Source organism: Acomys minous (assembly GCF_964271855.1).
Source record: "Acomys minous genome assembly, chromosome: 13".
Lineage (NCBI taxonomy): Eukaryota > Metazoa > Chordata > Mammalia > Rodentia > Muridae > Acomys > Acomys minous.
This window is the reverse complement of record NC_140495.1, coordinates 41,781,622-42,053,784: the sequence shown is the minus strand read 5'-3', so window position 1 is coordinate 42,053,784 and position 272,163 is coordinate 41,781,622. Positions and strand designations below refer to the sequence as shown.

The following is a 272,163-nucleotide window of genomic DNA, read 5'->3' as shown; positions in this document are numbered from 1 at the left end:
CCCCAGCTCCCGAGCTCGGGAATTTTAGGCATGAGCTACTAAGTGCTGCCAAGATAGAACCCCTGGTGGCAATGTGATCCACACGCACGAGAATTACACAGCTGTAAAAATGTTGACATCTCAGTTCTCCACAGCATGCATGGAGCTGGGCTCAGTGTGGTCAGATGAGCGCGGCACACACCGGCTTTGATGGTTTCTCACCAGTGACTTCCAGCCTTCTCTTTGACTCTTCGTTTGACATAGGATGCTATTAAGTTACCTGAGTTGGCCTTGATCTTAATCTGAAGCCCAAACTAGCTCGGCATTTGGGCCTCTTCTCCCTGAACCATCTGAGTACCTATGGATACAGACCCGGGCCACTAGAACTGTCAGGTGAAGTACTTGAAGTAAGTTTCAATTTAAATATTTTCTTTACAGCTTTAGACCTGCAAAATACATTACATTTTCTGGGATAAACTTCTGGAGTAAGCATGTTCTTTCTGCCTCGGTGTGTTAGACTTGTTTTGCTGGGGTTAGCAAATGGCATTACTGTAAATTAGGAAGTATATTATGGCCGGGCAGTGGTGGTACACAACTCTACTCTCAGCACTTGGGAGGCAGAGGCAGGTGATTTCTGTGCGTTTGAGGCCAGCCTGGTCTACAAAGTGAGTTCAGGACAGCAAGGGCTACACAGAGAAGCCCTGTCTCAAAAAACAAAAACAGCAAAACAAAACAAATCAATGTGTTTGACTATTGAGGAGAAAAGCAATAAACATAATTATTAGCTGCTTTGACTAATTAAACTCTTGCAATTGGAAAATAAAGCACATAGAGTAACATTTCAGTTTTAAAAAGAAAAAAAAAATCCCTAACACTCGGGAGGCAGAGGCAGGCAGATCTTTGTGAGTTCGAGGCCAGCCTGGTCTACAAAGGGAGTCCAGGACAGCCAGGGCTACACAGAGAAACCCTGGGGCGGGGGAGTAAAGAAAGCAAGCGCTGGGTGGTAGGGTGGTAGTGGTGGTGCGTATCTTTAATCCCAGCACTCAGGAGGCAGAAGCAAGCAAAAATCTCTGATTTAGAGGCCAGCCTGGCCTATAAAGGGAGTTCCAGGACATGCAGGGCTACACAGAAACCATGTCTCAAACCACTGCCTCCCTGTTAGTTACCCCCCCAAACCAAAAAGAAAGGAAAACAAACCAAACAAATAAACAAACAAAAACCCAGGTGTGATGGCACAGGCCTTCAATCCCAGCATTCAGGAGGCAGACAGAGGTGAGTCTCTGTGAGTTCAAAGCCAGCCTGGTCCACATAGTGAGTTTCAGGACACCCAGGGCTTCATAGTGAGACCTTATCTCAAACAAAGAGAAAACAAAATAAAGTTATTTAATGGGTTCCTTCTTTTCTTTGTGTGTGTATGTGTGTGTGAGAGACGTGGGGAGAGAAAGTGGGTCTGATTCTGTCACCCAGATTAAGCTCAGACTTGTGATCCTGCCTCTGCCTCCCAGTTTCCAGGGTTACAGAGAAGGTATCACTGTGTCTAGCTTTAATGAAGGTCTTATAAAATTCTAGAGCAGTTTAACACTGATGAGGATGAAATTTAAAGTGCCTAAGCAGAATTGTGAGCCCCTGTGGAGGCCCGAAGAAAAAGAATTCAATTTCTGCTACTGTGATTAGCAGTTGTGAGTGACTTCTTCAGAAAAGAACAATTAGCAAGAATGTTAATTAAGGTGCAGTTTATAGACCCATAATTTATTTAACTTGAGTAAGATCTTGTTTTTGATCAGCACTTTGCTTCCTCCTTTCTCCCCCCCCCCTTTTTTTTAATTAATTCACTTTATATCCCAATTGTAGCCTCTTCCCTCTACTCCCGGTCCCACCCTCCTTCCCTCACTACACCCCTCCCCCACCCCTCCCCCTCCCCCAGTCCTCAGAAAGCGGAGCTATCATCTGTCCCCAGCCTATGAAGTCTCATCTGGACTGCCTGCATACCCTTCCTCTGTGGCCCGGCAAGGCAACCCCACCTCCCACCCCCTGGGGGAACTGATCAGCGAGTGAGCCCCAGAGTCCGCTGTATCAGAGAGCCTCTGCCAATAAGGATATTAGGGGACCCACAAGGAGACTGTGCTGCTATCGACTACATCTGAGCAGAGGGTCTAGATACTCACCATTCACTGTCCTTGGCTGGTGCATCAGTCTCTGCAGGCTCCCCAGTCCCCCACCCCGGGGGGCCCAGATTTGTTGGCTACGTTGGTCTCCTTGTGGAGCTCCTGTCCCCTCCAGGTCCTCACTTCTACTCTTCCATAAGCCTCTCTGTGCCTCACGGGAGGTGGTGGCGCACCCCTTTAATCCCAGCACTCGGGAGGCAGAGGCAGGCAGATTGCTGTGAGTTCGAGGCCAGCCTGCTCTAAAAAGCGAGTCCAGGACAGTCAAGGCTACACAGAGAAATCCTGTCTCGAAAAACCAAAAAAAAAAAAAAAAAAAAAAAAGACTCCCTGTGCTCTGCCTCGGCTGGCTTTGTCACCCGCCGGGTGGAGTCTTTCAGAGGACCTCTATGATAGGCTCTCGTCCTTCTCTTCAACAGCTTCCACTTCCGGTGTGTTTTTTTTTTTTTTAAGTGGGTGCTGGGAATTGAACCCGGGTACTTTGGAAGAGCAAGCCGTGCTCTTAACTGCTGAGCCATCTTTCCAGCCCCCACCCTCGGGTGTATTCTATTTGCCCTTTTGAATGCCGCACTTTCATTTGTTCAGACATGAATGAGATTTGACATTAGAAAAATGTTGCTACATGGTGAGACCTTGTCAAAAAAAAAAAAAAAAAAAAAGCAAAGAATGTGGACCAGCAGGTTATAAAGCCCTGGGGATTCTTTTTCTTTCTCTGGCTTTTTTTTTTTTTTTTTTTTTTGAGACAAGAATTTTCTATGTATTTCTGGTTGTCCTGGAACTCACTGTGTAGTCCAGGCTGGGCTTCAACTCACAAAGACCCTCCTGGCTATGCCTTGAATACTGGGATTAAAGGGGTGCATCACCATGCCTGGCTGAGAACTGAATTTTCTTAGGATCCCTTGTTTTTGTTATACACACACACACACATACACACACACACACACACACACACACACACACACAAACACACACACACACACACACACACACACACACATTCATTAGCCGGGCATGGTGACACACGCCTTTAATCCCAGCACTCTGGAGGCTGAGGCAGGGAGATCCAGATAGAACGACAGCTGATCTGAACAGCCAGAAAAACCCTGTCTTGAAAAGCAAAACAAATAAAAAAAGAGAGACCTATGTATTTATTGTCACATTATGGATGGCTGTTACTGGGAATTGGACTCAGGACCTCTGGAAGAGCAGGCGGTACTCTTAACCACTGAGCCATCTCTCTAGCCCAAGATCTCTTGGGTTTTTGTTGTTGTTGTTTGTTTGTTGTTTTGGTTTTTCGAGACAGGGTTTCTCCATGGAACCTTGGCTGTCCTGGACTCACTTTGTAGATCAGGCTGGCCTCAAATTCACAGAAATCCACCTGCCTCTGCCTCCCAAGTGCTGAGATTAAAGGAGTGTGCCATCATTGCCCGGCTGGGCGTTTTATACATGTGTATACCTGTGAGCAAGCCATGTGTGTGCATGACTACAAGTATCTCCAGAGGCCAGAAACAGGACCCCTTGGAGCTGGAATTACTGCTGATTGTGAGCCTTCTGATGTGCGTGCTGGGAGCTGAACTCAGGGCTCCTGGAAGAATCGGAGACCAGTCTTGCTTCACTGTGCATAGTGTGAGACCTTTTGTCAAAGGGAAAAAAAGGTTTTAAAAAACTTGAATTTTTAAGGCAGGTGTGGTGGCCCACGCCTTTAATCCCAGCACTCAGGAGTAGAGGAGGGTGTATCTCTGTGAGTTCTAGAAAGTGAGTCTAGGACAGCCAAGGCTACACGGAGAAACCCTGTCTTGAAAACCAAACCAACCAAATAAATAAATAAATACTGCATCATGATCATATCTATTCCCATTGCCCCCTTCAACTCCTCCCCACGCTTCGACATGTTTCCTCCTAACTTCATGCCTGGTTGTTCACGGCAGGTTGTTCACAACTCTGTAACGCCAGCTCCGGGGATCCAACGCTTCTGGGTTCCGAGCTTACTTATTTATTTCAATCAGTCAGTGAGCCTAATACAATCCATAATGTAAGGATGGGTTTTCTCCTTTTTTTTTTTTTTTCGGTTTTGGTTTTTCGAGACAGGGTTTCCCTGTGTAGCCTTGGCTGTCTTGGACTCGCTTTGTAGACCAGGCTAGCCTCGAACTCACAGCAATCCTCCTGCCTCTGCTTCCCGAGCGCTGTGATTAAAGGCATGCGCCACCACCGCCCGGCTCCCCTCTTTTTTTTTTTTCTGGGAAAACCAGAAATAATGAGAGAGTCATTCTCTCCTTCCTGCTATGTACTTTGCGCGTTCCTATGGGATGCATCTCTAGCTAACTCATGAAGTCTGCTTTCATCTCCAGCAGCTTCGGCTTTCTGACAGAATTATTTTGAAGCACATACTGGAACTGAATGTATTCACTTCCCACCTCAGCAAGCCCAAAACTAAACGAAATTCAAAGGCTTCCGTGAGTGGAGAAAGAATTACTGCCATGGGCGAAGGACGCGCAGGAGTTATTTCCAAAGCAGTGTCCTTCCCTAACAGAGGAACTGCGGAGATTTTGTTCTTATTCGGGTAGAAAAGTCCTCTGGGCTGGAGACATTCCTGAGCATGCCCAGTTGACGATCCTAATCTAAGAAGAAAAGATGACAGACACTTTTGGGGGGGGGGGGGGCGGGGAATGCTTAGCCTGCAGGTCACAAATTGGAAAGACTGAACTGACAGGAGCACCCCACCTCTTCTGGGCATGCTCAAACTCGCGTCATACAATTTCAGCTGAAGGCGGCTGGGGGAGTAGGGGGGGGGCGCACGCCTTTAATCCCAGCACTCCGCAGGCAGAATAGGCTGATCCCTGTAAATCTGAGGCCAGCCTGGTCTACAAAGCGAGTCCAGGACAGCCACACAGGACGCTACACAGATAAATGTTGTCTCTAAAAAATAAAACAAACAACAATTTTAGCTGAAAATAAAGGAAAGGGCATTTTGAGGGGCCATTCCGTTAGGTGTTTGCTCCTAAAAATCACTGCCTTGCTTACTGGCTAACAATGCCAGGAATACTATTCTGGGGCTTCTAACACCAGACTTGAAGGATTCATGGCTAGGGGGACCGGTTAGAATTCAGCAGGACAGCAGGTCTGGACGGTTGGACTTGAGGGATTTTGTCGGTATTTGTGAGAAATAAGGTTGGACTGAGCCTTCTCCCCCACCCTCCTTTTTCTCCGCCCGCTGCCCCTCCCCCTCCCTTCCCCTCCCTTCCCCTTCTCTTCCTCTGCTTCCATATTGGAGATTGAACAGAGGCCTTCATTCATTCTAGGATCTCATTAATTCATCCACGTTTGCCGCCTTGAACCTGAGAATTTCTTTTAGCTCCCCAAGTAGCTGAGATTACAGACCTGTACACTGGGCCTGGCTCATACTTGATTTTTTGTTTTGTTTGTTTGTTTGTTTCTAAGGGTTTTTTATTATTATTATTTATAGAGTATTCTGCCCATATATGTGCCTGCATGCCAGAAGAGAGCACAGATCTCATTGTAGATGGTTATGAGCCACTATGTGGCTTCTGAACTCAGGATCTTTGGAAGAACAAATAGTGCTCTTAACCTCTGAGCCACTTCTCCAGACAAGCCCCACCCCCCACCACCACCACACGTGCACTTTTTTGTTTTGCTTTTCTAGACAGGGTTTCTCTGGGTAGCCCTGGCTGTCCTGGACTCAATTCGTAGACCAAGCTGGCCTGGAACTTAGAGATCTGCCTGCCTCTGCCGCTTTTATAGTGCTTTTTTGTTTGTTTGTTTGTTTTTGTTTTGAGACGAGGTCTTGTATCCATGGCCCACCTGGAGCTCCCTATTAGATTGGTCTTGAACTCAGAGAGATCTGCCTGCCCCTGCCTCCCAAGTGCTGGGATTAAAGGTGTGTGTAAAATGAACCTTATGAAAAGAAAGAAAAAAAAGAGCGGGGCGGTGGTGGCGCACGCCTTTAATCCCAGCACTCAGGAGGCAGAGGCAGGTGGATCGCTGTGAGTTCGAAGCCAGCCTGGTCTACAAAGGGAGTCCAGGATAGCCAAGGCTACACAGAGAAACCCTGTCTCAAAAAACAAACAAGCAAACAAAAAAAAAAACAAAAAACAAAAAAAAAAAAAAGAAAAGAAAAGAAAGAAAGCCGGGTGTGGTGGCGCATGCTTTTAATCTCAGCACTCGGGAGGCAGAGGCAGGTGGATCCCTGTGAGTTCAAGGCCAGCCTGGTTTACAAATCAACTCCAGGACAGCCAACATAACACAGAGAAACCCTGTCTGGAAAAACCAAAAAGAAAAAAGAAAGAAAGAAATTTACGTTGTCCTCTCTGTTTAGCAATCCCCTCTCCCTTCTGTCCTTTTGTTTTGTTTTGTTTTTCGAGACAGGGTTTTTCTGTGTTATCTTGGCTGTCGTAGACTTGCTTTGTAGACCAGGCTGGCCTCGAACTCACAGTGATCCACCTGCCTCTGCCTCCCAAGTGCTGGGATTAAAGGCGTGGGCCATCACACCCAGCTTCCTCTTTTGAGACAAAAACTTTGCTGCCTTGAAACTTGCTTTGTAAACCTGGCTGGCCTTGAACTCACAGAGATTCACCTGCCACTGCCTCTCTCAAGTGTTGGGATTAAAGATATTCATTGTGTTTTGGAAAAGGTTTATTTTATTTTATATGTATGAGTATTTTGCTTGCACAAGTACCTTTGCATCAAATGCCTGGTCCTGCAGAGTCCCAGAAGACGGTGTCAGATTCTGGAGCTGGAATTACAGAGGGTTGTGAGCTATGCTATGGGTGCTAGGAATTGAGCCTTGAGGCCTCTCCTGGGCAGCGCATGCTCTTAACCACTGACCCATTTCTCTGGCTTGTAAGCCCTTTTTTTTTTTCCTTTTTTCTTTTTTTTTTTTTTTTTTTGAGACAGAATTTCACTCTCTATCTTCGATTGTTAGATTGTTACTTTTTCCTTTTTTGAGTCAGAGTCTCACTCTACATCTTAGATTGTTAGATTGTCTGAGTACCCCACCTGGCTATGAACTCACAGTAACACTCTTTCCTCAGTTCCCAGGGCTGGGATCACCATTGCGGAACTACTTTGTCTCCCTCTTTTGTTTTGCTTCTCCCTACTCCCTGGCCCCGCCCTCGCCCCCGGGGCCCCGCCCCGTCCCCCAGCCCTTCTTAGTGTATAAAAGCAGGTGGATCTCTGTGAGTTCCAGGCCAGCCTCGTCTACAAAGTGAGTCCAGGATAGTCACAGCTAAACAGAGAAACCATGTCTTGAAAAACAAAACAAAGCAAGCAAACAAACAAACAAAAAGTGGCCCAGCAGTTAAGACCCAGTCTAATTTCTAGCACATGGCAGCTAGCAATCTTCTAAAATGCCAGTTCCAGGGAATCAGGAAGCCTTCTTTTGGCTTCTGAAGGTACCAAGCATAGAAGTGATGCATAGATATGCAAGGAAAATACATGTACACATAAAAGTAAATACATCTTTAAAAAAAAAAAAAGAGGGAGTAGGGAGGTGGGGAGGATCTGGGAGGAGGTAGGTGGAGCCGTGGGAGGTAAATATGATCAAGATACAATATACGAAAATTTCAATGAGTTAATAAAATATATTTTAAAAATAAGTCAGCAGAGGTTGGGGGCAGACTGAAATGGTTCTAAAGCCATGGAAGAGTAGGGAAAGGTGGAAGCTATTGTAACACAGTTAAGTAGATTTGTAGAAGACGAATTCATATTGAGATAAAATGTATCATTGGTATTCCAGAGGGAAAGCCTAGACTTAGCAGCCCCAATGAGCTTGACGCAGTCACCTGTCCTCATGTGCCAACTAAGAGGTAACTTAAAGGTGACAAGCCCAGAAAAGAGATTTATTTTATGTGGCCACATGGAGAAGATGCAGAGGGTTAGTGACCCTAAGCCTTGTCCTCACGATGTTGATATGGACCTTAGTCTTAACTAGAAGACAAATCTGAGCAACAGCCCACATGGCGTGTGTAATTAAAGCAGTCCAGGCTTAGGTGTGTCCTCTGGTTATTGTCTGAGCTCTGGGTCTCCAAGGGGGCCTGAAGCAGTCTTTGCTGCTTGGAGGAACAAGCAGGTTTTCAGGAGATGGTCACTTCTGCTTCAGGGTGTGGCCTCACCCTCCTGGACAGTTGCCTTCATCTGGAGTGAAAGCAAGGAGCAAGGAGCAAGCAGGTCCCGCTGTCCCCGAAACCCACGGCGGTTCCATAGGAAGAAATAAGACAGTTACACTCAGCTGGGCGTGGTGGCGCACGCCTTCAATCCCAGTACTCAGGAGGCAGAGGCAGGCGGATCGCTGTGAGTTCGAGGCCAGCCTGGTCTAGAAAGTGAGTCCAGGACAGCCAAGGCTACACAAAGAAACCCTGTCTCAAAAAACCAAAAAACAAACAAACAACAACAACAACAACAAAGACAGTTACACTCGTCTCTGTGCCTGCACAGACAATGGAAATGAAGGGCGGCACTTCCTGCTTTCATCTGACCTTCAGTAACCTCCTGGGTAGAAGTGATGATGCCAGGGGTCAGGGGACCACGGAGAGCACTTTTACAGTCCATGGTGCAAGGGAGGATGTGAGCACACACTGCCCTAATGGACTGCTTGCTCTGGGTTAATCCCTAACCCAGGTGATGCCAGAAGGAATGCAGGCCTGAGGCCAGCAGATACTAACCAGACCTGGCTGTCCAGAGGGACAACAGGGAGAGATAAAGAAGGAGACATGAAGGAAATGATAAGGATTGCTGCAGCAGCAGCGTGACTCTCAGGGACAAGGCGCTGATCATCAGGCCAGAAGACAAGACTTAGTTCTCCAATGCTTGGCTGCTTGCCTTTGTCCCGTGTCGTGTCCATGTCCGTCCGTGTCATCCCAAATCCCAATACCCCATCCTGAACTTGCTGCCTGGAGATGAGGTATAAAGTGGACTGTTTCTTTGTTTGTTTTTTGGTGTTTGTTTTGTTTTGTTTTGTTTTGTTTGAGACAGGGTTTCTCTGTGTAGCCTTGGCTGTCCTGGACTCACTTTGTAGAGCAGGCTGGCCTTGAACTCACAGCGATACACCTGCCTCTGCCTCCTGAGTGCTGGGATTAAAGGAGTGAGCCACCACAACCAGCCGGTGGCCTGTTTCTTAGAGTGTGAAATTGCTATCTTCTTGGATTGCTCTGAAGCCAATGGTCACTTGAAGAGTCAGCCTCTGCTCTGGTGTTTGTGTTGACAGGCAGCATAAGTTCCAGTTTTACAGTGACAAGGGCCATGTGTTTCAGTGGAGGCTGCTTCTAAGTACTTGTCTTACAAGGATTGGTAGAGCCTCTGCAGAGACTTCTGGGTCTAATGTACTTCACTGTCCTGGGGCCTCAGGAATTGCAGAGCTCAGGCCAGGCACCTTTAATCCCAGTACTCGGGAGGCAGAGGCAAGCAGATAGCTGTGAGTTCGAGGCCAGCCTGGTTTACAAATTGAGTCTAGGACAGCCAAGGCTACACAGAGAAACCCTGTCTCAAAAAGAAAAAAAAAAATTATGGAGCTCACCAACTTTTTTTCCTTCTTTCCCTCTATTAACTTCCTTTTTTTTTTTTTTTTTAGTTTTTTGAGACAAGGTTTCTCTGTGTAGCCTTGGCTGTCCTGGACTCACTTTGTAGACCAGGCTGGCCTTGAACTCACAGCGATCTGCCTGTCTCTGCCTCCCGAGTGCTGGGATTAAAGGTGTGTGCCACCACGCCTGGTTTTCCTCCATTAACTTCTATAATAATGATGCTGGTTATGGTGGTGTATGCTGGTAACCCTAGAACTTGGGAGGGTCAGGGGTCTAAAGCTAGCCTGGGCTACATGAGATCCTGTCTTAAAATAAATTAGTTAAATAAGGTAATATAGTAAGCTGGGTGGTGATGGCGCATGCCTTCAATCCTAGCACTCGGGAGGCAGAGGCAGGTGAATCTCTGAGTTTGAGGCCAGCCTGGTCTACAGAGTGAATTCCAGGACAGCCAGAGCAACACAGAGAAACTGTGTCTCGAAAAGCCCATCAATCTATCATCAATGAATGAATGAATGAATAAATAAACTTAAAAAATAGAGCCGGGTGTGGTGGCGCACACCTTTAATCCCAGCACTCGGGAGGCAGAGGCAGGTGGATCACTGTGAGTTTGAGGTCATCCTGGTCTACAAAGCGAGTCCAGGACAGCCAAGGCTACACAGAGAAACCCTGTCTCAAAATAAAATAAAATAAAATAAAGTTAAAAAAATACAGCTGTTTGGGTTGACATATGTTTGTCATTCATTTGTAAATTCTCAACTATTTGCTCACTAGCTAAACACTGACTGATTCAATGTCACATGGCAAAGTTGGCACTACACACAAACTCATGGACTGTTGCGTCAGACCACTGGGGCTTTCAGAGTACTAGTCAGAGCAAGATATAGAAGTAAATAATTACAGCCACGAAGTGCTGCCGTAGAGGTATGCTCAAAATACATGACCCGCGGAGCCCAGAAGAGCTTCTGAGAGGATTGACAGGGGATCTGAGTCTTGGGTGACCGATGGGGACATTGTGATCTAGGTCAAAGAAACATTGTAAAGGCAAGAAGGCCAGAAACATGCGCAGTCTACCCTGCTGGGTGTGGTTGTGGAAGAATCTGGAAAGGTGAGCAAGACCAGCACACAGAACAAGGCACACAGAGTGAGGTACGCCAGCTTCGCTCTTGGGTGGTTATCATCTTGAATAGATTGGTTGAAAAGATAAAGCAGGAATTTTTCACCAGCTGTGACAAATAACTGGAATTTCTAGTTTGAGTGTATGAGTTTAACTTTAAAAGGTTACCATGAGGTAGAGCACGGGGGCACATGCCTGTAATTCCAGAACTCAGGGAGGCAGAGGCAGGTGGATTGCTGTGAGTTTGAGGACAACCTGGTCTACAAAGAGCGTTCATGAAAAAAAAAAACACAAAACAAAACAAAAGAAGAAAATGAAAAAGAAAAACAAACAAACAATAATAAACAAATGGTTACCATGAAATGGGGACAGAGCATTTGGTGAAATGTGAATTAAGAAGGTCAGTTTATTTTTCTAAACTTAAGTATTGTGTGTTTCTGAGTGTGGGTATGTAACATGAGTACAAAGGCCCATGGCGCCCGGAGGTCTTAGACCCCCAGGAGCTGGAGTTACAGGTGATTGTGACCTACCTAACCTGGGTGCTGGGAACTGAATTCAGGTCCTCTGCAAGAGCAGCAACTGATCCTAACCACTGAACATGCCTCCAGCCCACTAGGAGGGGTAGTTCGGGGGATCAAAAGAAGAAACAAGACACTCTGTAGGATGCTGATAGACCCTTTGTCTTTTGAGACATGGTCTTGAAATGTAGTTTAAGCTGGCCTCAAACTAACCATGGAGCCCAGACTGACTCCAAACTCATGGCAATCCTCCTGCCTCAACCTCCAGAGTGTTGTTGTCACAGGTCTACATCATCACATATGGCTAATTCAGTTGTAGATGTTAATTCTTGGAAGTTTTTTTGTTTTGTTTTTATATTTATTTTTTAAAAATTATATATACAATGTTCTGTCTGCATGTACACCTGCAAGGCAGAAGAGGGTATCAGGTCACATTATAGATAGTTGTGAGCCACCATGTGGTTGCTGGGATTTGAACTCAGAACCTTTGGAAGACCAGGCGGTACTCTTACCCACTGAGCCATCTCTCTAGCCCCAATTCTTGGAAATTTTATAGCTGGATAAGACACAGATGATCATTTAAGGCAATTGAGGAAAACCCTACAACAGCCCTAAGGACTGTTTGGGGGACAGGGTATGGGGTGGTGACAGCACTGAGACAGGGTCTCTCAGCCAGTGTGGTGGCATATGCCTTTAATCCCAGCACTCAGGAAACAGAGGCAAGTGGATCTCTGTGAGTTCGAGGCCAGCCTGGTCTACAAAGCTAGTTCCAGGACAGCCTGGATTACACAGAGAAACCCTGCCTCAAAAAGCCAAAAATTAAAAAAAGTTTAAAAAGTTGTATTGATTGGGGCTAGAGAGATGGCTCATGGGTATAAGTGAATTGGCTACTCTTCCAAAGAACTCAAAACCACATGTAATCCAGTCAATGTGACACCCTCTTCTGGCCTCCAAATGTACTAGTTATACACACTGTGCACAGGCATACATGCAGGCAAAGTACCCATACACACAAAATAAACAAACTTTAAAGATTATATTAAGGCAGGTGGTGGTCGTGCACACACCTTTAATACCAGCACTTAGGGAGGCAGAGGCAGGCGGATCGCTATGAGTTTGAGGCCAGTGTGGTCTACAAAGCAAGTCCAGGACAGCCAGGGCTACACAGAGAAACCTTGTCTCAAATAAAACAATCCCAGCTTCTGAAATGTAGAGGTAAGTGGATCTCTGTGAGTTCCAGACCAATCTAGTTTACACAGAGGTCCAGGCCAGCCAGGGCTGCGCTGTGAGACTCTGTATCAAAATAAATGAATAATCAAAAAGTTACATTTAGAGGCTGGAGAGATGGCTCAGAGGTTAAGAGCACTCACTGTTCTTTCAGAGGTCCTGAGTTCAATTCCCAGCAACCACATGGTGGTTCACAACCATCTACAAGGTGATCTGACGCCCTCTTCTGGCCTACTGGTGTACATGCAGGCAGAGCACTGCATACATAATAATAATAAAAAAAATCTTTTTAAAAAAGTTACATTGATTGCATATGTATATGTGTTGTCCATATACTGGTGGGTGAAGAGCCACCCATTGGAGCACAGTCAATTACTAGGAGCCACACCCTTAAGGAAAACTGACTCTCCCATTTCAGAACCACCAACTGTTATATATTTTTGGTTGTGAGCCTAGGAGCCTATCCTTTAATGGCTGAGCCATGTATATAAGGAACCATGATAACTTTCAGCTCAATTTCCACCTCCCACTTCTGGGCCAGCCAATATGCCTCCTTCTGACCTTCATGTCCTCTTCTTTTGTTTTTGTTTTGTATAACCCACTGAAACCAAGTAGCGTTGCCTGCTTGCACATGAGCGTGGGAAGATGAACTACAGCGTGACCAACCTATCAGCGGCTGCCAATTGACAATAGCCCTTCAGCTAGGAGTGGAGCAGCATGAGCCCCTAGAATGGTGGCCAGTCTTGTGCTGTGAGTTCATGCGTGATATAGCCCTCATGTCCAGCAGACAGGATTTTGGATTACCAACAGTCTTGCTAAGACATACTTGCCTGTGCAATAGTAGCATGATTTTTATGGGTACAACCATAGTTCTCTCTCTCTCTCCCTCTCTCTGTTTTTTTTTTTTTTTTTTTTTTTTTTTTTTTTTTTGGAGACAGGGTTTCTCTGCATCTCTGTATCTCTGGCTAGAACTGGGATTAAAGGTGTGGCATTGCCTGGTACAACCACATATATATTTTTTAATTTATATATTCACTTTACATCCCTATTGTAGCCCCCTCCCTCCTTTCCTTGCAGTCCATCCCTCCTTTCCTCCTCATCCCTCTCACTCTCACCCTCTTCCACCCATCCCCCCTTCCCTTCTCCTCAGAAAAGGGGAGTCCCCTCCCCCACCAGCCCACCCCAGCACACCAAGTCGCATCAGGAACGAACTCATCCTCACCCACCGAGGCCAGGCAAGGCAGCTCCATTGTAGTGATGGAAAGCAGACAGCAGAGTCCATGTCACAGATATCACCTGCTCCACTTACTAGGGAACCCACATGAAGATCAATTGGTTATATATGTGCGGGGGTCTAGGTCCGGTCCCTGTATGCGCTTCCATCTCTGTATGCCCCGATGGGTCTAGGTTATTTGACTCTGTTGGTCTTGTGGCATTCTTGTCCCCCTCTGGGTCATATTCTTCCTCCTCCACTCTTCCACAGGACTCTCTGAGCTCTGCCTAATGCTTGGTTATGCATCTCAGGAACCAATTCGGTCAGCTGCTGCGGCCTCTTAGTAGATGGTACCACTTACTTTCTGATTGGGTTTAAGGTTCACACTACGAGAAGGAATTGATATTTGGTATATTAAGGCAAAGACAAAAATTCTGTGGCTAGGGAAGTCATAGACCTAGTGGGAAATTTGTTATATAGTTAGATGACTAGCATGTGCCTGTCAGATTGCCTTCTGGTTTTTCCAGACAGGGTTTCTCTGTGTAGCCTTGGCTGTCCTAGACTCGCTTCGTAGACCAGGCTGGCTTCGAACTCACAATGATCCACCTACCTTTGCCTCCCAAGTGCTGGGGTTAAGGGCGTGTCCCGCCACTGCTTGGCTCAGATTGCCTTCTAAACAGCTGTTTATGACCACTGATTGCTGCTGCTGTTTGCCATGGTCAGAGATGCTGCTTCTTGCAGTAGACAGTGGTTCCTGCAGAGACTCATAAGCAATCAAAGTTCTGAGAGTCAGTGACTATTGCAATGGCATAAAACCCAATGTTTCTCACCTGGGCATGGTGGCGCACACCTTTAATCCCAACACTCAGCTAGAGTGATGGCTCAGAGGTTAAGAGCACTGCCTGCTTCTCCAGAGGTCCTGAGTTCAATTCCCAGCAATGACATGGTGGCTCACAACCATCTATAATGAGATCTAGTGCCCTCTTCTGTAATGGAGGCACAATACTGTATTAATAATAAATAAGTCTAATCCCAACACTGGGGAGACAGAGGCAGGTGGATCTCTGTGAGTTCGAGGCCAGCCTGGTCTACAAAGCTAGTTCCAGGACAGCCAAGATGACACAGAGAAACCCTGCCTTAAAAACCAAACCAAAACCAAAACCAATGCTCCTCACCAAATGGGAAAAAAGACATCTATATTGCTCCGCTCCTCATGCACCAGACACTAAACAGCTATAGAAACATAGAGGTAGAAGGAACTAGAAGAATGCCAAGCCAGAGGAAGAGGTGGCAGGTTGGAAGCCCTGTGGAGGAGATCATGGTGGCATATCTGCCCATAGGTGTTCACGCTCCCATAAGTAACTTTGCACTCATATTTGCTCCACAAATAACCGCAACTGAAGCACCTGTTTGAACGAGATGTACATGGGCAGAACCATTTGGTCTCTCACTGTGACCTAGCTGACGTAAAGAGCCATCTATTCACATCGTCCTAGGGAATGTCACACAACAGCAGTTTCTGGAGAATAAAAACCTATCAGATAAATCAGGTCTAGTGTCACATGACGGTCATTCCAGGTACCCAGGAGGCTGAAACAGAATTTCCAGGGCTTCAAAATCAGCCAGATTAGGCAACATAGCAAGATCCTATTTCTTTGTTTTTGTTTGTTTGTTTGTTTTTGTTTTTCCGAGCAAGGTTTCTCTGTGTTAGCCTTGGCTGTCCTGGACTCACTTTGGAGACCAGGCTGGTCTCGAACTCACAGTGAGGATGACCTTGACCTCCTGGGTGGAGCTGCTTTTTGAGGAGAGGAAACTGAAGACTATGATGCAGATGACCTATAATAATACAGCCAAGGATGTCCTTAAACTGCTGACTGTCACTCAGCATCCTCAGCCAATGGCCTAGTTCTACAAGCTTCTGCCACCATGCCCCGGTGACTTTCTAGTCAGTGCAAATCTTTTTTTGTGTTGTTGTTTGTTTATTTGTTTTTTGAGACAGGGTTTCTCTGTGTATCCTTAGCTGTCCTGGACTTGCTTTGTAGACCAGGCTGGTCCTCGAACTCACAGCAAAGTTCCATTTCAAACAAACATGTATACAAGAGAAAAAGAAGAGTATCCATCAGAGGTGGCTTTTTTTTCTTATAAAGAAGACGTAACATGCTCAACATTTATAGCACTCAGTGGCTCACAAGGGTCACTTACTGTAAAGTAACACCCATTCCAGTGGGGTGAGAGATAACCATCCACTTCAGAGACTAGAAAGTATCCCAGGAGGCCTGTGGCTTTCCCGCATTGTCCTGGCACCCAGGGCAGTTTGTTGCTCTCAAACCCACATTCTTCTCTTCTTTATACTGCTTTCCCCCAACTGGTGTGTGGTGTGTGTTCTCCAAGACAGACAAGGAAGTGTCTTCCTTACTGATTGTTCTGCTTTCTCTCTCTTGTGGGAGCAACACACTATATAGCACCTGCGCAGTGACTGAACTGTCAGCGGCTGGCCTCAGAGAAAGTTTGCCCACATAGTGCTAATCAGTACGGGGTAATGAATTGAATATAGAAGCAATTTTCTCTCAGTTCTATTTCCCCTGTTGCCCTTTCTTTCAATCTAAGGCCTAATAGTTGTCAGTCTTTCTGACCTTTTCTCCACATCCTTCGTGCTGTTGCTTAGCCTAGGACGTGCAGATCCTATTTTCAGGGCCTGCCAGAGACGGCTACCCATAGCACATTGGAATGACTTTCCGGGCAGCCTTCCGGTAAAGGGCATTTGCTTACCCAGCTTTTGGACAGCCCCAAGGTCTACTCAGTCCAGAAGAGGTGTTGAAAGACGGTCACAAATGCCTGAGCTGGTCAACTGTACAAGTCTGAGAAGGGACTTCCTGCCCTCCTGAGCTCCGAGATGACATCTGCAGCTGTGCTGACTCACTTGGAGGGTGAGAGAGCTTTACCTCAAATTTATTGGCCGCTAACCACCACTGTGCCACAGAAAGACTCCAAAAGGGATCCAAAGAATTCCTCAAGATCTTCCTTTTGAGGCACCACAGCCCAGAAGCCTGAAGAACTGCACTCAGTGGTTAAGCCTGATTGTGGGGTGTTCTGGGATGCTCTGACCCAGTCTGGCTTAAGTAAAAGGAAACTATTATTATTAGAGACAGGGCCTCACTATGTAGACGAGGCTGGCTTTAAGCCTCCTCCTGCCTCAGCCTCCCAGGTATAGTCATTGATCTTATTTATTTATTTATTTATTTATTTTTCTAGACAGAGTTTCTCTGTGTAGCCTTGGCTGTCCTGGACTTGCTTTGTAGAGCAGGCTGGCCTCGAACTCACAGCAATCTTCCTGCCTCTGCCTCCCGAGTGCTGGGACTAAAGGCATGTGCCACCACGCCCAGCTCATTGATCTTATTAAGGATATGCTTTTGTCCACCTGTTCTTTCAGCCCTCGGTGTGGGATACCTCCTGACTCTGACAGTTCTTGCTTACAAGACAATTTGTGCTAAGATTCCACTGATCAGAATCACAGGCTTCCTTGGTCACTATAAGCCACAGAAATGTCTCACAACTAACTAGCCAGCAAATCACTGGGTTCAGTGTGGTCGGTACAGCATAGGTCCCCAGGCTATCACTACTGGGCTGGTACTAGGTATATTTTAGTTTGCTGGGTTTTGAAGGAGGTATTACTGTGCTGATTGGGACAGACCTGCCCTGACCAAAATGGAAGCTACTAGCTCTGTGTGTCAGTTGAGCACTTGAGCAATGGTTGGTCTGAATTAATATGCTTTGCAAAAATGCAATGCCAAATTCCAGAAAGTTAACTCTCTCTGTGTGTCTTGTTTTTTGATGGTCCTGGGGACTGAACTCAGGACTTCAGACATACTAAATCAGTTGTCTAGTCCTCTACCACTGAGATACATCCTCCTCAGCATCCTCCTCCTCCTCCTCATTATCATCAGTGCTATTTTACTTTTTATTTTAGGCAGAGTTGCCTGGCTGGGCTTGTATACCTTCTAACCCAGACAGATCATGGACTTGTAATTTCCCCTGCTGAGGAGATGCCTTCCCAGTTGCAAAGTTTAAAAGCCTGTATCTCTGGGTTGCAGAGATGGCTCAGAGGTTAAGAGCACTGACTGCTCTTCCAGAGGTCCTGAGTTCAATTCCCAGCAGCCACATGGGGGCTCCCAACCATCTGGAATGAGATCTGTTGCTTTCTTCTGCTGTACAGGCACATGTGCAGGCAGAACATTGTATACATAATAAATACTTCTTAAAAAAAAAAAGTGCCAGGCAGTGGTGGCGAACGCCTTGGGAGGCAGAGGCAGGCGGATCTCTGTGAGTTTGAGGCCATCTTGGTCTACAGAGTGACTTCCAGGACAGCTAGAGCTGTGACACAGAGAAATCCTGTCCACAAAAACAAAAACAAAACAAACAAAAAGTAGCCTCTTCTTCCAGAACTTGAAAGGCACAGATTCCTGAACCAAATCATGGGTTTTTATTATTATTGTTGTTGTTGTTGTTTTAGAAGAAAAAAGTTTTCTGCTGTAAAAGTAATCAAGCTGGGCATAGTGGTGCACACCTTTAATCACAGCACTTGGGAGGCAGAGCCAGGAAGATCTCTGTGAGTTCGAGGCCAGCCTACTCTACATAGATAGTTCCAGGACAGTCAAGGCTTCATGAAGAGACTCTGTTTCAAAAACAAAAACAAGCCGGGCAGTGGTGGTACACTCCTTTAATCCTAGCACTCAGGGAGGCAGGGGCAGGCAGATCGCTGTGAGTTCAAGACCAGCCTGGTCTACAGAGTGAGTCCAGGACAGCCAAGGCTACACAGAGAGACTCTGTCTCAAAAAACAAAAACAAAAACAAAACCACAGAAAACAAACAAAACAAAACAAAAGAAAAATAATTTAAAAATCCCAAACAATACAAAACAAAAGAAAACAAAAAACAAACAAAAGAAAACCCAAAAAACAAACAACAATAACAGCACAACCAAAGCATCATACATACTAAAAGCTACTTAAGAGAGAATGAGTTCAAGGTAGACAAGGTGGCCTGGTTTGTCTTTTTTTTTTCCCCCTGAGACAGGGTTTCTCTATGTAGCCTTGGCTGTCCTGGACTCGCTTTGTAGACCAGGCTGGCCTCGAACTCACAGCTCTCCGCCTGCCTCTGCCTCCCGAGTGCTGGGATTAAAGGCATGCGAAGGTGGCCTGCACTTTATGAACTATTTATGTGGAAGTGTGCTGTGCTAAGTGTTGTGTGTAAAAGCGATGGCTGACAGGGTAGATGAGATAAGGCTTGCGGGCCTTGAGTGGTGCGGAAAAAGGATTGCAGATGCCAGAAAGATTCTGTTATCTGTGGCAATGCAAGACCAGCACGAGCTGCGCCTTGGTGGCAGACGAGAGCCTTCTACAAAAGAAACCGGGGCGAGCCAGTCGTGGTGGTGTCACCGGGTTAATCCCAGAATTTAGGATACTAGTGGGGGCAGGAGGACCAATTCAAGGTCATCCTCAGCTACATAGCAAGTTTGAAGCTAGCCTCGGCTATATAAGACAGTCTTTCGCAAAACAAAGCAAAGGAAAGCAAATAATAATAATAATGATGATAAATAAATAAATGAATGAAAAAATGGTTCAAAAGATGTCCAAAGCAGTAGAGTTTTTGTTGTTGTTGTTTTCAAATAAAAAATACTTTTTCTTACTTTATTAAAAAAAATATAATAAAATATTTTAAAAAACACTTTATTTTGTTTTGTTTTAGAGACAAGCTCTTATGCATCCCAGACTGGTCTCAAACTAGTTTATAGCTGCAGCTGACCTTCAGTTACCGGCCCTCCTGGTAGGATTGCAGGAAGGTGCCGCCAAGCTCAGTTTAAACTGAATTTTACTTTAGCTGAGGCTGGGGGAGAAGAGAGATAAAAAGCTATCCTCCTAGCTATTATGTAGCTACTTCCTGTAACGGAAACATTTCCAATTTACCAGAGTCCGCTAGTGCACAATACTGACAAGTTTCAGACAGCTCCAAGCTTACATCAATTGTAACGGCGGCTGGGGAGGAGGAGCCTTTCCACACAAGCCTGCAAGCTTGGGAGTTTGGTAACTCTGGACACGCAGCTTTTGAGAGTTGTTGGGTGCTGCGTGTCCCTGCGGGAGCTGCAGGGTGCTCTTTGTGATTGGTGTGTGTTTTTTGTTTTGTTTTGTTTTTCTTTTTTGTTTTTTGAGACAGGGTTTCCCTGTGTAGCCTTGGCTGTCCTGGACTCACTTTCTAGACCAGGCTGGCCTCGAACTCACAGAGATCCAACTGCCTCTGCCTCCCGAGTGCTGAGATCAAAGGCGTGCGCCGCCACTGCCCAGCTCGTATGTGTTTTTTAGTCATCCATGCTCCAGGGAAAAACCCTCTGACTCACATCAAGGAACCCAGTAAACTTTTTGCCTCAGTTAGACCTAGTTCTTCCTCTGGTCTCTGGTGCGCCATGTGGGCACCAGAAAAAGTCACACCACCCTAGCTAACGGTCGCACAGCAGCGCGGCGAGTGCTAGCGGCAGTCTTGTTCTGGGATGGCTCTTGGAAATATTTGTCAGCGGCACGGGCTACAGTAAACATGTTTGCAGAACATATGCTAAGGATCCTCACGGAGTGACTTGGAACTTCCTTAGGAAACACTCAGAGGTTGGGCGAGCATATGCAGCCATGGGTACTGTACTGGTTTCTAGACCCCACCTGCCATGCTTGTAGTTTCAATCTCCCAAGTGTGGAACGAGAGCAGTGACAGTAATGGCTGCCTCACAGAGTTATTATGAGGATTGGATGAGTTATGTATGTAAGCTTGTTAAGCACAGAGTGTGTGCTATAAAGTATCTGTTGAGATGCTGGTTATGGTGGTACAGACCTTTAACCATCCCAGGACTCAGGAGGCAGAGGCAGGCTGATCCCTGTGACTTTGAGCCCAGTCTGTCTACATAGTGAGTTTCGGGCCAGCCAGGGCTATCTGTTGAGACCCTGTCTCAAAAAAACAAAAACAAAAACAAAACAAAACAAAAGTCTGTTATTGCTAATCCCTTTTAATCCCATCACTTGGGTGGCAGATGCAGGTGGATCTCTGTGAGTTCGAGGCCAGCCTGGTCTACACAGTGAGTTCCAGGACAGCCAAGGCTACACAGAGATAACCTGTCTCCAAAAACAAAACAAACAAACAAACAAAACAAAACAAAAACTCCCACAAAAACAAACAGACCCCCCCCCAAAAAACCAACAAAACAATCAAACAACAACAACAACAACAAAACTAGCCAGCATAATCCTCTTTTAAGGAAATATGATAAAAAGGGGTAAAGCAGAAAATCTGATGTTCTTCTCTTTCAAATCACCACACACATAAAATAAATTAAAATCTGTTTACTTGGTAAACCACATAGCCAAGTCTTCTCTAGATAAAGGAGAGGGGTGATGAAATTAAGTAATATCAGGGACCTGATGGTGTATTATGGGTTGTAGTATTTGTATGGACCTGAGTGAACATTTAGCAGCAACTTTTTATCTGGAAGGCATGCTGAGCTTGGGTATTTAGCAATGAGCTGTTGTGGACAGGGATCCAGGTGGCCAGGATGCTAGGGAAGGGAGCACTGTCCGTCAAGAGTTTGCCTGAAGGCACATCTCCTTTCCCTACTGGATACTGTCCTTAGAGTGACCTGGGACACCTGGGTTCAAATCACAAGGGGATCCAAGCAGTGCTGGGAAGAGAATGGCAGTCTTGAGGGTACTGGTGGGACTTCTAAAAATATTCAGAGTTAGTGTGTCCTAGCCTGGACCATTTTTTTTTGCTATAGATACCCTGCCACAAGAAAGACTGGTGGAGGCTGAAAGATGGCTCAGCAGTTAAGAGCACTGGCTGCTCTTCCAAAGGTCCTGAGTTCAACTCCCAGCAACCACATAGTGGCTCACAGCCATCTATAATGAGATCTGGTGCCCTCTTCTGGTGTGCATGTACAGGTGTATGGGCAAGCAAAATATTACATGCATAATAAATAAGTAAATAAGTGCTCGCTTTGGTAGCACATATGCTAAAATTGGAACGATACAGAGAAGATTCAGCATGGTCCTTGTGAAGTGTTCCATAGTTAAAAAAAAAAAAAGTAAATAAAATCTTAAAACAAAGAAAAAGAAAAACTGGCATTCAAGACATTCTATTGTCGAGCCGGGCGTGGTGGCGCACACCTTTAATCCCAGCACTTGGGAGGCAGAGGCAGGCAGATCGCTGTGAGTTCAAGGCCAGCCTGGTCTACAAAGCAAGTCCAGGACAGCCAAGGCTACACAGAGAAACCCTGTCTCAAAAAAAAAAAAAAGACATTATATTGTCATTTCCCCCTGTTCTTTGTCTGTTTGTTCATTTGTTTGTTTTTGGATTTTTCAAGACAGGGTTTCTCCATGTAGCCTTGGCTGTCCTGGACTCACTCTGTAGACCAGGCTGGTCTCGAACTCACAGTGATAGTCTGCCTCTGCCTCTTGAGTGCTGGGATTAAAGGTGTGTGCCACCAGCCTGGCTCCTGTTTTTTGTTTGTTTGTTTTTTGTCTCCTTGTCTCTTCCCTTCCCCTTGCCCCCCAGACAAGGTCTCTTTGTGTGTGGCTCTGGCTGTCCTGGAACTCACTACTCTGTAGACCAGGCTGGCCTGGAACTCACAGAGATCCACTTGGCTCTGCCTCCTAAGTAACATTTATTTATTTATTTATTTATTTATTTATTTATTTATTTATTCTTTGTTCCTTCTGTTCTTTAAATTAATGCCCCCTCCTCAATCTCTCTCTGCTTTTTAAAAAGGATTTTATTTAATTTTTAATTTATGTGTGTTGGCGTGAGGGTGTCAGAATCTTGGAGTTACAGACAGTTGTGAGCTGCCACGTGGGTGCTGGGAATTGAACCCGGGTCCTTTGGAAGAGTAGGCAGTGCTCTTAACCACTAAGCCATCTCTCCAGCCCCCTCTCTCTGTTTTTTGAGACAGGGTTTCTCTGTGTAGTCCTGGCTGTCCTGTAGACCAGGCTGGCCTTGAACTCAAGAGATCTACCTCCTTCCGCTCCTGAGTGCCAGCACCACCACATCCTGGCTAAATTAAAAAAAAAAAAAAGAAAAGTCTGGGTCTTGCCATATAGCCAGGCTGGCCTAGGACTATGTCGCTCAAGCTGACTTTGAGCTAGCAAGCCCTCCCCTCTCTTTGTCTCACGAGTGCCAGGGTTACTGAATGTTCCCCCGCACCTGGCTTCTATTGACACCCCCAATACTGGCTGCAGATCCTCTATTCCTTGAGAGTTCTGCAGGAGAACTCCCAAAGCCAACAAATTTCTTATTAAACATCTGACTGCATTTTAAAAGAACCTCCTTCCAACTTCTAGACCTCAGCCAACTTCTTCCTGAAGTCTGAAGTCTCTGCTCTTGGCAAAAAGACAGGTTCTGTATGGAGATCCACGCTGGCTGGCCTTCAGCTATAGCAGGAAGCTCGCGCCTGGAATGAGGCAAAGTTCAGAAGTGAACTTCCTGATTTTGTTGTGTTTTGAGACAGGGTTTCTTTTTGTAGTCCAGGCTAGCCACAAACTTGCTATCTTCTTTTATTTACCCTTTCACGTGCTGGTATTATAGGCACGTACAGCCACACCAGACTATTTTTCTTTTCTCTTTTCTTTTCTTTCTTTCTTTTTTTTTTTTTTTGGTTTTTCAAGACAGGGTTTCTCTGTATAGCCCTGGTGCCCTGGAACTTGCTTTGTAGGCTGGCCTCGAACTCACAGAGGTCTACCTGCCTCTGCCTCCCGAGTGCCGGGATTAAAGATGCCTGGCTGCCAGACTCTTATTCTGTGCCTGGGGCCCTACAGTTTTGGTTAGTCTCAAACTCACTATGTTGCTGAAGATGAGTTTCAACTCTTGATCCTTAGAGCTGGGATGAAAGGCAATGTTGTTCTGAGACAGAGTCTATGTAGCCCTGGCTGGAATTTGCTACTTAGAACAGGCTGGCCTGGAGTTCACAGAGATCTGCCTGCCTCTGCTTCCCGATTGCTACAATTAAAAACTTGGGTCGCTCACTGGTAGATCTGAGGGGGCTGGACTGGTGGGGGTATTTCCGCGACTATCCGAGTAAAGCCAGTTGTATTTAGAAGTGCACAAGCCAGGCGACTGCCTCCATGTAAGTCGAGGTTTCCTAGAGCAGCCTCTCACTCACTTTTGAGGGCTCTTTTATGGGGAAGGATAAGGGTTGATAGAAAACAGCTGTCAAATGCCAGGCGCAACGGGCACACCTTTAACCTCGGCACTCTGTGAGTTCGAGGCTAGCCTGGTCTACAAAGTGGGTCCAGGACAGCCAATGCTGTACAGAGAAACCCTATCTCAAAAAACCAAAGAAGAAGAAGAAGAAGAAGAAGAAGAAGAAGAAGAAGAAGAAGAAGAAGAAGAAGAAGAAGAAGAAGAAGAAGAAGAAGAAGAAGACCAAACAAAAAACAAAACAAAACAAAACAAAAAAAAGAGGAAAAGAAGAAAGAAAAAAAGAAAACAGCTGTTGAGATAATTGACTGTTAACACCTGGACTGCGGAGTCCGGGACTTCAAGGCTGCCTGTGGGGTAGATAAGTGCAAAAATATATCACGTGGAAGGCAGGTCATCAGGGTAGATACATTTTCATCAGGCAAAAGGGCTATCATATATCACAGGGTCAGGAGTTTAGGAAGGCGAAGGGGTGCGTATACATCATGGGGTTACAAGTTCAGCACAGGTTGAAAAACATGGTCTATAGGATACAGTGGGCTTAGGAAACAGAAACTTATTCTTGTAAAGTAAGGAGACTTAATAATAATGTGGCTCCTTAACAACAGTGTGGCTGGCTGTTTTGGCTTCACAGCCACCACACTTGGCCAGAATTGCAGTTAAAGGCAAACCTTGACCTTTAGAACGGAAGTGGAGAAGCAAGGGTCAAGAAAGCCTCCTTTGTCTCGTGCCTCTGCTGCCTCCAGCGGCCGGAGGAGGGAGCGCGGGCAGGTGGCGCCGGAGCGCTCTGGCCCGCAGTGACTTTCCACTGAGCAGTGACGCTGAGCCGGTTTAAAAGCCTTTCTCTGCTTCACGTGGCTGCTGTGAGTCATCTCCTTTCCGTAGACAAAGAAATGTAGGCTGGGCTAATCGGGTTTCCTGAGTCCGCTAAGGCGTGAGTCAAACTCTTGCTTGCGAGAGCAGTAAGCGCTTACTGCGTCCAGCCCCCCCTCCCCCGCCCGCAATGGGAAACACCCTCTGCGCCGGGGTGCAAATCTACAAGTTTCCGTGGAGTTGGAGAGTGAGTGCTGCAGTCTGAAGTCCCAGGCTTCAGAAAATTAGTTCTACAAAACCCAAAACATTACTTCTTTGAACAGGCGAGATGGATCTGAGGTTAAAGGTGCTTGCACCAAACCGGAAGAGTTCAGTCCCTTGGGAAGGCGGAAACCTATTTCAACAAGTTGTCCTCTGACGTTCACACGGGGTTAAAAACTAATAAATAGGTAAGTAGGTAAGTAGGTAGATAAACAGATAGAAAGATAAATACATAGGTAGATAGATAGATAGATGGATGGATAGACGGATAGGCAGATAGACAAACACGAATGAACAAATGAATGGCTGGGCGTGGGGTGACAAGCTTGTGATCCCAGCACTTGCCAGACGGAGGCAGGAGGAAATAGGGCAGCCATGATAAGTCAGTTTGAGGTCAGCTTGAATTACACGAGACCCCGTCTCAAAACAGAAAAAATGTGATTATTAAAAAAAAAAAAATTCTTAAAAAGAAGGAGAAAAAAAATCTTAAAAAAAAGAAAGAAAGAAAGAAAGAGGATTTATGCTGGGGTAAAGGAGTGGAGGAAGAGGCAAAGCTGAGTGACATCCTCCAGGGAAAGTAAATGTGGGCCATTTGGCATGGCCAGGTGGCTGATGTGACTATCAACAAGAGCCACTTTGTCCCCACAGTGCCACTTTACAGCCCAGCCAAGCCAGTGAGGCCTGCCTGAGGGTGTAGACACTCAAAGTCCAGTGCTGAGAGCCCTGCTTTGGCATTCTTGCCAATGGGTAGTTCTGGGTTGAGCCTGATTTTTTTACCTGATTATTATTATTATTATTATTATTATTATTATTATTATTGTTGTTGTTGTTGTTGTTGTTGTTTTTTACTATTATTATTATTATTATTATTATTATTATTATTATTATTTATTTATTTATTTTTCCCCCCCAAGACAGAGTTTCTCTGTGTAGTCTTGGCTGTCCTGGATTCCCTTTGTAGACCAGGCTGGCCTCAAACTCACAGTGATCTGCCTGCCTCTGCTTCCCGAGTGCTGGGATTAAAGGCGTGTGCCACTACGCCTAGCTATTATTATTATTATTTTTAATTTCTAAACATTTTAACTAAATAAAGGAGCCTGGTGTCCTGGTGGCTCAGGCCTGGAGTCCTAGCATTTGTAAGGAGGGCGCAGGAAGGGCAGGGACTGAGGGGCAGCCTTGGATGTTTGAGACCCTGTCTCAACGAGACAAAATACAAATACAAAAGAGAGGGGCCGGAGAGATGGCTCAGCGTTAAGAGCACTGTCTGTCTGTTCTTCCAGAGGTCCTGAGTTCAATTCCCAACAATCACATGATGGCTCATGACCAACTGTTATGGGATTTGATGCCCTCTTCTGTCATACTTGCAAATAGAACACACACACACACACACACACACACACACACACACATTTTATTTTGTTTGTTTTTTTTCAGACAGGGTTTCTCTGTGTTAGCCTTGGCTATCTTTGACTTGCTTTGTAGACCAGGCTGGCCTCAAACTCACAGAGATCCGTCTGCCTCTGCCTCCTGAGTGCTGGGATTAAAGGTGTGTGCCACGACGCCTGGCTTTAAAATTTTTATTTATTTATTATGATTACAGTGTTCTGCCTGTATGTACACCTACACACCAGAAGAGGACACCAGATGTCATTGCAGATGGTTGTGAGCCACCCCGTGGTTGCAGGAATTGAATTTAGGACCTTTGGAAGAAAACGGATAGTGCTTTTAACTTAACCTCTGAGCCATCTTTCCAGCCTGGCAGCTCTTATACCATTGATTAAATTCTCTAGGACAGACAACTTTCCTAAGAGTTATCTCTCAGGACTCACTGTGCAGCCACAGTTAGCCTGGAACTCCATATTAGACCAGGCTGCTTTCAAAGTTGCAGACATTCTCCTGCCTTTGCCTTCTGAGTGCTGAGGTAATAGACCAGGCTTTCTGGATTAACTCCCTTTTCCACCTTGGGTTTTAAAAAGGGGGTCTAAAGTAGTTTAGAGTGACCTCGAACTCACCAAATAGTTGATGCTGTTTCTGAACACCCGAGCCTCCAGACTCTGCCTGCAGGTGACAAACATGCCCCTCCCCTCCTGCTCTCCTGGACTGACTCTTAGGGAAATAAGCAACGGTGTGCCTTTGTTCCTTACAAAAGCCGCTGGCTAGATAGTCACATTATGAACGTTGGGGGAAGTTTATAACATCATGTCTCCATCCCAGTTGCCACACAAATGAGTTCTTAAACATTAAAAAGACCTGACTTTCCAGTTGAGATTGCTATCAACCTCAATGAAACAGAAATTCGTATTTCGGATTGCTGATATTATAAAACGCTTTAGAGAAGGGCCGTTGGCGGCGAGGTGAGGGCTGACTCTACCGATACGGATGCGATGGCCCTGACAGCTTTTCAGCCTATAAACGTAACTCTGTGTCTGCATGTGGGTATTGATCCAGGTCTCCCTTAGCTTCTAGGGCCCAGAGGGTAGTCTCTGGGGGCCCTGGGCAGGGCGGACGTTCAGACGCTGCAGTCCGTTGCACAACCAAGGGCTTCTGCAGCACCGGGGCTGGCAGTGTGGTGGAACCTGTTTCCTCCTCGGCACCCTCCAGATCAACTCGGAGCAGATACCTGGAAAATCACCAGTGTTCTTCCTCAAGGCAGGAAATTCTCGGCCTTTCGCATCTTTTCATCTTAACTTTTTTTTTTTTTCAGGACGGCTGGAAATATTTTCTGTGTTTTCCTCTAGAGGGAAAACTTAACAGCTGCCTGTACAGCCTGTGGCGGCTCTGAGGTGCAGAGGCACCCAGATTTACTTGTCTATGAGAAAGTTGAATTCTCCAGCGGAAGTGACAGATTCATACTGCATGTATGAGGCTGTGACATGCTTCTGCTGAGAGGAAACAGGCTACTTTCCAGTGTTCCCTCTGCATTCAGATTCATTCAGTTTTTATTTTTCTGAAACAGGGTCTCTTGTAGCGCAGGCTGGCCTCGAATTGGATATGTAGCCGGGAATGATCTTGGACTGATCATCTTGCCTTCTCACCTCCTGCCTCCTGGGATTATAGGTACAGGCTGATGTCAGTCCTCACACCTGGCTCAATTGTAAATTTGACCTGTTTTTTTCCTCTTTGGCAGAGTTTTTCTTTCTTTTCTTTCTTTCTTCCTTTTTTTTTTCTCCCAAGAAAGGGTTTCTCTGTGTAGCCTTTACTGTCTTGGACTCACTTTGTAGACCAGGCTGGCTTCGAACTCACAATGATCCACCTGCCTCTGTCTCCCGAGTGCTGGGATTAAAGGCGTGCGCCACCACCGCCTGGCTGAGTTTTTATTTCTAATAGTGGGATGTTACTCTAAGATAAGTCAGAGTCAGGGGATCTGCTTTGCAATAGGTGCTAAATTCAAGAGCTGATCAAAGTTTGGAGAAGGACACAAGGGCTGAAAGAAACTGCTGATGTCAGTATTTGCCCACATTTTTTTTTTTCATAAGCCTGGTTTTCTAGCTCAGCTGGCAACTCATCTCCGTGGTATTTCCCTGCTGGGTGTTGTATAACAAAGTTCTGCGTGGAAGGTTTCAGAGGTGTCAATTTAGGAAGAGTTTGGAAGCCAAGCGTGGTGACCCATGGCTATAAACACCAGCAACTGGGAGATGGAGTAGGAGCATTGCCTAGGGTTCAAGGACAGCCTGCGCTACCTAGTGAGTTACAGGCCGTCCTGGGACACACAGACTAAGACCCTGTCGCAAAGAAACAAACATCCCTCCCCAAATGTTTTCTAATAAGAACAAGAGCCCCATGAGGAAAAGAACTTGCATTTTTTTTCTTCTCTGCTGGGTCCATGAGCAAAGAACAGTTGCCTAGTGCAAAATGAATGCCCAATAAATATGGCTACATAGCTAGCGAAGTGTCCTGTCTATATGGAACTAAGCCATTCCTAAATCCTTTCAGAAGCATTTACCAATGGGGCCTGATGGTATGTGAGCAACCCCAGCCACTGGAAGAAATCCCAGGACTTGGTCGGCAGGGACAGGGGAGTCTGGAATTCAGTCATTCTTGATTACTGATTCAGTTGGAAGCTAGCCTTAGCTATATGAGACCATCTCCAAAAACCAACCCAACCCAAAAAACAACACTTCTCAAAAACAGACCACCACCACCACCACCACCACCACCACCATCACACACAAAACTAGTAATTGTCACAAGTTTTTTGTTGTTGTCTGAGACAGGGTCTCAGCTGTCAGGCTGTTTTTCTTTGTCCTTTCTTTTCTTTTTTAAATTTTTTCTTTTTTCTTTTTTTAAAGACCAGGTCTCTTTCTGTAGCCCTGGCAGTCCTGACACTCACTGTGTGGACCAGACGGACCTCAACCTCACAGAGATAAACCCACCTAAAGGTGTGAGCCACGCCTGGCTAGACCCTTTCTTATCCATTTCACTGGGAACAAAAGTCACAGCTTTTTGTTACTTATTTTTGTGTTGCTGGGAATGAACTTGCCTTGAACACTCAAGACAAGCGCTCCTCTACTGAGATACGTGCCAGCCCTAGCCACAGAGTCTTAGGAGTCGGCAAAAAGGTAAAAGCAATGTGGAGTGTGAAAGCTAGGCGGTTGACCCGGGCCTGGGGATGCAAGAGCAAGGAGTAAGGACAGGAAATGTCTCCAGATGCCTGGGAAAAGGGACATTGAACGTGGCTGGGTGGCTGTTTTTTTTCTCCGACAGGGATTAAAGGATCAAGGTTGGCTTTTACTACCCAGGTGCAGGAGGACAACAGCTGGGCTGTCCAGCGGGCAGTTGAGAACCTGGGCGCCCCTAGAGCAGCTGGAGACATAACGCTTGCTCTCTGCCTGCAGTGCCTGCCTGAAGCCTAGTGGCCTGTCGTCTCTCCACACAGGTAGCCATCATTTTTTCTTTCCTGTAATTCTAGAGATATTCCACCACATATTGATTATTCATGTTCCCAGGACACTTTTATATTTTTGTTTTAAGTCTAGAGAAGACCTGTATTTTTTGAGATAGGAAAGAGAGAGAGAGAGAGAGAGAGAGAGAGAGAGAGAGAGAGAGAGAGAGAGAGAGAAAGAGAAAGATTTAAAAGAGACCCCAGCACTTGGGAGGCAGAGGCAGGTGAACCCCTGGGCCAGCCTGGTCTACATAGTGAGTCCAGGACAGGCAGGGATACATACAGAGAAACCCTGTCTTGAAAAACCAAAAAAAAGTCAGAAGCAGCTAAGAGGAATTACTGAACCGAGTCCTTAGAGGAGGTAGGTATGAATGTATCAGTGAAGTGGATATGTATTTTATTTAAACTTTTAAAATTCAATATGTAGCTTAGGCTGGCCTTGAACTCAAGATTCTCTTGCCTCCACCTGCAGAACACTGGGACTTCTGGTGTGACATCCCATCCTGCTCTGTCCCTCCCACTCCCAGGGTTTCTTTATGTAGCCCTGCCTGGCTTGGAACTCACTCTATAGACCAGGCTGGCCTTGAATTGCTGCTCCTGCCTCCCAAATGCTGGGATTAAAGGTGTGAACCACGAAGCCTATGCTGGCAGGTTCTTGAGAAATAAGACTGGGTCTTCTTCAAAACTGGGAAGGGCAGAAAGATGGCAAGAGAGATTTCTCTGGATGAGCCCCACCCCTGCTCTCACGCATGCTCAGCAAGTGCCCTCCGTGCTCCAGCTCCAGGAAGTGTAGATTTCTGATGCTGTGTCACGTCCCACCTGGTGCATTCGCAGCTGGAAGGATGATGTGAGGGAGGACGCAGAGGAGATGTAGAACAGTCAGACACGGATACGAATGGAGAGGGAGCTGGAGAGATGACACGGACTTTAAGAGCATCGGCTGCGCTAGCAGAGGAGCTGGGTTTAATTCCCAGCACCCACACGGTAGCCATCCCCACTCATACCTATGTTCTGGGGGGGGGGGGTGCTGATGACTTCTTCTGGCCTCCTTGGGGAGCAAAGAATGAAGGTGTTGCCCAGGTGAACACGCAGGCAAAACACCCATACCACACACATAAAGGAAAACAGATTCAAAACAAACATTTAATGCAAAAAGATTTATTTTGATGATTTATAAAAGACATGTCACAGGACAACTTAATCTATATTTACAAGTTTAAAAATAAATTTATATAAACATATTTACACAATGTTCCATTAGCCGGGTGCTAGTTTAAATGTGATAGGTAAGTGTTGGGACAGACACAATAAAACATAAGGCAGGCTTTCACTCCTTGACTAATTTGGCTTGTTTGTTTATTTTGTTTTTCCGAGATAGGGTTTCTCTGCGTAACATCCTGGTTGTTCTGGAACTCACAGAGATCTGCGTGCCTCCCCCACCCAAGTGCTGGGACTAAAGGTGTGTGTACCAGGGCACTCTTACAGGATGCCCAACAACCAGGCAGCACTGATGAGGAGAAGGCTGGCAGAAGGTGGCTTCAGGAAGCAGGGTGAAGGTGATTTACTGGTGCTCTGCCCTTTACCTCTGTTTTGCTGTTGGATGGAACACTATTCTAGGTAAATGCTCTACCGCTGAGCCAAACCCCTGGCCCCGAAATTCACTTTAAACTGTATCCAGAATCATAAATCAAGACAGACTGAAGAAAAAAAAAAATTAAAGCATTTGAAACATTCTATTGTAGCTAGAAAAACCGAATGTGAAAAATCTATATTCTGATTCGTATGCAGGACATTTTAATCAAGAATGGCATTATCTGCGGCTGACCGGGCATCAGGAGTTTGCTTTGTAGATCACGTGCCAGGAATCAGGCCTGGGTGCTGCCAAGGGCAGGCTGGCAGAGTCAAGACAGTAGCTGTGGATCTCACTGCTCTAGTCCACTTGGGGATTTATCTACACATTGACAGCCATGGGGGGGGGAAGGGTGTCAGCCAAACACTTGGCATTGGCCCTGCACTTGGAAGCCACCTCTTGATAATTTCGGGACACTCCAGCTCTGCAGCCAGGGAGGACTGCTTGGCAGCTGCCTGGGCATGGATCCGCCAGTCCACTTGCCAGGCCAGTTCTCACAGTGGCTGGCAGCTTAATGGAGATGTTACTGAGATCTCTGTGTCAGGGAGACTGGACAACAATTTTTATGAGGAAAGTAGACGAAACCAGGTATTTAACAAGACTTGAGATGATTTATCTCATTTAATTAAACAAATGTACATGTGTGTGTGTGCCCATTTCTGCTTTATTTATTTATTTATTTATTTATTTATTTATTTATTTTCTTCCCAAGACAGGGTTTCCTCTATGTAGTCTTATCTGTCCTGGACTTGCTTTGTAGACCAGGCTGGCCTTGAACTCACAGAGTTCTGCTTGCCTGTGCCTCCCAAGTGCTGGGATTAAAGATTAAAGGTGTGCACCACCATGCCCGGCTTTCTTTCTTTCTTTCTTTCTTTCTTTCTTTCTTTCTTTCTTTCTTTCTTTTTTTCTCTCTCTTTTCTTTCTTTCTTGTTTTTTGAGACAGGGTTTCTCTGTGTAGCCTCGGCTGTCCTGGACTCGCATTGTAGACCAGGCTGGCCTCACAGGGATCCGAGTGCCTCTGCCTCCCCAGTGCTGGGATTAAAGATGTGCACCACCATGCCCGGCTTCAGCTTCATTTCTTAAGCCCTACCTTATATCATGCTGCCTTACTGGAAGGCAGGTATGTGAATCTAGCATAAGGTTTGGCTGATATATTCGTAGTAATTAAAAATAGCTAGTTTTAAATAATCTTGGAACTAGTAACATTTCATGATTACTTTAAAAATGTAATACAAGTACTATTTTTCTCACATAGAATGTTCACACATTAAAATACCAAAGGCACTTTCAGTTTACATGATAAATAAAAATACAGTAATTATTATTCGCTGTCTTCAGTTTCTGTGTCCGTGGTGGTCGCTGAGAGCCCAATTCTGCACCTCCCCTTTGGCAAACAGCACGAAGAAAATGGCACCGAACATGTTAATAGCAGCAGCGATATAGAAAACGGCCTGCCATTCTCCAATAGTGTTCTGAACAAGGAAGAAAAATGCAAGTGAAAAAAAAAAAAAGAAAGGTATTTGTACAATAAACGATGACATCGCAAGGCCGTGAGAACAGACGTGTCATTCATAAGTGTCCGTGATCGGAACAAAGCAAATGCCCATCTGTAGCAGCGTGGTGGAACCGTTCTTCAGTACGGTATCAAGTGACAATGAGGACGAACCAGTTATACCAATATAGACCCGAGCAACGGTTTCTATAAAAAGCCCGGGCAAAGCGAATGGTGAGGGCCAGTGTTCCGCTCTGTGAGTGGATAACAGCTGCTCAGGTAGGTCAGTGTCTTGAATATGTGCTAAACTGCGTTAGCAGCATTTGTGAATTTTCCTCACGTCTCTCGAGCCCTCTGTCTTCACAGAGCTAAGTTTCTCCCCTGTCTCCGGTCTCCCTCCCTTCCTCCCTTCCTCCCTCCCTTTCTTTCCCAGAGACAAGCTTTCATTATGCAGCCCTGTCCTTGCTCCCTAAGTGCTGGGTTACAGGCTCGTGACACTGAGCCTGGCGTATTCACCTACTTATTTGCTTTTGGGATAATCACTCATGTCCTAGGCTCACCCTGGTCTTGCCCTGGAGTTCCAGTCCTGACCCTCTCCCCTCTCTCCCCTTTCCTGAGTGCTGGGCCAGCAGGCACACTCCACTAGTTGGCTCAAGTGGCATTTTTCATTTAGCAGCCCTTCAGGTCACTCCTCCAAATGCTCATGATAACTCTGGCTGCTTGCCACTCACTCACCTGGATTTCCTGACACCTCACTCACCCTGACGATCCACTTCATGTGTTATTTCATACTGCTGGTTTTTTCCTCTTTTTTTTTTTTTTTTTGGTTTTTCCAGACAGGGTATCTCTGTTTAGCCTTGGCTGTCTTAGACTCACTTTGTAGACCAGGCTGGCCTCGAACTCACAGCGACCCACCTGCCTCTGCCTCCCGAGTGCTGAGATTAAAGGCGTGCACCACCACGCCCGGCTTTCCTCCTTCTTTTTGTGCTGATGGGATTTGAACTCAGGGCCTTGTGAATGTTAGGCAAGCGCTTTGCCACATCCCTTGACAGTATGTATTGTTAGTTTCAAACTGAACACACACTGTGTTTGGTAAAATATCACATTTAAATAGTTAGGCTCTAAGAGCAGCGTGTGGTGGCACACATCTTTATTTTCAGCACTGTGTCTCAGGAGTTCTTTATGTATCCCAGATAAATTATTTTTTTGTCCCGTGCTCTGTGAATATTCTCACCCAGTATGTTACTTTCCCACCATTTTTCTAACTAAGTCTTTAGATAAGTAGATATTTAAATTTTCCGAGACAGGGTTTCTTTGTGTAGCCTTGTCTGTCTTGGAACTCAACATGCAGACCAGGCTAGCCTCGAATTCAGAGAGACCCACCTGCCTCTGTCTCCCCATGTGCTGGGATTACAGGTGTGCGCCACCATGCCCGGCTTTTTTCTTCTTCTTTTAATTAGGATTTTATTTTTCATTTTTATAATTTGTGTCTGTGTGAGTGTATACCACATATGTTCAGGTGCCTGAGGAGGGCAGGAGGCACAGGTGGTTCCAAACCACCTGATGTGGGTGGTAGGAACTGAACTGGTCCTCTGCAAGCAAGGACTTTTTAACCTTGGCACCACCTCTCTAGCCCTGCTCTTTTTTTTTTTTTTTCTGAGACAGGGTTTCTCTGTGTAGCCCTGGCTGTCCTGGACTCACTTTGTAGACCAGGCTGGCCTCGAACTCACAGCGATCCACCTGCCTCTGCCTCCCGAGTGCTGTGATTAAAGGCGTGCACCACCACGCCCGGCTTTGTTTTCTTTTTCTTTTCTTTCTTTCTTTCTTTCTTTTTTTTTTTTTAAAGTTTTTGTGCTGCCCTTTTGTTTGAGAGTGTTGTGTGCTCACAAAGTATGTGGGCATGCATATCATAGCTTGTGTGTGGAGGTCAGAGGTCACGGATCAGTTCTAACCTTCTACCATGCACGTAGGTCCTGGGGACTGGAGCCAGGCTTTGTGGCAGGTGCCTTCACCCACTGAACCCTCTTGATAGGCCAGCATTGTTTTTCCATAGCCAGCCTGCTCAACATATTGAGTTCCAGGGAAAGATCTTTATTTAAGTCTATTATTCTGCCTAGTCCCCAAAGAGTGCTCTATGAAAACTGGGAATGAAATCCAGGGCTTCTTGCATTCCAGGAAAGCATTCTACCACCCTCCAGCCTGAAACCAGTGTGTTTCCCCATCTACTAAGGCATGTGACTCCAATCTGACCCACATCTCCACCCGGTAAAGCAGCAGCTTTCAACATAAACTTTACTGTACTTGTATTTTTTTTTTTTTGTCACAAAGAATTTCATAAAAGGCTTGACAGTGGGCTCAGTGGTTAAGAGCACTTGCTGCTGTTGTAGAGGACCTGGGTTTGGTTTCCAGCACCCACACAGTGGCTAACAATAGCACTCACATGATGCCTAATGATCACCTATAACTACAAGTCTATAGGATCCAACGCCTTCTTCTGGCTTCCTTGGGCACTGCATGTATGTGGTGAATAGACAACATTCAGGTAAAATATCCATATACACATTTAAAAGAAAAAATTCCTAATTTTACCATTACAACACACTCAAGTGGATACAGATGTGAGACCCCAAAATCTTTTTACTTTACAAGCAAGATTTCTACTTACGTCAGGGGTCAGACTCTTAGCAATGATGGGCCCAATCATTCCGGGAATAGTGGCGAATGTGTTTGTGACTCCCAGGAGGATGCCGGCATACCTGAGGAGAGTTTCAGAGGCTCGGGTTAGAGGGCAGCTCCCTCCAGAGCTCCTCCATTCCCGGGATATGCTGAGGCGCTCTGTCTCTATGAAATGACGTACGGAACCAGGATTTTATATTTAACAAAACCTGTGCATGGAGTCATGTTAAGGTCCGGGGGGCACCTATGCCTGAGCAAGGAAATCAACCTTAGGGGCAAGGTTCAGCTTAGGGCAGGTAGGTCATTGGCAAATTCTTTTGTAAAATTGCCTACATTGGGTTAGGGGGAAAAAAAAAGATCACAAAGGCCCATAAACGATTACACATGGCAAGGAGGCTGGGGATATGATTTTTTTTTTTAAGGGAACTTTTGTGTATCTTGTCCCTGGACCTACCAGGAGCTTAAAAGTGAAAACAGTTGTAGTGGCGGCATGGTGGGGCACATCTTTAACCCCAGCAACAGGAGGCGGAAAAAGGAAGGTCTGGAGGATCAAGGCAAGCCTTGGCTAGCCTGGGCTGCCTAAGATGCTGCTTTAAAATAAAGAGAGAAAGAAATTATAGGTTGGGGGTACATCTCAGTAGCAGAGTCCTTGTCCAGTGTGCTTGTTGTCCTGTCTTGTATTTCCGACTCCAGCACCTAAATAAAGCTATTTCCTAGTGACAAAGCTTTGTTTTGTTTCGGTTTGGTTTGGTTTTTCGAGATAGGGTTTCTTGGTGTTAGCCTTGACTGTCCTGGACTCATTTTGTAGACCAGACTGGCCTCGAACTCACAGTGATCCGCTTGCCTCTGCCTCCCAAGTGCTGGGATTAAAGGTGTGCTCTATCATGCCCGTCCCCAGTGACAAAGTTAATTTTAAAAAATTTAACTTATATTTTCTGTGTGTGTGTGTGTGTGTGTGTGCACATGATGTGCCACAGCATGCTAGCATGAGTCAAAGGTCAACTTTTAGGATCTGGTTCTCTTTTTCTACCATGTGTGTTTCAGGGGCCAAATTCAGGGCACTATGCTTAGTAGGAAGTTTGCTTAACCATAGAACTATTTCTTTTCTTTTCCCCTTCTCCCTATCCCCCGCCCCCTTTAGTGTTTTGAGACAAGGTTTCTCTGTGTAGTCTTGGCTGTCCTGGAACTTGCTTTGTAGACCAGGCTGTCCTGGAACTCACAGAGATCCACCTGCCTCTGCCTGCAAGTGCTGGGATTAAAGGTGTGCCCTATCACCACCCAGCAGCACAGTGCTAGTTTAACAGCTCCCTAAACTAAAAATTTTGAAAATTATATAAACAAGAAAAAAATTAAGAAAGTAAACGTCTGTAATTCTTTCATATAGAGATAATCATCTAATTAGCACCTTGGTAAATATACTCATTACTGTTGGCATATGCTTATATTTTCAAGTATGTAATTAGACATGAGACCCTATTAAATATACAATTTCACAGTTCACTTGTTTCACTAATTACATATTTGCTGAAACTTAAATCTTCACACATTGTTCTAGCAGATAAGTTAGGTCCACTTTGTGTAAGTGACAGAGATTTTTTTTTTTTAAAAATAAGCTGGGGAGGCGGGGAGATGGGGTTGGAGAGATGACTCAGCAGTTTAGAATACTGACTGCTCTTCCAGAGGACCCAGGTTCAATTCCCAGCATCCACATGGCAGCTCACAACTGTCTGTAACTCCAGTTCCAGGGGATCTGACACCCTCGCAAAGACATACATGCAGGCAAAACACCAACACACATAAAATAAAATAGTACATACCCAAGAGTGGGCATGGACTTTGCAAGAGTGTCAGCTACAAAACTTTTTTGAGACAGTGTTTCTTTCCTTTTTCTGGTTTTTTGAGACAGGGTTTCTCTGTGGAATAGTCCTGACTGTCCTAGTCTTTGTAGACTAGGCTGGCCTTAAACCCAGAGATCCGCCTGCCTCTGCTTCCTTGAGTGCAGGGATTAAAGGCTTGTGCCACTACAGGGTTTCTTGAGACACAGGCTGGCCTTGTACCTCACCAAGTAGCTAAAGATGGCCTTAAACTCTTTACTTTTCATTTTGACATTATGTATATATGTGTGTATGTCTTAGGCTAGGTGTCAGGTCTCCTAGAACTGGAGTTACAGGCAACTGTGTGAGACACCTGATGTGGGCATTGCGGATTGAACTTGGGTCACCTACAAGAGCAGTGCCTACAGGTACATGTTAGCTGCTGAGCCACTTCTCCAGCCCTCACCTTGAACTCCCTTTGGAAAGGCTTTTATGTGTATTAAGTGTACGTGAGTGTGTGACTGTGTGTGTGTGGGGGGGTGGGGGTGCAGAGGATGTCAGAATCCCCGGGATTAAGAGTTGCAGGTGGTTGTGAGCTGTCCGGCGTGGATGCTGGGGACCAAGTCAGATTCTCTAGACTCTTTGGAAGAGCAGCCAGTGCTCAGTGGTCCTCACCGCAGAGCCACCTTTCCTTCAGGATGCCTGAGTTTCTCCCGAATTCTTGCCTCCTCTGCTTCCATCTCCCAAGTGCTGGGATTACAGATGTGTGCTACCATGCCCAGCTGCTACAGACACTCAATATAGTTGGGCTACTTTTTAGAATGTTTATAATTTAATTTAGGTCATTCTTCCTACAGGGACAGGGTAGTGGTTTATCATGCTCGCCTCACATGCGAGAGGTCGCCGGTTCGAAACCGGGCAGGAACAATATTTGTTATTTCCGAGCTGGAGAGATGGCTCAGATGTTGAGAGCACTGGCTGCTCTTCCAGAGGTCCAGAGTTCAATTCCCAGCAACCACATGGTGGCTCACAACCATCTATAATGAGATCTGTTGTCCTTTTCTGGCCTGTAGGCATACATGCAGGCAGAACATTGTATACATAATAAATAAATCTAAAAAAAAAAAAAAAAAGACGCCTGTAAGGATAGTTTAAAGTCTATCTCCAGAAGGCTGTGATAGCCCAGCAATCACGGTTGTGCCCTCATTATTTGGTAGGTGGAGACAAGAGCTCAGAAGTATAAGTCAATCTTGGCTACATCATGTGTTCAAGGCCAGCCTAGGTTACAGGTGACCTTGTGTTCAGAGAATAACACTAATTAAATAACTAAATAAAAGAGACAAAGTGCATGTCTTTCTGGCCAGCCTGGCTTCCAAGAATGGCACACCCATACCTTTAGACGCACACTGCTCTCGCTCCCAGTGCTCACACCTGCCACAAGCATTCCTCTTGCTCACACTGTAACCGCCACCTGAAGCCTACATCCTGGCATCCTACCACTCCTTTCATCCCTCTTCCAGGAAGCCTTCTCGTCACAGAATCCTCCTTGTGGTCCAGGTTAGCGAGGCGGGAGACTGTCCTGTAATGCAAGCTTGCTGACTCTGAGCACGAAGCCTCACTGCAAACTCAGCCCTCCCTTTCCTCTGTTCTGCCCACGGCCTCAGTGCCACACACATGCTTACTCAACACGCGCTGACTAAGGCAAGGCACCATGCCAGCCACTGCTATCTCAGCCCACGCATGGACCACTGCGCTCTGCCCACACTGACCATGGGAGCCTAGACCCACAGAGGGTAGTGCCCCTCTTATACACTGGATCCAAAGCTGCCAGGTCCTGATCAGGAGATTTGTACAGGTGGGATCAAGTGCAACATCTTGGATTACATACCACGGTTGCTGACTTACCACAAGCTGTTATAGGGACCAGTTCGGTGTGCAAAAGATTCTGTCTCTACTGAAGCGACACGTTTGGTCTTTGGATAGTCCTTAAACTCTGGTTTTTACAGACTGTGCTGCGGATGTATCATTTAACATAATCCCATGTCTCCTGTAGCCTGAGCACATAGCAGGACCCAGAGTCCGGCTTTCAGAGGGCTCCCTGAGTTAAGTTTTGACACTTCGGTAAGAAAATGTAGAGGTGGAGGGTTCCAGATTATTGTAGGTCCCGGAAATGGCACTGTAAGCATATTTTTATGATGTTCACCCATACACCTGCTAGAGCTTTAGCGCTTTATGGAGGTGGCCACTATGACTAAAATGCAAATTCTTGGCCCAACTGAAGGAAATGATGTTTCGTTAGTCCATACAGGCCTACGTGGGGCCCTACAACTTCTACTAGGGCCCTTGGCATCTAGGCTGTCAGCTACTGACCTGAAATTGCTTTCTTGTTTTAAATGGAAAGACTCCTAAATAAATAATAACAATGATATTATTATTATTATTGTTATTCTGCTGTGTCTAACTCAGCTATCCACAAACATCTATATTTTTATACCTTAAGCCCATTCATAAACTATATAATAACCAAGCCAAGATCTTTTTGGCTCGTTCCCCTCAGGGAGTACATCTTAAATTAACAACCTTGGCAGTACTTCTCGCTCTCTCTTTAAACCATTAGCACCTTGGCAGGAGGAGGAACCAGCTGCAATGCTGCCAGGCCTTTTCACTGACAGATTCTAAGTGCAAAGGAATGCTGTGAGATACTTAATGCCAGCACCAAGCAGCCATTCAAGTATTTATATTATCCCTGGCCAGGAAGCGTCACAGAGGACAGATGCCTGCAATGAGAAGACACGCTGCGCAGATTCAGTCAGTGTTCTCTGGTACTGGAGAGATGCTGGTGGGCATAGCAACTGAAAACCTATCCAGGTACCAGGCAACAAACCTACCCATAGGCAAATCATTGTATCACTCATAGTGGTGCATACCTGTAATCCTAGCAAGCAGGATGTTGAGGGAGGGGACTGCTACAAGTTTGAGGCTAGCTTGTTTCAAAATCAAATGAAAAAAAAAATCTTAATTTCAATTTTTGGAAGAGATTGGAAAATACCATGTATACATTCCATGTTAACAGGAACACTGACTGCCCGCTGGGAAACCCCTGAGTGGCTTCTAAGTACTTTCCATAGATTATCTATCAGTAAGATCAAGTCTGCGAAGGCTAAAGAGCTAAGGCTAGTGGTGAAGAGCATTTGCTGTGCTACCACAAGGGTGAGCACCAGTGAGATAAGAGGAACGGGGAGGCATCCCTGGAAATGCCCGTAACTCCAGCTTCACAGCAAGTGGACAAAACAAGGCTGCGGGGCTCGCTGGCTTTCAGCCCAGCGAAGACATTAGGCCAAGGCTCAAAAGGTCCAGGGCAAGAGGGATGGAGAGGACTTCTGCTGCTTTCTTCTGGGCTCTGGATGTGTGTGTGTGTGCATGCGCGAGCAAGTGCCCATGTATGCATGTGCATAAACTTTTGTGAGCATGTTAACACGCTTGGGTTAGGTTTTTCTTCATCCCGGAACTAGATGGACTATGAAGTTGAATTGTTTAAGCCTCTTTTGTTTTGACAGACCAGGACACACCAATTTCTTTGGCTTCTCCTGTAAACTTCTGTCTGGAATACTAGCTCTTTTTCCTGCTGTAGAGCTGGGAGCCAACCCTGGGATTCATTCATACGATGGGGAGTGTCCTACCACTGAGCTACATCCTCAAACCCCAGATATACTGTTTTTCCTTTTTTTTTTTTTTTTTTTTTGGTTTTTCGAGACAGGGTTTCTCTGTATAGCCTTGGCTGGCCTGGACTCACTTTGTAGACTAGGCTGGCCTCGAACTCACAGCGATCTGCCTGCCTCTGCCTCCCAAGTGCTGGGATTAAAGGCGTGTGCCACCACGCCCAGCTGATATACTGTTTTTCTTTTCTTTTCTTCTTTTTTTCGGGGTGGTGGTGATTGAGACAGGTTCTCTCTGTGTAGCTCCGACTGTTCTGGAATTCACACTGTGCAGACCGGGCTGGCCTCGAACTCAGAGATCTGCCTGCCACTGCCTCTGGAGATGCCAGGGTTAAAGATATGTGCCACCAAACCCAGCTGGCACACTAACACCCTCCCCACTCCCCACTCCCCAGTAACTTCTTTGCACTCTTTCTTTTCTTCAGGCTTCAGTGTTATTTCAACATCCCAGCCATAATTGTTTGCTTTTATGAACAGGCTCACACCATGTAGGCCAGGCTGGCTTCGACTTGTCAGCCTTTTGAATACTAGGATTATGGACATGTTCCATTAAGCTCTGAACAAAAGAGGTTGCTTTATTTGTGTGGCTTTCTTGTCTCCCACCACTACCCAGGCCCTGTCTGTTAGGGCTTGCACAAATAGATTCTTAGTATTTGTTGAAAAAAATTATAGCACACAATACCTGCTTAATTTTAACTGGTTCATTCCTGACTTTGACAAGCAGGCATTAAATTTCGGGGTTACGTGGGGTGCTAAATGCCATGCATAAAAACTCCACTACTATTTACTAAGGGGGTGGGGAAGACAGACTGGACTGGTGCCTCAGACTCGAGTGTGAGAGAGACTCACCCATGGGGCTCAGAGTGGACAGTCGTGTTAGCGGGTCTGTGGTGGAGGCCAAGACTCTACATTTCTCATCAGCTCTCAGCTGACGCCCTGGTCTGTAGAGCGCATGGATGGGTCACTCCATCCTGCCAATGCAGAACTCTAGGATTCTGCATGTTACACACCTGGAAACGGGACTCAACTGCAACGTTTCCAAGAGCGATTATTGATATTCTCTCTCTCTCTCTCTCTCTCTCTCTCTCTCTCTCTCTCTCTCTCTCTCTCTCTCTCTTCCTTCCTTCCTTCCTGTTTACTGAGCAGCATTAATCACCATATTTTGCTCCTCTGTCATTTGCAGTGTTAGAGGCTTGAATCCACGCTTTTGCACAGACTAAATTAGTTCTCTGCCACTGAGCCACGACCCAGACCCTCAATTTGAACATTTTGTCCATCTCCTTGACTCTGTTTTGAGTAATCAGGCCTAGTTCCTATTCTATAAAGGTTAAAGTTTCCACGGCCTTGAAGGGGTCAAGTGCTCCCCCCTGCCTCCTTAGATGGTTTTCAGGACACACAGGATGATGTCTGTACGAGTGACTAGTAAGCGGGCAAATGATGGGCAGCGGTGTTTTCACATGAGCAGCATAACTGGGAAAACCGACAGCTCTGCTCTTTGTCAGTTCGTTACTGTAATTTGAGACAGGGTCTCTCTCATATGGCCTAGGCTATCTTGCACTCAATAGGTTTGTAGCCAGGGATGCCTCGGTCACTATGAGACTCTTTGCTAATAAAATAGTCATCTTTCTGTCCCCTTTTCAAAGAAACAGCCCTGACTCTTTCAACTTGAAGTGGCCCCAGTCCTGCGAGACAGGGTTTCTCTCTGTCGTGGCTGTCCTGGAACTCACTCTGTAGACCAGGCTGCCCTCCAGCTGCCTGCCTCCCCATGTGCTAGAATTAGACATGTATACTACCGCCTGTGTGTGTGTGTGTTTTTTTTTTTAAAGAAAACATTAGAATAATTTTGAAGGTATCAGATTGTTTCTTTTAAAAAATTGAAACAGTAGTGGTGGCGCACGCCTTTAATCGCAGCACACTGTAGGCAGAGGCAGGTGGATCTCTGTGAGATCGAGGCCAGCCTGGTCTACAGAGTTCCAGGACAGCTAGAACTACATGGAGAAATCCTATCTTGAAAAACAAAAGAAAACAAAACAAAAACAAACAAAATCAAACCCAAAAACTGAAAACGATTTAAGTAGAGTGTCAATACGTAGCTCAGGTTGGCTTTGAACTTTCTCTGATCCTCCTGGCTCAGCCTCCATATGTCTGGGATGACAGGCTTGTGTGACCCGGCCTGGTCAGGTCTGCTCAGGGGCTTTCTGAGAGACAGGGACAAGGGTTTATCTCGGTGTCTTTACTAAACACGGAGGAGCCACAGGAGTCAGAGGGCTCTGATGTCTGGCTGGTGCAAACTGGGGTATTTCAAAGGTAAAAGACTACCTCTCAACTCCCCCCCCCCAAATAAATAGCTATTTATTACTTTTAATAAATGAAGTACTCCAACTCTTCTGGGGTGAAGTACTCAATCCAGTCCCATCCTTTATATCTTCTCAGCTGGAAAAAAGAATTTAGAACTACGTGGCTCCGAGAATGTTTCCAGAGGGGCCTATGTAGGAACAGTTTTGGGCTTAAAGTAAGAACTTGGGTTCAGACTGTGGGTTTAGCATTTGTTAGCTGCACGGCAGTGAGACAAGGCACTTAATCTCCCTGAGCGTCTATGAAGGAAGCGGAGAGCGCCCATCAACTTCACTGTATCATGTTTAGGACAAACAAGACAACGTTTGTTTAAGATGTTAGTAAGCAACCAAGTACTAGACAGCTATGCTTACATGCATGTAACGCGCTAAACGTCAACTGGGCAAGTCAATGGGTCTACCCCTTTGTAATCGTTTTTGTTCTGTTTTTTTTTTTTTTTTGAGACAGGGTTTCATATGGATGAGCCTGGCCTTGAACTGCAACCAAGGCTGATTCCGAAGCTTTGCTCCTGTTTCTACTTCCTCATTCATTAAAAAGCCGAAACAAGGGGCTGGAGAGATGGCTCAGAGGCTAAGAGCGCTGTCCGTACTTCCACAGGGCCTGAGATCAATTCCCAGCAACCATGTGGTGGCTCACAGCCATCTATAGTGAGATCTGTCGCTCTCTTCTGGCCTACAGGCACTCATGCAGGAAGAATACTGTATAATAAATAAATACATCTTAAAAAGAAAGCCAAGACAGTAAGTATGTATGTATGTATGCATACATGTATATATGTATAATTTTACTCTCTAAGCCTCTAAGCCATCCCCCTGGCCCCATTTTATTCATTTACTTATTTATTTGTTCGCTGACTTGTTTGTGTATTTATAGAGACATGGCCTCTTGTGTCCCAGACTGGCTCTGACCTTCTGAGTCTCCCGTTTCTACCTTCCAGATTCTGGGATTTCAGGTGTGTGCTGCTGCTCCATCTGCGGTGCTGGAGACTCGGTCCATAGCTCCTCAACGCTAGGCAAGCATCCTGCCAAGGGAGCCAAAGTCACAGCTTTGTCTTTGACAAAGAGGGCTTTGTCATCCGTCTGTTCAATTCCTTCTATGTGTGAAACACCACGGCAGTTCCCGAGGATGGGCCTTCCCAGAGCTTCCTATTGTAGCTGGAGCCCACCCAAGTTACACACACTGTCACTGCCGTGTGCAGGAGGACGCCATGGGTAGAAGTGGGTGGCTGTTCAGGGTTTGAAATTTTACTTGTGTGTAAACTGAAATGTAGCAAAAAACTTAAAGTGATTCGTATAGTAGTAAAACTCACCGTAAACAGAAATCGAGATGGTGGCTGGCAGGGAGGGAGGGGAGGGGGAAAGGCGGCATTAGTGTGTGCTGCATGGACACAGAATTTCAACCGGAGATGATGTAAAACTTGAGATATTGTACGTGGGATGGCTAACCAACAATAGAGTGTCCTTCAGGCCATGAAAGTGCACTTAAGAATGCCTAAAATGGGCCTGGCAGCGGCGGCAACACACACCTTTAATCCCAGCACTTAGGAGGCAGAGGGGCAGGCAGATCTCTTGAGTTTGAGGCCAGCCTGGTCTACAGGATAGCCAAGGCTACGTAGAGAAACCCTGTTTCAAAAACCAAACCAAACCAAACTAAAAAGACTGGCTAAAATGGCAAATTCTATGTTGATCTATGTTTTACTAGACCACAAGGAAAACAAAACCAAAGCCCTCCCCAGCAAACCTCTGTGTGTGTGTACTCACGAAGGAGCGATGTCCAGATGGTTGATGCTAAATCCAGAAGAGGCAAAGCCTCCCAGTGTCGTGGATATGGTTAGGAACGCAACAGCCAAAGAATAGTCACAGCCTATAAATCCAGCTGCGATCAGGAAAACTGCAGGGCCAACCATTCCTAGAATGACGAAGTTGTAAGAGAAAATGAAAGCGCGCCATTATTGTACTTGGTCTACTTAAAACTGCAGGAACCTGAGTTGGCTAGTGCTGCCACCTACTGTAGAAACACTGAACTGCCCGGAAGACCGAAGCCTCTTCACTACTTTTATCACTAGAAAGCCTTCCAGGAAACACGGGATGCAACTCATGAAATAAGAAAAGGAGACCAAGCATTCGAGAGGCAGAGGCAGGTGGATCACTGTGAGTTCGAGGCCAGCAACTTACCATGTAGACCAAACTCATAGAGATCTGTCCGCCTGCCTCTGCCTCCCAGGAACTGGAATTAAGAGAATCCACACCACATGTAGACAGAATTTACTTAAAACATATTATTTTTATATATGCTGTATGTACCCTCTGGTACCTGCAGAGGCCAGAAGAGGGTGTCAGATGTCCTGCAGGGGCCGGGTGGGTGGTGGTGGCGCACGCCTTTAATCCTAGCACTCGGGAGGCAGAGGCAGGTGGATCGACGTGAGTTCAAGGCCAGCCTGGTCTACAAAGCCAGTCTAGGACAGCCAAGGCTACACAGAGAAACCCTATTTCAAAAAAACAAAAAACAAAAACAGATGCCCAGCAGGTGGCGTTACAGGCAGCTGTGGGTGTTGGGAACCAACATCAGGTTCCGTATGTGAAATAAGGTAAAAGATTATTTTTTGCTGCCTTGTTTTACTGTGACATGAACGGACTTGCCTCCTTGCTCTCTACTACTGTTCTTGGCACTGGGCCCTCAGGCCTCTGGGATTTCTGGAGGGATTAAGACCGTCTTTTGTTTGCTAAGAACATGACTGGTGACACTGGGACCAGCGGCCCCAGACCGTATGTTTTCCCAATATACTGAGACAGCATGGCAGGGAGCCTAACCTGGCCTCAACCCAGCTATGTATCAGAGGAAGCCTTGAGCCTCCGGTGCTCCTGGCTCGACTTCCCACGCACTGGCGTCCTAGAGACACCACCAGGCCTGGCTCGCACGGTCTTTTTCTCGTCGAGATGGTGTCTCTCTCTGGCTTCAAACTCTTGGTCTCAAATGATCCTCTGGCCTCAGCCTCCCGAGCAGCTGGGGCTACAAGTATGCGCTGTGCTTGCTGGTTTAGCAAAGGCAAAGGACCAGTCTCTGAGAAGGGTCGGCCTGGAGGTTGAGCTGGTCATGGGACCACGACTTACCCAATCATGCCAGCGTAAAAAAGCCTCCTCAGAATCTCAAAAGGACAAGGTGTGGCCTGGGTGTGGCCATGTAGCCTTTTGTCTTTTATTATTTCCGAGGCTTTGTGTGGGTTCCTCCCCTGGCTCAGCTGCTGCCAACTGTCTTCTCCCTCTGCTAACCCAATTAATTCACTTTCACCTGCCTCCTGTTTTCCCTCTGTTCAATCCCATCCCTAGCCCTGCTCACCGTTTTCTCTAACCCTACTCTCTGACCTTACTCCAGTCTTATTCTAATCCTACTCAATCTCTCTCTGGCTTTTTATTTATTTATTTATTATATCCTCTCCTGGTCCCAGAAGTCCAAGATGCATAGGGTCAACTGGGGATCCTTTAAAGGGCCAGGCACACAATATAAGCCACACTACAGTGGTGGTCCAGGTCTGTAACCCCAGCTCTTGGCAGTTGGAGAGGAGTGTGCACGGAGGCTGGACCCAGGTGGTATAGCACGGAGAATCTGTCTTAGAAGCGAGAAACTAAGCCACCAACTGGCCAGGTAACCATGCCTGTAACTGCAGTACTCAGGATGGCAAAGCAGGCGGATGACTTCCAGTTCCAGGCTGCCTGAGCTATATAGTGAGTTCCAGACCAGCCTGGCCGCAACAGATGAACAACCCAACAACTAACAACAAAACAGCAGGGATGAAGTTTAGATGAGCCCTGAGCAGCAGAACGCCACATGGAGGTCACCTACAAAGGGAGGCAGCTCCACCGCCTTCCTATAGACCGGGCCCTAAGGATTTTTCTATTAGGCTATTCATCTCTGCCCCTTGTATAAGTGAGTAGATGGAAAAAAAATTTGTCCCCTGAGTTCTGGGAGTCAGTCTAGCAAATTAACTGGGGCCAAGGAAAAGTTATGGAAACTGTAGTTTTTTCTTTTTTTAAAAGATTTATTTATTTATTTATTATGCATACAGCATTCTGCCTGCAGGCCAGAAGAGATGGTTGTGAGCCATGATGCGGTTACTGGGAACCGAGCTCATGACCTTTGGAAGAGCAGTCAGTGCTCTTAACCTCTGAGCCATCTCTCCAGCCCCGGAAACCCTAGTTTATAGTTGGCTAACTATAGTGTGCTAAGTGTAGGTCACAGCCTGGTTCCTGCGACCAGCCTCTAAGGTGGAAGATGGCAGGCTTGGGAGACTTTGCTGTTTCACTCAGCTTTACATGCTGAAGCCCCGGTTATGTGTGAAGCCCTGGTTGGTGCTCAGACGCAAAGGGGTTTGGTGTGTCCCGGGTGTGACTGGGAAAGAAAACAAAACTTGATTCACCTCACTTACCTACGAGGGTGAAAAGTCTCCGAACGCTTATGGTTGAGACGTTCCACTTGACCCTTAAGTAGTCAGCAGCCTGGCCACAGAGAATCATGCAGAGCCAGCAGCCAAAATAAGGCAACGCAGATAAAAACCCGTTCTGGAAGAGGGAAGGAGACGCGGGATGAGCTGCGGTAGAACATGTGACAGCAGCAGGTATGTAGTGGAGGCATGCGTTGGTAACGTCCAGATGGCACAGGAAACACGCTGGGCATTTGCAGGGACGGCCTGACTCCTCCCTGGGATGGGCTGCCTCAAGGGGAAGCAGGACTGTCTGCCCCAGGTCACGCTGGATGCCGCTGTATATTTGGAAAGTCTTCCCAGCAGCCTGCACTGCTTCCTCGGAACCAGCTGTTTTGACTTCATGCCTCCATCTCCCAAGGGTGCACCGAGCCCCAGATCCAGAACGGTTTTTGTCTCCAAAGTTCTATTTAAAATCATTTCTCTGTGTAGCCTTGGCTGTCCTGGAACTTACTCTGTAGACCAGGCTGGCCTTGGAACTTATAGAGATTCACCTGCCTCTGCCTCCCGAGTGCTGGGATTAAAGGTGTGCGCCACCATTGCTGGCTGATTTAAAGTTTTATAAACAATCTTATGTACAAGCTTCTGAGAATAAGCTCTATTGTGAGCAAAGGACATTAAAGGACAAAGTGTTTGAGCTGCGTTGCTATGCAATTATAAATTTATTGCAGCCTATTCTTATTGAATTAGACAGGGTTTCAGTGTCTCAGTTACACACACACACACACACACACACACACACACACACACACACACACACACACACACTTTCGGGGTGGGGGGAACATGGTGACAGGTGGGCCTCTGTGAGTTCAAGGCCAGTCTAGTCTACAGAGTGAGTTCCAGGACAGCCAGAGCTACAAAGAGAAACCCTGTCTCAAACAAACAGGAGCTGGGCATGGTGGTGCACGCCTTTAATGCCAGCAGAGGCAGGTGGATCTTTGAGAGTTCGAGGCCAGCCTGGTCTAGAAAGCGAGTCCAGGACAGCCAGGGCTGTTACACAGAGAAACCCTGTCTTGAAAAAACAAAAACCAAACCAAACCAACCAACCAACAAACAAACAAAAAAAAAGAAACAACAGAAACAACAAGAAAAAAAAATGAGTACAGCAGGGCTGGAGAGATGGCTCAGAGGTTAAGAGCACTGCCTGCTCTTCCAAAGGTCCTGAGTTCAATTCCCAGCAACCACGTAGTGGCTCACAACCATCTACAATGTGAGCTGCTGCCCTCTTCTGGCCTGTAGGTGTACACGCAGGCAGAGCACTGTATACAAAATATTAATAAATAAATCTTTTTTAAAAATTTAGTACAGCAGAATATAAAAGACAGGTGTCTTAGTTAGGGTTCCTCTTGTTGTGATGAAGCATCATGACCAAAGCCATTCAGGGAGGAGAGGGTTTACTTGGTGACCAAGCACGAGTCACAGTTCATTGAGGGAGGCTGAGGCAGGAACTCAAAGCAGCTGGGAACCTGGAGGCAGTAGCTGATGCAGAGGCCATGGAGGGGTGCTGCTCACTGGCTTGCTCCCCATGGCTTGCTCAGCTGGCTTTCATACAGAACTCAGGACCACCATCCCCGAGAGGATGGCACCACCCACAATGAGCTGGGCATGCTCCCCCATCAATCACTAACTAAGAAAATGCACCACAGGCTTGCCTACAGCCTGACCTCTTGGAAGCATTTCCTCAGTGGAGGTTCTCACCTTGAAAATGACTTACCCTGTGTCACGTAGACATAAGAATTCTCCAGCACAGGAGGAAATGTCTGGATTTGACACAGGTGAAAAGGAATTATGGGGGCTGGAGAGATGGCTCAGAGGTTAAGGGCACTGTCTGCTCTTCCAGAGGTCATGAGTTCAATTCCCAGAAACCACATGGTGGCTTATAACCATCTAGAATGTGATCTGGTGCCCTCTTCTGGCATCCAGGTATACATGCAGATAGAGCACTCATATATGTAAAATAACATTAAAAAAAAAAAAAAAGGCTGGAGAGATGGCTCAGCTGTTAAGAGCACTGACTGCTCACCCAGAGGACCCAGGTTCAATTCCCAGCAACCATATGGCCAGCTCACAACTGCCTGTAACTCCAAGATCTGACACCCGCATACAGACATACATGCAGGCATAACACCAATACACATAAAGTAAAAATAAATACATTAAAAACAAACAAACAAACAAAACATCTGCCACTTTGAGCCGGGCGTGGTGGCACATGCCTTTAATCCCAGCACTTGGGTGGCAGAGGCAGGCAGATTGGTGTGAGTTGGAGGCCAGCTTGGTGTAAAATGTGAGTCCAGGACAGCCAAGGCTACACAGAGAAACTCTGTCTCAAAAAACAAACAAAAATCAAAACAAAGCAGCAACAACAACAACAACAAAAAGAAAGAAAAGAAAAAGAAGGGAACGTGTGTGCGGTTCTGAACACTTCTCTAGCAGGTGATTATTAGCTCTTACCTCTTGAACATTGAACCGTAGGATTTCTTTCATGTAAGTAGGCAATAATGTCAATAAAGTGTAAAAGGTCCAGTTGTAGGAAAAATGCGCTACGACGATTGCCCAGAGTGGCAGTGACTTCAAGATGGACACCCACGGCACTACCTTCTGGGAAGAAAGCTGAAGGACACAAGGCCAAATTAGGAGAAGCCTCGGCTCTGTTAACACTTAACTACACACCTCATTAGCTGGAACCCATCCTAGAGCACAGAATACCAATTTTCGTAGGGCATTCTAGATCTGAAAATCAACTCTGTGAAATGCTAAATAGCTAGGTCATTAACAAATTTTAGTCTTTTCACACACACACACAAAAAAATCTCTGACTGAGATTAGAGGAAACCAAAGATATAGTAGAGTTATAAATGCCACGAAACCTGCAAGTGTTGGTGCTGATTTAAACATTCATGCTGGGGCAAAACAGAGAACAGTGGCACTGTCACAGTTGGAGGGCGACGTGCGGGAAGAGCAGAGACTGGAAGGTCTCAGTAGACTCCGTATTTCATTATCCAGTTTTAGTTATATTGAAACGACTTATAAGACCTTGCGAGCTGGGTGTGGTGCGGCACAGCTACAGCCTCCGCTGGTCAAGAGGCCTCAGCTGGGAGGTGACTTGAGCTCAGAGTTTGAGGTACACTGGGCAACATCACTGAAAGGACCAGACAAACTCCATTTTGAAAAAGAAACTCCATTTTGTGTTAAACCTAGGCAAGGGCTGAATGCAGAGTCCAGAAAAACCACAAACTAGTCTAAACAGAGGAATATTCCCTGGCAACACAATCAGCTCACCTTGGGAAAGTCCAAATATACTCTCTGCTGGTCAAGCTGCCCCCATGACTGCTTCAACCAATCTTTTCTGTAGACCAACTTGCCCCTACACCTATTACCCAACCATGAAACGCCAAGGCTTGTAACTCCCTGCTTGCAGCTTTTCTGCCCAAGTGCCATCCAATCGTATACTGTAAAATCCATTTCTGGGTTTTACAAAGGATCTGGGTTTGGTCCCCAGCATCCATTATGGGTCACTTACATCCTCTGTAACTCCGGGGTACTTGATAACCTCTGGCCTCTGAGGGTAACTACACTCTCATGCATATATTGACACATAGACAAATATATTTAATTTAATTCTATTTATTTTCATTCTAAAAAAGATACTAAGCTATTAATATTTAATAAATGGGTTGGCCATGGAGTATGCTGGATAGTCACATAAGGCCGAACCCCCCAATTCACGGGGGTTAATACAGGACCCTCTCTGTCTGTTTGACCTCAGCTTGTATCTGCCTGTTTGGATGGACTCGTGGATGGGTATGCTCCACCACTGGGCCATGCCCTTAGTCCCTAGAGTGACCTTGCAAAGAAATTAATTTTAGTTTAGAAAGAATTGCAATTCCTCAGGCAATATTGTAGATATTTATTTCATTCTAATTTGCCCTGAGACACATACAACAGAAAGATCTATTTCAAAACTTGTTATACCCCTTTTAAAAATATGTGCCAAAGTCCATACCTGATTTTTTAATGATGAAACAATGTATTCTTTTTCTTGATGGGAGATTGTCTTGTGGATTTCTGGTGTATCACTAACTATCCACATCCATAAAACAAACCAAACTATTCCAATTATACCTTAAAATAGAATGATAACAATTAAATAAAATTTGAATGTATCAACAACATTTTGCATACACAATGTAAAATCAGATTTAATTTCAAGCATCCGATAATTTTCAAAGCATCAGAAGGAATGCTTTGAGATAGGGTTTTGCCAGGTAGTCCTGGCTGGCTTCGTATTCACTATGATGCTCAGGCTAAACTTGAGGTAATTCTCCTGCCTCAACTGCTGAGATGACAGGTATGTGTGACCATGTGTAGCCTCAAATGTACTCCGATGAAATCAAAGACCCAGCCAATCAGGGCCTACAGGCAGATAGACTCATCAGGGTCTACAAACAGGCCTGTGTTTGCATTTTTTTGCCTTAGTCTCCCAAATAACACAATGGCCATTCTTGGCTCAAAACAAACAAAAAAAAAATTTGTTTTTGAGACAGGGTTTCCCTGTGTAGCCCTGGCTGTCCTGGACTCACTTTGTAGACCAGGCTGGACTCAAACTCACAGAAATCCGCCTGCCTCTGCTGGGATTACAGGCATGTGCCACTGTGCCTGGTTCAAAACAATATTTTAAAAATGTATTTCATTGTGCTAATATAATTAATTCCAGAACATTTTCATAACAAAAAAAGAAAGCAAGTTAGTCCCGAGTCCCTTCTCTTCCCATAGCCGGACACCCAAATATGAAGTTTACATTTTATTTTTTATTTTTGTTTTTTCTCGAGACAGGGGTTCTCTGTGTAGGTGGCCTTGGCTGTCCTGGACTCGCATTGTAGAACAGCCTGGCGTTGTTTTTTTGAGACAGGGTTTCTCTGTATAGCCTTGGCTGTTCTGGACTCCCAGTTTTGTAGACCAGGTTGGTCTCAAACTCACAGTGATCCACCTGCCTCTGCTACCCGGAGTGCTGAGATTAAAGGTGTGTGCCACCACCCTCTCTCTCTGGTTTTTTGAGACAGGGTTTCTCTGTGTAGCCTTGCCTTTCGTGGACTTTCTCTGTAGACCAGGTTGGCCTTGAACTGAACTCACAGAGATCCACCTGCCTCTGCCTCCCAAGTGCTGGGATTAAAGACATGCACCATCACATGCAGTGAAAAATCTCTTACAAATAAATTTCTGAGTATTGGTGGCACATGCCTTTAACCCAGCACTTGGGAGGCAGAGGCAGAGGCAGATGGATCTCTGTGAGTTTGAGGTCAGCCCAGTCTACAGAGCAAACTCCAGGACAGCCAGGACTTCATTGAGAAACCCTGCCTCAACATAAAACAACAACAACAAAAAGGAATACATTTCTATAACATATAATATGTAACATATATATATCTCCCCATGTCTGTTTCATTTTGAAAGTCTATTTCTTGTAGGACACACCTGTGTATAGCCGGGGTGGTGGCGCACGCCTTTAATCCCAGTACTCTGGGAGGCAGAGGCAGGTGGATTGCTGTGAGTTTGAGGCCAGCCTGGTCTACAAAGCAAGTCCAGGACAGGCAAGGCTACACAGAGAAACCCTGCCTGGAAAAACCAAGAAATTAAAAAAAAATATATATATATAATTCATTAAGAAGATGTATGATCCTGTCAATCAATTTGGAAAATGAAATGCCTTCATACTAAAGGAAAGGAAAAATGTTAAATCCTTTAGGTGAGAATCATCCTAGTTTGCTTGGGAGACAGTATTTTTTTGTTTTGTTTTTTTTTGAGACAGCAATCCACCTGCCTCTGCCTCCAAAGTGCTGGGATTAAAGGCGTGCACCACCATGCCTGGCGGGAGATAATATTTTTGAAAGACTATTTTCATAACCCCGAGATGGTAGCTTTTCACAGTGTGACACTAAAGTCCCAGATTCAAAAGCAGTTTCTACAGAAACCTGGTCCAAAGCTAACAGGTCAGACTGGGCTAGGCCCTGTCAGCCATAGCAACCTGGGAAACAGGTTTTCAGTGTTTTAGAACACTGTGGTTTGGACAATGAGTCCTTTGGTGAGTTAGTAGGGATTTTTTGTTTCTTTTTTGTTTTGTTTTGTTTTAAAAGCTCTGGCTGTCCTGGAACTTAGTCTCTAGAACAGGCTGGCCTCAAACTCACTGAGATCCACTTACCTCTGCCTCCCAAATGTTGGGATAAAAGGAACGTGCCACCACTGTCCAGTTTAAACAGAAATTTTTGTTTTATTTTATTATTTTACTTCATTTTATTTTTTGGTTTTTGAGACAAGATTTCTCTGTGTAGCCTTGGCTGTCCCGGACTTGCTTTGTAGAGCAGGCTGGCCTCGAACTCACAGCAATCTGCTTGCCTCTGACTTCTGAGTGCTGGGATTAAAGGTGTGCGCCACTGCACCTGGCCTTTTTTTTTTTTTTTTTTAAAGATTTATTTATCATACAGTGTTCTATTTGCTTGTAACTCCTGAAGGCCAGAAGAGGGCATCAGATCACATTATAGATGGCTGTGAGCCACCATGTGGTTGCTGGGAATTGAACTCAGAACCTTTGGAAGAGCAGTCAGTGCTCTTAACTTCTGAGCCATCTCTCCAGTCTCCCCCCCCCCCCCTTTAAAAAGTTTTTTGAGACAGAGTTTCTTTGTGTATCCTTGGAAGTCCTGGATTTGATGTTGTAGACCAGGCTGGCCTGGAACTCCCAGCTATCTGTCTGCTTCTGCCTCCTGAGTGCTGGAATTAAAGGAATGGGCCACCGCATCTGGCTTAAACAGTAATTTAAAAAATCACACCCTCTAATCTAACTGAAAGATATGCTGATTTGATACTTACAGGCTGAAGAATTACAGTAGAATACAGTCTTTTTTTCCCCTATAGTAAACATTGCACATACTGTGAAAACATACAATATTTTTTGGGGGGGAGGGGGAGGCTTTAGAGACAGGGTTTTTATGGTAGCACTGGCTGTCCTGGACTCACTTTGTAGACTAGGCTATGAAGTGTTTTTCGGGCCACCTTCATGAGTATTGTGTGGTCTGGCAGCACGCAGGTACAAAATGCATGTTCCCTCAGAACCTAGGTGAGATCACATGACACAACCTGGGCTAGTGCTGCCAGAAGGACCAGATTCCCTTACACATGTGACTTTGAATTAATATTTGGTCACTGTGTGTTCAGAAACCTTTTACTAAATTCTTATGACACACCCCTCCACCACCCCATGTTCTGTTACGAAATTCTTTAAGTTAGGAAGCTGGGCGACAGAACTGATTTTAAATGTAGTCAACTACTATTACATTTTTGTTTGTTTGTTTGTTTTTGTTTTTTTGTTTTTTTCAAGACAGGGTCTCTCTGTGTAGCCTTGGCTGCCCTGGACTCGCTTTCTAGACCAGGCTGGCCTTGAACTCACAGCGATCCACCTGCCTCTGCCTCCTGAGTGCTGGGATTAAAGGCGGGCGCCACCACCGCCCGGTTACATTATTAATTTATATTATAGATTAGTTAAAAGTGTATACTTACCAAAAAGATAGAAGACATAAGTCCAATCCATATAGTAGCAAATTATTCCAGAGAGAGGGAGTGAGATTACTGTCCCAAGCTGCGCTCCTAGATCAACACAAGAAAGTCTGTAAGCCTTGGGGGAAGGTGAGTCAACAAGATGTCCATTGTACAAGGAGGATGTGGAGCAGTGGGCACAGGATGGAGCGAACTACTGAATTAGAAGCAGCTATATGTGAACAGAAAATGCAGCATGCTTCTACAGGATCATGTAAGCATGTACTAGAAAATGTAAAGCATACACACACACACACACACACACACACATATTAGTACAGTTACAGTTTCTACAACTATGCAGATATTGATGAGTCAGAGGTGCCAATCAGTGTGAGAACCATGCACAGTGGTACATGCTGCCATCCCAGCACTAGAGAGGCTGATGGAGCAGGCCAGAGGGCATGGGCATGCTTGTTGAAAGAAGAAAGAAGAAAGAAGCTTTTCATGGTTTTATATATTATAAACAATTGTCTTATAAATAAAACAATACATTTTGACCATGGAAGACATTTTAGTTAAATGCAGTGGGTGCTAAATGATAGTCTGTGTTTCTCTCTCTCTCTCTCTCTCTCTCTCTCTCTCTCTCTCTCTCTTTCTCTCTCTCTCTTTCTCTTTTAAGGGGACAAGATTGTACCCTGTAGCCCAGGCTGGTCTTGAACTCACTATGTAGCTCAGGCTTGCCTCAAACTTACAGAAATGCTCTTGGCTCATCTACCCAGGTGGTGGGATTATAGGTCTGAACTACCTTGCTTGGCTGGATAGTATTTATTTACTTTTTAAGACAGGGTCTTATGTAGCCTAGGGTAGCCCTGATTTCCATCTGTAGCTAAGGATGACCCTGAACTCCTAATCTCCCTGCCTCCACTCCTAAAGTACTGGAATTTACAGATGCAATGCTACCATAACCTGGCTTAGACGTTATCTCTTATATTTTTGGTTGTGAGCCTAGCCTTTAACGGCTGAGCCATCTCTCCAGCCCTAGACATTATTTCTGATCCCATCTTTTAGTCATAGGTAGGAGACACATATTAACCGATGCCTATTAAATATTAGGAAGCAAAAGGGCAACACAGAGCAACACGGAGCTCAAGTAGGAGAGCTATTTCTGACCTCTAGAGAGGGAAAGATATATGGAGTTAGCAACCAGACTTTGAAAGGAGATTCATTTCCAGAGCAAGGAATAAAGGAAAACAATGAGGAAGTGGAGACAGCTGGGCGGGGTGGCACAATCAGTAATCCTAGCACTCAGGAGGCAGAGGCAGCCTTGCGTCAAAAACCAAACCAGAACGAGAAAGAGCAGGAAGTAGACCCAGGTCTGAAAACAGGAAAGCAGACAGCGGGTCTGGGGACTTCACTTGGATAAAAGAAGGACTAGCGATAAAGCCAGAACAACAGATGATAAGGTCACTGAGTACTGTGGACTCTGTGGCAGGCACTATGTGCCAGTTCCAGGACAGCCAGGGCTACACAGAGGAACCCTGTCTCAAGATAAAGTAAAAAAAAAAAAAAAAAAAAAAAAATAAATAAATAAATTAACCATTGTATTTAAAATTAGTCAGGCAGAAAAATTTCCCGCTCAGGTAACGGAAAACAAGCAAGTACTTCTTACACAGTCAAGTTAAATTATAATTTCCGCATAAATCTCATGGTATCTCACTTGAAGCTGCTGTAAATGATAACAAGCTCACAGGGAAAAGGGCCTGGAGAGATGAGCTGAAAGTAATACGTTTATTACACAGTCGAGTTAGAAATCATAATGAAAGGGCTGGAGAGATGGCTCAGCAATTAAGAGCTCTTGAAAAAAAAAAAAGAGCTCTTGATGCTCTTGCAGAGGGCCTGGGTTTGGTTCCCAGCACCTGAAGGGTCTCTAGGCAGCCAGAGCATGGCAACCATGGCTCTGGCAGGCTTTGCCCTTCCCCTACTCCCTCTGCCTGGCCAAAAACTGTTACATTACTTTCCCAAAGCTAGCCACTGTAGCCATCATTTGCTACTTTATGGGCTCTTCTATCTTTCTTCACTTCTTTTCGTCTTCCCTTTCAAAACCCCCCAACACTAGATATAAGAGAAGAGAAAAGGAAAAAAAAAAAAGCATAGAGATGAAAGAAAAAAAGATCCCTGAATAAAGTCAGAAGTCAGAAAGGGGGCGACGTCATCGTTAAGACTACTTCCTGCTGATGAGGGGCCTCGAGCTCCTTGGGGCAAGTTTGATCTTCGCCATCGGATACCTGACTTCTTCTTGCTGTTTCTTCTTTGCGTAGGACTACTTAACAGACCAAGACGAACAGCAACCAACAACCCACACCGCCTCTTGTGGGCCCTAGTGTTTATATACCCGCTGAAAAGTCCCCAAAATTCCAACCATCACACAATTGCAGAAACTATCTGCAGATGGCAAAACCACGCCCCTGTCACAGCATGAGGCAAATCATAGCTGCTGCACAGTAGCTCCATATCCCACACCTGGGATTAAAACAAAAACTTTTAAAAATAATATTTCTGGTTTTTTTTTTTGTTTGTTTCGTTTTTTGTTTTTATTTTTATTTTTTTTTGTTTTTCAAGACAGTGTTTCTCTATGTAGCCTTGGCTGTCCTGAACTCACAGTGATCTGCTTCCCAAGTGCTGGGATTAAAGGAGTGTGTCACCATATCTGGCTATTTCTGTGCTGTTGTTGTTGTTGAAAAAACTAAAATTCCAGAATTCTCACTACAAGCCACCAAAGTCTAGTCCCTTATTTGGCTACTTCCTCCCCTAGGCTGACTACTAAGGTCCAGCTATCAAAGTATTGAAATCGAGTAATCAAAAGCCCTCTTTGGCCCCTCTAACTAACCAGTCTAATAAAAGTTAAACACCTCATCCTCACACTGGGTTCCCCCTTTGCCTGTGGGCCACATCTGTCTCCTCTCTATCCAGAGGCAGCCCTTTGTCCTCCAGGACAAACATCCCTTCCCCCTCTCTCTTGTTCCCTGCTTCCTTGTCCTTTATCTCCTGTCTTTGTCTCTTACTCCCTGCCCCCTGTTCCTCTGGGGGCAACTAAGTCTCCTTTGTGCTGAGAACTTGGTCCTGGGGTGTCTTGTGCAGAATACCAATCCTTTCAGCACCCACACCAGGTGGCTCACATCCACCTGTACTCCAGTTCCATAAGAGTCTACCCCCCTCCTCTGTACTGTAGGGGTATCTCCACACATGTGGTACATATACACACGTGCAAGAGAAAACACAGGCATGTCCACTTGGCACACTGCACTTCCAAATAAGAAGCATGGCACACCATGTTCCTGAAGTCAGAGCACTGAATTCTGAAGTAATATGAGGAGCTGGTATCTAGCCAGCTCTCACTGCTCCAATCTGATGTAATGTGCTAACCAATCACAGTCCTTAGGCTTCTACTACATAAGTGGCTGCTCATGTGCAATAAGGAAATGCTATTCCTTGAACCTTCCCCCGCGCCCAGTGGTTCACCTCCGTGCCTCTTACTGACCTTTGGTGTCCTGTTGGGGGATGGCCCGGGGACAACAGCACAAAGAATCAGACACACACGACAGACACATAAAATCCAGAGCATATACTGTTCTTCTACCTGAATTCAGCTCCGAGTATCCACATCGGGCAGCTCACAACTACCTGTAACTCCAGCTCCAGGGGATCTGATGTCTTTGTGAGCATCCACACTTATGTGCTCATGCACACACAAACATATACATAGACCCAAAATTAAAAATAAAATAAATCTTGCTGAGTGTGGTGGTACATGCCTTTAAGCCCAGGACTTGGGAAGCAGAAGCAGGCAGATTCCTATGAGATCAAGGGTAGGTTGGTCTACATAGCAAGTTCCGGGCCAGCCAAAGCTACATGGCCCCATGTCTGAAACCAACAAAAGACAAAACAAAAACAGAAACAAAAGAACTCAAAAGAAAACAAAAAACAACAGAACAAAACACAACAAAAAACCCAAACCCCAAAACCAACCAACCAACTACCACCAACAAAATCAAAGAACAAACAAACAAATTTCTAGCCACTGAGCTATTTTATAAATACCAACATTTGAAAAGACCACATATTTTGAGATAAGTGATAGCAGGTGGAGAAAATGGCATTAGTTAATCACAGCACATTATTCTGTTTCTGAGCCAAAAAAGGAAAACTGAGAGTAAAAGCATACCCTTAAAAGGTGATTCCCCTAAGAAGAGGCATCTACACTGTGAGTCTGACTTGTAAGGATGGTTTCCCAAGGCTGGTACATTGAGTATCCAATTACAGCAAAAGCTTTATAAGGATCATTATCTTACCTGCATAGGAAATGGTAAGAAGCTTGCTTCTTTCAAGAGGGGGAGCCCAGGAAGACCACATGGCATGCATAGCCGGAAACGTAACACCCTGGGGGTGGATATTTCTGATGAAATACAAGGCAGCTTCAAAATCAGACAGAAAAGATAAAAGTTGCTGACCTAGCTTTATGGATGAGGTGGGTGGTATGTGCAGAAAGAATGGTGAAAGATGAGCAAATCCAAGTATAAACACAATTTACATTCTGTTACGAAATACAGTGGTCATCTGAGACAGCACTAGGAACAATAAATACAACGTTAAACATCCACAGACTGGAAACTGTGCTACCAGGATAGTTCAGCAAAGAGACACAGTAACTGGATCAGAAGCAACAGACTACAAATAAATATATTTTATTTAGGTGAGAAAAAAACAAAACAAAGCAAAAACCCTGGGAACAGAGGGGCTGATCTGATAGTATCTATCTATCTATCTATCTATCTATCTATCTATCTATCTATTTATTTAGGTTTTATGGGACAGGGTTTCTCTGTGTAGCCTTGGCTATCCTAGACTTGCTTTGTAAACCAGGTTGGCCTCGAACTCACATCGATCAGCCTGCCTCTGCCTCTGCCTCTGCTTCCAAGTGCTGGGATTAAAGGTGTGAGCCACTACACCCGGCCTTGATAGTATTTATTTTATAACCAGGAAGGATTTAATAGATCTCCATGAAGACTGCTATTTGGATATGAATGGAATAAGAACATGCACATTTCTAACAAAATTTTAAGCTGGGCTGTGGTGGCACACACCATTAAGCCTAGCACTTGGGAGGCAGAAGCAGGTGGATGACTCTGAGTTGAAGCCAGATGGGTCTATAGAGAAAGTTCCGGAACACCCAGGGCCACACAGAGAAAACCAGTCTTGAAATAAAACAAAACAAAACAAAAAAGTCAACTAACCAAACAAACAAAACTTTAAGAGCTGGCGTGGAGGCACATAAGTCTTTAATCCCAGCACTTGGGAGGCAGAGGCAGAAGCAAGTAGATGGCTGTGAGTTCAAGGCTAGCCTGGTCTACAAAGTGAGTCTAGGCCAACCACGGCCTCAGAGAGAAACCCTGTCCCGAAAAGCCAAATACAAACAAACAAACAAACAAAAAACCAAAAAAAAAAAAACCCCCCAAAAAAACCCAAAACCAAAACCAAAACAAAACAAACCCCCAAAAAACAACAACAACAAAAACTTTAAAATTTGAACCTGGGGCTGGGTGTGGTGGCGTATGCCTTCAGTCTCACCTCTTAGGAAGCAAAGAAACGCGGCTCTCTGAGTTCGAGGCCAGCCTGGTCTACAAATTGAGTTCCAGGACAACTGGAGCTAAATAGAGAGACCCTGACTTGAAAAACCAAAAACCAAATGAAAAATAAAACTGGAGGTTGAGCCGGGCATGGCGGCGCACGCCTTTAATCCCAGTACTTGGGAGGCAGAGGCAGGTGGATGGCTGTGAGTTCAAGGCCAGCCTGGTCTACAAAGCAAGTCTAGGACAGCCAAGGCTACACAGAGAAACCCTGTCTCGAAAAACAAACAAACAAAAAACCAACCAAACAATCAGACAAAAATAAAAAATAAACTAGAGGTTGAAAATCTCCACAGCTTTCCAGAAATCTCAGCACATATGAGCTGTGCATGATTCCGGTGACTGAGGATGGGCAGGCCCTGACGTCTCAGACAGGAATGACGTAACTGAGGCCTACTGATTAGGATTCACCTAGTGTTTTACTGAGATCGTGGAACCTACTGGTCAAAAGCTGACGCTTGCACTCTAGTGTTCTTTCCACTGCACTGCAGTGCGATGCTACCTACCACAGCCTCCTTAAGTTGAGCCTGACCTGGTGGCCACCTTGTGCTGGCATTAAAGGCTCTTAATCATTGAGCATCTCTCCAGCCTGGAGAGGATCCATTAAGACCATTATCCACTCGGTTAAGATGGAGAGAGACACAGGAGGCACGGAGAGGAATAGAAAGATAAAGGTTTGTAAATGGGGCTGTAGGGTCAGCCACTGACAACATCTGCAGTCTGTTTGGTTCCTTGCACAGAAGCAAAATCAGATAAGAAAAAAAACTAAAAATGAATAGCATAAAAACAAATAGTAATATTTCATTCACAACATAAACATTTAGAAGAATCCTAGAAGTAAATTGGTATAGTTAGATAAATTACAAATTAGTCATCTCTAATCTAGAAGACTGGGGGTAGGGTGTGGGTGAGGGGGTGTGAAAGAACTAATGATAAAGAGGCAGTTTCATAAATAACAAATTTTGTAAAATAAGGCAATTTAACAACATGTTTTATAAAATGTACCAAAACAGGGGCAGGAGAGATGGCTCAGGGGTTAAGAGCACTGGCTGTTCCTCCAGAGGACCTGGGCTCAGGTCAGTACCCATATTGTGGTAGCTTATAACAAGCCAAGATATATGTATACAAGGTAAGTGTGGACCATTTTAGCCATTGTGACAGGGGTTTATTCCCCTGTTTTCTAAAGCATGGCTATTGTGTCCTTTAAAAAAACCTGTTTTCTTGGCTGGAGAGATGGTTCAGCAGTTAAGGCTGCTGTTTCAGAGGACGGGGTGGGGGTGTGTTTGTTTTCCAACACCCCCTTGATGGCTCCCAGCCACTGTTAGGAGACATGACACCCTCTTCGGGCTTGTGCACGCACCTGCACGGACATCATAGACACACATACATGCAAACAAAACACTTATATATGAAATTTTCACCTCTCCGAGTCCTTCCAGTGCTCTGAGCGCCACAAGGGCCACCACTCCTAAGTCTGCAGCCAAGGGTGTGAACAGGGTCAAGACAGCAGTGCCCAAGATGCCGAAGCCCAGCAGCAGCTTCCCTCCGACTCTGCTGGCAATGTATCCCCCAGGGATCTGTGTCACGATGTAGCCGTAAAAGAAAGAGCCGAGGATCCACCCTTGTGTTTCTGCATCCCACTGGTACTTTTTACCCTGTTTAAAAAAAAAAAAAAAGCTGGGGAGATGACTCAGAGTTTGTTAAGAATACTTACTGCTCACCCAGAGGTCCTGAGTTCAATTCCTAGTAACCACATTGGTGGCTCACAACCATCTATAATGAGATCTGGTGCCCTCTTCTGGCTTGCAGGTGTATGTGCAGGCAGAATATTGTATACCTAATAAATAAATAAATCTTAAAAAAAAAAAGGAGAAAGAAGAACAATCCTTCCAACTTTGAAATTTTAAACTCCTGCTTCGGATTGCAAAGTATGCAAGTTGTTGTGGCCTTTTTGTTTTGTTTTCTTTTTCAACTTGACATACTACGCTAGGGTCAGGTGAGAAGAGGGAACCTCAGTGAAGAAAATGGCGCCATGAGACAGGCTTGAAGGCCGGTGTGCATGGCATGTTCTTGATTGATGGTGGATGTGGGATGACCTAGGCTTCTGTAGACAAAAGCAAGCTGACCAGGTTATGGGGGAGGGGGGCGGGGGGGGGGGCGTTCCAGCTAGCAGTGTTCCTCTGTGGTCTCTGCTTTAGTTCTGACCTCCAGCCTCTGGCACTGACCTCCCTTCATGAGGGACTGCAAGCTGTTGCTTTTGGTTGGGGTCTTTCATCCCCCAAAGCTAAGTAAGACAAGCTTTCTAGAAGGCAGGTGAGTCCCTACGACATGTGGTTTCCAGAAGTGCGTGGACAAAGACCTGAAAGTCATAAGCTTTAAGAAGTGTATCATTCAGGCTGGAGAGATGGCTCAGAGGTTAAGAGCACTGACTGCTCTTCCAGAGGTCGTGAGTTCAATTCCCAGCAACCACATGGTGGCTCACAACCATCTATAACAAGATCTGTATACATAATAAATAAATCTTAAAAAAAAAAGAAGTGTATCATTCTATGACACTAGACTAGAAGAGGAACAGTTGAGCTTCAAAAGAAAAGACCACAGGCTTGGTCTGGGCTGCGGCAGTACACGCCTTTCATGCTAGCACTCAGGAGGCAGAGGTAGATGTATCTCTGTGGTATGTCTGGTCTACATAGTGACAGCCGAGGCAACATAATGTCCTGGAGAAGATACTTATTAGGATTTAGAACAGGGGCTGGAGAGATGGCTCAGCGGTTGGGAGCACTATTTTGCTCCTCTAGAGGTCCTGAGTTCAATTCCCAGCAAGTACATGGTAGCTCATAACCACCTATAGTGGGATCTGATGCTCTTTTCTGGTGTACGTGCGGATAGTGCAATCCCATAATAAATAAATCTTAAAAAAGAAAAAAGATTTAGAATAGCAAGCTGGTGGAGGTGGTACACACCTGTAATCCCAGCATGCAGGGAGGCAGAAGCAGGTGGATCTCTCTGAGTTGGAAGCCAGCATGGTCTACAAATCGAGTCCAGGACAGCCAAGGCTACACAGAGAAACCCTGTCTCGAAACTCCCCTCCCCCTCAGAAAAAAAAAAGATTTAAAAGAGCTGGCGGTGGCATACGCCATTAATCCCAGCACTGAGGAGACAGAGGCAGGAGGATCTTTGAGTTTGAGTCCAGCCTGGTCTACAGAATGAGTTTCAGGGCAGCCAGAGAGAAACTTTCTCAAGATACAAACAAACAAAAATCAATCCAATTTTCTGATGTACCAATGAAGCTTCTTCAAATTGTTCCCAGGAAATGGAAAAACTACTTTCCCAACAGATCAGTGTATGTGGCAGCATAAGCTATAATTATTTAATTTAATTGTTCAACTAACTACCTAGAAAGCAGAAAAAGATCTTGGTCTGGGGAGAAGATACAGAAACAAATATTTTGGTTTCTTTTGAATAAAGACAGATTTCTCCCCCTCCCCCCACTATTTTTACTTGTAAAGATTTCATTATTGGGCTGGAGATATGGCTCAAAGGTCTGCTTTTCCAGAGGTCCTGAGTTCCATTCCCAGCACTCACATGGTGGCTCACAACTTTCTATAATGAGATCTGATGCTCTCTTCTGGCTTGCAGGTGTACATGCAGGCACAGCACTGTATACATAATATTAAATAAATAAATCTTTAAAAATATATTTCAATAGGGCTGGAGAGATGGCTCAGTGGTTAAGAGCGCTGCCTGCTCTTCCAGAGGTCCTGAGTTCAATTCCCAGCAAACATATGGTGGCTCACAACCATCTATAATGAGATCTGTTGTCCTCTTCCAGTGTGCATGTGTTCATGCAAGCAGAACACTGTATATCTAATAAATAAATAAATCTTAAAAAAAAATATATATATTTCAGTATTAATCAAGTTTTTGTTTAGATCTAGCACTTACCGTGTGATTGTAGTGTACTTTTACGGGGGCAGAATGTTCTGGACACTCTTTGGAAGTTCTATTATCGGTCTGAGTTGTATTTGAATCCACCATGTCCACTAATGCAACACTTAGGTTCACCCGTAATGAATAGAGAACGAAGAAACCAAAGAAAGCCAAAACTGCTAGGTTGTAACGAGCTGAGCAGCATACTGGAGCTGAAATCAAGAGTGGGAGAAGACATTAAATTACATGATCTCTAAATCATGAAAGGAAAATTTTAAACAAAAAAGGTTTATTTATTTGATTAATTTATTTATTTGATTCTTCTTTCTCTCTCTCTCTCTCTCTCTCTCTCTCTCTCTCTCTCTCTCTTTTTTTTTTTTTTTTTGGTTTTTCAAGACAGGGTCTTTCTGTGTTAGCCTTGGCTTGGCTGTCCTGGACTCACTCGAGGTTAGCCTCGAACTCACAATAATCTGCCTGCCTCTGCCTCCCAAGTGCTGGGATTAAAGGCATGCGCCACCATGCCCAGCATTAGACAGGGCTTCTTTGTGTAACAACAGCCCTACTTTATCCTGGACTTGTAGACCAGGTTGGCCAAGCTGGCCTTGAACTCACAGAAATCCGCCTGCCTCTACACCACCACACCTGGTTCTTTTTTTTTTTTTTTAAGACAGGGTTTCTTTTGTAGCCATGGCTGTCCTGGAACTCACTCTGTAGATCAGGCTGGCCTTGAACTCTTGCCTTCGAGTGCTGGGGTTAAAGGTATGTGCCACCATGCTGGGCAGATATATTTATTTTTATATCCTATGTATGAGTATTTGGCCTGTATGTATGTTTGCATACTGTGCAGAGCCCACAGAGGCCAGAGAGGGCATCAGATCCTCTGGAACCGGAGTTATGAATTATATATTAGCAGCCATGTAGATGCTCGAAACTGAACCCAGGTCCTTTCTAAGAGCTGTAAGGGCTCTTTAACTATGAAGTCATTGCTCCAGCCCTGAAAAAGGCAGTTCTTAAAGAAATACCTATACACATTACTAATCAGTATTTTCTGAATAGCCCAAGATTAAGACTATCTACACAGATTTACTCCGTCTTACCTAGCCCATCAGGAAAACTTTAACATGTGAGAGCATTAAAACATGGGTAACTGCCGGGTGGTGGTGGTGCATCCCTTTAATCCCAGCACTTGGGAGGCAGAGGCAGGCAGATCACTGTGAGTTAGAGGCCAGCCTGGTCTACAAAGAGAGTCCAGGACAGTCAAGGCTACACAGAGAAACTCTGTCTTAAAAAACCAATTTATTGCACTAAACTATGTTATGTTACTTTTGCTTGTACTATCATTACTTTATATCTGTGTAGCCTTGGCTGTCCTGGACTCAATCTGTCGACCAGGCTGGCCTCGAACTCACAGAGATCTGCTTGCCTCTGCCTCCCTGAATGCTGAGATTACAGGGGTGTGCCCTGGCTTCCTAACAGTCTGAAACTCCAGCTCCAAAGAATCCAATGCCCAGACATACATATAGGCAAAACTCATACACATAAAAATAAATTAGAAAAATAATTTAAAAAGCTGGGCACAGTGGTGCATGCCTGTAATCCCAGCACTCAGGAGGCAGAGGCAGGTGGATCTCTGTGGGTTTGAGGCCAGCCTGGTCTACAAAGTGAGTCCAGGACAGCCAAGGCTATACAGAGAAACCCTGTCTCGTAAAACAAAAACAAAAACAAAACAAAATGAACTTTAAAACTTTAAAAGGTAAGCAAAGTATTTCAAAGTATTAATGACAATCCTTAAAACATTATAGGTCAGGTACCCTTCTGAGGTACTGTCAATAATCAGAAAATAAAATACATGACTACAAAGTTTTAAAAGTCATACTAAAAATAAATTGATACCGTTTATGAAAATGGTTGTGACTCTAAATCCATTTAGTCAGAGATATTTTTAGAAAGTGAAATGTGTCTAGAAAATTGGGATGTTCTCTGAAATTGATCCAAGGTAAAGCAAGCTTGCATGGCTGAGAGAGCCGGTGCACTGGATACCCACCACACTGAGTTCAAAGCAAAATCATGCTAGCATAACGAACAAAGCACTCATCAAAACAAACACCAGCCCCTGCGATATGCTTTATAAACACAGGGACGTGGAGTGGGTGTAACAGCGAACACAGACTAAAAGTGAAATAGGCCCAGGCCATTAGCTTCGGTTCTACTGACTGAGAAAGCGAAAGATAAAAGTCTAGGAAGAAAGAGTCTGAGATAAACATAAAAGTCTGGGGGAGGCAGGTGTGGGCTGGCCCTACAGATAGCACAGGTACCCAGGATATTAATCACATCTAATCCCTGCCATCTGGGCAGAAGACAGGTATCCACCCTTCTGTTGAACAGACAACCCTGTTTAACATCCTAGGTTCCCATGGAGCTCATCCGTGAGCACAAGGACCTCGGGCCCTCTGCATCTCCCCACATCTAACTTTTTAAAGAAAAAAACAGTGGCCATGGCTGAACGCACTGTCTCTATGGCTAGCCTAATTAACATAGGCAAGCATAAGAGAATTTTAATAAAAGCAAAGGAGAAAGCCACGTTAGCCGGGATGTCCATTCAAAGGTCACTTGAGAGAGTTTGCCTATCTCTTTACGCAAATTATTAATTCGACCATCAATAGTATGAGAAAAATATGACACATTAAAGCAACACAGACCAAGGACACTGTTGACAACCAAGATTATGCTTGAGCAATAGATAACTTATCGTAGCACTATTTTGTAAAACGGTGGTCCTCAAATCACCCATCTCTTGATTAATTTCTGCTAAGATTTTTACTGTAATATTAGTAGTTATACTAGTCACACCGGCCATCTTTGAGACCTCTCTTTGTGTATCAGTAACCATTCCTGGGATTGGCAAAAAAAAAAAAAAAAAAAAAAAAAAGCCTAAAACCAACCCTTAGTATGGCTAAACAATAACACACTCTCTCCTAACACAGGTGTGCCTTTTATCCCCGCTGACAAACAGCCTTCAGGCTCTGTGGTATTTTTTTTCCTTCTTGTATATGCTAGTTGGGTTGTATAATAAAGTTTAATTGTTAATAAACGGAGCCAACAGGTAACAAACAAGCCGAGAGCTGCCATGTGGGAGCATCATTTTGGGGTCAGTTGTATTGTATCCTTGCTGTATCCGTAATGCCTGGACGTTTTGCCAAGTTTTTGGCTTCCTCTTCCTCTTGGTGGGCTTGTCACCTATCTTTAGATGATTCCTCTGTGCACTGATGATGCCCTATTCGGACGCATGGAAGTGGGAGCCATCCGGGACTTCGTGCATTTTCTGGAAAGAAACCTCGACTTGATGCTATGTGGGATAAAGAACACTGGGCCTTTACCATTGACCTTTTCTTTTATATATATGTATGTATGTATATGTATGTGCGTTTATATATCATATATATGCACATACTTTAGGTGTGTCTCCTTTAGGGCAAAATGCTTTTGGGCATCATAAAAAGCATTATCCTTTAAAGTGAAGTCAGCATAGCTAAATGTAGCGAAGTATGTGGGGATCTGGGTGGTATACTCCCTTTTATTTTAAAAATTTACCAAGTATTTGATGGGGTCATTCCCCAACAGCTAAACCCTGTAGGTTGTAAGGGTTTTAGTAACATGACTAATAGTCCAGAGATTGCAAAATTCTTTCAAGTGTTTGCTAATATAAGCTGGACCATTATCATTTTTTTTTAGTTGTAATGGGTCCTTGAAAGAAAAATGTATACAAAGTTATTTGACCAGGGATGGAGAGATGGCTTAGTGGCTAAGAACACTGACTGCTCTTCCGGAAGACCGGGGTTCAATTCCCAGCAGCTCAAATTCATGGTCTTTAAATTATAAAGATTTATATCTAAATTTAAGATTTGGAATCTTGCGGGACCTATAATCCCAGCACTTTGGAGGCAGAGGCAGGTAGATCGATGTGAATTCGAGGCCAGCCTGGTCTACAAAGCAACTCCAGGACAACCAAGGCTACACAGAGAAACCCTGTCTCGAAAAACCAAATAAATAAATAAATAAATAAATTAAAAAAAAAAAAAGAAAAAGAAGAATACTGTCCTATTAACAGGACATTCTGATGTAGCGGGAACTAGTTACAGAAAATCTTGAAGAAAAAAGCGATTGGGTTTCTCCTACATGTAAAAAAATACACATGTAACTGATAGTGTAAATGAAATAAAACTATGAACAAAACCAAAGCTTGATGGTCTCCCAGAGGAAGAACTTGCTGGAAGGCTTTAGGCTTCACAACATTTTGCAGACAGTCAGATGTAATGGATCCTCAGGTCACGCCAAAAACAATTTAGGTAAAAACGGCAAAACAAGCTAACTCCTATTGGTTACACATTTATTTAACCCCTTGAGGTCTCCAAGGGAGTCTGAAAAACATGCAATTATGTTTGCATTTCTTGGCCACCATATTATACAGAATACTTTAAAAAACGTTATTCCAATGTACTATTTTCCTTATTAAATAAATCCATTTCAATGTTCTATACATTGTTACTTAAAAATTTTTTGTAATGTACAAAAATACCAAAAAAACCCCCACAAAAACCCCAAGTGAACTTTTAGTAATCACAAATACGCTCTCAGGTTGGGCCTGTTCCTATTCTCAGTGCATTTCTACCTTTGATGTGCTAATTTATATTGAATTAAAATACAAAATGCTGTTATGAGAAACAGCTAACAAAAGCTGACTGGTTACAAGGTCAGATGTTGCGCTGTACAACCAGGGTGAGCATAATCTTTTTTGTGGAGCATTTGGAATTTATACATAAAGCATATATTCTTTGTCCTTTAGAAGAGCCACCTGGAGCTGGGTGGTGGCAGTGTACACCTTTAATCCCAGCACTCAGGAGGCAGAGGCAGGAGGATCTCTGTGAGTTCTAAGGCTAGCCTGGTGTACAGAGTGAGCTCCAGGCTGGCCAGTGCTTCATAGTGAGATCCTGTCTGGTTTTTTTTTTTTTAAATATCTTTATCTTTATGTACATTGATGTTCTGTCTGTGCGACGGTGTCAGATACCCTGGAACTGGAACAACAGACAGTTGCGACCTGCAACGTGGGTGCTGAGAATTGAACCCAGGACCTTTGGAAGAACAGCCAGTGCTCTTAACCACTGAGCCATCTCTCTAGCCCTGAGAGTCTCTCTTAAGAAAAACAACAGCCAGGGGTGGTGATGGTGGCATACATCTTTATTCCCAGCGTTTGGGAGGCAGAGGCAGGTGGATCTCTGAATTCCAGGCCAGCCTGGTCTACAAAGCAGCAAACCCCCCCCCCACACACACACACACCAAAACAAAATCCTAAAAGCCCTAAGCTCTGGGGGAGCCTAGACTTACTAGCTCCTGCGGCGGCAGCAGGGCCCTGCTCACTATTCCTTGGAACACAGGTGTTGCACCAAGCCACTCTAGACCGGGCAGCAGGAAGGGGGGCAGGGCTAGAGGACTTGACGTTCCAGTTAGATGGCTCAGGAGGATGAGCCCTAAATGTACACAGACGAGTGCCCGACGGCGGGTCAGGAAGACTAAGTGGCTTTGGGACTTCCTTAGACCTGCCCTGTAAGACGTGTCCTGGCACAAAAGATTCTTTTTTCTGTCTCTTTGTTTCTTTTCTCTCTCTCTTAAAAAAAAATCCTCCTGCTGGGCGTGGTGGCGCATTCCTTTAAGCCCAGAACTCGCGAAGCAGAGGCAGGTGGATCGCTGTGAGTTCGAGGCCAGCCTGGTCTACAAAGCGAGTCCAAGACAACCAAGGCTACACAGTGAAACCCTGTCTCAAAAAACAAAAAAACAAAAAATAAAACAAAACAAGAAAATCCTCCTGAGCTGGGCATGGTGGTGCATGCCTTTAATCCCAGCACTCAGGAGGCAGAGGCAACAGGTGGATCTCTGTGAGTTCGTGGCCAGCCTGGTCTACAAAGAAAGTCCGGACCAACCAAGGCTACACAGAGAAACCCTGTCTCGAGAAAAAAAAAAATCTTCCTGATAGGGTCCAAGAAATATATTACTAAACTCTAGCTTGTAAAATACTTGGCAGAAAATTTATCTCCCTTTAGTACTTACATGCTTCCAATATTTAACAAGAATAGTTACTTGGTCTGGAAACCAAGGATTAAATTTTAGTTACTTGTACAGAATTGCAGAGCTCTCGCTTTTAACATTTTTTCCCCTCAGGGTCTATTAATTTGTTTACTTTTCTGTGCATTCTTGGTTTTGCCTGTGTATGTGTCTATATGAAGGTACTGGATCCCCTAAAATTGGAGTTACAGATAGTTGTGAGCTGCCATATGGGTGCTGGGTGCTGAACCCTGCTCCTTCCAGAAGAGCAGCTGCTCTTAACCGCTGACCTGTCTCTCCAGCCCTCTCCTCTGGGTCTTAACAACTGGTTCAATAATTGTATAAAGTTCTTTGTCTCAGAGGACTGATTAGAACCCAGTCTCTCACTTAAGATTGTGAATCCATCTTTGCGAGTTCCAGGCCAGCCTGGTCTACAAAGCAAGTCCAGGACAGCCAAGGCTACATAGAGAAACCTCATCTTGAAAAACCAGAAACAAAAACAAAAACAAAAATTGAATCCTTGGGCAAGAAGAGCAAATTCCTGCCTTCTGCGTCTATGTAAAGAAAATTTTTCTTACCTTCTCCGATGGCCAAGCCCCTCATGTTGGGTGCTGATTGTAGGGGTCTCTGCAAACACCAGGGCCAGCAGAGTGAGGCAAGAAGGAAATCTGGCTCAAACCAACTCAGGAGTAAGTGATGTTTTAAACCCTGGGCAGTTCATATGTAACTACAGCCCTGATTTTGGAAAAGTTTCCTGGTGAAGACTAACTCAAACGCATGCGCAGATAACGCTTATTACTACATCCAAGTTCTTTGCAAGGCACACATCGCCTCTTCTTATAAAGATGGATGCTACAGATAAAGGTGTAGGCAGGAGGAGTCTGGGATAGGTGTGATGGTCTAAGGGAGTCAGGCGTGGGCTGGCCCTACAGCTAGCGCACGTCACCAGGCTATCAACTGCATCCAGTCCAGCCTTCTGCGCAGAAAACAGGTTATAGACCTCTAGGGTTGAAGGGACAACCCTGTGTTTAACATTCCTGGTTTCCCCAGTGGCGTCTACAGAGCTGTGGAGATTAAATGCCGCAGAAAATGACAGTGTACACTCACTTAATCCTCACCTCCACACCTCAGACAGGGGGGAAGGGGTTGTGTGTGTGTGGGGGGGGGGGGAGGAGAAGCAGGGTTCCAGACAGGGTTTCTCTGTGTAGCCCTGGCTATCCCGGAACTCACTCTGTAGATCAGGCTGCTTTGAACTCAGAGATCTTCCTGCCTTTGCCTCCCAAGGCACTGCGCCACCACTGCCCAGCTCTGAGAAAGCTTTTCCGGTAAGATCTAGTGCTACATACCTATGTAAGGGAGAAAGGAATCCCACTAATCTTGGGAGATGGGCAGGGAGGGTCCTTTCGTAGGAGGGATATTTAACCCAGGCTTCCTCAGTGAGCAGAAGTTGCCAGGCAGCTGCGGGGGTGGGGGCGTAGAGGCATGAAAAGGAGGGACGCTTGGGTGGGGGGTGGGGTGAGGGGTGGGGGTGGAGTTTAGGGCTGTCTCCTGATCCAAATCTAAGAACTAATAGTACCGCGTGGGACAGTGGGCACTGGGCTTGCTAACAGCTCATGCTCCCGAGAGCTTACTGTACTGAGCTCGTGTTACCCATGTTTTAAAGATGAACTCGGTTACACAGAACAGTACTCAGGACCCAGTAACCCCAGGAACTGGATTGCTATCATTGCTGTCTTTGGATCCTGGACCTCCAGCTCTAAATTAAGAACTGTGAGCCGGCGTGGTGGCCCACACCTTTAATCCCAGGACTCGGGAGGCAGAGGCACTGTGAGTTCAAAGCCAGCCTCGTCTACAAAGCAAGTCTAGGACAGCCAAGGCTACACAAAGAAACCTTGTCTCTAAAAACCAAAAGTAAATAAACAAACAAATAAATAAAAATAAAAATAACTGTGATTTTTTTTGTGGGAAATTAAGCTATGTGGGGCACCAGGCTCCTAGTGGAACACACAGAACCGCCAACAAGGCAGATGTCCATACAAAACGGAGGGGAGCCATCGGCCAGGTGTGTGACTTCAAGTGCTGTGTGTCTGCAGGGAGGTGGTTGGCGCTAAGACAGACATGATGACAAGGCACAGGGAAAGGGAATCTAGAGTGATGGCAAGACCAAGTGCCAAGCTTTGATTCTAACCCAAGAAGAAAGGAAAAGGGGCTGGAGGTGTAAACCAGAGCACAGAATGCCTGCTCAGCACCCATGCAGGGGCCAGAGGCAGGATACACAGCAGCCAAGGCCAGCCTGGGATACAAGAGTCCCTGTCTCAAAAAAAAAAAAAACCAACCAACCAACCCCCCAAAAAAAACCAAAACAAACAAACAACAAACAACAACAACAAAACGAGGGTCCTAAGTTCAACCCACTGCTGCCTTACAATTTACAAAATAAACCCGGGAGTGGTGGCGCACACCTTTAATCTCAGCACTCTGGAGGCAGAGGCAGGTGGACCTCTGTGAGTTCGAGGCCAGCCTGGTCTACAGAGTGATTCAAGGACAGCCAAGGCTACACAGAGAAACCCTGTCTCAAAAAAGCCAAAAGAAGAGCCGGGCCTGGTGGTGCATGCCTTTAATCCTAGCAATCATGGAGAAACCCTGTCTTGAAAAACCAAAAACCAACCAACCAACCAACAAATCAAAAGAAAAAAAAATTTACAAAATAAAACATTCTTTTAGGCAGGAAGTGGTGGTGCACACCTTTAATCCCAGCACTCGGGAGGCAGAGGCAGCTGGATCACTGTGAGTTCGAGGCCAGCGTGGTCTACAAAGTGAATCTAGGACAGCCAAAGCTGCACAGAGAGACCCTGTCTCAAAAAACAAACAAACAAACAAACAAAAACAAAAAACAAAAACCAAAAACCAAAAATAAATGTAATGTAAACAAATAAAAATAAAATAAAACATTCTTTTTAGAATTTCATTTTTTGTATATGAATGTTTTGCCTGTATGGATGTCTGTGTATCACATGCATGCCTGGTGCCTAGGAGGCACGAGCAGGGTGTTGGATCACCTGGAGCCATTGTTACAGACGGCTGTGAGCTTTCTTGTCGGTGCTGGGAACTGAACTTGTGTCCCTGAGAAGAGCATCCTGTGCTCTAACTGCTGAGCCATTTCTCCAATCCCCAAACTATTCTAAAAATAAAACAAGACCAAAAACAAGTCCCCCAAAAGCCCGAGCAAAGCAGTCTGAACTGTCAGAAAGTAGAGTAAGACAGTTTACCCACACAAGTAGGAAGGATGCTTATGATTAAAGCAGTTAGGAATGAAAGAAGCCTTAGGTAATGTTAACAAAAGACACACCCACGGAGCCGGGCGGTGGTGGTGGTGGCGGCGGCGGCGGCGGCGCACGCCTTTAATCCCAGCACTCGGGAGGCAGAGGCAGGTGGGTTGCTGCGAGTTCGAGGCCAGCCTGGTCTACAAAGTGAGTCCAGGACAGCCAAGGCTACACAGAGAAACCTTGTCTCGAAAAACAAACAAACAAACAAACAAACAAAAGACAAACTTCCAGTTCAAGTCTTTCTCGCACCTGTATCCTTGAATGCGTGCAAGCCTATTGTAACGTTCAAGAAGCAACGTTGGGTAGCGAAATCCAGTGAAGACACATACTTGTGTTTTGGGGGAGGATGTGTAGGGAGACCAAGCAAGGACTCTACCACTCAGTTACATACCCAGCCAGTCAGGGAAGATGCTTTTTTTCAAGTACCGCCCGCAAGACCTTTGGCACATTATCTTAACCCTAACCGTGAGTGCGACAGATATCTTATCTTGAGAATAATCTATTTCCTAATTTAAACTGTAGTCCGATAGAGGAGGGGAATAATGGAAATGTCTGCAATATTTTTGGTCTCTTACAGCAAAGTAAGGATATTCGCGGGATTATGCAACTGTCCCCCGCACACTCAACAGCTGTTAACTCTTTTTGTTGTTGTTTTGTTTTTTGTCTCCCCCCCCCTCCCTGCCCAAGGAGCTGCCAAGATCACATGCCTTGCAGACCTGCATAAGCGGAAATCTGGCGGCCACTGGAGGCAAGCGAGCGGCACTTTGGCCCTTTGCTCATTGGGATACCTCAACCCCGAACTGCTTCAGCCCCCCGCCAGCTCCACAGGCAGCTCCGTCCCGTCCCACGGGGCTGCATCTGCTACCTGTGCCCCGATCTCACAGCCACTTTCACGAGGTGCCCATGGCCGGGAACCACCCGCCCTCCCGGAACGCTGCCTCTAGCAGCTTCTCGGTGGTCCCGCGGCTCACCCGCTTCGGCCTGCCGGGCGCTCGGCAGGAGCGGGGTGCTGTCTGAGGTCTCCTCCTCATCGTTCACCGCGGGACCCCGAAGCAGGGGTCGCATGACGCCTGGGGAGCAGATGTGCTGAGGGTGTTGCTCAGCCAACAGAGCTCTCGGGAGGACAGCCCCCCGCCAAGCTGGCCGGGTGGAGCAGGACATGGCTCCACCCCCATACGTCACCTAGGCTCCGCCCATCTCTGGGTGCTTATTCCTAAAGTGCCATCTTAGCTTCGGGCAACCCCGGTGTGGGCGGGGCTGGATTGGGCGTGGCGTTTGCGTGGTGCGTCGCAGGCGGCCGGGAGTCCAGGCCTCTTGTACCCCTAGCAAAAGCCAGGCACCCTGGTCTTAAAGGCGGCGACCGGGTAGCATCTCGCAGTTAAAGAGAGCTAGGGAAGTGGGCAGGGAGTACTTGACCTCCAGATGTGTGTAGTAGAGTTCCCAACTATATAAAATCTCTGTCCGTTTTATGACAGCATATGGATTTTGAGGTGGAAAGGCAGCACAGGAAAACATGTTCTGAGCCCTGAGCCGGGCGTGGTGGCGCATGCCTTTTAATCCCAGCACTCGGGAGGCAGAGGCAGGAGGATCGCTGTGAGAAACCCTGTCTGGAAAAACCAAAAAACCAAAAAAAAAAAAAAACTAAACAACAACAAAAAAATGTTCTGTCCGATGAAATTGCCTGTTTCACAGGGGTGCAGCTGCCTTTTCTCTTTAGGAAGAAGATATTGCCGATTGAACCCAGGCCCTCACACATACTAGACTAACGGTGGGACTATGGACTTTCATCCCCTGCTGGCAGGCCACGTGATGTATGAGCGTGTGGGTTTTTTTTTTTTCCTTTTAGTAAATCTAATTTGGACAGATTTTTCCTACTGCTGACTCTAAGAAAGAGGAAATAGGAAAACGCCTGAATCAGCCTTGGTGGGGCCACTGGGCCTCTGAGTAATAAAGCCCAGATCTGCAGACCGATGGAAAAGACAAGATGTCGTAGATGCCCTTGGAGAATTCCAGGCAGACCAAGGAAGAGCAGAGGCTTTCAAGCTAGTAATTCAGTAAGTCAGGCGAGGCCCCCGTCTAGAAGAAGGGCTGAGGCTTTCTAAATACGTCCCTGATCTTGGGCCAGTAAATGCTGGGCAAGTTTTCAAATTAGAACAACCTTACCTTGCAGATTTCAAACTGACAGTTGCAGAGATAGGCCTTGAGTATGTCGCTTGGCAAATTTTTCTTTCTTTTCTTTTTTTCAAGACAAGGTTTCTCTGTGTAGCCTTGGCTGTCCTAGACTGGCCTCGAGAGCAAAGGGACCCGCCTGTCTCTGCCTCCCTGAGTGCTAGGATTAAAGGCATGCGCCACCACGCCAGGTTTGGCGAATTCTTTTAAAATTTATGTTCAAACAGTAGTTCTGGGGTGGTTAATTTGATTGTGTCAGTTTGCTTGCCCACCACATGGGTGGGTTTCAATCAACTTGAAGGTTTGATTAGAACAAAAAACCAATAACCTAGCTTCCCTATTCTCAGCCTCTCTTCCCCCTCCCACTGCCCTCACCCTACCCCACCCCACCCCCACCCCAGCTCCTGAGCATAGGGCAGGAGAAGGGATCCTCCAGCATTCAGTTTTTCTCTAGCAGGAGCCCTCTGGGTTCTCAGCTTTCTGCAGCACTGCAGCTCTGTACTGGCCAAGGTTTGCTCTCCTGTATCTCATTTCCCTTACTGGTTCTGTTTCTCTAGGGGAAAGACCAAGCCTGTCCTTTTTGGCCAGCACGGGGAATCAGACTCCAACAGCCTTGAAAGGTTTCAAGTTTAGGTGGGCTGGAGAGATGGCTCAGAGGCTAAGAGAAGGCTCAGGCTACAGGAAAGTCGCAGAGGTAATAGGAAGGCAGAGTTTGAGGGGACGCGGGAGAGGAGCCCCTCACTCCCACGTCTGGGTGAAATACCCTGCCAGCCAGCTGAGTTACGAACTCCTGCACAATTAACACAGTTTGCTGTGAGGGACCATACCGAAGAAGGCCTGAGGGCGTGTGTCCTTCGAGTATGGCCTTTCTCTCCCAGATGTAAACCCAGGGGAATTTCTAGGACTCTGACAAGAAACTCCACTTTGGTTACACCCTTGTGCAACCTTATGACGTTATTTTACCGTATCAGACTGCAATACTACCAATGGCCCCTGGACAGATAGACGGATGCCCGTCCTGTCATTTATTGAAGGAGATTTTTTTCTTTTTTCTTTTGTTTTTTCGAGACAGAGTCTCTCTGTGTTAGCCTCAATTGTCCTGGACTCACTTTGTAGACCAGGCTGGCCTTAAACTCACATGATCTGCCTGCCTCTGCCTCCTGAGTGCTGGGATTAAAGGCGTGCACCACCACCGCCAGGCTGAAGGAGGTTTTTTTCTTTTCTTATTTTGAGACAGGGTTTCCCTGTGTAGCCTTGCTGTCCTGGACTCGCTTTGTAGACCAGGCTGACCTTGAATTCACAGTGCTACCGATGCCCTGCTTGGGGCTTACGGGGTGGTTCTTAGCAATATTTTGATCTGTAACTTGAGGGCCACCAAAATCATACATATGGCTGCTGCTAAGACACTTAGCTTTGAGAAACCCACACCTACACTTCTTGGGTGTGCATTATCCTTTTCCCAAGCATCACTAGCTCTCCCTGACAGCAAAGCTTAGATCTTTGTTAAAGCCTTATCATAACAGACGGCAGCCCTGCTTCATACTGGCTACCCTGAATCTTGTGTCGGCAGTGAAGTAAAAATCCTGAGATTATCTCAGTAGAAGACTGAGAACTCAGGCTGCTATAGGTGCTATAGGTGACAGACAATGTGGGTCCGCCCCATCCCATAATCAATAGCTCTCCATATACTGGGCCAAATTTGAGCCCTTGTCAAGATCTATTATAGTATGACACATTTATTTCAACTATTAAAGCAGTTTTTTTTTCTTCTCAAGACAGGGTTTTTCTGTGTACCCCTGGCTGACCTGGACTTGCTTTATAGACCAGGCTGGCCTCGATTCATAGCGATCCACCTGCCTCTGCCTCCTGAGTGCTGGAATTAAAGGTGTGTATCACCACCCCTGGCTTTATTAACTAACAGCGATCCACCTGCCTCTGCTTCCCAAGTGGTAGGATTAAAGGTGTGTGCCACCATGCCCGGCTTATTAAAGCAGTTTTTGTGTTTAATGAACATCATACTTGACTTGGATTTTGTTACTTTTTAACCTATCCCCTCCTCCTACTCCAGGGTTTAATCCAGGATGCCATATTAAGTTCCGTTAATGTGTGACAGTCTCTCAGACTCTTGATTTATGCTGACCTTATCAGTTTTATAGAATACTGATCCTTTTCTAGAAAGTTTCTCAATCTGAGTTTGTCTAATGTTTCCCTTATAGTTTAACCGGATGTGGATTGTCTTGGAGACAGGCCAGAGTAAAGAGCCTCTTGTAGGAATGTCCTGGGGATGCAGTCTGGGGTTGATGGTCAGCGCTGGTGGCAGCGTTAGGCTTCATTGTCAGCGTGTTCTACCATGAAGTTACTGTTTTTACCCATTTCCATACTTTTCTTTTTGGAAGAAAGCCGGCGTGCTCATCTGACTCTTCCGGGTCAGGGCTTTAGGGGCCACACTTTGAAGAGCTCAGTTCTCTCATATGGGGGATTTGTCAGGTCTCCACCTGCTTCCCTGTTCATATTAGGATGGATCCCTGGCTACTGTAAACATTAGTATGTAATCCAACGAATTACTCTGTTGCCATGCTGCTTACTTTGTAGATCAGAGCACTACAGTTTTGATAATTGGGAGCTCTTTTAGTTGGCTGCAAGGTTCTTATTTGTTCCCATTGTTTTGTTTTCTTTAGTTTTTGGAGACAAGGTTTCTCTGTGTAGCCTTGGCTGTCCTGTCCTGGACTTTGTAGATTAGGCTTGAACTCATAGCAACCCGCCTGTCTATGCCTCCCAAATGCTGGGATTAAATGTGTGCCCGGCTACTTTTTCCCATTGTTAAGATAGCTTTTGTTAGCCGAGTATGGTGGCACACACCTTGATCCCAGCACTCGGGAGGCAGAGGCAGGTGGATCTCTGAGTTTGAGGCCAGCCTGGTCTACAGAGTGAGTCCAGAACAGCCAAGGCTACACCAAGGAACTCTGTCTCAAAAAAAAAAAAAAAAAAAAAAGCTTTTGTTGCTGGGTGGTGGTGGAGCATGCCTTTAATCCCAGGACTTGGGAGGCAGAGACAGATTTCTATGAATTGGAGGCCAGCCTGGTCTACAGAGTGAGTGCCAGGACAGCCAGGGCTACCCTGAGAAACCCTGTCTCGAAAAACAAAACGAACAAAAATAGCTTTTTTGTTTGGGGGGTAGGGTCTCTGGCTGGCTGGTACTCACAATGTGGCACAGGATGTCCTTGAACTTGAACCCTACGCCTCTACCTCAGCCTCCTCAGTGCTGGGATTATAGGTGTGCACCATCACAGCTGCTTTATTGTTATAACTTCTGAGCAACGCTTTTTCCTTTCTGGTACAGTGATATTTCAGGCTTTTTTTGGTTTGTTTTTGGTTTTGTTTTGTTTTGTTTGAGACAGGATTTCTCTATGTTATCTTGGCCATCCTGGACTCACCTTGTAGACCAGGCTGGCCTCGAACTCACGGCGATCCACCTGCCTCTGCCTCCCAAGTGCTGGGATTAAAGGTGAGCGCCACCACGCCCGGCTGTCTTCCCCCCTCCCCACTCTTTAAAAAAAATTTTTTTTTGAGACAGGGTTTCTCTGTTACACAGAGCCTTGGCTGTCCTGGACTCTTTTTGTAGACCAGGCTGGCCTTGAACTTATTGAGATCTGCCTGCCTCTACTCCCGGGTGCTGGGATTAAATTCGTACAGCACCATGCCCATCCTCATTTTTTTAAAAAATAAGCTTATAATGAGTCTGAAATCTCAGAACATGGCTTTGCACATGGGTGGTGTCTGTGGAAACAGATCTTTTTAACAGTTCATACTGTAAAAGGGTCATAGATACTGTGAGTTCTGTATGAGCCAATGGACAGCAACTTCGTTCATTTATTTGCTTTATAAGCCTAGTAGAGACTGATTTTTAAGAATTCAACTGTATTGACCACTGGAAGGTGGATTAGCAGTTAAAGCACTTGATATTTTCCCAGAGAACCTGGGTCTGACTCCCAGCACCCACACTGTGGCTCACAATCATCTATAATTCCATTTCCAGGGGATCTAGTCCTTCCTTGCTTCCTTCTTTCCTTCCCTTCCTCCCTCCCTCTCTCCCTCCCTCCCTCCCTCCCTCCTTCCTTCCTTCTTTCCTTCCTCCCTTCCCTTTTTTATGGATTTTTTTTGCCTGCATGTGTGTCCAGGCATCACATATGTGTAATGCCAGAGGAGGCCAGAAGAGGGAGCAGTCTCACTCTGACCCGTTGCTCCAGCCTTGTCTGATACCTTCTTCTGGCCTTTCTGGCAGTAGGTGCACAAAAAGGCAGGCATGCAGGCAGAGCATCCATACACACTAAAAGATAACTACAATGAAAAATTTTCATAATGCATATAATTGTGTATAATTCAGAGAAGTTTAAATCAAAATCTGCAAATCTTGTGAAAATCAGCAGAATACACAGTAAATCTGTTGGGAGAACCACACCGGAAGTGAGAGAAATGACATTAGTTTGAGTAGTGAGCTAAAAGTGCACACAAAACAACTAAAAATCTGAGGGACTCGGACAGACGGGAAAATTAAGGGTAAACAGGTCTGAGCAGGTGTCAAAGCGCAGTGCTGCTGCACCAGCCTTTCCTTTCCAGCCAGAGTTCTTCCTACAGGCACGTTCATCCTTCCCTGTCAACGAAAAATGTAAAAGCCAGGCATGGTGGCGCACGCCTTTAATCCCAGCACTCGGGAGGCAGAGGCAGGCGGATCACTGTGAGTTCGAGGCCAGCCTGGTCTACAAAGCGAGACCAGGACAGCCAAGGCTACACAGAGAAACCCTGTCTTGGGGGCGGCGGAGGGGTTCGGGGGAAAGAAATTTGGCATAGTCTGGTGACACTTTAATCTCAACACTCAGTGAACATATCTGTAAGTTCAAGTCCAGCCTGGTCTACAAAGTGAGTCCAGGACAGGCAAAGCTACACAGAGAAACCCTGTCTTGAAAAACCTAAAAAGAAAAGAAAAGAAAAGAAAAGTGTAGTGGCTCATAAATTAATTGTTATTACTTACATAACAGGAAGAAAAAAATTGCTATAATCTGAGCACACAAATCTATATATATATAAAAAAGCTTCCTGCATTTCTCCCTCTGTCCTTCTGTGTCTCCCTCCCCCCTTGACCTCTGGTGTGTTAGGCAGACGATCTCTACCACAGAACTGTACCCCAAACTCCACATATTTAGCGAATACAGTTAGATGGGGCTGGATAGATAGACGCCCGCAACCCACGAACCCATCCATGGTCAAAGTAACATCCGAAAGGTTCTCTGTGCCTCTGTGGTCAGGACACAGTGTGAGATACATTTTTTTTTTGAGACAGGGTTTCTCTGTGTAGCCCTGGCTGTCCTGGATTCACTTTGTAGACCAGGCTGGCCTCGAACTCACAGTGATCTGCCTGCCTCTGCCTCCCGAGTGCTGGGATCAAAGGGGTGCGCCATCACACCTGTGCTCCTGATCTACCTTTTTTTTTTTAAAAAAGTGAATAGTTCACTGTTCTTAATCATAGTTATGCTGTACCATACGTTCAAGAATTTACTCATATTGTTTAACTGAAATTCTATACCTATCATTATTTATTTATTTATTTATTTATTTATTTTTGAGACAAGATTTCTCTGTGTAGGCCTGGCTGTCCTAGAACTCACTCTGTAGGCCAGGCTGGCCCTGAACTCACAGAGATCCTCCTGTCACTACCTCCCAAGTGCTGGGATCAAAGGCGTGGGCCACCACTGCCTGGCAATAGTCATGTTTTAAATTGAATTTCTCAGGAATGAAAATTGCAGTCCTGTAAATCTAATGCCAATTAACGATGTTATTCTGCTGCTGAATCAGGATATTGAAAGTTTCTTCTTGCTAATTAAAAAAAAAATTCTGTCAGACTCAAATCTTTATCAAGATGGATGATAAAATAAGTATAAAAAGAGTTTGACAACAAAACCTAAATGCAGTTCAGAGAAGGCAGTTAGCTGACTTTCTCTCTCCAGCCGTCATCTGCACGGCCAACAGTGACGTGCATGTGCGTAAGTAGTGATGGTGTGTGACGTGGCACCACGCGTAAGTAGTGATGGTGTGTGACATGGCACCACGCCATCTCACACAGGGGGAAGCATTCTGTGCATCTCTGTTCGATTTTACACTGTGTGGACACGGGACAGCAACATGCATGGGAACAGCTTCCCAGATCGGCTTTGAATACAGTTCTAGGGGGCAAGTTCCAAAATGCTTTGAAAACTAGAGCAGCCAAAGTTAACTTAATCTGTTAGAATTTGTTTATTTGGAAAAATAACCCACTAGTTCTATTGCTTTATCATGGCACTATCCCCCCCCCGCCCCCCCTGCCCCGGCCCCATCTTAGCCATGTTGATATCAGCAGAGACATACCTCCCCCATGCAACACTTCTGTGAAGGACAGCCTCAATGAGATGATAAGGAAAAATAGCTCTTTTTTTTTGGCTAACTACAGATGTTTTCCTAGAAAAAAAACACCATGCATGAATGGGCTTGGATCCAGGGCTTTCTTCCTGATGGAGAAGAGACAACCATAGTATGGCTAAAATCTGAAGTTATATTTTCTTTTTTAAAACGTTTATTTTTTTTATCTTTTATTTTGACATTATTAATTTCTTTCTTTCTTTCTTTCTTTCTTTCTTTCTTTTTCTTTTTCAAGACAGGGTTTCTCTGTGTACCCTTAGCTGACCTAGACTTACTTTCTAGACCAGGCTGGCCTCGAACTCACAAAGATCTACCTGCCTCTGCCTCCCCAGTGCTGGGATTAAAGGTGTACACCACCACACCCAGCTGTTATTAATTTCTTAAAGCAACTGAGCCAACAGCTTGCAAGCTACTATTCATGGTAAAATCATGCTTTCATTCCATGTGATATGTGTCAGACAGGGTAGTGTACATTAAATATCAAAATATTCATAGCTCTAGATATCCTAGATGTCATTTTTTTTTGTTTTCTTTTGTTTTTGTTTTTTGGGACAGGGTCTTTCTGTGTTAGCCTTGGTTGTCCTGGACTTGCTTTGTAGACCAGGCTGGCCTTGAACTCACAGTGATCCACCTGTCTCTGCCTCTCAAGTGCTGGGGTTAAAGACGTGCCCCACTATGCCTGGCTATCATTTTTATTTTTATTTATTTTTTAAAAAATATTTATTTATTATGTATGCAGTGCCCCACCATGTACACCTGCAGGCCAGAAGAAGAGGGTAGTTGGTCACATTATAGATGGTTGTCAGCCACCATGTGGTTGCTGGGAATTGAACTTAGGACTTCTGGAGAACAGTCAGTGCTCTTAACCTCTGAGCCATCTCTCCAGCCCTCATTTTTATTTTTAAAAGGATTTTATTATTATTTTAAATGCGCATATATGTGCGGGCATATGTGCATGTGGATGTAGTACACAAGGACACCAGAAGAGGGCGCTGGATCCTCTGAATCGGGAGTCACAGGCAGTTGTGAGCCCTCTGATGTAGTGGTGGGAACTGAACTTGTCCTCTGCAAGAGCCGTATGCACTCGTAACTTTGGAGTCCTCTCTTTCGTTTCTCATTTTTATTTTATAGCTGAGGAGACCTGAAGTCATGGAGGATAAATTGCTTGAGTATAGGAGCCAAATGTGTGTCTCTCTGACTTCTAATCCCACGCTCTTTCCGTGTTGTGTTCCGGGTGATGCATCCCCATGCACAGGGTGCTAAGGAGCTCATTAGTGTGTTGGCCTATCACCCGAATCCACCATCAGTGGGCGGAGCTTCAGGGCGAGGACTCGCCTGTGTGCTAGGGAGTGCATTAGGCTGGAACTAAGGAGGGCAGGCTCTATTAAGTCCAATGGGCTGGCACAGAGTCAGTGGGATCCCCAAGGAAATAGAAGCCAGGAGGACATGAGATACCAGAATACAAGGGTAAAGGATGTTTGGGGCTGGAGAGAGAGATAGCTCGGTAGCTACGAGTGCCCGTTGTGTGGTCCCGAGGACTGGAGTTTGGATCCTAGCACCCGTGTATGTAATAAGCCTGGTAACTGGCAAAGGCCTCTAACTCCAGCGCCTAGGCACCTCATGCCCTCTTTTGGCCTCTGTGAGCACACTAGCACAGACACACACACACCACCACCACTACCACCGCCGCCACCACCGCTGCCACACTATAGATTGAAAAAAGATCTTTTGGTAGCACTGTGGTTTTAAAGTACCAAATACTCAGGGAGTATATTTTGGGAACCAAAATACAGTCTCAGTTCACACTTAGAACCACGGTGTTAGCTACCACTCCATTACTGTAACAAATTTCCGAGATAATAAATTTATAGAGAAAAGTTCTTTTTGTTTTGTTTTTGTTTTTGTTTTCTCCTTCTGAGGAAAGGACCCAGAACCTCACACAGCCTTGATTTTGGATTTCCTGATCTCCAGGCCTGTGAGAAACACGTTCCCAGGCTTCTATGTCAGCAGTTTGTTACAGCTTCTGGGATAGCTGAGGACTCATTGTAATAGAATGTCTGTTCTCAGGCCTCCTTGACTTTCCCAGTAAGCAGGACTCAGGTGTAGGAAAGGACGTTGCTCCGTTACAGTTTGTACGTTGACACTGATAATATGGTGCACTAACTCCTGTGAGCACTAGGTGGCAGGCTGGTGCACAGCGACGAGCAGGAGAAAATTGGCCTTGGACTTATAGTCCAATTTTTTTTTCTAAGTTTTACTTTTAGATTTTGAAACACAGCCTATAGGTCTGACTTTAGATAAAAGAACTATCTCCTTGACGTTACTGCACAAGCCCCTAGACTGACACCTAGAACTTAAGAGAGTCCACAGTATACTCTCTGAAATCAAACTTTGACCGCTGAATGAAAGTAAAGAACCCACCCAAGCAAACGAAACAACCAAAGGTTCTAGAAATGGTGATTAAAATTATACAGAGGAATGCGATGATGGCGGCTCCTTGAAGATACGGCAGCCGACAAAAGTACCCCTCTTTTCACTGTGTTGAGAAGTCGAAAGGGCTCAGTCTAAATTGGCTTCTATTTCCTGCAAGAACTCAGATGCAGCTGCCTCCTTTGTCTGACTCTTCTCTGCTTTGGAATGGTGTTCCCTCCACCAGGGAGGCTCAACATCCCAACCCAAATCAAAAAACTTTTGGATTGGCAAAAGTTCATTTTTGGCACAAATTACTTTGCCTGAAATGATTCCCACAGGACGGATGTGTCTCTTTGTGCTTGTTGCCTCTGATGCCTCCCAGCGTGTCCATTCATTTGTTACCACCACCCCAGCCCTTGTCCCCTCCATGGTCCCCCTCCTGCCCCACCCTGTGCTGGGCTGGATTCTTGTTAAAATGATAACTTTGCTTTGTTAGTGTTGTTACTATGTTTCACGTTAGGCTCCAATACCACTGCCTAAGCCCCGAACGACTTGCTTTTAACACTCTTGTTTGTTTGTTTGTTTTTTGTTTTTTTGAGACAGGGTTTCTCTGTGTGTAGCTCTGGATGTCCTGGAACTTGCTTTGTAGACCAGGCTGGTCTCGAACTCACAGAGATCCACCTGCCTCTGCCTCCCTGAGTGTTGGGATTACAGATGTGAGCCACTGTGCCAGGCTGCTGCTTTTTAAAAAGAGGGTACGTTTTATTTCTTTCTATTATTGTAGATTTACTTATGCATGTGAGTATTTTGTGTGTGTGTGTGTGTGTGTGTGTGTGTGTGTGTGTGTGTGAGTGCATGTGCTTCCTCCCCCCCTTTTTTTTTGGTTTTTTTGAGACAGGGTCTCTCTGTGTAGCCTTGGCTGTCCTGGACTGGCTTTGTAGACCAGGCTGGCCTCGAACTCACAGCAATCCACCTGCCTCTGCCTCCCAAGTGCTGGGATTAAAGACGTGCGCCCCAACCGCCTGGCCACCCATGCTCCCCTTATCTGTGCCTAGTAGCCACAGGCCAGAAAAGGGACAGCTGCCCGGTCTCCTGTAACCAAAGGTATAGGTTATTGGAAGATGCCATGCAGTGCTGAGAAGGGAGCCTGGATCCTTTGCAAGAGCAGCTAGTGCTTTTTACCACTGGGTCATCTCTCCAGTCCTGAAAACAGTTCTGAAAAGGAACTGGCAGGGAGCCAGGTATGACTATGGCTGTCTTTGATCCCAGCACTTGGGAGGCAGAAGTAGGTGGATTTCTGTGAGTTCAAGGCCACTTTGGTCTTTATAGTGAGTTTCAGGCCAGCTAGGGTTGCACAGTGAGACCATGTCTCAACCAACCAACCAACCAACCAACAGATCAAAACAACATTGGCAGGAGGATTTCTTTATTAGGCACCAAACATAATACTGAGTCATTTACTAGGCAGTGGCGGCACATGCTTTTGGGAGGCAGAAGCAAGCAGATCTCTGTGAGTTCGAGGCCAACCTGTTCTACAGAGCAAGCTCCAGGACAGCCAAGGCTACATGGAGAAACCCCGTGTCAAAACAAATAGACAATAAAAAGCCTGAACCATCTGAATTAAAGCATGTCCTTGTCTCCGTGACAGATCAACAAAAGAGAAATGAAATATTAGAAATAGGCCGGCACCTATATAGAAAAATTAGCATAAATGCAGTATGGAAATCATGTTATTTTTTTCTTTCAGTGTTAGAAAACTTAAAATAGCAGTCAATGGCTTAAGAGTTATTAGTTCACCTACAAGAAGAACATCGTGATGGGTGGATCAGGGCCCAGGGGGGTTTGCTGAAACTATTGCACTAACCAAGGACAATACAATAGTAAACATCGAACCCCTACTCTGGTCCACCCAATGGACAGGACATTTTCCACAGTTATGTGGAGAGCGGAAACTGACTTTGACATGAACTCTGGTGCTCATCACCTCCCCGTGATGGGGAGGCCTGGTGGCACTCAAAGAAAGAATAAGCAGGCTACCAAGATGTGGCTTGATAGCCTATGACCATATAGTGGGGGAGGAGGTCCCACTTGGTCATAGACCTAGGGGAGGGGAATAGGGTGAAAGAAAGCGGGAGGGAGGGAGAGATGGGAGGATACAAGTGATGGGATAACAATTGAGTTGTAATCTGAATAAATTAATAAAATTAAAATTAAAAAAAGAGTTATTTGTTCATTCACCTGAAATTCCAGAGGACACCAGGGGCCTAGACATGCTTTATTATTATTATTATTACTACTACTACTATTATTATTATTATTATTATTATTATTATTATTATTATTATTATTAAAAGTACTTCTCTCTCTCTCCCCCCCACACACCTCTCTGCTCACAATTTCATGATACATTCTCCCATGTCATGTATGATGCTGAACTCTAATCACAGCACTCAGGGCTGGGCGTGGTGGCACACGCCATTAATCCCAGCACTTGGGAGGCAGAGGCAAGTGGATTGCTGTGAGTTCGAGGCCAGCCTGGTCTACAAAACAAGTCCAGGACAGCCAACGCTACACAGGGAAACCCCGTCTCAAAAAACAAAAACAAAAACAAAACAAAACAAAAAAAGCAAAACCCAAAACAGCACTCAGGAGGCAGGGGCAGGAGGAGCTCTTTGAGTTTAAGGACAGTATAGCCTACATATTAAGTTCCAGGGCAGCTAAGGCTACATAGTAAGACTCCCATCTCAAAAAACAAAACAAAACAAAAAAACCAACCAAGCAACGAAACAACAACAAAAAATTTAATGTGAAAAACAAAGTTTTAGGACTGAAACAAAACATAGAAAACACATTTTGATGCGTTTGTAGGTTCCTCTCCACCACAAGTCATATAAAGTACAACTCACTAAGTTAAACCTTGATGAAGCTGCTGCTTAAGTAATAATTTAAAACTTCTGCACAGTGACAGAATAAACAGAACAAGGAACTGAAAAAGACACTTATAATCTATACTAATTACATTAAAAAGTCTAGACTATACAATCTGTCTAAAGACAACCTATTATACATGGCGTGAATGGGTTTCCCAGGTCGTTTGTGAGCGGTACGACACAACAGTGGGCTGGGGCCAAAGCTCTCTCTGTGGAGTGCTTGTCTGTTTTGCACAAAGTCCGGGAGTATATAAAATCGGGCATGGCAGTGCGTGTCTGTCATCCCTTAACTCTGGCACTCTAGATGTAGCAGGATCAGAGTTCAAGGCCATCTTCAGCTATATAACAAGTTTGAGACCAGCCTGGGATGCATAAACACTATCTTAAAACCAAACACCCCAAAGAGATGGCATTCAACACATTACATGGGTCTTAGTCATCAAGGAAAGGGCTTGTTTGGTGCTATTCTGGGTGTCTTAGTTACTTTTCTACTGCTGCGATAAAACACCACGATCAAGGCAGCATAGCACGGAAGCATTTAATTGGGTTTGTGGTTTCAGAGGGTTAGAGTCCATCGTGACGGCTGAGCGATGGCATGGCAGCAGGGACACCTGGAACTCACGCCTTGAACCACAAGCCCGAGGCAGGAGAGTACTGGTGATGGCTGGATGTTTTTGAAACCCCAAAGGCCACTCCCAGTGACACACCTCTTCCAGCAAGGCCACTCCTCCTAATACTTCTCAAACAGCTCCACCAACTGGGGACCAGTCAACCATTAGTCAAGACAAATGTGCTCAATACTGCCTACAGGAGGCATTTCTCAACTGAGGTGGTCTCCTCTCAGATGATTCTAGATTATATTATCAAAGTGAGAAGACATACTCTAAAGCCTGTTCCACAGGCTAAGGTCCCAGATTGAATGAAGCAGAAAACGGGGCTGGAGAGATGGCTCATCGTTAAGCGAACTTGCATTTGGTGTCCGCCACCCATATTTGGTACTCGTAACTGCCTGTAATATCTAGCTCTAGAGGATCTGACACCATTTTTGAACTTTGTGGATACCCGCACACTGGGCATATGGGCACTAACATAGGGCCAGACTCAGATGGAGGAAGTGAGTTGAGCTTATTCTTTTTTTTTTTTATGATTTATTTATTTTTTTTATGCACATTGGTGTTTTGCCTGCATATGTGTCTGTGTGAGGGCGTCAGATCCCCTGGAACTGGAGTTACAGACAATTTGTGAGCTGCGACATGTGTGCTGGGAATCGAACCCGGGTCCTCTGGAAGAGCAGCTGGTGCTCCTAAGCACTGAGCCATCTTACCAGCCCAGAGCACATATTCTTTGCTGACTACTTGTTGAATGCACATGCATCGTGACCACACACTTCCTAGTCCAGTCACCACGACTTACTTGCTTTTAGGACTGACCCTCCAACTGTGAGACAAAGCAGACCCTTCCCTCCTTGCATGGCTTTTCTTGGCTTTTTGTTTTTATTTTTACAACAAGACAAGTAACTAAGTAACAGAAAGCTGGTACTGCAAGGTGTGGCTGTTGCTGTGGAAACCTGATTACATGACATAGAGGGCTTTGAAGTTGTTTTCAGGAAGAATATGGAAGAGTTTGGACCATGGGACCAGAAAGCCCTAGGATCCTGTAAATAGAGCCTAATGGGCCGTTCTGTTGTGAGCCAGAAGACCAGAGTGCTCAGAGAAACAGGAACAGTGGAAGCTTCCCTCATGAGATTTTAGGGGGCAGAAATAACTGTATTAGGAGCCAGGCTAGAGGTTATTTGTATGATGCTCTGGTGAAGAATCTGCCTGCTGTGACCAGAGATGACCATGCTGATACAGGTTTAAACCAATAAAAAGTCTTTACTTGCTGCCAGGATCCCACTGTTGTCACAAGTGTTTCTGAGGGTGAGCTTTTTCTTTTTTTTTTTAATTTTACATTAAAAAATTTAACAAGAAACAAAGCAATGAACATATTTAAAAGCCTAGTGATTTGGGCCAGATTAATTTCAAATTACTGATACATAAAATAAAAAGTAACATTTTAGAGATGAGGTAATGAAATGAAAAACTATGACATACAAGAAATTGATGGAACACTGAAAAATGAGTAACTAAATTATACACAGGTACAATTTTTACAGTGAAACTTTACATAAATGTGAAGAAGAATTCATCTCTTATGTGGAATTTTATAGAGCTTCTGCTCTCTAAAATTACAGAATTTTGAGCGCTGTGAGATTATACCTCTTTAAAGCCCTCTAGCGACAAGTTTATGCCCTGCAGCATGATCTTTTAATTACCTCATCAATGTTGGACCACACATTAAATATATTAATCAGAATAAATCTGTACATGGTATTCTATAAAAAAATAAATATCATCAAGACCTGAATACAAGTATCATTAAAGATGTTCGAAATGAGTATTAAGTAGCACAGAGAACTCATCAAACATAAAATAGTCTCAACACGATGTTGGTTCAAGCAATTTTGCTCAGTGCAAGTGAACTGCACAGGTGTTTCAATGTTCAGGGTGAGCTTTTACGCACAAAAACTATGTCCTGGGTTGACATACTTCAGTTAGCAAGAACAGTTAGCTAGAAGCGGAACTGTAGAAGCCAAGAAGCAAAGGTTAATACATGTAGAGACTTTCCCAGAGCCATGGACTTTGATGGATTAAGTCTTTGTTTTCGTTTTGGCAGGGATGCTGTCTACATGCTGAGTTTTACGGCCGGAATGGTACTTCCACCATGGAGTCAGTTGTGCTAAGCCTCTAAGGTCTGCTGGCCTCTTACGTGCCCATGTCTTGAGAACCCAAGCAAAGCTGAATACAAGCATAATGGACTAATTTTATTGGCAGAGGAACTTGCAAGACAAGGTAGAATTAAGGCCATGGCTTGGGGACTGCTCGCTGCTCTCTCCCATCGCTGTGCCAGAAGAGCCAAAAGTGAAGCAGAAACACATGAAAAAATGTACAGTTTGGAAAGGAAAAATGTGTGAAGGAGTTTAACGTTACCAACCAGGCAGCTTTGAAAGCAGCTGTAGTTACTAATACTACTACTATTATTACTATTATTATTACTATTATTATTATTACTATTATTATTATTATTATTATTATTATTATTATTATTATTATTATATTTTTTTGTTTTTTGAGACAGGGTTTCTCTGTGTAGCCTTGGCTGTCCTAGACTCACTTTGTAGACCAGGCTGGCCTCGAACTCACAGAGATCCACCTGCCTCTGACTTCCGAGTGCTGGGATTAAAGGCGTGTGCCACCACACCCAGCTGACACAGCTGTAATTATTAAAGAGGTTATCAGTATTAAAGAGAAATTTGGTGTTTTTCACTGGGACAACAGGAAAGGTGTTCAGAGAGAAAGACTCTGCCATAGAGGCTCCATCCGGTGTCAGTGTGAATGCAGATGGAGCCTGAAGTGACAATGCCGTGGGAGGAGTTTCCCTGCTCAAAACCAACTGCCCCAGAAAGTGTTTCCCAAGGGTCAGTGTGTACAGGCAGCTGTAGTTAATGGTCTAAGGGCCTAATGCTTAGGCCCTTCATGCAGCTCCTCCTGTTGTGGTGACCCCATAAGTTGTTTCCTTTGCTACTTCATAGCTGTTATTTTATAACGTAAATATCTGTGTTTTCCTATGGTCTTAGGGTGACCCCTGCAAATGGGGTTGCAACCCATAGGTTGAAAAACACTGGTCTGATACTTACCTGGCAGGGGAGATACCATGATCACGAAGATGGTTTTCCCAGGGCGAGGCTTATCCATTGCACTCCGGATGTGCTGACCCCTGTGATTTCCCCAAATGCGGGAAACTCGACTGCATAATTTGTGGTAGTGGGAGAGGGAAAAAAAAAAAAAAAAAGAAAAAAGAAAAACACTGGTCTGTGGGGTCAAACTCCATCCTGAACTAGCAACAGAATATACATCAGCGTCCTCCGTTTGGTACTGGCTTTGCAGGCATGAAAAGATGGAGGCTTGATCGAGTCATGGAGTCTTGAACCACAGTTCCAAAGAGGCCCTGAGGCCAGGCAACGTGTATCAGGGTTGGAGTCCTTACCCAGAGGCCTAGGGAGGCCAACTGTGTGAAAGAGATGCCTAAGGGCATATAGGGTGTTGGACCATGGGAAGTCTGTCAGGGGAAAGATGCATGTAAGGAGTGGACCAGCCCAAGAGAGAAGCTATCCATGTTGTGGACAATAGATCAGGAGTGAAGGGGGCTACCCAAGTAGTTTGGAATAGAGACAAGGTCATCAAGAGCCGTAGATGCTGGATGTGGAAGTTGCAGGATTTGTTTTCCCTATGAGGTTTCAGTTTTGCTTCGATCTAATCGTTCCTTGATATGCTCCCATTCTTGGCTTTTGGAAGGGACACGCTTATCTGGTGCCGACGTATACTGGAAACACACAGCTTAGTTTGGGCTTTACAGGAGCTCACAGCTAAGAACTGCTGCAGTGTCAGAAGGTACTCTGCACTCATCCCTTTGAGCAGTGTTCTGGAACTGCTGAACTCCGTGAGAACCTGGGAAGTTGAACTAATCACGTTATGAGACGGCCACGGCCCTCTTTGGAGGAAGATCATGGCTTAAAAGTGATGTGTTGGGTATCTAGCTGATAAGGACTGGACACATCTGGGATAGTTAATATTATTGTCACCTGGAGATAAGTTTTTTTTTTCTTTCTTATTTGGTTTTTTAAGACAGGGTTTCTCTTTTGTAGCCTTGGCTGTCCTGGACTCGCTTTGTAAATCGGGCTGGCCTCGAACTCAAAGAGATCTGCCTGCTTCTGCCTCCCTGAGTGCCGGGGTTATAGGAGTGCGCCACTGTGCTCGCCTGGAGACAAATCTTTACACATGTCTGTGATGGATTTTCTAGGTAGGTTAGTAGTTGGATAGATTTTGTTTTAAAGTAGGCCACTGAGTGGTAGCGGTGGAAAGACACATTGTCAGTGTGAGTGGTAGCATTTCACGGGTGGGATCTGACTGAGAAAAAGGAGAAAGTGAGCTGTGTCCAAGCATCCTCTACTGCCTGCTTCTTGGTCCTGGACACGGTGATACAGTGCCCAGCTGCCTCCCGCCCTATTGCCGTGCCTGCATTGCCATGAGGAACGGCCCTGGCAAACCATGAGTCACAAAATAAGCCCGTCACAACAAAGCAGATAGCTTAACCACAGGGAAAGGCAGGGTTTTCTATTTCAGTGTAGTAGCAACAGAGGAAAGCAGCGGTAAGAACATTGTAGCTACTGTTACGTGTGCTCTTAATAAGCCATGTTGTACACGGAAAGCTGTTTATTTTAGAAGAAAATAAAGCCACATCTGGTTGAAAATTACTTGAGCCTAAGGTCTGTACTCAGGTAACAAAGCCAGTGAAGCTGAGACCCTAAGTTCAGGGGCACGAGGGGATTCCTGGTTGGTTTCTCCTTTGTTTCCAGTTACTTTTGTGCAAGGGCGCACACTTCCTTTTGTGCGTGTGGGTACAGTTGGGTGCACATGTGTGGAGGTCAGGACAACTTTGGGTGTCATCGTCAGGAACGCCATTCAACTCTTTCGAGAACAAGTTCTTCACAGTTGGCGCAGAGCTCAGCAGCCAGGCTGGGCTCACTGGGCAGCAAGCCGCAGGGATCCTCCTGGCTTTGTTTCCCCAGGAGCAGGGTGAACGTAACATTGCGCATCGCTGGGTCTGGTGAAATGGCTCCGCGGGGAAGAGACATTCGTTGCCAAACCTAAGTGCCTGGGCCCCACGTGGTGGAAGGTGAGAAGCAGCTGCTGTCAGTTGCTCTCTGATCTATATACTTATGCCCTGTCAGGCGTGCATTCTTACCTACCTTCAATACACAAACAAACAAGCAATATTGAAGGAAAAAAGGTGCATATCACCACACCTGCCATGTTTGTGTGGGGTCCTGGAGGTCAAACTCAGAGTCTCATGTTCATTGAGCCAGCACAGCACTTTACTGAGTGAGCTGTTTCTCTAACTTTCAATTTAAAAAAGATATATTTAATTATTATTTATACATAGTCTGCCTGCATGTATGCCTGCATGCCAGAAGAGGACAACATGTGGTTGCTGGGAATTGAACTCAGGAACTTTGGAAGAACAGACGGTGCTCTTCACCTCTGAGCCATCTCTCCAGCCCCCTCAATATTTTTTTTAAAAAAGATTTATTTATTTATTATGTACACAGTGTTCTGCCTGCATGTACACCTGCCCACCAGAAGAGGGCATCAGATCTCATTATAGATGGTTGGGAGCCCCCATGTGGGTGCTGGGAATTGAACTCAGGACCTTTGGAAGAGCAGACAGTGCTCTTAACCTCAGAGCCATCTCTCCAGCCCTAACTTCCAATTTTATCTTTACACATTGGCCATCTGTTTAATACATATATTAGCTACAGGCTTTGATTAAAATTATAGAATTTTATTATTCTTTTCCTGCTGCGACTCCCTTTTGAAAAATAAACGTGTGTTTCTAGAAGTACAGTAGGCAAACACATTTTAGTAGAGGAAAGTAAATATAATCTTGTACCAGCCACTGCAGTATAATTGGGTGACTAAAATATGACTGTGGAAGGGTGAGCCATGCTTAAAATAAAACACACTTAGGGATGGGTGGAGAAATTGCTTCCGTGCCAACGAGGCTTAACTGTGGCAGAAATCACTGACCTCAGGGATATTTAGTGTTTTGAGTGTGTGTGTGTGTGTGTGTGTGTGTGTGTGTGTGTGTGTGTGTGTGTGTGTGTGTATGGGTGATAGGATAGGAGAGATTAGCTTGCCCACTCTGGGCAAGCGTGGAAGGGAAAATGGCTGGCATGGGTTTTGACACAATAGGCTCCTAGTTTACCCATGAAAGAGTCCTGAGTGGCAAAGGTCCACAACTGACAGCCTGATCCAAATGGTTTTTCTTTCTTTCTTTCTTTCTTTCTTTCTTTCTTTCTTTCTATTTCTTCCCTCCTTCCTTTCCTTCTTCCTCTTCCTCTTTTTAAAAAGATTTATTTATTATTATGTATACAATGCTCTGTCTGCATGTACATGTGCAGGCCAGAAGAGGGCATCAGATCACATTATAGATGGTTGTGAGCCACCATGTGGCTTCTGGGAATTGAACTCACGGCCTCTGGAGGAGCAGGCGGTGCTCTTAACCTCTGAGCCATCTCTCCAGCCCTCATGTTCCTTTCAATAGAGGTGGATGACTGGGGAAGGGGCATCTGGAAAAAGGCAGAGCTGTAGGAGATGCTCAGTGGTCCTCTCAGCCACCAAGTGCTTTCCATCTTTCTTTTCTTTCTTTCTTTCCTTCTTTTTTCTTCTTGGTTTTTCAAGACAGGGTTTCTCTTGTACTCTTGGCTGTCCTGGACTCACTTTGTAGACCAGGCTGTCCTCGAACTTACAGAGATCTGCCTGCCTCTGCCTCTGATTTTTCTTTTCATTATTCCTTGTTTGTGTTATTCTTTTTAAATTAATTTTTACACATACATTTATATTATTACACACACACACATATAATAAACTATATAGAGCAAGAAGAACCATGAAACAATCAGGGATTATATAAATGTTACATTCATATTGTTTTAGCTATTTGTATATGGCAGCCTTGAAGAAAACATCTTTCCTATCTTGGTGCATCTAAAATTCTGAACGTAAATCAATATCTATCATATCTCATCTCTATCAACCTAAAAACATCTATCTAGGCTTAAAAATAACCCCCTAAACAACTAAGCTTAAATGTAAAACTAAACTATCTGGTCTTCAACCCCATCAGAGACTTGAGAAGGAATAAAATTAATTACCTGAGTAAATAGGACATGGAGGTTAGTAGCTTCCAAAGTGGAAAAAAAAAATGACAGAGACAGTTTGCTGTCTGAACAGTCACCTTGTTAGGTATGTGGCTTGTGGCCTCTGAGTTTCAAAGTGTGATGTCTGTGCTGACTGACAGAGCCACAGTTAAGGCTCCATTGAGGTGTTACCTTTATTTAGCAGGGACTTCCTTCCTTAGTGTCTTCCTTTTACGTCTCATCCAAAAATATATTATGTGGCCATAAGATTTAGTTTCTAGCCTCTTTGGAAAAGAAACAGACAAGAAAGGGGGTGGGGGGAGGTGGGAAATGGATAGTTTTTCAGTAACCATTGTGCTTATTTCTAAGGCAAGTTGGTAGTCTTACAGAAAGTGTCCCTAAGTCAGAAGTGAACAATGAAATTAAAGGTAAGTCTATACCAAGAATCCACACTGTAGACGGCGTGTGACACATGTCTGGAATCTCCACACGTAGGAGGATAATGAGTTTCAGGTCGCCCTGAGCCCTGCTGTCTCAAATCACAAAAACAGCAGGCTGGGGTAGCACACCCCTTTATTCCCAGAACTTGAGAGTAAGAGGTAGGCAGATCTCTGTGAATTTGAGACCTCAAATATATAGTGAGTTGCAAGCCACCCAAGACTGTACAGTAAGACCCTGTTCCAAACAAACAACAAACAAACAACCCCCCCTCCCCAAAGCTCCCCAAACCAATTTGTCCACAAAAATAAATGCAAAATAAAAATTATAAACAAAACAAAACACAACAAAAATCCTTAAACGAAGCCAAATCAAAACAAAAAAAATCTAGAATGTGTGCAACAGAGCAAAGAAAAACACCGGGTTAATGTGACAGTGTTTTCACTCGTTAAAAATATCGGGGCTGGTCACGGTGGTGCACACCTTAAGTCCCAGCACTCAGGATGCAGAGGCAGGAGTACCTCTGTGAGTTCAAGGCCAGCCTGGTCTACACAGTGACTCCAGGACAGCCAGGGCTACACAGACTATGTATAGAGACCTGGTATCATCCCCTTCTGATGGGGGTGGGCATACAGCAACATGTCTCAGTGAGTCAAGGCGACTACAACAATCTGGGTGACCTGAGTTCAATCCCTGGGACCCACATGGTGGAAGGAGAGAGCTGACAGCCATAAGTTGCCCTCTGACCTCCACACACGCATAACATAGCATGCACACACTTCCGCATATGCATACCGTAGCATGCACACACTTAAAAAAAAGCTAGCATATGAAATAATAGATCTCGTTATAACATTTTCATATATGGATAACATTGTATCTTTTGTTGTTGCTGTTGTTGTTTTTGAGACAGGATCTCCCTGTATAGCCCTGGCTGAACTGGATTTGCTTTGTAGACCAGGTTGGTCTCGAACTCACAAAGATCCACCTGCTTCTGTCTCCAGAACACTGGGATTAAAGGCGTGCGCCACAACACCCGGCTGTAGCATTGTATCTTGCTCACATTCTTCCCCTAATACCTTTCAGTCCCTTCCTCTCCCTAAAGCCCCGCCCCCCATCCTCCTTCAACTATTTTTATGACAACATGGCAGTTCTGATACTTGGGTGATGGCGGCCTAGTTTTTAAAACGTTGAAAGAGTCGCTGCTAGGTTTCTTTTTACAAACGCACACATTACAAATTAAATTCAATGTTTTTTCAAAACATGAAATTACAGCTGAACAGAGCCTAGAAACATACATAGACACCATTCTACGAGACGGTTCAAAGACTAAACAAAACTCAGCTGTCCTTCCCTCCAGTGATCTGTTCCTGAGAGGAGCCATTTAAACTCAGGTGTTTCTTTCTCAGTGTGTGTGTCTGTGTGCGCGTGTGTGTGTGCGTGTGTGTGTGTGTGTGTGTGTGTGTCTCTGTGTGTGTGTATGCATATGTGTGTATATTTTTTCTTTTTTCTTGTCCCCTCTTCATTGAAGCCTTAATCTTGCTTAGGGTATGGATATTTGGGTTATAATTTTCACCTCTGTAGTAACATTTTTGTTGTTGTTGAGTATTGATCATTTAAAATTTTAAGTTGGACTTTTTATATCCTTACATTAATTTTGTTTCAGTACAAAACTCATCATTAAAAAAAAAATCAAACATACAGGAAATAGAGAATGAAGTGAATTCCCTGGTACCTCTAGCCACTTTCAGACACTAGCACTGGGCTGTATGGCCTCTGCCTTCTACACTTACTCTCAAGGCCCTGTGCCTTGTTTCCTATTGCGGCAAGAGATACTAAATGCAACAATTAGCAGCTGAGCCCTGTAAGCATGTCCATAGAGTCGTGCAGATGACCCATTGCTGTCCAGCACCAACACACTTTCCTCTTCTCTGTCCAGTTAGCAGCATCTCTCAGTTTCCACTCCATAGGCCACGTCAGCCACCATTTCACTTCATATTTGTGAACTTGACTCTAGCAAGCTTGTGTACTTGGAAACATATAATATTGGCATCTTTTTTTTTTTTTTCAAGACAGGGTATCTCTGTATAGCCTTGGCTGTCCTGGACTCGCTTTGTAGACCAGGCTGGCCTTGAACTCACAGGCTCTGCCTCCCAAGTGCTGAGATCAAAGGTGTGCACCACCACCACACCTGGCTCTAATATTGGCATCTTATGACTTGTTTATTGAATAGAGAGTAAGGTCAATGTTGTGGTCTGTGTCAGAATTTCCCTCCTTTTGAAAGCTACATGGCATTCAATTGTGTTTAATATATTTTATTTATCCATTAATAAATCTTTGGACTACTTCTACCTTTTGGCTAATATGAATAATACTGTTAGGAACATGAGTGTGCAAACAAGTGTGAGAGTCTGTTCTTTCAGTTCCTCTGGGTGTAAGTTCAGAAGAAATTGTACGTATGCTAGTGCTCTGAACAGCTGCCCACAGCAGCTCTACCACTGAACATTTCCACTAGTGATATGTATAACTATTTTCTTGATTTCCTCCATATCTTCCCTAATAATTTGCTATTTTTATTTTATTTTTTTCTGAGAGAGGGTTTCTTCGTGTAACCTTGGCTTTCCCAGAACTCTTTCTGCAGACTAGGTTGGTCTCGAACTCACAGAGGTCCTGTGCTTCTGCCTCTTCAGTGCTGGGATTAAATGCCTGCATCACCACTGCCTGGCTATTCTTCATTTTTAAATATCCAATAAGCCTAGAGTTATTTTCGTTATGCATTTATGAAAGGTAAAAGACCTTAAAAATTAACCATATCTGAGACAATTAAACCATGATTTCACGTGCTGCCAGTAGACACACATTTAATTGCTTTACAAATGAAAGCCCTCTCCTGTTATGTTTGTATATAGAGCCACACAAGGTTTGTGTATTGCAGCTAGATTCCACCCACACACGCCCCTGCCCTGAGATCTTACTGTGCAGCAACAGCTGGCCTGGAGCTCCCTATATAGACCAGGCTGGCCACAAACTCACAGAGATGTCTGCCTCTGCCCTTCTGAGATCAAAGCTGTGTGTCACAGATGCCAGGAGAATCAGTTATTTTTAAAAGTCTGCTTAAAGCCATGGTTTCTGTTGGGTGTGTGGTGCCTGCCTGCAGTCCCAGCACTCTGGGGTCGGGGGAGGAAAGAAAGGCCAGGCTGAAGGCAGCTTGGACCGTGTAGGAAGATGCTCCATTTCATCACTGCCTTATTATTATCCTTCTAGTCCACTCCTAAGTGTTTCCACCCACCTGGAACTGCAATCAAGGCAGTTGTGAGCTGCTATGTAGGTGCTGGAAACCCCAGGTCCTCTGTAAGAGCAGCTGGTAGTCTTAACCACTGAGCAGTCCCCAGCCCCTCATTCCTGATTTTTATGGGGGTGCTTTGAGTTGTGGGCACTGGTGTGTGCCAGTGTACCTGCCTTTTGTCAGGTTCACCGTGGCGGGGCAAACATGGAGTAAGAGCCGTGTTGGCTGGGCTTCACTTTGCGTTCACTGTCAGAAAGAAGAGAGAGATGAGGCCGGGCATGGTGGCGCACACCTTTAGTCCCAGTACGTGGGAGGCAGAGGCAGGCGGATGGCTGTGAGTTCGAGGCCAGCCTGGTCTACAGGCAGAGAAACCCTGTCTTGAAAAACCAAAAAAAAAAAAAACCAAACCAAACCAAAACACACAGAGAGAGAGAGAGAGAGAGAGAGAGAGAGAGAGAGAGAGAGAGAGAGAAAGAGAGAGAGAAAGAGAGAGAGAAAGAGAGAGAGAAAGAGAGAGAGAAAGAGAGAGGTTGATAAGAACAACTTTGGTCTGGGGGCAGGCGGGGGAGGGCTTATTTATCCCACAGCTGAAGAAGGAATAAAATTTATTTAGGTAGGGAATATATGAAGGCAGGAGGTGAGGCGGCTCATCTTGTCCTTGATTTCTCCTTTAGATAGGTGACCCCATCTCATGGGATGACACTGTCCATACCCTGACGGGTCTTCCCTCCCCAGTTAAAGACTCCTGGGGACACCCACCAGACACACCTAGAGGTGTGTTACCGTGGTGATTCCGAAGAAGGTTAATTTTCACAAGTGTCTCCTCTTTTGTCTTCTTTCCTTCACTCTAGGACCTCGATCTATGAGATGGGGCCAGGCACATCCATGTGTCTTCCTCTTTCAGGTAAATTGTTCAGAACACTGCACGGACATGCCCAGAGGTGTGGCTCCTAGGTAATTTGTTCTGAAGATTAGCCAAAACAAGTCTCTCTCTCTCTCTCTCTCTCTCTCTCTCTCTCTCTCTCTCTCTCTCTCTCTCCTCTCTCCTTCTCTCTCCCCTCCCCCCTCTCTTTCTCTGTCTCTGTCTCTCTTCAGTCAGTGTTTCATTTCTAACATCTTATTTAATTATTTTCAAAATCTTATTTTCCTTGTGGTTTCTTACATGTTGCCGACATCATCATCAATATCACTGATTTTTTTTTAATCTATTTTACCTTTTCCTCTATGTTGTTGCTTTGTTTTTTGACTTGACTCATTTGCTGTTCATATCCTCTTTGAAGTAATTTAAACAAAAGTTTTACACAATTCTACTTATTTACTGTGGATGTGTGCACACAAAAGCACAGGTGTCACGGCATGTGTGGAGAGGTCAGAGGACAACTTGAGGGGAGTCAGTTCTCCTCTCCCACCAAGTGAGTCCCATGAATTGGACTCAGGCCATCAGGCTTGGCAGCAGGTGCCTTTACCAGCTGAACCATCTCAGCGACTCCGTGTACTAATTACTTTTCTGTTGCTGTGACAAAACACCACAGCCAAACTTTGAAAGAGTTTATTTTGGCGTATGGTTTGAGATAGATGAAAGGCCATCCTGGAAGGGAGGCGTGGCAGGCAGTGAGTGGCAGGCATGATTGCAGGAACAGGAAGCTGAGAAATCCCGTCTTCAAGCACAAATATGAAGCAGAGGCTGAACTGGGAGTGGCCGAGGCTATGAACTCTCAAAGCCCGGTCTAGAGATGTACATCCTCCAGCAAGCCTGCACCACCGCCCCAAACACCACAGACTGGGGACCTGAGCCCAGCGGGGCATTTTTCATTCAAACCATTACACCCCAAGTGATCTTTTTAAATAGTTGATTTATGAAATCATCTCCCATTAGTCTACCTATTTATTTTAAAAAGAAAAAATTTAAAAAACTTTATTTTTATGTGCACTGGTCTTTTACCTGCATGTATATCTGTGTGAGGGTGTCAGATTCCTCCGGAACTGGATTGGTGACAGTTGTAAGCTGCCAAATGGGTGCTGGGAATTGAACCTGGGTCCTCTGGAAGAGCAACCAGTGCTCTTAACTGCTGAGCCATCTCTCCAGCCCCTCGCTAGTCTACCTATTTTAGTGTCTTGGAAGTCATTTGGAGGAGTCACGTTGCCTTGCTCTTCTATGTTCATCGCATTCTTGCACAACGATTTGAACGTCTGTCGGTTTAGAGCTCTCGACTGGATTTATGTTTGTATTCTTATTGAATACCATACTTTTGACAGCTTAGTCCCCAGTACAACTCAGAAAGGAGAAAGCAAATTGTTGTAACAGTGACAAGATACAAATATATAGAAATATATTTAACATTGGTTAAAACCATTAGTATATCACCAACATTCATGGAATACAAACTTGCAAAATTAACACAGAATGTAGTTAATTGTTTTCTAAGGAAAATGTGGAAATTGTTAATGAATGATACATAAGAAGGAGACAGGTAAAGGGAAACAGCAGAGGAGAAGTTAAATAAATGACAGGTAAAAGAGGAGAAGGAATGTGGAAGAATATTATGAAAGGAGAGACAAAAGAACAATCAAAGAAAAGAAAAAGAAAAAACCCATAGTGTTTCAGTTTGGAAGAAAAAATTGAATAAATACAAGGAATATAAAATACAAAATAGAAATGAGACAGATTTTGTTTGTTTGAAACAAGGTTTCTCTATATGGCTCCGGCTGTCCAAGGACTTGCTCTGTAGACCAGGCTAGCCTTGAACTCACAGAGATCCACCTGCCTCTGCCTCCCAAGTGCAGGGAGTAAAGGCCCGAGCCACCCTGCCCAGCTGAGAGGCCTGTTTAAAACAATAAGACAAAGTCCAAGCAGAAAGGGGAAAAAGGTGACAAAGAAGAAATAAAGGAAGAATAAACAAGAAAGAACATTGCCCAGCAGTGAAAAAATTGTGTATACACATCATATATACATGTATGATGAGGAATAAATGACAACATAGAGTTTTTAAAATGCAGTAGAGTGAGAACAGTGCTAAGAGGGCAGTAACACAAAGGGGGAGCCAGTGGGGAGAGTGCAGAGCTGGACAGCTTGTATCTGACCCTCAGAATGTGAGCCGGTGTTCTATGTACCAAGTCGGGGGGGGGGGGGGGGAGGGGGGCGGGGATTAAATGAATCTGGGGTCTCTTGTCTTTCCTGTGGTTTATGCTGTTGTTGGGTCTGTACTGGACAAGTGCCCCATGTCTGGAAGAGCTGTCTTCACTTTAATAGTGTCCCACCTATGGGTCAGGGTTCTCTTTAGCTTTGTAGTCTGTGAGCCGGGCAGGTTCTCCCAACCTGCAATTGTACTCCTTGAGTAGCTAATGTTATAGCTGTAGCTGGGAGTGTGTTGGGGCTGTGGGACACAACCATAGCACAGAGAGGGCCTGTTTCCATGTTTGCAAGATCGTCCAAGTGTCGGTCACCATACTGGAGGCATGCTCTTCAGTATGGCAGTGTCCTCTGTCCCTCTGACCCAAGTACCGTGGAATCAGGTCTCATGGAAACCTACAACTGGCGGCTCCTGAGGGCAGTGGGCTTTCCTTAGGTCAAAGAAGGCCAATTTTTTTCCTTTTCTTTTTTAATTTTGTGTGCATTGGTGTTTAGCCTGCACATATGTCTGTGTGAGGGTTAGGGTGTCAGATCTTGGAGTTACAGACAGTTGTGAGCTGCCATGTGGATACTGGGGATCGAACCCTGGGTCCTCTGGAGGAGCAGTCAGTGCTTTTAACTGTTGAGCCATCTCTTTAGCCCCCAAGAACGTCAGTCTTTTCACCAGGGCTGTGTTGCTTGCTTTTGGGATGGGGCTTCTTTTCCGTATGTATGTATGTATGTATGTATGTATGTATGTATGTATGTATGTATGTATGTATGTATTTAGTTTTTGTATCTACTTTTTGTAGCTATCACCAAGGTTTTGAATTCTGAAGCTTTTCTTTCTTTCTTTCTTTCTTTCTTTCTTTTTTTCAAGACAGAGTTTTTCTGTGTGGAACTCACTTTGTAGGCCAGGCTGGCCTCAAACTCACAGAGGTCAGGCTGCCTCTGCCTCCAGATTGCTGGGATTAAAGATGTGCATCACTACCTCATGACCCTAATCTTTATTCTCTCTCTCTCTCTCTCTCTCTCTCTCTCAGTAGACTCTATTCTTTCTTGTAGCAGGGCTAATGCTTATCTATCTGTGAGGCTGTGAGGCTAAGTCTATTACCAAAAGTGTGCTGTGAGGAGGAAAATATAAACCTAAGCACAGCAACCTAAAGTCTGCACAGTTGGAATTAATCCATTGGTGCTAACTTTTTCTATTAATCTTGGAACACATTATTGACTCATATTTTAGAGTCCCTGGCTGCATTTCTTGTCCACTACTATGAAATCAAATAGTTTTTAAATTTATTTTTTTACATATTCATTTATCTTATTACACATAAATACCATAAACTACATATAGCAAGAAGAACCACGAAACAACCAGGAATTATAAAAATGTTACATTCGTACTATTTTGGCTATTTGAATTTGGCAACTTTTTTTTTTTTTTTTGAGACAGGGTTTCTCTGTGTAGCCTTGACTGTCCTGGACTCACTTTGCAGACCAGGCTGGCCTCGAACTCACAGCAATCTGCCTGTCTTTGCCTCCCGAGTGCTGGGATTAAAGGCCTGGCTGAATTTGGCAACCTTGAAGAAATATCTTTCCTATCTTGGTGAGTATAAAATTTTGAATGTAAATCAATATCTAGAATATCTCATTTCTATCAACTTAGAACATCTATCTAGACCTAAAAACACTTTAAGCCCTAAACAACTAGTAAACAATTAGTAAAACTAACCTATCTGATCTTCAACCCCATCAGAGACTTGAGAAGGAATAAAATTATTTACTGGAGTAAACAGGAAGTGCAGATTAGCAGCTTCCAAAATGAGAAAATGACAGAGACAGTTTACTGCCTGAACAGTCACCCCAAACTCTATAACATTGGAGCATCATCGTCAGCCTTCTGGCCCAGTATATCTGACAGACATATTTGTGAGGCAGGAACTGTTGAGGACTTGCTTACCCTGTCTTGGCAGGGTTTTGCCTGCAACTCTGCCTGCATCCAAGCTTGCCCGTTTTTAGGCAGAATTCTGTCTGTGGTAGAAATTAGGACATTTTGCCCAGTGGCCTGTTTGCCACATTTGAAGCCATCTCCATAAGGAGGTTCTTTGATGCTCATCATCTTCTTTGAGGTAGGCTGGGTATTGCCAGGACTTAACCTGTCTTGTTGCTAAAGAATCTTAAAAAAAAAAATCTTTAAATGTCATATTCTGTAGGTCTCTGAGGTTTTTGAAGACCTTATCTATTTATTTTACCATATCTATCTGTAAAACCTAGGCTATATATTTTTGTGATAAAAATAGACTAGGAATTGACATGACCATGATTTGATCAACTAACAATTAACTTGTATTACTTAATTATCCTAAACAGCCTGCATTAGCACTTTCAAAGTATTAGAGGTAAACCTTGTGTTATAATTGTGCTATATGGGTACAATACCTCATATTAGAGCAGAAATATATATATTATATAGATATAATGTGTGAAGAATAATCTTAAATGTGATTTTTATACTAATGTATCAAAATTAAACTTATTTTGCATCAATATACAAAATTCTATATCAATGAATTCAAAATAACCTTATTTGTGAGTAACAATTAAGGCCTTATGTTGAGTAGATTCAATAATCTACTTTTTGTACTATCAACCCTACATATTTTTATATTCCCCCTTCTTTCTTTTTTTTTTTAAAGATTTATTTATTATTTATACAGTGTTCTGTCCACATGTGCACCTTCCCACCACAAGAAGGCACTGGATCCCATTACAGATGGTCGTGAACCACCCTGTGGGTGCTGGGAATTGAACTCGGGACCTCTGGAAGAGCAGAGGGTGCTCTTAACCCCTGAACCATCTCTCCAGCCCCCTCCTTTCTTTTCAAGTCCTATCTCCATACCTATGAAAGACAGATAAAGGAAAAGAAAGGCATCTCTGAGGCCAACCTTGTTTTTTCTCTGAATAAAACCAATAATAACTTATAACCAACTCCCAATGAAAATAAACATCTATAGGTCACAAAAAGCAACCAAAAACCTACCCAACACTCCTTAAGGGAAGTGGGGTGTCATTCTCTTAAGGTTTCTCCTGGCTGATATGGGGGGCAAATAATACTTTTGGAGGGGCCCAAACAAAATTGAGGAAAATGGTTAAATAAGCTAGGAATAGCATTTGTGGTCCAGTTTCTAAATGTTGAGAAATTCCAGGCTGTGGGACAGTCTGAAATGCTGGACCAATTGGGATTAGAAGCTTTCTTCAAAGCTGTCCTGTGAAATCAAATCTTAATTCAGTTATTCCAACTTCTTTTGTTCATCAGAGTGTCTCTAATTGCCCCTATCTGCAGATTCCCTGTGGCTTACTGTCGGTGGGTGGGAAGAAGAATTGCAGTTCCCACTCTGGACCTGCTGAGTCAACATTCGCATCTCCCTGCGATTCTCACACACGTTGGAGTGTGACAAACACCCATTTAGAACTTGGCTCGTTGCCCACAGTTGAATGGGCTCCTCTTCCCTGTGTTAGGAAGTTGAGGAAATCAGTTTAGCAGTGACAGCTATGCCAAGAACCAGCTGCACCCCAGGGCACATCCAGACACTTCTCACCAAGTCCTGAGTGCAGAGAAAGATGACCACTAACAATAGGCTGCCCTCAGAACAGGACACAAAGGGCATCTTCAGACGTTCAGCGGGGCGAACAAGGGTGGGACAGGAAAGGGAGGGAGGAAAGCAATTCCTGTGCTCCCAAACCCGCACTTTGTCCAGGTGCCGCCACCTCCCCTGCTTTTAGCACACAGCTGTGCCCACACGCAGCTCTTTGTCCGACGTTTCTCTAGTTGCATTTTCTTCCACATCAGACCATCACCATCTAAAATTCCTTTTGGGGATGAGAAAGTTTAAGTCGTCAGGCACCCGAGTGTGCTGTTTTCCTAGTCTCTGGCAGTTCCCTGCTTGTATGGTGTAGCCATGGTGAAATCTGAGTCATCTGAAGACAGCGATGGTGCCAAATAGGGTGTCAGGGAAGCAGCTACAGAAACCCTGGCTTCAGAAAGCCTGGGGATCAGTAACTGCCCTGCTCCAGCGCCCCTGGCCACCTCCGTTCTCAGCGCAACACTTCTTTTCCCGCCCTATATCCTGACAAACTGTTACAAACTCAGGATTCTAATGAGTACCTTCAGAAGAAAATGCGATGGCTACAAGGATACAATCACCTTCCACGGCAGTTACTTCTGACTTTCAAGTGGCATCACCTAAAGTTTTGCTTGTGCCAGGATGTTTTTTTTCCTGGCTTTTACTTTTTAAATTAATCAAACAAACAACAACAACAACAAAAAAACCCTAGGTGCTGGGGTCACACCCAGGGCTAGGCACCCTCTTTTAAATCAGAGAAACCACAACACTTACTTACTTTCTTTCTTTCTTTCTTTCTTTCTTTCTTTCTTTCTTTCTTTCTTTCTTCCTCCCTTCTCCTCCTCCTCCTCTTTCTTTTTTTGAGACAGGGTTTCTCTGTGTAGCCTTGACTGTCCTGGACTCACTTTGTAGACCAGACTGGCTTCGAACTTACAGCTATCCACCTGCTTCTGCCTCCTGAGTATTAAAGGCGTGCATCACCACCGCCAGGCACATAACACTTTCTTAGAGAGCTAAGTATACTTACATTAAGAAAAAAGTTTTTTCCTCTGTTCTTATACATATACAGTAAATAACTACCAATATACACCCACCGGTGTGTGTGTGTGTGTGTGTGTGTGTGTGTGTGTGTGTGTGTCCAGGCACGCGCGCGTTTGCCATTTCCTAAACTTCTGATTCATCGTCTGGAGGACAATGATTGACTTTTTTCCACTTCACAAAGCTGCTATGAATTGCTCCTCACAAGGATGGGCCTGTTCATTCACTCCGGGCATCGTTGGTAGAGCGCTAGAGTAAACAAGTCCCGCGTTCCTGGTGGCCGAGGAAGTGGGCGCTCTCTGTTCTGTCCCCCACGGGAGCAGGGAAGGTGGGGCCAGGTTGTGGCCACCGGGAGCAGAGACGGCTTTTCTCAGCCACAGGACGCGCGACGTTAGCCGGGGAGAAGCCAGAAGCGCCATTGTGATGCAGCGAGATGGGTGGAGCCATCAAGTCTCAATTTAGATCTCTCTGCTTTTAGGCGCGCCCATTTCAGATTGCTAAACCGTGGTGCGAAGTGGGAAAGGCGGGCAGTAGGTGGCCAGCCACACCCCGCAGGGCGCGCACGTGGCGGGCTGCAGACCCCGCCAGCAGAACGCCGAGATGCGCAGCCGGAGGCTCCTGAGCGCTGCCCACCTTCTCTGCGTGTGCACGGTCGCGCTGGCCGCCCCCGGGTAGGAGGGCACCCGCGCAGGGGACGCGCGGCCTGTGGGACCCACTAGGGGGCTTTTTTGTTGTTGTTGTTTTTTTAATATTCTGCTGCGACAATTTGCCAAAGAATGTCGTTCTAGCTTTAATCCACGTTACTCTGCCTTTTGCCTCTCAACTTGTTGCTCCTAAATAATACGCCTCTTTTTTTCCAGAGACTTTTTTTCTTCTTTTTCTAAACAGGATGTTTCTACTGTGACACTGTGTGACTGAGGTGACGGGAGTATGGTGAGAGTGCCATATCAGAGATTGTGGGAAGATTAACAAGAATTAGATAGTATAAAGTGCTCCATTTCTTTTCCTTTCTCTCTTTCTTTTTTTTTTTAACCTTCAGCAAAGAAAGTATTATTTTTACGGTGTGTGTGTGTGTGTGTGTGTGTGTGTGTGTGTGTATGTGTGTGTGTGTGTGTGTGTGTGCGCGTTCATTTGTAGCTCAGACTGGCTGAGGGACCCTGGGCAGTCCTCCCGCCTCAGCCTCTTTAGTGTTAGGAGTCGAGGCGTGCACCACCACACCCGGCCTCTCTGCGGGGAACTTACTTGCTTTCTAACCTGGGAGATTTCCTTGCCGCACTTATTTTCAAGTGGTGATTTCAATCAATGGAGTCAATTAGATGCTCCCCTCCCCCCATGGGTGGATAGTCAATCATAGAGATTTGAGCACGCGAAATCTTAATTCTCGGACCCCCCACTGCCCGCTCACTCGTTTGCTCCCCCCTCCTGCTCTCCCCCCCCCCCGTGTTTCCTAAGAAAATAACGTGGAGATGAAGTCATCTTTAACGAGGCTTGAGGACTTGCATTTTGCAGTGACTTCTGCATACTTTATTTTTCCCTTTGGTTCCCCTGCATTTGAACTGTTTGAGGAATTGCGGTTTCTGCAGCATCTATTACTAAGCAGCAACACTACCACATTAATTATAATTACCGTAGCGGAGCAGTGCAGAGAGACCTCATTCACTCTTCCAGAGAGTAGGGACCGTGGAAGCGTGCGAATCAGAAACTTTGCCTTTCTTTTGTTGGGAACTCTTTAGGCCCAGCTTTCTGGTGACAGCCCCAGGGATCATCAGGCCGGGAGCAAACGTGACTGTCGGGGTGGAGCTCCTGGAATACAGCCCCCCACAGGTCACTGTAAAGGCTCAGGTGTTGGCGACGGCTTCCAACACAACGCTGTCCGTCCTGGAGGCAGAAGGAGTCTTTGAAAGAGGTAAGATAAACGCACGGTCTTACAGGTCTTACAGCTGTAGTTGGAATATAATAACGAACCATGGGTTAGGCAGTGCGGCGGAGGAACACAAACAAGTTTTCAGTGACTTCCGCAGTGCCCATTTGATTCTCACACGTGTGAAATTGTCCCCGAGTGTTCTACCAAGTGGACAACCGCCCAGGTCCTTTTATGTGTTGGCTGCATCACATCTCTGAGTTTCCCACTCAGGGAGGTGTTTGTGGGCCAGCCCCGGACACGGTGCTTGCCACCACGGCTCATGTACAGGCAAGGCGGCTGGGAAGATCAGGCGACCGTTTGCCCAGAAGAGACCAAGCAGAGCTAAGTGCTTATTTCACATAAGCGTGCCAAGCTTGCTGGGTAAGGTGGATTTTTATAAGTAAGAAAGAAGAGCCACACAATTCAGTCCTTGTGGGATAGTGGACCCAGTTTTATTGAACACCCTTCACCCTAATAATTTAAAACGCGATGAGAGTGCGTGGGAGGGGGAGGGGGCCATGTGAAAAAGTGTCAGCCATTTATAAAAAGAATCAACATACCAAGAAGAGACTTGATACCCTATGAGCATATACAGGGGGAGGAGGTCCCCCTCAGTCACAGTCAGAGCGGAGGGGAGTAGGGGGAAAGCAGGAGGGAGGAATGGGAGGATACAAGGGACAGGATAACAATTGAGATGTACTATGAATAGATTAATATATATATGTTTATTTATAAGAACCAACATCCTTTGGTTCAAGGTTGACTTCTAATCTGTCCCAGGATTATACTGGGGCTAGGATTGTTCTCCCCGCCGCACCCCCACCCCCCCAAGTATTAAGGGAAAAACTAAATCTAGGGATTATTAAAATATAAAACATATTTAAAAAAATTTTAATGGATGCTTATTGTGGTGTCTGTTCCCCCCCCCCCACAGAGCACAATATGCCCAATGAGTGCAACTTGATAAGCTTGCTAATAAAGATGGATAAACTTAAATAAGCCCCTATTCCAATACCCAGGTAGAAACACTGTTAACTAGAAAGCAGGCGTAGAGCAGACCTGAGGTGTACATTCCTCTACCGTTGAGCTATTTATTTATTTATTTATTTATTTTTGGTTTGTTTTGAGACAGGGTTTCTCTGTGTAACAGTCCTGGCTGTCCTGGCCTCATTTTGTAGACCAGGCTGGTCTCGAACTCACAGTGATCTGCGTGCTGGGTTAAAGACACGCGCCACCACGCCCGGCTATTTATTTATTTTGAAATCCTGTGAGAGCATGTATTGCAGGGTGAGTGGGATTCCACACTAGTTCCTTATATACAAATGTATTCTTTATCAGAATAGAAAAAACAAAAGATATCATCCTGTGAGATAAACATTTGTGCCTATGTGTGACTTTCTCTACAGGAAGTTGACTGGCTGGGTAGGGAAGTTTTAGTCTGGAATCCGGAAAAGGGTTATGTGTGCTGAGAGGCTTGGCTGTTTTTCACTATGGGAGCAAAGTCAGGGAGAGGGGTTTGTTTCCCTGGAGAGGAAATGTTGACTGGCTCTTGGTCTGGGCTGCTGTGTGTATGTGTTTGAGTGCATGTGTGTGCATCAGTGTGTGGAGGCCGGAGGAACAACCCAGGAGTCCTTGATCAGGAGCTAGCTGATTGTTTTCGCATATGACCTCGGCTCCCAGAACTCCTGGTCACTCAAGCGTTCTGAGCACCAGATTCCTCATCAGTGAAGCAGAGGCAATGCAACTGGTCATCTTGTACAGCTATCAAGTTAAAATTGCCTAGTATGAAGCTAGGTGGGGTGGCGCACGCCTTTAATCCCAGCCCTTGGGAGGCAGAGGTAGGTGGATCTTCATGAGTTCGAGGACAGCCTGGTCTACAAAGCAAGTCCAAGACAACTAGGGCTACACAGAGAAACCCTGATTTGAAAACCTAAAAAACCAGACCAAAACAAAAGCAAAACCAAAACCAACCAACCAACGAAACAAAAAAAAACCCCCTAGTATGTAGTTTTTAAAAAGCAGATACAGACGGGGCTGGAGAGGTGGCTCAGTGGTTAAGAGCACTGGCTGCTCTTCCAGAGGTCCTGAGTTCAATTCCCAGCAACCACGTGGTGGCTCATAACCATCTGTAATGAGATCTGGTGCCCGCTGATGTACACAAAAACAGAGCACTCATATTCATAAAATAAACAAATCTTAAAAAAAAAAAAGAAGCAGATACAGACACATTGAGACAACCCTTTCTTTGTACTTTTGGAGTTACCATTTCCGAAAAAGAGCAAACCCTCACTCATGGTAGTGGCTAGAGAAACACTGGAGTGAGTTTCAAATCAGAGGCAATAATCCTTGAGCAGTTTCACCTTCATTATTTATTCATCAAGAATTCATGTTTTTGAATTTTTTTCAGGAATGTACAGGTCCAGAAGGGCGTGAATGATGGTGACAAATATCTGGACTTTGCCTGGACATTTACACACTCATTTTCACTTTTTAGACTTATTTATATTTTATTTTATGGATATTGAATATTAGCATGCAGTGCCTGGGGGGACCAGAAGAGGGCATCAGAGCCCCTGGAACTGGCGTTATAGACAGTTGTGAAACCACCATGTGGATGCTGGGAATTGAAGCCAGGTTCTCTGGAAGAGCAGCGGCCAGTTCTCTTAACTGCTGAGCCATCTCTCCAGGCCCACACTCTTACTTTGGAAGTCTTCTCTTTCCTACACTTTTCTTTATCAGTTTCTCCGCCATAACAAATAGCAACTGCACTAGGGATGCTTATTGTTATGGCTTGGTTTTAATGTTATTGTTAGATTTTTTTTTTTTTGAGGAATATCCCCCATATGCTCAAGGTTAGAACAGAAGACTCTACTGGACTGGACTAGATCTTTCTTTCTTTCTTTCTTTCTTTCTTTCTTTCTTTCTTTCTTTCTTTCTTTCTCTCTCTCTCTCTCTCTCTCTCTCTCTCTCTCTCTCTTTCTTGGAATAGATCTTTAAAAAGGAAAGTGGGAAAGTACTGCTTTTCCACTGGGAGCCACTTGACTGTTGACTTAGCAGAGCGTTGAAACTCACATTGCTAGGAGCAGGCTCCCACTTTGAAAGGAGAGGATTGCTGTACAATTGGAGGCTGGTAATTGTTCTCTGAGCAGATGCTTCCTGTAACATCAGGGCTTAAGGAGGAAGACATTCCTGTCTCCTTTTCCTCACATCCTTTGCTTTATCTGAGTTCTGCAGTTGTGACAGTATGCAGACGAATGAGGAATTCTAAATCTGTAGGGCCTGAATCTTTATAGAATTTGTGTTTTATTTTTTTTCCCATTGCATAAATTCAAACAAGTTCATTTTCAGCCTGATTAATTAATCAATTTCCTCACAAAAAGGTTTGTTTTAATAGAGAGTTTTCATTTAGTATAGAAAAGATAGAAAAGAAGAGGGAAACTTCTGAGTGATTAGAAAAAATCTCTGGGCCAGGCTTGTGTGCCACAGCACAGGGATGGATTTGTAGCCTCAACTGTGCCAGAAATACTATCAGGTTACTGTCATTAACAAATGCAGATTACACAGTGAGCTTAGTTTTACTTTTTTGGTGGGCTTTATAATTAATTAATTAATGTGTGTGTATATCTGTGTGTGTGTGTGTATGTGTGTGTGTGTGTGTGTGTGTGTGTGTGTGTTTTCAGACAGGTCACATCTATCCCAGGCTTGCCTTGAACTTATTATGTAGCTGAGGTCAGCATTAAACTTCTTTTTTTTTTTCTCTTTTCTTTTTTTTTTAGCATTAAACTTCTGATCCCCATACCTCAGTTTTCCAAGTGTGAGGTTTATGAGCCTTCAAGCTCGATACTGAGAACATACCATATCATAGGCAGAAGAGTATGGCTTTTTCCCCCCCATGGAACAAGTTATTTATTTGTTTGACATATATGGGTTGCTGATTTGATTATGTGCGTAAATAGTGTAAAAACAGTAGTGTTTTAGAAAAATGTTTCTTCTAAGCTTTTGGATTTCTGCCTTTCCAGAACGTTATTCAGTTTCTTACTTTCATGCCCCTCATCTCTGCAGCAAATACAGCTGGGCTCACAGTTTTACTTTCGTTCACCTGCAAGAGGTAGCTCCGCTACCATCATTGACAAAACATAGTGAGATCTCAGCAGGTGATGTGTGCAGAGGCTTGGCATCCTAGTGTGGGTGAAGAGTGAACCTTCCTTTGGTTGGTTCTTGATATCAATCTTTGTTTCTTTTTCCCTCCCCCAACTGGAACTTTTTTAAAATATAAGTATCCTCTATTTTTTCCAAACAAAATGATAACCTTTCCTGTAGTCAAACAATTCACTACCACTAGCTCCATGTAAACCTGGTTTAAGAAAAAAAGCCTGGCGTTCAGAGGGGAGGGCTGGAGAGATAGCTCAGAGGTTAGGAGCACTGGCTGTTCTTGCAGAGGACCCTGGTTCAATTCCAAGCACCCACATGGCAGCTTTCAACTGTAACTCCAGTTCTAGGGGATCTGACACCCTCACATAGACATACATATAAGCAAAATACCAATGTACATAAAAAAAACAAAGAAAGAATCATTAAAAAAAAATTAAAGAAAAGTAAAAGGCCTGAACTGAAGATGCCAACTGAAATGTTTGGGAGCTCTGCCTGGGCATCTTTGCTGAGTCCCTGCCCACTGGAGGCACTGTCTATTTATTTAGACTCCTTGGCTTGCCTGGAGCTCAATACATAGACTGGGCTGGCCCTGAACTTACAGACATCCTCCTGCCTCTGTTTCTTGAGTGCTAGGTTTAAAGGGAACATCACCTTATGTTGCTGGGTTCTTTGCCTGCCCATTGTGACCAGGCGATGCAAACGTCTCTGTATCTGTGCTCTCTGATAACTTGCTTTTTGATTTTGTGCTAAACTCTTGGAGAGTGAATAGAATCTGTTTATTATATTTTTTTTTTAAAGAAGGAAAACCCTAGGGCTGGAGAGATGACTCAGCAGTTAAGAACACTTGCTGCCTTTGCAGAGGACTTGAGTTCTGTTCCAGTACCACACACACTAGGCATTTTATAACCAAGTACACCTCTCCTTCCAGGGCGCCACACGGTCTTCCGGACCCTGTGGGCACGTGATGCTCATGGTGCACACACACAGACTCAGACACACACATGCAAAACAAAAGCAAGTCTTTAAAAAAGGATTAAAAATGCCTTCTCTAATAGCTTTCCTTTTCTTGAGTATGGAATTCCCCACCCCCTTGTATGGAAGGGGAATTTTAAATATTTGAGGTGTTAGCTGAAAAGTGAAAAAAACCAAAAAACGAAAAAAACCCATCCAGCTAAGTTAGCATGGTCTTTTGAGCCAATGCTGTCAAGTGCACCTTTCGTCTGTGTAGATCAAGATCTGTCCCACAGTTTTTATGAAAGTACGTTAATTAGTATAATGAGTAGGCGGATCCCAGGGCAGGTTTTTACAAGCAACTCTGCATGCAGAACTCAGTCTAAACCTGTAGTTACATGAGAATTACCGTGCTCCTAAAGCGTGTAGATTCTTTATTCACACATCTTTTTCTTTGTGTGGGATATATATTAGTAATGGTGGATACTGAGGCTAGGGACCACATCAGGTGCTGGCCGTTCTAATATTTTTTTTTTTTTTTTTAATGTGGAACCTGAGGACTGCACCAGCTTTTAGTTTCATCGCCTGATAAATAATGGTTTCTGACTTAACGTGATTATATACTTATTGGATTAAATGAAGATTTTTTTTTTTTTTTTTGGAGACAGTTTCTCAGTGTAGCCCTGGCTGGTCTGGAACTTTCTGTGTAGACCAGGCTGGTCTCGAACTCAGAGATCTGCCTGCCTCTGCCTCCTGAGTTCTGGGATTAAAGGCATATGCTACTACTGCCGGGCTAAGAAGAAACATTTAAAGCACTCAGCAGGACCTGTTCAAGAAAATAGTACCTGTTATTGAGGAGAGTATCAATAATTCATGTCTGAGGTGATGATAGAGATGACTCTGCGCTTGGAACTCTGAAAAAGGCATATATACCTTAAGAGGGAACGGGAAGGCATTTAGCCCATGCCATTGCTGTTTATGTATAGTGCCAAGGACACAGTGTTTAATCTCAACGACCTGATGAAATAGGCGCTATTACAGGTATGTCGGAGAGTGAACTGAGGAGGAAATATTCTGTTTCCCTGACAGTCAAGTCAGTTGGTAGACGGTGAATTCTGACCAGAGGTGAGCTCTGGCTGGGCTGCAGCGAGTAGAGGCGTATTGTACTTCCCTTTTCTCTCAGTCAGTGCTTCTCAACCTTCCTGATGCTGTGACCCTTTAGGATAGTTCCTCATGTTGTGGTGTTCCCCCAACCAGAAAATTATTTTTCTTGCTACTTCATAACTGTAATTTTACTACTATTATGATCATAATATTAATAGCTGTGTTTTCAGGTGGTCTTAGGCGATCCCTGGGAAAGGGTCATTTGAATCCCAAAGTTGGCCACCCAGTGGCTGAGAACCGCTGCCCTGGATCATCTTCAGATTTACTTGCGGTAGATCCGACTCACATCTTTATGAGACCTAATGTGTATCTAAGGAACGACAAGTTGAGTTAGGCCTGTGTTATACACCTGTTATTCCAGCACTTGAAAGGCTGAAACAGAAAAGATGCTGTTGGAGGCCAGCCTGTGCTACATAACGAGACTCTGTCCCAAAACAAAACAAAAATGACCACAATAGCAAAAGAATTGTAAGATGGAATTGCCACCTTTTCTCTGAATTTAATTATGACCACTGTTTTGGACCAGGAATGACATCAGAGTTAGGTCAACCCAATTACCTAATTTGTGGCTGAGGAGAGGCCTGGTGTCTGGGGCACTGCCCAAAGTCAAATTGCTTCTTCCTGGCAAAGCTGGCAATGGATCCTTCTTCTCCAAATCTCCAGTCCAGTGTTCTTTTCACTCTATCCTCTAGGGAACTCTCCTCTCATTATATGTGCTGAAGGCAGGTCTAAGACATAGGCTATATTTACAAAGTTGGCTCTTCTGATACGGCAGAAGGGCTATGGAAGCTTAAAAAAACTCCTGAGTCCTGTGCTAGCCCAGGGTGGAGTCTCTTGATGGGCCTGCTGGGAAGCAGTGGGAGAGTTGGTCCGGGAATATCAGAGATCTAAGTTCTATCTTTGTGCTTCTCAAGGCGTGAGTTGCCCTTATATGGTGTGTAGATTCACAGGCATCCTTCAGGCTTGGTTAACGTCCAAGTACCCAAGTCAGTTCTGCCATCATCAGTGAGGAGTCTCAGCAACATTAACTGAGAACACCGACCTGCCACTGTCCTCCAAACTTGACCAAGCTTCGGAAAGCCAGGGAGCGAGAGGCAAGCCCTTGCAAGCTTGGTGACTCACCTAGTCTGAGAGGAGGCTCCTCCTGAATTTCTATGCTTGCTTTTTAAGTATTCCCCCATCCATAAACATCAGTGTTAGTTTTTCAAGCTGAGAAACAACATGTTTGGGGGTTGACTGTGAAACAACGGTTGAACGAAGTTGAAAGTAAATATACTAATTCTTTAAACTTCAAGTTAACATGTGATGCTCATTTAATGCGGAGTGAGTCACACTGTCCTTGTGACTCATGGAGGGCTGTGCTGCAAATAGAGAGCAGATCCTGTAAGAATTTGGGCTGGGTTACTGTCGGAGCTTTCCTATTTTGCCAAGACGGCTCTGTAATGCTAAGACTTCTCATGTTCTCAGAGCTGTGCCTCTTTGTTAGTTTAATCTTCCATTGATGAATGAGGGGCGAGCACTAGGAGCAAGGATAAGACTGGAGGATCCAGAAGGATCGTACTTGAACTTAAAGGCGCAAAGCTGAGTGAATGTGGCTCGCATCTGTCATCTCAGAATTTGGGAGGCAGGGGTAGGAAGATTTGCTAGGAGTTTGAGCCCCAGCCTGGCCTTGAGACCTTGTTTCAAGTAGTCAAAGTCACTTTTATTTATTTTTATTTTTATTTTTATTTTATTTTTTATTTTTGGTTTTTTGAGACAGGGTTTCTCTGTGTATCCCTGGCTGTCCTGGACTCACTTTGTAGACCAGGCTGGCCTCGAACTCACAGTGATCCGCCTGCCTCTGCCTCCCGAGTGCTAGGATTAAAGGCGTGCGCCACCACACCCGGCTAAAGTCACTTTTAATCTCAGAGCTCCAGAGGCAGAGGCAGAGGCAGAGGCAGAGGCAGAGGCAGAGGCAGAGGCAGAGGCAGAGGCAGAGGCAGAGGCAGGTTGATCTCTGTGTTTGAAGCCAGCCAGTCTACACCAAGACAGCCAGGGCTACACAGAAAGACTCTGTCTCAGAAAACCCAAAACCCAAAACAACCAAACAAAGAAACCAAATTCTACTCTTCCCCAAAGAGAGATACACTGGTGGGTGCTACGTTATATGTACCCGGGGAGGAAGAAGCTCTGGGCTGCCGTTTCTTAGTGAAGGGATTAAATGTAGCATAATGGATTCCACACTAAAAGCTACAATAGGTGCCAGGTAGGTGGTTGCGCAGGTCAGGATGCTTGCCACCACACCTAAAATCTTTAGTTTAGTCTCCAGGACCCACCTACGTGTGAGAAAGAGAGAACTGTGTTCTACAAAGTTGTCCTCTTGTCCCCATACACATGTGTACTCTCCTTCCCTCTCTCTCTTTCACACACACACACACACACACACACACACACACACACACACACAAACACACGTGATTTAAAAATGTAAAAAAGCTACAAGATAATCTTGAACATGTATGTATGTATGTATGTATGTATATATGTATGTATGTATGTATGTATTTAGTGTGCACTAGTGTTCTGCCTGCACTGATGCCTGCGTGAGGGTGTCAGATCCTCTGGAACTGGAATTCCAGGTAGTTGTGAGCTGCCGTGGGAATTGAACCGTAACCCCTTGGAAGAACAGCCAGTGCTCCTAACTGCTGAGCTATCTCTCCAGCCCCAATTTTGACAGATTATTATTCTTTTTTTTTTTTTAAGTTTTATACCACAAGAAATCGATAAATATTTGATCTGTGACTTAAAACTTACATAATCTATATGTGCACCGAAACTGCCACATTGGACTCCATGAATGTGTATAATTTTAGTGTATCTGTTACTTTAAATAAAATATGTGGCTTGAAAGATTGGGCCAGTTCCAGTCTCCCCCTGAAGGGGAGGTATGTTTCCTTCCCATGTGTGCAGATGAAACTCAAGTTTGCAAACAGCACTTCTTTTCTACTCTGTGCCATGCTACTGTTGCCTTCTACTTTTAGCGGGCTGCAGATGCTGCTCATGTGCCCCCTCCTCGGCTATGACATCTGTGGCGTTTGGTGGGCACCGTTATTTCACGATCTGGAGAAGGGAAGGGAGCGCTGGAGGAACGAGCTGACCTGTTAGAGTGGCACTCGGGTGGCAGTCTTGAGAGGCAGGTAGCAGCTGCGTGTTTTCTGAAAACATGTTTCAGTCTTTTCTGGACGTGAGTCTGGGGAGGCAGCCAGCTGAAGGCATCCACAGGGTGGGTTTGAAATCGTAGCTGGGGAAAGAATGAAAGACATTGTTTTCAGAGAGACAAATACAATTTGAGGATATCTGAGCTCCACAAGAAAGGCAACTTATAAGAAGAGCATGACAGACAATGGCAGGAGCTTGGGTGAGGAAACAGGCCAAATTTCCTGTCCCCCTGCCTCAGCTTTCCAGATGCTGAGATGTGCAGGTGTGTGTTCCCACCCCAGCACCACTTTTTCATTGAAAGGAGAAGATTAAAGAGGATGAGTAAGACAAGGAGCATTTTTCTAAATGAAGAATAAAATTAAAGTGGAATTTTTAGGAAGACTTTGCCAGTGTTTCCCACCTTCCTCTAAGTTGTGTCGATCTGGCCGACTTCTAGGAAGTGGGACAAAGGGAGAGGAACATCAGAAAGAAAGCAGCGCGCTGAGCTCTTCCCGGATGGGGTTATAAGGCAGGCCACCGCTGGGGTGTGAGAAATTGGAGCAAAAGGCCTGGGCTGCAAGTGCACGCGCTTGTGTCTACTCAAGGGTAAGAGGGACAGGGCTCTTTGTGACGGAGCTGTGCCTCCTAGGGGTGCAAGAGGATAGGAGAGTCTACTCCCACTGTGAATGCCAGTGTGTGACGTGGCACTCTGAGTCACCACTTTTGACTCATCATACATATTTTGGTCTGGGCCAAGATGACAGTCACATGACAGTGTAGAGACAGAGCTTGAGGAGGACAGTAGTGGGTCCCAGTCTTCATCTCTTTCTCTTTCTTTTTCAAAAAAAAAAAAAAATTAAATTTTAATTTGTTTACTTTATAGCCTGATAGTAGGCCCCCTTCCCTCATCTCCTCCCCCCATCCCTCCTACCTCCCTCCTCCCCCTTCCCCCTCCTCTAGTCCTCAGAAAGAGGAGCCCTTCTCCCCGATTATCTGACCTCAGTTTCATCTGTACTGTGTGACCTCTTCCTCTGTGGCCTCTTACCAGGCCACCCTACCATGGGGGAGTGGTCAAAGTTTGGTAGCCAGAGTCCATGTCTGAAGCAATCCCTACTCTCCACATTGTGGGACACACAAGGAAACTGTGCTGCTACATCTGAGCAGAGGGTCTAGGTCTACATCATACATGGTCCTTGGCTGATGTATCAGTCTCTGTATTGTAGTGTAGTTATCCTGTATTATGTGGCTCATATCCGCTTAGGAGTGAGAATATACCATGCATGTCTTTCAGCATCTGGGTTATCTCACTCAGGATGGTCTTTTCTAGTTCTATCCATTTGCTTGCAAATTTCAAGATTTCTTTGTTTTTAATAGCTGAGTAGTATTCCATTGTGTAAATGTACCCCAGTTTCTTTACCCATTCTTCAGTGGAGGGACATCTAGCTTGTTTCCAGATTCTGGCTATTACGAATAAAGCTGCTATGAACATAGCTGAGCAAATGTCCTTGTTGTGTGCTGGAGAATCTTTCAGAGACAGGGTTTCTCTGTGTAACAGTCCTGGCTGTCCTGGACTCGCTTTTGTAGACCAGGCTGGCTTCAAACTCACAGTGATCCGCCTGCCTCTGCCTCCTAAGTGCTGGGATTAAAGACGTGCGCCACCACACCCGGCTGAATAGTTGGGTCTTGAGGTAGCCCTAGTCCCAATTTTCTGAGAAAGTGCCAGATTGATTTCCAAAGTGGTTGTACAAGTTTGCACTCCCACCAGCAATGGGGGAGTGTTCCCCTTTCTCCACATCCTCTCCAGCATGTGGTGTCACTTGAGTTTTTTTGATCTTAGCCACTCTGATGGGTGTGAGGTGGGATCTCAGAGTTGTTTTGATTTACATTTCCCTGATGACTAAGGACATTGAGCATTTTATTAAGTGTTTCTCAGCCATTCAATATTGCTCTGTTGAGATTCTCTGTTTAGCTCTCAACCCCATTTTTTCTTTTCTTTTCTTTCTTTCTTTTTTTGTTTTTGTTTTTTTGTTTTTTTTTTGAGATAGGGTTTCTCTGTGTAGCCTTGGCTGTCTTGGACTAACTTTTAGACCAGATTGTCCTTGAATTTATAGAGATCCACCTGTCTCTGCCTGGGGATTAAAGGCATGCACCACCACCGTCCAGCATTTTTTTCTTTTTAAAGAAACTTTTTAAAAGGTTTATTTATTATTATGTTTACAGTGCTCTGCCTGCATATACACCCACAGGTCAGAAGAGGGCATCAGATTATATTATAGATGGTTGTGAGCCACCATGTGGTTGCTGGGAATTGAACTCAGGACATCTGGAAGAGCAGACAGTGCTCTTAACCTCTGAGCCATCTCTCCAGGCCCATGAGCCCCATTTTTTATTTGGATTATTTTGTTTGGTGGTGTTTAGATGCAGGGTTGGTGAAGATCTTTTCCAAGTCTGCATTTTGTTCTGTTGACAGTGTCCCTTGCCTTTCAGAAGATTTACAGTTTCATGAGGTCCCATTTATTAATTGTTGATCTTAGAGCCTGAACTGTTGGTGTTCTGTTCAGGAAGTTGTCTCCTGTGCCAATGAGCTCAAGGCTCTTCCCCACTTTTTCTTCTAACAGGTTTCGTGTGTCTGGTTTTATGTTGAGGTCTTTAGTCCAGTTGGATTTTAGTTTTGTGCAGGGTGATTGATAAGGGTCTATTTACATTTTTCTACTTACAGACATCCAGCTAGACCAGTAGCATTAGTTGAAGATGCTATCTTTTTTCCATTGTATGGTTTTGGCTTTTTTTTTTTTTGTCAAAATTCAAGTTGCCATAGGTATGTAGTTTTATTTCTGGGTCTTTGATTTGATTCCATTGATCCACTTGTCTGTTTCTATGCCAGCACCATGCAGTGTTTATTACTGTTGCTCTATAGTACAACTTGAGGTCAGTGATGGAGATACCTCCAGAAGATTGTTTATTGTGTAGTATTGTCTTAGGTATTCAGAGATTTTTGTTTTTCCATATGAGGTTGAGAACTGTTCGCTTTCAAAGTCTGTTAAGAATTGTGTTGGCATTTTGATGGGAATTGCATTGAATCTGTAGATTGCATTTGGTAAGATGGCCATTTTTATTATGTTAATCCTACCTGTCCATGAGCATGGGAGATCTTTCTTTCTTCTGATAGCTTCTCTAATTTCTTTCTTCAGAGACTTGAAGTTTTTTTCATTCAAGTCTTTCGCTTACTTGGTTAGAGTTATTCCAACATACTTTATGGTTTTTTTTTTTTTTGTGTGTGGCTATTCTGAAGGGTGTTGCTTCCATAATTTCTTTCTAAGCCTGTTTGTCTTTTGTATAAAGGAGGACTGCTGATTTTTTTTTTTTTAGTTGAGTTTTGTATCCAGCCACTTTGCTGAAGGTGTTTATCAGCTGTAGAAGTTCCTTGGTAGAATTTTTGGGGTCACTTATGTATACTATCATATCATCTGTGAATAGTAATACTGTAACTTCTCCCTTTCCAATTTGTATCCCTTTGATCTCCTTTAGTTTGTTATTGCACTAGTTAGGACTTCAAGTACTATATTGAAGAGATATGGAGAGAGTGGAAAACTTTATCCTGTCTCTGATTTCAGTGGAATTGATTTAAGTTTTTCTTCATTTAGTGTGGTGTTGGCTATAGGCTTGCTGTATATTGCTTTTACTATGTTTAGGTAAGTATCTTGTGTTCCCATGGCTCCAAGACTTAATATGTATGAGTGTTGGATTTTGTTACTGCTTTTTCAGCATCTGAGGAGATGATCATGTGTTTTTTTTTCAATTTGTTTATACAATGGATTACATTGATGAATATTTGTATATTGAACCACCTCTGCATGCCTGGGATGAAGCCTACTTGGTCATGATGGATGATATTTTTGATGTGCTCTTGGATTCTGTTTCCATCACTGCTCATAAGGGAAACTGGCCTGAAATTGTCCTTCTTTGCTGTGTGGCAAGGTGATTGTGGCCTCATAGATGGAGTTTGGTAATGTTCCTTCTGCTTCTATTTTGAGGGATAGTTTGAAGAGAATTAGTATTAGCCCTTCTTTGAAGTGCTGGTAGAATTCTGCTCTGAATCCATCTGGCCCTGGGCTTTTTGATGACTGCTTCTATTTCTTTAGGAGATATAGGACTATTTAATTTGTTTACCTGATCTTCAATTTTGGTAAGTAGTTCCTATCAAAAAATTATTCATTTCATTTAGATTTTCAAATTTTGTGGCATATAGGCTTTTGAAGTAAGATCTAATGATTCTCTGGATTTCCTTGGTGTCTGTCATTATGTATCCTTTTTCATTTCTAATTTTGTTGATTTGAATACTCTCCCTATACCTTTTAGTTAGTTTGGCTATGGGTTTGTCTATCTTGTTGATTTTCTCAAAGAACCAGCTTTTTGTTTCATTGATTTCTTTGAATTGTTTTCTTTGTTTATAATTTATTGATTTCAGCCCTGAGTTAGATGATTACTTGTTGTCTACTCTTTTTTGGTATGCTTGCTTCTTTTTTTCCTAGAGCTTTCAGGAGAGCTGTTAAGTTGCTAGTATGGGATCTCTCCAATTCTTTATGAAGGCGCTTAGTGCTGTGAACTTTCCTTTTGCACTGCTTTCATTGTGTCCCATAAGTTTGGGTGTGTTGTGCCTTACTTTTTGTTGAATTCTTAGAAATATTTAATTTCTCTTTTTATTTCATCCCTAACCCAGAGGTCATTGAGTAGAGAGTTGTTCAATTTCAATGAGTTTGTAGGCTTTCTGCTGTTTCTGTTGTTGAGTTCCAGCTTTAATCTGTGGTGATATGATATGATACAAAGGATTATCTCAATCTTTTTGTATCTGTTGAGGTTTGCTTTGTGACTGAGCATATGATCAGTTTTGGAGAAGGTTCCATGAGGTGCTGAGAAGAAGGTGTATTCTTTTGTGTTTGGGTGAAATGTTCTGTATGTTAGGTCCATTTGATTCATGATGTCTGTAGTTTCATTTTCTCCACTAACTTCTGTCTTGATGATTTGTCTGTTGGTGGCAATGGGTGGCGAAGTTTTCTGCTATTAATGTATGGGGTTTGATGTGTGATTTAAGCTTTAGAATTTTTTCCCCAAATGTGGGACATAGATGTTCAGGATTGAGACATCATCCTGGTATATTTTTCCTCTGATGAACATGAAGTGTTCTTCTGCAACATTGTTGATTAGTTTTGGTTGAAAATCTATTTTATTAGATACTAGAATAGCTACTCTAGTTTGGCTCTTGGGTCCATTTGCTTAGAATACCTTCTTTGAGCCCTTTACTCTGAGGTAATGTCTATCTTTATTGCTGAGGTGTGTTTCTTGTATGCAGCAGAATGATGGGTCCTGTTTTTTTTTTCATCCGTTCTGTTAGCCTGTGTCTTTTTATTGAGGAATTGAGGCCATTGATGTTAAGAGATATTAATGACTAGCAGTTGTTCCTGTTTTTTTGATGTTGGTGGTAGTAGAGTGTATGTATGTTTCCTTCCTTTTGGTTTTGTGAGATGTGGGGTTATTTATATCCTTTGTTTTCCTGGGTTAGTTAACCTTCATGGGTTAGAGTTTTCCTTCTTGAATCTTCTGTAGGGCTGGGTTTGTGACTAGGTACTGCTTAAACTTGGTTTTGTTGTAGAATATCTTTTTTTTCTCCATGTATGGTGATTGAAAATTTTGCTAGGTGTAGTAGTCTGAGTTGACATCTGTGGTATCTTAGTGTCTGCATGACATCCATCCAGGCTTTTCTAACTTTTATGAAAGCCAGTCTTTGTTGAGAAGTTAGGTGTAATTCTGATAAGTTTGCCTTTATATGTGACTTGGCCTTTTTTTTTTTTTATCTTGCAGCCTTTAATATTCTTTCTTTGTTTCGTACATTTGATTATTATATGGTGTGAAGATTTTCTGGTCCAATCAATTTGGAATTTTGTAGGCCTCTTGTATGTTAATGGGCATCTCTTTCTTTAGGTTGGGCAAGTTTTCTATGATTTTGTTGAAAATATTTTCTGGGCTTTGGAGCAGGAGTCTTCTCCTTCTTATATTCATATTATTCTTAGGTTTGGTCTTTTTACAGTGTCCCAGATTTCTTGGATGTTTTGTGTCTGAAAGATTTTAGTTTTTAACATTTTCTTTGACTGATGTATCAATCACTTCAACCATGTCTTCTATACTTGAGATTCTCTCTTCCATCTCTTGTGTTCTGTTGGTGTTGCTCGTGTCTACAGTTCCTGTTCTATTCTCTTCCCCAGGTTTTTCAACTCCAGGATTGCCTCAGATTGTGTGTGTGTGTGTGTGTGTGTGTGTGTGTGGTTTTTTTTTTTTTTTGCTTCTAATTCCTTTTTAAGGTCCTGAATAGCTTTATTCATTTCTTTCTCCTGTTTGATTGTATTTTACTATAATTCTTTATAGGATTTAATCAATTCCTTCATCTGTTTGAATGTACTTTCTTGTATTTCTTTGAGAGATTTATTTTCCTCCTTCAAGGCTTTTTATCATTTTCATCACCTCAGATTTAAAACCATTTTCTTTTGCCTCTGGGATATTAGTATCTCCAGGGCTTGCTGTGGTCGGGCCACTGGTTTCTGGTGGTGTCATATGGCTCTGGGTTTTGCTGCTTGTGTTGTTGCGGTGGTCTCTAGCCATCTGGTTGTCTTTGGTGTTAGCAGGCATGGAGGTCTCTCTGATAAGGTTGCTGTCTGTGTCCCTGGGGGTGGGGTAGGCAGGTCAGGAGCAGGCAAAGAGAACTCCAAGCTGAAGGCTGCTTGCTAGGGTTCCCCAGAGGCTTCCTCAGGATGGCAGACAATGGGTGTTGGAGTCTGCACCCAGCTCAGCTCTTCTGAGTTCACTGTCTGTGTCCAGTTGGGTCAGGCAAGAGAGGAGCAGATGGAGAGAACTCCAAGCAGAAAGCTGCTTGGGTGCCCCTCAGGCCTCCTCAATATGGTAGATAATGTGATTTGTGGCTAGTGTCCAACTCACCTCTGCTGGTTGCTGTTTGTGACCCAGATGGGTGGAGAGAGATCCAAGCCCAAAGCTGCTCGGATGCCCCACAGGCTTCCTTGGGATGGCAGCTAATGTGAGTGTGCCCAGCTCACCTCTGCTGGTTCACTCTCTGTGTCCTAGATGGGCCAGGCCAGTGGGGGGGGGGAGAGAGAGAGAGAGAGAGAGAGAGAGAGAGAGAGAGAGAGAGAGAGAGAGAGAGATCCAAGCCCAAAGCTGCTCGGTGCCCCACCTTGATCTCTCTTTTACTCTTCACTTCTCATAGGAAAGTTCTAGGAAGTGACTTTCTTTAGCTTATTAGTGTGTATTGCTTGTGAAAAATGATAGATTTAATTATGAAATCTGTCACGTACTTGCTCCCATTCACCTTCCCTTCTCTCGTTCCCTCCGTCCTGCTTGTCTCCTTTCTCTCAGCAGCCTCCTCTCTCGTGTTACATACTTAGCACCCCAGATTCCGCAGGAGAGGAAACGCATGGTGCTTTTCTCTACCCACTGCCTTGGTTTGCCTGCAAGGCCCTGAGTGAAAAAGCTCCAAGATCTAGTGGTAGTGGGGGGATAGCGGTGGGTACCTGGTGGTCAGGTCTGTGAGACTTTCAGTTCCGAGGAAATGATTCATGAATTATAATCTAAAAACCAGACTGAGTGGCGAAGAAGCTGGAATAAGCGGAGAGGAACATTTCTAAGAATACCGTGTTGTAGCAGGCACAGTTAGGGATTCATATTTATGAACACGTAGCTACAGAACAGTTTGGCATTACTGTGTTGAGATTGGTGCCGAATACCTTAAGGAGTAGATAGAGAAGCCATTCATCATATTCAGTATTCAAAATATTGATTGTGTGCCAAACTCTGAGATTATGCTGTAATGACTGTTTTGGAAATGATACCTGGGGCCATCCTGTTCTATCAGGAGGCACAGCGGGTCAAATGGGAGCTCTGAAGATGCTTTGAAACTAAACTCTCTTAAATCACCTAACGGTAGTAGTCGCTGAATGGCGTTGTTGTGAGGGCTAAACGTGGGAATATTTTTGCTGCTGCACCATCTAATGTGGGGGCCATTAGTTATGTATAGTTTTAAAATTATTAATTAATTAATTAATTAATTTAGAAAGGGCCTCACTGGGCAGCCCTGGGTGGCCTGGAGCTTGCTGTGTTTAGCCCATGTTTGAACCATGTTTAGCTTCAAATTCACAGAGATTTGCGTACTATTGCCTCCTGAGTATTGGGATTAAAGGCATGTGCCACCACGCCCAGCCTTACGTGTAGTTTTTTTTTTTTTTGTATATAATGAGGCTTTTATGACTTGAGATGAGCTATGACTATAAAGTACAAACTGGATTTTGAATATTGGTACCAGGAAGCATCAAACTCACAACTTTAAAAAATATGTTTGATGATAGTATTTTGAGCATTCTGGGCTAAATAAGACGTGCTACTGAATTTAATTTCACTCAGTTCTTTTTTGTTGTTAATACACTGCTTGCAGCATTGATCATAATACTTGACATATAGTAACATCTCACAAACAGTTAGCATTTCCCTCTGGCAGATATGGAGGCTCCCACCACCTTCCGAGCACACACATGGCCTCTTTGTTGTTGGCTTGAGTGGACATTCAACCTAGTTCCTTGAGGAAGGAGGAGAGAGTCTCCCCACAGTGCACCAAATCACAAGGGGATGCAGACTTTTTCTGAATAGGGTTAAGTGTGGGGTTTGCTGTAGAATTGTCTTTATTGCTGCCACCCAACACAACCTTATAGCCTTAAAGCGGCTGTAGATAAACCAACAAGCAACTTAAGGGTCTGCATACCTTTGACTAAAAGTAAAAAAATTGTTCTCCCCCACCCTATCTGTTTAAAAATGGAAAAGCATTCTTAGTTCATGAGCTGCAACAAACGCATGGGCCAGGTTGGGTCTGCGGGCTGTAGATGGCCCTGCCTGCCTTGCTAAGCACTCTGTACGCTTAGAACCCTGCCCGATTCCTGCTTTCCCGTGTGTATTGAACCTTAGCTTAAAATTATCTTACTTTGGTGGGTTTCTGTCTGACCTTATTTCACTGAGTCCTATGCTTGTAATGAAACTATGTATTAATGTCATATTTACTGAAATATTTCTAAGCAAGGAGAGGCAGGAGAGGGAAAAAAAAAAGAGTATGAAAGAGTCCAAAGGAGGGTTTGCAAGAAATTGTGAAATACTTGTATTTTCTGTATTGACTCAACTAGTTTTTTCCCCCCCTCCCCAAATGAGATTAAACCATTAAAGAGAAACACTGTATTTTAAAGCTCAGTCTCCCAGAGATTTGTGGTGGAAAATGGTCACTTTTTTGTAATTCATCTGGAGATGAAATCATTTTCTGTCACAATGGGAGAATATTTAATAAACTTGTAAAGAGGTAAAAATTTTAACAGTAGGGATAAACAAAGTTTATTTTTATCCATGATTGTATAGCAAAGAACGGCCAAAGATATTAAGCCTCAAATATTAAGTTGGGCACATACATAGTGGAAAATCTTTTTTTTTTTTTCCATAGAGTAATTCTGGACCTAGTTTTATTTCCAAATGTACACTAGTCTTTCCTGTCACTGATTCTCTAGAGCTACTTGGTGAGGACAGATGTCAGGTGAGGCAGCAGGGTATTACAGAGTGTGCTTTAGAAGCCGAGGAAAGGATCTTTCTTGTTTCTGCTGGTTACACAACTTAAAAATAGCCCTGACTCTATTTGTAAATCAAATGGCCGGTTTTTCTCCTGTGCCAAGTGTGAAGTCTGCAAACAAGGCTTCTTTTGAGCCGCTGCTTGATGAGGGGCGGGGGCAGCAGTCTGGAAGGCTCTGAGATGGCCTCGCTGTGGTCCCACGTGAAAGCGCTCAGTGAGAGTTGTCTGGAACAACGCGTCGGTCGTGAGACCTTTATGTAACAGAGAGCATCCGTAGTGTCCCCTCTTAAGAGACAGCCATATCCCATGTCGGAGTGGAACCTGACCAAAAGCAGATGGAAAAAAAAGGTTCCCAAAGGTTTGCAAATACTATCTGCTTAACTCTCTCACCCTAGCAACAGCTGCTCCTTTCCCTCATCCCCACTTGGTGACCCAAGTTATAGGAAAATCTTTTGACTTTCAAATAAGTCCTGTGCTAGGACTCAGTAAGCGCCTAGGAAACGCTAAGATGCATTTTTGAATTCACAGAGAAGACAGCAGCAGTAGCAATGTTAAGCATTTAAAGTTGGCTTTTTAATAAGGACTCATGAGATTAGTGCTGGTCCTTGCCTGTGTCTATCTCCACAGCGTCTGGGATGCTCTCAGTACCCAGCAGAAGCCAGAGGGGCTGAGACATCTCTGACCCCCTCCCCCACCCCCCTGCCTCTCACCGCTGGCTCTCTATGTTTTCCTGGTTCTGTGACTAATGCCGTCATACGTCTGTGGTGGGACCCAGGCATGCAACTCCTCCAGCTTTGCTCTCAAGTGGGAAACACTTCAAAGGTCGGAGACGATTAAAAGCTACACCCAAAGCAAAGCAAAGCAAAGCAAAGCAAAGCAAAAACAAAACAAGACAGAACAAAAAAAAAAAAAAAAGGAGCGCTACTGTGAAATGAGATTTCTAGCGAGCCTCTTGGGAGTTGCCAGCATGCCTGTTTGCCTTCCAGTTAAGAGGGCAAGTTTAAGAGATTCATTTATTGCCTGATGTTACTTGGCTAGAAATCAATGCCCACATTCCCGCCCCTCTTAAGTCTTTGTTAATCTGGTGATCGTGGGAGGTGCCTGTGTGTCAGACCAGGGTAGAAAGGAAGCACGTTGTTTCTGTGCCCCCCCTTACTCCACTCCCCCCCCCCTCCGGCTCCCCGCCAGGGAGTAGGGCTGACAAAATAGCCAATCCTGAAGATTGACCCTGAAGCTGGTTGGGTGGGTGGGTGGGGGCACAGCTCTCTGCAATTTCATAACTTGATTCTGGTGTGGGACGCTGTGGTGGCCGCTGTCTTGTAGCACCTACATCCACCTCAGGGCAAAGGCTCTTTTGTTTAAACTGTAGGGTGTGTCCCAGCCCTCTGATCCTGTTAGATAGAGACCCGACTTGCCCAGGGTTGCCCCCTCCTCGGAATGGCCTGCATAGGTACCAGGATCCACACATGCTTAGGAAAGCAAGGAATCCGAGATGACTGAGAGTTTTAAATCTCTATGATTAAAGAGTTAGGGACATTTACAAACAGACCAGCCAGATGAAACGCTGACGATAGCCAGCAATACAAGAGAGCTAAACTGTTAACTCTACCGAGACCAGCCAGAGCGCGCTCTAATGCTGGGATCCAAGAGGCAGACTGCCAGCTGAGAGTCCTGCGTGATCCAGGGCCCCAGATCTCATTTGTAAAACAAGGAGAGTAGAATTATGGGAACATTCACCTAGAACAACTCTGTCCACGAAGCTCCTACTTTTAACAGATGCTTCTGTGCTAAACTGAACTGAAACGTCAAGGCCCGCGGCGTCGCAGTTGTTAAGCAGTTGGTACAAGCTGCGACTCGTGGGCAGTTTACTTATGTCCGTCTGGTGAAGAGAGTTGGAGTGTAGGTCTGTGGAAATATATGTATTGTACTGATTCATAAAAAATGAAAAAAAAATTGTATTCTGTCTGATCTGTTGGCTGTTTTATTGCTTCTAAACAAAAATGTCAGAGTCCTACCCTCCAGGACACGGCTGTAGAACAGAAATATAACTTAATAGTGTAAATAATAGAACATTGTCCAGTGACTGCATTACATCAAAGTAAAAGGAAACATGTAACTTAATTTTGATAGTACTTCAGTTGAGCTAGGTGATTATTTGTAATTACAGATACTATGATTACACAAAATCCTTATAAAAACCATTGCTGGATGTTTCACTCTATATTTTGCTCTCAGTCTTAGGAACCAGGTGCATTTTTTACAGGTGTCACATGCCTCTGGTGCCTGCTGTTTGCGATAGCATAGCTTTAGGAGTTGGCTGGAGTTTTCCCTTTTTTTTTCATCCCTGTGTTTGAGATTTGTTTTTGTATTAGTTATTTTTGAGCTCAGACTGGCTGGCTTCAAACTTTTGATCCTCTTGCCTCAGCTTTCCTGAGTACCGGCCTTGCAATGTGCTCTACCACACTAGGCTGAGCTCTGCTAGCTTATCTAGTTTGTTGCAAAGATTTTCCAATGATCTATTTCTGGGAACGAGCTATTCCAAAGTTTAGTAGCTCAACATAAAGTGTTGACCAGTTCTCACTGGTGTCTCTCGGCTTGCATGCACAAGGCTCCCGATCGCTGCCTGCTCAGTTATTGCCGCCGCTCGTGTTACTGAATGCCAGATACCCAAGGTTTCAGCTGCTTTCTCCTTTCTTTCTTTCTTTTTCTTTTCTTTTTAAAAAAGATTTATTTATTACGCATGCAGTGCTCTGCCTGCATGTACACCTGCAGGCCAGAAGAGGGCACCAGATCCCATCCTTAGATGGTTGTGAGCCACCATGTCATTGCTGGGAACTGAACTCAGGACCTCTGGAAGAGCAGACTGTGCTCTGAACCTCTGAGCCACCTCTCCAGCCCTCATCTGCTCGTTCTGTCTGAAGCTTTTCTTTGTTCTCATTAAGTCATGTATTCAATTATATATGGCAGCTTGAACTCATCGAATTTTTGTTTTGTTTGGTAGGCCATGATCCATTATTTATTGAGCGTTTAAGTTGTTTGGTCATAACACCTTTTCTGTGGTATGTGCCTGTCCACATGAGCTCGTGTGTGTGTGTGAATGGAGTTATGTCCCTGCATGTGGGCTCTGGAGCTCAAGGTCACTTATCTTCTCAATCACTGAACACCTTATTTTTTGAAATAGGGTCTTGTACTTGAACCTTGGGCAAGATGATTTGGCTGGGTTGGCTGGCCTGTGGGTGGCAGGGCCTCCTTCTTCTGCCTTCTGAGCACCACTCTATTTAACTTTCATGTGAGTGCTAGGTATACGGACTCAGGCTGTCATGTGTGTAAGGCAAGCAATTTCCTGACTGAGCCACCTTCTCATTACCTAGCCCATAATATTTAAAATTGTAGGAACAATCTCCATTTATTTATTTATTTGGTTTTTTGAGACAGGGTTTCTCTGGGTAGCCGTGGCTATCCTGGAGTCACTTTGTAGGTCAGGCTGGCCTTGAACTCACAGCAATCCCCCTGCCTCTGCCTCCTGAGTGCTGGGACTAAAGGTGTGCGCCACCATGCCTGGCTTACAATCTCCATTTGTACCGAGGTATCTGATACAATGTATTGCTCATACACCAACTTCTACTCTACAGATGTTGGTCTCAATTTCATCTTTTTCCTTCTGTAATAGAAAGTTTAAGCATTTCAGGCTGGGGCTGGGCTGGAGAAATGGCTTTGTAGTTAAAACTGGACCAGTGGTAGTTCCTGCAAACCTGTCCCCCTGAGGTCACTGGAGGGAGTGGTGTTTGAAGTAGACGTATACACTGCTGGGAATACACAAGATTGTTTCATAATTGTTAAAGGTAGAAAATATGCCTATGCCATATGGTCTGTTGATGGCATGTTTCTTCCTAAACACTTGAGGAGCGCTGCTATAGAGGCAAGTTGGCATCCTGATGGACACCTCTCCAAGCCTTCCTGTACTCTGATGAATGTCAAACATTCCTTTGGACCCTGAACCATTCTGTATGTTTCAGGCAACAAACAGCCTCCCCTGGATGAGTTTGGAACAACGATGAACACTTTAATCTTATGGATGAAAATACTGAGGGGGAGAATCAGGCCCAAGGGCAGGGCAGGAAAAGAGCAAACTCATGAGAGAACTCCGTGTGATTTCAGAACCTGTTGTTAATTCCTGCCCTGTGCTGGGCCGTGGTCTTGTACCTCCCTGCTCTCACAAGGTAGACACACATGGCTTCCTGTTGAGAGTGACACCGTGGTTCCTTTAATAAACAGTTTGTCAGTGAAGGGACCAAGGGCCTATTATCAATTCTGAGGGGGCACTTTGGCAATTTTAACTCGGAACTATTTTTCCTTGAAATAAATGGGTCTGATGAGAAATTGACATGCGTTAAACTATGGGTCCTATTTTTAGAAACTGTACATGAAAACAGTCTGTACCACCCTGATCCTCATGAGTCACTTATGAGTCCTAGCTGCCTTCATCATGAGTGTGGGAGAACATGAGCTGTGAGCCTCACTGGGGGCGGAGCTCAGGGCAGAGCTCATGCTGGGTGGCGCTGGGTGGCGTGAAGGCCTGGGCTAAGCCCCTGTGTCACAATCGCTGAGTAAAACAGAACCCCCGCACACCTGCTCCCCAAGCTTCAATCCTCAGATTTGTCCTGCCCTCTGAAGCATCCTTTAAGCCCTGTAACCCTAACAGTGGCCTGAGCATCAGGGACAGTGAGAGGAATGGGGTGAGAGGCAGAGCTGCTTGGGATTTGATCAGTGGCTGATAATCTTTAAACCTTGATCTTTTCCATAAGCATAGGTTACAACTTCTTGGTTATTTTGGGCATTACTAAAGCTGTTTTAGTTTGGCCAAGTAAGTTTATGGTTCTATCCATATCTAAAAGTGTTAAGAGTTTTTTTTTTAAGTCTTGACAAATGTCTTCTTTTCTTTTCTTTCTTTCTTTTTTTTTTAAAGGTTTTTTCAAGACTCTTACCCTTCCAGCAGTAAGTATCTATTTAAATTATTTGCCCTAATTAACTAACTAACTAACTAACTAACCAACTAACTAACCAACTAACAACTAACTAAATGTCAATAATTGGTTTCAGATATAATTGCAAGCTGGGTGTGGTGGTGTACATCTTTAATCCTAGCACTCAGGAGGCAGATATCTGAGTTTGAGGCCAGGATGCACCACCACATCCAGTAGACTTTTAATTTTTTTTTTTTCTGAGACAGGGTCTCTCTGGGTTAGCCTTGGCTTTCCTGTACTCCTTTTGTAGCCCAGGCTGGCCTTGAACTCACAGCGATCTGCCTGCTTCTGCCTCCTGAGTGCTGGGATTAAAGGCGTGCGCCACCATGCCCGGCACTGACTTTTAATTTTTAAATGAACATTTTATAGTTACACATACTAGCTTTCACTATGATCTTTTCATACATGTATTTACTATAGTTTGATCATTCGCCCTTCCTGACCTTCTTTTGCTCCCCTCCTACCCCTGCTGATTCCTTCCTGTTCTCAACTAGTTTTCCTAAAATTTCTGAGTCTTCTTTTGATGACCCCATACAGACTCTATTTTTTCGGAGAGAGGCAGATCAGAGACTTTCTGGACATATTTAAAATTGCCACATGAAGCTGCTACTGGATTGGCACAGCATATGCTGGGTTTTGATGTGAGCTGGTGGTCTGCAGTGCCATCCCTGACTCTCTAAATTTAGTTTCTTGGTGAAATGGTTTTTACCAGGAGAATCCAGTTGAGGGTGGGTGTGGAGCTGGGGTGAGTGGTTATCTTGAGGTCAGATGATGTAGAACGTGTGAACTGCTCAGTATGGCTCTGCTCTGTTCCTACCAAGGTAGGAATTTCTGCTGTTATTAATAGTATTAAAAATGGCAGCGTCACCAGCAAGACATGCGACAAACAGGCTGCAGGAAGAGAAAGCATCACAGAACAGAGCTCGGGAGAGTACAGAACGGAAACAGATGTTGGCATTTTGTGGGCTGATTGCCTCAGGCAGAGAAAGCTTGGGAAAGCTTATTGGTGGTTTAGGTATCTAGCCTCAACAGCTGTGAGTGAGATCCAACGCGCACTTAGAAAAGGAGATGGCAAGGCGCTGTGACTGCTCCTGAGCGAGACAGCTGTGGGGCGTGTGTCCCTCACTCCCGAAACTCTCTGATCTAATTGAAGAACAGAGTACAGGATTGTGAAAGAGAGATAACAAATTATTCCACTCAGGTGCTATGAAGGATACGCTTCTCCTAGCACCACAGTTTTATTTGACAATACTACGTGTTTACTTTTGTTAATCCTAGTTTGTGACTAAAACATGCATTAAAGGTAAAATGGTGAGACTTTGATATGTCCGATCTTTCCCTACTCAGCTACCTCTCAACAGTGCAGACCACAATTACAAACTGCACATAACCGGAAGCACTCAGGATGGGATTTTATTCTCCAACAGCACACGCTTATTATTTGAGACCAAGAGGATATCTGTCCTCATTCAGACAGACAAGACACTCTACAAGCCAAAGCAGGAAGTGAAGTTTCGTGTGCTCACCCTCTTCTCAGATTTCAAGCCTTACACGGCCACCGAAGTGAACATTTTCATTAAGGTGAGTGGGCAGGCCAGCATGAAGGCGGGGCTTCAAGCCTTCCTCCTAAAGCTGTCTTGAGGGCTCTGCTCATGTTACTGTGATGGCCATTTCTTAGAGTTTTACCTCAGTTTATTTATGTGGTGGATTACATGGATGGATTTCTGTACGTTAAGCCATCCCTGCATGCCTGGAATGAAGCCTACCTGGTCATGGTGAATGATGCCTTTGATATGTTCTTGTAATTATTTCGCGAGTATTTTATTGAGTATTTTTGTGTCAATGTTCATAAGAGACATTGGTCTGAAATTCTCTTTTTTTGTTGGGTCTTTGTGGGGTTTAGATATCAATGTGACTGTGGCCTCATAGAATGAATTTGGTAATGTTTCATTCATTTCTATCCTTTGGAGTAGCTTGAAGAGTATCGGTATTAGCTCATCTTTGAAGGTCTGATAGAATTCTGCACTGAAGCCATCTGGCCCTGGGCTTTTTTTTGGTTGGGAGACTATCAATGATTGCTTCTATTTTCACAGGAGAACTAGGACTCCTAGAAACCTACAAGAAGAACATTGTGATGGGTGGATTGGGGCCCGGGGGGGGGTCTGCTCAAACTATTGCACTAACCAAGGACAATACAAGTAGTAAACATCGAACCCCTACTCTAATCTACCCAATGGACGGCACATTCTCCACAGTTATGTGGAGAGCGGGAACTGACTCTGACATGAACTCTGGTGCTCCATATTTGACCACCTCCTTTTGGTGGGGAGGCCTGGTGGCACTCAAAGAAAGAATAAGCAGGCTACCAAGATGAGACTTGAGAGCCTATGACCATAAAGTAGGGGAAGAGGTCCCCCTCGGTCATAGACCTAGGGGAGGGGAATAGGGTAAAAGTGGGAGGGAGGGAAGAACAGGAGGATACACGTGATGGGATAATAATTGATTTGTAATCTGAATAAATTAATTAAATTAAAAAAAAAAAGAACCAGAAAAAAAAAAAAAGAATTTTACCTCAGATAGGCTTCCCTTTTGGCATGGCGATCGAGGTGGTGGAACCTGGATTACAAACTCAGGCTATGGAGTCTGTCCGTCCATGTCTAGTGCTGGCTTCTTCACTGTGACCTAGCCATTCATGAGTTGAACTTTTGTATTCCAGGCACTGATGTAAGGCATGGAACAGGACAGATCAATCCCCTGTTCATGTTGAATTTAGCTCTCAGCGAGTAGCAAGAAGACAGATGGGGAATGTACGGACACACACACGAGGGAGTAGATTTTCACATATCTGCTTGTATGTGTGTGGCAACGCGTGGAAGGGAGGGCCAGAGAACCAGAGCCGGGGCAGAGAGGATGAGTTTATGGTTGGTGCTTTTTATAGAGTCGCCCGGGAAGGGCTGTGTGAGCAGGGACCTGAATAAAATACAAGAACGAACAAATAAAAACGGAGGGGTCACCACATACAAAGTGAAACACGCTGCTGGGAACAATAGTCCTGGAGCCCACTGAGCCTTGGAAGGGAAGGGCTGAGCATGAAGGGGTGAGGTTAAATGCACGTGCTGGGTTAAAGGACTGGGCACATTTGAGATCTTGTTGGACGTTACACGACCTGGATTTTACATTGACATATTTGGCTTTCGAGAAAGGATGCCGACCGAGATACTTGCTTCTGTTAGGTCTGATACTAAGGGACCCAACGGGCCCGCTAACATGTAGTGCTTGCTCCTGCCTCTGGGAGGACATTTGCCTTGAAGCTCAGTGCTTAGTAACAGTGAGCAGCACTGACCACAAAAGCCTTCTTTGATCCCGAGCTTGCAGGTTTAGGAGATGGGCTCAAGTCTAGCCACGCTCCTCAGTGCGGAGCCCAGGTGGCTGTGGATGTTGCCTTTGCTGTTCTCCAGGTGCAAAGAGTGAAGATGGATGGGTTGGCTGATGGGGGTGATGTGGGGGTGGTGGGAGGGTGGGGAGGTAGGGGGGTTGAGGGGGGGGAGGGAAGGACATCTAAGATGGCCTGCAAGCCAACTTGCCCAGAATGATTGGGACTAAGATGCTGATACTCAAAGGCATCATCTTTAGGGCCAGGTATTTATCATGGCAGCATATTGAGGGTACCCAGTGTTTTTGTGGGGGGTCATTGACTATCATCTCCCCATCTCTCCTGTCTCCCTAACTGACCTCAAGGAGGATGGGGGCTTCTGAGGCCCTTCAACAGTGGAGAAAGCATGCCCGATCTTGCCCCAAGTTCTCTCCTACAGGCAGTACAGCATTACAGCATGCAAGTAAGTGGCCTCGACACTGTGGTGGCCGCTGGCTTCTGCCATGGACATTCTTCTTTAAAATTTTGCTCTGGGTGCAGGCGAATAACCTTGTGTGAATGTTGCTATTTCTGACTTGGAAGATATATCCTGTCTGAGTGCAGCTGAATGTGTGTGGATACAGCTATTTATGGCTTGGAAGGTATATCCTGTGACTGTGGTCTGGCACCGTGGCCCCTCCAACCCCAAGAAGAATGACTTAAAGCGGAAGTATCAGTTTAGCCTCTTTTTTCTTGCAGGGCCATGACAACATCTAGGAGAAAACTAAACCCTCAGCTGTGTACCTCACCAACTGAGGTGTCGTGTCTCTTTTCCCTTAGGCAGCAATGAGAATACTGTAATTGTACTTCTTAAATCTCTGTCCATCTGATAGAAGAAACCCAGCATATCATTGTTTTTACTTCCTTAACCACCAGACAGCATATATTTATAGCTATTTGTACTTCTTCCCTGGCCCTTTCGCTCCACAGCTCTCCCATGCATCATGTTGTGGCAGGCGCAGCAGAGCCAACTCCTGCTTACAATGCCTGACCCAGGGGTTTGCCTAGGAGACAGTGACCTGTCTGTGCTTGACCTGCCTCCTGCAGTGAGAATTTTGGTTTCTTAGGAAACTCAGCCAAGTTAGGTGAATATGTTTTTGTTTCAGTCCCAGGTGTGGAATAGGGGGCTGCTTCTGATTGGCCACAGCAGCTGACTATGATTTATCTCATGCTCCAGGAGGAGTGTGATTGGCCAGCTGAGGATAGTTTACATTTGGACTTCTGGGGACTCTTCAAAGTGTGTACAAAGTGTACAAAGCTAGAGCCCCAAAGGTGCGCTGGTGGCTGTGCTCCCCCTGCTGCTGGTCCCTGTTGCTGCTGCTTTTACTATTGTGTTGGATTGCTGGATTGTTGAATTGCTAGTTGTTGGTATTTTTCCAGCCTTTTTTTTTTTTTTTGAGACAGAATATAGGAAGAAGAAGAGAAAATAGAAAATCCCATCTGAGAGCAAAGTGGGGGAAGAACCAGTGGTGGCAGCTGCAATAAACTGTTTAGTGATGTCCTGAAACAGAGTATCCATTCCTTCAAATGCTGCTGTCCCCTCTGTGGCATTAGAAACCAACTTTCCCATTCTGCCTAGGTGCATGTCTGGGCGCCACTTGTAACTAGGCTTTTTGGCTACTTTATTGGGTTCTTTTACCCTTCTTCATCCCGATCCTTTCTAATTACCCAATACTAGGAAAGAGAGAAAGAAGGACAGAGGAGAAAGGGGGCATAGATCACTTTAGACTACTACTTCCTGCTGTTCAGGGACATTGAGTTCCTTGGGGCCTAAGTCCAGTCTTTGTTGTTAGAATACCTACAATCCAACAATACAGCAATAGCAAAAAACAATATCAGGAACCAGCATCTGGGACTACCATCACCACCACCACCACCACCGCTACCACCATCACCACCACCTACCATGACCACCACCACCACCGCTACCACCATCACCACCACCCACCACAACCACCACTACCCCCCACCACCACCCACCACCCATCAGCAGCAGCAGCAGCAGCAGCAGCAGCAGCAGTAGCCACCAGTGCTCCTCTGGGGCTCTAACATTGTACATGCTTTGAAGAGTCCCCAGAATTCCAAATGTAAGCTATCCTCAACTGGAAAGATCATGGCCCTCCTGGAGCATGAGATAAATCATAGTCAGTTGCTGTGGCCAATTGGAAGTAGCCCCCTATTCCACACCTGGAACTGAAACAAAAACATAGTCACATAACGTAGCTGAGCTTTTAAAGAAACCGAAATTCTCACTACATTCTCTCTTTTTAGTCCAATAACTTTTTTTCTCTAACACCAATAAACTTTACACAATAAGAACAATTGTGAGACCTATCAGGTAAGGCTTATACCTACAATGTCTGTCTATTTGTATTTGGCAACCTTGAAGAAAGTACTCCACTATCTATTCTATCTTGGTGAGTCCAAAGTTCTGTACCAAAGTCGCTTTATCATAATTTGTATTTATCACCTTTAAAACATCTTACACCCTAAAACACTGTTTTAGACCCTTCATAACTTAAGCTTTTATGTCTTTGCAAACTTACACCTCTTTTATAAGTTTTCTTTTTGTAACTGATAACAAGGAAAAATGTAAGACTATAACTATCTAGTCTTCAACCCATCAGAGATCTGAGAAGGATAAATTTTATCTGAGTAAACAGGAAGTCCAGAGCAAGCAGCTTCCAAAGTTATAGAAATGACAGAGACTGATGACTACCCAGACAGTCCCCCAAGGCTCCTCTGTGTTGGTGCGACAATCAACCTTTGGTGAAACAGGCCCAGAATATCTGACACACTGTTCTGTGAAGCAGGAATTTTGAATGACTGACCTACTTTACCTTGGCAAAGGTAGGCAGTCTACTTCCCAGTGTCCTGCTTGTCCAGTTTGGACAGCATGCTGTCAGCTGTCCAGGTGAGGACAGTTCTTTGCCCAGTGGCTAGCTTTGCTATGTTTGAAGCAAACTCCATGTGGGGATTCTTCAGTGCTCATCCTTTTCCTTGAAGTAGGTTGGGGTGCTGTCAGAAGCTGACGTGGCTCTCTGTCAGAAAAGCCTATTATTTAAACATCTTCAATGTCATATTGTGCACCTGTCTCTCTCAGTATTTCCAAATGGACAAATGTTGCTTGTTTCTAGCTATTTTCTTTCTGCTTAACCTTGAAAACATATACGGGAGGCTAAATAAGGCTTATGTCTGTAATTGACTAAACTAGTACTTAAGGAGACTACAAGTTTGATTATTTATAGGCGACTGACTGCTAACTCGAATTTTTAAATTATCAGAAACAGTTTGCAACAGTAGCTTTCAAGGACTGGAACTTTACATTTTTAAATGAGTTTCTTTCTTTCTTTCTTTTTTTCGGTTTTTCGAGACAAGGTTTCTCTGTGTAGCCTTGCCTGTCCTGGACTCACTTTGTAGACCAGGCTGGCCTTGAACACACAGCGATCCACCTGCCTCTGCCTCCCGAGTGTTGGGATTAAAGGTGTGCGCCACCACTGCCCAGCTTTAAATGAGTTTCTTATGCATGATACCTTAAATAAGAGTTGACTCACATGTACAGTATATTGCAGCAATTATAACCTTAAGCAAATAAGCAAATATAACCTCAATATACAATGATCCATACCAATCTAAAATATTTGAGACTTGTCGCTTTCTTAGTCTGAAAGGACACACACACACACACACACACACAATACAATGATTCACCTTTCCTTCCTTCCTCATTTTTAGTAAACACAAAGTCATGAGTACACACATACATGCATACATATGTACATGCACACACACATACATGCACACACACATTCCTTTTATATTGGAATTTAGACTCCATGTATGAGAGAAAATGTGATATTTGTCTTTCTGAGTCTGGCTTATTCACGGAGGCAGAACTATATTGATTAGAGGTAAGCTAGAGTACCTAGCACAGTGGGCATTTAATCAATGAGAATTCTATCTTAACAGTGAGAGTAACTTTCTCCCCTTCCTTCCTTCCTTTCTTCCTTCCTCATTTTTAGTAAACATAAAGTCATCTTTTTTATGATGCTTCATGTGTATATTATGTATTTTATTAATAGTTACCTCCATCACTCTCCTTTTCCCTCTTCCCTCCCCTAAAGAAGCTTTCATGTTATATGCATGTGACATGAATCTGCATACAATGGCCAAAGTTGTTATTCATTTTTTTCCCTCTCATTTCTCTGTTCTTTAGATTTCTTTCTCCTCCCACATAGTACCATTTCTACTTTTCTTTCTCTTTCTCTCTTTTGTGCTCACGTGGACACACACACACACACACACACACACACACACACACGTACACACACACACCCTCTATATTGAAATGTAGATTCCGTGTATGAGAGAGAATGAGATATTTCTCTGTTGGTGGCCCTTTAGGCTGGTTCCATAGCTTGGCTTTTTGGTCTAGTACTCTATAAACATGAGGGACAAGTATGTTGACTTCAGTTCTGTCAAATGTGTGCTGAGGCGTGGCAGAGTCAGATCATGTGGTAATTCTAGCTTAGTTTCTTGAGGACCCTCTATTTTGATTTACCTATGTGTGCACTAGTTTGGATTTTAATGGGGGGTTCTTCAGGCCATTGATGGAGACTTTTGGCGTGCTTGTTGTGTGTCCTCTGTAGAGAAAATCCTGGTGTCAGGAATTAAAAGGTGGATTGGAATCAGCAGGGTCTCAGGAGAGGGGATAAAAGAGGAAGACATTTTGATTTGTCTTCTTCACTGAGATAGGCCTGTCATTTTGCAAAAACTCTCTGTCTTTTTGCTTTTCTTGTGGCCAGGACAAAATACCTTTTGGAAGCACCTTAGGAAAGGCTTGACTTTGGCTCCAAGTTTGAGGGTACAGTCCATCAGGGCAGGTGGTGGTGGTAAGAGCAGATGCCACTGTGGAGGCAGGAGCAGGAGGCAGCTGGTCACACTACATCCATGTTCAGGAAGCAGAGGGCGATGAGCTCTGCCCATCTTCAGGCTTCCTGTCTCCTTCCCGTTTTTATTTGGTCGGGCTTGCTAGCCCCCTTTTAAGGTGGGCCTTCTCTCGTCAGTTAACTCTCCCTGGAAACACCTTCACAGATCTATCCAGGGGTGTCTCCTGGGTGATACTAAACTCTAATCCAGTTAACAATGGAGGCTAACCATTATACTATCTTAGTGTCATATTTTGGGGGGAAAGTTCTGGATGTGTCTGGGAAGGCCAGGAACCATTCCTAAGCAGGATACACTTGCACCTGGGCGTGTCCTTCCACAGTTAACACACATGGTTTGGTTTTTTGTTTTAGGATCCGAAGGCTAATTTGATTCAACAGTGGCTTTCTCTGCAAGGTGACCTCGGTGTCGTTTCCAAAACGTTTCAATTATCCTCGGATCCAATACTTGGTGACTGGTCCATTCAGGTCCAAGTGAATGTGAGTATAAATATATTTTTGTGTGAAGATAAAAATGAGTTAAATTGTTCATACGGTAAAATTTTCTCTTAAGTCATTCTATGGACAGAAATAAATTTCTATGAACATCTAGGCAATTTAAGTGACTCATTGTTAATTTGTCATATTTTCCAATAGATTAGTCTTCACTACAGTTATTATCTTCCTCTATCATAGGATGTTTGAAGGTTTAAGCGTTTTGGTACTTTATTCTAAAACTGATTAAATATTTGCTTATTAGTTGCATGCACTGGCTTTTTTTGTTTTGTGTTTTGAGACAGGGTTTCTCTGTGTAGCCTTGACTGTCCTGGACTCACTTTGCAGACCGGGCTGGCCTCGAACTCACAGAGATCCGCCTGCCTCTGCCTCCCTGAGTGTTGGGATTACAGGTGTGCACCACCGCGCCTGGCCATGCACACTGACTTTCAAGACTGAGTACTGAACACAAAGCTATTCATTTGGCACATTTTTTATGTTTCAGAATAATGATTAAAATGAGTGACTGGACAAACTTGCTTTGTTTTTGTTATAAGACACAGTGACTGTAAAGTCACATTGACCCCTGTTCCTTAGGCCTTTCTTCTCGGAGTTCCTACCCACATCTTGTATTTGTTTCTCTCAGGAGCATGCTTGTGACCTAACAGGGCAGGAGCAGTGCAGTGCCCTCTGTTGCTCTCTGCCTCAGCGTCTCTAGGGCCACCTTCCCCTGCCCCTAGTTAGTGCTGTGATAAAACACCATGATCATAAGCACTTTGCAGAGGAAATGGTTTATGTAGCTTCCACTTCCATGTCATAGTCTATCAGGGCAGGAACTCCAGCAAAGCAGGAACCTGTGGGCAGGAGCGGATGCAAAGGCCACAGAGGAGTGCTGCCTACTGCCTCACTCCCTCCATAGCTTGCTCGGCCTCAGGCCTCAGCCGAGCACTCAGGACTCAGGACCAGAGATTGCCAACCCCAGCTGGCGTCAGTTGTCAACAGGTCCCCAGCTAGAGGTAGGACCTTATGAGTTCTTCCCTCATCTGTGATGGGATTTTGCCTGGCTTGTGTTACTTGTACATCCATAGCCACTGTGAGTTCATGTGTGCCGTGGCTGTCCTGGCTTTTACCTATGCCTCTTCCATTCTTTCTACTCTCTCTTTCGGGTTGATACCTGAGCCTTGGAGGTGAGGGCATTTAGGGGGCAGTTTAATTTTATGTCTACTTAGCAGAAGAATAGCATTAGGTTCTCCTCTAGGGCCTGCCACCTAGTTAACAGTACCTGTCACCTAGTTAACAGTACCTGGCATGAGTTTTGTCTTGTTGGAGTGGGCCTTAAATCCAAGCAAAATGTGTTTGGTTACTCAAATAACATTTGTGCAACTATTACACAAGTGGACATATTTCACTAGGTAACTGACTATTGTAGACACAGGGTCACAACGAGTAAGACTTTATTATTTTCCTACCTTAGTAGTATGTATAGAACCTTCCAGATAACCCAGTCGGGGATAAGGTTCCAGATTGGTACCAGCTTGATTTTCCCACGTCCTATAATTCAAATATGTGGGGTCCTCTGCAATAGGGTCTTATTATCAAGTCCTGGAGGGTAATCAGAAACAGTAACAATATCCTGTAATGTTTAGGGGAGTTATGGGACCCCATAGAACAACTTGAAAAGAAATCCATACCTGGTGCTGGGCTTTTTCTTTGCTAGTTTCTGGAATCTGGGAGAGGCATTCCCACAACTCTCCCCCCCCCCCCATTATAGGGTAGCTCGATTTTAAGTTCTTTTATATGATTATATGTATATATTTTAGGGAGCATCTAAAGTAGTAGTTTTCTATATGTAGTAGGTTTCTATATGGCCTTTTCAAAGGTCTTTAGGGTTGGTTTCCTCCCCTCCCCCTTTGCCTCAACGCTCGCTTCTATACAACACAGATAGTCGTGATTCAGACATGGTTTATGGTGAGGATCTTTGGCGAGCACATAGAATGTGGTATGACATCTTAGAATTATAGTTTCATTATTAAGACATTCACAAGGGAGCAACCCAGTTTTTGAGGTATTTAAGATATCTAACTTGTTGGTACTTTTGTTATTTATTTATTTATTTATTTATTTATTTATTTATTTATTTGAGTCACAGTTTCTCCATGTAGCCCTGCCTGTTCTGGAACTTGTTCTGTAGACCAGGCTGTCCTCAAACTCACAGGAATCTGCCTGACTCTGCCTCTCAAGTGCTGGGATTAAAGGTGTGTGCCACCACTGGTAGCTTATTTACTTACTTCCCCCCCCCCCCCCCCCCCGGGACAGGGCTTCAATGTGTATCCCTGGCTGTCCTAGATTCACTTTGTAGACCAGGCTGGCCTCGAACTCACAGAGATCCACTTGCTGGGATTAAAGGCATGCACCACCATGCCCGGCCTTATTTATTTATTTTTAAGACCGGGTTTCATTATGTCTGCCTCTGTTTCCAGAGTGCTGGGATCACAGACATGTACATGTACCACCACACATGGCTTGAACTATTTGAAAGGAGCATGACCAGGTGACGGGTCAGGGTGCCTGCCCTGTCTCAGTCTTGGGGTGCTCCTCTGTAGGCTCAAGCAGAGGGCTCACACCTGGTGAAATGTTAAGCTCACTTGTCTGCTCTTTCTGAAATGAGTTGAAATAGTCACACATCAATTTGTGCCTCGGAAAGGTAAAGAGGTCCTTGTCCTAGAGAGGAGTCACATGCCATGGCTCATATGAACCTTGATATCACGGCTGAATGAAACCAGCCACAAAAGGACAACCGCTGTGTATTTTCATGTAAATGCAGTAGTCAGGATATAGAAAACCAGTGAAATACAAAGTAGAGTGGTGATGCCGGGGGTGGGGGTGGGGTGGGGTGGGGTGGGGTGGGGGGTGGGGGTGGGGGGGCGATGAGGAGATGGAAGCGGGTGGTAGAGCAGGAAGAGGAGGAAGGGGGTGGTGGAGCAGGAGGTGGAAGGGGGTGGTGGGAGCAGGAAGAGGTGGAGTTGTTTTGATGGTATAGTTTCTGTTCTGCGTGCCGAAGTTCCAGAGATTTGTTGTCAACGCCGTAGATGCGCTTAAGACCACCGACCAGTGCTCAGAGATGTCAAGGTGGCAAATTCGTATCTCTGTAATTGAAACAAGCTAAAAATCAATGTCACCTAACAGGTATGATGGTCGTTGAGCATACGATATTTACATTACTCTATAGTTTATGATGTACAGATGAGTAATATTGACTTAGTTTTCATCTAAATACCAGAAGATGGTGGATATGATGTCAGGTGAGATGTGTGAAACAGCGCTTGCTCGAAGCAGCATAATGAGGGAGTTCTGTGGGAAACAGTTGTGGGACCAGGGCTAGGATCCTGCTAGATGCTCATCCCTGCTGAACAGCCAGCAGTGTCTCTGCAGATGTTTACATACCTACCAACGTTAGCCTTGTTAATTTAGCTGCTCTTACCCAATTTATGACATGGTTTAAAAAAAAATATTTATTTTTATTTTATGTGCGTTGATGTTTTGCCTGCAGGTATGTCTGTGTGAGGGTGTCAGATCTTGGAGACAGAGACAGTTGTGAGCTGCCATGTGGTTGCTGGGATTTGAACCCGGGTCCTTTGGAAGAGCAGTCAGTGCTCTTAACCGCTGAGCCATCTCTCCGGCTCCATGACACGGTTTTAAAGAATATTGGAGGCAGTGTTGCGCAAGAGTCTTGTAATGTAGTGAGTAGCTCATAAGTATTAAAAGTAACATCTGTTGGATTTGTAGCCCAGGCATTTGCTTATTTTCCTGATTCATAGCTTAGCGTAATAATAACCCAAACAAAACCCTAGACATTCAAAAAATAGGAATTGTAGAAGATACAGGAACTGTTGGACATCATGAGAAATTCTGATCTTCAAGTGCCTCTCAGTATAAACACTGGGCTGACACACCATTATAACAAGATAAATATATTTATATTATATACAAGTGTATAATATAGAAAATTTTATGAAGGTTGACATCTACTCCCGGGGAAAACACAGATGCAGTATTTATATAACTTCTCATTTGCTCTTTATATATAATTTTGTGATATGGGCGTGACTATGTCCATTGTATGACAGGAAGACCACAGCCTAGCAAATGAGCTTTCTTGACCTCCCATTTAGTCTACAGTTCTGTCCAGAACCAATGGCAGCTTTCTAATCCACACTAGCGTAACGAACAGCGATGCTAACCTATAAATATATAATGTGTGCTCCAGCCCCTGGACGTGGCACAGTGCTTGCATATACGTTATTAGGTGTCTGGATCTAAATGCAGCACCCTCCCTTCCACATTTTAGAAGGCATCTTTAGCTTGTTGATAAAGACAAACATCAGGTGCTTATTGCCAATATGTCAAAGTGTCAATACAACTAAAGAAAAAAAAAAAAATAGACGGCCTTTAACAAAATTGATGGCCACCAGGTGTCAGTATACTCAAACACATGGTCTTTGTCTTTGCTTGGCTCCTGCTTTGCACTTAGGGGCTTTATATTTTATTACCTACTTTTGTTTTAGCAGTGACCCATCACCATGGATGAAATGTAATGTTCCACCATCATATGCTATGTTTGTGTATATATTATATTACATATACACACATATTAGGCAGTTACCATTCTCAGTGTAAAGCTGGGGAAAATTATTTTCAGGAGAGATCTCATTCTGTTTGTAGAAAAACTATGGAACAATATCAGCACCATAATGGGAAGACAGTGCATTGGAACCGGAAGCTTTACCAGGGGTCTGATGGGTAGCGACGCAGAGAACCAGAAAGTGGTGTTCTTTAGCTGCACGTTCCTCCAGGTCAGGAAGGGACACTTTTGAGAAACACTCTGTGGGCTCTTGGCATTCATCCAATTCTAACCCAGTCATTTGTAGTGGCAGCTCTCAACCTGTGGGGTGAAACCTCTCGGCGGGTAGAACGACCCTTTCACAGGGGCCGCCAAAGACCATTGGAAAACACAGTTATGTATATTATGATTCATAACAGCAGCAAACTTACAATTATGAGCTAGCAACAAAAGTAATTTTATGGTTGCAAGTCACCGCAACATGAGGGTCTGTGTTAAAGGGTTGCAGCGTTAAGAAGGCCGAGAACCACTGATTTATAGGATAAGACAATCAGTCACTTGCTGTTAGCCTTTCTAGAATAACTTAACTTCCATTTGGCCATCACGTGTTGCTTTCATTTTCAGGATTTTGAAGTAATGATGTGTGTGTGTGTGTGTGTGTGTGTGTGTGTGTGTGTGTGTGTATGTGTGGTATGCATGTGCATGCATGTGTGGATGTTTATTATTAGGCTTGTAATTATTACTGCGGTATTACTTACCCTCTTTCGCAACCAATAAAGACACAGACACCTGTTTTATTTTAAAACAGCCTTGGTTCACCTGGGCTGGGCAGATATTAATACCCTAAACTACCTTCCATTATCTCTCAGCCCCCATCCTGTGCCATCTGCTTATAATAATTTCTATTGGACTACTTCCCATCCATAATCCCAGAACACTTGCTAAGGTTGTTCGTCTGGGCCATTTCTTTCATGTGGAACCTCTGAGCTCCTCCTCTAGGCCCACGTGGCTATCCCGTGGCGATCCTCCTCTGTCACCTGGCTGCTTCTTCTTCCCAAGATCCTCTCTGTCCTGCAAGGCCTCGAACTTTCACACTCTCTCTTCCTTCTGCCCTTCCCAGTATAGGCTTTTTAATCAACCAAATCAGGAATAATTTCTAGACAAGGTTAAACAGTAATATTTGGGATACGTGACAGTTTGCTCATAAACAGTAAGAATCTGGGGCAGGGGCAAGTAATTAACAAATACAAAACACCAGGCCATACTTTAATATTTCCATTGTTCTCCATCTTTCTTTTCTTTTCTTTTTTTCTTTTTTTGAGACAGGGTTTCTCTGTGTAGCCCTGGCTGTCCTAGAACTCACTCTGCAGACCAGGCTAGCCTTAAACTCACAGAGATCTGCCAGCCTCTACTTCCCAAGTGCTGGAATAAAAGCTGCACCCAACCACCACCTGGTTTTTATTAATTAATTAATTAATTAGTTAATTCATTAAAAAAAGATATAAATTTAACTACTGAGCTCCATTTTTTTTTTAAAAGATAGGCTCTGTCCTAAGCATAGAGCTCTTCCCCCGCCCCGCCCCTAGTATCTGTCTGTCTGTCCTCTCATTATAGATGCACGCCACCGCCACAGCACCCAGCTTTATGTGGGTGGTGGAGGGCTGAGCTCTCGCGCTCAAGCTTATGCAGCTCTGAGCACCTTACAACTAAGCCATCGCCCCGCCCATCGCCCCGCCCAGCTGCTTTTGATTGACACATCTAGGTCTTCATTCCCATTTCCGTGCCTTTCACGTGTAGTATGAGGATGGCTGTGGGTCTCAGTGAGTTTTTTGTGCGTTCATGGATGTGCCAGTTTCCCCCACATTGTTACGTAACAGAAGTTACAACACAGTGTTGGGTCTTAGCGCTGGGTCTCACAGATTGCTTTGGTCCATCTCCTCGTTTTAGAGGCAGCCGCTCAGTGACGGGATGGCACTGGTGAGGGCCGCACTGTTCTCATGAGGTTTGGACATCAAGCTCCATCTCCTGCTACTTCTCAGCTTCTGCTTAAAACTAAATTAGTTTTATGTGGCCGTTGCTGCAGCTTTTAAGCGTGAGCCCTTTGGTTTAATTTCAGTATCATCAGGCCTTGCTTTGTTCACTGGTGGGGACTTTACATCTCTGTTAGATAGTTTGAGGGAAGTGTATGGGTCACACTACTTTGTTGCCAGGGGTGTCTCACATTTTGGCCACAATAACCACGCTTTCAGCTGTGGACCTGAGTCCCGGAGATTCATATTTTAATATATAGGTTACCAGACAGCCGGTATCCAGGCAAATCTTTTAGCATATTATCAGGGATTAGCCGTCCCCTGTCCAGTTGGTTTACCTTGGCCTCATGAGGCATAATGATATTGATTTTTTTACTTTTAATTTTCTTTTTAATTAACTTAAATCTTATTTCATATGCGCGAGTGTCCTGCCCGCATGTGTACGTGTACGCCGTGTGCATGCCTGGCGCTCCCAGAGGTCAGAAAAAGGACCTAGAGCACAGCTGGTGGTGAGCTGCCACGCGGGTGCTGGGAACTGAACCTGTGACTCTGGAAGAGCATCCAGGGCTATGAACTGCTGAGCCACCTTCCAAACCCTCATTAAAATAAATAAATAAATAAATAAATAAATAAATAAATGTATGTTTCGTGTGTATGCATGTTTCGCCTGTGTGCACGCCTTTGTACCACATGCATGCTCTTGGAGGCCAGAAGAGGGCGTTGGATCCACTGACACTGGAGGTACAGATGGTTGTGAGCTACCAAGTTGGTTCTAAGACTTTAACTCAGCTCTGCTGGAAGAACAGCCGGTGCTCTCAATCGCTGAGCCATCTCACTAGCCCCATGAGTCTTATTTTTGTTTCTTTTCTATTTTTGAAACATTTTTCATTTGTCCACTTTACATCCCGATTGTAGCCCCCCTCCCTTGTCACCTTCCCACCCCACCTCCCCTCTGTCATCTCCCTCTCCCCCTCCTCTATTCCTCAGAAAGGGGGAGCCCTCCTCCCCTATCATCTGACCTCTGCCTATCAAGTTTTATCTGGGCTGCCTATGTCCTCTTCCCCTGTGGCCTGGCAAGTGATCAATGAGCTGGCATCAGAGTCCATGTCAGAGGTAGCCCCTACTCCGCATATTATGGGACCCACAAGGGGACTATGCTGCCTATCTACTACATCTGAGCAGAGGGTCTAGGTCCTCGCCATGCATGGTCCTTGGTTGACGCATCAGTCTCTGTAGCACCCATCCCCTGGCCCAGATTTGTTGGCTCCATTCGTCTCCCTGTGGAGCTCCTGACCCCTCCAGGTGCTTCTATCCCCCAACTCTTCCATAAGACTCCCTGTGCTCCGCCCCAAAGTTTGGCCGTGTGTCTCAACATCTGCTTGGATCTCCTGCTGAGTGGAGTCTTCCAGAGGACCTCTATGGTAGGCTTCTGTCCTCTTCTTTCTCTTTAACAGCTTCTGGTGTGTACTCAATCTGGTGCTTTTTCAGAAAATTGGGACTAGTTTACCTCAAGACTCAGCTATACCACTCTTGGGCATATACCCAAAGATGTTCCACCGTACAAGAACATTTGCCTAACTATGTTCATAGTACCTTTATTCATAATAGCCAGAATCTAGAAACAACCTAAATGTCCCTCAGTAGAAGAATGGATAAAGAAACTGTGGTACATTTACACAACGGAATACTACTCAGCTATTAGAAAAATAAAGAAATCTTGAAATTTGTAGGCAAATGGATGGAACTAGAAAGGATCATCCTAAGTGAGGTAACCCAGACCCAGGAAGACACGCATGATACATACTCACTTATTATAAGCGGGTATTAGCCACATAGTACAGGACAACCACCCTACAATACACAGACCTTAAGACGCTAAATAACAAGGCGGACCCTAGGAAGAATGCTGAATTCTCAGTCAGAAGGGCGTTAGTCTCTTTTCCACGTGAAAGATTTCATTCAGCGTATTAGGTTTTTATGGAAAGATCCAGGAGACAAAGGAACCTAAGCTGAAGATGTAGAAGAAGCCAGAGGTTTGGGATGCCGCCAATCTTGGGAAGAAACAGAAAGGAAATGCAGAAGAGTCTGCGCTGTTAGAAACCAAGAATGGAAAAACATAAAGTAAAACAAATCTTTAAAAAGAGGGACAAGCTTGAAATGATGAACAACAACGTTTTGACTCTGTGTCCCCCTCCACTGGCGTCACCGTCTCTTCCTAGTCAGTCTCCCCAAAAGAAAAGCAGTTGTCTAATCTCTCTGCGTTCATTTCCCAGTCACTCCAGCTTTGCCTTGAAGGTTCCTGCTTTCTTGTTTTCACCATTTGTTATCCCAAATACATTGACATTTTCCAAAGTTTGCTTTTAAGTTCATTTCATAATTCATTTTAGGCAAGTCCAACCATAGGCATGGTCTCACCTTCCACCTACATGCCAATGCCTCAAGTTTGTCTTTCCGAGAGGACAACTCAGGCCTCCGAGTCCCAGCCCGGCACCATCGCTGTGACCTTCCTCCTACCAATTCAGTCTTCTTCCACTTGACCGAGTTATTCTACCCTCCTGCCAGCTGTGCTATCATTGGCGTTCTCCTTGACATCTTATCCTCACCTTCCACCCTTTTCCAGCCTCCATGAACTTCCGTGGCATTGAGTCTTATGTACATTTCAGATAGACGCATTCCTCTTTCTCTCCTGCCCTCTGTCAGTCCCCTGTCAAAGCTGCCGTCACTGGAGATCATCACTGTCTCTCATGCATCTGTAAATGCACTTAGTCTCCTTACTCGCAACCCTTCTCACACACGGCAGTAACCACAATCTAAACAGTAGTTGCATCATGCTAGCCCTCCAGCTTAAAGCTTTCCAAACACTTCTGGTTGCTCACAGAGGAAGATTCGCGTCTCACCATCGCTCACCCAAAGCCTTGCTTGATCTGACTCTATTTTTTTTCACCTCATCTCCAGCTTCATTTTCCTGAAAATTCAATCCATACTGTTTGTTACAGTTTGTAAACTACATGTAAATATATTTGACCAACACCTTGATCACACTCTCCTTGCAGGGAAGGCATATCTTGTTTCCCTCAGAGTGACTGATGCTCGCTCATTTTTGTTTTTTTTTCTTGAAGAAGTAGACGAACAAATGGTCACATGGATGGATGGGTGAATGGAGCTCTTATACTTGCACCGCTCGCTGGTTCTGAGTCAGTGCCTCCTGGTGGGAACTGGGTGTCTCTTGTTTGTTAAGTCCGTCATTGATGATGACTCTGCGTGATCTGGGTTGGAATTCCTAGAGAAAGACATCGTAACGACAGTTAGAGCACAGATGTTTGGGCTCCAGACACAGCAAGGAAAGGGCAATGTAAATGTTAATAAACATTTTCAGTCACTTGACAAATCCTTTTACAAACTGTCATTCCTTCAAAGAAGTCAGCATAAATACAGTGACACTTTTATACGATGATGTTATTTTTATACCCCCCCTTTTTTTTTTTTACCAATTTCATGGCAAAAATAAAAGAGAAAGAAGATTTTATAGATAACGGAATTCAAGCATAACCAGGTTATCAGGGATCTAAATGATGCCGGAAACATGGGGTTTTTCTCTCGTGTGCGAGACCAGAGGCGACACCAGGCAGAACAAGTATGAAGATGGCAAGACTCATCCTTACACTAAGGAGTTGTGACAGAGAGCTCTGGGATTGAGAGTCACAAGGACCTTAGAGATCCCAGGCTTCGTGTATCAAATGTACAGAGCAATGGACCAGGAGTCATAAGATGCTCCAGGTCCCCAGGTGTCACACACAAATGCAGAGAGCACTGGATTGGGAGCTGCAGGCATGGGCCCTAGTGATTCAGCTGAGGGACTATGGGAAAATAAATGCTGGATTTCAGATTTCCATGCTGAAAAACAGAGGGCGTGTGGTAGAGAATGTTCAACTCGCCATAGCTCTATAAATGTATGTTGTACAGAGACGGACCAAAAGGGATCTCAGGGCAGCAAAGGAGGTGGAGGGAGAGGTTGAGATGCAGTGAGGCTCTGAGCTGGCTGACAGCTGTAGACTCCAGAGCCGCCATGTGCTGGATTTGAGTACCGGTGGCAGTGGTCGTTGAAGAGAAAATACAGTTTGCATGCACAGAATACTGGAGTCTTCGGGTTTCTATTGCTGCGACCAAACACCATGACAAAAAAGCAAGTTGGGGAGGAAAGGGTTTATTTGGCTTACATTTCCAGATTATAATTCACCATTGGAGGAAGCCAGGCAGGAGGAGGTGAGGCAGAGGCCACGATGGGGTGCTGCTTCCTGGCTTGCTTTCCATGGCTTGCTCACCCCGCTTTTTTATAGAACCCAGGACCACCAGATGCTGGGAGCAATTACATGCTGGACTGGCAAAAGCAAGCAGGCGAGCTTCCCGGAGGCAGCCCACTCATTTTGTAAGGCTGACGAATGGGTGGATCCCTGGTTTAGGCAAAGCCCAGGGATTTTTTACCTCAACACTGCTTATTGTTGCTAGACGGCCTTGCCATGTTTGTCTCATATATCTGGCATGCCAGAGACCCTCACTGCCTATTACTTCACTCTGCTGGGCAGATTTCCTGTAGATTATATTGAGGATGTGCCTTCATGACATAGCTCTGTTTATATGAGCGGATGATTTCATAATCCCTGATGATGACTTTATAGAATTTCTGACTTGCTTCAAGTAATTAAAAAACCTTCCTGCGGTATAAGCAAAAACTGCGAGGAGCTCTGGGAACCTTTATGTGAATTATACCAAGATGGAAAACAAGATTGAAGCAAATTAATAATTAAGGATATGTAGTCATTCTAGGTTTAGTTCAAGGACAAGGCCCAGGTGTATACCACGATAAGAAAGACCGTATGAATTCAAAACCAAAGAATAAATGGTTAGCCATACCAGACAAGATAGACACCTGTTTCTTAGAAAGACCTTGACTTGAAAAACTTCTGCTTTGAACTCATAATGAACATATAGATAAACCACTGCTTTAAACTTGTAACAGGCAAAAGCATCTAGTTAGGTATAATTCTAATGAAAGAACTTACAATCAATAGCCCTACTGTAACTCCCTTTTAATGTAATGATTGTATCTATTCTTGAATGAGGTAATTTTTTTTTCATTCATAGAGAACCTTTGTATTAGATGATAAAACAAACCCAAGACAGAATTAAACAGTTGTTGGAGCCATTTGCTTCATCCAAAAACCTGTCTCTCTGTTTACATGTCTAATTGTCTGTATGTATTGTCTATATATCTGTATATATTTATATCTGTATGTGTACATGTATGTGAATGAATGGTATCTTTGGGAACTCTCTTGTTTTGTCTATTGATTGTATGTGTGCGTGCGTGCGTGCGTGCGTGTGTGTGTGTGTGTGTGTGTGTGTGTGAGGTTCATAAAAATCTGCTTGCTTTTTTTCTGCCAAATGTGTGTATATTTTTGCATACTTCTAAGTTAAGTAAGTGATAAGCAGTCTGGAGTGTTTTATCAGCTTTTTAAATTAGGTCTCTAGCTTCCAGCAAGCTGCTGTCCACTGCTGAGCCATTAAGTTCAAAGGAACTGAGGCTTTTCTTCTTACAACCCCTGTTGCTTACAGCAGGTGCACCTCCTGCTCCTCATGACATGGTCCCCCCTGGCCTGAAGTTATTTCAATCTGTTTAGAATATGCTTGTGATGACTTAAACTTCCTGTAAGTCCAGCGGAGGGAAATTCCTAATGCTCTGTTTGCATGCAGGTGGTGCAGACCAACCCCCAACACAGCATATGCTCCTTTTGTTTTTTCTTTTTCTCTTTTTGGTTTTTCGAGACAGGATTTCTCTGTGTAGCCTTGGTTGTCCTGGAAATTGCTCTGTAGACCAGACTGGTCTAGAACTCCAAGATCCACCTGTGTCTGCTCCCGGGTGCTGGGAATTAAGGCACGCGCCACCATTGCCAGGCACAGCGTATACTCTTGGACCTACTGTGCCTTGTAGTTGGTCATTGCGTAAGCTCCCTTTAGTTTTCCGAGTGTTCCAAAAGTGTGCACATGATAGTTTGAAGAGATTCCCAGGGACACAGCTAGCTTTCTGGATTGTTCTGGTGAAGAACCGTTCCCTAGGCTTGAAGTAAGGGGCCAGCAACTCCCCTCTGAGTTGGGGGTGAGGTGTGTGCCAGTACTACCTCCTTGGATCCATTCTCCTAAAATTCTCCTTAGTTTATCTCCCCCCCTGGCCCTTTTATATCCTCTACATGGGTGAAGAAGTAAGAATTGAGAGACTAGGTTTTGTAATTCCTTTATAAGTCCTGCAGAGAGTCTCGCTCTTGGCTTTGGAATGTGGATGCAGTTGACATCCATTGTCTTGGGGGCAGAAACAAAAATCTAGTCAGAAACAGTTCCATTTTAATATCCCTTAGGTATGGACCTGAAAACACTGTAGGTTCTCCAGCTTTAAATGGAAAGTAACTGCAGGGTTGACTCGATGGCCCAGTGTTAAAGGTGCTTGGTGCCAAGCGTAACTATGTGACCGTGATCTGTGGAGCCCATACAGTGGGATGAGGGAACCTAGCCTGTCATGGCCATAGCACTCTGAATTCTCCTGATACTCTTTTTAAAAATATATTTTATCAATTTATTCATATTACATCTCAATTGTTATCTCCTGATATTCTTGTCTGGGAACCAATTCCTACAAGCTGTCCTCTGACTTTCAGAGGGAGAGAGAGAGAGAGAGAGAGAGAGAGAGAGAGAGAGAGAGAGAGAGAGAGAGAGAGAGACACAGAGAGAGAGAGACAGAGAGAGCAAGAAACAGAGGAGAGAGAGCGAGCGAGACAGAGAGAGAGCGAGACACATACAGAGACAGACAGAGAGAGACAGAGACAGACAGACAGACAGACAGACAGACAGACAGACAGACAGACACACACACACACACACACACACACACACACACAGAGGAGAGGAGAGAAAGAAGAGGAGAGTTGGAGGGCTTTATTCTTAGAGAAGGAAAAGTCTCAATAGTACAAGATGATTTCAGCAGTTTATGTGCTTCTTGTATGTAGCCTAGTCACAGCATCTTTTAAAAAGAGGGGCAGTGAGATAATGTTTTCTTTTCATCTTCACTTGTCTCATTTCCACAACATATGTTCCCACAATGTGTTACTTATTCAGGGACAGGAGTTTAGGCAGACTACAGAAATTGCTGAGAGTATCTCTTGGGATCTTTTTGTTTTCTATTTCTGTCCTAGACATTTAGAGTATTTAATCCAAAATCTAAGCATCTTACTTTTAGTACAGTGAGTGGATGTATGTCCTTTCCATGGGGACATTTTGCCATGAACACTTTGGTCCATTGGGGAAAGAGGAGCTCAAAAGAAATTCATGAGCTAAGTATGCTCTTTACTGGGAAGTGTCTGCTTGGAAGATTTCAGTGTTTAAGTCTGTAGGTCAGCTTCTCTCTCTAGTGGTTGGCACAGAGTAAGCATAGCTTTATTTGATTAGTTAGACTTAGCATAAGAACTCATTTTGAAGTGTATTAAGTTCTTTACAATTTAATGAAAACTGTCCAAAGAAAATTTTATATCCCATAAAATACGAGGCTATCAATTACTTGGTTTTGCCATTGTTTTTAGTTCATCCCAGCTTAGTTTAGTTTCCTAGAACTAATACAGAGTAATTTGGAAATGAATTTAATTGATTCCTTTTTTAGAGTAGGACTCTGCATGCTATGACCTGAAGACTAAATCCAGCCTAAGATTTAGGCTCTATAAATAAAGTTTAAATTTTTTTTTTTTACTTATTTATTTTTGAGACAAGGTTTCTCCGTGTAGCCCTGGCTGCCATGGAACTTAGTTTTTTTTTTTTTTTAGCCCAGGCTAGCCTTGAACTCAGAGATCCACCTGCCTCTGCCTCCCAAGTGCTGGGATTAAAGGGGTGTACCACTAGTGCCTGGCTATTTTTTAAGTGAAGTTTTAAAAGCATTTTATGAGGCAGAGTTGGATAGTCAAGATATTTAAGATAGGATTAAGCATGAGGATTAGGAAGAACAAAGGCCCTCAGAAGACAGTAAGATGTACTTGTATGTGAGTATGGACTGGTCAAGAGAGAGGCACCGTGATGAAGACAAGGTTTCTCTGTGTAGTCCTGGCTGCCCTTGAACTCGATTTTTAGCCCAGGCTAGCCTCAAACTAAGATCCACCTGCCTCTGCCTCCTAAGTGCTGGGATTAAAGGTGTGCACCACTGAATTTGGCCAATATATCTTTTTTAGATTCGTCATTTCTTTTTCTTTATAGCCGAACAGTATTCCATTGTGCACCTGTACCACATTTTCATTATCCATTCATCAACTGAAGGCCTTTTAGGTTGGTGTTTCCATTTCCTGGCTATGGCTGAGCTTTTAGATGTGCTGAGTTCTTTGGGCATATACCAAGAAGTGATATATTAGATTTAACTTGAACTTTTTGGAATTCTCCACACCGATTTCCAGAGCGGCTGCACCAATTTGCAATCCATTAATAGTGAGTGAGGGTCTCCCCTTTCCCACAATTTACAGATTGAATGCAATCCTCTAGTCTGCATAATATTCTTCACAGAAATGGAAAACAAAGACTTTGTAAAAATTCAGGGAACCATAAAAGACCCCAGATAGGCAAAACAAGTCTGAGCAAAACAACAATGTTGAATTGATTACCATTCCAGATTTCAGGATACACTGATTGCGCTTTCAGTTTGTTGAAACTGTTGTACGGTTGGGACAGAGGACCATCTGGCCTCCACACATGCTCAGTGTCTGGCCTGTCTGGCCCTTTACATCCCCCTCCTGCAGCCCCCCTCCCCCCGCAAAATGTGGATTCCTTTGCTAGATCATTGACAGTACTTAGAATACATTTTTTTGTGTGTGTGTGATTATTTGTGGCACACATGGCTACTAATTGTCAAAATTGTTATTAACTTTAATATGCCAGTACTTTCTACCATTTTTGTCTTTGTTGCAAAGCCTCACTGTGTAGCCCAGGCTAGCCTGGAACTCTTTTAGAAGCCAGGCTGGTCTGCTTTAAACTTGTGATTCCTCCGTGTCAGCCTCCCCAGTGGTGAGATTTCAGCTGTATGCCCCTATGCTTGGCTCTCTTCTACCGTGTTTGAATATATATTTCATAAAAATGTTTTACAAAAGTTATCAAACTCATTGAAAACCTGATCAAGCTTCTCGACTAGCCAAATGACAATTCATTTTTGTTGCAAAAGTCATTTCTGTTTCCCAGATCCTTTGGACAGTGGAATTCTTTCTTTCTTTCTTTCTTTTTTTAAAAAATATTTATTTATTATTATGTATATAGTGCTCTGCCTGCATGTACACCTGCAGGCCAGAAGAGGGCACCAGATCATATTACAGATGGTTGTGAGCCACTATGTGGGTGCTGGGAATTGAACTCAGGACCTCTGGAAGAGCAGACAGTGCTCTTAACCACTGAGCCATCTTTCCAGCCCGACAATGGAATTATTTCTTGATTTGAATTTGTCACTTGTAAACGCCTTGCGAAAAATGCTGTGTGACATTAGGTGTGCTGTCAGCACTCAGCTATGGAATGATTTCTTAGTTTATCATGACAAAAGGATAACGACAGGACCGGCTTGGCTTCTTTTTCTTGAGCTTCCTTTGATGATGGCTTTTTCCTTTCTGGCCTTGATCCCTCGGAAACTGAGAACACAGTTCTTCACTTCTTCAAGATAACCTGGCCCTTTATAGGTGAAAGCTATTTGGAGATACTGTTGGGTAACTGAGGGACCCTGAGTACTGCAGCAACTGGCCTGGGGACAAGAATGAACTGGTTTACACGTGTTTACGATGCTTTCACCCACCAGCCGCCTGCTGAGCTAGCCAGCCTCTGTGCTCTAAGGATGTCAGTTTGCCAAAGAGGAGGGAGCAAAGCAAATGATTACGCTAAACAGGGCGCAGGGCATTGTGGGAGCGAAGGGACATCCCGAACGGCGCGGGGAGGTTCCTGGGAGGAGGATCCGCCCATAAAAACAAATCCAGGGCGTTTAGGAGAACCTGGGGGTAAGAGGAGGGCATTGGATCTCCTGGAACTGGACTTACAGAGGGTTGTGAATCACCACGTGGGTGCTGGGAATCGAATCCGAGTCCTCGGGAAGAACAAGTGCTCTAAACGGTAAGCCACCTCCTCTCCCGGCTGTGCTTATTTGTTTGGGCCTCAGTCATAAAGCAACTATTTTGAAGACTAAATTTGTTTATCAGCAAATCAGGCAAAATAGGTAAATTACTGAAGAGAGATTAGTACTCTGGGTCCTATTCGCAGTGACTGCCCTTGTAGGACGCCGCCATCCTGCTGTTCTGTTGTGCCAGGCTGCTACAAAGCACGAGACTCTCCACACGGGCGGGCACCTGTGCTGAGACCATCAGAGTCCCCGATAAGACGGAGTACAAATGAACACAGAACATTTCCTGGAGTCTGGCTTTGCCTGTGCTTTACAGTGTCCATGCTTGGTGTAGCGACTTACAAAGCTTTTTGTTGTTTTGACACAGACTTTCTTCGTGCAGGGCTCTCTGTAGAACAGGTTGGCCTTGAACTCAGAGACCCACCTGCCCCTTCCTCAAGAGTGCTGGCTCTAAAAGTGTGTGTCACCACGCCTGGCTCATTTCTGCTTTTTAAACCGGGATAGCACTCTGTTGTCTGAGCCTGCAGCTACTTTTTAACACTGAGTCGGACTCTGAATGCACATTTGTACCGATTCTTCTGTGATCTTATTACAATATAGGAACTTGGTGGTAGCAGTGGAGGCAAAACTTTCTAGAAAATGCAGCTGTCTCTCTCTAGTCATCTATCAGGCCATAAGCAACTCCTAATAAACTCATTTTACTCACCTCGATATATCAGGCAGATTTTGGGCTGTTGGTGCTGGCTCAACTTGGGGCAGATTTGAATTTTATACTTTCCTGGAAAAGTCAGGCAGCAGTTTCCTTCTTGGGTTTTGAAGATAACCAAGTATAGTGAGTCAGATACATACAGCCTCTAATATCCCTGGATATGACATGCAAATGGTTGAAATAGGAAGTGGAGATCTCCAGTAAGGAGATTAAGTGTGTGTGTGTGTGTGTGTGTGTGTGTGTGTGTGTGTGTGTGTGTGTGTGCAGGTGCCCACAGAGGGCAAAAAAGGGGACTGAATCTGGCGCTGGAGTTACAGTTGGTTGTGAGCCACCTGATTGTAGGTACCAGAAATCAAATTTGAGCCCTTTGGAAGAGCATCGGATGCTCTTAAAACACTAAGTATCTCTCCATCCCCTACTTAGTATAGTCTTTAAATGATATTAAAACCGGATTTAAACAACTTTATTTCTTTCAGCATCGGCACTTTGGTCTAGAGACTGCTGCTCTGCGCTCGGCGCGTGCTCTGCCTCTGATCTGCATCCCAGACCTAGACAACCATTTTTTTCAGCATATAGAGATTTGTTTTATATTTTGAAGTAAACTGTAATGTATTCTTTAAAGCTAAGTGATATGAGGCAGGTGTGGTACCCGGTGGATGCTGAGACAGGAGGATTACCACTTATACTATTAGGTTACACTGTATAGTGTGTTCCAGGCCCTCTTGGGCTACACACCAAGAGACCCTGCCTCAAACAAAACAAAACAACCAAAAGACCTTCCAAACCAAACCAAACTAAAACAACAAACAAGTAAACAAAACAAAGCCCCTTAAAATAGATACTTTAGATGAGTTGTGCTTTCTGGGAAAGCTGCTGTTTGATCGCTGAAGCTCTGCTCTCTATGACAAATTGATGATTACATTTAGAGTGCAGGATCATTAGTGAAGTTACTTAGCTATTTTGCCAAGGTTTTTGTTATTTAGAATCTGCAGTTAGAATTCTAAGTTAGAAAATGATGTATTTATTAGGAGACCTGTTTTCTTGCGAGTCTTGGAAAAGGGATTAATGAATGCTACCTGCTAAAGTAGGGTAGGATGCACTGATTTAAATGCTACAATGGAGGGGCTGGAGAGATGGCTCAGTGGTTAAGAGCGCTGCCTGTTCTTCCAAGGGTCCTGAGTTCAATTCCCAGAAACCACATGGTGGCTCATAACCATCTGTAATGTGATATGGCGCCCTCTTCTGGCTTGCAGGAGTACATGCAATCAGAGCAGTATATACATAATAATAAATAAATAAATCTTTAAAAAAATGCTACAGTGGAGAAGCATGCAAGGAACAAGAAGGTGGAATATGCTGGTTCATGATAACTTTGTCTCCTTGGTTATTTATAAACATTTTAATTATGAGTAATTTCAGTTCTTTTCTTTTAAGAAGTCATATTTCAAACAAACGAAGTCACTTTCTGTTAGTTGTTAGTTTCTGTTAGTGTTGTCATGGCTTCATAAGTGTGTGAGCGCTTCAGCCTAAGCTTTGTTTCGCACATGATGCAAATCAGATTAAATGATGTGGTTAGATGATTTGTCTTTATTTTTATATGAACAAATTGGGAAGAAAAATTCCATCTCACGAGCTTGATATTGCAGTTGACTAAAAATAAATGTCCACAGATGAAAATAAATCGTGTCAGTCCTTTAACCATTGTGTATGTAATTCAAAATTAATTTTCTAAGTGTTTTTATGCAGATAAGAGGATAAAATAAATTAACTCATAGTTGGTTTTTGTCTTTTCTTCCCAATAGGATCAGCAGTATTATCAATCATTTCAGGTTGCAGAATATGGTAAGAGTTCTTCAATTTATTTTGAGGGAGGAAAAAAAAAAACTCCACTTATTCCTTTCTATGGAGATGAGAATTTTTCAAGAGACATGCTGTTTAAAATAAAAATGCCAGGCTGCAGAGATGGCTCAGAGGTTAAGAGCGCTGCCTGCTCTTCCAGAGGTCCTGAGTCGGATTCCCAGCCACCACGTGGTGCCTCATAACCATCTATAAAGATATCTGGGGCCTTCTTCTGGCCTGCAGGCATCTGTGCAGGCAGAACACTGTATATATAGTAAATAAATAAATCTTTAAAAAAAAATAAAATGAGAATCCAAATGAAGGTTTAAGGTTAGCATTCCTTGTAGGATTAAGTGTATATTTTCTTTGCGAATGTTCTGAAATTACATTATGAAGAAAAAAGCAGCCAGTATCTAACATTTCACAATGTCATTTTTTTTTCTTGTGACAATTTTTCTATTTTTAAGAGGTTTATACATATATATTTTACTTTATGTGTATAAATGTTTACCTGTCACGTGTGTCTGTGCACCACATGTGTGCTGTGGCCTATGGAAGGCAGAAGAGGGCGTAGGATCCCCTTGGAACTGGAAAGGCAGTCAGTGCTCTTAATTACTTAGCTACCTCTCCAGCCTTCTGTTTTTATTTATTCGAGACGGGGGTCTCTTCATGTAGTGTTGTCTGGAGCTTGCTTTGCAGAGTAGGCTAGCCTCAGATGTGATACTATCTTCTCACCGTGGCCTCCCAAGTACCTGGCTTCCCTGTACTGTTGTACTTATAAAATAGTAAAACTTTTTGACTCTTTGAAAACTGAACATTGGAGTTGGGTCATGGCTCAGTGGAAAGCATGGCTAAAGCCCTGGGTCCATTTCCATGTATCAAAAAACAAACAAACCAAAATGCCGATTTGACACTAGTTACTTTCTGGATATCTTTATCTGTCGACACGGTGGAGACAGGGTGCTTAACGCTTGCAGGTGCCACATTGCATTTCTTTTTTCTTTCTTTCTTTCTTTTCTTTTTTTTTTTTTTTAAAAGATTTGTTTATTTATTATTATGTATACAGTGCTTTTTCTGCATGTACACCTGCATGCCGGAAGAAGACATCAGATCACATTGTAGATGGTTGTGAGCTACCATGTGGTTGCTGGGCGTTGAACTCATGACCTCTGGAAGAGCAACCAGTGCTCTTAACCGCTGAGCCATCTTTCCAGCCCCCACATTGCATTTCTAAGCACACAGATGGATCTGGCTGTTGTTGGTGGATAGAGAGAAGGCAGAGATGAGTAAAAGCCTAAGACCTCCCTAACTGCTAATAAATTAAGTAGTGGCTCTGAGCTTATAGATGAGCCCCGTAATTGGATTTATGTAACACTTTATGATCACTTTTAATTTAAGCAAAAGGAGTGTGAAACATAGTTTGGTACGGCTTTGTGATTCCAGCTTCTCTGGCTCCCACAGTATTTTCACATCCGTATGTCACGGCCTGGAACAGGGAAGAGTGAAGTATTTTCCTGTAATGGGACTGAAAGTAGTATTTTGGTCGATGGAGGCCATAGGTATCTGTTATAATTGTTCATCTTTATCTCTGTAGAATGACAAACACAGACAATACATAAGCGAATGCTGCTGTCATGCATGCAATAAACTTGTGCGTCACTATATATTTCTTTTTTGATTTTTTCCAACCAATTAAAATTAGTAAAAGCTACTTTTAGCTTATGCTGGCTGTACTGTTTTGTGTCCCCTTAACTGGAACTGTGTGCGTCACCCAGAGCCCCTCACCATATACAGAGGTACAGTCTTTGACATGTATCTGGTCCCAATAAAGACATGTTATACATGTAAAATTCATACCAGATTTCCAAGACTTAGTGCAAGAAAAAGAAAGTTGATTAATAACCAGTTTTAAATTTTGGCTAAATATTAAAGCATTAAGATTTTAGACCAGTTAAGAAAAATATTGCCAAATTGATTTTACCTGTTGTTTATTTTTTTTTTAATGTGATCATTAGAAATGAAAAATTAAATGTGTGTGACTCACATTTTATTCCCTTTGGTTAACACTCTAGATGTAAAGCAAACAACAAAAACCATGCCATTATTATATAAAGTGACTGAAAGAAGGACTAATTGAGTTATATAAAGGGCTTTTCGATTTATGTTAATATGTGTGTGGATCCTACTAAATCCAAGTTCAGGAAATACCAATTATGAACTTGTTAGAACAAGTCTTTATTATTTATTGTGGTTCAGCTGAGGATGCCAGTAAACTAGATTCCTTTTCTTCTGCAGTGTTACCGAAGTTTGAAGTTACTTTGCAAACACCGCTATACTGTTCTTTGAAAGCTAAGAACTTAAGTGGTACCCTCACAGCAACGTAAGTCGCCTTTGTCTTTTGGTATGGCTCTAAACTGTTGTAAATCAGCATGGCGAAAAGCTCCGGATCATACATCAGAATACTAGCACAAGGTTTTGCTTTTTAAAAAAAGACCCTCATGTATAGTCAGCAACTGTGTGCAGTACTTCATGTAGCACAAGACAGATGTCTACAAGTCCTGACATCTGTAACTCTACTTCAAGCTGCTACTCCTGAAACACTTCCCACACACTAGTGACTAAGGAGCTTGTAGAATGCATTGTTATGTTTGTAAACTGCTATGTGTTTAGGGGCTCAGAATGGGGGGGGGGAGGGGAACTTAACCACTGAGCCATCTCTCTGTAGCTTCTCTGTTTCACATTTCAACCAAAATTAAAAGAAAGTTGCCCTTGAGAATACACTAAATTGTTATTTTAAAGCACCCTGAAGTATCATATGATACAACTATTTAAAATATACTATCCTGGCCTTCTGCTCTTGCCTTTACTTAAATAGTTAACAAGACACAGGCCATGCTATGCACTGAGGACTCCAGTGAGTGGCTCTAACGCCCCGGTTTCCTTCCTGGCCCCCCACTAACTCCACTCTTTCTATTTGGAAGGATGGTATATATTTGAAGGTGGATTTTTTTTTCCTCCTTCCTCTTAATTTGGAAAATTCTAAATTTGCTTTGGAGTCAGCCCAGAGGAGAGGTTATTTCTGTGTCTAATTACCAGATTCAGGAAACATCAGCTCACCATTACAATGGCAAAATGCAAAGCAAAAGTGGCTTTAATGGTTGGCCCAGCCTTTGGAATAGAGACGGGAGGGGAGGAACTCGGGTCACGCGTTTAAAAAGGACTTGCTGGAGGTAGAACGACAGACTGAAGATCGCCTTTCCTTTACATGGAAAAAAAAAATGTTGCCGTTATGAGAGGAGATAAACGAAGGGGATAAAGACTAAAACCGTGAAGTGACACAGAATGCGGTTTGATGCCAAAGGTTTGAAGCGAGGGTTAGAAATGATGATTTAAAGTTTCTTTGCTAAAACGCAAACTCAACTTCTTTCTTTCTTTCTTTCTTTTTTTTTGGTAGCTAGATGGGCACTTGGTGCTCCGTAGTCTGAGATCTGATAATCTCTCCTGCAGAATCCTGGGACGTGTGACAATTGGCTACAGTGGTTATAACTTCGATTAACATTTGTACATTTTTAAAGGCTGTGAAGTTTGTAGACATTGCATGCCACGGCCAGTCTAGGTTTCTAGTGTGGAGAGATTTTCAAGGTCTTTTAGAGCTCACTGTCCCTTAATTCTTTCAGTTCCTCGGGGTCCTCTCAGTGGGCGGAGGGCACTGACCGGTGGCCTTTGTACTGATTTTAGATGCTCTGATTCAGGCTTTCATTTGGAGACCTTATCTGAAGAATCACTGTTTGTTAAGAACATTCTTCGTTCTCAGTGTTTTTGTTGTTTTATGTTTTCTTCAGATAGATTGTTGAGAAGTAGCCCAAGCTGACCTTAAGTTTCTTTTGTCTCAGCCTCCCTCCTATCTGCTGGGATAACAGTGCTGACATGACTGGCTTGTGCCTTTTTAAACAATTATTATTATTATTTTTATTTAATTGTAGTGGAGGTGAGCTTTTAATGTAGTTCCATTCTGTTGAATTCCTAGTGTATGCTTATTGGAAATGATATTTTTGTTGTGTTCCTCTGAGTTCCATTGAGTTGAAAGTATAATAATACAACATTTTAAAAATTGTTTTTCAGGTATACATACGGGAAGCCAGTGAAGGGACACGTAACACTTACATTTTTACCTTTATCCTTTTGGGGAGAGAAGAAAAATATCACAAAACACTTTGAGGTAACCTTTGCAGACGTTTTATAATCTACAAGGGGACCTTTTAAGTCTTGGTTGAAAAAATAATTATAGGACCTGGTTGGGTGTCTTGGCACACACCTATTATTTTAGCTCCTGAGGAGGTAAAGGGAGGAGGGTCAGTAGTTCAAGACCAGCCTCTGCTATCTAGCAAACCTGAAGCCAGCAGTGCTTTTGTGAGACTCTGTCTCATCAGAAATTAATTATAGAAATGACAGGAGAATGTAGTACTTATTGAGAGTTTATACCCATTTTTTCATAATGTGATATAGATAGCATAAAAATTATGACTCAGGTCACAGTGTGGAACATTTATTTTTTTTTCTAAAAATAAAGTTTTGTACAGAATTACTAAAATGAGACTGTAAGAAAATTAAGAACATTCTAGCACAGATGAGTGAATGAAGTGGGCCAGAACTGTCAAATACGAGTTAGAGTCTTGTTTCTAGAATTCATATTCCTAAAGTGAAAAGTAAAATGGAATTTTTAAAACAAAACAGATAAATGGATCCAAAAACTTCTCTTTTGATGCTAAAGAGATGAAAAGGGTGATGGATTTCTCGGATGTGCTTTCTGAACACGTGGGCCCGTTTGTCCCTGGGCCCATAGAGATCATAGCCACCGTGACAGAATCCCTTACAGGTTTGTAGCCTTCATGAAGGTAAAACCCGTTCCTGTCTGTTACCTGCTTACTGCGCTAGCACGCTCAGGAGAGGGGATTCTCTGTTTCTTTGGGGAGGTTGCTTAATGTTGAAAACTTGTACAGTGTTTCATTAAAGAAAGAAAGAAGGAAAAAGAAAAAGAAACTCACTTTTTGGGAAACCTGTACTTCAACTCCATATCATAATAGTAGCTGCTACACAACCCCGCCCCCCTGACACCCCCCCCCCCCCCGCCGGGGCACCCCTCCCCCTCTCCGTGTCAGCTCTGTTTTCCCAGCCTGAAAAGCGCACAGGAGGACTGCGTTTCTGTGGACTGGCTTCCTCTTCTTTCTTTTCTCCTTTATCACTTGCTCTTTGTGGTCTCTCCTGCTTCCTAGACAGTTTACTCTTGTAATAAGAAAAGTAAAAGTAAAAGTTAGTTGCTTAGAGCCTTCTCTTACTGTCTCAACAGACTGAGTTAGTTAACCCAACAAACAAAACCTCTTCTGTCTGCGCCGTCTTCTCCTGGCGTACAAACCAGGGAGAAGAGCGTGCTGAAACTCCGTTTCTCTTGCCATTGGATTGTAGTCAATAACGGAAATAGGCTTGTGTGCCCTGTTATCTTCAGTTGCTTCAGCAGCAGGAAGCTCAGGTGGACACAAGCCATTGATGAAACACTCCATTAACAATCTAAATGATGCAATCCCCAATACAGGTATCTCCAGAAACGCAAGTACCAATGTGTTTTTCAAGCAACATGATTACATCATTGAGTTTTATGATTATGCTACCGTCTTGAAGCCCTCTCTCAACTTTACAACCACTGTAAGTTGGGGTATTTATTGCTAGCCCGTAAGCATGCGACAGTGGGAAATCACGTGCTCAGCGTCTTTAAGTTAAGAAGGGTTACTTTTCTTCTTTAGGAATATGAATGTGGAGGACTGCTTCCAAATGACCTTTGTCTCATATATATTTTTAAAGGGGTTTCTAAAAATAGCCAAGTCCCCCCCCCCCAAATTTACTTAACTAGCAGTTCATTTGCTATAGATTACAACACTAAAGCTTTTTATTAGTGAAGAAATGACAAAGTTTTCAGTTTGATGTTAATTAATGCAGTGTTAAAAATCACCATCAAGGATGTTCCCCTATACAGAGAGAATGTTGAGTTAATACTTAGCATTTGAGTAAATTGGAAAAAGAATAAACGTCTAGGAAACATACACAATGTTGTGTTTCTTTATGACATTTTCATATGTATGCCATCTGTTCATTGTTCATATTTATGCACCATCCCTCAACCTGAGTGAATTTTGACAGTGTGCGGGGTACGGTGCTTGGACAAGCTTATAAAAAGCCGAGGGAGAGCCAGGAGGGAGGAGTTGGCTTTGGGGGTGGGAATGGAGGTTTTTAAAGGGTGCCTTATGGAAGAGGAAGTCTTGGATGAGGACAGGATTTGTAGTGTTTTAAGTGTTTGAGCATGGGGTGTGAGGCGGGGAGCAAGGAAATACAAAGAAAGCTGTGCTTGGCAAGATGAGAGTGCACTCAGAAAAGCAGCTGGACCTGGGCGATTGCCGCTGAGGGCTCAGACGAGGTGTTTGCAGCTGAGGGCTCGGACTAGGCGTTTGCAGCTGAGGGCTTGTTCTGATTAAATGCTTAGAAGACTCAAGACGATCCTGAGCTCCAGAAGACCTCTTGGGTGGGTTGAGTTTTATGCTCTAGGCAGTGAGAAGAGTGGGAGGCAATGCCCACAGGTGGGGTGGGGCTGGTGGAGTGTGTGTGTGTGTGTTGGTTCATTTATCAGTAGGTCTAATAATAGGCATTATTAGACCTATAATTATTATTACGGCAGTATTTTCTAACCTACTAGCAATCAATGAAACACAGACACCTATTATACTTTCAAATAGCCTTAGTTAACCTGGGGCAGGGCAGATATTAATCCCCTAAACTACTTCCCATAGTGGGGCAGGTATGGGATCCCTGCCCCAATCCCATGCCATCTGCTTCTAATAATTTCTATCAAGCTACCTCCCATCCACAATCCCAAATAACTTGTTAATGCTCTTTGTTGGGGCCAAATCTCCATCCATGCCGGCCACGTGCTTCTTCTTGCCTAACCCACAGCACCAGTCCCTTCTTCCTGCTCTTCTTCCTCTGGTTTCTTTCCTTCCTAAGATTCTCTCTGTCCCCCCAAAGCCTAGGAACCTTAGCGCCACACCTATCCTATTTGCCCTGCCCAGCTGTAATGGCCCTTTATTAGTGAAACAGGAAGTCTCGTAGGCAAGGTTACATAGCAACCTTGGGGTATAGAGACAGCAAGCGTTATTTAGCATCAAAGTATATCAGACCAACTTCCAACATGTGTGTGTGTGTGTGTGTGTGTGTGTGTGTGTGTGTGTGCACGTGCGCGCGCGCATGTATGCGCGCACACATAGGTGGGAGAGATGCCATGAAAGCAGTGTCTGAGGAGGATGTTGGAGGCCCATGAGAAGATGGCCCCAGCAGTGAGGTGTGAGATGAGGAATCCTGCAGTGGTGACTATGGGAGTGGAGATGAAAGGCAAGGGAATTATGGGTCATGGTACTCACTAGTTGGGAGGTGGTTGTGGGGAGTCAATGGGCAAATTGAAATTGTCATTCCGTCAGAATTATGGTGGCTGGTAAAAACAGGACCCGTGCAGTGGTTGCTTTGATATTAATGTGCTGAATTTGAGGTGACTGAGTATCAGGTAGAGAGTTCCTCAAGTGGAGCAATGGAATAGGAGCTCCAGGGTCAGGTGAGGGTGGGAATTTTTAGTTTGGGGTGCAATCACAAATAATGCTGAAGCTAAACCAGCTGAGTGTTGGATGTTTTGAAGAAGGAAAAAGAACCAGAAACCAATGGGGACACAGAGTGTTTACCAAACGTGGGGTCATAGCTAGTGACCCAGTATGCCATATTTGGCCACTTGTCCTCAGTAAGCTGATTAAAGCAGTCAAATTAGTGGTAAACAAACAAACAAACAAAAAAGGTGATTTATTCAATGTGGCCACCGTGGAAAGGAACACAATGAGATCCAGTGACCCCATCCCTCCAGGTTCATCACTGGAGTCATAAAGTGAAGGCTTAAGTAGAGGCCACTGCTACTCATGTCTAAACAGTCACAAGGTGAGGCCAGGCATGGTCCCACCAACAGATGGTCCTTCACCATCTCTCTTATCTAGCAAGCTGGAATTCCGGGAGACAAGTCTCCCCTCTGTCTGGTTCAAGGCCTTTCTCTTCTCCCAGCATGAGATTCCTGGGGGGCAGTTCCAATGATTTGTGTTCCACATTTTAATAGTCTCATAGCCAAAGTGCACAGTGCAAGAGGGAATTTAGAAAATCTTCACTCCTGCTAGGCTGATTACAATAGGACAAAAAGAGGGCTATGATGCAAAAGAGAACTGTGTCATGCAAGGATGCCAGGTGGCTAAGGGAGCAGTGATCACGGCATCAGATGCCTCCTGGAGAAGGGTTCCTCAGTGTGGACTAGGGTGCTACCAGTGGCTGCCAGAAGTTCAGCATTCTGAGAATGGTACAGACAGAAACTACGTTCAACCGGGCTCAACTCTTTTGCTTTTCCTATCCCCTGTCTTAGAATATCTTGTTTTAACCATTAGGTGAAGATCAGCCGCTCTGATGGCAGTCAGCTGACTCATGAAGAGAGAAGAAACAAGTTAGTCGTCACGGTGCAGCAGCAGAAAAATACCAACATCTGGAACAGGTGGTACAGAGGGAACCAGGAGATGGATGATATCCGCATCATAAATTATACTGTCCCCCACAGTGGGATCTTTAATATTGAATTCCCGATCCTGTACAATTCCAGCGAGCTACAACTGAAGGTGCAGTCTGGTTTCACGTCACAGCAGGGTGTTATTGTTGGGATTTTTTTTTTTTTGTGGGCGACACCCCCTCGGAGTTCAGAGAGCACAGGAAATGGACATTTGTCTGATTTACACATAGGGGAAGTGCTAGAAGTCATTGACCACAGCAGCTAAGGTCCACTTTGGATGCTTCCTTGTAATTTCATTTTAAGGACCACAGAAAAATATAGCAACATGAAGATTCGGTGGAGAAGCGTCTCAAACCCTCATCTTTGTTGATTTTCAGTTATTTGAAATCACCTTCCCCGATCTTTCTCTTCCAGCATGGCCTGTCTGGGAATGTCCCATGATTCCTGTAACCTTCCTTTTGGCTATCGACACTGCCACAGTCAGAGCCCTAAGTGGTTAGGAAACAGCACTGGTGGCAGCTCTTTCCTTTGTGCTGTGCTGTTTTGAGATAGAGTCTCATTACACACTCCAGCCTGGTCTGGAGCCCACTGTGTAGTCTGGACTGCCCTCATACTCATGACCCTCCGGCCTTTGCCTAATGAACACTGGGACTGCAGGTGTGTCCCCACTATCACTGACTGATTTCATCCCCCTTCCCCCTCAAGACAGGGTTTCTTTGTGTAGCCTTGACTTGCTGTGTAGACCAGGCTGGCCTCGAACTTGCAGAGATCTGCCTGCCTCTGCCTCCCAAGTGCTGGGTTTAAAGGTTTGTACCACCACCGCCTGGCTTGATTTTTTTTTTTTTTGTAAAGTTTTTTTTGAGACAGGGTTTCTTTGTGAAACAGCTCTAGGTGACCTGGAACTTACTTTATGGACCAGGCTAGCCTCAGATTCACAGAGATTCTCCTGCTTCTGCCTCCTGAGTGCTACACCCCGCTTGCTCTGGCTGATTTTTTGACTCTTGACGTTGGTGCGTGAGGCAGAGTGTGATGTTTCTTGCTTCTGTCTGAGCTTTGTATGGGAAGAAGGAGAGGACCCATTTCACGTTTAATTCCATCTTCTACTTGCGTTTCTTAAAGACATTGATTCTGAAGTCACCGAGGGCTGTGCTTTCTTTTTCCGGGCTACACTGTCAAAGACCCTTTTCTTATGCCTTAAAGCTGTCACATTCTTTATAGTATGATCTATAAAATGACGAGGAGCCCATGTCTGCTGGATGTATTTCTACATGAAAACAAGAGTGAAAGAATCTAGCTTACTCAACAGTTAGTGCTTCTTCTCAAGTTAACCGAGACTGAGCATTTATAGCTTTGTTTCCTTTGTTGCAGGCTTCTTTTCTTGATAGCACAGGTAACATGGCAGTTCACGGCATGTTCACCTCCCCTAGCAGGACTTACATCCAGCTTAAAACCAAAGATGACCATGTAAAGGTAATGCTTTTGACTCACTTGGGAATTGCAACGTGATTTGATATTTTTATAATTGGGGTGTATGTGTACGTATTAATTCCTTTTTTTTCTAGGTGGGATCACCTTTTGAACTGACTGTTAATAGCAACAAGCAACTCAAGGAATTAAGCTATATGGTAATCTTTTTATTTTAAGGTTTTATTTATCACTATGTGTGTATGTGCATATGTGTAACGTCATGTGTGTCATGGCATGTATGCAGAGGTCAGAAAGGACATTTAAGAGTCGGTTATTTCCTTCTACCTTGGATTCCAAGGCCACGAGGCTTGTGTGGCAAGCACCTTCACCTTCCTTGCTGCCTTGCAGGCTAGTAATTTCTCAGAGTTTAAGTTTATGATCTGTTCTAGAACCATCTTAAGTGATACTTACCTTATGTCATCACCAGACTTACTAACATGTTATAAACCAGTCTGCTCTTTTCACTGTGTAATCAGTTTTCTTTCTTCAACTATATTTACATTTTCATTTAAAATATAGATAATTACATTTTGCACCAAGAAGAAAATGTAAATTTCTAGTATACAGACAGCATGGATCCATTGGTGAAAACTGAGAAATATAAGAAATATAAGAGCACTGGCTGTTCTTCCAGAGGTCCTGAGTTCAATTCCCAGCAACCACATGGTGGCTCACAGACGTCTATAATGTGATCTGATGCCCTCTTCTGGCCTGCAGGTGTACATGCAGGCAGAACACTGTATACATAATAATAAATAAATAAATCTTAAAAAAAAAAAAGGAAAGAAAATAGAGTTTGCCACCAATGGCTTGCCAACGAGAGCTCTGTTTCTTTCCATCTAATAGTAGGTTTAGAAACGGCCAACATACCACACTCAGTGCTGGGCTGCAGAGATGGCTCCGTTATAAGTGTGTACTGTCTTACAAAAGAGCTGAGGTCAGTGCGGAGCACACCTGTTGGGCAGCTCCCAGGGGATTTGAGCCATCTGACTTCTGTGGGCACCTGGAGTTATATGCACAAACCTTCATACAGAAGCAGAGAAATACAAACTATTAATGTGATATAGCAACATGAAAACTTCACTTGTCTCAGTAGGTGCAGGAAAAGTTTTGACATCCACATTTGTGTGTTAAAAAATATTCAGTGATGTTTTATTGGCGAGATTTACTCAAATTGACAATGGACAATAATAATAAAAATGATTGCTGACACTTAAAAATGACATGGTCAGGGTATGAGAGCCTACGTAGGCCAGTTACCTTAATTTAGTCATTATACATTGTATACATGCACTGAAATGTTACAATGGATTACATAAATATGTACAGATATTATGTGTCAATTGAAAATTAAAAGTGCAAAAAAAAAAAAATAAAAACTGGGAATGAAAAATAACCTTTGTAAAGGATGACATGAGTATTACTGCAATGTGGTGTTTTAATGTCATTTTATTTTTCAATGTACATAGATTTTTTTTGTTTTGTTCAACTACCATTTATTTTTCATTGATTCATTGTTTTAATGTCATTTTATTTTTTCAATGTACATAGATTTTTTTTGTTTTGTTCAACTACCATTTATTTTTCATTGATTCATTGCTGGTCTTAACAATCACAATATCTATTTTTGAAATTTAATTCCTATTTAAAATCTATCACATAGATTTTTTTTTGCATGTACAAAGTTTGGAAAGATAATTTAAGAATTTATATGTATCCTTAAAATTATTCCAAATATAACTTCAGTTGAGATATAATAGTCTTCAGCAAATAATTGACCTTTTTTTTTTTTTTTTTAAATTTTTAGGTAGTATCAAAGGGACAGTTGGTGGCTGTAGGCAAACAAAATTCAAGAATTTTCTTTTTAACACCAGAAGCTTCCTGGGCTCCCAAGGCCTGCATAATTGTGTATTATGTTGCCGATGATGGGGAAATTATAAATGATGTTATAAAAGTCCCCGTTCAGCTTGTTTTTAAAAATAAGGTAAGAATGATGAAGCTTAAAACTTCATTCTAGTGATGGCTGATAAATGTAATATTCTTTACCGAAGAATTGTTTATCCACCTTGCCCAGACACTTGCATTCCTCCCTGTACTAAGCAGATAGATATTTCATATGAAGCTCCACAGTTATTATCTGTCAGGTGTGACTTAGCCTGGCCTTAAGGCTTTAACTCAAAATCATCCAAGGCATGTCAGTATTTTTTTTTTTTTTTTTAATATTTGAGTCAATATTTCTCTGGCCTGGAATTCTAGTGGTGACACAGACTGGGTGTGGTGCTGACCTCGGTGTGGCAGTGAGGTGGGTGTAGGGAACGGCAGGACCATTGGAGGTGTGTGGATCTACGCTGTCATCTGGAAGCTGACAGGAGAAAGTTTCAGTGATCCCAGTGCCCTGCTCTCCAGGGTGTGTGTGGAGCCTCGTCACCAGTGCATCAGTCCCAGGGTATTCCCTTAGCTTGCACAGGAGACCACCTCAGCCTGGCTCTGAAGATCTTACAGACGGCAGAATGAGGCGCTGTTCTCACTAAATACTGTTGCCTTGATCTTCTCAAGAACCTGTTTCAATGTTGTGATTTGTAAAGCTCTCTTAATGTTTCCTTTAAACATTGTTAAAATGTCGAGTTTGTTTTCTTTTACTTAAAATGATTTATTTTAATTGTTTTTTTTTTGTATGATAGAGAGTGACTCTGGGGCCTAGTGCATTCTAGACAAATGTGCTAATATTGAGCTGCACCCCAGCCCCGAGCAACTCCAATTTCCTCAAAGTATAATACAAACTTCTATTCTTTCTCTTGTAAAAAGTTTTTAGAGAAGTAGCAATATATTTTCTTAGTGTCAGTAAAAAAAAACTTCACTTTATAATGATCACCTACAACAAGTGAATTTTAGAAAGGAGTTATGGACACATAAGAAGGGGCCCCACCTCTAGGGACCCCCATAGCAATCTATGAAGAGTGTGTAAGATTACCGACACTGGGGAAGCCGAGTATATGAAAGGGCGTCTACATATAATATTTTTGGACAAATGACATAGAAAATTTCAATTTTATTAAAACATACTTTCTGTGATTTTTGTGTAATGATGATAAAAAAACAGACTGAAGTGAGAGAGCAGTTAGGGAGCACCCACGGGAGGAAGCCAGTCAGTCGTTCAGCCACTTAGAGGGAGCATCTTGGCTGTGCTGTGTAACCGAGGGTGCAGCTTGCTCTTGGATGGAGCTGGATGACGTGGATGTCTTCAGCAGGAACTTCCTCCCGCGACAGAGTCATGGTCTTTATGAAGTATTAGTTGGACCAGGCTTTGCGGAACATACAGACAGATGAAGTTCAGTAGAGGAGAATTTGACTATTCCCTTTCTGCGAAGAACCTTTTTTTCCCCTCACTCCCCAGGCAGTTCTGTGAGAAATGTCACACCCTGAGAGTCCTCATTATGTTTCCTACTGGGTCACTAAGGTCGCTGGCCTGTCGGAACCTACAGCAGTTTTCCTCTTTCCGTGCCTCCATTTAGAGGGTGGCCTTCCCCAGGTATTTTAGATTCTACTGTAATTTGGATATACCAGCTGAGGACCGAGGGACGGAAACCGGAGAAAGGCAGAGAGGTGGAGGGTAATCGGAAGATTTGTCATTAGAGGAGAGTTGTATGTGGTTTTGGAGTTCTCCCTGGGCCGAGGCAGAGGAAAATCCGGAGGTCTTGATCCATCGATCTGAAGAAAATGAAATAAATTAATCTTGCCTTCTCCCTTTCGCAGATAAAGCTATTTTGGAGCAAACCTAAAGCCAGGCCATCCGAGAAGGTGTCTCTCAGGATCTCTGTAACACAGCCTGAATCTGTAGTTGGGATTGTAGCTGTTGACCAAAGTGTGAGCTTGATGAATGCCTCAAATGATATCACAATGGAAAACGTGAGTGTAATTTTTTTTGGTGTGTGTGAAAACGTGTGTTAATCACTATTGCATCACCTTAAATATTTAAAGGAAAGTCATCAGTCCCTTTCGATAATAACAGATAGTAACAGAAAAACCTTCAGAGAAGAAAGCATCTGTGTTCTAGGGTAGGGCTGGGCAGAGGCACATGTGTGTGCGCCGCTGGGTTAGTATAGGACATGTGTATGTGTTTAAAGTTTACTTTTTTGGATATCTATTATATTCTAATACATACTATAACATTTTGGATATTAATTTTTGTTCTTGTTACTAATTATATGTATTACCAATACTTCCTTGCATCCCTTATGTATATTTACTGTGCTTACTTTACAATTTCTAATTTGTTTTAATATTAATTAATTTTTCTCTAGTTCTAGGATTTGATGATCAGTATGTTTTCTGAGCACTTTTGAACACTATGTGTCGTGCGTGTGTGTGTGTGTGTGTGTGTGTGTGTGTGCACATGTGTGTGTGTGCACATGTGTGTGTGTGTGTGTGTGCACGTGTATGTGGTCTTAGAGATTTAACTTAGGACATTGTACCACGCTAGGCAAGCCCTCTTCCACTGAGATGCATGCTGTGGTTAGTTGTTGTTGTTATTGTTGTTGTTGTTATTATTATTATTATTATTATTATTATTATTATTATTATTATTATTGTTATTATTATTTGGCTTTTTCAAAGCAGGGTTACTCTGTATGTTCTTGGTTGTTCCCAAACTAGCTCTGTAGACCAGGCTAGCCTCGAACTCACAGAGATCCTCCTGCCCCGCCTCCCAAGGGGTTGGGATTAAAGGCGTGCACCAGCACTGCTGGCTTTATGATTGCTATTTGAGACAGATTCTTAGTATGCGACACAGACCTCTCTCGAACTCCTGCTTCAGCTTCCCGCAGTGTGGGTGGACAACCGGGAGCTCTGGGTGGCTCAATCCGATGGAGAGCGCCTTTCTAGGTAACGCGGTCGGTGTGAACCTCTTCCAGGCAACTCAACTGGTCTCTGTTTCTTCCAGGAAGCTTTGATGAGCCGCCTCTTCCAGACATCTTGGCTAGTCTCTGAGTCTTCTAAGTGTCTCAGCTAGTCTACTCACTGCTTATATTAGTGGTTCTCAACCTGTGGGTTGTGACCCCTTTGGAGGACCAACCCTTTCACAGGGGTAGCATATCAGATATCCTGCCTATCATGTATTTATATTACAGTTCATAACAGTAGCAAAATTACAGTTATGAAGTATTAAGAAAAATAATTCTAAGGTTGCGGGGGTCACCACATCATGAAGAAGTGTGTATTAATGAGTCGCAGCATTAGGAAGGTTGGGAACCACTGGCTTATATGTACTTGGGGAAGAAAGGGGGCTGGTGAATCTGATCAGCTTCAGGGGCTTTCTGAAGCTTCTGGGTTGCTTACTTCCTGAGCTTAACAAATCCTGTGCTAGATGGGAGGTCTCTCCCTCCAGCCCCGCCTCCGACCCCGCCCCCCCAGAACATTCCACTGTGCCTTAAAGAGCTCCCATACAAGATGAGGGTTTATGTCATAGGAAGTTTATGTGAGTCGGAGACTCCGCAGGCTCTGAAGCTTTCTGTCCCTTTATGCCTGGCTCGGTTGTTGGTGCTTGGGCTGATGACACTTGCTGAGCATAACGTGTGGTGCTTGGGCTGATGACACTTGCTAGCTTGCTGAGCATAAGGTGTTGTTGGTTTGTTCCCTTGGTGGTTTTCTCTCCCGGTGTCTGTTCCAGTGTTGCACGTGCTTAGCGTCTGAATAGCGAGGTTGTTGTCAGCACAGCAGAATGCAGCAGCAATGTGGTTGTGGGTGTTTGTTTTAAAGAAAGATGGATTTTTATTGTCTTTAATTCCATGTGTGGGTGTATGTGTTTATGTGGATATATACCACATGTGTATGTGAGTGAGAAGGTTACAAGAGAGATGCCCGGGCGCTCCTACAGGTGGATGTGAGCCATTGATATAAGTGCTGGGAGCTGAACTCGGGTTGTCTGTAAGAGCAGACAATGAGCTGTCCCTCCACCTCCGAGGAAGTCTTTTATTATTGTCTTCATGCTTTTTAATCGGGCCGTTGACTCCACTTGTGTGTATAATAACAACAGCAACAAGATAGACGTATCAGACATTTCCTAAGAGTGTACAGTACTTGTGCTCCCCCCCACCAGGTAAAATACACACAGAATTGTCCCTATTAGCATGAGGACACAGAAGTTTCCTGTTGCTTCTCACAGAGACTCCATAATATTAAGCAATTCCTACTCCGCAGGCCCTGTTTCTAGCCTTCTGTTAGCCTCTATTGTCTTTGTATAACTTGCCTGTCCTAGATGGTTTATATAAATGGAATCCCTTCATCTTTGACTGTTTGCTTGGCTTAGTTCACTCAGCTGAGTATTTTCACTCATCAGTATTATGATTTCATGACTTTCTTGTGCTGTAGTACGTCCCATCAGAATGCCGGTTCATTGTATGGCTGGTGTGCCATGTTTTGTCTGTTCCTGTAAACTTTTGGCTGGCGTGAATGCTGCTGCGTATAGGAGTAGCCCTTAGCCTTTGCTTTCAGCTCTTTTGAGTATGTATCTAGCTGTGTGTAGACTTGCAGGGTCTGATTCTGACTCTATGTCTACCCTTTTGAGAAAAAGAGAAATTTTTATCAATCCGTTAAGTCTCTTTTACCCATTCTTTCTAGCAATGTCCTCAAAAGCATTGCTAAAGTGATGTGTGCAAATATATAATTATTAAAAATTCTTCTTTTTCTTCTTTTTTTTTTCCTGGTTTTTTGAGACAGGGTATCTCTCTGTGTAGCCTTGACTGCCCTGGACTCACATTGTAGACCAGGCTGGCCTCGAACTCACAGCGATCCGCCTGCCTCTGCCTCCTGAGTGCTGGGGTTAAAGGCGTGTACCACCTGGTGCAATCCTAATGCTTTGATCACCAACAAGGCTGAGTGCTTTTTGCATATTAATAACATACTATTTTGTAAGTTTTCTTAAGTGTCAACCCCTTCACTTTAGCCTGTTTGTCTCTGCTAAAAGTATGGATACGTTTTAATGCTGAACCCTATTTTAGCCACTGACATTTCAGGTTTATTTTTTTTCAGGAAAACCTAATGTCAATATTTATAAAGAACTGGATATTACTGAGCAGAGTAAACAGGAATTTAAATAAGAAGCGTGACTGTGCTTGATTGAATGATGAATGGTCATTCATATCCTCATGGTACCTTGAATTGTGTCATTTTCTAGTTCTGTAAACATGAGGGTGGTATTACTTCTAAGAAATGAGTCGGGGCAGGATAGACAGATGAGAATCAACCCAGCCTGTGTTCTGTCTTCTGTGCAGGTAGTCCATGAGCTGGAACTGTATAACACAGGGTATTATCTAGGCATGTTCATGAACTCCTTTGCTGTCTTTCAGGTATGTACAGTTGGCCAAATAATCTGAGAAGATATTATTGTCTTTTGATTTTATAAAGACTTTCATAATTAGTTATCATAAGGAAGAGTAACTTCTGTTGGGGGTGTGCCTGAAGTTCACTGTCCCATAAATCTAATCTGACTGGAGAAATAAATCCTTTTGGTTTTAAAAGAAAATGGAAAAATTCACCGAGTTACTGTTAGACTAGTGGAATTGTCAGTAAACACACTTTTGTATTATTATGTTTGACTTTGAAAAGTATGTTTGTATGAATGTGCGTGAGAGAAGAAAGGAGGAGGAGGGAAAGACACATATGCACACGTGGTGTGTGTGTGTGTGTGTGTGTGTGTGTGTGCTTAAGTCCCCAAATGGGTGTGTTTGGGACTTTTATGATTAAAGAACATTTAAACTTTGATTTTTATTTCATTTTAGTTAAATATTTTAATTATATATATATATATTTTCTCTAGGAATGTGGTCTCTGGGTACTGACAGATGCAAACCTTGCAAAAGGTAACATCGATGGCATTTGTAAGTAAAACCTGACAACGTCCTTTTTGTTGTTGTTGTTGTTTAAAGACAGGGTTTCTCTGGGTAGCCTTGGCTGTCTTGGAACTCACTTTACAGACCAGGCTGGCCTTAAACTCACAGTGATCCGGCTGCCTCTGCCTCCTAGAGCTCTGGGATTATACACGTGTGTCCCCAGGCCTGGCTGCTCCTGACAACGTTCTTAGTGGGACAGGTGCTTTCTGATTCAACATGACTGCTATGTGCCAAGGCATTTGGACTTTATGAACTTTGGAAGCACGTGTGAGGATGACAAGGAATGTCATCTGGGCTCCTGACTACGTCTTTGAAACGGATGCTTTCCATGTGCCTTCCGTAGTTTATTAAAGTGGGGTTATAGTTTAGGATGTGTTGCACCATCCTTCGATTCTAATTTGTGTTGTAAATTGTGCAGTTGTTTTGGCATTGGTTGAAAGGATCAAGCTTATGATGCTTTTAAATTCTCTACCTTTCGTTATCTTGAAGGACTACAATGCTTTATCGTCTCCGGGTATTAAAATCACCAATGTATTTTAGTTTCATCTTCATATTCTCTGTCCTACACAACTCTCCAAATCTGTGTCCCACCTTCACTCACAACTTTTTCTGTTGCTCCTCTACAAGAACAGTCTTGCCTGATGCCCACTGCAGTACGCAGTTTATTGCCAGCAATGTGGCTGGGTCCATGTGTTCCACATTGGTGGGATCACAAACACAGTTTAAAAATGATTTCTGTACTGAACATTTATAGACTTTTTCTTATTCTTGTACAGTATAATAACTATTTACATAACGTTATATTTTACTATTGTACTATGTTTATTACATTGGGTGTCAGAAGTAGCACAGAGGTGGCTTAAATGTGTCTGGGAATGTATGGGTTATCTGAAGGACTACACTGCTTTGTATTCAGGACTTGAGCACTTAGGGGTTGTGGCACCTAGCCAGGATGCCAGGGGAGAACTGTACCTACTATGTCCTTGCCTGAGAAGTTTCTACTTTTTCACCACAAGAGAAGCCTTATACTCCCCAGACAGCTACCCAGGTGATGGGCATTCATTTTTCCTCTTCTGTCTCAGAATAAGCAGCTCCATAGGGTTCGAGATGTTCTTGGCCACTTTTTAGACCACGTTGAGACAAGATCTACCTACATTTTGAAGCTCAAAACCATCAACTGTCACTCTTTTGAATTATCATTAACATCATCAACTTCTTTTACGTCTAGGATTCTAAGTCCCAATGTTGTTACCCTGGAGGATTTGAAGGTCCGTCTAACTTGTATTATCACTATGCCGGTGCCAACTCAAGTTGTTTATCTTGCTCCCGTTTCTGAACTCTCATGCCTTACAAATAGCTCTCATCCACTATGTAACAAATCAAGTTTTAAATCTCTACCCTTACAGCCTTGTGTTCCCTTTCTTTGACAAATAGTTAATATGATTTAACTCTTTTTCTCGTATGAAATCATTCTTTCCTCATATGCCTAATTAAAAAAAATTCATGCTAGTACTTCTCCTTAAAATTCTTCTCTTTCTCTGAAAAGTAGTATAGTGTTTAACAAAGGAGTTTGTTGTCATACACTGCTGGCTTTGATTCAGGAATTATGATCATAGGGGCTGAAGTGATGGCTCAGTAGTTAAGAACACTGGCTGCCTTTTAAGAGGACCTGAGTTTGATTCCCAGCACCTACAAGGTGGCTCACAACTACCTGTAACTACAGTTTTAGGGGATCCAGTGCCCTTTTATCTGGTCTCACCATGTACCATATGCACATGGTGTGTAGACATATATACAGGCAAAAAAAACCCCCAAAAAACCCAAAACAAAACAAAAAGAAAAACCGTACATACACATGAAAAAAAAAAAGTATGACCCAGGGCAAATAGTTGAAACCTTTTAAGCCTTAAGTTTCTCCCTTCCACATAGAGTTAACAACATTATGTATTTTGCAGGATTACTAGGACATTAGACATAAAGTCATAGTTTATCCTGTATCAATATACATAGTGGATTGTTTAAGAAACTCAAGGTTCTTCACCCATGCTTGACATTTTGGCAATTTCTCATTTATCTCATCTCTTAGATTCGGATCATTTACTCACTATCCAATAGACAGTGATGAAATTAAGTGCACACCTAGCATATTAGAGGCAGTGGGGTCTGCCTTGGGCTAAGGGGCACACTGAGACACCAGCTGGCTGTGCCAAGGCCATGGTGGGGAGGGACAGCACGTTACAGGGCCACGTGGGAAGGGACAGCATGTTACAGGGCCGTGTGGGCAGGGACAGCATGTTACAGGGCCGTGTGGGCAGGGACAGCATGTTACAGGAGACTGAAGTACGCCCAGGCACAGAGCAGAGTTGCCTCTTAACTAATTTAAAAAATTTTAAGTTTTTTTGGCTTTCTTTCTTAAAAATTAAAATTTGAAATTATAATTTCCCCTTTCCTTTCCTTTATCCAAAGCCTCCCATACATCTCTCCTTGTTCTCTTTAAAATTAATGACTTCTTTTTTCATTATATATATATATATATGTGTGTGTGTGTGTGTGTGTGTGTGTGTGTAATACATATGCATGTGTGTATTCCTAAATACATAAATACAACCTTCTCAGTCTTTATACTTTATTTTTATTTTATGTATATCGGTATTTTGTTCGCATGCGTGAGGGTGTTGGATCTCCTGGAACAGGAGTTATAGACAGTTGTGAGCTGCCGTGTGGGTGCTGGGAATTGAATCTGGGACCTCTGGAAGAGCAGCCAGTGCTCTTAACTGCTGAGCCATCGGTCCAGCCCCCTTCTGAGTCTTTATAATGTTACTTGTGTGTCTATGTTTTCCGGGCTGACCATTGGATGTTGGATAACCAAACTGGCGTGCTCTAATGTGGGCAAGACTGTCTCTCCTGCTCTCAGTATTCCTTAGTTGCCTGTAGTTCTTTGTGTAGGATCGACGCCTCCTGGGCTTTCCCCGTCCACCTTACTATATTCCTGCTGTCCTTGTCCATTTCATGTTGATGCACGGGTATAACTTCTGCCATTCCTAGAAGACACAGTCTCACTCCCTGTTCCTCTGGCTCTTACAGTCTTTCCACAGTCTCCTTTCTGGAGTGTTCCTTGAATCTTAGGCACAAGAGTTGTGTCGTAGATGTGTCAGTTGGGGCTGGACTCCACAACTTTGCATTTTGATTGGTGGTTTTCGGTAATGGTCTCTGTCTGTTGCAAAGAGAAATTTCCTTGATGAGGGATGAGGGCTACACTTTGCCTGTGTATGTAAGGACAAATGCTTAGAATATAGTTAAGGATTTGCTGGCTTAGTACATGGGGCGGTTGTAGGTTCTCCTTCAAGATCCATGACCTCGCTCTAGCCCCGAGTAGCTGGCTAGGTTGCCAGCACCAGGCATCATCCTCCTCTTGTTGAGAGGCCCTTAGATCCAATTAGAGAGCTGTGCGTTACTGTAGGGTACCTGTGCCCCTACTGAACCATTAGGCCATCCTACCATGTTGGTTATTACTGTGGTTCGTAGGTGTCAGAGCTGGGTGGGACTGTTGGCTGCTTCCTTCTTTTGGAGACTTGCTTGTCTCCTTCTGGTACCATAAAAAAGCCAGTTAGTCAGCTAGGCGTTCAGGCCAGCTCCACTCACGGACCTCTGGGCCCTGCGTCTGATGTGCATGGTGTCCTCAGAAATAGGGACTTACTTGCTACCTCTGGGGATGGCAGGCAACCAAGGGTAAGAGCAATGGCCTCACATGCTTTAGGGATCTGTTGCGGAATTATTTATTAAACTCTAGAGGGGCTATTCTATGACCAGGCTAGCCCCTCCCCCCAATAATGGAGACAGAGACTAATTAATTGATTTAAATGCCTTTGGCACAATAAGTGGGCAGGTGTGATTTAAACTGATTTTTCTAAGCTAGTCTGGCTATCTCTAAGCTGCATCCCCCAAGTTCCTTGCCAATAAACCATCCAGTCTGGGCTGGGTCTGCTCCACCAGGCCATGTCTTCTTTCTCCATCTTCTTCTTCCTCCCCTCGCTTCGGTTCTCCTGCAGGTGGTCCCTCCTGGGACTCCCAGCCCAGCCTACCTCTACTCCACCCAGCTACAGGCTCCAGCCTTTTTTATTTATTTTATTTTATTTTATTTTATTTTTATTTAACCACTCAGAGACTATTGGGGATCAAATTTTGTACAACATCATTTGGTGTATGTGAGATATTTAGTATCTGAATATGAAGAGCATCAGACCAACCCCCAACAGGGGTCTCTGGGATATCCCTGAAAACAACAACTCAAAAGGTGGCCTTATGCCTTTGATTTTGTTGTTGTTGTTGTTGTTGTTAGATGGTCTTTGACTCTTGGAGGGAGCATTGTCAGCCCAGATGGGAAATTTTCATTTTACCTATGTATGTGTGTATGTATGTATGTATGTATGTATGTATGTATGTATGTATGTAGTATGTATGTATGTTTGTATGCATGCATGTATGTAACTTGTGTACTAACTAACATGCATTATAGGCATTTTGAAAGGTGGTTAACAGTGTGATTCTTTATGGCCTTTTCGGACCTCCTGACTGTTATTTTACCTTTGTCCCCTATTCTGTATTTATCTCTCCCAGATTTCTAATTAGAGCCCCCCGTTTTCTCTATTTCTCCCCTCAGATCACGTGTACCCTGCCATTCCTCTTCTCTAACTGCCTGCCACGCCAGCGATGGCCCCTTTCTACTTTCCTGACTTCTGCAGTCAGTGCAGGGCTTGTGCTTGTATCTGAAGATTTGGAATAGTTAGGAGCCTCAGGTGAGAGAGAACATACAGTGTTTGCTTTCCCGGGGCTGGGTTACCTCAGTCACATGAACTTTTCTAAGTCCATTCATCTACCTGCAAAGCTCAGGGTTTCCTTTTTATTTTCTACTGAGAGGTATTGTCGGGTCTATGGCCCACATTTTCATTATTCATTCATTACTTAAAGGACATTTCCATTTCCTAGCTTTTGTGAACAGAGCAGCAGTGAACATGGCTGAGCATGTATTTGTGGCCTATGATGGAGCCTTCTGGGCACATGCCAAGGGGTGGCATAGTTCAGTCACATGGTAGATTTATCTTTAGTCCTTTGAGTTTTCCCATCCCTTATTTCCAGAGTGGCTGGAGCAGTGTGCAGTCCCACCCACAGTGGTTGGGTTTTTCATGACATCCCTTCCATTCTGACTGAAATAACATAAAATCAAGTTGCTTTGATTTTCATTTCTCTAATTGCTGGGGACAATGAACATTTTTTTTGAGAGATTTTTTTTTTTAGACTTTTTTTTTTTAATCTTTTGAAAACTTTGTTCAAGTGGCAGGCCCGGAGTGGGTCAATCGTGGTTTTGGCTCTGTCTCTTGAGTTCTTTCTATCTTCTGGATGTTAATTCCCTGTCCAACGTGTAGCTGACAAAGGTTCTTCCCTCCCCTGTGGGCCTCCTCTTTACCCAATTGATTGGGTTTTTTTGTTATTTGTTTTTAGTTATGCCCAGGATTTTTAGTTTTATAAAGTCTCTCTTGCCAATTGTTGGCCTTAATTATTAGGCACAGGGAATCCTAATCAAAAAATCTTTTCCTCTATGTATATCATGTTTTCTTTCAGGAGTTTCGAGTTTCACATTTAGGTCTTTGATCCGTTTGGAGTTAGTTTTGGTGCAAGGTGATAGATACGGATCTAATTTATTCTCTTCATGTGAACATCCAGTTTCCCCAGGACCATTTGTTGATGATGATTTTTCCTCTAGTCCTAGGACTTTTGTCACGAAGACATGCTTGATTTTGTCATGGGCTTTTCTTTTTCTTTTTTTCTTTTGCATCTGTTGAGATGATCACATACGCATGGGATGTATTGCTCCAGGCTCTTCTGGATCTCAAAGTTTCTGGTGAGAAATTAGCTGTTATTATGATGTTTTTTCCTTGTGTTTTTACTCTTGCAGTTTTCAGTCATCTTTCTTTGTTCTGTATTCCTGGTATTTTAATGGTGTGCTGTGGGGATTGTCTTCTCTGGCCTTGTCCCTTTGGCATTCTGTGTGCTTCTTGTAATTGTATGGATATATCTTTCCTTACCTGGGAGAGGTTTCCCTCTATGATCTTGTTGACTAGGAATTCATGCCACTCAAAATCAATATGGATTTGTCTCTTAAGTTTTAGAACTTTAATTAAAATTTTTATTTTATTTTATTCTTTGAGAGATTTACACAACGTGTTTTGATCGTTATCTTTCCTTTCTCCAACTCCTCCCATGCCTAACTCTTCCCATACCTAACTCCTCCCATACCTAACTCCTCCTCCCATACCTAACTCCTCCCATACCTAACTCCTCCCACACCTAACTCCTCCCACACCTAACTCCTCCCATACCTAACTCCTCCCACACCTAACTCCTCCCACACCTAACTCCTCCCATACCTAACTCCTCCCATACCTAACTCCTCCCACACCTAACTCCTCCAACACCTAACTCCTCCCACACCTAACTCCTCCCACACCTAACTCCTCCCATGCCTAACTCCTCCCATACCTAACTCCTCCCACACCTAACTCCTCCCACACCTAACTCCTCCCACACCTAACTTTATGTCTTTATGTCTTTTTTCTCATCAAGTTCATGTTACTCATATATTTCTCAGTCTGTGACTTTGCACTAGAGTGGGGTACAGTGCAAGAGCAATGAAGGTTCTTAACTGCTGAGCTCTTTCTTTGGCTCTGTTATGTGTATGCGTGTGTGTGTGTGTGTGTGTGTGTGTGTGTGTGTGTGTGTTCATATTTCAAGGAAGCTTCCAAAGTAGTGGATAGGCTTCCATTTGATTGTTTGAGTGATATTTATTTATTTATTTATTATGTATACAGTGTTCTGCTGACATGTAACACCTGCAGGCCAGAAGAGGGCACCAGACTTCATTGTAGATGGTTGTGAGCCACCATGTGGTTGTTGGGAATTGAACTTAGGACCTTTAGAAGAGTAGGCAGTGCTCTTAACCTCTGAGCCATCTCTCCAGGCCCTGTTGGAGTTACTTATCCCTCTGCATATTCCTTCTTCTATCCTGTCTTCCCACACCCAATTACAATTTAACTTTCCATTCCATTGTTCCCCTTTAAGCCTTTATGCCATTGCTTCTTCTTCTCCTTTCAAAGTGCACCCTGTGCTCCTACTAATTTCTTGACATCTGTGTGTGTATTCTAAATAAAACATAGATGTCTGAGGATTCAAAGCTAATATCTGAAAATGAGAGAACACCTTCAGGCCGTCTCCTACCCTCTCGTCACCACCTTGCTTACAGTTGTCATCTTCATCTCCTTGGCCGCCGCCTCCTAACACTGTTCTCCACGGCACCAAACCATTTTTCATATTGATGCTAGAGTTAACTTTGCAAAACACAGGTTAATCTATTTTCCTTTATTTTAGACCTCAGTGATCATTGCTTACAAAATGCAGTCCAAAGCCTTTAGTTTGACTTACATACTCAAAGTCTGAACCCAACCATTCCTCCTTCTCAGTGATGCCATTTTTACAAATACTGTTGTATTCTGGAGACGGCTTTGTGCTTGGCTCAGTTTTCTCTTCTGTACGGGCTGCCCTTAATATTAAGACTTACAGAAACCAGAATGTGGGCAACTCACTGCAAAAGGAGTATTTTATACTGAGATTCTTTTTAATCATTCAGATTCCTTGTAAGTTTAACTATTTTCTGTTTAGTAGACCCTACATATGATCATCCTTTCATGTTTACTGCAATTTTTAATTTTCACTATAGGCTATAAAGAGATTTCATTGTAATCACCTTCATAGCCTAGGTACTTACTTGGTGCCTACATACTATGGTGTAATTTTCTTGCATTGTATTTTAAATTAAAAAAAAATGATAGGGTCTCTGTAGATAGCAGTGGCTATCCTGAAAATTACTATGTAGACCAGGCTGGCCTTGAACTCAAAGAGATTCTCCTGCTTCTATCTCCTGAGTGCTGGCATTAAAGGTGTACATCACCATGTTGGCTCATAGTTTGCAATAATATTAGATTTACAGAAAAGTTGAAAAAGGAATTAAATCACTCAAAAGTCTTAATAGCCACATGTGGTTTTTTTTTTGCTTCTCTGTTCTTTATATCGGTTTTAAAATATATTTTATTAATTTATTCATATTACATCTCAATTCTCATCCCATCCCTTGTATCCTCCCATTCCTCCCTCCCTCCTATTTTCCCCTTACTCCCCACCCCCCCTATGACTGTGACTGAGGGGGACCTCCTCCCCCTGTATATGCTCATAGGGTATCAAGTCTCTTCTTGGTAGTTTTTTTTAAAATGCAAAATCCAACACATGAACAGACTATAGTTTCTTAGGCTGAACCAAGCCCATCAAGGAGCTGTCAAAGAAGAAGCACATAAAAATCATAGGTGGGCTTAAAATGTGATTTAACTTTAATAACTTAAATTTAAATAAATTAGGTAACTAAACCCTAAATTTACAGTTATTGATCATTGGAACAGAGGAGATCGGAAGAACATTTTTAGCTCTGAGGTCACTGTCCACGTGGCTTAGGTCTGAGGTCATTTGTCTGCTGCCCAGGCCTCTTCTTCAGGAAGTAAAGAGTTGAACAAGTGTGCAGCTCTTTCTCTCCAGTGCCTTTTCTTTCCTCACCATCATCAATACTTTATTGCAGATGATACCGCAGAGTATGCCGAACGATTTATGGAGGAGAACGAGGGAAACCAGGTTGATTTGCAAGACTTTTCTTCAGGTAGCGACCCACATGTCAGGAGCCACTTTCCAGAAACCTGGATATGGCTGGATTCCCACATGGGGTAAAGATCTGTGAAGTTCGTTGTCCATTTATGTTTTGCTTAGTGTGTGCTTTGAGCAATATTTACTACTTTCTAGTGTGTTTTAAGCATAAGTGTTGTGTGTCAAGGAGTTTGGGTTTAGAATGGCAGTGATTGACACTAACTGCACTGTGTGGCGGAACCATGTGCAGATTGTGGCCATAAAAGTATTGTCAAGGAGAAGGTGGGGCTTTTTTTAATTTAAAAATTAATTAATTAATTAATTAATTAATTAATTTGCTTTACATCTCAAGCATAGCTTCTCCCCCCCTCCCCTCCTGGTCTCACTCTTTCTCCTTCTTCCTCCGAGCCCTCCCTGTTTCTCAGAAAAGGGGAGCCCTCCTACCTACCCACCCCAGCTCATCAAGTTGCTTTTTTTAAAATTTAAAAATCTTAAAAAAATTTATCTATTATTTTGTATACAGTGTTCTGCCTGCAGGTACACCTGCACACCAGAAGAGGGCATCAGATCACATTATAGATGGTTGTGAGCCACCATGTGGTTGCTGGGAATTGAACTCAGGACCTTTGGAAGAGGAGTCAGTGTTCTTAACCGTTGAGCCATCCGTCCAGCCCCATCAAGTCCCTTTTTAAAAGGAAAGGTGAATTAAACTTCCTTGAAGAACACTGGTTTTTGTTGGAGGAAAATCCATAACAGAATTGATAGGGATATAGACAAAGACAAACAAACAAACAAACAAACAACACCCCAAAACTTATCTGTAAATTGAGAGAGGAATACTGGAGGAATAAAGCTTGAAAATATGTCTCTAAAAGCTTGTGAAAATATAGTAGTTAATTGAGAAGGTATTAAGCTTATGGATTCTATTGGAGTGTGAAAAGTTTGACATTATAAACTGTTTCTTGAGAAGCTGAAATGCTATCGTTTTATACTTAGATATGTAAATAGAAAATTAAAAATTTTCCAATGATTGTTAGTTATGTAGACTTATTTGGAATTATGTGAAATCTTGTTTTGTAATTTCTGTATTTGTGTTGACTTCAGGTCCAAGATGTACCAAGACTTTGAAGTTACTGTACCTGATTCCATCACTTCTTGGGTGGCTTCTGCTTTTGTCATCTCAGAAGACTTGGGCCTTGGGCTAACAACTGTTCCAGCAGAGGTAGAAATACTGACAAGGAGTGGGGGATGCGGGGGGAGGGTCAAAAATCTAATGAAATGAAGCTCAGAAAATGACTGACTATTCATTGTCAGTCAGACCAATGACTAACCATTGGTCATGGTTAACTGTGACTTTACCTTTTTGCCTTCATCTGTGTCAACATCTTTTTTAGTCCAGTAGCTATCACTCCTAAAAGCCTCTATAACAACTATTTTTTTTTTTGTTGGCTCATTATTATCTCTAAGTGAAATTTGTAGAAATAACTGTGCTTTGGGTTTGTATATGGAATTACGTGGAAGCCTTGGTCATTTAAACATTGTGGATGTCTAAGCAACTATTAATATCTGTATAGATACTTATATGGCATCTTACATTACATGATCTGAAAAGTCAAATGCACCTAGCAACAAATCTTATTTCTGTGTCCCAAATAACAAACCACATGCTAATAATAAATAAATCAAGACCCATGAGGAATACAAGACAGTAGTTGCTCATTGTTTGGGACAGTCCTAAGTGTTGGAGAACTTCATTTCACAAAATGCCACTATTGCCCTTGGATCACTGTGACAACCTAAGATGTTCACCCTGTAAATGTTTACATAAACCTGGCAGACTGTGTCCAACCTTTTGGCATTGTGAGATGGTGTTGCTGTCTCCAAAGTTCACACTTGAGAAATAGGCAACTGAATTTCAAAAAACACCCTTCACCCCCATTCATGTTGGCTTTGGCTGCAGGGGCCCATAAGGGCATGGCTTGACCACGTCTGCTAGAGGGATGTACTTCGGCTGTTGGGACCACTTGGCCTTAAGTCACCAGGCTTAATTTCAGGCAAGGGATGGGGTCTGGCCTCGCCTGTAGGTCTTGACTAACAGTTTCAGAGTTGGGTCACATGCACGTGAGTGTACATGTATGTGACAACACAGTAGGAAGAACATTACTGGGCGGGCTACATTAAGATTTCCCCTATGTGAGTCTCAAACAGAGACTGATTGGACAGTAACTTTTGACGCAATCATGGCGTCAGTAGAGTGTAACAGAGTGGCAGCCTGTTTCGGTATCAGAGAGAATGGGGCGTGTCTCTGGTATCTTCACTTGTAGTAGAGATTTCTGAACACCATTAAAAAAAAAATAAAATAGGAACACAGCACCCTTAGGGGGTATAATGATTTCACAAATAGTTTATGAAGTGCTTGGCCACTATCAGGACCCTAATACAGTATGGTGATTACACTGTTAAATAACAGTCAGGTCAGCTTGCCAGCATTCATCTGGTGTAAGCTGTTAATAGGTGATTTAGGGGTTATAGGCTGTGAAGTTCTGAGGACATTGATCTTGTATATACTGTCACGCATTTAAAAAATCTGAATCAAAGCATGTATTTTTGTGTTCTTTCTAGTTTCATGCCTTCCAGCCATTTTTCATTTACCTGAATCTTCCCTACTCTGTTATCAGAGGTGAAGAATTTGCTTTGGAAGTAACCATATTCAATTATTTGAAAGATGCCACTAAGGTAATGACTTCAGGCCTTTGTTGGTTATTTACACTTTGGGAAAACCAGAGGGATTGATTATTGACTGGTTGCATAGTAGGCACCTGAGCATCAGGATCTCCAAGCATTTTCTTTTAACCATCTTAACCAATTTTTTTTGGCTTATATATGTTTCTATTGGTTTTATTATTATTTTTTTTTTAAGCTTGGTAATTTGAAATATTAAGAAAAATTTAGTTTACTCTCTGACAATTTCATACTTATACGTAATACATTCTAGTCACATTAACGTCACCCTTTTATCCTCCTTCCACTCTCCGCCCCCTTTTAGTAGGTTCCTCTTCCCATTTCCATGTCTTTTTCTATTTCTTTGGTACTGTGGCCCACTTGCCTTTAACTAGGGCCACCCGCATAAGCGTGTGTGTGTGTGTGTGTGTGTGTGTGTGTGTGTGTGTGTGTGTGTGTGTGTGTGTGTATGTGTGTGTGGCTGCTCCCAAAGTATAGATAGCTTTCAAGTGACTACACCACTGAAGACGATGAGTCTCCTTCCAGGCATTAAAACTTCCAATAGCTCAAGGATGGGATGGACCCTTTGAGTGCCTCTCCCAGCCATAACTGAAGGTCGTGGGCCAAGTCTGGGTATTAATCTCCATTTGTTGTTTTGTCTCCGAGGCTGAGAACAGCACTAGTCTACGGGTATAAACACAGAGTGGGCCTTAGAACTAATGAGAAAGCAGTTGGTCCTCACCATAACTGTTGTTCCACACTGGGCATTTCTTGCTGGACAGATTGGGACTGTAAGCATGCAAAATCCACGCGTGGGTAAGACGTTAATGCTTCTTGTCTCCCAAAGGTGCCTAAATAGCAGCCGTTGGCATTATGAAGGCAAGCCAGCAAGGAGGAAGCTTTTGGTGGCACGATTGACTTTAGCATAACTAAAGTGTGTGGTATCTTCAGCAATAGGAGCTTAGCTTCTGTGGGAAACCAAGACAGTAACAGTATCTGGAGGTCCTTTGGAGTCCCTCTAACAACTATCAATTCCCTGACTAACACAGGGAGGAAGCCACATCTGACACCCCTTCAAGCATTTTGTATTTTGCTGGGAATGTATACATACTTTGATAGTGATTTCTTCTGTTTATAAGCGTCTGGGTGTATTATTAGAATGTCTGCACCTTCTCTTATTTTTCCAGTACAAATCCTTCCTTTTGGCCTTGGGGATGTGCCTTTCCCCCTCCCACTTCCCTGCGTTTCTTCCTGCTCTTCCATATCTAGAGTGTGTTTTTTCATCTCCTTACCATTTTGTACCCACTGAAGTTGGTAAGAATTTATTCTCTTTGAGACAGGTTGCAGCTAGGATTCCTTTCCCAAGGTGCCTCACCCACTCTGTTTTGTTTGCAGTCTCCATGGTTATTCAGTGTATTATGTTTTCAGGGATTATTTTGTGAGTCATGTTCCTGCGTCTCCTTAAGCAGTCAGTTTGCTGCAAGGCAAGGGTTGGGACTTAAGGACTGCTTGTGTTGTTCTTTCATTTGCGTTAGCCAAATGGTTTAGTTTTCTGCCCTACGATAAATAAGCATATGTGGCTAACTTTATTGTATGGAGTGCCATGATTTCTTTAAGTGTGTACATCTGCATAGTGAGTCAAAATGTTTTCTTCTTCTTCTTCTTCTTCTTCTTCTTCTTCTTCTTCTTCTTATTATTATTATTATTATTATTATTATTATTATTATTGTGTTGGGGATTGACTAGGAACAACCCAACCACTGAGCTGTACTCAGCTCCAGCATTTTGTTAGCTGTCCTATTCAGTGTGGTCAGATGGTTACAGTATAATGAGCAGAAGATGCTATATCCAGTTTGCCACTCATAACTCAATAACATGATTGTAGCTTCCTTATCTATTTTATAGATATCATTAATATAAGAACAAATTATTATGAGAAAATCATTTGGAAAATACTTTGTAAAAAAAAAAAAAAGGCCCATGCTGGTTGTGGTGGGACACACCTATAGTCCTAGCCCTTGGGTGGCAGAGTCGGGGGTGGGGAAGGGGGAGGCAGGGGTGATTGTTGCAAGTTTGACGCTAGCCTGGTTTACATAATGAATTTTAGGCCAGCTAGGCTTACAAAGTAAGATTCTAAACCAGTGGTGCTCAACTTTCCTAGTGATGTGACCTCTTAATAGAGTTCCTCAGGTTGTGGTCACCTCCAACCACACAATTCTTTTCATTTCTCTTCATGAGTATATTTTTGCTAGTCATGACTCATAATGTAAATATCTGATATGCAGCTCGTCTTACTTAACCCCAGTGAAAAGGTTACTCAACTCCTAAAGGGGCAGCGACCCACAGGCTGCAAACTGCTGCTCTAAACCCTCCCTCATCTTTGTGCATAATGGTGTACTTCTTTAATCCCAGAACTTGGCAGAGGCAGAGGCAGAGGCAGAGGCAGAGGCAGGGGCAGAGGGGCAGAGGGTCCAGAGGGGCAGAGGGGCAGAGGAGGCAGAGGCAGGCATATCTCTGTGAATTCAAAGCCAGCCTGATCTTCCATAGCACGTTTCAGGTCAGCCAGGACTACACAATGAGACAAACCAAAACTACATAAACAACAAAAAAACCAAAAAACCCGAGAGAATACTACTTAGAGTAGAAACTTTGGCATTTTAATAAAGGTTTGTAAATCAGATATGCTTTAGGACTACTACTGCGTTAACCACACTTTTCCTTGAATAGTTTTTGCAGAGATTCTCAGTAGATAAAACGATAGTCAACCTGCTTGCCTAATAGGACCCGTGACTCTTAGACGACAGTTAAATTAGGAGGCGGTGAGATTAGCGTTTGAAATGGCCTTTTTGTGTCTAGTCCCACCACTCAATGGCCTTGTTAAATGAGAGAAGTTAGTGAAACGACTGAAAACAAGGGCAAGAAATGCCTTTCCCAAGATGTATCTTGAGATACAAGAGGAATGCACATAATAAACTAGTTTTCTCTCATTTCCTTCCCATTTTTCCCCTTCTTGGCCTAATCTTTGTCTCGTTTTTCTCTGGTTGTGAGTCTCATACCTATAGCATCATTTAAAATAGCTATGGAAAACACTCTACAGAGACTTTTTTTTTTTTTAATACAAAACCTTTGGGTTTTTTATTTTTCTCCCTCCCAGGTTATAGTACTCGTTGAGGACAGCAGCAACTTTGATATTTTAATGTCTTCAATTGACGTCAATGATACCTCGTACCAGCAGACTGCTCTAGTGCCCAGCGAGGATGGGGTCACTTTGTTTTTCCCTATCAAGGCAACACACCTGGGAGAAATTCCCATCACAGTGAAAGCGGCCTCGCCCATTGCTTCTGACGTTGTCACCCAGATGGTTTTAGTGAAGGTAAATAATTGGGGCTTAGCTGGATATGGTGGTGGAAACAGCGTGTGGAATGGAAAATCAAATGGGAGATGGCGTTTCTGTGTGGAATTTGTTGGTAATCCTAAAACTTCTTCTCTCCTCCACTGCCTTGGTAATGTCTAGTTGTTTTCTCATTTGTCTGTAAAAAGACAACACGCGCAAGCTGTATAAAAATATCTCCATTTTCCTCTTTTGATTTGGGCAGACACATGCCTGTTAGGAAGGTTAGGTATTTTTAAGAAGTCATTTTTTTTTCTTTTAATATCCTCAAACTGTGTTATATTGGGATCCTATTGGGTCATGGTCAGGTCGGTAAGGTAGGGCATTTTGGAACGCCTCAAGGTAGATTTTTGTAGACTGCTGTTTTGAGAGGATGTTGTGCCATGGAAACCCAGCTCAGCCCAGTGGATGGCCACTCGTGTTCTGGGGTGGTGCTGCCTTGGGTTTGAATCTCTGTCCAGCTAGAGATCTCAGTTGAGGTGTTCAGAGCCCCGGTTTGGTTAACAACAGATGAGCTACACCCCAGGGTTTTCTTTGTCATGTTTTCCCCCGTTCCCTTTGTCACTCCCACTTCTATTCCAGTTCCACGAGATGCTTTCTTCTTAACCAGAAAGCAAATGCTTAACATGTTTGAAGTCAGAATCAGGAAGCGGTAGGTGGGTCTGGATTGTGTAGCTGCGTTCATAGCAGACTGGATGTTTGTCTTCACGTCTGCACACAGTTCTCTGTTAACAGATAAGCAGAGGTCACGCTGTGTTTCTATCCCCACAGGCGGAAGGGATAGAAAAGTCATATTCACAATCTATTCTACTGGATCTGACTGACAAGAAAGTACAAACTACCCAGAAAACTTTGACTTTCTTGTTTCCTCCTGATACGGTCAATGGCAGCGAGAGAGTTTGGATCACAGCAGTTGGTAAGAATAGTGTGTGTCACCACGTACTGGCTGGTTTGCATGCAATAATATATTTTTTCATTTATTTATAGCTATATCGTCTTACTTAGCCCCAATGAGAAGAGATGGTAAAAGGCTTTAGTTGTCGTCAATGGCTGTAACTTAGATCGGCGCTTTTCATCCATGTGTGTGAGGTCTTGCTTAACAGGAAATTCTGATCTAGTATGTCTGGGGTGGGTCTGAGCTTGCTTCCTCTTCCCTCCTTCCTTCCTCTTTTCCTCTCTTCCTTTTTCCGTCCCTTAACCTTTCTCCCTCCTTTCCAAGATGAAACACAGGGCTTTGTGCACACTAGGCAAGTACTTTACCCATGACCTACATCACTGGCTCTTTGTTTACTGAGATAAGGTCTTGGTATGTAGCCTACTCTGGTCTTGAAATCTATAAGCATCCCAGGCTGGCCTTGAAGTCCAGATCTATGTGTCCCGGCTTCTTTGCTGGGACTATAGACACGCATCCCCATGCCTGGCTGGAAGCTTTGGGTTTCCGATGTTGTTGCTTCTCATGCACAGATACCCTGTGACCACACCCACTGTGACCTAGAGAAAAGCTCCTGGACTCTGGACCTCTTGGCCACTGTTGAGGATCCTCATCTTACGTAATAAGTTTAAAAACTCAGATGTCTGGGTTTTTTCTCTAAACACACTGAACTAGAATTTCTTAGGCTATCTATCATCAGGGCAAGTGAAGTTTGAAAACTTTCCACCAGTGAGTTTGGTAAGCAAGGCTTGAGAACTCTTCTTGCCTAGGAGAGTTTTCCCGCCAAGATTCTAGTAATCTGTCACTTCCTTCTAGTTACTGTCCAGTAACCTGCAATGCTTTTCCCAATGCATTTGAGTCTCCTCCTGAGATTTTGATTGACATTTGGATCTAAAGGAACACTTGGTTTATAGCCTACTGATACCTAGGCAGAAGCCCCTTGACTTACCACATAATCCACAAGTTGTGATCTACAGCATCACTCTTGCTTTGATTGTTTCTGCTCTGTCCCGCTCACTTCTATGACAGACGCGTGCACTGAGCTGAGACCACCTGCTGCCAGCAGGGAAGAGTGAGTGAGTGAGCATTGCCCGCTGAGCCTAGTGCTTTGTGCTTTCAGGTGATATTCTTGGTCCTTCCGTCAATGGCTTGGCCTCGCTGATACGGATGCCGTATGGCTGCGGCGAACAGAATATGATAAATTTTGCTCCAAATATTTACATCTTGGATTATCTGACCAAACAGAAACAGCTGAGAGACAATTTAAGGGAAAAGGCCCTTTTGTTTATGAGGCAAGGTAAGCAGTAGGTGCATGCCTTTATTTAATTTTATTTTATTTTTAAAAATTTATTTATTTTTATTTTATGTGCATTGTATGTCTACGGGTGTTAAATTTTGGAGTTACAGACGATTGTGAGCTGCCATGTGGGTGCTGGGAATTGAACCTGGGTCCTCTGGAAGAACAGTCAGTGCTCCCAACTGCTGAGCCATCTCTCCAGCCCCCCTTTATTTGTTAAAAAGCAAGTTTGCATTTATTTATAGGTCAGGGTCTCCCTAGGCCATATTGTGGAATAGGTGGGCATTGCATCTGTCCGTGATTGGTGGGGCGAGTGGTAGTTTGGGGAGGTGCCACTCATCTTCAGGTAGCCAACTGTTCCTTAACTGCTGCTAATGAAAAACCCTTTCAGAAAGTAAAATGAAGGAATGAATGCTCATTTGTGGTCGGTTAGTCACTCCCCCCCCCCCCCCTTATGTGGTACAAGTTAGCTTCAGGGCAGAACAGTGTGCACTGAGTGGATGCTTGCATCTCTGAAAATGGCAGATGTAACTCTGCTCAGCTATGGTGACAGCTTGCTCATAGCACAGTTAGCGTGGGCTGAGTGCTGCCTTTGTGCAGGCAGTGTTCTGAGCACTCTCCGTCTACTATCTCAAGGAAGCCAAGACACAGGGAAGTTAAATAGCTTGACCAGAGCCATATGGTGAGTTTGTGGCCAACCTGGGGGTGGGATCCAACATTTGTCTTCAGAGTCCTTGCTCTCAGCATCCATGGCTAGAGAAGCTGGAGACTGGTGAGCTGTCTGTGTCTAATCTCCTCACAGCGCACCTCAGTGAGTGTCGAGTGGGTGGGTCCAGGAGCATTCTGAAGTACTCCCACAGTTCAAAGGTTACTTGTAGACACCAGCCCTTCTACCCAGCCTGGGCCGGCTCGCACCAGCCAGGAAGTGCAAGCAGTGTTTCTGGCTTGCCCCACAGATTTCATCTGAAGGAGAAGGCAAATGTTTTCTGACACTACTCTTCATTATGACACCAGAGTCTCACTTTTAAGAACTGCCTTTCCTTGGTAGCCTGCTATCCTCCCTCTGAGTGCCACCAGGTCTCCCCATCCAGGGGATGTGGTCAAATATAGGGCACCAGAGTTCATGTGAAAGTCAGACCCCACTCTCCACTCAACTGTGGAGAATGTCCTGTCCATTGGCTAGATCTGGGTAGGAGTTTGCAGTTTACTGCATGTATTGTCCTTGGCTGGTGCCATAGTTTGAGCAGGACTCCTTGATACCCTATGAACATATACAGGGGGAGGTAATCCCCCTCATTCACAGTCATAGGGGAGGGGAATAAGGGGAAAATGGGAGGGAGGGAGGAATGGGAGGACACAAGGGATGAGATAACCATTGAGATGTAATATGAATAAATTAATAAAAATATATAAAAAAATTAAAAAAAAGAACTGTCTTTCCTAAGTCTTGGAAATACAATGTAGTTTTTATTTTTAAAGACATTAGTGTTGTTTTGGGGTAATGTGATTATTTAAATGTGCATTGTCTTACTTAAGTCTCTGTGGCCCAGGGGTCCTGTAACCAACAGCTATATGCTATATCACTGAATGATTTTTTTTTTTCTGTCCAGAAAGAAAGAAATGTAAAAAGAAACCATTTCTGACAAAGGCTGGACATCCTGAACCTGTGAATTGAAGGGTTAAACTGCTGTTTTTCTCAGATATTTAGATTTTTAAAATTACATTATTTATTTTTATTTTGTATATGTTGGTGTCTAGGTGTGGGAGCATGTGTGTGTAGAGGTCAGGGGACAACTTTTGGAACTTGGTTCTGTTCTTCCCCTTGTGGGTACTGGGAATCGAACTTAGGTCCTCAGGCTTGGCAGCAAGTGCCTTTATCTGTTGAATCGCCTAGATGACCCCTTTCTTTACGTATTTAAGTTACAACACCTGCAGTTTGTTTTTCAGGTGAGATTCGGACTGAGTCTTAGTTGAAAACATGTTTTTCTTTGTTAAAATATACTCCGTACCTTCTCTCAGAACCGAAGCCTATACCTGGAAGACACCGAGAAAGGGCTGAACTACTGAGCTATACCCCAGCCCTAGTTTTTGTTTTGGTTCTGTAAGTTTTGGTACTTTCATCTTTAGCTTAACAAATTGTGACTACTTTACAGTCATGGCTAGTCCAGAGAAAACTCACGACCCAGAAAAAATTTGCATCTTATCTGGCCCATTGTAAGTGGCAGTTTATAGGTTGTTATACTAACGTGTTTGTGACTTGTGCATTTTAGTTTTCAGAGAGGTCTGATTATATTATTATTTTCCCAGCTAAAGATCTATGTGTAAAACACTGAACTTAAGAGTGATGCTCTTATTTCTTTCTAAACTTGTTGTTAATTTACCAGTATGGCCTAATAATGTTTATTATGAGGCCTATACTTATTATTACGGCAGTATTTTTTAACCCACTAACAATGAATCAAGGCAGAGACACCTGTTATATTTTAAAATAGCCTTAGTTAACCTGGGGCAGGGCAGATCTCAATCCTCTAAACTACCTCCCATAGTGGGGCAGGTATGGGATACCTGCCCCAATCCCATGCCATCTGCTTCTAATAATTTCTATCAAACTACCTCCCATCCATAATCCCAAATACTTGTGAATGCTCTTTGTTGGGGCCAAATCTCCATCCACACCAGCCATGCACTTCTCTTCCATCTAACCCACGGTGATGCAACCTCCTTCTCTCCTCTCCTCAAGTCTCTCATCTTCCCAAGATTCTCTCTGTCTCCCCAGGCCCGGGAACCATAGCTACACCTTTCCCATTTGCCCTGTGCCCAGGTGTGGTGGCCTTTTATTAATTAGCATCAAACTTCAGCAGACCAACATGAACTTTTTGGAGAAAACCAAGGTTTTGACTGATGAGAAATCTCCAACTTAGATAACTATCGTAGAATGCAGATTGCTATGCTAACAATAAACATGACCGCCACGTCAATCAGTATCATTTTTCTGCTAATAGAGTAGAAATTAGGTTTGACAAGGGCAGCTGCCTGGAGGAGAGGCAGCCAAGGGTCCTTTCTCTAAGCATGCATAGCCAGCATCGAAAGAGAAAGGGGGTCGCAAAAGAGCCTCCCACAGAGAGTCAAATCAGCTCTAAGCCAGGCTCTGCGTCTTTCCTTTGTTGTTACGTGGGAGCAGAGCTGGAGGTCTGTAGTGTTACTCTGCTCTGAAGTGAATTAATGCAATACCTGTTAACAACACAATGGAAGACAGTGCAGCTCCTGTTTTGTTCTGGACTGGCTGCCCTTAGCATAGAAATAAGGCTAGTTTTTGACACTGGTGGGGAATTGCAGTGTTAGTTTCCATAGATGCTGGCCTCATGTCTTGATCTCAGTTCTGACCCGTTTCATTGTATCTTATCAAAAGGTTAAAAAAGACATCACGTCTTGGCCTTATGAGACTCACCTAGCTTAATACTTAGAAGAAGCTTCTCACATTTTTCCTGCTTAGTGAATACAAAAATCAAGATTTGCTCTTGAACTATTCAACAGTGATACTTTAGGCATAAGCATAAAGATTACAGCCTGATGTATGTGTGTGCGTGTGCGTGTGCGTGTGCGTGTGCGTGTGTGTGTGTGTGTGTGTAAATTTGAAGTGTGGTATTGCTATTGAAGCAGACAAGTTAGTTTTATTGTTTGGCCTTAAACTGTAATTATGATATGACAGGTGGTGTTTTTCTGAGACAGCAGACAATCTTAGATAGCTAAGCATCAAGACCCTTCTGGTGAATTCTAGAAGTAAATAAAGCTCGACCTTGACTTTGCTTGCTTTTGGATGACCAGAGGGTCTTTGATATCACTCCTCATTTCCCCTATCTGTCAATGGCACCAGCATGACACCAACATGAAGGATAGCAAGTGGATTGTTTTACATGGATTTTTATTTTTTTTTTATGTGTGTATATTCAGGTTACCAAAGGGAACTGCTCTACCAGAGGGAAGATGGCTCCTTCAGTGCTTTCGGGAATAGTGACCCTTCTGGGAGCACTTGGTGAGTGTCTTTTCCTAACTAAACAATTCTGTATCGTGGAACGCGTGTTACTGAGTATGTTCACTACATTAAGCTCTGATGAGACAGATTGCTTTGGATATTCACTGTCAGGAGTCAGGATGTCAATCTGTAAATAGTTTTCTATTTTGTTACTTGGTATTCTTTACACACACACACACACACACACACACACACACACACACACGCACATGCACACGCACACCATTCCTAGATTTTGGTGTCAAGTAGTAGATATATAAGTGTGTGGGGCTTGACCCTTAGGCTACAGTTGTATAGAACTGAGAAATACCCATTTCTATCACTTAAGTACTGAACTTTGTTGGTGAATGCCAAATGGTTATCTAAAGCTTTGGGCTGAGATGTCTGAGGTTTTTGGTACATGCCTAAAGTGGTGAGAGCTGTGTACCACTGGGCAGTTTAAGCACCATGGAAGGCTGGATCCTCAACTTGTGAAATACTGGGACAAGATGGGTCATGTTTTTTTTTTGTTTGTTTGTTTTGTTATTGTTGTTCGTTTTTTTCCCCCTTAGAATTGGAACCAGGGATGGCTGTGAACCGCCATGTGGTTGCTGGCAATTGGACTCGGGTCCTCTGCGAGAGCAGCCAGTGCTCTTTACCCCTGAGCCATCTCTCCAGCCCCACAAGCTTGTTTCTAAACATCAATTAGATGATTCCTAACTTCATTTCCAAATCTGACATCTTGTGAATTGATCTGAAATTTCTTAGCCACGCTCAAACGAGAATCAGGCCCAGCAGCTAAGACAAGTTTTTCCATGTTGTCTCTTTGGCTGGTTTTCCTTTCATTTCATGGCTGATGAATTTTCTGAAGGAGAACCGTGCTTTGTTTCCTGTGCTCAGGGTGAGCTCCAGGACTTACATATGTTTTCCCCTTCTTTCTCCAAGGCTATCAGCATTTGTTTTAAAGTGTTTTCTGGAAGCTGATTCCTATATAGATATTGACCAGGATGTGTTACAAAGAACATACATTTGGCTCAAAGCACATCAGAAAAGCAATGGTGAATTCTGGGAGCCAGGAAGAGTGATCCACAGTGAACTTCAAGGTGGCAATAAAAGCTCAGTGACCCTTACAGCCTATATTATGACTTCTCTCCTGGGCTACAAGAAGTATCAGGTACTGCTTTGGTCTTCTTCTGCAAATTGAAGGAAAGTGGAGCTTGATGCACCAAACATGTGTCTTGCAGTGGAAAGTACTCTGTAATTTTACGTTGCAGTTGACGTCTGCCTTTGGATAGCCCTGTGCTTTGCATTTGGGGACATTTGTGGACATATTTCAAAACATGAAGAAAAATAATAACCCACTCAGGAGAATCTGTGCAAGGCCTTTTAGTGTATGCATCGTGCTTGTTATTGGGAGCAGAAGTCAGTAATATTTCATTGTTAGGAGAAAGCATCTACTTTAAAGTTTGGGACTATGTCCTAGCAAGTTGAGGTGAAGGTTTTTGTGTTTTGTTTGTTTGTTTGTTTGTTTGTTTTTACAGTGCTAAGGATTGAGCTCAGGGTCCTCTCCCTCCGTCATTTTGAAAGATTTATGTTTGTTTGTTTGCTTTTAGGATCTTTAAACATTTAGGGAGTAATTGCAGTGTCTGTTAATTTAGTGAAAACTACTTACCTCTGACAGCCCGCAGAAGTTGGTGTGGGCGTGTGGGTGAGAGTGGATTTATATGCAGAGATATAATTGACTTAATGTTGCCGTGGAGACCTCAGGCTGCTTGATGCCTGATTGTTTATTGAATCTCACTTCTCAACATCAGTAGCCACTCTATTAAACTCTGGCTATTTCTCAGCTTAGCTAGGCCTGTGCAAGGCAAACTCTTGAGTTTAGAGGTTCAATTCCCAGGGTTATGTACAAGTTATGTACAAGAAGTATGTTTCTGAAGGTGTACTTTCTTTTGCCACTTGGACTTAAAATGCTCAGCGGGATAAAGAGATTGCAGAATTTGTTTTTAAATTATTATTATTACTATTATTCCTTTTAAAGACTAGTGTCTCTTAATTATACCCACTGAGCAGTACTATTGCCTTTGGAATGCAGATGCACCAGTGTCTGTGAACATTGTTGATTCCCTTTGACTACATTGAGGTCAGACATTTCACAGGCCTGGGATTGTTCCCTGAGTGGATGTTTCAATGTACATTTTATTTACATATGGAGATGTAGTAAATTGCGCATGTTTCTATTCCAAGCCTAATGTCAACGTACAAGACTCTGTCAAGTTCTTGGAGTCTGAACTCAGCAGAGGAATTTCGGACAATTATACCTTAGCGCTTATAACCTATGCCCTGTCTTCAGTGGGGAGTCCCAAAGCAGAGGATGCTTTGCGCATGCTGACTCATCAAGCAGAGAATAAAGGTAATGCCTGGGACCCACCTGAGGCTGAAAGAATGTTGGGCATTATGGGAAAGATGTGAAAAAAAGTTTGTACGCTAAGTATGACATTGGTAGTGTTTGCATCATTAGAGTGATAGAAAAAATGCACAACAGAGCAAGACCAGGATGGTATCTGCATGCTGTATTGCTCCTTACCTCCCAAAGACTTGGATCATCTATCTATCATCTATCTATCTATCTATCTATCTATCTATCTATCTATCTATCTATCTATCTATCTATCTACCTATCATGGGTGTTTTGCCTCCATCTATGTCTGTGCGACATGTCCATGCAGTTCCCACAGAGGCCAGTAGATGGCAGTATATCCCTGGACCTGAGCTGCAAGAAACCAGGCACTATGTAAGAGCAAGACTGTGCTCCTAATCACGGAGCCAACTCCTCAGTCTGGCTTGGCTTCTTCTTTTAGATAGGTTCTCCCTTGAATTTCCCTTTGAGCTGGTTACTCCTTGAGTTTCTGGCCTGTGTAGCACAGGTGTTACTCCTCCAAAAGTCTGTATGAAGTAGTCAGAGATCAATGTGTCGTAGGGCGAGTTGGTGTGCATAAGTCACGTTAGACAGTTATCTACTGAGTCAAAGTTGTGTTCACTCAAAAGGGGATAACGTGGGCCTGGAGAGATGCCTCGGCAGCTACGGACACTTGCTGCTCTGTCACGAGAACTGGAGTTTCAATCACAGCACCCAAGCAGCTCACAAAGACCTATACACCCATCTCTAAGGGAGCCAGCGCCCTTTTCTGGCTACCATGGGGTACACACACACATACACACACACACACCACACCACACATACACAAACCACACACACACACACACACACACACCCACACACACACACACCATACCACAGACACAGACACACACAAACCACACCTTCCCCACACACCACCCCATCACTCTCACACAGACACAGACACACAGACACAAACCACACCACACACACAGACACAGACACAGACACACACCACACACACACACACCACACCACACACACACCACACACAAAGACACAGACACATACACACACAAACCACACACACACCATACACACACACATACCACACCACACATACAGACACACACACACACACCACAACACACCCCCTACACCACTCCCACACAGACACAGACACACAGACACAAACCACACACACACATACCACACCACACACACAGACACACATACCATACCACACACACAGACACTCACATACCCCCCCAAACACAGATACACACACACAAACCACACACACATACCACACCACACACACAGACACAGACACACGAATTACACACACACATACCACATCACACACACAGACATAGACACACACATACATACCACACACACACAGATACACACACACATACCACACCACACACACAGACACAGACAGACACACACAAACCACACATACCACATCACACACACAGATACACACATACACACCACACACACACACACACACACACACACAGAGAGAGAGAGAGAGAGAGAGAGAGAGAGAGAACCACTAATGTTACTGATGTAGAGCTAGTCCTCATTCCTTGTTCCAGGGCTGACACTTGGCGTTTGTTTTGTGCTGCGATCCCTGATCTCTATCCCACGTCCCACTGACGCGTAATCACCGTCTCTGTAGACGGGAGGACAGTCTGGAGGGCTAGGGCAGGGTTAGCTCAGGAAGGCTGTTGACCTGCTTGGAGTGGCTTAGACTTTGGATTTATTACATCAGCCTTGAGAAGACAAAAAGGGGGAGAGGCCCCCCAGAACCCGAGAGCTGGCTACCGATAGATTCCTGCAACAGGCTTCTCCCCTTAGTGCCCTAAACTATTTGTGGAAGGAAGATTTTATATCTATATATATCGTGTGTGTGCTTCCCCTTTTTATTTATAACTGTTTAGTCTTGCACCAAACATATGATATTTCCTTTGGGAAAGACATTTTAATCAAAACATTCTCAAGTGCAGGCAACAGGGAAAGGAGGAAAAGTTATACACTGTAATAGTTTAAAACATAACATGCAACACATATTTATGTATACTTATGTATGCATGTACTTGAATATATATACATATATATATGGACAGAGTTAACCTGCTTTTTTGCTAGCACTAGTACAGAAAAATTTTTGTTTGTTTTTTTAGACAGGGTTTCTCTGTGTAGCCTTGGTTGTCCTAGACTCCTTATATAGAACGGGCTGGCCTCGAACTCACAGCGATCCACCTGCCTTTGCCTTTCGAGTGCTGGGATTAAAGGGGATGTGCCACCATACCTGGCTACAGAAATGTTTAATGGTTATAAGATTAAGCCTTTTGGTATTTGCTCAGTACGCTGTACGTTTCTCTCAGGAGACATGCAGTTCTGGTTGTCATCGGCACCCACACTTTCTGAGTCCTGGCAGCCTCGCTCCCTGGACATCGAAGTTGCAGCTTATGCGCTGCTCTCACACCTACAGCAGCGTACTTTTGAGGGGTTTCCAGTTATGAGGTGGCTCAGCAGGCAAAGAAATAGCCTTGGAGGTTTTGCATCCACTCAGGTGAGAGACGACAGCTTTTTTTTTCCCCTTGAAAAAGAGATACTTTCTAATGTCTATGAAAGATCATAGCTGCCTTTTTCATACAGTCATAAAGTCACTTAGATTGCAAGTTCAGAAAATGAAGATGGCAACTTTAATTCTTTTCTTATTTGAGCTTCATATCTGGTGTGAAAAGGGAACACCCGTTCCGCCCCCATCTGCATCGGCTGCTTTGTGTCTGTGGTAACTCACTTAGGTCCATGTTGGAGTAGTTTGTTGAGCCTCTTACGTACTCCCAGCAAGAGACCCACAGAGGACGGAGGAACAGGAGGAGCAGTCTTCTTTGCAGGAGTGTGGAAAAACTGTCCAGCAGGTTCCCAAAGGTTGCCGAAAGTTTTCCTTGGAGATCTTGCTGGACACTTTAAAGAAACCCCCAAACCAAAAAGCAATCGTTTTTCTTTTCTCAACAGGATACTGTTGTGGCCTTGAAGGCGCTATCTGAATATTCAGCCCTAATGCACACGGAAAATATAGATATCCAAGTCACTGTCACGGGGCCCAGCGCACTGAGACCTGTACACTTCCGGATTGACATGCAGAACCGCTTTCTCCTACACAGGGCAGAGGTGTGGCCAGGGGCGGTCATTTCAAACCCCATGTCGATGGTTCCTTATTCTGGAATACTTCCTTAATTTTTGTCTTCTGACTTCAACCAAGAGTTGTTCCCAGAGTCCCACAGAGAGGTGGAGGAGGGTCGCCCCCCTTTTGGTTGGATTTTCTGAACCGTGGAGGGATGGAGGGGATGGGGGCCTTTGAGAGAAAGAAGGCCAGAAAAGAAAATATGGACACTTTCACAGTGGGCAGGAGTGACGCCCACTGAGGCCCAGTTTTGCATAGACACTGTGCTAGGTTATGCTAATGCGTTTATGCCTGGGCCAAGCAGGCTTTCCAGGATTTGACGCAAAAGTAAACTGGCTGAGGAGCCACATGGAGGAAAGGAGAGCTGGGATTTAAACACACTAGTTTGCATAATTATTCTTTTCACCTGTTGTTCCTCTTAGAAGAAGCAAGGATCAGAACTAGAATTATATTACTACTACTACTACTACTACTACTGCTACTACTATTTATTTGATTTTTCAAGACAGGGTTTCACTATGTAGCCCTGGCTGTTCAGGAACTTACTCTATACACCAGGCTAGACTTGAACTCACAGAGTTCCACCTGCCTCTGCCTCTTGAGAGTTCTGGGATTAAAAGTGTGGACCACCACTGCCCAGTATGATGATGATGATGATGATGATGATGATGATGATGATGATGATGGCGACGATGGTGGTGATGATGATGAGTCTTCCTCTTTTTGAGACAGGGTTTTTGCCAGCTACCCCAGGGTAGCATAGACATCACTACATAGTCCAGGATGGCCTTTGTCTAATGACTCTTCTACCTCTGTATCCCTGGGTACTCGATTACAGGCACGTGCAGCCCTAGCTGCCTCAAATTCTTCCTTTAAAATTCAGTAATAGATAATGCTAAGAGCTAACCGAAGAAGAGGAGCAAGGACACAGGAAAAGAAGGACCTACCTCGGCACAGTGATTATGTGCTATTGTGTTCATGGTCAGCCCCGGTGAAGGGAGGTTAGGGGAGACATGTTTTTGTTTTTTTTTTTTTTTTTTCCCGAGACAGAGTTTCTCTGTGTAGCCTTGGCTGTCCTGGACTCGCTTTGTTGACCAGGCTGGCCTCGAACTCACAGTGATCCACCTGCCTCTGCCTCCCGAGTGCTGGGATTAAAGGCGTGCGCCACCACGCCCGGCTGGAGACATGTTTTAACTCCAAAAGGAGCACAGTCTGGTCAGGAGCACTGATGTGAGGGAACTAGGAGAGGAACACACTTCACCCAGGTGACTTGGGTGATGGAGAGCTTTTGGTATTTGGGACCAAGCAGAGCTCCCAGCATTCCCCAGGGCAGCCTCTGCTTCTAGAGTAGGATGCAGCCCAGAGCTTTTGTGCTACTTGGAGGATCTTTCTGTGGGAGTTTTGCCTCTCTCACTTTTTCTCTCTCTCACCTTTCTTCAGCTTGCTGCGCAAGAGCCCACTGTAGTGCATATTTCTGCACATGGTTTGGGATTTGCTATTTGTCAGGTATGTATATATGGTGATTGTCTATTTTTGCAGTTAAATATGACTTCTGGTTGCAATTCTTTGTGAAATCTTTAACTTAGATAGCTTGTGTGAAATTCATATTGAGGGCTGGCAAGATAGCTCATCGGATAAAGGTGGTTGCAGCCAAGCCTGAGTTTGGTCCCTGGGACCCACAAGCTGGAAGGAGAAAACCTACCCCTTCAACTTGTCCTTTGGCTTTCACATATATGCCATGGCATACATACTCCTTTACACTGAATAAATGAAAATGTAATAAAAATAAAGCTAAATATAATAAAAATACAACTAAAACTTCTGTGACTTAGGTGAGATGTATATCTTTCTTTAATAGAAGTACTGGAGATGTTACTAGCTAGAGAATAGATGATAATTTCTTGTATTGGCAATCTACTTGAAAAACATCCCTTAGAGATTGCTTACTTTCTGAGGTTAATGTTGAAATCGTCCAGTGTGATTCATGTGAATAGTTTGGAAACTCTTTTCCTTTAAGACACGGGCTTACTTTGTAGACACAGCTAGCTGTATACTCAAATTATAGCCTAGGCTGGTCTCAAACTTGTGATCCTCCTGCATCAGTCTCCAAGGTGCTGGGATTTCAGGCATATACCACCTTGCCTGGTTTCTATATTTTTTGTTGTATTTCAAAAGTACAGTTAAAAAATTATGATGTTGAGGGCCTACAACAATGGTTTAGTGGTTGAGGGTAAATGCTGTCCCTTTTTTTTTTTTAAAGATTTATTTATTTATTATTATATATACAGTGTTCTGCCTGCATGTACACCTGTAGGCCAGAAGAGGGCATCAGAACACATTACAGATGGCTGTGAACCACCATGTGGTTACTGGGAATTGAACTCAGGACCTTTGGAAGAGCAGGCAGTGCTCTTAACCTCTGAGCCATCTCTCCAGCCCCCAAATGCTGTCCTTTCAAAGGATCAATTTCCAGCACACATCTCGGGTGGCTCACAGTTGCCTGTAAGTCCAGCTCTAGAGGGATCCTGCCCTTCTGGCCTCTGGGTGTATCACAGACAGACAGACAGACAAACAGACAGACACAGACACACAGACACACAGACACACAGACACACACACACACATGTTCACATGCACATAATTGAAACTTAAAGTGAAACTAAAACATTATAATGTTGATAGTAGAATTCATACTATGTGAACTGATAACAGATACGTATTTCACTTATAAATTATTAATATTTATGTAAAGATAGGAAGGCCAGCATGGCTTTATAAGCTGTCTTGACAGACAATGTGTTTCTTTAAGGTAAAAACCTCACAAAATAACAAATTCAAAAAGTAGAGCGTGATTATATTTGATGCCATGATATAGGATGAAAACACTAATAGACCTACTTTTGATGGTACAATAAGTACTTCAACTAAAAGGTAGGTAGCATGTGAAGGAAGGCAGAGGCAAGTGGATCGTTGTGAGTTCGATGCCAGCCTAGTCTACAATGTGAGTCCAGGACAGCCAAGGCTACACAGAGAAACCCTGTCTCAAAAAAACATATTTAAAAAAATGAAGATGCTATTTTCACAATAGAAGACATTTTAACAGTATTTTTTAAAAGTACCTTTTTGAACTTATTTTTAAGAAGGGAAGAAACTGGCAGAGACAGTGGACAGGAAAAGTGTGCGTAACTGGGGGCATGAATGTGATCAAAAGATGATGTATGTATGCCTGAAAATGCCATACTAACAATTGCTATTCAATATAATTAATATAGACTTTAAAAATACCTTTTCTATGTAGTAGCCATTTTATTAGTGCTTGTTTTGGTTTGTTTTCACCCAAGCACATAATCATTTTTTGCCTTGTCACTTATTACTCTTGGATTTTCATTAAGATTATTTTAAAGGCTCTATAATATGTATACGTCTTTAGTATAATTACTCCAGTCAGTCCTTCACATGCTACCTACCTTTTAGTTGAAGTACTTATTGTACTTGCCTCTGCCTTCCAAGTGCTGGGATTAAAGGTGTACACCACCATGCCTGGCATAGCATCTTCATTTGCTTTCTGTTGCTGTGATAAAATACTATGGTCAAAAACAATTTGGGAAGGTAGAGGTTTGTTTGACTTACTCATCCGAGTTGAAGACCATTGCATCAGTGAGGAAAGCCAGGGCAGAAATGTGGAGGAAGGACCTGAAACAGAGGCCATGGGAGAATTCTGCTTACTGGCTTCCTCCCTTGGCCTCCTCAGCTTGCTTCAACCCAGGACCACTTGCCTAGGTTAAAAGGGCCCTCTCACAGCAAGCATTAATCAAAATAATGCCCCTCAGACATGACCACTGGTCAATTTAACTTGAGGAGGCAATTGCTCAACTGAGACCCCCTCTTTCTGGTGTCCACATTTGTGCTAAACTGAACAAAAGCTAATCAGCACAGATGTGTATATCACTCAACAGGGAAGACACACTTTGTCACACAGATATAATTTGCAAACTGCCATATAATTTGTAAGCTTTCCTGGATAGTTATATATATAATTTTTGGTGTGTGCGCATGTGCATGTTAGTGCACATGTACCACTGTGCACATGTAGAGGTCTGCTTTCTTCTTGCATCGTAGGTTCTGAGGAAAGAGCTCAGGTGACCAGACATGCACAGCAAGCACTTTTTTTTGGCTGAGCTGTCAATCTGGCTCTCTGAGATTATTTTGCATGATACTCAAGACACAGAAAACCTCTTTTAAGAAACCAAGGGAAAATAATTATAGTGAAAGGGAATGTTTTCCAGTGAGAAGGAAAGAAAAACGAAATAATTTATGTAGTTCTTTGTGAAGAACTATGGGAAACTTTTTTAAAAAAATATTTATTTATTTATTATGTATACAATGTTCTGTCTGCACATACACGGGCAAGCCAGAAGAGGGCACCAGATCACATCAAAGATGGTTGTGAACCACCATGTGGTGGCTTGGAATTGAACTCCAGACCTTTGGAAGAGCAGTCAGTGTTCTTAACCTCTGAGCCATCTCTCCAGCCCTACTATGGGAAACTCTTATTCCTTAGACAGATGTTTGATGCAAAAAATAAATCTAAAGGTAACCATACAGTACAGTCTAGAAAAAACTGGAAACTTAGTATTCTTAAATCACCACATTTGTTGGGATTACTGCATTGGTTGGAAATTAGTTTTGATAACTGACATATAGATGAATTACTGAAGCCAAGTGATTGTTGCTTGAGGTTTGAGGAACACTGGGAAATACAGATCTTTTGATCAGAATGTTCACTAGTCAATGTCTGTATCAAAATTCAGAAGACAAGAGAGTGGGACTAAAGCATTTGTCACAAAAGAGGGAAAATATAAAAATATTAATCATCCAAAAATGAAAATTGAGATGCTCTTTGTTAATATTTTTATAAGTGCTTTGGAAAGAGTGCAAAGAGAGCACTTGGGTTTGTAGTAAATGTTTCCATAATTGGGTACTAAAAGTCTAAGCAATGATGAATAAGTTCTTTTGAAGTCTGTGATGGTCGAGTTTTCCTGTCAGCGAGCTATAAACTCCAGTCCGTATAGATAGATGTTGGTCACTGCCCTAGTGACAAGCCTAGTCATCTTCTTTGATGGCACTGGTCTCTGAAGGGACAACTGCATGCCATGGAGAGGCAGATGCTGAAGACAACAGACAGCTTTTAGATGCTAGAAAACTGCCCTCCAACTGCTCCAGGAATAACCTTAGTTAATATTATACTTAGTAATTAATTAATTGTAGGTTTTCTTTAAGAGTTGAAAAAAATGTTGAGAATAAGAAATCCAGAAGGAGCAAGTGAATGAAAGATGATGATATTAACTTGTAGCAAAACGGAAAAATTAGGGCTCTTATATTTGGGGAGAGAAGGCTTGGCAAGAGGTGTTTTAATCTGAGAAACGCGCCAGATGTTTGCTTCTGAGGTGTATGTATGTTTATGTCTATGCTTCAAGGAGAATAAAAGGGGAATTCAGCATTACACAGTAATATGAAATTCTATGAACTTGGTTCCAAAGCAAATGGATGAATTAAATATTTAAAAGTCCCATTCTGTTGGGATGGGGCAGCCTAGGTGAATTTTGAGCACTTCCCTAAGCTTCTGATTTAGGGTGGCTTTGAGAAAGATACTGGTCCTCGCACCACTCCAGTGTTGCCATGGCACCTTTCATGTCAGAGATGGGCACAAAGGATGTGCTGAAGACAACTCAGTTGATCTGAAATCTGTCACTTCTTTTATCATCTTTGAAAAACGTTTCATGATGAAAAAAAAAAAAGAATCCCCAACAATTGGACAATTTTAATGTGCTCTTTCTTACTGGGAATTTCTGAGCTTCCATTTTGGTAGGAAAGCTTAGAAATTAGTAAATTAATTATAAATCAGTAAATGCCTTCAAGAAAGTTGTTTGTAGCTTTCCTTGAGGAAACAATTCAAAAACGTTATTCCTAGTGTTCTGACATTTTTGTTGGGATGGTACCTAACAATTTTTTTCAATAAAAATGATAAACATTTATAAAAAGCATTGCCTACTGATGTCTTCTTAGCTGGTAATATTTTAAATTTGAAAACCATAGTTTCATTAATTGGTTTTATTAGGAAAAGAATCATTACCTACTGTTCAGATTATTGTAAACTGCTTACTGTTAGTTTATCATATACACTAGTTTTCTAAATTAGTGTTTTCGGTGAGAGATGAGAGCTACACTTATCTGTGGGCATAAAGACAGATACTTAGGATGTAGTTAGCAATGGTGGTGGTTTAATAAAGTGGTGGCTGTCGTTTCTCTTCCAAGACCCATAACTTTACTTATGCTAATTTAAAACAATTTTTTTTATTGCAGCTTAATGTTGTTTATAATGTGAAAAGTTCAGATTCTTTAAGAAGACAGAGGTCTATCCAAAATCAAGAAGCTTTTGATTTAGATGTTGACGTGAAAGATGAGGATGATGTCAATCATGTGAACTTGAATGTGTGTACAAGGTAGGTGTCTGTGTAACAGCTCCTTTAAGAGACTAGATCCGGAGACTTCGTGTGGTTGTCAAGTGAGATCGATTCAGGCATTTTTTTTTTTTTTAAGAGCCTTCCCTTCTCACCCCTATAGATTTCAGACTAGAGGCACAGGTAATTATGTTTACGCCCTTCTTAGGCAGGCTACAAATGCAAACAAGTTTTCTTCGTATTTGTAACAAATTTGGATACAAAATATTAAATTCCCTAAAATTATTTTATGGAAGGAAGCTGAGAAAGCTGTGGGTGAACAACAAATTGTTGATATGAGCATTGCCATGTCAGTGACCAGGGCCCACGTAAATGCCAAAGCCTCTTCTATTTTAAGTTATAAATGTTGGCAGTGTGTGCAAAAGCGAGCCATAGCCGCTTCCTCCTTTAGGATGACTCTAACCTACGGAGATGGGCTAACTCTCCCCCCTGTGCTTTGCATGCTACAAGTGCTGAGACTCCAGGTGGCATTGTTGGCGCTGCCCAGTAAAGCAAACACAGCTCACATGATCCCAGCTTTTCTGTGTTTGTCCTTTTTTTTTTTTTTTAAAATTACCCTCTTGTTTCTAGTCAGGGTATTGGGTACAAACCATGCTGGGCATAACGCTTTATTATTTTAAAATTTACTTATTTATTTTTTATATGTATGAATGCTTTGCCTACATGTCTGTCTGTCTGTCACATGTGTGCCTGATGCTCATGGAGGCCGAAAGAGAGTATCAGCTCTCCTAGGACAGGACTTACAGACAATTGTGAGCTACTTTTGTAAGGTCCTGGGAATTGAAAGCCAGGTTCTCCAGGACAGCCAGTGCTCTCAACCACTTAACTCTCTCTCCAACCCCTAAAGTTTTATTGTTTCCTTATTTTTGCTGTGTTTACGATACATCTCTGTAGTGCACACAACATAAGGAAGTCAGAGAACAGCTTTCTGGAGTTGATTCTTCCCTTCCACCTTCGAATGACCACGCATTGTGCTTGCTATAGTCTGTAAGCACAAGCCTACTTCATTGCAAGCACTTCATCCCAGTCAAGGACCCACCGTTAGCTGTCACCGTGTGTCACCACGAGTTATAAGACTGTAACAGCTGTAAGAAAACGATGCACTGTTTTAAGATTTCCCATAGTGAATTTTGCTGGTGCTTGGACACTATTTAGAGTTATATTTGGTACTTTTAGTTTTTACATCAAAATCATGTGTTGAAGTTTTTCCTTAAGGTTTTCTTTTTTTCCTCTATCTCTTGGATGCAGGTTTTTGGCCTCAAACAGGAGTGGCATGTCCCTTATGGAGGTTAATCTCCTCAGTGGCTTTACTGTACCTTCAGATGCAATTCCTCTGAGTGAGATGGTGAAGAAAGTGGAATATGACCACGGAAAACTCAACCTTTACTTAGATTCTGTAAGTAGTAAGATGCTCCATAAACCTATTGGTACAGGTTCTGTGTGTTACGTTTAGAAGCCTACCATCTGTTAAGCATTAGGTCATTATTACTTCAGGTTTTTTGTCTCTGAATAATTTTGATATGGCAACCATATGTTTTTCTCCATTAAAAGACACCACTGGGGCTGGGAGATGGCTCAGTGGGTGAGACCTCTTTCTGTCCAAGTGTGATGGCCTGAGTTCCAGTCCCTAGGACCCATATAAAAAGCTGGGGGTGACTAGGGATGCTCGTAACCTCATCATCGTGGAAGGCAAAAACAGGAGGATTGCTGGGTGTACTGGCTGGCAGCCTAGCTCCAGGTTCGGCATAAGACCCTGTGTCATAAAAATAAAATGGAGATTGATAGAACAGAATACTTGATGTCCTTTTCTGGCTTCCATATGCATGGGGGAACGAACCCTCTCCCCAATATACGTAGACCACACATAAAACGCACACCACATACACTCACAAGCTTAAAGAGAGATATCGCCATGAAATTAGTGAGAGTTACTATTAGTGTTGAGCCCAAGGAAGGCCTTTTAAAAAAGAGCTTAGTGATTGTTTGTTGGAGTGTTTTTTTTTCTTTGTTTGTTTTGTCTTTCGAGGCAGGGTTTCTCTGTGTAGCCCTGGCTTGTCCTGGACTTACCTAGACCAGGCTGGCCTCGAACTCACAGAGGCTTGCCTCTTCCTCCTAAGTGCTGGGACTATAGGTGTGCGCCACCATACTTGGCTTGTTTTTTTTTTTTTTTTTTTTTTTTTTTAGTATTATGTATATACACATTATACTTACATATGTACAATATTATACAGTCATATGGAAGATAATTACTTTTGTGTGCGCATGTGTATGTGGAGTCCAGGAGTTGACACCAGCTGTCTTCCGTCCCTCTCTGCCTTGTTGTTTTGAGTGAGGAATCTCTCACTGACCCTGGGCTGATGATGGTTCATGCAGGCTGGCCAGTCAGCAAGCTCCAGCGATTTGCCTGGCCTCACCTCCTGAGTGCTGGATTGCAGGAGCAGGCTGTCAGGCTTGGCTTTTTGGGTGTGGACTCTGGAGATCCGAACTTAGGACCTTGCGCTTGCGCAACAGACACGTATGTGGTTTATTGAGCTATCTCCCCTGCCCTGATAAGCAGTTTCCTTGGAAATTATCTTTCTCTTTTGATTGATTTTTGTAAGTGGGCAAACAAGGCAATGGGTTTCAGTAGGGCGCTTTGATATGCATGTGGCCTTGTAAAGTTTTTCTTCCCTCACTTCCTCCCTCCCCCTCCCCCCTCCCCCCTCCCCCCCCCCCCCCCCGTGCTAACTCTAACACCTAGTGTCCCCCTTTCTTCTTTCATTTCACATATATTCCATCACCCTTTCCTCATAGCAGGATCCTTTGCCCCTTTTTCATGCTCTCCTTTCTAGTTTCATGCCTTACACCCCCTCCCCTCATGCACAAAAAAATTAAAACTGAGGACCTTCAGCTGAGAGAAAACATATGGGATTTGTGGGCCACTCTGGGTCTGACTTCGTGTAACACAGTATTTTTCCAATTCCGTCCCCTTTTCTGCAAGTGCTGTGATTTAATTTCCTTCATGGCTCAGCTGGCCTTCTGTTGTGTACGCATTCCGCCCGTTTTCTTTATTCATTCCTGTGTGGCTGGCCGTCTATGCTGGGCCCACTTCCTGTCGGTTAGGAGTAGCGCAGGAAGAAACACAGATGGGCTGGTTGTTGTTGAGTTTTAGTACACGCTCAAGAGTGGTATCTCTGTGTCATGGGGTAGTGTGTATGTGTGTGTATACAGATACATATATAGGTATGTATACATACGAACACACAGACATATTATTTAGAAACATCTATACTGATTTCCGTGATAGCTGGACCAGTTCACATTTTCGCCAGCACTAAATGAGGTCATTTATATCTAGAAATAAGTATCAGTGTCCCGTGAATTGTGGTATGCATCCCTTCACCTGAGGTCTCTCTCTGGACTGCTTCTACGTGCTGGTCACTGTCTGCAGAGTTAGGCCTCTCTGAGTCATTAGCAGGAGCTAGGAATGAGGTACATTGCCTGAGACCTGGATTTGGGTGGTCCCAGGAGCAGGCTGGCTGTTTACCAAATACTTCTAAATCTCAGCAATCTCTTTGGGTAAAATAGGACTCCGAACCATTCCTATCTCATAAGTGTTGTTTTGGGATTTAAATAATATGTTTATAGTAAGTTTTTTTTGTTTTGTTTTTTTTTGTTTTTCGAGACAGGGTTTCTCTGTGTAGCCTTGGCTGTCCTGGACCTGCTTTGTAGACCAGGCTGGCCTTGAACTCACAGCGATCCATCTGTCTCTGCCTCCTGAGTGCTGGGATTATAGGTGTGTGCCACCACGCCCAGCGTATAGTAAGTTCGTAACGGTAGTACCTGGCAGGCAGAAACTCTACCTAATAATGGTTTTTATTTATTTCCTAAAATGAAAGAAAAAGTAATGTCTCTGACTTTCTTATGAGCACATAGTGTGGCAACTCCTTCACACCTTTTGTATTTTTTAAGGTAAATGAGACCCAGTTTTGTGTTGATATTCCTGCTGTGAGAAACTTCAAAGTTTCCAATACTCAAGATGCTTTGGTGTCTATAGTGGATTACTACGAACCACGTAAGTGGGGTCTGGGGTTCCTCAGACTTTGGAAATCAAGCCAAAGTGACCATCTCACTGGGTTGGTTTTGTGGGGGCAGTTGGCTGGGAGGAGAAGTGTGTGGATGGAGGAGCCGCAGGAGGCAGGCTGTCTGTAGATGAAGACTGCTGACAACATACAAGGCCCACACAGCGTCATTTAGCATAGGAATGTTAAAAAGTGTTAAAAAGTTTCTCATAGTGTTTTAAGCCACAATTCCAAACTTCACAAGAAAAACCCACAGTGTCTAGTTATGTTTGGTTTCCAACGGTTTGCTTCTTTCCAACCCCTCTTCCTGCTCCGCCCCCCTCCATTCTTTCTGACCCCCCCCCCCCCAGATGTGAAGGGGGGCACTCCTCAGGAGTGCAATAATGGCATGGGAGTTAATTCTTCACCAGGAACTCGACAGTTTTGGTAAAACTTGTGCATGACAACTTTTTTGTTGTTGTCAAGAATAACTGAGTGCTTGGGATGATAGCTCGAGCTTCTTCGATTGACTGGTAACACCTTATTATATAAAACAGAAGTGACCTAGCCCACGAGAGGAATCAGCTGGCCTGCCAGACTCCCAAATTACTCATGGGAACTTCAACTCGGAGTAAAGCCGTGTGAGTGTGCAATTGTGGCCAGAGTTTCTAATATTAAAGTCTTATTCTGAATAAGTGGTCATGGTGTTCAGAGACACTGGAACACATAAGAAGGGCCAACATAACTGTGGATCAGATAGTTGCAGGTAATTTCACCTTGAAGTGAGGCGAACCAGCTCACAGTGTTGGTAATGATTGACAGTATTCAAGACGAAGGTACAGCGTCAGGCAGTTCTCTCTCCTAGGACAAAAGCCAGTCTCTCTTGTCCTTTGCTTCCTGCTGCTGTTGATGATGAGGATACACCCGAGGTCTTGTGGGATATTTGGGAAAACAGGTGTAGGACCTTTTCCTGAGGTCTGAAGGCACAGAATAGGGACTAGTGACAGCCTCTTGCCAGCCAAAGTATTATTTACCTAGTTGCAAAATCCCATAACTGATATCCTTTAGGCACATACAAAATATTTTAAACATTTAAGAAACAAAAAGATTCAAGATATATATATATTACATATTAAAATATTCTTTTGTAGAAAATAACTTACAAGGGAACCATGTTACAATGAAATTAAGAAAGAAAAATTAAATCTACTCATTTTTAAGTGTCTGAAAATACATTTGTGATATTGAAAACAATTTTTAGCCATCATGAAAAATGAAAAATACAATTGTATTAAAATCATAAAATGCAATACTTAGTTTTTCAGTGAGCTTTTTATAGTGCGATATGGACCTTTTCTAGTTTAGAAAATAGTATCCATTTTATAAATTGTACCCCAAATTGAGTAGTTATCGGTTAGTATGCATTCAGTGTTTTAAAACACTGAAGGAAAGCTGTCTTAGTCTTGGTGAGCTTATTAGATTGTGATAGGTTATTTATGCAGCGTAAAAATATTAGTTTGTGCTATGAATTTTACCTGGAGTGAACCATGTTTGGTGTATGTCCCTGTCTAACAACGGGCATAGACAACTTCCCATCATCCTTTGGTTCTCTTAGTGAAGCCTGGGTTGGAGACTCTTCCCTGGAGTTCTAATGGAGCAGAAAATGTCATCCCCAAGGAAACTCTCGAGGAGATTAAACGACTCAAGATTTCACATTCTCCTTGCTCCAGTCAGAGATTAAAGTATTGTTTGCAGCTGCAGCCTATTTGCTGCCTTTTAATGCTGGCCAACTGCCTGTAGATAGACTGGGCTGCCCACGTGCTTCTTGGCATTTGTTTAGCATTCCACTTGTTTCTGATTAAAAAAAAAAAAAGGCCGTGTGAAGGCTAGCCGCTCACGATACACGAATCCTTAGCAAAAACCACCGTTTCTCAGCAAAGGAGGCGTGTAACCCGGATGTCTGCCTCTTTACACAGGGAGGCAGGCTGTGAGGAGCTACAACGCCAAGGTGAAGCTGTCGTCATGCGACCTCTGTGGCGACACCAGCTGCCATCCGTGCGTGGATGGGACCACGGGCTCCCTTCGCCAGTCTTCGGGCCTTCTCGCCTGCTGTTTCACTCTCCTGTACTTGGTGCAGCATCGTCGGTTGTGATTTATTTTTGCAAGTCTAAAACTAGTCTTTCCAGAAAGTCAGGTGTGATTGTTTTCTTTCTGCAGCTGATGATTTTTTTTTTTTTTGCCTCCGATGATTTTTGAAAACCAACTGTTTCCCTTTCTTGCGGGGGCGGGGTGGGGGCGGGGGCGGGGGTTCCTGAGGAATGTCTGGAGGCTTGTGCGGGCATGGAGATCAACTCACCTGGTCTGTGTGTGGAGAATGATCAGAGTGATGACACTTGTGTCTCTTTACTTCTATTCTGGAAAAAAAAAAACTTTTTTTTTAGACGCAATTGTTTCCTCCAGAATAAAAATGTTATTTTCCATTATTTCTGTTTTGTAAAAGATGTAAATTGGAGAGGCGGAGTGGGGGGGAGTGGGGGGGCATCTCCTGTGCATCTTGTCCTCTAGCCTTTGCTTTGGTGTCCAGGGAGCAGTAGGATTCTTGTTCTTGTTCTTTCCCGTATTTGGCCTGCCTCTGCTGCCGGCCCATCCCACCGTCCTCGGTGACGCTTTATGAGCAGCACATTGCTTCTTTTTAGAACGTAGATGGTGAAAATGTAAAAGTAAACTGGTCCCTTTCTGCTCGAGATCTGACACGCTCCAGGCTTTATGCTCCCCAATTTTTTTTTATAGAGAGAAACCATGCATTTTTCTGTGTTGTGCTGCTCAGCGGGTGACAAGACAGTGGAAACTGCCTTTAGGGGTGCTGGGGTGCAGTCCCACCCTGCCTTTAGGGGTGCTGGGGTGCTGGGGTGCAGTCCCACCCTGGCTTTGATTCAGGGGTGAGAGCTGGCAAGTCCTGTAACATGCACCTGCATGCCAATTTGGGCTGAAGAGTGTCAGAAGACACTATGAACCCAGGGTACAAAAATAAATAAATAAATAAATAAATAAATAAATAAATAAATAAATAAAATGAAATAAAAATAGTGCCTGTGTCACAGCTGATCTGTCTACCTGGGTCTGGGTAAGAAGCTGAGGTTGAAGGTCTCAGAGAGTCTGGACATAATTCCTGCTCTGAAGAATATAGTGCTGGCCCTGGCTTTTTCCCAGTCTCCATAGGGTCTGGGCATTGGGCTGCCATGTGTCCAATGGGCTGCCATGTGTCCAATGGGCTGCCATGTGTCCAATGGGCTGCCATGTGTCCAATGGGCTGCCATGTGTCCAATGGGCTGCCAGGTGTCCAGTGAAGTCTTGAATCATTAAGATTCATGTATGAGATTAATTTCTGTGTGTGAGTGCTTTAAAGAGAAATTCTTTCCTTACTTCTTCACTCCTTTTCTTCCTTTCCGCTTTTTCTTCTGAGCATACTGAAATAGATTAGGGGTGTAAAAAAGAAAAATAAAGATGTTAAAGAAATCAATTTATGTGGTTTAATTTTGTTCAAGGGGATATGTAAAGATAGTTACATGGACTACGAAAAGTTTGCTTTATAGCATTTTCAGCTATTTAAAGTTATCTACTGATGGAGGGTTAGAAACTGAAGGGATCTCTGTGAGTTCAAGGACAGCCTGGTCTACAGAGTGATGCCAGGACAGCCAGAGGGCTCTGTTCCAATGAGAAACCCTGTCATGAAAAGCCAAAAGAAGAAGAAGAAAAAGAAAGAGAAGGAGGAGGAGGAAGGAGGAGGAGGAGGAGGAGAAAAAGAAGAAGAAGAAGAAGAAGAAGAAGAAGAAGAAAAAGAAGAAGAAGAAGAAGAAAGAAGAAGAAGAAGACGACTCTGCATATGACAGAAAGCGACGATGAAGGAAAAAGAAAGAGGCAGAACAGCGCTTCTGTGCTGACCGCCTCCCCACAATTTGTTATGGTTCTGATAAAGAGAGGAAGGACCAGTCAGAGGTTCCCAGCGAGTGAGATGCTCTCTTGACCACAGTGTTCCATTGCACTCCACGTGCACACTGCTTTCCAAAACACTCGGATGGCAGCATCTGCGGGTTAGCATTTTAGATCTAAGATGAGGAGAGTTGTGCTCATGTAGACACAAGTACACAACTTTCCCTCAGAGGTTGTTACTCACACAGGCAATATAACAGCCAGCACATGGGAGTTTTCAGAATTTGTAGGTGTAACTCTGCATCCTATTCTGTTGTGCCTAAGTTTATTTATTTTTTTATTTTTAAAATCATGCTTACACTGTACTTTTACTGATGTAAATATAGTTATATTTTTTTCCTGGCCAATGTATCATCAGTTATTTTTATTTTGAAACATTTCAACATTTTTATTTGACATTTCTGACTGTTCTATGACATTAAGAAAATGGTGCTATGATTGTTTTTGTTATTATTGTTTTTAAAAAAGGCCAGCTTTTCTCCTTTGCTAGCATATACTCTGGGGTTCTTTGTAACAACTTTCCTTTTTTTTTTGATTTGCTTTGTTGAACTGCTGGTGCTCATATAAAGTTAAGTTGCAAATTCTGCTTTAAGATTTTTCAACTTAAGGATGATAGCTATTCTGAGTCTTTTAAGAGAGGGTACAGTGGCTCAAGGTACCATTGCATTTGCTTGAGGCAGCATTGTCACATAACAACTTTAGGGTACTCACAGCAACTGGCGTCACTCTTGGATAAGTCTCAGAACATTCTACATTCTCCTCGGCAGAACACGTTGCTCATTGCCTTTTATTTTACAAGTCCAGTAAAGTGTAGTGCTTCTAAGAACTTAAACTTTTCCTGTCATCTATGCCAGTTATGCTCACACTCGCATTAAACACCTCAGTTGTGTTGGGAGCGGCGTGAGCTGCAGCCTGAAGTCAGCATTTTGAACAGAAGATCTCTGTACGGCTTCAGGAAACGAAGCAGTGGGTGCAGCATCTTGTTAAGCACGGGATGGTGAGGATAAGCTTGTTTAGCATCTTTCCTAACCAATGAGTTCTGTTTCACATGCCTTGTCCAAAGTCAGTGCCACGCTGTCTTATGCCATGAAGCATCTGGCCACGGTCATCTCAGTTAAAAAAGAAGGATGCGGAGACCTGGTGGCACTCAGAGGAAGGACAGCAGGCTACCAAGAAGAGACTTGATACCCTATGAGCATATACAGGGGGAGGAGGTCCCCCTCAGTCACAGTCATAGGGGTGGGGAGTAAGGGGAAAATGGGAGGGAGGGAGGAATGGGAGGATACAAGGGATGGGAAAACAATTGAGATGTAATATGAATAAATTAATAAGATATATTAAAAAAAAAGAGTGCTAGAAGAACTCTGAGTCTCTTACTTCATGGCACTTATACATGGGCACGTGCTTGTTTGTATTGGAGGTGATGTTTATGTTTTCCCATCTCATGCTCCCATGATGCTGAGATTTACAATAGTCTACTCGGTTTGAAATCATTAGTCTTTGGTAGGGTAATGGTAAGTTATTGATCGTCAGTTCCAAGGACCTGGAGTTAACAAAGGGACATGCCTCTGGGTGGGTCTGTGAAGGCATTTCCGGGAATGATTAATGAGGAAGTCCTCCGTAGAGTGGGCAGCCCTTCCCAACGTGGGGCCCGGATCTAAAGTGGTCCAAGGAAAGAGTGCTGCGTGCCTGTTTTCACTTCTTGCTGACTGGGTGTGTTTATCCCAGTTCTGCTGCGGCCACAGTTGCAGATACCAGACGAAGGTGGACCAAAGACCAACAACTCTCCAGAAATCTATTAGGGTAGCAATATATCAGATCGGGATTTTGGGAGATGCAGATATGTGAACTGAGAACACTATTTGGTTCTCGGCATCTCCAGCATAGCCAGACACTATTGTGAAAGCCAGGCTTAAAACCTCCTTTATAACAGGGATAGCTTATATCAGTTCTGTTCCTCCAGAGAACCCTGCCTCCCAGAGTGCTGGGATTACAGGTGTTTACCACCACGCCTGGCTTAACATTATTCTAATTTTTTTTTTAAAAAAAGAAATGACACTTTATTTATTCATCCAAGTAACAAATTTTAGATGGAATATGTTATTGTTAATTGTACTCAAGTACATACTCCACAGGAAATCATAATTTAGCCATAAAACATAAATCCTTGAAATCTTGAGAAAAAGCCAGGATTATAGACTTGGGGGATTACAGAGAAGAGCAGGTTCTACGTCATATGGCTGTGTGGGAAGCCCTCGCACATACTAGGTAAGGAATTTACAGTATGACTGTTTTCGGGTCATCCATACTTTTGTCAGGAATCCCTTACCTATGCTTTGCAAGTAAGCCCAATAAAGCCATTGTTTTCCTAAGTGAACCTTGAGAAAAATCAAACTTTGGTTTGTCTTGGGCACCTTCTGAGGAAGGGATCAACATTGCTCAGTGGCCCCAACCAGGGAACAATTGGTTTTCACAACAAATGGGAAATTTATTTGTTAATGTTATTGTGTCTCACGGTATTAACAAGGACAACAAACCAGCAACTAAAACAAAATGCTAAAAGAATGTTAACATTTAAATTGTTTTAATAAAAAGGATTTGTGTGTAAAGATTGAAATGGCTGCATGTTTCCAGAATGGGGGAAAAAAATCTAAAAAGCTTATGTAGGTTATAGGATGAGACTTAGAGATGATGTACATGGTGTTAAAATTCCTAAAGTCAAAGTCCAACAATTACAAGGACTGGCTCATATGTATGTCTAATCAAAATTTTAGAAGTATCTGTGATTTAAAATTTCATACAATAATAAAAAATATCAAACTTGTATAATTGATATTATAGGTTTTCAATAACCATTCTTAGAGGTCTATACTGTTGGGAACAGAGGAATTAAAAGGGACAATATTTTCCTACTTGTCCTCGAATGTCATCTAAGTCTCAGAGGACTTTGGGATATTTCTCAATTGTCCTGTAACTGTAGTGTTATCATCTGCTGTCTTGTTCAGGGAAAACATGGAACACACACCTGGTGAACTCTAATCAACGTCCAGTCTACAACGAGGAGGAGGATCAACAATGAGAAAAGCTATTTCCTCTGCACTTCCAAGTAAAGCAGCAGCCAACCAAGGACTTCTCACAGTGAGGGTAAAAGAAAGGCTAGGGGAGCCAGAGGTTCCTCCCAAGCTCAAGCGACCCCTGAGGACCAGATCCTCAACTGGCCTTCACAGCTAAATGATTAGTGCTGACCCCCTGCATGATTTAAAAGAACCAACAAAAAGAGTAGCCAGGAGTAAAATGATTTGTACATTTCTTTGACATTTGGATGAACTATACTCCACAGACATAACTATTTCTCACTAATGATGCTCTTCTTTTTTTTTTTTAAAGCTTTTTATTTTATTTTATGTTTTTCCTTTTTTAAAAATTTTATTTTATTAATTTATTCATATTACATCTCAATGGCTATCCCCTCCCTTGTATCATCCCATTCCTCCCTCCCTCCCATTTTCCCCTTACTCCCCTCCCCTATGACTGTGACTGAGGGGGACTTCCTCCCCCTGTATATGCTCATAGGGTATCAAGTCTCTTCTTGGTAGCCTGCTATCCTTCCTCTGAGTGCCACCAGGTCTCCCTATTCAGGGGACGTGGGCAAATATGAGGCAAATATGAGTGTGAAAGTCATACCCCACTCTCCACTCAACTGTGGAGAATGTCCTGTTCATTGGATAGATTTGGGTAGGGGTTTGAAGTTTATGGCCTGTATTGTCCTTGGCTGGTGCATGATGCTCTTCTTAAAATAAATTATATACTCCTAGTTCAGGAAAAAACTACAACTGACCAATCTCTTCTAGTTAAATTGTAATCTTCCACCCTGCATCCCTAGGATACCCCTTTATGGCACAACCTATGAGTTATCTAGTAACCTGCTTTGACCTCATGCCATGTCTCCCCTAATACTTGGGATGAGGACTTGTATCTGGCCATGCTCTCACCTAACAGATACCCCACCCCTATGCTGATCTCTATCCCAGTAAAAGGACAGGACCACCCACAGCATTTTCTTCTTACTGGCTCTGGGGAGCCTCATGATAAGGGGTGTCATGCTAGACATATCTTTCCATCAATTAGCTTTTTCATCTCATCAGCTCTTGGCCTTTAAGATCAACTCCACTTTTTGACTGCTGTGGCGCTTCAAAACAAGAGGCCTAGATGTCCAGATTGCTGCCCACAGCAGAACTCCTGCCCTTGAGGAACAGAGTTGTTTCTACTCCACAGAAGATCAATACTGCCTCAAGATTGGACCCAGATACTTAGAGACCAGAGAATTCAACAGTGAGTCCTCTCCTCTGATTGGCTCTTTGCTCCCTCCCATCCTAGTATCTCTTTTCCTCCTTCCCTTCCTCCCTCCCTCCCTCCCTCCCTTCCTCCCTCCCTCCAACCCTCCCTCTCTTCCTGTCTCTCTCTCTCCCTTTTTCCCTCCCTTCCTCCCTCCCTCCATCCCTCCCTCCCTCCCTCCCTCTCTTCCTGTCTCTCTCTCCCTTTTTCCCTTCCTCCCTCCCTCTCTCTCTCCCTCCCTCCCTCCCTCTCTTCCTGTCTCTCTCTCTCCTTTTTCCCTTCCTCCCATCCTTCCTCCTTATCCTTACACTTATGTTTTACCTTATTCTTAAACTTTTCACAAAAACTCTTTTTGTATTGTTTCCTATCATCACTTGGTCTATCACACAAGACAAAATAAAAACAATATTAAGAATCACTCCAGGCCCCCAAACCCTAAGATGATACCCCCTCCACCAGCCAGAAGCAGTCAGAAGAAAATAAGACCCCTGTCCTTTATAGATAAAGAGTCTGGAACCAGTAATCCCCCAGACTCTAAAGCCGAGGTCCTAAAGCTGAGCTCAAAGTTTCAGAAAGCCAGAAGAAAACAGATGACTCTGACTCCAGACACCTGGTGGTTACAAAAAGAGACAACAGACTATAACAGGCATGACAGAGGGCAAGAGATCACAAAGAAAGGAGCTGCCAGCCATTAGGATCTGAGAACAATGTCACTGTCACACTCTCTAAGGCATATTTTACGGGATGCCAGCAGGTGTCATGAGAAGCAGCCAGGTCTCTCTATTAATGACCATGTTTAGCCAACTGCACATATTGTCATTGGCATAGGACTTAGTGAGGAGATGCTAATGTATATCTCAGAATTAAGATGTAGAAATGATGTTCTATTCCTCCCACACCTTATGGTTGCCACATATATTCGATTTTCTTCAGAGTTTCTCTCTGGGAGTTTTCCAATGACATTGTTTTGGTAAACTTACTTTAAGCTAATACACAGCCTTAAAGCAAACCAATGATATGGAACCTTACAAAAGCAAAATGTATTTATTAAGTTTAAAAGTTTATAGTACGCAAAAAAAAAAAAAAAAAGCAACAGAATTACTGATTGCATGAAAACATGCTGCCACTAGGGGGCAGAGGAGGGGTAAGGAAAGAAAGCAAAACCCCAGTTCAAATTCCAAAACCAAATTCCTGTTGTGAACTAAAGATAAAATGAAATCTGAAGTTCTCCCCACCCTCTTATTTCTGTGCAAACAGATATCCTGGTTATTAAAAGCCTGCTTACTCAGACTACCACACACTTTTTAGGATACATCCTTATCTTTGGCATGTAACTTATGCATACTAATTTGTTATTCTTAGAGGAAAAATGCTGCCGGAATGAGTGTGTGTGCGTGTGGGTGCCTTTGATTTCATAAAAATAAATCCTGGTGTTTAAAACCCCGATGATAGTTAACCTTTGGACAGTCTGGAAAGAGATATGATTGCCAAATTCCGCTATCATTCTTTTAGCCTGTTTTGATTAGGGAATAAGTTACGGCAAGTAAAGTTTGACCCAGAATTTGTGGAATTTTAATCCTCTAATGGAATCAAAGCGTCTGGATTCATCACCTGACAAATATTTATTGCCGCCTTTTTCTACTTACTTTTGCCTTGTGCCTTATTCTTGCCCCTTCCCTTTTCCTTTCATAACCACTGCTAGAGAAAGAATAAACTCGAAAAAATAGGTGTTTGTGGGTGGCAGTTTGGTCGCTGTCAGTTTTCCCAAGGTCCGTCTTTATTATAGGTCACTGGCTGCACACATGCATTAATTCATTTTGAACTAGTTTATCTGTGTAGGAAAACCCCTTTCACTCTGGAGGCTTGCCTAAGTTCCCTGAGAGGAAAGGGCGTTGTTGGGTTGGACACTGTATGGAAGGGAACTCTTCTCCACAGCCCTCTCTACTTCCTTCAAGCAAATGCTTGTTATAGGATTTTCCTGGTGGGAGACAGAAGGTGTATCCCCGAAAAGGGAAATTCACTTTTGTAGTCCTGTTTCAAAAAGTTGTGGGTCCTCAGGAAACCAGATGTCAGGAGATGAACAAGGCAGCTTGCCTTTCTCTGGGCATACGCCTGTGCTGCCAGGTGTGTGTGTGTGTGTGTGTGTGTGTGTGTGTGTGTGTGTATGTGTGTGCATTTCTGTAACAAAACATCCGTGAGAACTTAGGAGAGGAGGGGTTTATTTTGGCTCATGGTCTTAGAGCTTGGTTCAACATCTCCATGCCTATGGCGAGGCAGCGAATGATGGAAGGAACTGCTCTAGTGAATTCCCATGGAGAAACAGAAAGGGGCCAGGGCAAGAAATATCTCCAGAAGAAATGTTTCCAATGATTGGGTCCTCCACCCAGGCCCCTTTCCCTAAGATTTCTAGAACTTTCCAAAATAACATCACCATCCAAAGACCAAACCTTCAGTACATGAGCCTGTGTGGGATGTTTCACTTTCAAATCAGGAATTAGAGGCTCTTATATTGATTGCTTATCTGCACTGTGTCCAGCATTGTTCTAAGCTTTTCACATATTTTATGATATGTTACCCACTCATAAACGCTTATAGAGAAAGTGAATGTACTGGCTAGTTTTGGAAGAGAAAACGTCAATTGAGAGAATGCTGTGACCAGATTGGCCTGTGGACAAGCCTATGGTATATTTTCTTTTTTAAAAAAGATTATATATATATGTATATATATATTTATTTATTTATGTATGTATATATCACTCTGCATGCATGTACACCTGCAGGCCAGAAGAGGGTGCCAGATCTCATAATAGATGGTTGTGAGCCACCATGTGGTTGCTAGGAATTGAACTCAAGACCTTTGGAAGGGCAGTCAGTGCCTTTAACCTCTGAGCCATCTCTCCAGCCTTGGTATATTTTCTTAATCAGTGATGGATATGGAAAGACCCAGTCCACTATGGGTGGTGCCACCCCTGGGGAGGTGGTCTTAGATGGTGTAAGAAAGCCGGCTGACTAAGCTAGTAAGCAGCACTCCTCCGTGGCCTCTGTATCAGTTCCTGCTTCAGGTTCCTGCCTTGACTTCTTTCATTGATTGAAGGTGATGTAAACCCTTTCCTCCCTAAGTTGTTTATGATCATGGGTATATTGTTCCCAGCAGCAGACACCCTAAGACAATGATTTATCAGAGACAAAGGTGCTGAGGGGGTAAGGTTAAATATGTACCAGATGATCGCAAGTGGAAAGCTCTGGCTCACTCCTAGCAGCCTGGATCCTGACAGCATCCTGCTCAGCTTCCTCTGCCGTCCATGAGCTCAGTGACTACATGGTGGCACACGCCTTTAATCCCAGCACTTGGGAGGCAGAGGTAGGCGGATCGCTGTGAGTTCGAGGCCAGCCTGGTCTACAAAGTGAGTCCAGGACGGCCAAGGCTACACAGAGAGACCCTGTCTCGAAAAACAAACAAAAACAAACAAACAAATACTCTTGCAGTTTAGCCACAGTCCCTCAGCTTCTAGTGTGCCTATGTGCCTGCAAAGGGTCTATTTGGTGTGGGGAAGGCAGAGTGAACACTGGAGTTGGATGGTAGAGGTCACCCCAATGCTGCCTCAGCGATAGTGCAACCTGGGATGCTGTCCGCCTGTTTCCAACTCAACATCAATTTCAAATGATAAAGCTTATGTCTACTGGATTATTATTAGCTCTTAACTAATTTGTATTTATTACCTCTTGTCTTTTTCAGTGACAGACTGAGGACAACTATTCTCCCCATCCTAGGGATGAGTTCAAAGCTAGTATCTTGTTTCCCAGTATTATAGAACTTCTTAAGAGGAAGAAGTGAGATTTGAACCCAGCACCAGGGTCCACACTCTTCATTAGCCTTGTACCAGTATCCTAGTTTTCTGGCTTGCAATTGAGAGCAAACATCTTTTCAACCGGGCAGTCTTACTGTCAGCCGGGGCATGGCGCAGATTTGACCTCTGTGTTCTCGAGTTTTGCTTTGCTGATTCTTGAACCATCTGTGGACCGTTCTTTCCTATTCAGCTTTTCTCATCTGGCTTTGATTTGCTCCAACTCCTTTCTCTGTGTGATTTGCGTTACTTTAGTTTCTTATTTTATGTGGAAACCTTTTTGTAGTTAGTTTAATAATACACATTTTTGTCACGTTGAAGTACTACACTTACATGATGGTAAAGACATTTATATATCACAGCGACTGGTATTTTTAGTAAAGACTAAACATAATGCTACACGTAATTTTAGGCTACAAAATTTTAACCCTTGTTATAGGAATCGTTCAATTGTCCTTATGAGTTATTGTTATTATTATTATTATTGTTTTAAATTTATTTTAAAAATTTATTCATTTTACATCCCAATTGTAGCCCCCTCTCTTGCCTCCTCCCTTCCCCCTCCCCCCTTCTGCCACTCCCCCTAGTCCTCAGAAAAGGGGGGCCCTCCTCTCCTCATATCTGACTCTAGCCTATCAAGTCTCATCAGGACTGCCTGCATCTTTTTCCTCTGTGGCCTGGCGCAGTGATCAGCAAGTGGGCAACAGAGTTTATGTCAGAAATAGCCCATGCTTCCATTATTATGGGACCCACACGGAGACTGAGCTGCCTTTCCACTGCATCTGAGCAGAGGCTCTTGGTCCTCTCCACGCATGGTCCTTGGTTGGTGCATCAGCCCTTATGAGTTATTGTCAAACCCCAAGATTCTCTAAAACTTGCTTTCTGATGTCACCTTTTTATATACGATAAGTAATTACATAATTTAATATAGTAAGGGCAAGTTTTTGTCTTAGATATTTGAATTTAATGGCAAAGATAAAGTACAATATTAAAAAAAAAATCTGTGAGAATGCAGAGAAGGTCATTAGGAAGGACGAGGCACCAGCTGAAGAGTCAAATGTTTTGTTAGGAGTTTCCGGAGAAAGAGGTGGGGATTTTGGTGAAAGGGGTTTAGGACAGAAATAATTCTTTCTCTTACAGATCCTTGTGTTCATGACATGTGTGCATTGACCAGTGAACTGGGAGGGTGTGAGAACCTTGGAGAAAGTGGTTGGTGGCCAGTGATAAGGTGTTTTAAACGTGTGCAGAAGTGCAATGCACATGCAGTGGTCATTGGGACAGTGGCCGAGCCACTTGTTGGCTGCCATTTGCTGGTCATGTCTCATCTCCTGCCCCTGTCCTTATCATGCAATGACATTGTCTTGTCATAGAAACATCAGCATCTTTCATTCCCATCGGCAGTGGCCAGACCTAAGGGTTTAGATTGGTTCATGTCATTGCCGGCACTTCTTTTTCTCTGTGTTACCACAATAGCCATCCACCAGGGTTTACAGTCTACACTGTGTTTTTGATTGGCATTCTTTTTCTTGATGCTGTTTTAAGAGACATGGTTTCTCTGTGCAGCCCTGGCTGTTTCTGGAATCTAGCTCTACAGACCAGGCTTGCCTCAAACTCAGAGATCCACCTGCCTCTGTCTCCTGAGTGCTGGGATTAACAGTGTCCTTCGCCACGCCTGGCTTGATTGTATTTCCTGAGAAGTGGCATTCAGTTAGTAAGCCTATGGCTGCTGACCATTTGTATACTGTCTTCAGAGAAATAGTTATGTAAATACTGCATTTTTATCCCTCTGCTGAGTTATCAGAATTATATTAATATGTTCTAGATTATTAATATCTTATGAGATACATAATACATATTTTAATGCAGTTTTTATATTGTTGATTGTAGTTTTTTTTGTTGTTTTGTACATGTGTAGTGAGTGTATGCATTCTACATACTTACACAGCAAACTCTCTTAACCACTGGGCCATTTTTTCAAGCCTGATTGTAACCTTTAATGTATAAAATCAACACATTATGTGTATATTATATTTTGTTGCTTATACCTTTTGTGTCATATTCAATAAATTATTACAAAACTGCATATAATAAAGGTTTCCTCATTTTTCTTCTAAACTTTTAACTCTTAGATTTAGGTCTTTGATCGATTTAAATTTTTCTTTCATGACATAAAGTAAGGACTGACTTTGATTCCTATGCAGGTACATACTACTTTTATCAAAGTCTGTGAAACATCACCCCTTTCCCATTGAATGGTATTGAATAATGTAAAAAAAACTTGATCATATGTTTGTGAATTTATTTTTGGGCTTACCAGCTTATTACCTGGGTCTATGTGTCTGTCTTAATGGCAGCACTATACTTTAAAAATTACTATGCTTTTTTAATTTTGAGACTATAACTTAATTACAATACTTCTCTCTTCCTTTTCCTATCTTTAAACCATATACCCCTTTCTGCTCTCCTACAAATTCATGCCTCTTTTTCACTAATTGTTATTGCATTTATATGTATATTAAATATATACATATTATATATCTAAACATGATCTGTTTATTCCAAATAATGTTATTATATGTATATTTTCAGGGCTGAGCATTTGGTGCTCAGTCTGATGTACTCATTCCTGGGAAGACACTTCTCTCCCCACCATCTTTCCTCAGTTTCCAGGAGTTCTTTGTGTAGGGTTGAAGTCCCATGAGATTTTCCTCTTTGTAGAAATGCCAAAAATACAGGAAGCGTGAGAATTTCAAATGCACTTTTCTGTTCACATTTATTTTGGCTATTAAGGATTCCCCAAGCACCTATATGACTTTTTTTTAAAATTTGGGATATTTATTTATTTATTAAATTTTTTTATTATTATTAATTTATTCTTATTCCATCGCGTCTATATGACTTTTGGGATAGATTTTTCTATTTATGTGAAAGAAATCATTAGGTTTTGATGAGGACTGTCCTGCTTCATGAAAATATTTTCTTTTGTCATTTGTTTTTCTAGTCTGTTCCTTGTTCCCCATTCTCTTCCTCTTCTTCCTCTTTATCTTTCACCACACATACACAACACACATATACACACATACACAACACACATATACACACATACACAACACACATATACACACATACACAACACACATATACACACATACACAACACACATATACACACATACACAACACACATACATGCCACACATATATTCATACATATATCCATATGCAATATACACACATACGCACATACTTTCTGGTAATATTTAGGTGAGATCTATCCAATTCCTCCTCTTTTGTTTATTTTTCACTCATTCTGGAATGAGTAGAAGACCTGTACCAGACTTTACAAGAAGTTCACAATGAAGAAGTGATTACAAAAAATTCTAGTCAAACGGAACATTTTCATTCTAAGTAAAGTTTATTATAATACTAAAGTTCCTTATAATAATTCCAGATACCAGAAAAATGCAGGAAGTCCTTCGCTCTTTAAAAAGTAACTTATCCACACTGTCAACGCACACATTCTGGTCCTGGTATCATGAAGGTAGAGCTTTGCAAATGAATGTGGAGAATGCAGTTGCCTAGAAACCGAGCATTCTGGGAACAACAAAAGAGTGCTGATGCAGCAAATGGTAGAATGGCAACTGGATGAGGGGCACAGGAAGTAGAGTCGTTTAAGATTTAGTCTGCGGAGTTACTGCCTCTTTGGGAATTGATAAACAAGAGAGCTGTATTTCTAAAGAAGATGGAGCCATTTAATACAAGATTCCGAATCAACAACAACCTGGCTCATGTCAATGTGAAAAAAAAAAGAGAGGTGATTATGTGAGGTCATGGGTGAATAATCTGCTCCACTTAGAATAACAGCTTTTCTCTTTGTCTCAATATTTTTTTTACGAATTATTTACTTTTACTCTTATGTGTGTGGGTGTATTGTCTGCATGTGTCTATGCACCATGTACATGGCCCTTGTGAAACTCATTGTAATATTTATCATCAGTTGGGGTGGAAATCAGATCCTGTGCCCCGCAAGGCCCCGCCAGCTGAGGGACAGGAACATCATTAGTCTACTTCTGCTCTGGGCGAGACCTGCTAACCCTGGGGGCCAAGCTCTCTGTTGAGGCCGCTCTCGCCTTATCTCATCCTGGTGTGCTATCCTATCAGACACAGACAGTGAAAAAATGCGTGCTGACCACATTAACTCAAAGACTTGCTTTTTAAACAGCAAAGCAACAACATCATTCCCTTTCCAATCCTTACGTTTTGTGTTATTATTAGGTGTCAAACCCAGAGCAAGTGGCTGAGCTGCCTATTTAACACGTCAAAGCAGACACTGGCACCAGGCTCTCCCTGCATCTCTCAGTCCCTACTTGTTACAGGGTATGGATGGCATTCCTACCCTAAGCTTCTCCAGGCCAGTGTTGGGCTGTCCTCCCCCAGCTACCCTTCCCTATATAATCCAGCCAGTTTCCTGTGCTGGTGCTTTTTGGTCCTTTTGTCTACGCTTTACCCTCCTGGCCTCTTGGTCTGGCTCTCCCCTCTCCCCTACTTCCCCTCCTACCTAGCCTCTCCTCACTTTTCCCAGCTGTCCCTGTCTCTGTTAAAGCTCTCATTTTACTTGTAATAAGCCTTCTCCCCCACCATACCCAGGAGCAGTCATGTCCTTTTTGTTTTGTTTTTTTTTTTCTTTTTTTCCATTCACTAGTGAGTGACTTTAGACATGTTGACAAACTGAGGTTGGTTGTGATAACAGGTCTCTCCTTAGAAACGCAGAATAAACCGTATAGCCAGCCCAGAGCTGAAGATGTATCTAGTCCGTGTGTAATGGGGAGAGATGCTAAGAAGGTGACTTTTGCAGCCATCCCTGGCTATCAGACTATTGAAACAGCAGACACTAAAGAATTGTCATTTTCCTAGGAGTGCAATGCTGGGGGGAAGAGAAAGGCTCAGGGATTGGTGTGAGCCAGAGGAAAGAGCTGCCTGCCAGGAAGGATTTCCTACAGCTCCAACATGTAGGACAAATGAGAGCTGGACAATGATGGGCCAGTGACAGGCAGGACTAGCGCGTGACCAGGACTATTTCTAGGCACACTTCTGACCGCTCTATTCAGGTATAAATGTCAGGTTAGTCTATTAATTACAGACTTGGTAGGGGAGGGGCAGGATACCAGCTCCCTCTCTTCTTCCTTTTCTCAGTGTGGTCACATTGAGTCAATCTCTTTTCTCTGCTTGCCACTATTGCTTGTCTCTTTAATGGACAGATGGGGTGGGGACTTGGCCCTAGTGTGGAGGGGATTCCAGAGTCCACACATGTGACCCAAGACTTCTAGTAACCCTGGCACTGAGGAGATAACTCTCTCACCTTGAGAGCTCTCAGTCATAGCTTTGTAAACCTGGGTGAGGAAACAGGATAGCTTGGGGGTGAGAGTGGGGAACTGGATGTCTATTCTGCTGATAATTGAATCTTTTCCCTAGCCTGCCTTTTCCACCATAGCTTCTGTCAGGGTGCCTTAAGGCACAACACAGCTCCCACTGACAGTTTCCTGAGATCTGGGAGCTCGAGATTCATTAAGCTTCCCATCCGGCTCTTGGCACTGCCTGTGCCAACGGATGGTGTAGGGGTAGGGTGGTGTGGGAGGAGGGGGCCCCCTAATCATTTGGATCAACCCACCCTCAAATATCTTAACCACAAACGAGAGACTCAAGCCTGAAGTGCGTATCTTGGCTGGCTTCTCCCATTTTTGCGTAGGGTCACCTTTGGCGAGCCTCGCACAGCCCAGGTGACTAGTCCATTTCCTTTCTAGGCTGTGCTTAGTTGCAGTGAGGTGAACCCTACTGAGTGGTGTAACCTTGGGCAACCGTTTAAAGTAGGAAGGGTTAGGGGTGGACTTCATGTTGTGGTAAAGATTTGAGCCATACAGAAAATCTTTTCATTGCCATCTTTCATTTACTTATGGGGTGGGGGGGGGTTGCCAAAGGAGCTGCATAAACTCCCCCCCAAAGGAACATTTAGCATACAAATTGGTTATGGGCTGGTTTGGGGGTGTATATGAGGGTTTGGGGGGCTATTCCAGCCATCAGGTTAGGATTAGACCCCTGAAGACTTCAGTCGGGAGTGAAGGTGAGGATGGGGTGTCACTGGATCCCTTTCCTTGGTCCTCTGCCCAGTCTCTCCCACCATCAGCACTTAGCTTGTGGGGCCTGGCCAGAGGCCACATGGCATAAATTCCCAGTGGTTCCCTTAATGAGCCACAGCCTTACCGCTCACAAGTGAAGTCAGGTGTTCTGGCTAAAACTCTGTAATTCACCCCAGACAAAGTGGGGATGGCATACTTTTTGTCTTATAAAGTTTTCTTGCTTTTGTCTCTTCAACCATTTGTAACATCATTGAAAGATTGTAGTTAATTTTTTCTTACTTTTTTTTTTTTCTGAACTCCTGGTTAGAAGAGAAATGTATGAAGAAATAAAATTCTGTTTTTGTTTGTTTGTTTGTTTAAAGGGAAAAAAAGTCACTTGATAGTTGCCACCAAGGGTTCAAGGAAAAATTGAGCATTGCTTACGACCTAGGTGTTGGGCCTAATGCTAAAAAAGATTCAAAATTAAGAGACTCCTTATCAGTCGCAGGGAGTTTGTAAAGATGACCTCCCTGCTCAGAGACAGAGGCTGGGCCATTAGGATAGAGTCCTCCTGAGTGTCCCCCATCTTACCCACTAGGTGTTAGGGGAGACACCTCACGGGCAGCTGTGTCTTCATTTTCCTAAACCGCCACACTTACTGTCCAGTGTTTGGAAGTCTCTTCACCGAGGAACCTCAACAATTCAACAAAGGGGATTTTCAGCAAATGAGGGAAAAGCGATTTGTTCTTGTGGGGACTATCTCCAAAGTCCAAAGTGGGCAAGAAAAAGCAAGGCCTTCCCTCTGCGAGGTCTCGGAGCACAGCCCCAGGCCCCTCTCCAGCCTGCTCAGATTCGTGGTGTTCACCGAGAGCCTCAGGCCATGCTCTTGACCATGCTCCTCATAGGCCCAGCAACTGCTCCCTCCCAAGGCCAAGCTTTAGTTCAATTCTGAAGGAAAATTAAGTTGTTTTCTGGTCTGAAACTTTGCAAGCTGTTCTCCTTTTTTTTCCCCCCTACACTGTGGTGTTCTTTTTACCCACCTTTTTAGGTCACGCACCTTAAGGGACTCTGAGAACAGGAAAGGACCTAGATTTCTGTCTCCTTCTGTCTTCACACCGACAAGGCACAGATATGACAGCTCTAGCAGGACTTTTCTTGGTCAAGATGTTTATTCTCGTTTTGGGGAAGGCAAGGACAAATGTCACTAGACTAGTGACAGTGTTTCTTTTCTTTCTCCCCCCCCCCCATATTTCCTTTATTTATTTAATCGATCTGTAGCCTGATCCCAGGCCCCTCCCCCCTCTCCTCCCAGTCCCACCCTCATGCCCCACCCCCACCACTCTCCCCTCTCCTTCTCAAAGAAGAGGAGGCCCTGAAAGGGTACCAATCCACCCTGGCCTGGCAAGTTGCAGCAGGACTAAGTGCATCCTGCCCCCCTGAGGGCTGACAAGGGAGCCCAGCCAGGGGAAAGGGATCCAAAGGCAGGCAACAGAGTCAGAGTCAGCTCCTGCTCCTACTGTTCGGGGACCCACATGTGACAGTGTTTCTAATCTTGCATTCTTAATATGCGCACACATCTTACTTATTTAATAGCACACATCTTACTTTTAGGAATAAATAGCACCTTCCGGTTAGGAATAGGCTTGAATATTTTTCATGTATTTATCTACCTATTTTTGTATCCTTGGAAAACTGCTGGCTCACATTCTCTCAGGCATATCATGTTATTCTTAGTGCTCTGTAGGAGCATAAATACCAGACTTGACAGTGTATTCCATCCTGTAAAATCAATGCTTTTCTTTTCATTTGTCATATGCAGTAACTGTCATGTTACTATGTGAGGATTTTAGGCCAGATGAAACTCTTCAAATTTTGTTTGTGGTAGGATACATGTTTTGATTTAAGGAACAGAGCATTTAATTTATTTTTTGTTTAGAAATAGATGCAGAGTTTACAATGAATAAGCATGATAGATAACTTATTCATATATTATTTTACAGCTCAAAAAAAAACCCATTAAACACACAGTCACATTTAGAACCCAACACGGTGTTCTCTGAGATCTCAGGCCACACAGAACAAAGTCTTTTCATCCCTGTCACCAGGGTTTCAAATCTAGCAGCTCATTGTATCTGCTTCATGGGAATCCAGAGTGCTCAGCACGGAGTGCTATGTTCTGGCTAACGTCAACAACTCTGCTGTTGCTTTACACTAAGGAAGGCAACCTCTTCTTCGGCTGGGAAGCCCAATTGGGATGAATCAGAATTAAATTCTGACTCAGAGCATTTCAATCGGAGGCACCGAATTATATTAAAAAATATTTTTATAAATGTGACAAATAGAGCACAAAATTTGTCATCTGAACTTTTACTTATACAGTTGTCCTGTTAATTTCATTTACTTACCGTTATGCCATGTAACCTGCTTGCTTTCCATTTCCAGTTTTCTGAACTTTGCAAACCTGAAACCACAGCTCCCTACTTCATTTCACCCCCCCCTGGAAACCCCATTTTACTTTTTATCTCTGTGAACATAACTGCTCTAGTTGCTTCACAGAACTGGACTCCTCATCTCTTCTCTTCCGCTCTTATTTATTTTGTGACCAGCTTATTTTATTTTGATCACTGCCATTTTAGGGAGGATAATTCTTGAGTGGGTGGGGCAGTTCTGACCATTGCTTGCATAGTGTGCGGCTTCTGAGTTACCCTCAGCACTAGATGGCTGTGGAAATACTAGTGCAAATGTGACAGTTGAAACCGGAGGATGGAATTGCCTCTGGTTGAAAATTGAATCTTTGGCTAGGTCTCCAAATCGAACCTCCAAATCATCTGAGGCTGATTGCTGGAAAAGCAGATATGCATTTGAAGTGTAATTAGCTTCCTCTCCCACACAGCATATATAAACAAGCCCTAGATGCCACTCTCAGACCTGAGGGAGTCAAGCCAAGTTTCATCAAAGACTCTTTCAAAGTTCAGCTTCCTACCAGGCACTTGGAAACGTTTCCAACCTTCTGCTTGGAGTGTGCGGTCTGCACTTGGACTGCACGGACTCAGAGCCCTTGCCGCCTTGTGTCGGGAACGGGCTGCGCTCCGTTTGCAGCTTCCTCAGCTTCGTCCTCCACAACTAGCTCTGGCAGCTTCACTTCATGCTCGCTATGTAAACTGTTCACTGGCAGGCTTATTACTTTTTACTGCATTTTCCATATGTTGATTTTTAGTAGCAATACCACAAATGACAACTTAGTGCAGAGTAATCTTTAACATTTTTTAAATTTAATTTTTACTCTTTACATGCATGATATCCTGCAGTTTCCCTCACTTCCCTTCTCCACCAGATCCACTCCTCCTTCATTTTCCACAAAAAGAAAAGAAAAAGAAAAAAGAAAGAGCAGCACCCCCCCCCCCCAGGGACGTCCACTGAACGTGGCACAATACATTACAATAAGACTAGGCACAAAGCCTCATATCAAGTCTAGAGGAGGTGACCCAGTAGGAATAAAAGGGCTCCAAGTGCAGGCAAAAGAGTCAGAGTCCCACAAGAACACTAAGCTACACAACCATAATACATATATAGAGGACATACTAAGACCCATACGGGAACTGTGATTGCCACTTCTGTCACTGTGAGGCCCTGTGAGGCCTGCTTAGTTGATTTGGTGGGTGGTGGTCTTGACCCCCTGTTTCCATCTCTTGGAATCCTTCCTCTCCCTTTTCTGAGGGGCTCCCCTGGCTTGCACAGTGTTTGGAGCTCTGCATCTGCTCCCATCAGTTCCTAGACAATGCCTCTCTGATGCCCATCAGGCTAGGCACTGATCTATGAGTATAGCAGAGTATCCTTAGGAAATATTCCATTAACTTAAAAATAATTTTTTTGTTGTTGCTGTTGCCAGTTGTATTCGGATCTATCCTGGGTCTCTGGGCTGACTAGCTTCCTGTTCCTGGTCATCCACACAGTGTCAGGTGTGGGCTCCCTCCTGCGGCATGGACCTCAAGTAGGACTAGTCATGGCATGGCCACTCCCATAAGGCCTGCGTGACCATTACTGCAGCTCATCTTGCAGACAGGACAGATTGTAGGTTGAAGATTTTGTGGCTGGGCTGATGTCCCAGGCCCACTGCTGGGAGCCTTGCCTGGTCATAGGTGATGGCTATTTTGGGCTCCCCTATTACTAGGAGACTTTGCTCAGGCCACTCTCATAGATTCCAGGGAGTTCCCACAGCACTAGGTTTCTACATCAGTCCCCAAAGCCCCCAATTCCAGCTGTTTCTCTCAGTACTTTATCCCTCTACCCATCCCCCTCACCCTCCTGCTCCTATCTCCACCCACCCGGGCTACCCACAAAGTCTATTCTATTTCCCCTTCCCAAGTGTCCCCTTGAGCTTTCCTTGTTACTTAGCCGCTCTGGGCCTGTGGATTCTGCGCGGTTGCCCTTCACTTAACAGCTAATGTCCACGTATAGGTGGGTACATACCATGTTTGTCTTTCTGCATCTGGGTTACCTCACTCAGGATGAATTTTTTTTTCTAGTCCCATCTATTTGCCTGCAATTTTCATGATGTCATTTTTTTTTAACAGCTGAGTAATACCCCACTGTGTAAATGTACCACAGTTTCTTTATCCATTCTTCAGTTGAGGGACATCTAAGTTGTTTCCAGTTTCTGGATGTCATGAAAAAAAAAAACCAAACAAACCCTGCTATAAGCATAGTTGAGCAAGTGTCCTTGTGGTGTGATGGGGCATCCTCTGGGTATATTCCAAAGAGTGGTATAGCTGGGTCTTGAGGTAGAGAAATTCTCACTTTTCTGAGGAACCACCATGTTGATTTCCATAGTGGCTGTGCAAGTTTGCATGCCCACCAGCAACGGAGGAGTATCATCCCCTCCTCCACATTCTCAGCAGCATGAGCTGTCCGTTACTTGTGTTTTTGATTTTAGCCAGAGCAAAGGTACTCTTGAGGGTTATGATCACCTAGGCTTTTGTTAAAAGATTTGAGTAGCAAAAACTTAGCAACATTTAGAAAATCAAAACTTTATGGAGGAAGAATATAAAAGAAGAGAAGGAAAAGATTATGTATGATTCCCTCTGCCTGAGCCTATGGGTGTTATCAGCTTCCAGGACATTCAAAACATTTGGTGCAGAGCTCCCACTTATTTTCTGTCTTCCTTTTCAAAGGAAACACTCTTGTCTTCAGTTGGGCTAGATCAACTGACTGAACAACGGTTGAGCTGAACCTGGAGTCAGTGATGGACTAGTCCCCTTCCCTTCCCTTCTTTTCTTTTCTTTTTTTTTACTCCAATTACTTTTATACATTGTTTTAAAAAAATAAAAGTTTTATACATACATTGTGCTACATGCTGTGGACACAGTCACTAAAAGCCAGACAACATTCCTGCTCTCCTCTAACCAAGTTCTCTGAGGGCAGGAGAGCACTTCACCTCTGCTCACACTACTTTGTGCTATTGTGTTTGGTAGCCCTTCTGCTCCAGGACGGCCTGTGTAGGCAGGACTGTGAGCCGTGTGCTGCGTGCCATTTCTTGCGGCTCTGCCTCTGAGATCCCATTTACTTTCCCCCCTCCCCCCCTTTTAGGCCTTTGAACACACCCCATCTCCGCTTACAGCTGTTTTGCAGGTTATCTGACGATGCACCAATTCTGAATATATCCTATCTGAAGCTAAGTCCCGGGAAATCGTGCTTCAGTCTGCAGAAAATGATGTCAAAGGAAGAAGGCCCGCATTCGCCTTGCCATGGGCAGCCACAGATTTTCTGGGACCTTCATTTTATTTTCCTCAGAGGCAGGCCTAGAGGTAGAGGTCACTTGTACCCAGCCACTCGGAAAAGAGATATTTGGAGAGATGGGCAGGCATACTTTTGCCGGGCCAAGTCCTAGCTGGCTGCCTTTGCTGAGGTGTTCCTCTGCCTCCATCCTGCCCTGCAACCATGCGCAAAAGCTTTCTAAGATCGCTCAGTCTTAAGATGCTCTGAAACCATCAGCTTCCTCTCACTGCTGGTCTCCTATCTATAAAATTAAAATAATACCAACTCTACAAATCTACCTATTTTATTGCCTTTCTCCCATAATTTATCATGTTTCCTAATCCTCCTTTAATTTTTTTCATTTGTTTATTTTTATTTGTATCTGTGTGTTCCTCCGTGAGTTGATGGGCACTGCATGTGTCTAGGTTCCTGCAGAGGCCAGAAGGAGGGAACAGATACCTTGGAACCAGAGTTACAGATGGCTGTGAGCAGTATTTAGTAGGGGTGCTAGGCACCGAACCCAGGTCCTCTGCAAGAGTAATAAGCACTCTTAATCAAGGAAGCATCTCTCCAGCCTTTCTCCCGTTTGCTCTTGGAACGGCTTGGTACTCAAGAGGTGATGGTTGACTAAGTAAATGACTTATATTTAGTCCAAAACTAGCCATAAAGAGACTTTCAAGTATTTCGCTGAGCTGAATTTTTATTAACAAAAATTTAAAAACTTAATGTTCCATTTGGATACATATTGGGACCATTAAAGCACAGGTTTTACAAAGTATTGAAACCTGAACTCTTACTGTTTTGACTTATTAGGTTATTAGTGAGTGGCCACGGAATGCTTGGTTGGAAATGACAGTGGAAAGAAAAATCCATCACAACCTGGGGAATAAAGAACAGACCAGGAAAGAGGCTCTTTTTAGCTCAGTCGCGTGATAGGCGTGGGCCAGTGAAGGGTGCAGAACCCTCTGTAGTTTTGTGCTCATCTTGTAAGAGGAAAGAAAATGTGATTTTTTAATATGTGCGTGTAAATCAACACGCTAAAACACTCCATCAGAAGGAAGCAAGCCGTTTTCAGTCATGGTGAAGCATGTCAGCTGGTGACCCGATGATGCGAGAGAAAACGAGGCAGGGAATAATTTCCAATCGCTTTCGTGGCTGAGCAGACAGCTATGTAGTCAACGCAGGGATTTTCCTATAACTTCCTATAACTCATTGATGACATAAATCGGTGAGGCTATGCATGCTGGGAAATTTGTAGCCAAACTTGGTTAGTTTTTCATCGTTACTTTTAATCAGAAGCCACGCTCCAAGGCAGAGAACCACACGCCGCGGCCCTCCTTTCTAGCCGCCAGCTGTAGCTTTTTACCTCTAGCAGATTGTTATTTTGGGACTAGCTTGGTGTGTGAGCTAACAGAAGCTTTTGAATTAGACGACAGTAAAAGGTCAATGCTCATTATAAGGACTTTGGAACACTCCCCTTTCCCTCTTTAAACTCATTACAAACTAACAAACAAAGTCATGGCAATGCTCCATGAGTAGAGCCGCTGAGAGGCTCTTCCAGGCTCCATTGCGGGCTGCGACAGCAGATGCTCAAAGGTCTGTGGCCTGCGTCATTTGTTTTTCTTAGACGTTAGATCCTCCTTACCATCTCCCTAACATACTGCACTCGCTATTTAAGAAGGTGAAGTTTTCTTTTGCTTCTTAATGTTAATGAACGTTAAGGGGATTTTATTTTTATTTATTTTTATTATTATTATTATTTTTTTACCAAGTAAATGAAACAAGCAAACAACTTGGCTAGGGCAGATCTTAGGAAATCTTAATTGTCATTTGTTCCTGTGGTATTTGAATAAGGCTATAAACATGATAGCTTTTCTTAAAATTTATAAAATAATGAGAATGATGATGGGGATGATAATTTTATATCCTGGCTGCAGTTTCCTTCTCTTCCTATCCTTGCGGTACTGTCCTCCCCCTTTCTTTCTCCTTCCCCAACCCATCCACTCCTTCTCAAGAAAAGAGGAGGTCCCCATGGCTACCGACGGTCCCCATGGCTACCGACCAGCCTTGGCATATCAAGTTGCAGTAAGACTAGGCACTTCCCCTCATATTAAGGTTGGATGAAGTAACCAAGAACAAGGAATGGGTCCCCAAAGCTGGCAACAGAGTCAGAGACAAGCCCTGCTCTCACTGCTAGGAGCCCCACAAGAAGACCAAGCTACACAACTGTAACGTATGTGTGGAGGGCCTCCGTCAGTCCCAGGCAGGTCCCTGGTTGGCGGGTCAGTCCCCGTGAGCCCCTATGAGCCCAGATCAGGTGACAGGATGATAGTTTTATAGAGAGACACACATGCACTGATTGTTCAGTAAAAATTACTGGGTGATGAATTAAATCATGAGATTTTAATGATATTTCATTTAAAAATGTATTTTTAAAAAAGGTATGCATATGCATCTTTATCAGAAAAGTAGGTTCAGACACTAGAAAGAATCCTAGGCTGGTGTTTACGATGCCTGAGTTCAAGTCTTGGCTCTGTCCCCTACGTGAAACTTTTGTGACACTTCCAACGGTTTCCTGCTCTATGAAATACCACAGTCTGGCCGTTTGCTGCTATAGAAACAAAGAAGTTTTAAAATTTATATTGTAAAAAAAATTATATTGAACTTTGAAAAAATAAACTCGAGGAAATCTAAATTAAATTAGTAATACCGATTTGAAGGTCTGTTGATTCTTTTTATTAATATTTTTCTAATTCTTGTTTCATCTCTTAGTAAGGGAATATAAACTCCTTTTAAGCTTCAGAGGAAATGTTTTCTTTGCTGATGAGGGACAGAGTTGATTTCTTCCATCAGTTATGCTTCTGCTTGGCAGCATCATTCAAACCATGGGACCATTTCTTTTGGCCTCCACCTGGGTAGAAGAAATGGAAAAGTGAACTGAGAAATCCTGAGTTGTTTGACAGCCCCAAACCTCAGTGTCATTTGAATATTCTGTTGCATGGCTCGGGGACTGTTTTTTTTCGGGGGGGGGGATATAGCTTGTGTGTGTGTGTGTGTGTGTGTGTGTGTGTGTGTGTGTGTGTGTGTCTGCACGAGTGCGCATGACTGCTTGTGCTTGTGGGTTCAGAGGTGTGTGGTGGAGGCTTGAGACATCCACTTTTGTTTGCGTGGCATGATACAGTGGCTTTGGACTTTATTGTCGAATCTGCCTCATTAAGTGTCCCAAATACTGACTCCTGAAAAGGATAAGGGGACAAGGGCTCTCTTCCAAAGAACTTCATCCGGTGCCAGGGATCAGTCATTACTCTATACAAGCCATGTGACACAGGATGTGGTCTGATAGTCAGTCTAAACACATGCTCTGCTTTTTCCTTTTTCCTCTGAACACCGGGGGGGGGGGGGAAATGCTATAATACTTCTTTTGTTATGGAAAGATTTCATATAAAAGTGCCTACTTTCCTCCTTAAAACTAGTATTATTCGAGCAAATTAGAATTAAAACAAAAAAAACCCAAACCCCAAATTCAATAGTACCCAAACCAAATAAATGCTGAGCCCGGCCTTAAAGTGCTTTTTGGCCCACTGCAGCCATTTTGATAGAAGGCCCAGGATGTGTTTTCTAGGCTCATTATTTCTGGGATGTGCACAGGGTCAGGCACCATGGTCCAAGACAGGTCTTCTGACCTGGCTGCAGCCCCAGTCTCTGGGTCATAAAGCCGACCCCTCTCCTTTGCCCTCCACATTGCGTTCCCTGGCTGATAACTGTTGAGTAGTACTGGGCTAAGAGGAATGAGTGTGAGCAAATCCTCCTTTTCTCTCTTATCTGTTAGCTGCACGTTGTTCATGCTTGAGTTAGTTATGTGAATCTAGAACTTCACCTGTGATAGGGCAATATTTCTTACACATCTCAATACTCATTAAAGCAAAGCAATGTAGCTGTATGGTTTTCCTACAGATATGAAGGGCTATTGATGTTTTTTCGTTTGCTGAGAAAAAAAACTACTCTTAAACGAATAGAACTTAATTGTTAGACAAAAGCTTTTGTGAGGCTTTTGAATTTCCTAGGGCATTGCTTTTGCTTAGGTTTTTTCCCTTTCCATATGATTTTAATGATTTCTGGTGGGCCTAGTGTGTTCATAGTGATGAGAATTTTTCTTTTTAATACTAATACTTTTATTAGGTGCTTGAAAATTTTATATAATATAATTTGATTATATTCACTACCCCCCGAACCCTTCCTCCAAGATCTACTCTTCCCATGTGACTTCCTGTCTTCTCTTCTTCATCCTCCTTTTCTTCTTCTTCTTTTTCCTCCTTTCACTGAATTCAATTTGTGTTGCTCAAATACTCTTGGGCGTAGGACCAACCCCCAGTGTGTCACCAGGGGTCACACACCCTCCGTCCAAGGCTCGGTTGGAGATCATCATGAGAGAAAGGGCAGGAAGATGGTAAGAGCCAAAGGTACTGGGTGACTACAAAGAAACAGTGTTTCAAAACACATTAGTTAGTTACACAAAGGAATGCCCAGTGGTTCTGACAACTTTACACAAGAGTTAAAGAAAACGCCAGCCAGACAAAATCCCAACGTGGATAGAAAAGGTAGCTACAAAGTCTCACCCTAAGGTGAGCCATTGCCATTTGGTACCTGCTAGGATAAAGTTGGTTTTCTTTCTATTTCTCCGTTCTCCCATGCTTCTCTCACCTAGAGTCCCAATAGGATGTCCACCCCTCTGTCCCACTTTCCTGGTAAGTGAAGACTTTCATGGGACATGCCCCTTGGGCTAGTGTCCAGATATAAGTGAGTATATACCATTTGACTTTTTTGTGCTTCTGGGTTAACTCACTCATTATGATCATTTCTAGTTCAATCCATTTGTCCACAAATTTCAGGAATTCCTTGTTTTTAATAGCTGAGTAGGTGTCATTCTCTCTTCCTGCTGCCTGGTGACCCAGATGTAGAACTCTTGGCTCCTCCAGCATCATGTCTGCCTGCTTGCCACCATGTTTCCTGCTGTGATGAGAACGAACTAAACCTCTGAACTGTAAGCCAGGATGTTGTCTTTATTGAAGTTGCCATGGTTACAGTGTGTCTTCACAGCTATAGAAACCCTAACTAAGACATAGGCTAATTGTGTGCTCCCTGAAAGATGCATTGAAGCGCCAGCCCCTAGTCCCTCAAATTGTGACTGCAGTTGCAAATAGGCTGTTTTCAAATCTCCCTAGTTAAGATGGGCAGTTGGGTGGTCATTGATCCAACATAGCTGCTGTGTCAATACAGTAATCATGTAAAGGCAGACACGCAGGGAGAATGGTATGTAGAGACAGACGTCATGCAGCTGTAACCCATGAAGTGATAAATACTACAGGACCACCAGAAAATATAAAGGATTTCCTTGTAACTTCCAGTCAAAAGGCTCTGATGTTAACTTGGTTTTAGACTTCTAACCCCAGATAATTTCTGTGGTTTGGATTCCCCGAGGTTGTGAAATTGTCTGTAATCCTAAGAAACAAATACACCTGTGAATGCTTTTGCTGACTTAAGAAAGACTCAGCCTCTTATACCTGCCTATCACCAGCCTATATGTGAGAGGCCAGTCACAGCACAGTGCTTGGAAAGCAGCAAATCTTTCCAAGCCAACCCTTGCAGTCAAGGGACTATTCCCAATTAATGCGTTCATACTTCATTAATGGATTCACTTATGATATAACTCGATTAATGTTATGTTTAGGTCATAAAATGTTAAACCTTTTCCTGTTCTTTTACACATTACTTCACAACATCTACTCTTTTAATTTTATTATTCTATTTAGTTTTTTTTTTTTAAAGACAAAGTCTCATTACATAGCCCGGGCTGGTTTCAGACTCCTGATCTTTCTACCTTAACATTATAGGTCCGTATCACAGCATTTGGCTATATGCTTTTTTTTTGTTTCTTTGTTTTGTTTTCAGAGACAGGGTTTCTCTCTATTGTCCCTGCCTGTCCTGGAACTCACTCTGTAGACCAAGCTGGCCTTGACCTAAGAGTGCTATCTGCCTCTGCATTCTGAGTGCTGGGATTAAAGGCATTTAGCCCACTGCCCAGTTATATTCAAATTTTTAATAACTACTTTTTTTTGAGGAAAAATTCTTTCTTGAGATTAATTTCCTTGGGAACATTTTAAAAACTAAAACATTAATAAATATCTCTCGAAGTATGTGTCATGGAGTATCTGAAAAAATACTATTTGTTGAAAAGTATCCAAATACACTTAAGAAATGGAAAATGAAACAACTGATTATGTTTTCCCCCTTCTTTTTCCTCCTGGATTTGTAATTGTCTTTATGATTGTAAGGGCAAAATTAATACCATATTTTATATGTAATGTATATTCTACAATTAATGCTATGTTCTGTAAGAAGCTGTCCTCCAGGTGATTTCACTACTTCCTGCATTCTGGGAAAGACCACGCACTGCCATAAATCAAACCTGCCAGCACTCTCCAGAAACTCCACAGGAACAATTAGATACAATTAACGCCCAATGATCCTCTGAGATAAAACAAATTCCCTGGAGATTCAGCCCGCTGGACCCAACCTGCCTGAAGGTCCACATTCCTGAGACTTACAACTTTCCCTGGAGATCCAGCCTCCACCCCACCTGCCTGAAGGTCGACTTCCCTGTGATCCCCCCCCAGCCCTAATTACAGGTTTTCCTTATAAACCCATTACCCCTGAAGCTCTGGTATCACTCTCCTATCCTGCTGCATCAGGAAGGATTGTGATCAGAAGCTCTGAGCCCGTGATACAGGAGCCTATGTGTATTGCATCGGTATTGAGTCCTGGTGGTCTTTTTTGGGGGTCTCGCAATCTGGGTAATCGCGGCATAACATGATGCTCATGTTTATTGTATACATCTCTAAGGGTTAAGTAGGAAATTGAGAGCAATCATTGGGGTATCCTCAAGTTATTTGCTTACATATATTTTTTGAGGAATGTTCAGAGACTGATATTGCCCCAGATGTATTTTGAGAAATGCAGGGAAGACACACAGGATCTTAAGCTCTGGGAGGGATGAAATCTGGTGACCTACCTTAACCTTGAGATCTTGAGCTATCCAGCAGGGCTCTACAGTTCAGGCCTAAAATTACAGTCCGGGCTTCTGAAGCCTAGTATAGTGACTGTCTATTATTTTGCATAACCATTGAAAATAAAGCTTTGAAATTGTGTGCCATGTGCATGTCAAAATAAGAAAAACTGTGTTTAAGCTTGACCGTAAAGCAGATCCTGTCTTTTCATTCTGTTATCTGAATATCACTCACTGGATTGTGAGCATTTTTTGTTTGATCAGAGCTCTGTCTGCTCCTGAGAGGAAAGTGTGACTATTAGATTTTGGCATTGTCTATGGATGCAAAATATGACTTAGAAACAGGTGGAGGCCAGAAAGTTTACTGTTGGGAGCGAGGAGTGCGGAGGAGAAGGCAGAGGAGCCCTCCAAATGAGCCATGTAGAAGGAGCCGAGTCCAAGGGAAGTGTCTCTGTGTTTTCCAGGTCTGGTTCTGAAATGTGCAAATTAGCATTCTGCAGTTCCCTTCGGCTTTCTACTGACTTTTCACAGACTGGGAAAATGACAAGCAGCCCATTCCATCATCATTCCCAGGGACTCCTGAATCATGCCAGCAAGACGATAACTCCAAGAAACTGACGTCATCTCAGGCACTAAAAGTATGTGTCCTGTGATGGGGAAAACCATTGTCAGTTCATTCTATTGGGCAATAGCAAAGGTGATCAAAGCAATTTCAGTGATTACTGTATGCTAGCTTCTTACTCATAGAGGAAAGTCAGAAAACACAGTGTTTAAGTGCATCTTTGTTAATGTCTGGTGTCTACTCCAGGGCCTCATGGTCATCAGTCTGTGAGTATTTTTAAGGATAGTTGATAATGTTGGAAGAAACTAGCGTCCCTGAATTTGTCTGCAAAATTTGTAACCAAATCCTTAATGTGGGAAAAAGTTGAAATCTTCACTATATTCTCAAATGATTTGATGTCCCAAGGGGGGAAAATCATTGTCCATTGTAACTCTCTTAGGTTATATAGTTCAGAGATTGAAACTATGAAATGCTGAGTAACATTATTTAAGAATAAAATCATACAGTTTCCAAGTGGGGGAAAGCCTGCAGTTGTTCTCAGTATGAATCATATTCATTATATAATGTTAAATGAGTGCTTTATAAATAACTGAAAATGTAAAATACATTCTATATAAAATATCACATATATTAAAATATATACTAACAACAAAGATTACATATTTGGCATTCTAACATTGGAGAAAACATGGATTTCATATAAATTCAGTATGGATTTCAGGAGGGAACTGGCTCTGCCTTCCTGTGTTACTGCTCATATTTTAAATTCTCTTTTGTTACAAAAGTTATCTTTGCTTTGCATTTACTTGTAAGAAATTGTATCAAGGAGTGGAAGTTGCAACAAAGTCTCATTTTGTATGTGGCTTGAGTTCTACAGTGAAATCTAGCCAGAAGGCACTATGACTACTCTAAATCCTTCATTAGAAAGAAATTTCTTTGAGGCAGGGTTTTACTGTGTAGTCTCGGCTGTCCTGGACTTGTTTTGTGGACCAGGCTGGTCTTGAACTTACAGAGATCCACTTGCCTCTGCCTCCTGGAGTGTTGGGATTAAAGGCATGTGCCATCACACCCAGTTGAGTAGAAAGTCTTTAATGTAGTGAATTGAGCGATGAAAGTGTTCACTAGCCAAATAGGGGAGGGGATGTGTTGGGAAGTTCTATACAGACAGAGTGGTGCTGGAAATATTTTTAAAAATTGAGCATTAACTGACAAATTTAGCTTTGCTATTCGAGTATAAAATCACCCAACTTTGACTTACCCCGAGACAGTGTGAGGAACTGGGAAGAGTGAGTAAAGGCAATTTCATACTTATTTCATATTCAGAATTCTATCTCGTTTTGCTTCTCAGAAAAGCAGAAAGATATGGCAATGGCTATGTATTAGTGTGATGGAGGAGTTGCCTAAGTGTATGATGGGTATTTTATCCTTACTTTTTTTGTGTTCCACTCTTTCTCTCTCTTTTTTTACAGAGTGCATATGCTTGAAACTCATGCATGTTAAATTCTGCTATAATGTTGCTCATTTCTATGGAATCTGACTATGGACAAAGTAGTCTGCTTAGGCAAAGAAACAAATGATACAAGAGTTCTGAAGCTCTTTTTGGGGATAGTTTCTGAAGAGTACTGAAAGGTGATTTAGAAGACAACAGTTGATTCTACGTGGTAGACTATTTGAAAAGATGTGTAAGTAATATGAACTATGTTGATCCTTTCTACACAGACGTAGCAATAGGCTGAGAACTCAAAAATCACACATAAAACACAATCCATCTGAAAACATACTTTTGATGACTCCTTCCCCACTGGAAAGTCATTCCAAGGCTGTGATGCCCATGTACTGCCCATGATGTTTGCCTGATTGTGATTATAAAGACAAGTATGTAGCCAGCTGTGGTGGCTCATGGCTGTCACCCCAGCATTCGGTATGCTGAGGCAGGAGAGTCTTGAGTTTGAGACGAGTCTGGGCTACCTAGTGAGACCCTATCTCTGAATAAACACATTCTAGGTTTGTTAAAAAAATAAACTTTGATTCTCTGAGATGCGAAGTGGGTTTTTTTTTGTTTGTTTGTTTTTGGTTTGTTTTGTTTTTTCACTCGAAGGAAGCAAGTGACTGATAGCTGGGCTTTCTGGAAAAAAAGCCTTAAGGATGTTACCAAGGACCACTACTGCACCATCAGAGGGCTGGAAGTTCCAGGCCCACTCGTGTGCATTTGAAGAAGAAAGGGCTTTCTCCAAGATCGGTCCCCAGTGGACAATAATGTAAATTTGATCATACTGACCTAAGGAGGCTTCCAAGAACCCCAGGAAGGGCTGGGTCTGGAAAGGCTCCTAGTTGCTAAATGTGAAGGTCCTGGGAGGGCACCGCACACATGGAGGGCACCCAGCCTGCAGGCCTCCCTCCACCCCATGTCCCATGCTTCCACACATTTTGCTCTTCATTAAACATCCACACCATAAGCCAGCACCAGTTAAGTAAACCTTCCTTCCTGAGCCTTTTATCAAAAGATTGAATCCAAGAAAAGGGTCATAAGAACCTTTGATTCACAACCAAGTTGCACAGAAATTGTGAGTAGCCTGGAAACCCACTACGTATAATAGAAGAAGCGTGGGTAGCCTGGAAACCCACTACGTATAATAGAAGAAGCGTGGGTAGCCTGGAAACCCACTACGTATAATAGAAGAAGCGTGGGTAGCCTGGAAATCCACTACATATAATAGAAGAAGCGTGGGTAGCCTGGAAACCCACTACATATAATAGAAGAAGCGTGGGTAGCCTGGAAACCCACTACATATAATAGAAGAAGCGTGGGTAGCCTGGAAACCCACTACGTATAATAGAAGAAGCGTGGGTAGCCTGGAAACCCACTACATATAATAGAAGAAGCGTGGGTAGCCTGGAAACCCACTACGTATAATAGAAGAAGCGTGGGTAGCCTGGAAACCCACTACATATAATAGAAGAAGCGTGGGTAGCCTGGAAACCCACTACATATAATAGAAGAAGCGTGGGTAGCCTGGAAACCCACTACGTATAATAGAAGAAGCGTGAGTAGCCTGGAAATCCACTACGTATAATAGAAGAAGCGTGGGTAGCCTGGAAACCCACTACATATAATAGAAGAAGCGTGGGTAGCCTGGAAACCCACTACGTATAATAGAAGAAGTGTGGGTAGCCTTGAAACCGACTATGTATAATAGAAGTTGTTGGTAACCTGGAAACGGACTATGTATAATAGACGTTGTGGGTAGCCTGGAAACTCACTAAGTATTGTTCGTGCCCAAAATGAGAAGAGGAAGTCTTGTGGGATTCCTCTCTTAACCTGTAGATGTCTGCTCAAATTTTACCCACAATGCCATTCACATTATAGGCACTTCCTGTCCGTAGACAATTAGAGAATGCGTGGTGTGGGCAACCCTTCCCTCCACCTGGTCTATGCTGAGTTCTGATGAGAATGAGTGTAAGGAACACCAGATTTGTTCTTCCTACTCAGTCATCGGTGAAGTGAGTGATTCATAGAGAGATGCGATGTTGCTTTGGTGATGTCCATCAGCCAGCAGCTTTGTCTGGATTGATGTGAGGATGAAAGAATATTGATTACTGCTCTAGTGGGCAAACGTCATTTTTAATCAGGAAATATCAACACCCCGCCCCTCAACCGCCTTGTTTTTTCTGGTTATACTGAACTTGCCCCATGATGTCACATGGTTTCATGAAATTTACTTCAGGGGGGAGACAAAAAAGTTGTTTACTGATGCATAATTATTTTGACTAAGATATAATACAAGTAGGTTGGTAATACACATAATTAGATTAAAACATTGGGCAAATATTTTCATTAGGCTCTTGGCTTTTTTAAAAAAACTTTTTCTGGTGTGTGTGTGTGTGTGTGTGTGTGTGTGTGTGCGCGTATGTGTGTGTGCATGTGTGTGTGTGCATGTATGTGTGTGCATGTGTGTGTGCATGTGTGCATGTGTGTGTGTGCATGTGTGTGTGTGCATGTGTGTGTGCATGTGTGCATGTGTGTGTGCATGTGTGTGTGTGCATGTGTGTGTGCATGTGTGTGTGTGCATGTGTGTGTGTGCATGTGTGTGTGTGCATGTGTGTGTGTGCATGTGTGTGTGTGTGTGTGTATGTGTGCATGCATGTGTGGTGTGGTGTGGAGTGTGCCCCCATACACATGGATATGGAGCCCAGAGCAAGGCTTCTTGTATCTTCCTTGGTCGTTCTCCACCTTACTGAACTCAAGACAGGGTCTTTCTGAAATGAAGCTTGTAGCTCTTGTTAGGCTGAATGGCCAGTGAGCTCCTGGGATCTGTCTGTCCCTGACCCCTAGTGCTGGAGTTAGGCAACCTTAGCCATCACTCACTTTCTGTGTTGGGGCTGAGAACTGGATTTGAACTCAGGTCCTCACACTTGCAGAGAAGCACTCTGACTCACCGAGCCATCTCCCTACCACTGCCCTTTTCTTCCTTCCTTCCTTCCTTCCTTTCTTTCTTTCTTAAACAAAATGCCTGGTGTGAATTTCAACCCCAGTAAAAGAAAATAAAAGCACAGTAGACTCCCTTACAAATCTTTTATTTCAGATTTTGAAACAAAATCGCACCCTCACAACAAACAGAATATACTTCCATTAAGAGAACAGGTTTGTGGTTCTGTCGTGGCACTCTGTCGTGGACTGAGCCCACACAGACATTTAGGTTCTGTCGTGGCACTCTGTCGTGGACTGAGCCCACACAGACATTTAGGTTCTGTCGTGGCACTCTGTCGTGGACTGAGCCCACACAGATATTTAGGTTCTTAGAAACACAATGATGTGATGGCATGTGAATGACTTTTAGTTAGAAAAATACTAACCCCCCTGCTTTAAAATTGTCTAACTGCTTCCCCCAGGCGGGGCAGCCTTGCCAGGCCACAGAGGAAGAGGATACAGGTATTTTAGATGAGACTTGATAGGCTGAAGTCAGATGTTAGGGAGGAGTGCTCCCCTTTCTGAGGACTAGAGCAGGGAGGGAGAGGGTGTGAGGGGGAGAGGGTGGGATTGGGAGGTGGTGAGGGAGGAGGCTACAACTGGAATGTAAAGTGAACAAATAAGAAAAACAAGACTGTCTAACTGTTTGCCCTGAGACTAAGCATATTACCTGTCCGGGCTTCCCTCCTCTTCTGTGAGGTGAGCACCCTTGGATCAACAGGTGGAACTGAGGTTCAAAGCCATCACTACTTAGCATCTGATGTAAAAAGGGATTCTTAGTAAATATTGGTTGCTGTGGATTTATGGTCCCGTCAGCTTGGGATTTTGGGCTTTGGTTGTGTAGAGACAGATTTGTTACTTCTCAAAATATATTATTTCTGGATCAGGAAGGAGTTGATGCTTTCTTAGAGCCCTGTACAATTCTTATATCTCCTTTGCATGAGGCCAGGTGTGACATCACATTGTTCTGCCAGGACAACAAAGGTCTCCGTCATATTTCATTTTCATGATGTTAAAAGAGAACACTGATGCCTTGGTGAAAACAAGCTGACTCAGTGAGACTTCTCAGTAGCGCTCTCACTAAAGCTTGTGGGTGACTGGCTACCTTGATGGTTATTTCCACTGCTGACATGTACAAAGCAGTGAATAGTAACTTTGGAACTAAAGCATCTGTTTGTGTACGCTGGGTCATACCCTGAAGAAGAAACTCAAATCCCAATAATTGAGATGAATTGAACCACTCATGCAAAGAGTATGAAGAAAAAAAAAAACACATGAGAGGGACATGCAGGAGGCATGAGGGGCCATGGAAACACACACTCTTCAAATTATAGCCATAGATGAGGTAAGAGAATCCCAGGTCAACGGCATAGGCAAGATCTTCAACGGGTCATACAAGAAGACTCCCCCAAGTGAGGGAAGACTGCAGCTATAAGGAGCACACAGAACACCAAATAAACAAGACCAGGAGAGAAATTCCCAACGACGTGATATAGTTAAAATACTAAATATTGGAACAAGTGAGGGTACTCAAGGCTGTAAAAGAAAAACTACAAGTCACAAAGAAAGAAAAGCCACCAGAAGAGGGAGCTGGTTTACTCTCACTCTTTGCTTTTGCTGTCTTGTGGCGTGCTGACAGCCGCTGCTGCCCGAAGTCTTCATTTCCAGTCTGCTGCTTCTGAGGCGAAAGGAGCTGCAGATGTGTTGCTGATAGGGGCTGCCCTTCACGGGATGTGTATGAGATGCCACGCGTTTTCTGAAACATCTAGATGGATTATTTCATGGTCACAATAGCAGATCAGAGGGGTGGCATTGTCTGTCTTTTCCCCTGTGTCCAAATGGGTTTAGAGAAAAGAAGCCAAGTTTACAAGCCAAGCTAATGGCCACTTGGTTTGGAACTGAACGACACGGAATTTGTTGTTTTCTTACATCACCTCATTTTCCAAAGTATTAGTCTGAAAAGGAGTAATTAATGTAAATACAATTCTATTTGGTTCCCTAAAGTGGGGTTTAATTATGGGCTTTTACAATTTTGTTCCTGGCTTGCCATCTTGTTTTCCTTCTGAGCAGCATCTGTGATCAGATGATTGAAGAAAGAGGTGCCTGAGAATTTGTGTCTAAGTTTTAATTCCTTCATAAGCTCTGCCTGTGTTTTGTATGATTGTGTGTTTCAAAACTGCGATTTTTAATTTCGGGACTAGTTATGCCAAAATCAAATTCAATCACGCTGACCTTGCTCCAATATCTAAAATTTCCAACAATTTCAAGCGTACTTTATGCCTCCAGAGCACTTGTAATGGAGAGATGAGCAAAACTGGCATTGCACTGCAGTGTTTTGTTATAAAAGTTGACTTACAGGTGTGTTCTGTGGCACAGTGGGTAGCCCATTGGCCCTTCTAGCATGACCAGGAGATTCAAAGCAATTTTCTGATCCGTACTAATTTCTGTATTAAAATAAGCTTTTAATTCACATGCTCTTTAGAATGTAGATGTTTAGATTGTAGTGTGTTTCTTCTTTGACCATTTTTTTTCACAACACTCAAGGTAATGATGAAATAGATCTTGTTTGTCTTCTAATGGGGGGGGGGAGAGAGAGTGAGTGTGTGTGTGTGTGTGTGTGTGTGTGTGTGTGTGTGTGTGTCTGAGAGAGAGAGAGAGAGAGAGAGAGAGAGAGAGAGAGAGAGAGAGAGAGAGAGAAAGTAAATATATACTATTTCTGTTTGTTTAAGGGCAAAGGTCAAAAGAAATAAACACATGGTGATTGACTAAATCAACAAATTTGACTAATATACCAGGGTGGTGTGTACGGCCAGTCCTCTAGAACTGTACATGCATAAGGTATGAAGTAAAGGAAGAAAAATACCTCTTTCTCTGATTAATCACTCACTCAAAAGCCCCGATGTTCATCTACTTTTTTATTTTCATTCTAAGCAAGATCATACATGCAAATGGGATTTCAGTTCTGGTCTTACGATTTGCTGATCATGGGCAAATCATTTAGCCTCCTCAGAAACTCTTTTTCTTTATTTGTAATAGGAGAAGATGGGAGATATTATTGTTTATTTTATTTTCTTTATAGAATGACATTTTCCAATGTCTAACAATTTCTGAAAAAATGCAAGTATTTAGTTTTCTCAATACTCTGTTACCCTACCAAATGCCACTGATAATTTTGGGGGAAGATTTGGTAAAAAAAAAAAAAAAATATATATATATATATATATATATATATATATATATATAGTTTATAATCACGCTTGTGACAATGCTGAATAATTCTTTCTCAAAGGAGTTACTGGGTCTGCAAAGTCGCCACTGTCTGGAATGAGCATGACTGCCAACTCTCTCTGTTGTGTAAGTCAGGTTTCCAGTCATCCAGCTTGGATAGGAGCATGAGCCACATATGGTACATCCACATCTGCACCCTCACCTCCCCAACCTCTGTTTCTCTTTCTGGACACGTCCAGGATGGTCCATAACCTCAGCCCCTTCAAATGCTGGGCAAAGGTTAAGTACAAATTGTATTTAACAGCAAAATAAGTTGAAGAAGACACTTCCAGGGATCTATAGCACTATACCCCAAGCCACAGGGAAGTATAGCAATATCCATAAATTTAACAGTAAAAGTTTGTTCTCCTGGTCTCCATGTATGAATAAAATTCACAGTCCATTTGGTATACAAGCTATTACGTCCCGGTTCAAACTTTGATCTAATAGTGAGTCTAATGGTGGCAGAAGTTAATTAGAGGGTGTCTTAATGAGAATGTCATTATGTGCAAGACACCTATCCCAGGGTGAGACAGCAATGCTATTTTAGTTATCTCTTTTAGTAAGAGATAATTAGTCTTTTGAACCTAGGATCACAAGTTGCTTCCATTGGCAATGACAGCCAATTCCTACCTAGATGTTATGGGAGTGCTGAGAGCTAAATATGATTTAGGGTCATGAAAATAATTCTTTATCGTGCATTATGGAATAGTGTCAGGGCAAATTATGTCACGAGGCAACACTTTCACGCATAATTCATATACTCATCTTTTTGAGAAGGAGGCAGGAGACAGCACACCCGGATCTTGGGGTCTTTTTAAAATGGCAAGTCCCTAATATACACTGGTCCTTCTTCTGTTCTGACTTAGGGCCGCTACCATGAGTTAAAATCCATTGGTGGCACGGAGGGTTTGGTTTTGTTGGGTCCCATCAGCCTGTTGCTTTTGTGTGGTATCAATCACTGAATATCTATATACACCATATATAGATATATAGATATATCTTATTTAGTCTTTGTTCATAATCATAAACTTAACTGCAATCCAGTTAGACTTGGGGGATTGAGGAAATATGGGTCCCGAAGAACTTCAGTGGGAGCAGAGGTTACTGGGTTTTGAGAGCAGATAGAGTCGGCGTTCTCCTTAGCTACAGAAGGAAGGGTCTGGCGAGGAAGAAGTCCTCAAGTCAAAAGTACTAGAGTTGTCCACAATAGGCAATGGTGGTCTTGCCATTCCTGGACCTAACACTCCATGGCTTCTCCAATGCTCATGCTTTCTTTCACATTCTTTATTAAAGGGTATATGGTTTTATTTACTCTACTAACCAAAAATATATAGCAATCCAATTATGTTCACATCTCAGATATGAATTAAAATGTCAAAGCTTAGCTGTTGATTTTTTGATGCTTATGAATTTAAACTTCAGAATGTACTGTCCTCTTTTGCAGAATTTGGGTTGCTTCACATTCTAATGTCGAGTTAAGTGTTTTCATGAATGTTGAACATTTGTCTGGTTGGTGAAATTTTTGTTGTTGACATCTTCCAATACAACTGCTTGGATAAGTAAAGTTTTCTTTAAAACAAAGCTATAGGAATCTCGCTGCTTCCATCAGCCAACAGCTCTTGGTGAGAGTTATTGTTCAGTGTAACCCTTTCCCAGCTCTGCTATTTTGGCTTGTAGTTGGTGATCTTGAAGGCATTTAGACTTGCCTAAGAAATGCCCTGTCCTTGAGAACGTTTCCAGAGAGAAGTAAAACTGAGGGAAGACATCCTGGATGTGGGGTTAGCATGCCATGGGCGGGGCTTCTGAACTCATGGCTCCCACTTTCTGACTATGGACTCTCTGGCCAAGTAACTCATGTTCCTGCTGCCATAGCTAGAGCTGAGATCTTCACCATGCTTTTTTCTGTCATCATGGGATGTGCCCTAAAATTGGGGCCATAAAGAACCCTCCCTTAAGTGGCTTTTGTCAAGATATTTTGTAACAGCAGTGAAAATATTAACTAACATGTTCTTCCAAAATGTTTGGAAATACAATTTTAACCCCTGGGTGATCAGGTTCTGTAAGTGCCTCTGGAGTAAGACAAACCCATGAACACTACAATAGCATTGTTATTGTATACAAAGAAAATTCACAGAGTAGAAGGCTTTCACAGAGTGTGTGTGGACTTCAAAGCTCACAGGATACAGGGACCAATGCTCTAGGGCCTTGGATTGTTTCTCTGGGTCAGGCTGGGGTTTGAATTACTATATACAGATGCATTTCTTTGATTGGTTGAATTACTGGAGCAAGATCCCGGTAATGAGTGAACTAGCGCTAAAGTTCACTCTTAAGCAGTGAGAATATTAAGGAAGACAAATCACTGGATGATACTGGCAAGATGGCTCAGGTGGTAATGGAGATTGTGGCCAAGCCTGAAGACATAAGTTTAACTGGCAGGACCAAAATAGTGGGCCTAAGATAAACCATTCATTCTTTTGATTTGTCCTGTAACCTCTGCCTGCATGTGATGCTGCATGTAACCCACAAATGAATATATGTAATACAATTGAACCAAATTACTGGTTCATCTATACTATGTGAGGTCCAAGTGCATAACATACAGAGAAGAGAGTATTTGATGCACTGTAACAGCCTCCTCACTTCTCTGGCTTTTGGGGATGTGGTACACTGTTCAGCTCCTTGATATAAATGGAGTGTATCCTGTAGCATGCAAGACAGAATTATTTATCTACAAATACTGTGTAATGGCTATATGTACCTGATCACTTAAGGTGTTTGTTAAAATACAGATTCATATCTTACTTCACTTGTCTTGAATCTGAAATCCTGAGAGTCCGTATTGAAAATCTGTGGTTTCCACCAGGTGATATGCAGAGAACAAGTGGAGTCAAAAGTAGATGGGGCCTGATCTATAATCTGCTGCTTTAGTTAAAGCAAAGCAAAGCAAAGCAAAGCAAAGCAAAGCAAAGCAAAGCAAAGCACATCATTATACAGATTGCAATATGGTACCTCATACTGACATCCCACTGAATCACAGTGGCAAGTCACATGTATGATTTAATTCAGGTAAATAAGGGCTTCAGAATCTTAAAATCCACACTGTTTGCTGACCATGTCATGTTGGTGCCTCCAGTAGTTTTGGATCTCTCTATACAAAATAGCCTTTTGAAGAAGCTTTAATGTGATCTGTCTCTTAAGGAAAAGGTAAAGATAACAGCCCAGATGTGCAGAAAAGAAAGCAAATGACAACTATGTATCAGTGCTGTTTGTTCTCTGAAGTGATTTAGAATATTATTCTTTAAGTACCAAAGTCAACACATTCAAAAATGAAATTACTTTGCTAAAACAATCTTAGGCTAATTTTTCAGTACAACATCTGTTATGTTAATAATGTTTTAATGTGGTTGCTCGGAACTGAGTGTCACAGGGACCCTGGAGAGGTCAGAAAGCATCTATAGTCAACTATCCAGACAGATTAAATCCATCTGGGGATACCTGCTTTCTCCATCACTGCCCAAGTTGTGTGTGCTGTTTGTGCTCATGTGTTGTTGACTGGTATCCCTGAGCATTTTGAATATGTGGTTTCTGGAGGAAACATCAGATTTTATGACATGTCGGTTTGGTTCTCACACAGGTACACATAGTGTGAATTTAGTATCTGAAATTTTTATTTTTATTTTTATTTTTTTATAACACTTTGGACCCTTGGAAGGATATTCCTTAAGCAGTAGGGAATTGTAGCTACACAGATGATTCCCCTCGAGGACATCTTGCAAATGTGTTTCATGTCAGCAGATCTACCTTTGTTTTCAGTTCTTCCCTCCTGCATGTGCTTTGTTCAACAACCTTACAGTGGCAGCAAAGGGCACCATGCCTGCCTCAGGCAGTCTGGGATTATCACAGACCTGAGGAGAAAGGATTTTTTTTTTTGTGTGTGCTACTGATACGGCATTTTCAAGATTTTACTATTTGATTTACTAATGGATTCTAGCAAATTTAAATATTTTAGGAGTTTAAATTGACTTTCCATTTTATGTTTTGATATAATATTTTTAGTAATTGTTTTAGGAAATTCATACACACATTCCATGTATTCTGATCACATTTAAGTCCTTTCTCCCCGTAACTCCTCCCAGACCAACCCTCACCTTCCTACACCCTCCCATCTTTTCTGTGCTTTCCCCTTTTATCCTTCCTGAGTCTAGTTTCTGTGCTCACGTTTTGATAGGTGTGGGTTAGTTTTACGCTTTTAAGGCTGCTTTTATATTAATAATGTTATTGTTATGATCTTTGAAAAACAAGAGACTTCATATCGCAATTGTTTCTTTCAAGAAAAAGATCCAAGAATTTAGCCTTAGTGATACAGTGACATTGATCACTTGGTTGCATTTTGAAGAAATACATTAGTTTTAAGTTACAACACATGGCAAATTTTGGTTAAAATACTTATCTTTAATTAGAAACACATATTTTTATTTTTCCTTTAAAAACAGCGTTGATATCAGGCAAGGAAAGAGATAAAATATAAACAGAGAGCTCAAAGATCAGATGTGCATCCAGTAGAAAGGACAAGTGCTGCTAGTGGACACCAGGGGGCAGGCGAGCACTTGATTAGGGAAAGGAGTTGGGGCTTTTATTTTCTCCTCAGATTCTGCCAGAGTCAGGACTGCCTGGCTGTGATTTACAAAGACCCCAAGTAATAGAAGCTTAGCCAATCCCGATTCCTCTTACACACAAAGAGTTGAATTGTGTCTTTCTGACGTGTGCTCTTCTCTCTCCTTCCTGCCTGAGATTGTAACATTATGTGGAAATAACGTAGGTTTTAAGTTGCCATGAGCTCAAACCAGATTAGAGTCCTGAGGTAGAACAGGAAATGGGGTGGAGGACATAACTGCAGAGGTTAACACATGGAAGAAGGTGGTGTCAGTGGAAGACTGGGATCCTTCACCCCTGGGCGCTGGATACACAGCCTGACATATGTAACCGGCCCATAAACTATCATAGGACTCTTTCCCTCTCTTGCAGCTGGATAAGGACCCAACTGTGGTGCAATTCCAAGCTCATCTGCTCTCCTCTTTTAAGATTAAACTATCCCCTTTCCTGTCACCACGTGTCTCTACAATTTACTGTTAGGAGACACAGGAACCTGGGAAGCGCCACTGGGGGCCTCTGATCTCTGATGTTGGTAACAGTCTTCCCTAACACAACAATTACGTCCTCTTTTAAGATGGGAGCTTGGACTGTAAGACACATGGGGCTGTGCAGTGTGAGGTGGGCGTTAGAAGGAATTGTCTGTAGGCCAAGAATTGCTTGAGTATGGTATAAATATGAGAAATAAAAGTCTTAGTTCTGTGAACATGTCTTAAAAATTTTTATAAGCTCTTATCACTGTTTTTGAAGTAGACATAAATCTTTTTATAAGGGGTGGTGGTGGTGGCAGCCATTTGCCAGTCCTACGCCTGCCAGGAATACAATTGATGAGGAAGACAGAGCTCTAATTGCTTCGAGAGAGTAGGCACCTAGCTTCAGCATTCACTTTGCTGAAGAATCACCTCCCAGCTAGTGAAGATATACATTTGTTTTTTTTTTTTTAAATTTGGGTAAATCGAACACAGTCATCTATCCCAGGTACCAGATAAGTGTAGGGTATGTGACAAAAGGTGATGTCAAATCCGTTTCCTTGAGCCTTTCTCTTGGGAACATGAGTGGAATAAGTTAGGCTTGCTTGGTGTGTCTCGGGGTGATTTATTTTTCTGTTTTCTTTCTTTGTTTTTTTTTCCTTCTTCTGTCTCTTTGTGGACTGCTAGTGAAACATGTTACATTCTTGCTTAATGCTTATTGAATAATAGTATTCATTATTTTCCATCACGTCTACCTTTGTTGAAAAAAATTTCTGAGATAAAATATTTCTTCTAGTTGTACTTTCCCCAAACTACTAGAAACAGAGAAAGTGCGAAGACAGACTCCCCTCTGTGTGCCTCAGAGGGGGGACAGGCCTGCCTCCACTTTGATTTTGAACTTGCAACCCCCCAGAACTATGACAGAACAATTTCCTGTTTTTTTCTTTTAACCCATTTTAACCCATTTGTAATAATTTGTTGCAGTAGGCTTTGGAAAGTAACACAGTAATCCAGGTCTAGCATAACACCTCAGTACCACAAAGTCCATAAAACTGTTTTCCCCTGCCTTTTGTTTTGTTTTGCATTCCCTAGGGCATTCCTTGGTCCTCATGGTGAGAGATGGAGATCAAGATATGTCTGAATCCAAGCTACAGGATGAGGAGGTTGTAGGAAGAGGCCAAGGGATAATGACAATCTTTGAGAGTCGTCATAGGAACAGCTCCATGGGGGTAGAGTTTAAAATAATGGCTTATCAGAAGGAAGCAAGAGAATAAAACGAGCCATTTGCAGCCAGATGCTCCTGAGGCACCACTTGAAACATAAGAATGCCAACTATTGTCATTATCTGGCATGAATGGCCAACCAATGTTCATTAACATTCATTAGGATGTCGAAGTGCCTTCTTTGTTAAGCATTTGTATTGGGACCCTCAGTTTAGGAGCCCCCTTTGGGACCCATGAATCCAAATATGTTGACAACTCTGACACAAAAGCATATGTAATGATCTGTCATCCCTTTAAAAGTGGCTTAGTTAGAAGTTGACAATATCCTTTTGAGATACAGTGCTGGTTAGTTTGTGTCAACTCGACACAAACTATAGAGTCACTCAGGAAGAGAAAATGTCCGTTGAGGAATTGTCATCAGATTGGCCTGTGTGCATGTCTGTGGGACAGTTTCTTAATTGCTAGTTGATTTAAGAGGGCCCAGCGCATTGTAGGCCCAGTCATAGGTGGGTGAGCCTAAGCTGTATGAGAAAAGTAGCTGAGCAGGCCTGAGGGAGCGAGCAGTCTCCTTCTTAGTCTCTGCTTCCGTTTCTGCCTTTTGGTCATGGTTTTATCCTAGCCATAGAAGGCTAAGAAGGGCAGGTAGTAAGACTGACAATGCAGTAGGGTGACACGGGATTGCTCACTACAGTTTCACCGTTATCTTGACCTGTTTCCATAACAAGTCAATTCAAGAAGCAGTAGAAAACCAAACTGTCCTTAATACTCTGCAGTGCAGGCTTTATTCCGTTAGGATGTGTTGCACTGAGCTTAAAACAAGCCTTTCTTCACACGGGTATGGGTATTCTAAAAAATACAAGTCAGAGAAATCTCAAAAAATGGTCTCAGGTTTATGTCAGTGTTCGTAAAGAAAACATAGAAATATTTTAATGTTTATACTATGTAAGTAAAATAATGTGATACCTTAAAATGGATAAACTGAGTTTTTTTTTTTAATTAATGGTTAATTTGCGTGGTGGGTGAGGAGACAGTGGTGAGACTCTGGGCTGCTAGGCTTTGATCGTCAGTTCCACAGAATGTCTAAATCCCTGGAGTACAGTTCCCATCTGTTGGCATTGAAAGTCATGCAATTAGTATTCAGAAACATGTCTTTGAGTGGCTGTTCCCATCATGTCTGTCCTTGAGTGGCTGTTCCCATCATGTCTGTCCTTGAGTGGCTGCTCCCATCATGTCTGTCCTTGAGTGGCTGCTCCCATCTCTCTGTGTGCACCATCACTTTTTCAGTCCCCACCTGTTCTTGTGTTGCTTCTGTTTTGTTTCTGCATTGTGTACAGTCTGTGTTTTGTTTGCACTGAAGGTCATCATATGGATTGTTTTGACTGTTTCTAAGACTAAAAACGAACAAGGATTTAAAAAAACATGTTCCTGGTACTAAAGCAAACTATATTTATTTACACATCTGAGTTTTCACTTTTTCAGCTGAAAAGAGACTATTTTACACTTTTATGAGTCATTGGCCAAGTGCCTGTTCTCTCTCTGACCTCAGGCTAAGCCCCGCTGTGGACACTTCCCTGCTTTATAGCCTTTTAGTCACTAATAGTGCTCTCTGACGAAGGGTTCGACAGGTCAGCTTTCAGCTAGTTGGATAGGATTTCTGTCTAGTAGACTACATCAGTCAATAAGTCTAGAATCTGAGCAGAGGGCCAAGGGGTTTTCAGAGTTTAGTGAAACACAATTCTTTGAGGTGGGACTTTCAACAGGAAGAGAAAAATGTGGAAAGAGACCATTTAAAGACAGGGTCACAGTAGAGGACTCTGCCACTAATGTCTAAAGGTCAGAAGTTATGTATAGGGACTTGTATAAAGATGAATAATGGGGCTTCTCACAAAAAGAATCAAGGAAAACTTAGAAGGAACTGGGGCAGAGATGCTGCAGTCAGAGAAGCTGATGATTATAACATTCAAGACGAGACTCCTGAGTGTGTTGGTTGAGGTACTGTTTTCAGAAATTGTTGGTTCTGTTTCTTAACAATTAAACTTTATTATACAACCCAACTAGCTTACACAAAAGGGAAAAAGGTTAAAGGGAAAAAAAGAGTGAACCTTCCGGTATCTGTTCCGTGGGACGGGTCCCTAGGTGTCTCTGGCCTGCGTGCTGGTCCGGCCTGTTCACTGATCCTTTTCCCGATCCGTGTGCGCTCAAGCCCGGTCTGAACCTGCTGCGTGTAAGGGGTGGTCTCCCTCTCCCATTGAAGGTCTATTAGAAACACAATAATCCAGGTGGAGTCCCTTGTCCCCTTCTTGAAGTCCAGGCCCAGGATGGCTCCACCCAGTCTATCTCAAGGTTAATCTCAGGGAATATCCGTGGTATGTCCAAGGGCAAAGCCCGCCAAGACTGCTTTCACCTGTGACAAAGCTTACAATCCTTCCCACAAGAAATCCACTGAAGATGTATTTCTGAACCTGGATTTCATGGAATGACATCTTTGGGAAGCTGTATGGTAGAGTAGGAAGAAGGATGCTGGAGTAAGTAGTGAAGGTTATAGAAAAGGATTTTCCAGTCTAAGAAGATACTTGGTAGCTTTGTGGGCAAAGGCAGAGATTGATACAACAGAACTGAGTAAGGCTGAATAAAAGTTGATTTGAATAGGGAAAGAAGCACAGAACTGGGCTCTTGCCTGTGCCTTCCAGAATCCTGTAATTTATGATGTTGGCCAAGTTCATTGGCTTCCCTGAATCATTTTTTTCATCAGTAAAGTAGGGATCACACTAGTGCAATAGGCTTTCGCATGATAGCAGCCTGGGGAAATATGGAAAGACATTAGAGCTGATGATTCCGAGAGACTGTCAAAGGCATGGGCTTTATTTTACAAGGAAACAAAATGCTCCAGGGAGTGGGGTGACTTGCCTGGAGTTCTGCAATTAGTTGGAGAGCCAGAGTTGACACCTGGGGTTTCCGAGTCTTTGTTTTCTTCCATTCTGTCACAGTGCTGACTATGAGGAGAAATGTACACGTTCATCATTACCAGGGAAGTTCTGATTGGCTTAAAAATAAGCTCTGAGTATGTCTTGGCTAGGACAGTGACCAGGGAAGCTGGTTTGAACTTAGTTTATGTGAAAAAGATGTGAATTTAAATTTTCTATAAGTACAGCCTAAGCCAACAGTGTAGTCTAGTGACAGAAAGGGTGAATATCTCTCCTCACTAAACGAAGCTTCCAGTACCAGGAATGTGTTACACGAGGAAGCCTTTCTAAGCATCTCCCCAGTGGTTAATTGAAGCACAGCTATGCTATGTGCAACCAAATGGATAGTTGTTGATCACAGTGCTAATACTTCTGTTTCTTAAATTGCATTTATAGAGGACATCAAATATGCCAGGTACTACAAAAAAAAGCTTCTAGATGATAACCGGTTTAATCTTCACAAAATTCCAAGTTGGAAATGAGGAAGGTGAGGTTATGAGATGTGAAAGCAATTTTTATAGATAGCTGTCAGCAGAGTCAGGACTCGAACTCAGGGCTGTGTAGCTGTGTTCTTAGCCACTGTAAGCTGGGCCTTTACAGCTCCCCCGTGGTTTCCTGCATGGGTCGTGTATTCTCCGTGGTTTCCTCTGTGGGTCATGTGTTCTCCCACCCTTATTCTTGCATCATGCTCTACTTAAATTTTAGGAAAATCTTTAATCTTCTGTTAATTGCAAAATGGAGCTTCAGTACAGAAGGCACGTGGCTTGACAGCTACCCTTCACACTGATGGAGCAGCAACATCCGTTGACCTTATTCTGGCTTTGGCTTGGCACAACTACTTACCTAAACCCCAAACCTCTTTGACGGTTAGTGAAAGTCTATATTGAATATTACTGGGAAGGCTTTGGATATTACCTTAAATATTTTACCCCATATTTAATTTATTTGATTCCGTCAAGGCTTCAAGGTTATCGGTAGATACTAGAGAGCCAGTGAAGAAGGCAAAGTATCACCTTACAATGTATGTATGCCTCAGGAGAAAGGGGTAGGGACTGATGAGCACAAACAACACACATTACACACAAGCATAAAAGATTTGAGTCAGAGTGGTCTAAAGTCCAGTCTTTACTCTGAGTTTGAACAATACCTTCTAAATCTTTAATACCTTTGGGTAAATCTTGCACTTAATTAGGAGACCTCGGAGGCCGACACTGAGTTTGGTTTGCTCCGTACAAAAGTCTTGAGTTTTGATGCTTTTGGCTTAGAAGAGTTCGGTTGGGACCATGTAGAAATTGGTTCTCGGTGTAATTCATGTGTCTGTGGTGCAAGGATATAGTTTCTGTAATGTTTAGGAGACCTTCAAGAAGAGCCAGGACTTTTCTTCTCTACAAACCCTTCACTCATGTATATTGTTTCAGAAGCCCAGCTAGCACTCTATGCTGTGAGCTCTGGTTGGAGGGGGGCACACAGATCTTTCCCCAAATAGCTTTAGGAATAAGTGAAAGAAGTGTGAGCACCAAGCAGATGCTCCAGCGGCTTCGCCGGGTTTGGATGTTGGCCAAGCTCTTTCACGGGCGGCACAATGTCTCTGTTAACCTTGGTCCTCCACTGTGGCTGAATGAGGCTTGCTTGCTGAGGATGGTTCCCGCAAAGGCAAGAGGTATTTGCTCGGCAGAGAAGCTGGATTGTAAGAAAATAGAGCTGCGGGAGGCTGAAGTGGGAGACGGTAATATTTTATTGAATTACGTGGAAATCTTGAATATTAGTGGGAGTGGTTTCACAGAGGATCGAAAATAGAAAAATGTGATATTTATTATAAATATGTCTGGGGCAATGAAGGCTTTATAGACAAAAGTCCTAGTCTTGGCAGGAAGTTGCATTCCTTGACCAAAAAGGTATTTTTCCACATCTAATTCATTGATTAAATCAAGGTCCTGAGTCATGAGGAAACATACATAGACACTACTGTAATCGACTTGGCAGAGGAAGATATCAAAGAGAGACACCATATTTCTCAGTCTATTGACACAATGGACCCCAAAGAAGTGAGATTTCCCCCAGGAATCCCCTGCTTGGTGAAGGAAAAGGCTCCTTCAGAGAGGAAACTTGTTTTTCCAGAAAGAGACTTTGTACAGCTCCAAGAACTTGTCAGATCACCTTACAGAATGAGACCAAGCCCAGACAATGATGGGTTGAAGGTGGGTGGGACCACGTCTTGACCAGGACAGCTAAGATGTGCAGTTCTTGGTCCTCTATTACAATCTCATTTTAGGACCCTGAAGACCAAGCCAGACTTGAGGGATTTTCTGGATCTCGTTGTCACTCTTCCCAGTGTGGCCACATTATATAAATCTCCCTTTTCTGCTTTCCACTTTTAATTGGCTTGTGGTTGGCTGGACCTGACTTGGGGCACAGATGGGGATCCCCAAGTTCAGTATTACTATATCTTCAGTAAGAGGCAAATGTATCTTCCTCAGTAGAATCCAAAGAAAACAAAGACGCACTGTACAAGATTTGAAATATGAATGGTCTAAAGTCATTCTTCCTGCTACTTTGTATCTAAGGCAACTGTGTACTCACTTTGAACTGCAATTTTTTTTGTCTATAAGTGTGAGATAACAAGCATCTTACAGGGCTTTAAGATTACCTGAGAGAAACAAACAATACATATATATTATATATAATACGTGCATATATAATATAATATATATCAAACAAATGACGATTTAAATTATTTATTATTATTGAAGATGAAGCCTTAAAGTCAAAGGACAGGCATATAGGCACAGAAAAACTTAACTGCAGAAAGAATTGCTTTAAGTATATTAAAATTCTTGCTAAGGTGAGATAAAAAATTGGCTCAAATTTTAAGGCAATAAAAAGCCATTTGTGGAAAAGTAAGGGAATAGAAATGGCTCTCTGATTACAGTGAGGGTGGCACATTGGTTCTCCAGAGAAAGGCTACATCTCCAAAGGGCTGCTTGGCCCCATCCTTCAGCAAATGGACTCCCTGGTGGGATGAGTGGGATCCACTCACTCACCTCACTCTTGAGCAAGGCTTCCAAGAGTGCTCCTGGAATCCAGTTACAAGCATTTGTTTCCACGTACAGTCTGCCAGTAGTTGCTCAACACAGGGCAAATAAGGAGAGCCTGAACACTGAGATGGTATTTACAATGTAACTTAACTCTTTCACAAAGACCTTCTTGGTGTTACAGATCGTGCTCAGCTGACCCCAGTCAGCCTATGCCATGGCCCAGGGCCCAGGTTTACTTGGGATGACACTCCTATCAGTCTTTTTTTTAATTGTACATTCATTCCCCCTCCCCCTTATACTAAGATATTAATTATCCCACCTGGAAAAAATCTTCATTGTTTTCAGAGGTGGTGGTTTCATTATTGTCAAACACAGCCTGAGTGTCACTCTTAAACCCTGACAATTCCTGAGGCAGAGCTCTTTCCTTTGGACCACACAAGGAGGCAAACCTGCTCATTGTTTTCTTTGGATTTTTTCCCTTCTCTGACTACATTATAAAAATCTAAGCATGTTTCTCCTACATTTTGTATTCCTTTAATATCTGTCTAGAAAGTTAATAGGTATTTATTCTATAAAGTATAATATGGCGAAATAATTTACTGAGTTGGTGCAGAAGAAACATAAAGAGAATAAATATTAGTAATTGTCTTTTATTTACTTTGACCTTGCATTTAGAAAGAGTTGGCTTTTAGTGAATTTAAGTATGGAAATGATGTTTTTCAACGGTCTCTGTGAGGATTGGGTTGGTTAATTTTTGTGGACAGGACCCAAACTGGAGACACTCGGAAAGGGCAATTTCAGCTGAGAAGTTGCCTCCATCAGATGGTGGATGGGCAGGTTTGCAGGGCATTTTATCAATTGCTAACTAATGTGAGAGAACCTTACACACTCTGAGTGGTGGCATCCTAGACATGTGCTACCGAGTTGTTTAAGACAGGAGGCTGTATATGGAGCAAGTCCAAAAGCAATGTTCCTCCATGGTCTCTGCGTTGGTTCCTGCTGCTAGGTTCCTGTCATGAGCCCCTTCCCTGACTTCCTTCAGTGATGAGTTGTAACCTGCCAGCTGGAGGATGAAATAAATCCTTCCTCCTTCGAAGTTGATTTTGGTCAGTGCTTGGTCACAGCAACAGGGAAGCAAATTAAGGACAGACCGTACCATGGTTTGCTGTAAACCAGATAGGCTTTGTTTGGGGGGACGCCAGCTAGAATAAATGCCTCTAATCTTATTCAAAAGACAATAATGCGTTACTCAAACGGTATGGTTGATTTTGAGTAAAGGAACTGCTGGCTAGATTGCAATACGTCCTCTAGATGGCAGGCAGCTGCTGTAGGAAGGGAGCCGATGGTGTTTCAGGGAATTGGTTTATTCCCACCCAGTTGTCTTTGTCAACAGGTATCGTTAACAGCGCCTTAATTTCTATAAAGTTTTTCAGCATTAATTTTCCAGAGCTTAAAAAAGCGATTGCAACACATTCCACAAACTGTACCTGCCTGGATATTTTCCACTACCACATCTAGCCCTAGGCTGACCTTTTATTCATCTTAATTTTCTTAGCCTCTAAATACTGTCTTGATCTAATGTGGAAATCAAAATAGAACAAAAATGAAAATGCATTATTTGAGTAAAGGGAGAACACAGAATTTCTAATTTATGTGAACACTGCGACTTAGATATTTCTAGCAATGATTACTTTTGAAACAATGGAGTGTAAATACAGTTCTGCTCATTAGCGCCAGGTCTCAGTACTCTGAGTGAGCTGGGAAATACTGGCTCATGTTTGTTAGTGCTTGCACTTGACAGGTCTAGTAAACATGTAGGACTGAAACTATGTCCGAGCAATCTCCATTTCTGTGCAGTCAGAAAGATAGTGCAGGGCTTAAGATCTCTCTGTTTTACTGATATATATATATATTGCTACATTGTTGACATGTGTTCTGTCTTGTAGAGAGGCCCATAAGAGTCAAATAAGAGCTTACTTATATGCCTAAGTCAAACGAAATGAACTACATAAGAGACCTGCGCTGGTGCTCTATCGTATTTAGAGTTCTGTATTTTCTCGTTGCTATGAATGACACTTGAGGCAGAAGGTCATCCAATTAATTTATGGTATGCAAACGTATCCCTTAGCATGTGCATCTGTCTATTCTATTAAAAGCAGATGCTGTTACATATGGGCCCATGACGAGCTTTTCTGCTGCCTTTTAACCTTGGCATCTATACGTAATTTAGTTAACTGAAAACGAAGCTCTAAGGAGGGACCATTACATTTTAGTTAACGAAACTTGACAGAAAAATCACTTAAGTCTTTGTCGGACAAAATTTGAAATTCAGCAAGGTAGACTAACAGCATGTGCACTGCACACCTGTGGCCCGAGGTTCCTTTTTGGTTGTGGAGCAATAAGTGAGGAGCGAAGAAAAAAAAAATAAATGAGGGTCAAAGGAGTTTCTTATTAAAGGGCAGAGCCTAGCCCTTCCTGCCCCTCAGCTGTTAAGGATTTTGAATGCCTCCTTTGAGATGAAAGCACAAGGTCTTTGAATTGGTCTTCCCACGACCCCCATTCCATATTAAAAAACACTGGTTTTTTTGTGTGTATTTAGAACTCAATTTAACTGCCTCAACATCGTTAATTTTCCTTTGAAATCCATAGTCTCTAGTATAAAACAGATGGATAGCTCCACCTCGCACTGCATTTGAGTAGAATCCCAGTAAAGAGGCTTCTTGCTAGTAATAGCTGATGATGTTCTAACAGAGAGACTGACTCTATGGCAAGCACTGATAATTTTGTATAAGGAGAAATTAGGATAATTGAATGACAGTGCACTCATGTGTTATTTAACAAACATTTACATTGTGCCTAATATTGCAACCCCCTATGCCACCCAAAGAAAACTAAAAATAAATACATAAGTAATTTATCAGTACATTGAAGAAAATAGAAGATAGGAAGCTAAAAATTCTTGGCCTAAATTTCTGCTCTTATCCTAAGGACTTATTTGACACTAAAGAGATAATGCTATTCGAGTGAGCTGGCCCTGCCCCA

The 272,163-nt window shown here is 43.4% G+C and overlaps 2 protein-coding genes across 5 annotated transcripts; one reads left to right on the top strand and one right to left on the bottom strand.

Moving 5' to 3' along the window:
- Positions 1 to 31,067: 31,067 nt before the first annotated feature.
- SLC17A5 (solute carrier family 17 member 5) lies at positions 31,068 to 75,810 on the bottom strand. 2 transcript variants are annotated; one of them, XM_084751795.1, is made up of 11 exons: positions 75,626 to 75,808; positions 65,248 to 65,444; positions 62,724 to 62,957; positions 59,968 to 60,055; positions 55,640 to 55,726; positions 52,095 to 52,213; positions 50,543 to 50,701; positions 48,032 to 48,164; positions 45,369 to 45,516; positions 35,713 to 35,803; positions 31,068 to 33,027 (listed from the first exon to the last, which is right to left on the bottom strand). In XM_084751795.1, exons 1-11 carry the CDS (start codon positions 75,717 to 75,719, stop codon positions 32,890 to 32,892), a joined length of 1,488 nt encoding a protein of 495 aa, XP_084607921.1. In that variant the 5' UTR covers positions 75,720 to 75,808; the 3' UTR covers positions 31,068 to 32,889. The 2 variants fall into 2 exon arrangements, with proteins under 2 accessions (XP_084607921.1, XP_084607922.1); XM_084751796.1 differs by lacking the exon at positions 35,713 to 35,803 and having other exon boundaries at positions 75,626 to 75,810.
- Positions 75,811 to 108,133: 32,323 nt separating this feature from the next.
- On the top strand, positions 108,134 to 220,433 carry CD109 (CD109 molecule). Of its 3 annotated transcripts, none has more exons than XM_084752386.1 (33): positions 108,135 to 108,578; positions 109,641 to 109,813; positions 133,882 to 133,910; positions 135,287 to 135,520; positions 142,652 to 142,777; positions 162,105 to 162,144; positions 164,437 to 164,521; positions 166,264 to 166,360; positions 166,876 to 167,017; positions 167,732 to 167,841; positions 170,655 to 170,879; positions 172,139 to 172,240; positions 172,333 to 172,395; positions 174,045 to 174,221; positions 175,991 to 176,143; positions 179,506 to 179,580; positions 180,051 to 180,093; positions 188,801 to 188,942; positions 189,967 to 190,084; positions 191,485 to 191,598; positions 194,738 to 194,956; positions 195,746 to 195,890; positions 197,026 to 197,202; positions 201,154 to 201,235; positions 202,160 to 202,388; positions 203,462 to 203,627; positions 206,015 to 206,202; positions 206,652 to 206,807; positions 208,261 to 208,326; positions 213,184 to 213,323; positions 214,590 to 214,737; positions 217,293 to 217,395; positions 219,358 to 220,433. In XM_084752386.1, exons 1-33 carry the CDS (start codon positions 108,508 to 108,510, stop codon positions 219,531 to 219,533), a joined length of 4,314 nt encoding a protein of 1,437 aa, XP_084608512.1. In that variant the 5' UTR covers positions 108,135 to 108,507; the 3' UTR covers positions 219,534 to 220,433. The 3 variants fall into 3 exon arrangements, with proteins under 3 accessions (XP_084608513.1, XP_084608512.1, XP_084608511.1); XM_084752385.1 differs by having other exon boundaries at positions 180,051 to 180,111; XM_084752387.1 differs by lacking the exon at positions 197,026 to 197,202 and having other exon boundaries at positions 108,134 to 108,578; positions 180,051 to 180,111.
- Positions 220,434 to 272,163: the final 51,730 nt, after the last annotated feature.

Coding starts and splice junctions, on each gene's coding strand:
- CD109 (XM_084752385.1), top strand. CDS start 108,508: ATGCGCAGCCGGAGGCTCCTGAGCGCTGCCCACCTTCTCTGCGTGTGC. Junction 109,814..133,881: donor AGAAGGAGTCTTTGAAAGAG/GTAAGATAAACG, acceptor TTTTTTTTAAAG/GTTTTTTCAAGACTCTTACC. Junction 170,880..172,138: donor CCAGCGAGCTACAACTGAAG/GTGCAGTCTGGT, acceptor CCTTTGTTGCAG/GCTTCTTTTCTTGATAGCAC.
- SLC17A5 (XM_084751795.1), bottom strand. CDS start 75,719: ATGCGACCCCTGCTTCGGGGTCCCGCGGTGAACGATGAGGAGGAGACC. Junction 52,214..55,639: donor TTATGTCTTCTATCTTTTTG/GTAAGTATACAC, acceptor TTCTATTTTAAG/GTATAATTGGAATAGTTTGG. Junction 35,804..45,368: donor CATCTGGACATCGCTCCTTC/GTGAGTACACAC, acceptor AACTCTCCTCAG/GTATGCCGGCATCCTCCTGG.